The sequence below is a fragment of the Castor canadensis genome, chromosome 8, assembly GCF_047511655.1.
Source record: "Castor canadensis chromosome 8, mCasCan1.hap1v2, whole genome shotgun sequence".
NCBI lineage: Eukaryota > Metazoa > Chordata > Mammalia > Rodentia > Castoridae > Castor > Castor canadensis.
In genome coordinates this window covers 4,607,679-4,896,036 of record NC_133393.1, presented here as the reverse complement: position 1 = coordinate 4,896,036, position 288,358 = coordinate 4,607,679, and the positions used below count along the sequence as shown (strand labels likewise).

The 288,358-nt window shown below is 37.8% G+C and overlaps 1 protein-coding gene across 25 annotated transcripts; it reads left to right on the top strand.

The window, feature by feature from the left end:
- The first annotated feature begins 52,915 nt into the window (after window positions 1-52,915).
- On the top strand, window positions 52,916-287,028 carry Mlip (muscular LMNA interacting protein). Of its 25 annotated transcripts, XM_074081891.1 has the most exons (14): window positions 52,930-53,337; window positions 67,167-67,283; window positions 155,148-155,303; window positions 157,726-158,118; window positions 172,063-173,784; window positions 183,498-183,569; window positions 194,981-195,046; window positions 195,129-195,212; window positions 195,335-195,394; window positions 203,879-203,923; window positions 209,745-209,789; window positions 221,760-221,888; window positions 278,822-278,875; window positions 286,701-287,028. In XM_074081891.1, the coding sequence occupies exons 2-14, from the start codon at window positions 67,200-67,202 to the stop codon at window positions 286,704-286,706; spliced, it is 2,916 nt and encodes a 971-aa protein (XP_073937992.1). In that variant the 5' UTR covers window positions 52,930-53,337; window positions 67,167-67,199; the 3' UTR covers window positions 286,707-287,028. The 25 variants fall into 25 exon arrangements, 24 of the variants coding, with proteins under 24 accessions (XP_073938006.1, XP_073938004.1, XP_073938003.1 ...); XM_074081903.1 differs by lacking the exons at window positions 67,167-67,283; window positions 155,148-155,303 and adding an exon at window positions 157,516-157,604 and having other exon boundaries at window positions 52,927-53,337; XM_020151820.2 differs by lacking the exons at window positions 278,822-278,875; window positions 286,701-287,028 and adding an exon at window positions 233,845-234,942.
- The last annotated feature ends 1,330 nt before the right edge of the window (window positions 287,029-288,358 follow it).

Here is a 288,358-nt window from a genome sequence, read left to right as displayed (position 1 = left end):
ATGTGTATGCATGTGCATGTGTGCTCTTGTGTGCACACAGACCTATGTGTGCTGTGGTCTTAGTGTACAAACACGATTTAACCAATATTTCGACTGATCTCTCTGGAGCTAGCTAGAAACTGCTAGCTGTTTACAGTCTTCAAAAAAGAAACTTTCTTAGTCCTTCAGTGAAGTGTAGAGAAGGTTGCCTTGCACTCTAGCATCTGAAGTGAGGTTATTGATCCTTTGTCTCTACTCAGACAGAAACATCTTCTTTGTCTTCACTTTACATGCACCTGTCTAATATGAGGGTGGCAAGGGCAGAACTCGCACAGGACATGGTGACCTGGTTTTGACATTTAATTACTGGCTGACTGTGTTTCCTGAGACAGGTGCTTAGCAGGTTGGACTTCAGTCTCTGATTATTTAAAAGATTTATATCCATAAGACATCTTATTCCTCTTATCTCTGAAACTTCACACGTCATTGCGGATCTGTAATAAGGAACTAAGAAGGTATTTCCTCAAGTTAATCAGGCTCTAGCTACTACTGTCGACCATTTTTAAGGATAATACCTAAATGTGAAATGCATTGTTATGTTGGATTTTATTTAAAAAAAACTTTTCAGAAATCCATGCATGGTCTGACTTACATTGTTGCCTAGGACTTTTTGTTCTGGTTGTTTCTCCTCTGCCTTAGGAATCAGCTCTAGACATGAGTTTTTCTATCAGAAAAATGCTGACTTAAATTAGCTACTGAAGAGTGAAAAGATCGTGGGGGTGCAAGTCTGCGATACCAGCTGCTAGGGAGGCAGAGGCAGGAGGATTCAGAGTTTGAGGCCAGCCTTGGGAAAATGTAGTATCAAGACCCTATTTCTAAAATGAAATAAAAACAAAAGGGGGCTGGGGTTATGGCTCAAGTGGTAGAGTACTTGCCTAGTACGAGAGAGAGAGAGAGAGAGAGAGAGAGAGAGAGAGAGAGAGAGAGAGAAAAAGAGAGAGAGAGAAAGTAGAAGGAGGAGGAAGAGGAGGAGGAGGAGGAGAAAGAGGAGGAAGAATTTGAAATTACTTTGAGTTACTTTGTTATGAAGTTCTTAGCAAATTTTTTTGTTGGTGTTATGGCTTTAAGTTTTTTGCCCCAATATTCTCTTGAATGAAGTATTTATAATTACTTAGAGGATTTGAATTGAAGCAGAATTACTCTGTGGGAAAAATTAATTTATATGCAATGAAAACTAAAAAAATTCAAGAAAGAGAGAGATGAATGAGTAACAGGACCAAAGGAGGGTAGGGTTTAGTTTACTGATTTTAAAGATGATAGAATTTTGATATCAATCAATCCTGCTTGTATATTAGGATGGAAATGGCTATTTTTTGTGTGTGTGACAGGCAGTGTTACATGCTGATGATCAGTATTAGATGCCATGAGATTTTTGGAAAGCAATTGCAATATGCATCAATAACTTAAAAAGTATCATATTTCTTTTGATTTAGTAATTCTGCTTTTAGAAAAGGACCCTAAGTAACATTTATTAAAAATGGAGAAATACGTATGCAAATAAAAGTTTGTTGTTAGGCTACTTTAAATATCAATCGGTCCTCTTACATATTTACTTTGTCCTTTTCAGGCTAGATTACATAGTCTACTATTAAAATCATTTCTTTTTTTTTGATTTCTTTCTTTATCTTTTTGTTCATTTATTCACATGTGCATACATTGTTTGGGTCATTTGGAAGTGCCTCATTCCTCTGCTCTTCTGTCTCACTCACCTGCTTAACACTAACACTGAATGAACACAGTCCTGTCTGTACTTGGGGCTGGTTCCTCACTTGGCCCTAACTTGTTATAGGCATTATAAATAAATGCCTAAAAACCTCAAGTGCTGTCTATTAATGTGCTTGATGTATGTGCCAAGCACCTCTTCTCTTAGTGCATCCGAGGACCAACTCTGCTATACTTATGAAACAACTGGAACTTTCCTTTTGCTCCAGTTCTGTCAGGGTTCCCTTGTTTTCCTCCTTCCTTGCTGGTGCTAGGACCTTCTCTTTCCTCTGAACTTTAAGCTTTCTATTTCTTTTTTTTTTATTCATATGTGCATACAATGTTTGGGTCATTTCTCCCCTCTTCCCACACCCTCTCCCTCACCCCTCCAACTCCTCCCTCTCCCCACCCCACCCCCTAGCTACCTGGCAGAAACTATTCTGCCCTTATCTCTAATTTTGTTGAAGAGAGAGTATAAGCAATAATAGGAAGGGACAAGAGTTTTTGCTGGTTGAGGTAAGGATAGCTATACAGGGCATTGACTCACATTGATTTCCTGTGCGTGTGTGTTGCCTTCTGGGTTAATTCTTTTTGATCTAACCTTTTCTCTAGTTCCTGGTCCCCTTCTCCTATTGACCTCAGTTGCTTTTAAGGTATCTGCTTTAGTTTCTCTGCGTTGAGGGCAACAAATGCTAGCTAATTTTTTAGGTGTCTTACCTATCCTCACCCCTCCCTTGTGTGCTCTTGCTTTTATCATGTGCTCAAAGTCCAATCCCCTTGTTGTGTTTGCCCTTGATCTAATGTCCACATATGAGGGAGAACATACGATTTTTGGTCTTTTGGGCCAGGCTAACCTCACTCAGAATGATGTTCTCCAATTCCATCCATTTACTAGTGAATGATAACATTTCGTTCTTCTTCATGGCTGCATAAAATTCCATTATGTATAGATACCACATTTTCTTAATCCATTCGTTAGTGGTGGGGCATCTTGGCTGTTTCCATAACTTGGCTATTGTGAATAGTGCTGCAATAAACATGGGTGTGCAGGTGCCTCTGGAGTAACCTGTGTCACAGTCTTTTGGGTATATCCCCAAGAATGGTATTGCTGGATCCTATGGTAGATCAATGTTTAGCTTTTTAAGTAGCCTCCAAATTTTTTTCCAGAGTGGTTGTACTAGTCTACATTCCACCAGCAGTGTAAGAGGGTTCCCTTTTCCCTGCATCCTCGCCAACACCTGTTGTTGGTGGTGTTGCTGATGATGGCTATTCTAACAGGGGTGAGGTGGAATCTTAGCGTGGTTTTAATTTGCATTTCCTTCATTGCTAGAGATGGTGAGCATTTTTTTCACGTGTTTTTTGGCCATTTGAATTTCTTCTTTTGAGAAAGTTCTGTTTAGTTCACTTGCCCATTTCTTTATTGGTTCATTAGTTTTGGGAGAATTTAGTTTTTTAAGTTCCCTATATATTCTGGTTATCAGTCCTTTGTCTGATGTGTAGCTGGCAAATATTTTCTCCCACCCTGTGGGTGTTCTCTTCAGTTTAGAGACCATTTCTTTTGATGAACAGAAGCTTTTTAGTTTTATGAGGTCCCATTTATCTATGCTATCTCTTAGTTGCTGTGCTGCTGGGGTTTCATTGAGAAAGTTCTTACCTATACCTACTAACTCCAGAGTATTTCCTACTCTTTCCTGTATCAACTTTAGAGTTTGGGGTCTGATATTAAGATCCTTGATCCATTTTGAGTTAATCTTGGTATAGGGTGATATACATGGATCTAGTTTCAGTTTTTTGCAGACTGCTAACCAGTTTTCCCAGCAGTTTTTGTTGAAGAGGCTGTCTTTTCTCCATTGTATATTTTTAGCTCCTTTGTCAAAGACAAGTTGGTTATAGTTGTGTGGCTTCATATCTGGGTCCTCTATTCTGTTCCACTGGTCTTCATGTCTGTTTTTATGCCAGTACCATGCTGTTTTTATTGTTATTGCTTTGTAATATAGTTTGAAGTCAGGTATTGTGATACCTCCAGCATTGTTCTTTTGACTGAGTATTGCCTTGGCTATTCGTGGCCTCTTGTGTTTCCATATAAATTTAACAGTAGATTTTTCAATCTCTTTAATGAATGTCATTGGAATTTTGATGGGAATTGCATTAAACATGTAGATTACTTTTGGGAGTATCGACATTTTTACTATGTTGATTTTACCAATCCATGAGCATGGGAGATCTCTCCACTTTCTATAGTCTTCCTCAATCTCTTTCTTCAGAAGTGTATAGTTTTCCTTGTAGAGGTCTTTCACATCTTTTGTTAGGTTTACACCTAGGTATTTGATTTTTTTTGAGGCTATTGTAAATGGAATTGTTTTCATATATTCTTTTTCAGTTTGCTCATAGTTAGTGTATAGAAATGCTAATGATTTTTCTATGTTGATTTTATATCCTGCTACCTTGCCGTAGCTATTGATGGTGTCTAGGAGTTTTTGAGTAGAGTTTTTTGGGTCTTTAAGGTATAGGATCATGTCATCTGCAAATAGGGATATTTTAACAGTTTCTTTACCTATTTGTATTCCTTTTATTCCTTCTTCTTGCCTAATTGCTCTGGCTAGGAATTCCAGTACTATGTTGAATAGGAGTGGAGATAGTGGGCATCCTTGTCTGGTTCCTGATTTTAGAGGGAATGGTTTCAGTTTTTCTCCATTAAGTATAATGCTGGCTGTAGGTTTGTCATATATAGCTTTTATAATGTTGAGGTTCTTTCCTTCTATTCCTAGTTTTCTTAGAGCTTTTATCATGAAATGGTGTTGGATCTTATCAAAGGCTTTTTCTGCATCTATTGAGATGATCAAGAGGTTTTTGTCTTTGCTTCTGTTAATGTGGTTTATTACGTTTATTGATTTTCATATGTTGAACCACCCCTGCATCCCTGGGATGAAGCCTACTTGGTCGTGGTGAATAATCTTTTTGATGTGTTGTTGAATTCGGTTTGCCATTATTTTGTTGAGGATTTTTGCATCAATGTTCATTAAGGAGATTGGCCTATAGTTCTCCTTTTTGGAGGTGTCTTTGCCTGGTTTTGGGATAAGTGTAATACTGGCTTCATAAAATGTGTTTGGCAGTTTTCCTTTCCTTTCTATTTTGTGGAACAGTTTAAGGAGGGTTGGTATCAGTTCTTCTTTAAAGGTCTGATAGAATTCAGCAGAGAATCCATCAGGTCCTGGACTTTTCTTTTTGGGGAGACTCTTGATTGCTGCTTCAATTTCATTTTGTGTTATAGGTCTATTCAGGTGATTAATTTCCTCTTGGTTCAGTTTTGGATGATCATATGTATCTAGAAATCTGTCCATTTCTTTTAGATTTTCAAATTTATTTAAGTATAGGTTCTCAAAGTAGTCTCTGATGATTTCCTGGACTTCCATGGTGTTTGTTGTTATCTCCCCTTTTGCATTCCTGATTCTACTAATTTGGGTTTTTTCTCTCCTCATTTTAGTCAGGTTTGCCAGGGTTCTGTTGATCTTGTTTATTTTTTCAAAGAACCAACTTTTTGTTTCATTAATTCTTTGTATGGTTTTTTTGGTTTCTATTTCATTGATTTCAGCTTTAGTTTTATTATTTCTCACCTTGTCTTTGTTTTGGGATTTGCTTGTTCTTGTTTTTCTAGGAGTTTGAGATGTATCATTAGGTCATTGATTTGGGATCTTTCAGTCTTTTTAATATATGTGCTCATGGCTATAAACTTTCCTCTCAGAACTGCCTTTGCTGTGTCCCATAAGTTCCGTTAGGTTGTGTTTTCATTTTCATTGACTTCCAGGAACTTTTTAATTTCCTCTTTTATTTTGTCAATGACCCATTGTTCATTAAGTAATGAGTTATTTAGTTTCCAGCTGTTTGCATGTTTTTTCTCTTTACTTTTGTTGTTGAGTTCTACTTTTACTGCATTGTGATCAGATAGTATGCACGGTATAATTTCTGTTTTCTTATATTTGTTGAGACTTGCTTTGTGCCCTAGGATATGATCTATTTTGGAGAAGGTTCCATGGGCTGCTGAGAAGAATGTATATTGTGTAGAAGTTGGATGAAATGTTCTGTAGACATCTACTAGGTCCATTTGATCTATTGCATATTTTAGATCTTGGATTTCTTTATTGTTTTTTTTGTTTGGATGACCTATCTATTGATGATAATGGGGTGTTAAAGTCTCCCACAACCACTGTGTTGGAGTTAATATATGCTTTTAGGTCCTTTGGGATATGTTTGAAGAAATTGGGTGTGTTGACATTGGGTGCATTTAGGTTGATAATTCTTATTACCTTTAGGTCTATTTCCCCTTTTATTAGTATGGAATGTCCTTCTTTATCTCATTTGATCAATGTAGGTTTGACGTCTACTTTGTCAGAGATAAGTATTGCTACTCCTGCCTGTTTTGGGGGGCCACTGGGCTTGGTAAATCTTCTTCCAGCCTTTCATCCTAAGCCTATGCTTATTTCTGTCGGTGAGATGAGTCTCCTGTAAGCAACAAATTGTTGAATCTTCCTTTTTAATCCAGTTCATCAAACGGTGCCTTTTGATGGGCGAATTAAGTCCGTTAACATTAAGTGTTAGTACTGATAGGTGTGTGGTGATTCCTGTCATTTAGTTGTCTTAGTTGTTTGAAGGTTTGATTGTGTGTACCTAAGTTGAGGTTACTCTCTACTGTCTTGCTTTTTCTTTTCCTGTGGTTTGGTGCTGCCTGTCTTTTCATGGTTAAGTTGGGTGTCACTTTCTGTGTGCAGAATCCCCTGAAGAATCCTCTGTAGTGGTGGCTTTGTGGTCACATATTGTTTTAGTTTCTGCTTATCATGGAAGACTTTTATTGCTCCATCTATTTTGAATGATAGTTTTGCTGGGTAGAGTATCCTGGGGTTGAAGTTATTTTCATTCAGGGCCCGGAAAAGCTCACCCCACGTTCTTCTTGCTTTTAATGTTTCTGTTGAGAAGTCTGCTGTGATTTTGATGGGTTTACCTTTGTATGTTACTTGTTTTTTCTCTCTTACAGCCTTCAATATTCTTTCCCTAGTTTCCGTACTTGTTGTTTTAATGATGATATGTCATGGGGTAGTTCTATTTTGATCTGGTCTATTTGGTGTTCTGGAGGCGTCTTGCATCTGTATGGGAATATCTTTCTCTAGATTTGGGAAATTTTCTGTTATTATTTTGTTGAATAGATTACACATTCCCTTTGCTTGCACCTCTTCTCCTTCTTCAATGCCCATGATTCTCAAGTTTGGTCTTTTGATGGAGTCGGTGAGTTTTTGCATTTTCTTTTCACAGGTCTTGAGTTGTTTAAGTAATAGTTCTTCAGTTTTTCCTTTAATTACCATATCATCTTCAAGTTCTGAGATTCTGTCTTCTTTTTGTTCTATTCTGCTGGATTGGCCTTCCGTTTTGTTTTGCAGTTCTGTTTTGTTCTTTTTTCTGAGGTTTTCCATATCCTGGGTTATCTCTTTAATGTTGTCTATTTTTGTCCTGAGTTCATTTATCTGTTTATTCATCGTGTTCTCTGTTTCACTTTGGTGTTTATACAGTGCTTCTATGGTTTCCTTTATTTCTTCTTTTGCTTTTTCAAATTCTCTATTTTTGTTGTCTTGGAATTTCTTGAGTGTCTCCTGTACATTTTGGTTGACCCTATCCAGTATCATCTCTATAAAATTCTCATTGAGTACTTGTAGTATGTCTTCTTTTAAATTATTCTTGTGGGCTTCATTGGGTCCTTTGGCATAGTTTATCTTCATTTTGTTGGAGTCTGGATCTGAGTTTCTGTTTTCTTCATTTCCCTCTGGTTCCTGTACTAATTTGTTTTTGTGGGGAAACTGGTTTCCCTGTTTTTTCTGTGTTCCTGTCATTGCCCTTTGTGTTGTTATTGTCCCTGTACTGTGTGCAATTAAGTATTTTCTAGTTGTAATAATAACAATGGTTATATTTAGAATGGAAGGGTGAGAGGAGATGGAAAGCAAAGAAGTTAAAGAAAAGGGAAAAACAAATAAACAAGTAGAAAAAACAAAACAAACAAAGAAAAGTTTCAAAGATATAAACAGGGAGAAAAAGTGTACTAATCAACAGTAAGCTGAACAGGCATTAGAGAGACAGAGGGAGGATTAAAAAAAATAATAAAAATAAATGAAAAAACCCTCCAAGTTCAAATGAAATAAAGTTTCAGTCTTAATAATTTTGGTTTTAGTCCCTCAGCCTCTAATCCTGGAAATGGTGCCTCAGAAGTAGTTCTGTCGTTGTCTCATCAAAGGGGAAAAAAAACCAAACCAAACAAAACCCACAAAGTGTCCCAATTTCAAATGCAATACAGTTTCAGTAAGTTTTTCAGCATGCAGGTGTAGTTCGGTTGTTGTCTCATCAAAGGAAGAGAGAAAACAGAGTCTGGAGACAGTTCTGAGAATGGTATCTGAGGCTGCGGCTCACCTGCCTGCTGCTGTCAACCTGCTGTTGCTGGAGGCTTTATTTATGCAGATCTCAGGGGTGAGCTTAACACTCACCTGGTCCCACAGGCCTTGTTTCCTTACAGTTCTCCTGGGCGAGGCTGCCACCGCTTCAAGCTTTCCCCTTTCCAAGCACACTGGGGGAGGTGACACTGCACCCACTTTCTCAGGCCTGCATGTTTATTTACAGCTCACATGGAAGCTTTCTATTTCTTTAGACTCATCCTTTGGGCTTTCCTCTCCTCTGTGCTTGCTCTCTCGGTGACTGTGTAGAGTCCGTGACCTTAAATGCTGATAACTAAATGCACATTTGTCTTCATTCCCACCTGTTCCACACAGCTTCAAAAGATACACAAATACCTTCTTGATAGAGGCACTTGGCTATACACCAGCATCACTGACTCTTATGTATTTTAATTTTTTGAGACAGTTTCACTGTGTAGCCTAGGCTAGTCTCAAACTCACAATCCTCCTGTCTCAGTCTCCAGAGTAGGTGGAATTACAGGTGTTCCCCACCATGCCTGGCTACATCACTGACTCTCTATGTCTCTTCCAAGTCTGCTCTTTTCTTTTTTGAAAATGCAGATTGCATATAAAGAAAACAATGACTTCTCTTTATATTTTGATGAATTTCCTTTTAGATAAATTATAGCTATTTGTGAAGAGAAATTGCAATGTTAGAAATGAAATATATATATTTAAAAACAAAATCTTAGAACACCAGTGACAACAACAAATCCCAGAATTTTCATAACCAAATTCATGACTTGGGATATTTGCAGTTTGTTAAGCTTTGTAGTTTGACAAATACAAATGACAGAAAATCTCAAACATGGGGCATTATTAAAAACTAAGAGTACCTAGTGGTAATTCAAATATTATTTAAAAAAATAGAATCCTTGACAGTGTCCTAGACTGTTACATCTGTAATTTAGACAAACAGAAGCACACAGGATGTGAAAGTAGGTTTTTATCAGAGGTCTAAACTCAGTTGTTCCCATTTGCAGAAATTCACTGGAGATGAAGAGCATTAGCACAGACGTTCCACTTATGTACATGTGTTTTTAAAATACCCTGAAGCCTGCAGAAAAATAACCACCTCTATTTTGTGTGGCTGTCCTTAGGGAAATGCAGAGATGATGTGTGAACATTAACAAAATGAATTCACTTTTGAAAAGTAGATCAACCTCAATTGTGAGTCAGAAGCAATTTTCTAACTGAGTGGTTCCCAGTTTTGGGAATTATGAGAATGCCTTTGTAACATTTAAAAAGAGATACATATGTCTCCTTCCCACAAAACAAAGCAACATTAAACAAAAACCTCACACAAAATCATGATAGCTGTCACAGCTCCATTTGTTTCAATTGGGAAAGTAACAAAAAGGTTACCATGAACTAGGAGTTCTTGAAGAAACTTGGAATTCCTTCTCCTTTCCCTTGATTTTCTTCTAGATTCATATTTGCTTAATTGTATGTAGCTCTGATATGCCTCCTCAAATCTGTGGGACTTTGTGGGGAAGGTATAGATATTAAGAAATAAATTAGTAATTTTTATTGAATGTGATTTATAAGACTATAAATACTTTTTTTTTTTTGATGGTACTGGGATTTAAACTCAGGGCCAGGTCTCCCACTTAAGCCATGCCCCAGCACCAATACTTTATTTTCAAACTATTTAAAGCTAAGCATGGACAAATTTTCAGAAATCAGAAATACGACAGGATTTTTAAATGTAAAGCAGCAATGTGCTAGGCTTCCCTACCCACTCTTCCAAATTTCTACTCCTCAGCAGGAACCTCCTTCAAATAATGGAGCTGATTCTTTTTATACTTATTTTCATGTCTTTATGTAGCAAGTTTATATTGTTACTTCTTTTGCTACAACTTTGTGGCTCTAAATATTTTCAGCTTTAGTCATAACTATTGATTGGTACTTTCTCTTTTGATCTCCTACACATGCTTGCTAATTACCTTCTTAGTCTCTCAATGAATAAATAGCACAATTTTGGTTAGATGAATGACTTTGGCAATAAAATGCTATTAATAGATGATCACTCTTTGTTGTAAAATGCTTTATTTCCCTTATATGTTATTTTATATACTTGTCATCGATCTCAAATTCTGTCAGCTGTCCAAATTTAATTAGTCACATTAAATTCTCCCAAGTCATCTTAAAAATTATTGGTATGTACTAATTGTACAAAATAATGGACTTCATTTTACATCAAGCCATCTTCCTAAGAAATCTCTCTTGGGAACTTTCATCTTGCTCTCATGACCTGCTTCAGAGTTGTCTGGGGAATTCCCTGTGCTATCCTTCCTACAGATTTCCTACATTTTCTCTATTATGGAGGATTATCTGATTTTTGGTGTTTTGTCTTCCTGTTTCTTGGTTTTCCTTTTGTTTTGGCAGAACACATCCTGTGTTAGTTTTCTGAGAAAGATGTATTTAAGAATTCCCTCTATCTTACTTTATTGGAAAATATTTGTATTTTACTCATAATCTATTCTTTACACAGAATTCTATATTGAAAATTTTTTCCCTCATACCTTTGGCTTCTAGTTCTCACAATTGCTATTGAGTGGTCCAATGTCTTTCTGACTCTTGGTCTTTTTAAGATAAAAATACTGAAGTTTTTAGGAGCCTCTCTACTTGAGTATGTTTCTGAAATTCCGTAATGGAAGTCAGGGAGCTTTCTATTCACCCACGATGTCAGGATGTTTTCAATGTGAAAACCATGTTCTTTCAATTATGGGAAATTATGTTATACTTGGATTAATTTGTTTTTCCCCATAGTCTTTTCCTGGATTTTCTATTATTTGAAATTTTAACCTGCTAGAATTTTCCATATTGTGTTTATTTCTATTTTCTGTTTTGTTGTCTTTTCATTTTACTTTCTGGAAGAGTTCGTCTTTCTTCTGCTGAGTTTTTCATTTCTGCTGCCATATTTTTGGTTTCTCAGATCGCCTTCTTGTTCTCTGCACATTGTAAAATAGTGTCTTATTCTTGCCCCATGACTTCACCATACGATATCTTCTCTTATCTCTTTAAGGATGTTAATAACATTCTTTGAAGACTTTGTTTTTTGTAGTGTAGTGAGAGGCTGCTAGCTGAGATACAAGACACTGAGGCAACTTAGGAAGCAGAGCTTTATTGTGCTGGCTCAGATCCAGCAGACTCGTGTCCAAAGGCTGAGACCTAAGAACAAAGGGGTCTCACATTATAGACCCTTGCAAGCAGGTCACAGAGGCAATAAAATTTAAAAAACAAGGTTTACCCCATATATAGTTATATGCAATTCTATAGGCTACTTCACCCTAGTTATGTAGTGCCCTTCTACCCCTACTGCTATGTGACCTTCTTCACCTTTGAATTCTTTAGGTTTTATCTCTGCTATGCTATCCATTCCTCCTTGCTTCTTTATCAGAACTCAGGTTTAGTTTGTTTTCTTCTGATCCTCCTCCCTGTTACAGTAGGAGCATTGCATCTGTCTCCTGTAAATTGCCTTTTTCCTTTTATTTGCTATAATCTCTGCTTTTCATAGGAGATATTTCCCTCAGGTGTTTAGTGACCCATATTGATCTACTCATTTTTGTTTTCTTTTTATTTATTTATTTATTTTAGCATTACTGGGATTTCAACTCAGAGCCTGTATTTGCTAAGTAAGCATTCTGCCAGCTTGAATCCTTTTGCTTTAGCTGTTTTTCCAGTAGGAGCTTGCATTTCTGTCTAGGGCCAGCCTCAGAAAATGATCTTTCAACTGATGCCCCCCCACATATCTGGGATTACAGGTATGTAATCCCAGTTTGTTTTTGAGGTGTGGGTCTCACTAACTTTTTTTTTTTAACCCAGGCTGGCCTCAACCTGTGATCCTCCCAATAGCTCCCTCTGGAATAATTGGCATTCTGCTCATTTAAAAAACTGTGGTGTTTAGAAGCTAATTAGAAGCTCTGTGCCCGTGAATGGGGCTGTTGCACACTGTAAAGCCATTTGCTCATATTGTTAGCTTTAGGACTTTAATCTTGGGCTTGGATGAATTTCTGCAGTAGGTACGCTAATCTATTCCTGAATGTCTTTACCCCATCTCCAGTAGTCTCTGTGTGTGTTGGGGTCTTCATTAACTTACACTTAATTCTATTCATTTAGATGTATGGCATGATGTTTTTAGGTTCTTTCAATGCAAAGAGAAAGTGAAAACCTTCCAAACCCTAAATTGTTATGGTCACCCTGAAAAAGTAGGATGATCTCCCACCCAAAACTTAGTTCAGATGAAACTCTGAAAAGGTTTATTATTTGCATAATAATAAACTGTGAAGAGAGCAGGATGACCATTAAATGCTCCTCAGTTGCTCAAAAGAGCAAGGAAAGGAGACAGGCCTGGGTTTTCCATGTCCTCAGGGAATTGGGTCAGGGTGAGAGTTCACTTGTATGGTTTGAATTGATCACTGATACCAAAGCTCAGAGCACCCACACTTTCTTGTCAGCCTGCCAGAGGTCTGTCTTGTCTGCCTGACAGAGAGGGAGGAATGAGGCTTAAAATCTGTTAACATCTAGACATCAAAAGAATAGTTTTTTGGAGACAGAAGCCAGCCTACACTATATAGCAAAAACCTGTCTTAAAAAACACAACAAAACCATCAAAAAGAAAAAAGCCAGCAAACAACAAAATAGAGTTATGATCTTCATTACAGGAGTGCTCTAGACAGAGGACAGAACAAATGCTTTAAGAATGGCTTCCACTTAGAGAAAATGTTTCTCAGGCAATTGTGTTACTCAGGTCTGAGACAGAGGAAAAACTTTAAAGCTGCTGGTCTCCCTTTGTGTGGCCAGTGGTGAGGCCAGGAGTGTGCAGGTGTCCCTTCTGCTGGGAAACCTTGTTGAGTGTCCTTTGAATCAGGACCCTCTGAGCATGACCAGTTACCAGCAGCATCAGCAGTTTTGAAGAGTGAGTTACAAATGCAAATTTTCAGGCTACACTGAGACTTGCTAAATCAGGACGGGTGGGGCTCTGCAATCTTGCTTTCAGCCAGCCTTCCAGAGATATTTCTACATGTTCAAATTTGAGAACTTTAGACATAGAGTATGCAAGTTAGAACCTGCACGGGAAGGAGCCAGAAAGCTAAATGGAGCCAGATAACAAGCACAATAAAGGGATAGGACTTTTGGCTTTTTCCATTGTCACTAGGAAGAGCAGGTACAGGGGAAGGGTCCCTGGAGAGGAGAGGAGCCCAGCATGGTAGAAGCTAGGGAAGGGAAGAAAGGAACCAGTGGAAATTTCGGAGAGGCCAGGGATGCTGAAAGAACTCTTAAGAGTGGGGATGTATGGAACTCTGCTGTGATTGTTCTGTGCTGTGCCATGCCCCCTCAGTCACAAGTCTGCAACAGAAGTTGCTTGTGCACAGCTAGGCAGTGTTAGTGGTGCAGAGGAGAATGAAAGAGAGGCACAAAGGGCCACCATGACTGCACAGACAGCACACATAATTTTTATTTTTCCATACCAATGTATTCCCCAATGCGTTCAGTATTCACTGAATAAATAAAGGAAATGTGTAGGCATTTTTTAGGAGTTTTAGAATATGCCTATTTTTTAAAGAAGTAATTTATTGCCTACACAGTATTAATTTAAAAATAATTGGCTAGGTGTGGTGGTGCATGCCTGTACTCCCAGTTACTCAGTCAGTTGAGACAGAAAGATCACTAGTTCAAAGCCAGCCCAGGCAATTTAGTGAGGTCCTGTCTCAAAATAAAAATTACGAAGAGCTGGAGATACAGTTTTTAATAATCATTACACAGTCAGATAAAGTAAGTATGATTATTTTCTCCCATTTATATGTGAGCAAAGCAGAGGCACAGACAGGTTAAGTGAGGTCACAGTAGGTAGACCAGGCATGGGAGTCTAAGCCATCTGGCTTACAGTCTGCCCTCCTATCCCATGACTGGGTCTGGCTCTGCTGTCTTACATGGCTGTTTGTCTGTCTGTGTTCATGGGCATGCATTTTTTTGTGCTGTCTTCTCAAGTAAACTGTCCATCCCGGGAAGGCAGAGGCAGGTATCCTACACGCAATCTTGATTTGCTTTTTACCATGGAGGCTTTTCCTTTCTTCCTGAGACAATATCACTGATTTTCATCAGTGGAAGGAAGGAAGTCTCCAAATCAGATTTGACTAAGACCTGGCCAGTTGGTCGGTAAACACTGAGGGGTAGGCCAGTGTCCTGTGGTTTTTGATCATTTCACAAGTTATGCTGTGTCAATACCTGAAAAGTAACAAGGACCTAAGGAGGCCCCCACATCTTGTACCATTTCTTGTCTTGGATGGAAAGTTAACATGGTAAGTAAGGCTGGTGTGTCAGCAAATAAGAGTTAACCAGCCTTGACACTAGATGCCCCACCCCCTCGCCCCTTGCTTCCAGGCAGAACCTCTTCTGCCCTTTTCTCCAATTTTGTTGAAGAGTAGACATAAGTAATAATAAGAAAGACAAAGCATTTTTGCTATTTGAGATAAAGATAGCTATACAGAGAGATTCCTAGCATTGCTTCCATGCACAAGTGTGTTACAACCCGAATTGATTCATCTCTACCAGACCTCTTCACTACTTCCAGATCACCTTCCGGTATTGACCTCTGTCAGTTTAAGGTTACTATATTCACTCCTCTACAGTGGGAACATCAAACACTTCCAAGTTTTAGGTTTCCTTCCCTTTCCCTTTTCCTCCTGTGTGCATTCTCCCCTTACTGTGTGACCCATGTCCAATAATATTACTGCATTTGTTTTAGGTCTAAAGTCCACATATGAGGGACAACATACAATTTTTGGCCTCTGAGCCTGACTAACTTCGCTTAAGATGATGTTCTCCAGTTCCATCCATTTTCTTTCAAATGACAAAATTTCATTCTTCTTCATGGCTGAGTAAAATTCCATTGTGTATAAATACCACATTTTCTTAATCCATTCGTCAGTGCTGGGGCATCTTGGCTGTTTCCATAACTTGGCTATTGTGAATAGTGCTGCAATAAACATGGGTGTGCAGTGCCTCTGGAGTAACCTGTGTCACATTCCTTTGGGTATATCTCCAGGAGTGGGATTGCTGGATCATACGGCAGGTCTACGTTTAGTTTTTTAAGTAGCCTCCAAATTTTTTTCCAGAGTGGTTGTACTAGTCTACATTCCCACCAGCAGTGTAAGAGGGTTCCTTTTTCCCCGCATCCTCGCCAACACCTGTTGTTGGTGGTGTTGCTGATGATGGCTATTCTAACAGGGGTGAGGTGGAATCTTAGTGTGGTTTTAATTTGCATTTCCTTTATTGCTAGAGATGGTGAGCATTTTTTCATGTGTTTTTTGGCCATTTGAATTTCTTCTTTTGAAAAAGTTCTGTTTAGTTCAGTTGCCCATTTCTTTATTGTTTCTTTGATTTTGGAGGAGTTTAGTATTTTGAGTTCCGTGTATATTCTGGTTATCAGTCCTTTGTCTGATGTGTAGCTGGCAAATATTTTCTCCCACTCTGTGGGTGGTGGTCTCTTCAGTTTAGAGACCATTTCTTTTGTTGTGCAAAGCTTTTTAATTTCATGTGGTCCCATGGTCCCATTTGTCTATCCTTTCTGGGCTGCTGAAGTTTTACTGAGGAATTCTTTGCCTATACCTATTGCTTCCAGAGTATTCCCTGCTCTTTCCTGTACTAACTTCAGAGTTTCAGGTCTGATATTAAGGTCCTTAATCCACTTTGAGTTTATACTAGTACAGGGTGATAAGTATGGATCTAGTTTCAGATTCTTGCAGATGGATAACCACTTTTCCCTGCAACATTTGTTGAAGAGGCTGTCTTTTCTCCATCGTATATTTTTAGCACCTTTGTCAAAAATAAGGTGGGCATAGCTGTGTGGCTTCATATCTGGGTCTTCTATTCTGTTCCACTGGTCTTCATGTCTCTTTTTGTGCCAGTACCATGCTGTTTTTATTGCCATGGCTCTGTAATATAGTTTGAAGTCAGGTATTGTGATACCTGCAGCATTGTTCTTTTTGCCTTGGCTATTTGTGGTCTCTTGTGTTTCCAAATGAACATTAGGGGAAGATTTTTCAATCTCTGTGATGAATGTCATTGGGATTTTGATGGGAATTGTGTTGAACATGTAGATTGCTTTTGGTGGTATACACACACTTTCAAATAAAATAAACCATCAGACATTGCTGTGGGTCATGATCTAGGCTTACTAGGCCTATTGGGTAGAGAATGGCCAAAAAGACTATGGGCTTAGCACTGCCCGCTGTCTGTGAAGGCCAGCATGGGCCAGGGCCTGCCTCCTTCGTCACACATTCCTCTTGCAGATACCTCTTGCTGCTGTCCTCTTTGTTTGTAGACTGCCTGGCATGTTGCAAGCTTATGCAGTGCCCAGCCTGCATGCCGGCACAGGTCTACCCTGACCACTGTGTCTCGACAATTTGTTTCAGATTGTCAACATTATTTACTTGGTGTTGATGTCATAGACTTAATACTCAGAGTTCTGAAGGGGGCTGTCTCACTTTTAATTCTACGTACTAACTATACAAAATACAAAGGAAAGAGACACAAAAAGCAAAAGTTAATTATAAATACAAGACAATAACGTACTAATAGTTAAATGAATTGGAAAGAGATTTTCAAACTTCAGAGGTAGAAACATAAACATAATAAAAATGTGCATGAGACTCAAAACATGTATTTTCTGTGGCTGATTCATCACTTACTAAGATTTTGGCCCTTGGTGAATTATCTAACCTATTGGAACCCATAAAAAGGGGAAACACCACCAGGCCTCCTGCTTCTCTGGGTTGTTAGGAGCTCGCAGGAGAACAGGGAGATAGAATGGCAAACAAATGCTGTCCACATGTGTGAGGCCTCATCTCTTTCATGAGCTCAGAACAGGGTGTCCAGTGGTCTGGGAAGAGCTTCTTGTGGGAGGGAAATGCTGAGGGGGGAGTAGATGTTGATTCTTGTGCCTTATACAAGAGGTTCCTTGAAGGCAGGAGCCCAATTTCCTAACCCTTTCTGCCTCAAATACTTAGCATATTGTTCTGAACTCTGCTTTTGGAATGAATGAAACAATAAATGAAATTTAGAGATCTAGAGACACATTGAACATAACCTTGGTCTAAGCTTCCCCAAATCATCACATGAACTCTTAGAATGCTTGCTATGTGCCAGCCATAAAGATAGGCACTGAGTATCAGCAATGACCAGAGAGAGTGGTTTTTGTACTGTGCTAGCCTGGCAGGACATTTAAGAGGTTATTTAAAAGGTGTTGAGTCCAAGTGCATAATAAGGAACTTGATGATTATCATTTTAATACTATTAATGTAAAACCACTGAAATACATGAGCATAAAACTTGCCTCTAAAAGGAGTTTTTGGGACAAAAATTGGCAATATGATTCATCATAAATTCTTGTTTTCTAGAAGAGACTTGTTTGCAGTTTCTTTATGGTATTTATTTACAAAGACCTAATATTTGTTTAAAAAGAATAGCTTCTCCCTCCCAGAGAACATTGAGTAGCATTTTCAACTTAAAGTTATTTTTAAGCATTTATTAAACATTCACTAAGTGAAGGCGATACCAGACTCTGCCTTTAGAACCGCACTGTCCAATATGGCGACTGCTGGACACACAGACTACTGTGCACTGAAAAGGTGGCAAGTCCCAGTTGAGATTGCTGCTCATATAACACACGTGCTGGATTTTGAAAATTAATATAAGAAAAGAATACAAAATATTTCATCAGCATTGTTTTTATATTAGCTATTTGTTGAGATAATGTTTCAAATATATCAAATTAAATGCAATATATTAAGATGAATTTTACCTATGTCTTTTTACATTTTAATGACCACTAAAGCATTTAAAGTTATATATATATAACTTGCATTTGTGGCACATATCGTCTTTCTTACAGAGCTTATTTAGATTTTGTTAGAATAAGGAGAATGTCACATAAGCAAACCATTATAAATCAGAGGAAAATGTGCTTTAAGGGATGTATCTATGGAGAGCTGGTGAGCTCAGGAAAAGACTCAGAAGGCTGGGCCATGAGATCAATTTTAAAGGAAGAATAGAATTTACCTAAGCAAATGATAAGGAAAGGCAGATTAGGAAAAGAGAGAAGTCTGCAGAAAGCAAGGAAGAAAGTCTTGGGGTTTACTGAAGAATCTACCTTTAGTAAAGAGAAGGGCATTCAGGCGTGGTATCTCACTTCTGTAATCTCAGCACTCAGAAGAGTGGTAAGGTCCAGTCCATCTTGGTCTACATACCAAGACCTTGGACAGAGAGAGAGAGAGAGAGAGAGAGAGAGAGAGAAATAATCCTGGAAGATGTTGCAGAAATCATAGAAATAGAAACCTTCTTTTGATATGCTTCAACTTGTGAGTAAAATACTTCGAACTTACTATTTGTCATGTTATCAGAACTGCAAGAATAATTTACTGCTCCACTATCAGTATCTCACGGATGCTACTCTCCCAGGCTACCACCAGATGGCACTGTGTTCTAGGATTGAAAAAAAGGTAAGGGAAAAAACCCCACAAAACAGAACATCCCTTCTCCAGCAATTCCTTGGCTCAGTGGGGCCTACACTTTTCAAAAGGGCACTCCTGTCATTTTTGAGCCCGCAAGCTCAATAAATGTGTCTATTTTTTAGTAAAGTATGCACCCAATACTGCATTAATATAGAATATCAATATATAGGAAGACATGAAGGTGAAGTGAAATACAGAAGGTTATGATAGGGCTGGGATGTAGCTCAGAGGTACAGCGCTTGCCTACCATGCATGAGGCCCTGGGTTCAATCCCAATACCAAAAAAGAAAAGATAAAAAAACCCTCTCTCTAAAAGGTTATGATAAACTGAGGCCCTAATACTTCTTTCCTGACCTCCAGTGGATTTTGGGCGCAATATCCTTGAGGTGTGTGCACCCCACTTTGGACAACACTGGCATATCTCATGAAAAATCTAAAAATATTTCTGCGATACAGATATTTAAATAAGAGTCGCAAATGCATTTCAAACCATTTAAAGCACTTAAATTATAGACAAAGATGGAGTAGAAGTCAAGACTTGTTTATATCTTTCAATTTTAAACCACATTTGGTCTAATACGTAAATCACAAATGAGTTAAAATAGCAAAGTATCACAGAGATTTTTTCCCTCTGTTCATGAGTTTGTTGTTTAAAAATCAAAGTAGTTAAAATTTAAAACAGTAACAAAGACCCACACAAATAATTGATATCAATAGATTAGTGATGACACCCATGCCAAATAAATATGCAGAAAGTTAAAATGAAACCCAAAACAAAGGGAAACATTTCCTTACTTTCTTAGAGGAAAACATTTGCATTTCACCCAGTTTCGTTTAACCATCCCTGCATAAGGACTTTCAGTTTTTTTAATATAAGGAACTTTTGGATTTCAGAGCACTTGCGATCCTTGTTGGTTAGGTGACCTTACTGGTCACATGATTTTCCACACACAACCCCCACCATTACACAATCTTTTGACCAGGGGATCCCATGGTCAGCTGATCCCCCTTGTCCAATTAGCTGTGGTGGGGCTCAGATTTCAGAGACCCCAATAGTATCATCCCAAGAAGGGCAATTCCTGGTAATTATACTCACACAGTGTATTAAATCCTTTTTTGAAAGACACATAGAGTGTGATGGATAAGGAAGCACCAGATTCACCAGTTGGTAATCTCTTCTTACCAATACCTCTTGGCTCACATTCTCAGAGGCTCACCTCGGTCCCCTTGCCCCCTCGGCAAGTGCAAGAAGCCCAAGCTCAGTCCCTTCTGTGGTATACACTTGGCCCACAGAAAACCAACGCCCTTGCTGAGCCAGTGGCAAGGGTCTCTGCCACATCTGCCACATCTCTCAAACTGTACTTAGCCATGGGTAGCCAAGCAGACATCAAGCTGTGACAGCAGCTTCCCTTCTTTAGGCACCATAGCTTCTACCTCCCTCACTTAATTTCAGGAGGAAAAACAAGCAAATAAGCAAAATCAAGAAGTGGTACCCTGTTTCTCCTCTGTAAATGGAGGCGAGGGGAGAGTCTAGCATGTTCCTGGTTCTATAGACTAATGTCTTGGACAGTTACATTCTTTTTTATCTTCCCTCGCTTCCTCGTATGGAGAGTCATTACTATTCAGCATTGAGCATCATCTAAACTTATTAGCTTGCTTAATCCTTATACCAATGAAAGATTTTTTTTAACAGATGAAAAACAGAGACAGCAACAGGTCAGAAAGCACATGAAAGTTAGACAGTAAGTGGGCAAGTGAGGATCTGGAGCTAGACAGTCTGTGCTCTTGAGCACGAAGTTCCTAACATGGTGGTGGTGGAGCAGTAAGGGCCCCCTCAAGGGTGTGTGGTACTGGGCTTGGGCTGTAGGTAAAAGAACCAGGTGACTGCGTTTTAGCCCCAAGAGTGTCTGGCTCCCAGGTGTTCCCGGTTCCCTTGAGAGTATGAAGCCTATAAAGATTCACTCAGTTTTTGGTCCTGTTTTCTACTTCTAAGACAGGAATAAAGTAATGCCTATAGATCCCTAAAGAGTTTTTTTCTAAATTGCGTGTAGCAGTATTTTAAAGTGGATTGGCCATGACTACATAACATGAGGAGTGATTAATTTAAAGGAATATTCTAGTACTTTTAACATCTGGCTTCTTTCAATGTCTGGTCTTGGTGGATGGATTGATGGAAATACTTTGAGTAGATGTGGTTTACCAAACCAAGGGACAGAATTTAGAAAAGAAAGTGAGCTGAAGACTTCCTGGGCCAATAAAATCCTCTACTTTTCTGTCAACCTAAACCAGGGTAAATAATAGTTTTGGGCATTGAAGTTGATGAGCAGTAATTATTTCTTGTCTAAGTCCTTGTATTAATCACTTGTGAATTAATAAAGAGACAAAGTCAGAAACCTCTTGCAGTTCACCTTTGGAGTGCCTTTTCTGTTTGCTTGGGTTCTTGACAGTAGCTGAGGAGTTGGATTTACCTCTTTCCTCCTTAGCGTTTACAGAAAAGTCATGCCCAGAGAATTTAGTCATCCCAATTTTATTCATTTACTCAGGATGGAGTCAATATCTCCACAGATTTGGGGTTGGATTCTGTTGGAATGAGGTAAATGGAGGACCAAATAGATAATTATTTTTTATATTCTGTATCTAATCATTTTTCTTTTCTCTCCCTTTATTTTATCATTTTTACATTTACTTACATGTGTAATTTTTACTTATTTAAAATTCAACACCAGCAGTAATGAGATAAAAGTGATTTGATTAATTAATTGTTTCCTCATAGGAAAGTCCTGTCTCAGAACCTGGGTCACAAGTCTGGTAATGACTCAACTTCGAAGGGCGTCTCACTCTGGAAAGTGAATCATGTCCTAACCGTAAGTTACACCTGTAACAGGGATGGGCGCCTTCTTGTGCTGTATTCAAGCAAACATTTTACCACCTTTTCTGTCTGTAAGTCCTCACATCTGTCAGATTAAGTTAATATAAAAAGACATACTTTTTGTTTTGTCTTATTTGAGAGTGTAGCCCAGGCTGGCCTCACACTCAAGATCCCCCAGCCTTAGTGTCCCTGGTGCTGGGATTACAGATAGCTATGTGCTACCACACCCTGCAAGGGCTGCACTTTTTAGACAAGTGTTTAATCACCTGTATCTCTTGCCCTTAACTACGCCATCTTGAATATCAAGTTCTTAAATTTCTAAGGCTATCAAGTTGAAGAAAAATTCCATGAGTTTTCTTGGATTGAAGAAAAGCTCATTTGCAAGTTAGCCTTAAGTGACCACAGGGTCATGATACGACTTCTATTGGGTAATATAAAACTTTTTGGGGACGTGAGTGCTTTGATGGCTTTGTGCGTGGGTTTCATTTTTGCTGTGTGAAGATGTCTGCAGTATCACTGGACTAGGTTCCATTAGTTCTGGTCTTAGCTGTGATTTATTATATTAATGAATTTTTGTGATTTTACTGGTTTCACTTAGGATAAAAATTCAAGAATTTTAGCATTATTCTGGGATACCTGTGAACTTGGTATATAACTGATCCTTTAGAATCAACCAACCTGTAAGGAAATGTGATTTTTTTTTTCCCTTACATGACAGAGTGTCCATTATTGTGTTTCCAAGCCCTGGAAACTTTTTTGGGGATAAGGCATAGATGTAAATGAAAATTTTCATGTTCATATATATTAGCTAAATATGCACATGATGAAAATATACAAAATGATAATTTTTAAACGATGAGGTAAAAAAATATAAGTTAGAATTAGGGTCATTTCTTCTTGCCTACCCCGAGATTTGAGCTCTGTTTTTTGGACTCCTCTGTCAAGGCACAATCACAGTTACTTTCACAGAGTTATGGAAATAAACACAAACCCAGTGTTGGCATTCTGGAGGGATTTTTCTAGTCTGCTTATCCAAGTTTTTGTTTTAAGGCACAATTAGGAGATTGTTCCAAAATAAAATAAGTTCTATGTGTCCTTTAAAATCCTAAACTTTAAAAGAACTTGCCTGGTCATGCATGGGTGTGGATTTATCCCAAATAACTGGAAAAACCTACACGTGGGTGACATCACTCTGTGATTCATTCCACTCTGTTTGGCCACCTTCTGATTTTGTGGAGTCAAATGTTCACTTGAAAGACAGTAGTACCTGGAACTTGGAAAAGTGTAAATGTATCCCTGCCCAGTTTCCCTGAGTCACCTGCACACAAAACTAGGGGTTGATTAGAGACACCCTGGAAAACAAGATTGGAACCTACTTTTAAGAGCAACTTCATTTGGTCTCCCTGTGGCAGTTCCTACATAGCTACTTCTAATTCACAGCTGAACTGAATGGAAGGCCACATACAATTTGCCTTCATGGAAATTTGAAACCAACCTGAGAATAACTTGTTCAAATGGGGATGAATGGAACATTTATTTCAAGAACATTGAGTGCTGGAGAGGAAACTTGTGGGTGCCTAATTCCCATTTGCTGATGATGTGTCCAGGCCTCGGACCAAGGCTTTTGAGAACTTTGAGCTGGATGCCCAGTAGGAGGACAGGTCCTGTTGCTAAAGCATCTTCTGCTTGGAGATAACTCAGAATTTTTCTGTTCTCTCAGGCTACTCACTCCTCACTTGTGCAAGCAGAATTTTTTATTTTTTTCTATGATTGCATACTTTTTGTTATCCCTTAGAAGTTTTTTTTTAGGGTTTTTATAGACATTGATCTTTTTTTATTTTTCCAGGTAAATAGGCTGTTGGTGTCCACATTTTCTGGATAAAGAAATAGATAGACTGGTTAAATGACTTCTAATAAGTGACAGAGCTGGGAAGAGAACAATGGTCTTCTCTTTCTACCCAAAACACAGTGCAGAAAATTGATGGCAGAGGAAGTATATGCTGTAACAGTTGTAAGTATGTCCAGTTAATTTTAGTTTATTTTTTGCAACTCTTCTACCGGTATCTTGAGGTTCATTCAGGTGGAGTTCCTAGAACCAATTTAAATGCCTTGGCTGTATTCTTATCTCACTCTCTACCCATCCACAAATATAGTAACCTCAGTGCAATTAATCTGATGATAAGAAAAGGAAGCATTTGGTAACACCTTAAATAAAACCTTTGACTTCTCCGTGTTGCCCTCTAAATGTGCTTGTCACTACAGAGGGTGTTTAGTGCCACTACAGGAACTGTGCACAACACCTCTCACCATAGGGTATCATAAAGATAAAACTGGCAGCTGAAGAGACTAGCCAGCTAAGTGAGATATGTCACCCAACAAATAGGTTAAATGTCCTTGGATCATTTTTTGGTCACTGTTGTTCTACATTATCAGGCAGTTTTCATTTGGGGAAGTGAGTGGTCTTCCCTGTTGTTTCCTCAGGATTTCTCTCTCTCTCTCTCTCTGTCTGTTTTGTCATTTGTATCTTTCTGCTGATTCACATCTTACCTCTTTTTCTGTATCTACTCTTTAACTTCCATCTTTTGCTCTCCCTATATTCTTCTTTGTGTTTTTTTATCTTACATTGTCTGTGACCTTGATTTCTTATAAACACAATTATCACTAACAATTAAAGAGCCCTTATAAATTATAAGAAAAATTTTAAACCATTTTAAGACATTTTGGCTTATTCTCTGTGTGTGAAAGTAAGATTTACTTATTGTCAGCACATTACTTCATTACTCCCCAGATGTGACACTGAAATATTCCTATGTTTGATACACAGTCCCTCTCCTGTATAAATGCTCAGAGGCATTGCTTTCCAGATAACGCTACAATGCTAGGTCAGATACATTTGCATGGGTCGTATTAGAATCTTGCAAGATTGGCTCCTTCTGAAGGTGGCTGCATAGGAAAGAGCAGCCAGCAGATGTCAGTGTCACCCAGCAGAAGATGAGAGTGGTTTCATTGTTTTTCTTTATTTCAATTTGCTTTTGTGAATGAACTTTTGAAAGAGAAAAGTTAAGTTCTCATGTATTTCAGGCAAATTCTGGGTTAGCCTAAAGAGAAAGATGAGCTGTCAATGTTGTACTACCCCACATTCAGAATTTTAAACTGGTTATTCTCTTGTTAACACTGTCAAATTGAGATGTAATTTCATTATTGTCTGGGCAGCTGAGCATCATTTAATAAGTGATTTGCACTTCAGTTTTACTTGAAGGTGATTGATTCATGGTAGAGAACAAAGACCCAACAGGGTGTCCTCTGGATTTGTATAGTAGCATTCCAGCACCTGGAATTTTGCAGTGAACCATCATCTGTACCAACCATGCACCCTCCCAACCCCATCTGAAGTTGAAAAAACATATACAGAAAATTTGTTGAAAGACTCACAGGTTTGAGGAATGAGGTCAGAATTAGGATGAAAATCAAGTCAGGTCTTCAGTAAGACCTATTGATGAGCTGCTATTTGAGCTTAGAGCTACTGGGAGCTGTCTTGATGTTGGCACTTCTCTAGAATCTATTGTGTGTTGTCAGCATTGCCACGTTCAGATGGAGGGGGCAAAATCAGCCTCAGGCTGTCAATCTCTGCTCATGTTCACAAATGACCATCTTCAGTGTAATCCCCATAGCAACGTAACAAAGTGCCTGCTCGTAGCTGGGTGATAAAGATGACTGTGCTAGAGAAGGAAAGAAAAATCCTAGGGACAGCTTGATTGAGAAGGGCTTGTTGTGCTTGTTGGCTTGGGGTGTTGCTTCTCCTTAGGCAGCCATGGCAGCATTGAGAGGGGGCGTGTGGAGCTGCTTATTTACATAATCAACCAGAAAGCATTTATCCATGTTGGTCTGTGGCTGGGAACTGACTAGCAAGCCAGAAATTACTCTGGCTTCCATTTTTTTGGAGCTCCTGAAGGTGTTTAAAGATGAAGGATACTCTACTACCTGACCCTGCCATTTGCTATGGGGATCACCAACCAGAGCAAGCTACAGATTTTTCAAGGATCAGAAACTAAGGGTCATTTCCCAAAGGAAAATGCTTCCCAGCCTTCCCTGATGAACACAGGGACAAGTTCAAATCAAGCCTCCTTATGAGTTAATTCCCCTGTGATTTTTAAAGTGATTTATGAATGTTAAATGACATCAGCAAAGAATATAAGTGACTTTGATAGAGGTAATTAGCTAGTATCTTGGTGTAGCTGGTGACAAACAGTGCAGTAAAAATGGAAGTGTATTGCCCAAATCCTTCTTACAGTCAGAAGCCATCTGACAGTTGTTATGCCCTTCTGTATCTACCTCAGCTGCAGAGATGCCTTATATCTCCCTTTGTCTGAGCAGCTCACCTTCAGTGACTGAGATGGGAGGGGGTTAAAGTCCCTCTTTTCCACTGGGTTCTTCAGGGCTCCAGGTAGGGCTGGCTGGGGCTTCTTTGAATCTGCATTGCATCCCTCTTTTTCCTTTGCCCAATCCGTCTTTGTCCTTACCTCTTCACAGGTGCTGATTCCCTCTCAGAGACTTTTCAGAGACTATCCTGCAACAACAAACCATCTCTTTAGCTTGGAAAGCAATGGGAAAAAAACTGGACCCATAAAATAAATGTCTAAAATCCTTCTGTGATTATTTAACTTTTCAATAATTTTTACATGAGAGAAAAGGTTTACTTTTACAAGGTGTCAGAAAGGAAAAAACAAGTTGCCTGGTATTAATAGCATGAAACTAGTTATAGAAAGATGTAGCCTACTTAACCATTTTTTACAATGGAAAGAAAAGTTTCCTGAATTCTTGATTTATCAGGCTCCAAAAATCACACCCTGAAGGTTTTCACACTCAGTTCCTCGTTAATAATTATCCTAAATGGGTTCTAATGGACTTTGTGGTTCCATCAACCTTCCTAGTTAGTTTCAAAATAAAAACATTGCTTTGTGTTTGGGTTGGGGTCAAGTTTCCCTCCTTTGACATTTCCTACAGGGAGGTTGGGGGAGTACACAGAGAGAGAGAGAGAGAGAGTGTGGGAAAGGTTTAGAGGGCTCATCTCCAGGTGCCATACTGTTAAACTAGCAACTTTGTTTCTAGACCTTGCTGGATTTGCACTTGACCTTTTAATTACCTAATTGGGTAAGATGTGGGCAGTTTGGAATTTAATGTACTAGATCAGGAAAGGAAAAAATCTGAAGGAATAAATAAATGATGTTGCCTTGAAGCTGCTGCAGAGGTATCCAGCAGAGTTAGTGAATGACTGGTATATGACAAACATTTATTTTTGACTAATGAAGTTGATCACATGCTAGATATAACCTAAAAAGTAATACACATATGCAACAAATTGAGCTACATGAAACATGAAAAGTGTGTAATTAAAAGTTACATAGTTATAAAGCAAGAATTCAGCCTAAATCAGATTGACAACTGGCTTTAATATGATACCAAGGAGTGATAGCATGGACCACACAGGAGCTGGATTTTGTGTGTGAGATAGGGCTAAAGTAACATCTTGTTCTTATCTATATTTCAGGAAGTAGCCTTATTAGAACCATCTTCTAGAAGAAAGAAAGTTATATTAAAAAAGATTGAAACATGAGTCAGTTTTCAGAATGTTGAAAAACCAAATGTATGAATCCTGGAAATTTTAGAGAGAGTAGACATCTTAAACAAGAAGAAATCATGACTAATTAGAGTTATCTTCTGGGATTAACCAATCGTGATAATAATATACAAGTACAGTTCTGTCACAAAAATGTGGCTTGGGTTGTACTCAGGAAGTTGTTAAAGCTCGTTGGCCTGCTTCTAATATAGTTCTCCTAAATTTCATCCAATTAGTAAGAAAAAAAATTACAAACTTCTTACAAAATAAAAATGCCTATTTTTAAGTGATGATTCAAATATTCAAAAATATTTTCTTGCAATGCTACCAATAAAGTATTCTGAGAATAATAATTTCCAATTTGTTTACTCCTTTACCCTCCCCACCGCCGTGGGTGTTATAGGCTTAAACAAAATGGTATCATTTTGGAGAGCCTCAAGTTGGCAATACATATTAAGTTCTTACAGCATCTCTCAAACAAAATATATTGGCTTTAAAATTAGTGACTCCTGTTACACATTTTTGGCCAGACTTCTTCGTTAGGTCCTTACTATAAAAATCAGAGAACATCTAGTCCTAGCTGGTCAGTCTTGAACAAATTTTTCACTCTGACCTTTTAAAGGGTTTCTTCTTTTATTCTGCTGGTGTTCCCTTCTTTTGTCCTATCATTTCTGGGTTTTATTTGCCTATTTGTTGTGTGATGTTCATTTTTCATTTTTTTTTAAAGTCAATGGAAAAGGAAAGATTTCTCATCGCCTCACTTAAAAGTGCTCGTAGCACTTTGTAGATTTCTCATCGCCTCACTTAAAAGTGCTCGTAGCACTTTGTAGGAGTCTTGACTAGACTTAATCCACATTTCAGTGGTCAGTATTTTACCTAAGATAAGTGTTATCATTCAGTCTTTTTCTCTCAAAAAGACAGTAGAGCAGGGAGAAAAAGGACAACCAAATCACAGAAAAATGTTCCGGATCACCTGGGGAAAAACAGGGCAATTTGGAATTCTTCATCTCCCTGTTTTTCATTTGTTTATGCTTTGAGTATCAATGCTTCATTTTAAATTCCCATTGATGATGTTCTCATTTTGTCATAAAACTCAAATTAAGTCTCTTAATTTTCTCCCTAAGATCTATCACTCTAATATCCAGAGGAATCATTCTGAAAACTGTAAAGAGACCCCAGGCCGCTCTATATTGTGATCTTCTTTAGAATGTGTTTATGGGATATTTGGATATTTGTGACTTTCTTCATAGCAGTTAAGCAATGACATTAAGAAAGAGATGCCACCCACGGACACAACATTATCCTGGGGTCTGATTGCCAGCATTTGAGATGTAAGAACAAAACTGTGTGAATGCAGGCTTTCCAGAGGATGACTCTTTCTGGAGAACTGGGTACTCTGAGTTGAATGAAGAGTTCTGGATGCTTCTGAGACCAAGCATTCTCTCTTTTCTCCCCATAGGTCAGTAGATTACTTATTTCATTACTTTTGATTTGCTACCCCTGATGGTTTGATTTATCTTCTAATCTAAGTGAATGCTCAAATATCTTCCTTCTCTTTATTCTGTTTTCAATACAGAGGTGTTAATTTTTGCTATACACTGTTTGTTCAAAAGCTTCATAAATCATGAAATTTGCTAGTAAGGCATCAAACTTTCTTTTCTTTCTTCTTTTTTCCTCTTGTGATCTTGGGGTTGGAACTCAAGGTGTAATGCGTACTCGGCAGGCACTGTCTCACTTGAGCCACTCCACCAGCTCTTTTTACTTTGGTTATTTTTGAGCTAGAGCTTCACTTTATATCTAGGCCAGCCTGAACTGCAGTCCTGTTTATGTTTTCTTGTGTAGCTGGGGTGACAGGTGCATGCCACCACAACCAACTAGTCATTGGTTGAGATGGCTGTCTTGCAAACTTTTTGCCTGGGCTGACCTTGAACCCTGATCTTCCTGATCTTTGCCTCCCAAGTAGCTAGGATTACAGACTTGAGGTGCCACTCTTGACTTCAAATATTTCTTGATGTCCTATTTTTTTGATGCTTTATTTAGAAACAATTTTTAACTCATATGAGTTACTTGAATAAGAATAGTATAAGGAAGTGAGCCCTTTATCAGGATTCATGTACTATTAACATTTTATCCATTTGCTCCACCATTTGTGCATTTTCTCCTTTCACTCCTTTCTTTTTTTCTCCCCTCTCTCCTTTTATGCATATATACATACATACTGTGTGCACACACATAGGTATCTTCAGGGCAGTTTAAATTTCAGTGAATATAGCACTAATTCTTCAATCCAATTTGTATTTCAACTGTCCATTGTCCCAGTGAAATCATTCATTTCAGCTTCTTTTCCTCCAGTATAGCCTCATGCAGTGTAGAGGGAGATAGTACATTTAATTATCATGTTTGTTTAATCTCTGAACACTTTCATAACCTTTTCCCATTTTTTATGACATTGATAGTTTTGAAGCTAGATTGCTCCTCCCCCTTTAAAAAATAGAAATCTCTTCATTTTGAGTATGTCTACTTTTCCTGGTGAGCCCACTCAGGTTATACATTTCTGGCCAGAGCACTCGTGTGCCTCTCAGAGGGCCACCTCTGGAGACCCTGATGCCCACTGGCCCCTCACTGGGGTTGTCACAGAATGCCATCCTATTTCTCCAATTGCAGAAATTATTATTTTTCCCCTTGCAAATAGTAAGCAGTTTGTGGAGAGGCACTTTAACACCATGCAACTATCCTGCTCTTCATTAAAATTTCTCCTTAGTTTTTTTTTCCCAGTCAAATGGCATTTATTTGGAAACAGAAAATAACGGTTATTACCAACAATATTGAAATAATCATTAGCTATGACAATAATTATGCACAATACATGGAAGATGTGGTGCTTCCTAGCTGTGTGACCATGGGCAAATTTTTTCTCTGTGCCTTCATTGCCTTATCTGCAAAATGATAACAAGAGTACCTATCTCATACAACTAAAAAAATAATAAATGCACACATACATGTGCATGCTACTGTGTGCAAGGCATTTTGCCAGGTAAGGAGATGAGAAGATGAACAATAATGTCTGACCTTGAGGAGACCCTACATTGTGCAGTAGACTGGTGGCACAATGGCCCAAATTAACGGGATGGATAGAATCTAAATTATTCTTCAAGGCTTGTGGAATGGGAGTTGTGTTTTCTTTGAATGTAAGTCCATGAAAAAAACTGGAGACCAGTGGCTACACTCAACCAAATCCTGCTTTAAAATACATCTTATTTGGCCAAAAAACAAACATAAAGTCTTTGGACTCTATTATCTTTAGAAGGAGCACATATTCTTCAACAGATTAAATTCCTGACAGTTCTTACTATTTTAAGTTGGCCCAATTTATATATACATTACTTTGCCCGAGCCAGTGTTTATTGTGGTGGTAACACTATGGTGAGGCTCCACCTTGGCACTCCCTCCTTGTTGCCAGGGACAGTCCCTTATAAACTAGAACCTTCCCTTCTTCTCTGCACATAGGTATGTATGTGTGTTAATTATGCTATTGTTCCTGGAATATCTCTGTTTCTAAATGTGTTTTAGTGGACAGAGCCGAGAAATACATGTATCATATACACATATATGTGTACATGCACATAGGTGTATAATATATGCATAAAAATATGCAGTTATGACACCTACACACAAACATATGTATTTTAGATACCGTATGTCTACATCAGTACCTTCAATTTCAATTCATCTTTATTGCATGGACATCCTGAGGTGGCTACAGACATCCAGAGTTGTAACTTATTGCCCTAGAGTAATGCTAATTAGTTTTCTCTGCAAAGTTCCCCAGTAAACTTAACCATCCGAGCAGTATGTGGAGCTTTACAAATGGACCTTGGCTTGGGAGTCTTGTTAGCATTAATATCATCTTAAGATAAACCAGGTACATTTCAGGTAGGATGAAGTCATTTTACTCTAACCAATTAATATGCCCTTATATCTGACCCACATTGTGGGGATCCAACTGGCCTTGCTGCCACCCAGGGGTGAGATTCTATCAGTATGTACCTCCAATAAATTGAACTTTATGCAAGATGACCTCTTCTCCTCGTCGTCGTCCTCCTCCTCCTCCTTCACCTTCTCTTGCCTCCTCTTCCTATTCTTATCCTGGACCTGTCTGCCTCTTTCCTTGGTCTACAGCACCTTGCAGTCTGTCCTCACACACTAGGACTGGGCTGTTCTCCCATTCTAAGTTGCTGTCCCTTTTTTCACAGTGAGCATCTTGGCTTCCCAAAGCATGAACGCATTTACTCATTTGGTCAATCTCATATGTATATAATAAAAGAGTTTCAGAATGACTTCACCTATATATTCTACAAAAATAAAACTACTAAGAAGAGTTCAGGATTTCTAATTTCCAGTTACCCCATCTTTATACCATGCCCAAGACTAAGGGCACAGGGGGCTTGTGGTCTAAATTGTCTGTAAATTCCTCAATGTTTTTTAACTTTGGCCTTCATAATTATTCATTTGATGTACAATTGGCTTGATTTGCAGCATTTTCTCCTCTTCTTTTTTTTTTTTTTTTGGATTTAACTTTTTTGTGTATGTGTGGCCATGGCTTTCAATGTAATTTTTAAAAAATTATTTGTATTGGCATATATTAATTATAAAAAGTAAGAGGTTTCGTGTGATATTTCCATACAGGCATGTAATGCACCTTGATCATATTTACCTCCCCCAAGCTCTCCAGCCCCCCGCCCCGGGCCTCTATGAACTTTCTTGCAAAGTTTCTAAATAGGTTTCATCCATGCATATGTCAAATGTGCTTTGATCTATTCTCTCTCTCTTCCTTTCTTCCCCTCTCCCACTGGTTTTCCCACTCCAAACAGTTCTCCACTCATATTCCTGTCCTTTTTTATTTTAAAAAAGGATCTAGATTCTTTTTAAAAGTGAAAATGTGCTATTTGTTTTTCTGAGTTTATCTTATTTTGCTTAACACGATGATCCGTTTTCCTACAAATGACATAATTTCAATTTTTATGGCTGAGGAATTCTTATTGTATGTATGTGCCACAGTTTCTTTATCCAATCATTGGTTGTTGAGCATCTAGGCTGGTTCTACCTTGGCTATTGTGAGTGGTGGTGCTACAAAGGTGGCTGTGCAGGAGCATTGACTGTTGACTTAATTTCCTTCAGGTGTGTGCTCAAGTGGTGTAATGGGATCATATGGCAGTTCTATTTTTGGTTTCTTGAGGAACCTCCATACTGATTTCCATAGTGACTGCGTTAATTCTCACATACAGTGTGTAAGGGTTCTCCCCCAGCACACAAATCACATCCTTGCCAATATTTGTTGTCTTTTGGATGATAGCCAGTCTGTCCTGGGTGAGGTAGAATCTCAGTGTCATTTTGATTTGCATTTCCTTTATGGGTAAGGATGCTGAAGATTTCTTCATGTGTTTATTGTTTATTTGTGCTTCCTCTTTTGAACATTGAGTGTTCAATTAATTTGCCCATTTATTAATTGGATAATTTGTTCTTTTGGTGTTTAATTCTTTTAAGCTCTTTATATATTCTGACAGTATTTTGATCAAAATGGCATTGAATTTCTAGCACAATTTGGAGAAAATATTTTATTGCAAGTATATGATGTTTAAATAGGCATTGTTCCGTTTTGTTTAACACTATCCTCTACGTGAAAATGGCACTCAGCTTGTGCCTTGGATATTAGTGTCCAGAAAAGGCCATGCAGAAGAACCAAGACAATGAGGAAATTCTGGTTGGACCAGAATGTCAGGGAGGTGACTGCTACTGCCAGGACTGCCCCATCTTCATTCTCGTATTTTTAAAGACGCTATCATATTCAAGCTATTTTAATTGGAATTCCAATATGCAGCTTGTTTTAATAAAATATGCTATTTTTTTTAAAGTGCCAGTTGTCAACACCATGGCTGCGTTCACTTGGAAGATTCTCTTCGTTGTGTACCTGGAGTTAGTGCTGGCCCCAAAGGGCTTTGCAGTTTGTGGGCTGGGCAGCTTCCATCCCACCCCAGAGCTCCTCATTTGTGCACCCATGGTGGGGGGCAACTGTCCAAGCCTAGGGGTTTTCTCTGAGTGTTTGAGAGTAGGAGGGGAGGAACAGGAGCAAACAGAGCCCTGAGATCTGTGCTGGAGAAGGAGAGCCCAAGAACCCAGCAATCTGCCTTCAGGTGTCAGAGATTTCAGATTCCTCCCAGGAGTAAATCACCCCTGAGGAGGAGGAAACTGAGGAATAGTGCAGTCTGCTGGACCTAGGCTCAGAGCTCTTTGTCCCACTGTCAGAAACCACATTAAGCAGGGAGGCAGCTCCAGAGTCTCAATGGTCTTCTTGCAAAGGGTTGAGATTTAGATTTCTCAGTCTCTGCACTGATGCACAGGTGATGGGGATCAGTACTTGGCACAGAGAATGGAGCTTTGACCATTGCAGCCTTCGCAGCCCACAGTCCCTGCTGCCCAGACTTCTCAGTGGGCACGTCCAACCCTCCTTTCCCCAGGTCTCCCTCTCCAGCTGTGTCCTACTCAGACATTGTAGTCAGGGAGAGGGTCTCCACACTCCCCTGACTTACATTTGTTCCTTGTTTCAGAGTAGCTCAGATGAGGACAATAGGCCCCTTTTCAAGATGGCACCACTTTGCTATAACTCTCAGAGATATGGGAGGCACCAAAATGCATTTCTTCCCCAATACTGGCCTGTCACTCAGGAGAAGTCACTGTCACATCAAGTCCCCACACTGGATTTTAGACCTGTAAGAACTGTTGGCTTGTTCTGTGACTAGGGCTGCCAGTCTGTCACCAGGGCCACTGGGCTTACCTCATGGGTGTGGTTTCAGTTTCTCCTCTCCCAAGGTTGGCAGGGATGGTGCTGAGGTCTGTTTCCTACTTCTCTCCTGGTGACCTTTCTATTTCTCTATGGCTTTTCACCTGTCCTGTGACCTATTTCCTGATGTTCTTTCTCTATCTCTTTTGGAAGTAAGTCTGTCCGTTGGGACCTTGACTATTCTCATTCATGAATCACCCAGAGGATGCTGCCTATTCTACCATCTTACCCTAAAAGTTGATTTAGCTTTTTTGAATGTATGAAAACTGAACTTGCTTCCAAAAGTCAAATTTACAAAAAAGGTGTACTCAAAGAAATGTTTTCCTCTTCATATCCCTCTACTCTCATCACCTTCACTCCTTGTAGGTATACTAACATGATTGTCTCTGGGTTGGTTCTTTTCTTATCTTTCATTTTGTAAAGAAAAGCAGATATGTGTATGTTTTCTTATTTCCTCTTCTTTATTAAACAAGATAACAGTTCTCTGCATGATCCTCAGTGCCTCGAATTTTCACTTTATGAGATCTCTGGAACCATATTCCACATCAGTTAAAAAAGAGCTTCTTCATTCTTTCTTACAATGGCATAGTATCCATTAGCCTTATTCAGCAATGTCCTGTGATTGAGCATTTAGACAATTTGCAATATTTTCAGTTACAAACTAATGCCACAATGAATGAACCTATGCATATGAATTTTTGAGACATTGGAGTGATGTGTTTAGGATAAATTCTCAGAAGTGGAATTGCTGGGTTTAAGAATAACTCATATGCAAATTCCCTTCTCTGGGGTTTGTATCATGTTGTATCCCTAATGGTAATTTATGAAAGTACCTGTTTTCCCAGACTCTCAGCAACAATTTGTGCTATGAGACTCTCAATTTTTTGCCAGTCTGATTACTGAGTAGTGTCTTATTGTGATTTTAGTTTATGTGGATTATCATTAGCAAAGTTCAACATCTTTTTATGTGTAAGGACAATTTTTAATGTCTTTTTGTAAGCTACCTATTCATATTTTTGCACATGTATCTGTAGGAGTTTTGGTATTTCCCTCCATTCAATTCTTAAGTTTGTTTTTGTTTTGTTTTGTTTTTACATCAGGGACCTTAGCTCTTTATCTGTGATAGGTGATACCATATGTATTGCAAATGTTTCCCCCTAGTTTGTATTTTCCTTTATGTTCTTTTTTTCCTTGCAAAATTTTTGTTAATTTTCTTTTAGTTCATTTTGTCACCTTTTTTTTTTTAAATCAATTGTATCTGGGTTGCTAGTCACAGTTGAAAAGCCTTTTCCAGGTCTTGTTAGTTTCATTTTTTTTAATGTTCACATCTTGGCTTCATTTACATATGGTGTACTGTACGCATTGTTTACAGTGTGAGGAATTGATCTAACTTTGTCTTCTTCCAAATGGCTAATCCACCGTCCACCATAATTTATAAAAAGATCATTGTCGCTCCAGTGATTTGGGATACCACCTTTATCATACAGTAGATTCTATATGTAAGTTAAGCCTTTTTATTTATTTAAGTACAAAATAAATGGGAAAAAATTAGATTATATAAGCCCTCTGCATTAAGTTAGTCTTCTTCAAAAGAGGAGTTTTGAAACTGAAATATCATCCTAAGATTTTGAATTAAGTGTCATAGGTATAACACTATAGTGGTCATATGTTTCCAGCAGTAATTCATTGAAATGCAGATTCCTGGGCTCTATCTTTGTTAAAATTCAGGGTTGGAGTCTTGATATTTTATCTTCTTAGCAAGCAACACAGTAGGGATGGAATAGTTCTATTTGATTCCTTTTTATAAAAAACATAGTCTCAAAAGAAAGGGGCAGTCTGCATGAGCTAGACATCAAGCGCAGTGACATGAGTGAATGGTAACAGTTAAATCATTTGGATCATGATAAAAGGAAATACAGGTTTCTTGCCATATATAAAACATGAGAATTACTCAAAGAGCTAGAAATTTCTGTTAGGACTGCTGGAAGTAAATCTGCGTTTCGTAGCTTCATCATTTAGATGTGATTCTCATATTTTGTGCTTGAAGTTTAGCTGTGTGGTTCTCAGAACTTTTTAGTTTTACATATTGTTTAGTAAGCTGAGAACTCCAAATGACTTATTTTTGTAATAAAGCTTCATTTAACTTACAATGGTTAGAAGGGTGCTCTGATTCTGCAAGTTTAGATGTTAGATTAAATAAGTTCATTGCTATAATTGACTATTACTTTATGATAGAAATATTAATATGGTTTCATACACTGCCTCTTACCATTTGGAAAATCAGTAATCCTGACATGTTCTTTCAAAACCAGAGACATAAATGGGTGTGCACGGAAACAATAAATTGGTTCAATTCTCTGAAGTTCTGACTTCAAATTCTTGGCCACATTGTGTGGTGGAGAGTATGAGAAACACTTCTGTTTTTTTCTGAATCTCATCCACTGATTCTTTTTTTTTTTTTTTGCAGTACTGGGTTTTGAACTCAGGGCCTCACACTTGTGAGGCAGGTGCTCTACCACTCAGCCATTCTACCCGCTGATTCACTGATTCTTGTCAGCTAGCTTTGCTTTCATCTGTCCATTACTTGGCTTCACAGATTAGAGTCCTTTGTGGTTATGTATGTTCTCTATGAATAAAATTCCAGGCACATTGAGTGTACATGTGAAAATCTCAGAGTTCAGGGACGACATATCCTGTGTGGCTTCCCACTCTTTGAAGTTTTAAAATTTTATGTCAACCTGGTATTATGCACAGGGATGTTTAGTCCTAGCATTGTATACCAGTCATAGATTAGCTAAATGTGGCAGAGGCATTTTGGCAAATATTTAAATATCTGCCCTCTGGATTTTGCTGGTTTTCATTTGTATTTCAAAACACAAAATTAATGAGGATTTCACTTTGGTGAAATCTGCCTACTAAATGATGCTTGCAAAAAGCACATTCATCCATTAGCATTTGGGATTTTGATTAAACTATTTTGCAAGTAATTTCACGTTAGTGCCTGCTAAAGAGTGTAGTTTGAAAGGAAAAATATGTTTTGACGTTGAGTACTTTGAGATTTCGCTACAGTTTATCAAAATCTATGCAAATTATGTGACCTTTTAATGTACAGGTGAACCCTTCTGATATCATCCCCTACACATTAGGGAACATTGCTAAAACCTGCTAAAGATGCAATGTGATGACATTCTTAAAGTGTCTATCCAGTTTCATTGATGTATTCACCCTAATTGGAAGTGGTTATCTCTATTTGTCCATTTTACTGCTTAGATTATTTGCTCTCTTAATCCAAGCTCCTTTAACACCTTTGTTTGTAGCTACCTTTGTTTAGTGACTCATAGCCTATGGAGTTACCTGGCTTTTGGCTATCTGTTTTCTATTAGACTCCTTACTTTTGAAATCCCTCCATGTCACTTGTTAACAACCTCTGATTATCTCAAAGTTACCTTGGATTATCCTGACCGTTCCCCTGACTTCAGATGAAGACCTGGATCCGCCAAGATCTATGACCTTAGGGCAGAAGTTGGAGCTATTCAGATGATTGAGTAATGCTTTACCCCTACTACTCTCTTAGAAAAACATTTTAATATTTTCCCGTTTATATTTTTCTAATATTGCACCTCAGTCATGGTTTACTAAGATGTACTGAAGTTATTTTCAACAGAACAAAAAAATCCAACTTGGTTTAGATGTCTTTTATTTATAAACACTAGCTGGAACTCAAGTTAAAAACTATGTATCTTAGAATGGAATCTTAAAAATTTAAGTTGTTGGCTTATTAAAGATTACTTAACGTTCATTTTGTCTATTTAATAAGAACTCCATAGTCAACGGCACTAGAATAACCATGGATATGTTTCTGTTAATTATTTTTCACTGTAAAATAATTAAAATAATTGTTTAGATGTTTACTTTATCATTTTGTGTCCTGAAAAATGAATCCTCTGCTTTATGTATGAGTGTTTTGGCTCCTGGAGTTATTTTCCATTAAAATAAAGTACTCTTGCAACTTAGTGAGTAACTGTATTATGTACATTTATTTAGCAGAGACAGAGATAATGCTAATTTATTGTGCTTAGCTTTCCCCTCTAACCTTTATTAATTAATACATGAAATAATAAACTTCTCCCCCTACAATAATATGTTCTCCTCAAGTCAATGACTCATAAGGAGGCTAGAGAAGATCCTTTTCTTTTGTGTCTTTTAAGACTTGTTTATCTTGTGGGCTAAACAGGGGAGCCTCAGGTAAGTTGGGGTCATCTTGAATGGGTCAGGGGCTCATCAGGAATTCTGATGAGATTTAGCTTTGCCATGGTTGGAGAACCATGAGCAGGATTGCTTCATTGCCTCAAATATTCGGGAAAGAAAAATCCCAATCACATCTTCTTTTGGCTGTGGGAACCACAGGTGTTCAATCCTCACAATTCAAGAAATATCTTTATGACCCAAAACGTGGCACAAGTTTCCATACTGACAAGGAAACCTGTTAGAGATGAATAAAATCATGGATCACCTCTAAGAAAATCTCTCTTTCTAAATAGTTTTGATAACAGCTCCAAATTCTTATTGTCATTATCTATAATTACTATATTTCTGGTACTAGCTAGCATGAGCCTTAAACACAAATTCTTTACTTTTGTTTAATGAATTACCAAGTCCTCTTGAATATTTTTTTCTTCTGCTTCTCAAATTAATTTTTTCTTTTGCACTAGTCATAGTTTGTATGTATATTATTATTATTATTATTTGTAGTACTGGGGTTTGGACTCTAAGTTTCATGCTTGCTAGGCAGGTGCTCTACCACTTGAGCCATTTTGCCAGCCCTGTTTTGTTTTGTTTTGTTTTCAGTGTGTGTGTGTCTGTTGATATTTTTGAGATAGGGCCTTGCAAACTACTTACCTCGGGCTGGCTTCGAACAGCAATCCTTGTGATCTCTACCTCCTGAGTAGCTAGGATTACAGGCATGAGCTGCCAGCACCTGGCCTTGCATGGACATCTACAAAATAGCTTGTAAACTGATTTTCCTGCATTCACCGGGTTGAATTGTGCCTGTTGACCACCTTGTTAAGCTTGGAACTGTATTTTCCGGATTCCCCTTCCTGTTGATTTCCTGTACAGTTGGTGAAGAGAGACTCTTGGTGGAAACACAATAGTGAAGAACGGCAGATATGGAGGTGAGTTGATGCAGAGGTTCCTGGTGGGTTCCGGGTTGTTCTCATTAGCCTTCACTTGATGGCCCTTCCATCTTTCCAACTTTTGGACCTGCTGACCAGCTATGGCCCCAGCCCCACCTCCAGCTGTTTGGCTCCAGACCTACAGAGGGACCAGTTCTCTACAGACTTCTAGCAGCTCTGCTTTAGAGCCTGTTCATACTTGGGTTCCTGGTTTTCTTGGGAGCTTTGTCCTGTCTGAGTCAGTGCTTCCTGAGGCTGGTTAATGACACTCTTCTGTCTTCCAAAGCCCCTTCCAGATCTTTCTGTTCCCTGCTTTTCTCATAATTTTGTAAACTCTAATTCTGACAGTAAATCCTTTATTCCTATAACACTCCAGTGGCTCTATTTTCCCCACTTAAGCCCAGGTGATACAAGACGCTCTTGAGCTCAGCCCTTGACATTCCCAGAGCAGAACTTTCATAGTGAAAACGGTTAGGTACTGACCCAGTCCCTCCCCTTGCCCATTAATCCTTGATCCTTATCTTCTGCCACTCATAACTCCTTCTTTCCAGGATTCAGAGCTCCAAATCCCTAGGTCCTCCCTACCCATGGTCCCTCACCTGCATACTTTGGACTGTGAGGCTTCTGCTCTGACCCACTCTCTACCATAGCAGAGAATGTTAGGGTCTGGGATGGGAAGATCTCGATCACTTCCTCATTTTCTCTTCTCTAGCTGGGTAAGTTATTTGACATTCAGTAGGTGTAGCTTCCTCACTTGTAAATGCAGATAATAGTAATAGGTAACTTACAGAAGGGGCATGAGATGTAGGTACAAAGCCTTAGAGCATCTGGAAGTGCCAAACACTTGGAATGGCTCTGAAAATACTGACTTGTTTCCCCTCTCTTATGCCATCAACTTTCCACTGCCCTTCCAGGAGAAGAAAGGTATGGCCTCGTGATATTTCACTGCCACCACAACTCCCAGTGGAAGAGGCTAGTGCATGAGCCATGAGCCGAAGCACAGAATATTGGGATTGGGCCATCTTGGTTCAAGGGTAAAGGGATTCTGTCTCATTTACTGATTTATTTTTTTGACATCAGGTCTTGCTATGTAGCCCTTGCCTCAGCTTCCTGAGGGCTGGGTTTTAGGAATGCATCACCATACCAGCGTGGGAATCTGTCTTTAATTGTAAGTGGTTGTTCCTGTTAACAATGACAGTGAAGTCAACATTAAAGAAAAATTACTGACATTGATGTTAATTATAGACATGAATAAAGGACAAACTGAGAAGAGAGAAATAAAAATGACTATAAAAGTTGTACTAATTATAGTCATTTATATCCATGGCTTAATATCTATTCCTAATTAGCATGCAGTACAATAGCAATGATGCAAATTAAATATATCACACCACTAACTTGTTTCATTCAATTGCAACAGTAAGTTCTCTGCTTGGACACTTGGCCATTAAAGCAGATCATTCAGGTAACATGTTCATCTCCTGACAGCCTAGAACAATGAGAGAAAAAGCAGCTCCCACCAGAAAATACTAATGTGTACTGATCATTTTTAACATTTCATACCTTAAACAGTATGGTGAGAGGATTTTATTCTTATTCTTATTTTTCTGATAAGGAACAAATTTCAGAGAAAGTAAATAAATGCCCTAAACCATATGCCTATACATTGGACTCAAATACTTCTTTTCCAAACTTTTATTTGGTCCTATGTGGCTTAGTTGATCTGTTCGAAGATGTTAATCAATGGCATGAAAATGTGAAGAGAATTTGATTTGCAAAAAATTAAGATTTGCAGATATGAACATGAATTCTAGATATTGGGGCAAAAGAGTGACCACTTATTTGCCCCTAGAGTCAGATTTTCTCAGATATTTTTGTTATTTGATGTTTTTTTCTACTTGCACTTTATAGCCAACAGGTTTCTTGAAAGCTCTAAAAATTTAAAACAATTCTTTGGTCTCCCTAGCATCTTTAAGGGACCTGAGTGACCTAGCCTTGTCTTCAATATTGCACGTTAACAAATTCTCTTCCAAGCAAACAACAGTGATCTTTTATTGAAGCATAGTTCTTGGCCTAGCTGGACATTGACTCCTCATTCCTGATGGGTTCTTGAGAAGAGGAGGAATCAGGCATGGTGGTGGGTACCTGTAATCCCAGCACTCAGGAGGCTGAGGCAGAAGGATGTCCAGTAAAAGTCAGCCTGGGGTGGATAGTGAGATCTTGTCTGAAAAAATAAAAAGAAAGGAAAGAAGGAAGGAAGGAAGGAGAGAAGAAAGGAAGGACTATGATTGACCCCAGCTCTTTAATTACAACAATAAATATTCCTTGTTACTCTGATCTGATCTGATGGTTCTGAGATTCATCTGTAAGGTGTAGAGGAAAAGTAAAAGGTCAAAGGGACAAATGAGACCTTTAAAATGCTTTAAAGTCTTAAAAAAGCTTGATTGAACCATCCTTTCCAAGTGTGTTTGAGTCACCCATTTTATTTGCCTGGTTGGCAGAAGATTCTTTTTTATTTAGCATACATTAGTAGTACATGGGGGTTTCATTGTGATAATTTCACAGATATGTACAGTGTACTTTGAACAAAGTCACCCCTTCTATTATATCTCCTTAACCCCCATCACTTCTTCCTCACTTTTTTTTCAAACAGTATGTGGTGGGTTTCATTATGCTGTCTTTACACGTGTGTGTGTGTGTGTGCACGTGTGTGTGTATAAAACACCAGTCTTCATCCTTTTTATAATGTGGTTTGGCAGTTATTTCATGCTCTCTAAAAACCATGTACCAGTTATACAATGAGTACTATACCAATTAATTTGTGGATGAAGATTAACATGCAATCTGCTAATGCTGTGTTAATAAATTTATGATTTTTATAAATAGGTAGACCAATTTTTGGTTTTATTCACTTCAATTATTTAAATTAAAATGGAAATAGCAACATTTGTTTTTATTCTTCCTACAAAACAGCTAATTATTTGTCTCTGGGCAGTGATAATTAACAAGTTTCCTCTTGTGTTCCTGATGAGTGCACAGCTGGTATCAGACAGTCACAAAGAGTTGGTTTTATGTGGTGACATTAAACCCATGTCTAACTTGGGGAGTACATTAACTACCTATGATTGCTCAAGCTTATTAATTCCAAATTTTGCCTCAAAGAACCTCACAAGCTGGGAGGAACATTTATATTAACAAGTTATAAAGAGAGAGAAGAGAGGAAAATCTAAGTGTAGATAGATTTTCTTTGTTTCTGAGAGTCCAGTTGAGGATAGAATTTTGATATGTTTGAATACGTTGGAAAGAAACATCTCATCCACTCATAATTTTTTTTGGCATTCTCTCAGTTAGGCAGGAGTAGACATGTGGTCAGAGGCCTGGGCCTGGGGACTCAAGTATGTTCAGAGCTCTACCACTCTTATTCCTTGGGCTTTTGTGAAGTGCAGGTGTGGACCAGGCATGAGAATTTGTTGGATGTGTATCATGAAGAGACTGCCAGTGCTGTGCAAGATAGGCCTGGAAAGGATGCCCTTAGGGTCTATTACATTCCCAAATTTTAAACAGTGATTGGCTGCTAACAGTACTCAATCAGTGTTTTCTGGATGGATGAAGGGCTGGCTAATGTGTGGTGGCTGAGCCTCATGGTTGTGTAGAGGAAACCATGTTTGTATTCCTATGACTTTAAGAATGCTAATAAATGATATTTTCATCTTGCTCCCACTAAAAAAATTGTTAAGTGCAATAATACTTAGTCTGACAAATATAAAGGTACATTTCTGTATCCCTCTTCAAAGAAATGTAGCAACAACTTTCAAGAAATGTGGATAATGTTTGCTTTCTTAAATCTGGTAAAATTCAGCATCAGAAGTCAACTTTAATAAATTAATTCAGAATAGAGAGATAGCTTTCTGTACACAGAGATGCGTGTCTTAGATTTGTTTGAAACAGAAAATAGGAGCAACTTAAGTTCCCAACAACATGGGAATGGTTAGCGAAGTTTGGCACATTCACTAATTGGTCCTTTGTTTGCTAAATTGAAATGTTTTCACAATTTTACAATAATATGAAAGATTCTCATATTAAGATGTGCAGTTGGTACATCATTAATGCAACTAAAATATGCCAGTTATAGAAAAAGCCTGGAAGGGAATATCATCAAATGTAAGAATAAAAAATACACCAGAAAAAATTCTATCAAAATATTAACATATTTTGGATGTATTTTTGTTTTCATTTCCAATTTTTAGTAGAATGTTTTAATGATGTCTCTTTGACTCCTTTGTGTTGAGAATTCATGGCTCTGCCCTGTCTACTTACACCCTTCTCCATCCCCCCTGCCCGTGACAGACTGGATCGTGATGGACACCTCACTCAAGCTGAGCAAATTGGATTCTTTCTCCTGGGAATTTAGACTTGGGGCTTCAGAAAAAGCAAACCCATTTGAATGCATGCCTTGGACTGAGGAACATGCAAATTTTGAACTGGAGGTGCAAGAATTTTTCTCTCCCCTGCACAAAGAAAGCAAATTTTCAGAAAAATAAGAAAGCAGATATACAAAGAAAGAAAAAAGATTGTTCATGGGCCCTAGAGAAGAAATGACTTCCAATGACTTGTAGGTCTGGTTCTAGCCCTCATGAGGTCTGGTGGCTATCATCAGATATTCTTATGGCTTTTAATATTTTTTTCAAGTTAGTTTCCATTGTCAGAAATCACATGTTAAGTAAATAAGACATCTTTACTCTTGGCTGTTTTAAAAATGCCCATAATGGGCGTGCATTATTACTGTTATGTTATAGTAACTATAATGATTGACATCTTTTCAAAAAACAGCAGACATTTTTGAAGAGTTTTTTTTTTTTCTTTTTGACACATCCTTTATAGCAAGTAAGAAGCAGAGGTCACTCACAACCATAATGACCACAGAATCACAGTGTTTTATCTCATCTATTTTTCTCATTTTGGGGAAGTTTGATAATTTTATTTGTTTCTCACATTCATTTGTTTGCTAAGATAAGTAAACTTATGTGACCAATTTCAACTTTAAAATAATGGGAAATCTATTTATTAAGGTAGGTTACACCAGCTTCTTCTCTTCACCTGTGCCATTTTCTTACCTCTGACCTCCAACTCTTGGCCCGGCCAGACAAAAATTGGGTTTAGTACTATCCAACCATTACAAATGCTGATGGATAAAAGCACTAATGGCAGAGGAAATTGTTCATGATGTCTTGTTCAATAAAAACAAAGGTTCAAGACAGCATGCATTGCACAATTCTAGTCACATTGCAAATTATGAACAATGATAAGCTTGCAGAGAAATAAGCCTTAGTGTTAACCGTGGTATATTTGAGTTGTGGCTTTTCAGATAACTGAAATTTTCTTTTTTGTACCTTTTTGAATTTTCCAGTTTTTTATATTGTGTATGAATTTAGTTGGTAATGAAGTAAAAATAAAAGTTATACTTTTAATGAAAACACAATAACCATACTCAACAAAACAAAGTAATATTGTCAGTCTCCCTCCTGATTCCATCCAGTGTAGGCGTTTAATCAGGAAGGAGTATTGAACAGAGCGTGGGCTGCTTTGGATGCTCTACCTGTGGGATTGAGGCCTTCTCTTTGCATCTCTAAGGACTGGGATTTGTTCCTGGTCTAGCTCATCCAAGGCTTAGAGCAGGTAGAGTCCGAGAATGCTGACTTAGAAGTAAATATTAGTTTAGAATCTTGACTCTGCTCTTTCTTGTCCATGTGAACTTGGACAGTTACTTACGCTAAGTTATTTTCAGCTTTCTCATCTGTGGAATGATGGAGTTTTTGAGAGCACAAAATGAGATACCATCATATCAATCATTTTGCAGAGTCACTGTGTCATAGTAAACAGTCACAGTGTTTTTTATTATTATGGGTAGGTTACAGACATCAATCTTCCAATATGTACTTTGTAAACCCTCTATTTCTACCTGCCATTCTTGAATTATGGTGCATATTCTGCTGTTATTCTTTCTATATCTCTATCATTCCAAGAGTGGTTAAATAAGTGCTTCTCAAACTTTATGGCAATACACATCACCAGAGGATCTTATTAAAGTTCAGATTATAACACTAAGGGTCTGGGTGGTGCCCCATATTTTGAATTTTTAACTGGCTCCCATGTGAAGTTAAATGCTGCTACCCTGAGACCACTTTTAGTAGCAAGGGCTAGGATGATCCAGCTATGGTCCCACACTGTGTGAAATCATCTCCATGTGCCCAGCCAGAACGGACTTCTCCTTCTCTGGCCATTCTTCAAAGCACATTCTTTAAATCTCTAATTTAGCACTTTTCATAGTTAACCTGCTCTGCTGAATCTCTGTTTCTGATTCTGTTTATTCCTAACTAGGTTTCTGTCCATAGACTGTGTTCAATTCCTAAAAGCTGTCAGCATCAACATAGAAACATGAGTGTCATTCCCAATCTATGATTGTCAAATTATTGAGATGGATAAACCAAAATAAAAATGGTTCCTCTAAATAACATTGTCTTAAAAATGAACATTAATGCATAAAGGCTGCTCATGTAGTTAGAGATCTTTGGGTTCATATGGGCTCAATTCTGCTAAAAAGTTGTCAGGGGAGAAAATATGTGGGACCCAGGGAGAGGCAAAAAGAGATCCACCCTTTCTGGACATTTCTTACTAGTTGGATAGGAGGAAATTGCCCTGCATGCTTGTGGAGTTTGTTCAGCTCTGTCATGGGCCATCTGTTTCATAATTCTGACTTTCCTTCTCTGACATTTCATTTTAGGAGAATTTTCCACTTTATTTAAAAAATCCACTCAGTATGAATACAAGAGAAACTCCATTTTCAGTGAACTTTTACTACTCTCCCACTTATGTCTTTAAGGAAGCTTAAAGAATTTCCATCAGTACACTAAAAAGTAGATAGTTGGATATATTGCAAAACTTTTTCAACACTTGACTCCAAATCCTTACTATTGCTAAATCATTGTCATAAAGAAGTCATCTGGGGAAACTTAGCAACTACTGTTTTCAAGAAGTGGTCCCACTGGGAAGGAGGTTTTTGCATAACTATTTTTTAATTTGGTATTTGTCTCCTGTGCCTTGTATCCATTATTAGTTACAGAGTAAACAATATTTTCTGAAAATGGACAGGGTCAGCTGCCCTGGGAATGTGGCCAGTGGCCTCTCTGATGGATTATCATCTTGCAGGCGGCTTCCAAGTGAGTTGAAAGGTAAGCATTCTTTCTGTGTAAGTGCATGTTGCTTTGGAACATGGTTCAATTTCAACTGATAAATCTGAAAGTATATCGCATGCATGCTGTCTCAGAGGCACCGAGCTGTTACTTTGGAGGCAAAGCGATTTGTCATGTCAACACCACCGTGACAGCTAAGCTGCCAGGTTTAGAGGAGGGTGAACGACAGTGCTGAATCTGGTTGTTTTGATTAAGCCATAAAGACACAGGAAATCCTCAATCCAGAACTCCTTTCTGAAGTTATAAACATGCACTGTAATTTGATTGGAGCCCTGTTTCTCAAAGTCTCTTCAGTTAAACTTGGCTTGTTGCTTTCACTGGTGTGGTGAGTGTGCATGTTTGTGTGTGTGTGTGTGTGTGTGTGTGTGTGTGTGTGTGTGAGAGAGAGAGAGAGAGAGAGAGAGAGAGAGAGAGAGGAGAGGGAGGGAGTGGCAAGAAAGAGGGAAGGGCAGAAACAGAGATGGAGACTGACTACTAAGATGCAAATCTGCTGTTCAAAAGGGCTGGAAGCATATCAAGTGAAAAATGCAGGAGCAAAAACCTATTCAACCAGCATGTGGACATGAGGAACAGAAAGTGTACTAAAGGCTCCTCAAAAATTGTATATGCCAAGGCTAGAGTAGTTGGGAAAATGCAAAATGCTGGACTTAGGTCCTAACTTCGTTAGCACACTGTTAGAGACACTGGAGGTATGAATTTATTTCCGTGTCCTAATTATTATTTCTCAGAAGTTATCAGTATTGATAGTATTTGTATTCTTAAAACCTCAGAGTTTCGTTTGCAAAAAGGAAAACTTAAATGTACACATTTCGAAAAATAATGACACTTTTCAAAGTTCTCTCAGTTAAATGTTTTCTGCTGCTCCAAACAAATGCTGTGCTTCAGAAGCAATTTGATAAAGAACATGTTTCTCCTTTATGTTGACTAAAAATCTATTCCATAGTCATGTAAAAATATGGCCCAGACCCAAAATAAGAGGAAAGACAATGTTAGAGGAAATTTTAAAATTATATTCCAGTAGAAAATGTTTCTTGTTCATTGGAGATTGGTAATTATAGAGGTATACATTTGTCAAGCTATTATTATCATAATTATCATATACTGATATTTTGGGGCTTGCTTTTGTATCCTTTTGACAGTTTCAGTTTACAAAAATGTTTGTTATATAGTAGTAAATTCAACTTTCAGAAATTCCTCTATAGACACCATCTTCTTAGAAGCCATAGCTCTTCCTATATTGCGGATGTGCAGAAGACTTACCCAATACCTTAAACACGGTGGTAGTGGGAAGTGAAAAGTCTTTCAATATTTGCCCATCTGCCAGATGTACGGACTGACAAGTAGAGATTTTCAGAAGTGTTGACAGCTGCTGTTTGAGAGTTTGGAGTTGCCAAAGCTGATAAATAGAGGCAGGTATGATGCTAGACAGCCAGGAAGAGCTGGAAGGCATTCTCTCATTCTCTGTTCTTCATTGTTCCCTCACATTTTCCCAGGCAATGATGAGCAAATAGAACAGTCTTTTAGAGATACAGGATTAAAGACCGAGCAAAGAGCGACACTAACAGATCTGTTGAGTGAGACCAGTTCTTAGTGCTAGGTGCCAGCTACATTTGTACTTGGCTCTAGTGTATCAAAGAAGGCATCCTTTTGGTGTAGTTCTTGTGTCAGATTATGGCACCTGGAGCTGTGCTGGCATTCTAGTACACCTTGAAATGAGTGAGGAGATTACACTGACTCATGTACAGTATACAGGACCCTTGTCTGAGACAAGCCATGTGGAATGATAAGAAGCCCATATTGACACTTACTGGCTTAGAAGAGGTTCTCTGTCTTAGTAAAATACTTATGCTTGGAGCATGCAATACAGTAGATCCTGTGTTGTCTATTCCATGTTTTTCAGACTGTCATTCTTTCAAAGTAAACCAATATTTATTTTTTCATACCTGTGGTTCTCTTATCTATCTTATTTGTGCTTTTGTTGTGGAGCTAAATCTCTTTTGAATGGTTAGGTGTAGAAAAATCACCACTATTAAAATGACCTCGAAGATGACCAAGCAATGCTAATAGCTGTGAACTTTACTGTTCCCCCATTTTTGAATACATGGTAATGCTGTGAAGGAATGTCATGAGGTCACCATATCGGAGGTGAATATCAGATGCTGAGGTCATTCGTTTCACTTCTGAATGGAGGTCTTGTTTGCCCATTGGAGCATGAATTTAATTTCCTGTTTAAAGTGACCCATTGTGCATATTGTGTTCCTGGAAAAATAGTAAATTTCCAGCTTAGAAAGTTATTATGGCTATTCCTCTGTTAATTTTTAAAATAACTGCTTTATTGGGATATAATTCACATATTATAAAGTTCATTGTTTTAGCATAGTTCATTAATTTTTGGTATATTCACAGACCTGGGCAATTACTATCAGTATCTAATTTTCATTACCTAACCACTTTGTGGTTATACCCAACTCTTGAGAACAGAAACTATCTTTCTGTTTCCATGGGTTTACCCATTTTGAACAATTCTTACAACTAATGTAAGATGTGGCTTTCATAACTGGCTCCTTTCCCTCACTATGTCTTCAGGGCTCTTCCATTGTTGTTGCATGTATCACTACTTCGTTCCTTTTTGTTATCCAACAATATTTTGCTAGATGGACATGTGTGTGTTTCACCATTCATAGGTTGATAGATATTTCTGTTGTTTCCATTTTATAACTATTATGAATAATTACATTATGAACATTTGTGTAGAAGTTTTTGCATGGACACATTTTCGAGTTTTTGTACACGTATTTATTTGTGGAATTGCTGGGTCATATGGAAATTGTATACATAATATTTTGAAGAATTGCTGTACTGTCTTCTAACATGGCTATGCTACTTTACAATCCCAGCAGTAAAGTACCAGTAAGCTAAGGTATCAGTGTTCCCAGTTCTCTACATCCATACCAATGGTTGTTATTGTCTCTTTAAAAAATAGGTTTATTATATAGCCATCATTGTGCTTGTGAAGTGTTAGCTCATGGTTTCACTTGTGTTCTCTCACCACTGTGACGTTGAATGTCTTCGCACTTGCTTTTTGGTCATTTGTCTTCTTTGGAGAAACATCTATTTATACCCTTTGCCCATTTTTTGATGATTTGTCTTTTTACATCAAATTGTAAGAGTTCTTTTCTGTACTTTGGACACAAGTCCATTACCAGATAAATGAATTGAAAATATTTTCTTTGTTAGTTCTCATCCATATTTGTTAGGATTTTGGTATTATCTCAGAAGTAAACCTTTTCTAGATAAATGTCATGTGGCACGCATGTCTGACGGCTTGTTTGATGTGGTATGACAACTTGTGTTAACGTTCTTTGTGCGCACTACCACAATTAATTTTTCAGACAACACTATGAGTTTGGTACCCCTCTGTTTAAGGAAAAGGAAAATGAAACTTTGAGAATTAAGTAATTTTCTCAGTGACCCAACTAGAAAGTGGCAGCACATGCAAATAAATCCAAATTTCTCCCCTCTATCTATTTCTCCTTTAATACTTGTTTGAATGAGATCAGTGCTTTGAACAAATCGATGTAGTATTCATCTGTAACATGACTTGTGTTGGATGAATAGGTATTTTATTCCTATTTCCTACCAAAAGCATTATAAATAATGTATGAAATGTCTTACATCTTATCTATTTGATACATTTCCTTCTTTCCTGCTTCCTCCCCTTCCCTCCCTTCCTTCTTTCCTTCCTTTCTTCTTTCTTTTATAAGTATGTATCCCTTAAAATGGTGAATAAAGGACACACTTTAGTACATATTCTTCAGAAAAAGTAACAAATTATGACCAAGGAGATATGGGTATAATTAAAACATAATGTGAAATAATTTAATGTCAAGGATCATGAACCATGGGGATGAATAGAGCAAATGGGTGGATGGAGAAGCAGGGCATGCTATTTTAGATGGAATCACTGAGGAAGACCTGGATGGAGTGAGAAAGGAGCCATATTACTATCTGGGGGACAGCAAAAGTCCCCAAGGGAGGAACATGCTTGCTGTGACTGAGGAGAACAGTATGGGTCAATCTCTTTCTGTTTGACCAGCAACTGGATGAGAGCCAGTCTCTTCATGGGCATAACTTTATGTGTGAAAAGTTCCTGTCCTTAAGTCATAATATGTTATTTATATGTTACATGTTTCATCATATCTCTGAAAATGGAGAGAGTAGATAGTGCTGGTATAATTTACCCATTTACCCTGCTATGTACAGGAGGAAATTATTTTTTGTTCAGAGGAGTGGAAGTAGACAGTGTCTAGAGAAAAACTTAAGTTAGGGGGCTTGATTGCCACTTATTAGTTGTGTAACCTTATTCTGTTTTTTCGATGCTGAAATGAGTATATTCATTTCTTACAGCTGCCGTAACAAATACCACATACTGGATGGTTTAAGCAACAGAAATTTAGTTCCCGCCATTCTTGAAGATAGAATCGGATAAAAGTACCAACAGGGTTGGTTCTTCTGAGGCCTCTCTCCTTGACTTGTAGATCGGTCGTCTGCTCACTGAGTCTTCACATTGTTGTCCTCTGTGAGTACCTGCATCCTAATTCCCACTTCTTACAAGGGCATCGATCACAATTGATCAGGCCCTTTTAATCACTTCATTTAGCCTTGATTATCAATCTCTAAATACAGTCATATTCTAGAGTATGGGGGTATTAGGAATTTAACATATGAATTGGGGAGGACATGTGATGTGGCCCATAATGATGGGATACATTTCCTTCTTTCCTGCTTCCTCCCCTTCCCTCCCTTCCTTCTTTCATTCCTTTCTTCTTTCTTTTATAAGTATGTATCCCTTAAAATGATGAATAAAGGACACACTTTAGTACATATTCTTCAGAAAAAGTAACAAAGTATGCCCAAGGAGATATGGGTATAATTAAAACATAATGTGAAATAATTAGGGCTAATTGTGTTAATATGTAGAAAATCTTAAAGATGTACCTGGGACAGGGTCAGTGCCAACTGCTATCTGTGATAATTATTTTTCTGCTAATAACCAGTCTTAACTAGATTGTGAGTTTGTTGAAGGCAGAAATTTAGGTCATATCTTTTCAATTTTTTCATTTATTATTTTAAAAAAATCTACCTGTCTTTGGGTTAATCTTCATCCATTATGGATACTCAGCATATGCTACCTGCACATCCCTTCCGTATCACTATCATCTTTTCATCACCCAACCAGTTCTCCAGCTTATGCCCCATTCCTCTCCCACCTAATTCAGCCCTGGATTTCATCTTCAGACATTCAGCTAACATGCTGAGCAAGTACTGAGTTTCCTTTTGTGGTTCATAGCATGATTTTTCTCCCCCATCTCCCAGATACTTTGGAAGTTCCATTCATGTACCAATCTCAGATGCTATATATCTGTACGACTTCCATTTCCCCACTCGTTAGGACAGCAACTAGCATCTATGATTCCCTATCTAGAATTCAGAGTTGAGCCAAAAGGGGAAACCCCTCCTTTTTTCCCCCATGAAACTATGGGGTTTTGAATTCAAACCACCAACCTTCTGGTTAACAGGCAAATGTGCTAACCAATTGTGCCACTGGGATTTTGAATTCATTGCCCTGAAGTAGAGCCAAGTTTCATTTTTACCAAGTGCTTCACTTTTAAAATACAACCCTCCCATCACAATGCAGAATGAGCTCTAAAGATACCCTGCTCTGCACCAGAGAACCATCCTCTGAAGGATGGAGGCTTTCAACATGTTACCTAAAATGTCTTCTTAAGAAATGAAGGGCAAACTGGTAAGAAATCTAAGATCAGAAACACGTGTGAAAAGATGTTTAAATACGCTAAGAGGTTATGCCCCCATAGCTTACTCCTGAAAGCCACTTTTATTCTTTTTATTTCTATTTGCATATCTGTTTTGCCACAAAACACAGGGAGAGTTAATTACCATTAACTGGCACAATTAATTTTCTTTAAAGCATGTAACACTTTCTAAAGAATTCTGAAACCATTTGTTCCATTGGAAAGAATGAATTTCTTCTCCTACGACATAACTTTGTTCCCAGTGGAAAAGGATAATGAGGAACAAAATTAGTTTTTGTGAAGGAAAATACCACTTTTATTTCGTGGTATTTCCACACATCATTTGCCAACTTTTTGTGGAGTAAAGTTGGCAACATCTCTTGAGGGCATGTGCTGTATCGTTACAGGGTTAATGAGTCATCCTTTTGCTCTTTCTCTTTCGGTGACTTTTTTTTTAAATTTACAAAGTTACGTATACATGTCTGCATTACCAGGATGCAAATTGGAATCTTCAAGAACTAAACTGGCTGGTTCATATTCACTTTGTGACTCTCCCATTTGTCCTTTTAACTGCTGTGTTAGGTCTATGTTCTAGAATATATTTTCTTCTGCTGTAATAGCTATTGACAAATTCTGTGGTAGTGGCTTTTTGTCACATGTATCTTTTTGGGTTCATAGAACCTAACATGTTGGCTAATTTTCCTCTTGAAGAGTTTGCTTTTATATTTAGTGACATTTATCGTTATCTAAGGCCAGCTGCTGGACTTTTCTTCAGCGCTCTGTTTATAGGGTTTGGATATCTATAAATGGAAACACTGGCTAACCAGGAATTATCGCCAGGGCTTCTGATAGTGTCCTGGCTCTCACAGCTTCAATGTCCAGCATATCTGACATGCAAGCATGTCAGATCATTCTCTACACAGAATCTGGACCTGTGACTCTCTCTGACTTGCTCTCATTCTTTCACCATGGAAATTGAAAATCAAAGAAAAGGAAGCTTATTAAACAAGAATGTAGAGGAGAAACTGACGGTAAGACTTAGCATTCACAGATTTAAAGTGTAATTAAGATGAGAGAATTTGTAGCTCCTGGCCTCCATTTCCCTGTTTTGCTAGTCAATAATCTTGACATTAATGAGTTCCATGGCTTTCCTGAAAACAGCATAAGAAAGTTCTACATAAAATTTTATTACTAGAAAGTGAGCAAATGATGTCTTGAAAACTGAAATCTCTTTACTTAGGGCCCTTCTTGTGATTGCCTTAATTCTGGAAGATCATTTTATTTACTGATATGAAGCTTAGCAACTGTTTCAAGTCACTTTCTTGTGGAGATAATAGGAATATGTTCCAAGGGAAATATCTAGGTATTATAGAATATTTTAATGTTTTATGGAGTAAATTTAAGGAACTTATAAGAAAAATTTAATTTCTTTGGTTTGTTCTTGTTATAGATGTTGCAAAACAACTTTACTTTGACAATAAGCAATTAACTATCAATGAAAATAGTAGTCACTTATATTTGCTGCAACATAATACATATGACAGCCTTGAGTAAAGTGTGTTGCATGGCTTATCTAACAGGTATAGGATGATAATTATAAATTTATCATGCATACAGAGTTAACATTAGAAACCAGCATGACTAATTTTAATAGCAACTTTTAGAAGCAAAAAGTAGAGCTATACTGACTATCATGAGGCTAGACTTGTGAAAACACATTTCTCCTGGTATCTGAAGTTGAGATTTATTCACTGATAAGGATTTTAAAACTTAAAAAATGGAGGAAAGAAGCACACTGGGCTAAAAACTCATGAAGTATATCTCAAGGTCATAAAGAATTATTTTGGATAAAATACCATGCTTCCATAAAGGACTTGGGTCATCATTTTGAATATTATCTGTGTGTTCCAATGGGGCCACACACTGCCTTGCTTTTTGACTGGATGAAAAGTTGAATATGGCAGAAGGTATTAGGGGTTTTGATTTGGAATGGATTGGGTGAGAATTTTTGCTCCTCAACTTCTAAACAGAAGTCTGGAATTTTGTTTGCTTTTCTGAACCTCAGACACTTTGCTTGTAAGAAACAGTAATAAATGTGAAATTTCTAGCTTGAGTCTATTTTCAAACTGTTTTTTCCTAATTTAGTTAAATAGCACTCACCTCAAGCTTATGTGTGTGTGGATACACACACACACACACACACACACACACACACACACACGATATATATGCATTTGAAAATAAAAGGAAAGCTCAGCTATACTAGGTGTAAAATCTCAGTGGTCAGAAGACCTTTGTGGAAGCAGATGGGGAGTGAATAAATACATGAATAAATTGTTGCTATGAAGTATTGTGAAGTTTGACCCTGAATTCCCTGGCAATATTTTATAGGAAGTTTTGCAAATAAACCTAGGGGAGTGAGGCAAGTGCACAAAGTGAAAATGATCTCTCATTATGTGGAATGGTTTGACTTATTAGCAGTTTGCTTTCCAGAAGGGCAGGCACTCTGCATTCCTGACTCCACCTTGAAAACGGCTATAAATCTAGAAGAGAAAAATGCGTCTTCTCAGAGGAAGTGCCTGTCACAAGAACTCACCAACATTTCTCGGTAGTGGAGGCCTAAGGCTGTCCTCTGGATTTGCTTCCAGAAGACTGGAGGAAAACATGGCAGCAGATCACAAGGCTGATAATAGCCAACCTGCACTATGAACCTGCATGGTTCTGGGGAGGAGGAGGGGGTGAGGACAGAGCCAGGAACACATGAAAGTCCAATTTGTAGGGAAATTGAGTGACAGGAGCAGAGCTACGGATCTCAGACACTGTTCAGATACAGGAATTCTCATGACATTCTGTATGAAGAAATGACTAGTTTATGGGATGAGCGTGGTGGTTCACATCTGTAATCCAAGTTATTCACGAGGCACAGATTGGCAGGATTGCCATTTGAGGCCAGCCCAGGCAAACAGTTAATAAGACCGCATTTCAACAAGTAAGTCAGGTGTGGTGGTATGCCTGTAATTCCAGCTATGCAGGAGGCATAGGAGGAGGATTGAAGTCTGAGGCCAGCCCCGGGCAAAAAAATGGGAGAACCTCCTAAAAAAATAACACAAAAAGATGTGGTGCAAGTGGATAAGTGCCTGCCTATCAATTATGAGGCTCTGTGTTAAAAAAAAAAGACTGGCTTGCAAGTTAGGAAATACTCAACTCATTTTCTAAATATTTAAGAATGTGCACTTTATAGTATTTTTGAATTATCATATGCATCTTGTTTAAAACTAAAGCTGTATGTGCCATAAGGATTTTCATGAACAATGCTGTATGTATCATACAGCAAAGCAATATGCATAATTGGCTTTATTTGAAAAAAATTCTAAAGTAATATCAGTAGCAAACAAGAAAGTGAAGTGCCAGTCTGCAGAGTTTTAAAGTTCAACAATTTCTTCTGCTCAAAGAGATAGACAAAGGCAAAACGGGTTTCTTAACTACATTTGCAGTCTGCATCTCACTGTAAATTTCTACTTGTGAGCATTGATTTTCCTTGCCCTGAAAATTCCTTGTTGCTGTTTGGTGATTAAAAGTAAAAATTCCTGGGTGGTTACCAATTGATGGTGCCTCTTTTATATACTTATTCATGAATAGATAATCAGAGAAAAAGGAGTGATGTTCAAATTTTTCAACGTTTTCAAGACCAGATGAAATTTCTCATAAATAGGTTGGTATTATACCAATTTTCCAAATGTGGTAGTGAAAAATCACTTTACATTTCCACCACTTGAAAAACCACTTATTAAGTCATGTTGAGTATTTTCTTTATCAATTCTGCAAAATCAGATCATTCCAACACTACTTTTGTGTGACAGGTGGAGGTGGAAGAGGGGATGTCACTCACTGTACTGTAACTGTATAGTTCATTGTGGCTGACTCCACAATAACTGGTCTTGGGGCTTTTGTTTCTCCTCTCACGTACTTCCCCAACTGTGTTCATAGGAAGTGTGACTTTCTAAATGGCTCCACCAAAAGCAATTCTGGTCTGTGCTCGAGAACATTCAGGAAACGTTACGTTGGGAATGTGCCGAACGGTATATTTACTTTTGGAAAATTGTATTGTACTCTAACACAATAGGGGATGTGAGATACTCCACAGGTTAATTACATTTCTTGAACTCATCAACCACCATAAAGCATCTTAATGTGTGCAATGACAGTGGGTATTCTGAGGAACCTGTTCTCTGGAATGTAATTCAGGAAATGATGTATTAGCATATTCATTAATGGGTTGAAATTATTTATAAGTTGCATTTTCAGGATGCAAAGAGCAAAAAATTCCAGTTAGGTGTTATTTGTATCTATTTACCTCTGTCAATTACACAGTCATATTTGTATGAATTACTATGGCTTTATAATAAGTCTTTATGTTGAATAGTATACATCTTCTATTTTTGTTCTTCTTAAAGATCATTTGATTATTTTGGGCTCTTTGCATTTAATATAAATTTTTAAATCAACTTGTGATTTCTCTAAATTCCATTTTTGTGTTGTTTTGAATTTAAATTTGGGGTATATTAAGTTTATAGATAAAATTGAGAATTTCTTTACAACATTGAGCCTTCCAACTCCTGAAAATGCCATGCTAAGGTAATATGAGGTTTTAAATTAGATATCATTACATTTCTTTCAGTAATGTGTTACAGATTTAATCATGGAGAGCTTGAATATCTTGCCTTAGATTCACTTGGGGACTGTGATATTTTTTGATGTTATTGTAAAATTATGTTCTTAATTTTTCTTTCTTTTTTGATTTCTTTGTATATAAGAACTTTGGTAAGTCATTTAATATGTTTCATAGTTTGCCTGTAGATTCACTTGGATTTTCTACAGATATAATCACATTGTTTACAAATGACAGTTTATTTCCATTTCTTCTACATCAGGAAAAAAGTTTGCAATAAATGTGAAGTAGTTTTGGAAGAGTTTTAAAAATAGGTACTAATTTATATTTAATATGTTTTAATAAATAAAGAGAACAAAGGCAAATATCCTTACTACTCTCCAAATTTTATGTTATTAAATTCATCAGTAAAAAATTTCACTTACATTTATCTTCAATTGAAATTTCAAAATGAAAAGACATAGTTCATCCATTAAAAAAATTGGTCACATACCTCAGGGTGTTCTGAAATAATAGTGGTTTCTTTCTCTACAAGGTGATAAGAACAAATAAATCTTGTGCACAACCTGAATAATTTCTTTCACACTAGTATATCTCAAGAGACAATTTTATTGCCCCAAGTGGTGAATGTTCAGTATTAAGACAAAATGTTACCAAGAAGAGAAAATACTTCAACTCATTTTATGTTGAAATCTGCTAAAAACAAATCAAGACAGCAGTCAATTTCTGAATGTCATAAATATTGTTTCTTTGGACAAAAGTAGTTCTCTAAGAAAGAAAAAATGTCATGTGAGAATTAGAATTTTTAATGAGGTATCTCATTTAAGGAGCTGAAAACATACTTTAACTTAAATTTTCTTTTACATTAAAATTTTTTGGCTTAATTTAAACTTGAAGATGAAAGATTTATCCAATGCTATGTAAATTTGTTTATAACCTTACAGTAAAAAATTCTCAATTTTACAAAAAGGGTTCATCTTGCTCCATTTTGAATATAATAAAAGACAAAGGAATGGAAGTAAGTTTGGGCAAAATGCCAAAATACAAAGAGCTGTATAATTTAAAATTCTGTGATAATTTAGTGAAGGATTGCTCCCTAAATGAGGTTTAAATTTATAGTTCCACTAATGTAAGTAAATTAATTACTTATAAGAACAAATATGCTAGTAAACACAAAAGCTTAGGATTACAGTGTTAATTCCTGATGGCATTATGTGACAAAGTTTGGATTTTCTTGGGGGTCACCTTCAGACCTTTAGTGCAGTGTCCATTATGTAAAATGGCTTAAAAAAACCAAACTAACAACAAAGACTTTCAAATCAATGCACATTTCTGAACACTGCTCTAAACAAGACAGGTGCTAAGGCTCTGGTAGGAACTTGATAAAGTCCTAGCCCTCAAAGTGATTATTATGCTTTGATTGTTTTTAAGCGAATTTATGAAATGATAATGATAAGTCTTAGTAGTTTGGAAATATTGTAAGCATACAAAGAACAGACATCCCAATTTCTCACAGAGTCTGTAATTATTCATCAGAATGTCTTAACAATGGAACAATTGTAAGGCATTTATGCAGTAACATGTTTTATTCTTCATAATACTTATTTTTCCTTTTAAATATGTTTAACTAAAGTAAACGGTATCAGATACTCAGTAGTCTCTAACATAGGTGAAAAAAGATGTATGCTGCTATTTTGATGTTACATAGGTATTATTTTTAGCACGGCTTGAATATTGTTTCTGATCTATACAATATTCCAATAAGGTAACTCCATATAATAAAATGAGTAAGATTGAACTTCATTCAAGTAAGTGATAAACCTCTGAAGCCCCAAGTCTTTGTATCATAATTGAAGACAATGGATTTTTTGCATTAAATGTTTTTTACTAGCATCTGTGACTTGTACAGGGGATTTCATTGTGACATTTACATATGTGCTTACAATATATCTTAAAAAATTTTTATTAGGGTATATTCATTGTAACAGAGGGGATTCCTGGTGACAATTCCAAATAGGCTTATATTATACATTGGTTAGATCGTCCCCAATGTGTCTCCCCCTCGAGCCCCTCCCAATCCCACTTATTGCAATTGCAAGAAGTTTCTTTGTTCTATTTCATATAGTTATAGGAAGTCCATGAACCATATTCCCTCACCTTAATCTCCTACATTCAACTGCCCCTCCCACAAATTCCCCACACTGTACCTATTTTACACTCCTATCTTTCCTTATTAACATTTAAGTCAATGTTCAGAGGGGTTTCTCAATGTAGTACTCTCCCTCACCCCTTTACCTCCCACCCCACCATTTTCAACAACTCTCAGAATACATCTATTATATCTTCATTAGATTCATCTCCTCCATCGTTCTCCCTTATCCCCTTCTCCCATCTTAGAATAATTTCAAAAAGTTTCATTATTCTACATGTATACAAAATACATCCACAATATTTGCCCTCCTTCACTCTTTCCTTATGCCCTCCCCTTTCCCACTGGCACCCACCCCAGACAGGACATGTCTTGCTTTCCTGTCCTTCATTTTTAAAGCATATATTGATTATTCAAGGAGGTTTCACCTTGGCATTTCACACATGTGTAGATTGTGCTTGAATCAGATAATCTCCCTCTATTACTTTCTCTTTCTCTTTTGCCCTGCTGCCCTATTGTTCAATAACCTTCAGTTCATTTTGTTATACTATCTTCATACACAGATGCAGTGTGTGACTGTGGATTTTTAATAAGCTAATTTTGGTGATGACCAAGATGAAGGATAGATGAAAACAAACAATGAAGTTTCCTTTCCTTTGGCATTAGATTGTTTGTTTTGGAAACTTCAATTTCTTTGCTACTTGTAGTAAACCAATGACTCTTTCTACGTTCTGGAATTGATTGATACAGTTTCCTTGTGTGTTTATTCTGTCCAGGTGATAATTCTGATGGTAGAGGGTGTGAATATATTTACCCACAAATCTTAACTCTCCATGCTACTGGTTCATGTTTGTTTGTTACAGGCACCATTGTGGGGAACGGAGGGCATTTCAGCATCATTAAACATCTAGCTGCTGAGCCAGATGCCTGTAATCCTAGCTACTTGAGAAGCTGAGATTGGGAGGATTGCATGTAGTTGAAGACCAGCTCCAGGAAAAAGTTTCAAGACCCCATCTCAACCAATGGCTGGGCATAGTGGTGCACGCTGTCATTTTAGTGAGGACAGGAAGTGAAAATAAGAGAATCATGGTCCAGGTCGGACTGGCCAAAATGCAAAATTCTATCTCCAAAATAGCCAGGCAAAAAGAGCTGGAGGTGTTGCTCAAGTGCTATAGTGCCTGCCTAGCAAGTGCTAATCCCTGAGTTCAAACTCCAGAGCCACTGAGAAGAGGAAGAAGAAGAAGAAGAAGAAGAAGAAGAAGAAGAAGAAGAAGAAGAAGAAGCAGCTTATTTAGTAGTTAGTGTTGTACTACTTAACACTGTACACTTCCACTTAGCACATCTCCCAGGATGGCTCATTTATTATTAGCATATTTTGAATCTATTATCAAATTCTACTTTTCTCCAAAGAGTGTCAGAGCTCTGCAAGTTGATAGCCAAGATACTCTTTGGAAATAATTATTTTCTAAAAACAGATGGGCAATGGTGAACAAAATTTTATAAGTTCCTTACCAAGTATCCCTCAAATGGAAGGCAAATGGGGGGTGGAGAATTTCAGAACCAGGGTCTTCTGAATTTCTGAACTCAGGGTCACTTCTAAATTGTCAGTAATTATATTGCTAATTTTATTATTTGTTTTTACTAATTAGCTTATTCTCAGCTTTTTGGAAATAAGAACTCTCTGAGAATACAATAAAGGGATTGTATGATTGATTCCTCTTCATCAGGGGTTAGAGAATTCTCTGATTATAGTAATATTATCCAAAGCACTGAGACATCCCTCATCCCTATGAGTAATGAGAAATTGCTGGCTCTACTTCAGGTGAAGATGTGTAGTTGCATACAATTTGGTAAACCAAAGGAAAAGACTAAATAGTGGACTTTATATCCCTTTTCCATAAGAAATAATTCCACAGTGACCCTTTCTAGCCTCTTCTACATAGAGCCACCAACAAATTTTTTAAAATTCTTGAAGAATCTGAAGCATGAAACTTTTTAAAAAGTAGGAGGTGGCAGATCATGGGGATTAATGGGAAATTAGTGCACAATGGGAACTGAGGTCCTAATATAAATAATTGTAGAATAAGGTGAGATGGAAAATGTGATTGCTCAAGTAAGTAATCCAGGTCCCATTCTGACCTTTCTACAAAAGTCCAAACGAAGACCTGTGTGCCTTTAAGAGAGTGTGTGCGTGTTAATGGTGATGAGGACGCCCAAGTGCCAGCTGGAGGAGTGAGAAATTTAGTAGTCCTTGTCCAGGAGACCAGAGCTAGAAAAAGTTGTGTTTGTGCAGCTTTTGCCTAATCACTTAACCTTTGATTTTCTTATCTACAAAGTGAGAGGTTGGATTGGATTTGGAAAGAATGCTATGCTCTTTAGCATTTTATACATGCATGAAAAATGTCCTCTGGCTGTGGGCTTTACAAATCCTTTCCATGCCGAGCCCGTGCCCATTTAAACAAACATTAGCAATCTTGAAATTATTTATGTTTTATGTCATCACTGATCAAATGCAAAAGACAAGTCCTTATATTAGATGAGACCTTCCTCTTAGTATAGAAAGCTCATGGTTCAGTACCCATGGATTGAATTTCATATTTTTTCTGTGTTTTACTGAAAAACAATGAAGATTCAGGAAGTGAAACGTGGGGGAAAATTGTGAAATAGATGAAGGAAGTCACAGTAAGTGCCTTGATATTAATATGGAAATATCAAAATAACGAATTCTGTTTTCTCATAAGACTACATAAAAGAAAGTAAATGCTGCATTTTCATAGGGGAAAAATTAGAAAGCATGTGAGATCTGTGTTTTAAATGGTACCTAAAGTGGCGTCTTTAGCTCTTATTCATGCCCCTTTGCAGTTTTTACCTCCCCCTGCAACACACCTGACACAGATACCTTCGTTCCTTCGCAAGATTAATTTTAGCCCCTCTGCCTCGCTGAAGGTTGAGAAGGATACACGTGAATGGCAAACCCCTAGGCACCATTTTCATTTTCTTTCTTCCTTTAAAAAATGAGGGCTGTGACTGTGAGAACCCAGGGAGGGGAGCTGAGAGTGGAGAAGTGAAACCAATAAGGATTCAGATTTCTACTTTCTGGTTCAAATCAAGTTCTTGAAGCCACCCAGCTTTTTGAAAACCCCTGCTAATTAAAACAGTGTCTGCTGATAATGTAAGTCTGAGATGCACTGTTTGAATGGATCTTTTGATGTAGTTCTGTGTGATGGCGAATAACAGAAGGGAGATGGATGGATTGCAGGCTTTAACTGAGCTGTGCTTTCACAGTGACATTTAACACCCTGTTCGTGCAGCGAAATATTTTCTAGGTCTTCATTGTGGGAATTACAATCAGTTTTTCTTTCCCAAGTATGGCTCCCCTAAGGGGGTGATGGAAGTACAATAGAGAGTCATGGGCTTTATTTTGCTACTTGACCTTCATGAAAATAAGAGATGATTTTGAAAAAAAAATGGTTAGAGGATATTTATGGTTTAATTGTTGGTCTTTGCCATTATTGATAACCTAAACATTTTCTCAATCATCCTTTTATCAATTTTTTTCTCAGTTAATGGGCTTTTCCTTGCATGCGTAGCTTCTGAGGAGGAGGTCACCCCCAGGCTGTTCTCCAAAACATGCATGGTACCCTTGTAGACGTCAGAGACCACCTCGTGATCCGAAGTAAAAACTTGATAGCATTCATATTAGAAGAAGATGAGGAGCATGTGGGATTTCTTTCTCAAATCTGCTATAATTTCTTTGGGGATGTCATGTCACAGTATGAGGCTGAAGCAAGAAAAGATCAGCATGAATTAATAGGCTTAGCACAGAGAGCAGGTGCTCTTTTACAATGTGGGAAGCACATCTGGGAAACACAACCTTCTTCCATTCCTATTTTGTTTTTCCAGTTGAGCTCAGATTTCAGTCTGAGACTTCTGCATGTTTTGTCACAGATGTATTCATTTGGTCATTCAGCTACAGAGCCTCTGAATGCCTTTTTCCCTGTCTGGACACTGGTACTTCTTCATGGGGGCTGGGAAATCAGAGGGAGCCGCTGGTCTGGCAGAGTTCCAGAGATTCTCTGCTCAGTACCACTTCATAGTCAAGACTTTGTGGGATTTGCCTCCCTTGACTCTGACACCCTCCAGGGTTTAGAAAGGCATTTATTAAGGTATCTTCCTAGCAGTTATACACCTCTATTTCTTTTTTACCTTCCAGAAATTTGTAGCATACCTGCTCATTTTTATTCTCCTTCCCTGCCATATTTTATTCTGAGTTTATTCTTTTGCTCTCATTTTAATAGGGTCAAGAGAAGGATACAAGAGAAATATACAGATTTCATTGATCACCTTGAAGCAGAAGTCCTTTGATTTATTTTTAAAGCCTTTTCTCAATGCTTTATTTGTGTTGAACAATCTTCTCAACAGGTGATAAGTGTGTAGTATCCTTATCTTTATTTGTGAGGTGCTACGGTTTGAAATCTGTTTCCCAAATTCATACATGGAAACTCAATGGCCAATGTGATTATAAGGGGTTGGGGCAGTTTAGAGGTGTTAAGTTTAAGTTGTGAGGTTGGAGACCTAGTGCATGGGCTGGGGCCTTAGAAAAGGATTTAAAGGAGTGGGCTTGCTTTCTTTTATTTTTCTGTGGGACACAACAATCAACCCCCTTCCCTGCCTTTTCTTTCTATCCCTTCCACTATGTGAATACATCTATGATGAAAAATACCAAAAATACCAGTGGCTTGATCTTGGATTCCAGCCTCTAGAACTGTGAAAAAACAGCTTTTTATTCTTTATGAATGACCCAATCTCAAACACTTTGTTATCAGATGATAACTAGTGTTATCATCACTAGTACAAGAGATGAAAAGTAATTATGTGAAGCCTTTGTATAAGTTGTGCTATACAGCATGAAATACGTTGATCAGATAACTAAAATCATAACATTTCTAGAGGCCTGAAAATTGCAACTTGCCTAACAGTTATACCATAGCAATGCATTTTTCATTCTAATACAGTGATTTGGGTGATTAAATGCAAGGACCCTGGGGTCAAGATTCAAGTTTAGTGTCTTACAGGGCCAACTCACATGGAATAAGCTTGCCTCACAGGGCGTCAAATGCACAAAAAATGAGGAAATATTTGGAAATCAACTGGTAAGTGTCAATAAATGATAGCCATTAGAGAAAGGAGAATCACGATGGTGTGACACACATTACTTCTGACTTGAGAAACCCAGGCCTTGTGAGTGAGGACTGACTGTTCTCTTTAGAAAGAGCCATGTGCTATTTCAAGCTATTAGATCAGGGACTAGGTTTACAGTATCACTAGGAAGGCTGCCATCTCTAAAACTTTCTTAAATCTTAATTTCATCTCTGTCCCGTAAAGAGTGACAACATTTCAAAAATAAGATTGTGATAACATGCTGCCTATTTTTAAAGACAGCATGGCCGAGTTTCATTGGGGAATGGTTATATTAGATGAATGCAAGTACTAGCTAGGTACGAATAAGTGGATACAATTGTGAGGTGCAAACAGCAGGGGCATACCTAGTATGTGGTTCATACAATTCATTAAAAAATTAACGCTGCTAGACTTATCAATGAGGCACACTAGCCTTGCAAGTGTGAGGCCCTCAGTTCAAACCCCTGTACTACCAAAAACCAAACAAAGAAACAAAAATCCCCAAAACAAAAAAGTAATGTATTTGTAGGAGAGGAAGAATGTAGGTAAGTAGAAAGAGAGAGTGGGAAGGCATCCTGGTGCAGATGTGTGTGTGTGTGTGTGTGTGTGTGTGTGTGTGTGTGCGCAATGTTCAAGAGAACATAAATACAGAGTCATTAGCACTTTCTTACTTAAGGAAGTTTTTTTTTCCAGTGCTAAGGATAAAACCCAGGGCCCTTCTCCCATACCAGACAAGTGCTCTACCACTGAGTTCTATTCCCAGCTCTCAAAGAACTTTGAAATCTAGAAGCTATTTATCCTGTTTGGAGTTTCCTAATCTATGCCTCGTTCCTCCATTTGGCATTTTTCTTCCTTACACAAATTTTCCTAGGAAAATAACACTTTTAATAATTGTTGGGGTTTGAATCCAGGGCCTCATGCTTGCTAGGCAGGTGCTCCCCCACTTGCACCACACTCCCAGCCCTGTTTTTTTTTTTAATTAGGAATTTTACTGTAAAATATATAGCCTCATATAGCCAATACTATGGGTAGGATTTAAACTGGTACTGTTTTTCTGTCATTGGTCTACGTGCTTCCTGGACAGGTACTTATACTCCAGAAAGTTGTTTGAAGCAAAGACACACATACATATATATACTTATATATATGTATGTATGTATATATGTACATATATAATATATATTATAATTATAATGTCATATTGTTTATAAAAGTAAAAATTATTGAACACAGTAGAGACATTACTTACTAAGCTACGATACTATGATAACATGATATAAGGACATTTAAAGGCATTGGTATTGGTATAAAAATTCCTTTTCCCCTGAACAGTACGATGTTTGCAAAGTGGAACAGTCCTCTTACAGATGGACACTCCATGTTGTAAAACATTAACGTAGAAGTCAGTGATATGTTTGTGCAATGCCCATCTCTGTTTGCTAAGCCTTATAATCGTAACAGCACACAGAAAGGCAACAGTTCAATGGGCTGGATTGTATTTTCCAGTTTCTCTGAAATTTTAAATAGCTCAGAATGAGTGTTTGGTGAAACCACAAATTTTATAGTCTTTCTGGCTTGATGAGCTGTGTCAGAGAGGAAGGCAAGGCCATTTGATGCTTGGTGCTTTCTTCCTCATTGAGCAGCAGATTTGTGGAAACCTTGAGTGCTTACATCCTTCTGCCTGCACAGTCTTGGCCACCAGCAGACTATAAGCTCTTCAGGTCTGGAACTTTATGTTCTTGGCATGTTGTAAGCCTGGGACAAGGAAGTGGTACTTCTGAAATTCTGTTTGAACTCCATAGGTATGGCTTTTAAATGTGTACAATTTAATAAGTGGCAGGGACCCCAAGCTCAAATTGAATTCCCCATAAGATTCAGTTGCATCTGAAGTGCTTTGGACACTTTCAAAGCCCTGTTGTCAAGGAACATTTAGGAAACTCTGAGAGACTCATCCTGAGGGAAGAGACAAAGAGATACTTAAAATTTTGCTCATGGAAAATAATAGATCCTGAAGGTTGCAGCTGTCCTCCTTCTGACTGATGTCTAACTCAATCTTTTCAGTCATGACCTTGAATAAAAGTTGTCTTCCATAAGATCTTCATTTGACATGAAGAGTACTAAAAGCCAGCGTGCTTGGTACTGGATCATGACAGCCTCATCAGCAACCTTGACACAGAGCCCTGGACTCCCTGGGGTGGCCACTGGTGGGCAGCCATGGCACTGGTAGCAGCACTGCAGGTTTGGTTATCGGCAGTAGCATCACCAGAGTGTGAAAGCAAATGAAAATGTGACAGGTGGAAAATGTCAGTGTCCACCTGTCCTTTAGTGCCCTTGATCACAGGGCAATGGATTGAGGAGTCTGTGGAACACGATAGGAATGAGTAAAGCTAAAGCCATAGAGATGTTATGTTTCACACTCTTTTGGATGATTAATCTTTTTGCCCCAAGAATAACCAACCACAACAGGTTGCATTTATTATTCTCTTTTGAAAATTCCATGATACAAAAGTGATTTTAAGTGTTAGATATTTTCAGATTCCTGGAAATTCTTTAACACAAGCAGTGATGACTAGTGAGATGCTTTTGAAGTCTCTAAAACCTAAGTTTTCCACGAAGTGTTTTTATATTTCTTTTGGAGGAGTTTATGTTGAGTTTAGATTCTTAATCTTATCCTACCAAAATCCAGGGTTGAGAGACAAATTATCTTCCATTACACTTGAGAATAATAGCTACAGCATGCAATGAGGTGTGGAAGAGGATTTTTTGTGCATTTTTATTTATTTAACAACTTCAGAAATAAAAATAATATTTTTGGTTATCCTATGTTTAAAGTCTTAGGTGGAATTTTATTTATTTTGTAGGACCTTTCAATTTGCCTGAGCTTGCCTTGAACCATGATCTTCCTGACCTCAGCCTCTCAAATAACTAGAACTACAGGTTTGAACTACTGGCACTGGGCTCACTGGTTATTTTTTAAGGTAGGGTCAAATTTTATGGGTGGGCTAGACTGGATCATGATCTTCCTGTGTGTGCTTCCCTTTGTAGCTGGGATGTCAGACATGTACTATCATGCTCAGCCATTGGTTGAGATGAAATCTTGTGAACTATTTGCCCAGGTTGGCCTCAAACCATGATCCTCCCGAACTCTGCCAACCAAGTAGCTAGGATTACAGGTGTGAGCCACCATGCCTAGCTTCTTGTCCACTTTTAAATAAAGTTGTTTATCTTCTTGTTCTTGAGTTTTGAGAGAGAGAGAGAGGACGAGAGATTGATTTATCATTGTAACTAAAGTTACCCACACTTAGGGCACTGTTCTCATTTCTTTACAGATATATTACTTACTTGATATACACAATAATTCCCAAAGTTGGTATTATATTATAAGGGGACATAAAGGTAAAAGAGACTGTAGAGCTTCTCCAATATCATACAGTTTGAAAATGGTAGACTTGGTTTCCAACCCAGGCTGGGTCCCTCCAGGGTCGGTGTTCTTAACCACCATATCACTTTGTCTATCAACACGTTTTTTTTAGTATAATTTCCACAAGAACATAAGTTTGAGGATAACTTTTTGTGACAATTTATCTGCTCTCTGACTAACAATTGGACTCAAGCAATAAATAATGTTCTTAAATGAACATTATTTAGATGTTTAGATTGATTAAAGATTTAGATAGCCAAAATTACAGTTTTAGAAAGATTAGAGCAAATTCTTTCTAGATGGATGACTTGTGATATTTCACAAGCGTGAACTTTATAGGCAATTACTTTGAGATTTCCTTCAACTCAATATTTCATAACTTTAATGAGTGAAAAATTAATACCAGATTGTTTCATGAGAATTTATCTTATTTTATGACCAACCATTTTTGTTTCCTCTATGCTAGTATTGGTAGTTACTTGTAGATATTAGCATTCTTCATATGAAGAACAGATTTATTATTCTTATTTAACCAGAGGAACATATAACTTCTTATCTCAATAAGGACAATTTGAGAGTGAAAGGGGGTCCTGTTGATAATTGTGTCAGGGCAAATACCGACAATCTGGGAACACAATCCTCAGTATTTAACCTACACATGGATGGAAACCAGGGCACTAATGATTCTGGGGATTGTGGTTGGTTTCTAAATTTTCTAAAAATTGAAAGAATTCACTGACAGACAAATGACATTTGTTCCTTTCTTAAGAAAAAAGATGGAGAATACCAACTGGATAACTTGAGTCCACTTATTGGAATTCTTGTTAAGAGCTTAGGCTTAGTTTTGCTTGATGCTTATTGTGTGTCTTAGTCAGTCTGGGAAGCTATAACAAAGGGACCTAGACTGGGTGTTTTAGAAACAATGAAATGAGTTTCCCACAGTCTTGGAGCTAGCAGTCCGTGATCACTGTTCAGCATGAGTAGGTCCTGGTAAGGACCTTCCTTTGGGGTATGTAGATTGTCCACTTATCCCTATCTTCAAAGGGCAGAAGAGGGTAGAACAGCTCTTCAGTGTCTCTTGTGTAAGGGCACTAATCCCATTCATGTAGACGCCACCATTATGACTTAATCACCCGCTAAAAGCCTCACTTCCTGTTATCATCACATTGGGATTTAGGATTTTGATACATGAGAAGAGTGTCATTACTTCAGCATGACAGGGTCAATGGTGTGGCCAGTGCCTTTGGCCATGAAGAGAGGTGAAGCGCAGCCAAGTTTTCCTAAAGATTGGTTAAATTTGCCTGTAAATGAAAATCTAGGGAGAGAAAGATGAGGGCATAGATGGACAGCTGCAGTTCTATCAACTTCCTAAGTGCACAGAACATTGATCATTCTGTTCAAAGGTGTGGAAGTATCTTATTTAAGGGTGTTACTGGTATACCCTTTGTCTTCTAGCATCCTAAATCTCAGCACAGGTTACTAGGGTTACTAGGTTACTGTAACCTTTCATTGTTGTTCACCTAGTAATGCAGTATTAAATTGTGAGAAGAGCAAAGAAGGTTTGGACACCAGTGTGAGAAAGGCTGAGACAAGTTATTTGAGCTCCCTGAGTCTCAATTTCCTTTTCAATAAAAGGAAAATACTGAGCTAAATAAAGCAAAGTTTCTCCCAGCTTTAATTTATGTAATTCTATAATCTACTGGAAGGATAGAGCTTGTTTTCCAACTTGTGTGACATCATGCCTAGATGGTTCATCTGCTGAATGAGGCAAATCCAAAATATTCCTGGATTCTTTTTAACCGGGGCAATAACTCTTTGTGCAGTGTACTTAATGATTCAAATATTTTTAAAGGCATATATCTGCACATATATTATGGAGGCCCTGAATCTGAAGTTTATAAGAAAGGACAATACAGAATGTATTGAGCAAATTAAAAAAGAATAGTTTGTTAATTTAAAATAGCTCAAGTTACTTCTCAAATATTTGAGTTGGCTTAGCCCTTTGTACTTAGAGATGAAAGAATTACACAGTGGTGAATCATACAGGCTTAAGAGTCATGCTGTGTGCAGTTCTAAGCTCCTACCATTTCCGTTTTCCATGTCATCTTGGGTAAGTTTATTAACTTCTCTAAATATCAGAATTCTTGTCTATGAAATGATGTCAAAGTACTCTTATGGAAAAAAAATGCATGTAAAGATCTCAAGAGTTTATCTCTCTGCTATTGTAGTCAGCCCCAAAAGTTTCAATGGGAAAAGTACTGGACTAATTGACTAATATTTATTAGCAGACTTAAACATATTAATTTAGTAAAAATCAATTTTCTCACTCACACAACAGCTCTGGAAGGGAAGTCAGGGGAGCAGAATATCAAATATGTTTTAGTCCGTAACTATAAAGTGGAAACCCATATTTTGTTACTGGCCTGTTGGGAATCAGTGAGAAATGCATATACCTTCTTGAAAACTTATGCACAATGACAGGACTTAAAAAGTGTTCTTTCAATATTACCCTTTGAGAGTCATGGGAATAAAGTAGATGTTTGTAATATTTATTGTTGTGGCCCTTAGTTGACACATAGGACTAATTACTAACCAGAGATTGTATAGACAGAAGGGAATCACCAATAAGGTGCATTATTGTCCCCATGTCATGCTCTGCTTTTGTTCTTCTTGGTTGATGACTTTGTGCCTGCTCTGTAAAGGATTGGTGATAATATTCACTATGTTTCTATGATCTTAGGAAGCCAGGGGCATATCCTAGAGCGGCAGCTATAAGCACTGCTGCCACATATTTACAGGGTATATCTGGAATCTTCCACTCTGGAAGAAAAGCCAATCTGGCTTTTCTGGATTAACTCTATAACCCAGCATTGTTAAGTGGCTCAGTATAGGAGACTTCTTCTCAAAGAATATTTGTAGGATACCAAAACGGAGTGGATGCTGTGTGTGTGAGTGTGTGTGTGTATGTGTGTGTGTGGAGAGAGGAGACGGGGGTGGGGAGGGAGAGAGAGAGAGAGATATGTGAACATAGTGAAATGGTGAAAGAGGCCTTCTCTGTGCCTCCAAACAATAATATTGTTCTACATCTTGGTTTTGAATAAAGACATTGGTATTGTGATGTCCGTTAAAAGGAGGGGGGACAAGCTGGGTGTGGAAGCAAACTCCTATAGTCCCAGCTACTTGGGACCTTAAGAGGTATTGGTAAATTTGCAACTTCGTCAGATCTGTTGAGAAATGAAGGTCATCAGCCACGGCTCATGTTGTGATCAGAGACAAATTATTCCGAAAAAGATCAATGATCCTCACAGAGGAGGACTGTGGGTAATGGCTACAATGAAGTCATCAGTGCTGAAGGCTAAAATATCAAGTTGGATTCAGAGTCTATGACTGAATCCTGGTTCTGATGCTTTCCTGCTACATTGCTATCTTTGGCAACTCTCTTCTGTGAGCCTCAGTGTTGTTCTAGTAACCTCAGTATCGTTGTTAATATCTACTGACAATATTTTTGTGATTTAATGTGGGTAAATAATGAATATGTAGAGGGCCCAGAAAATGCTTGTCCACACACACCTCACCACATTCCCCAGTTCTCTCAGAGTCCTATCAAGGGTGAGCTCTGGTCCTCAAAAGTGGTGTGGATATCAATGAAGGATAGAGGATGCACTGGAGTAGTGAGTGCTGGCTCAAAACCCTGCAGTTGACACTGCTTCCCTCAGATGACTCCGGTTGGAATGGAAGTCATCAGATTCATAGTGATGATTTCTCTACCTATGGTCCCATTATTTGAAACTCCTGAGAAAGAGGACATCTTTGAAGACAACGAAAACAGATCTTAGAGGTCCTCATTTATTTTTCAGTATTCTCTAGAAGATTTGAATGTCAAAATGGTTTGTGGATTAGTGCGTGTCTAGAAAATCTTTTACTCATTATTGAGATAGTAAAAAAATAAGAACCGTATAATTTCTTTCATCAGATGACTTCTTAATTCAATTTATTTAAAGAATTTTTTTCTTAATATTATATGTTTCTTAATTTTTTGTTTTAAGATACTTTTATATTAATGAAATGATGAAGATTGCTTAAATAATTACTGACCGGTGAAGTTGGAATGTCTAAGGGACTATTTTTTCTGACATTTTGGTCTCTACTGTCAAACATTCTTAAAAGGTCTACTGAACACTTTTTTACCCTTACCATATATCTCTCTTTACACATATCTCATTTTCTTTTGTTTCTTTTAGAAAATGAATTTTCTTAACCAGCAAGTAAAACTAATTTTATTATATATAAAATTCAAATTATTTTTTGTGTGTTTTTTCATTCTTTTGACATGTGAAAGTAAGCACACTAGGAAGTACACATAAGAGAATTAGATTCAAAACCAACAAAGATTTCAAACACAGATCCACAAGAGATCTTGTTTCTGTCTTATGTGGTAATAGAAGCCGAGTTTATTGTTGGGAATTTTTCTCTGGCTGTAGTGAAAGACATGGAATAGCCATAAGAAATTTATTAAATCAATTTAAATAATTTCTTGAGATTGACATTCTTTGGGATATTTGGACAGTAAAAGTCTCATCATTAAAAGTATGGTATGGGAAAAGCTGTTTAAAATCTTGGGAAATTGGTGTTTTCAGTAATTTTAGCTTGCATTATCTAAAATGTTTCAGTAGTTTAAGTTTGATTTTCATCTTGGTTTCCTGGGTAATTTGTTAGAGAAAGTGGAACTGTGTGATGACATTTTGTGAACTTTAAGTCATTCTCTTCTGAAAATCATGCTGGGAGCTGCCATTTAAAAACAAACAAACACAAGTAAAATAACTCAAGGGGAATAAATGTGCTGGATTTAAAATGGGTGAATATTATTGAAGTGTATTAATGGCCAAGACTGGTTTCAAGGCCAGAGCTCACCTGTCTTTCAAAATGAAAGACACCAGGCTCCTTTGGCACGGTGCAGATGTGAACAGTTGTATTGCTCAGGTGTAAAGATTGAATGAAATGAATATTAGAGAATGAAGCACAAATTAGAAATTTTTCTTTGGCATGTTGTTGAGCCATGAATCGGATTTCAAATGAGCAAATGGGTGCTAGCCTCATGTGTGAAATTTCAGGATGTTGATTTACTGACTGACCTAAACAAGAAAGATATGAAAATGAAGAATGCTGTAGTTGAAGTGTGCCCTAAAATCACCCAAGGTCTTTTCATTTTTAACATCCATAAAATGAAATAAAAAGCCAGGTGCTGGTGGCTCACATCTATAATCTCATCTACTCTGGAGGATGGCGGTTTGAAGCCAGCCCAAGCAAATAGTTCCTGAGACCCTATCTCAAAAAACACTTCACAAAAGGAAAAAAAAAATAGGGCTGGTGGAGTGGCTCAAGGTGAAGGCCCTGAGTTCAGGCCTCAGTATCACAAAAAAAAAAAAAAAAAAAAAAAGAAAGAAAAAGAAAAAGAAAAAAGAACAGGCATAGCCAGACATGGTGGTGCATGCCTGACTTACTTTGCTTAATATGATGAGTCCATCCATTTTCCTGCAAATGATGTAATTTTCTTCTTCTTCATTACTGAATAATGCACCATGTGTATATATATATATATATATATATATATATATATATATATATACCGCACTTTCTTCATCCATTCTTCAGTTGATGAGCACCTAGATTGATTCCATAGTTTGGCTATTGTAAATAGGTCTGCTATAAACACTAGTGTGCAGGCGTCTCAACTATGTGCTAATATTCACACAGATATATGCCCAGGAGTGCGATAGCAGGACCCTATGGTAGTTCTATTTGTAGCTTTTCGTTTTAAGCTACTAAGTTTGTAGAATTTGTTATGGCAACCCTAGTGTATATAAACCTTACACTTCACAACATTTTGTAATGCAAAGCTCGAACAAAATAAATGGTTAATTAACTAAATTTTGTCATGAAAAATTAGGATTAAACTAACTATACTGAGAAGTCATTAATGATATAAGTGAAGAAAAAAGATAAAAATAACAGCTCATATAAGGTATCTCACTGGTTAACTTTAATATGTGAATCTTTAGGGAAATAGATTAAATAACAAAAGTCTAACCTTATAGGAATTAAGTGAAATACACACATTCTTGTTTGTAGCCTTATTGGGATATAATTAGAAAGTAAATATTGCATGTATTAAAGATACATGAGGTGACATTCTGATATTTGCATTGATCAAGCTAATGAAGAGTTACCAGTTTTGTGTATGTGTTTGTGTGTGGAGAGAACATTTCAGATATACTTTCTTAGCAAAATTTAAGTATATGCTATAGTACTCTTAAGTTGTAGGCACCATGCTATATAGTAGACATCTAGAACTTATTCATCCTACAAACTGAAGCTCTGTAAAATTTACCCAGTGTCTTCCCATTTCCCCACTCCCTAGCCCCAAACTCTAGAAATCACCATGATACTCTCTGCTTCTGTGAGTTAGACATTTAGACACCATCTATATAAGTAAAATCATGTAGCATTTGTCTTTCCGTGCCTTAATTATGCTACTTAATATAATATCTTCTAATTTCATGAGTTGTTCTAAATGACAGGATTTCCTTCATCATTTTTAATAATATTCCACTGTGTACGTCTGTCTCACATGTTCTCTATCCATTCATCAATATCTCTATGGATTATCTTGTCTATGGTGAATAATTGTATAATTAATATGAGACTCCAAATGTCTCTTTGACAAACGGATTCACTAACACATCGCAGAAGTGGGATTTCTGGGTTATCTGGCAGTTCTACTTTCAATTCTTTGAGGAACCTCCATACTGTTTTCATAATGGCTGTACCAAGTTATATTCCTATCCACCACGAGAAAAGCTTCCCTCTTTCCACTTTTCTTTTTTTCCCAGCATTTGGGAGGAAACTCTAGGGCTTGTACATGGTAGGCAAATGCTCTACCACTGAGCCATATAGCTACTTGGGTGGTTGTGGGCTTCTTGGATCTGTATGTTCATTTGTATCTCAGATTTGGGAAATTTCCAGTCATCATTTCCTTAAATAAGCTTTCTCATTCTTTGCTCCTCTGGTACTTCCATAATGTATCAATTAATTCATAAGTCCTACAGATTTTCTTCAGTCTGCTCCATTCTTTTTTCTTTTGATTCCTCTGACTATATAATTTCAAATGCCCTGTGTTCAAGCTCATGATTCTTACTTCTGCTTGATAGAGTCCACTGATGAGAAGCCCCTGGGAATTTTTCAGTGCTGTCATTTTGTTCTTTAACTCCAAAGTCTCTGCTTGTTCTTCAAGCAGAGACTCCTTGCTGAGCTTCTAACCTTGTTCATGTTTTGTTTCCCTAATTTTGTTAGTGTCCAATTAGTGTACTCATATAGAAAATTGAGCTCCTTTAGTTAGAATGATTAAGTTGAAGTTTTTGTTAGACAGTTTGAAGGTCTCCATTTCTTTAGACTCAGTTACTTTCTTTAGGGTTGGTGCTTTATTCTGTTCCTTTGGTGGAACAAGGTTTTTCCCTGATTATTTGTGATTGTCATGGCCTTGCATTGGTGTCTGCACATTTGAAGAAGTAGGCATCTCTTTTGGTCTTTACACACTGGCTTTGATTAGGGAAGCCCTTCACCACTCAGTTTATTCAGAGATTTGTGGTGGGATACATAGCTGTTCACAAGTGAGCTTGCTACTGGAGTCCTTGGGTAGGTTGACCTGGTGTCTATGTCAGTGACTAGGTAAGACTGGTGCCTGAGCTCACAAGGGCTGTCCTGGTACCTGGACCTATGCAATAGGGTATGGAACTTTGGCCCAATGTATGGTCTTGGATCCTTCGTCCATAGAGTAATTCTGGCATTGGTATTTAATTGAATGGGCCTGTTGACTGAACCTGCTTGGGGTTGTCCTGAAATCTGGGTCCATAGCAGCTTACTTTGAGCTTGGGGCTTTAAGAGCGGGCCTGGCACTATGACAGGCTTTAGCCTGAGGCTGTGGGAAAGCCAGGTATTTACTTCCCTCGCAGTCCTCCGCTCAGATGCTATCTTTCTCCATACTGCTTGGGAGAGGTGGTTTGGGTAATGTGAACATGAATGTTCCTACCATCGCCAATATAGCTGTTCTTATTTATGCACTAGGCTCTGTGATCTCTCTTTTGGATTTTTTTCTAGCTCTATGAATGTCTATGAACGTATTTTTGTGCATGGATGGTTGTTCAAATTGATATTGAAAGAACGAGTACTAGAAATCCCTCTCCTGCCACTACTCTGGCTCATTCTGAGCATCCATATTTGATATGACATATGTTAAAATAATATTAATTTAGACAGATTTTTTATTTCTGTTCCCTTATTTTGTAAAGTTATTATTCAGATGAATTCTTGACATGTTATATATTACTTATGATCATTTCAAACTAATAGTTCTTTCCTCCAAAATCTATCTTTCTAAATAAACTTTTGGAGTTAGTTTTAGGGCTGAAAGGAACCACAAGACTAATGAATCCTCTCAGGATGCTTTTAGTGGGAGCCAGAGAGAAATCTGATGGGGCATGGTTGCAGATCTCAGAGAAAAGTAGAATAATTTCATGTCTGCATCTTGCTGAATTCAGTGAGGTCAATAAATTGTATTCAATAATCAAATATTTATATAAATAAGCTATGCTCAGCATTTGAATATGTATAAAAATGTTTAGGGAGACAGAAACCAAGCTTACATTCAAGTTAACAGTGATTTCTCTGAGGAGTACATCATGAGTTTTGTGTGTGTTTCACCATTTATTATCGTACATCTCTATTGTTAGAATGTGTTGCATGAGACAATATTTCTGTAGTATCAATAATATTAATTAAAAAAAAAAACCCAGCTGGGCACTGGTGGCTCACACCTATAATTCTAGCCACTCAGGAGGCAGAGATCATAATGCTGGTTGAAAGCCAGCCTGGGCAAGTAATTCATGAGACCCTATCTCTAAAAAACTCATCACAAAAACGGGCTGGTGGAGTAGCTCAAGGTGAGGGCCCAGAGCTCAAGCCCCAGTAACAAAAAAAAAGCCCTAAAAATTCTACCAATTCTTTAAGATCAACCTGTTTCTTGTGCTCATTGCTCTTTTCCAGAAAGGATGTTTCTCCAGTCAGATATCCCAAGGATTTTTTGATTTTCTTTCATGCAATATTATTTTTTAATGAATGCACTTAAACTTTGCTGAACAACTTTAATTTTTTCCTAACAACAGTGCTGTGAAATGAAAAGCTATTGAATTAATATATTCCATAATTGTTTTTATTTTTAACTTTATTTTAAAATTAACACATAGAATAATCACCATTTGTATGCAGTTCTATAAATTTTAACATATAAGATACAGAACAGTTAAATCACATTAAAAACAAAGTCCCTTGTAGAGACAAAATGTGAAATCTCAAACCTTCCCTCTATATCTTCTTCACTCCCTAACGTCTTTTTTTTCACATTTTTTATTATCATGTTATTGTACTGGGGGTACATTGTGACATTTACAAAGTATTTACAATATACCATAGTTGAATTTGCCTTCTCCATCATTTTCCTTTATCCCCCCTCACCCCATTCCTGGAGTAGTTTCAACAGGTCTCATTTTTCAATTTTCATACATGAGTACATAATATTTCTATTACATTCATCCTCCAACATCCTTTGCTTATATCTTCCCCACTCTGGTTGGAAACTGTCCCCCTCACCCCAGAACCTGTTGTACCATCTTGTTCTCTGTTATCCCCTAACTTCTGACAACCATGGATTTGTTCTCCAAAATAAAATTATATCTTTTTGAGAATGCTGTATCAATAGAGTCATATAGTAGGTGTGTTAGCTACTATATGTCACTGTGACATAATAACCCGAGAGCATGGTTTTAGAGGTTTCAGCCCAAGGTCAGCTGGCCCCATTGCTTTGCACCTGAGGGAAGGATGGATGGTACGAGGTGCAGAGCACAAGGCAGAGGAAGGGTGGAAGACTAGCTGCTAGCTCATGTCCCAGTGACCTCCATGTAGGCCCCACCTCCTAATAGTCCATTCAGCAATGAATTCATCAATGGATCAATCAGTTGATGAAGTTGGAGCCTTCATGATCCAGTTACCTCCTCAAGGCCCCACTCTGAACAGTGCTGCATTGAGGACCAAGTCTTCAGTATGTGAGTCTTTAGGGGACGTTTCACATCCAAAAGGTGACCTTTTGAGACTAGATTCTTTCACTCAGCACAATGCCTGTGAGATCTGATCAATTTGTCGCACGAGTCAATATCTTGTTCCTTTATTGTTGATTGGTATTCTATTTGTGGATGCTACACAGTTTGTCTTACCATTCACCCGCTGGAAAACATCTGCATTTTCCCAGGTTTTACAGTTATGAACTGAGCGATTATAGACACTAGTATACAGAATTTTGTAACTATGAGTTCTTGGGTCAGATAAATGTACACTTAACTTTATAAGATAACTTCCAAGCCTTCCAAGTGTCTATCTAGCCTTGGCATTTTTAAGTTACAGCCATTCTAATTAGTGTGTACTGATACCTCATCTCACCATGGTTCTAACTTGCATACTTAATGGATTTAACTCAACTTCTATCTCAATAATCTATGTATCTTTTTGGTTTTCATGTACAGCCTTTCTGTGATGAAGAACCAACAACACTCTTAAGGTGTTCCTTAAGATTTCCTAGCCAGGACAGGTCAAAAAATGGCTATAGCTGTTCTTATCTGTCATTGTGTCATCCTCCTACTCTTCTTACTCCTCTTCTTGTTATTATTCTTCTGCTCAGTATGTTTGTTTACAGATTTATGGCTGAGTTTCCATAGCAACTGATTTTAGGATCTTGGCAAATTATTGTTATTTTTAAAGGCATAACTCTATACTCGACAAGTATTAAATTGAACAATATGATAACTAAGATTATTACAAGAAAGTCCCAATCTAGTTAGGGATGACTGTGAAATTATATGAGAATATTTACAAAACGTAGGCAAACTGGTATTCTGTGATTGAAGTTAGAAGTGCTGAGGAAATAAAAGAAGATGTAGATGAATTTCAGAGAAAAGGCAGCAGGATCTAGAGTCACATGACTGTAAGCACCAGGGATGACTTAACCAATCTCTTTCTACATTGAGTTCCACATTTGTAAATTAGGAATAAATTTCCTCCTTTATAAGTCTGACAGTCACTGCTAACATCATTGGGATAGTGTACATCAGGATGCCTTGAAATTTGGAAAGGTACAAATCTATCCATCACCACCACCACCACCACCACCACCACCACTACTACCAACGACACCACCATCACCAACACCACCATCCTTTAGTATCCTTTGGTATTAAAGCTTTGCTGTCTTAGGAGGTAGTAAAGTGTGGCCATGATTAGGAGAAGTCATTAAATATAAATGGGGTAAGGGGAAGATTTACACCTGCTTATGTCTGTTTGGTAGAAGCTGCTGGCAAAACTCTCAGGACACTCAGACTGTCTATCCGTGTGTTCTGAGATCCCTGCCAGCAAAACATTTCACTATACCCTCTCTTACAACATCCCAAAAGCCTTTTTAGACTCAGTGCTGCTTCCTTTGAAGTAGTGAGAAGTCAGAAAAGTAAAAGAAGTTCTCCCAAAACACTTTGGAATAGCCTAAGACCATCTTCTCCAAGTTGGGCTTTTTTTTTTTATTTTAGAAAATGTCCTCATTTTTGTCTTAAAAAATGGATGTGAATTTTGTGTTTCACCCCCGATATGTTTGTATTTGTTTTAAAGTAAAAATGACATTTTACATTAATAAGGCACTTTCTACCTCTTCTCTTTATGTTTAGTTAAGGTGCAGTGAGGTGAAATGATTCATTCTGAAAAACTAAGCAGAATTGAAAAATCATCTATAGAATTTCTCTTGTTGGTGTTTGGGTTTATTCTAAATGTTTTTAAACCTTCTTTAAAGGTTTAAAATCATTCCACACACAGTTCCCTGACTTTCACGTTTTGTGCCAAATGTTCCCCACCCTCTTTTGTGCAAAGGTCACTGGGAACCAGGGGAAGCAGCCAGAACTGCACAGTGAGCAATGTTTGGTTTGGAGATTGGCTGGGCCCTCTCTCAGAGTTAGGGGGTGTGTTGCCTGTGTATGAAAGGAACAAATGCACAGAGAAGCAGGGAGTTACATAGGAGAGCAGGTCTTCAGTGAATAGTGGTAATGTGCAGTCTTAAGTAATTTAAGGAAAAATCAACTGTGGCATTGCAACAGTGTGTGGAATGGATGTTCAAAAGAAACTAGAAGCAGGAAGCAGGACAGAATTTCTATGCATTCATCCATTTCCTACTGCTGTAAGAAAGTACCTGAGGCTGGGTGTTTTATGAAGTAAAAAAAGTTTATTTAGCTTAGAGTTTTGAAGGCAGAGAATCCAGGATCAGGTTAGCTCCCTTACTTCAGCTTCTGGTCAGGGCCCGCTTGGCTTTATTGTGTCATGGCAGATGACATCATGGTGTGAGTGTGTGCAAGGAAGAGATCCATGATGAGAAAGAAAGCCAGAGTGGGGGCAGGGGCCAGTGTTGTTCTTGCTCTCACAAGAACTCAATCTATGAGCCAGCATTCATCTTTTCTGACGACAATGCCATCCAATAACCTAATTTCCTTCTACTAGACTCTACTTACCTTTTCTTTTTCTTTTTGTCATGGAGATAGAAACCAGAGCTTTCCACACGAGAAGTATGCACTCCACCGCTTAGCTACTTCCCTAGCTCTACCTTTTAAAGGTTCCACGACTTCTTACTGCCATATTGGGAACCAAAATCCTCTCATAAGCCTTTGGGGGACAAACCACATCCAACCTGTAGCTCCATTACCCAAAGAGTATGAGGCGAGGGTGGACTGGAATTGGAATAGGTGTTGGCCTTGGTGGTCTGGAGTGGTATTGGCTGTGGACCCGAGATGATTCAGATCAATGGAAGGTTGTATGCTTCTCTACACACTTTTGTGTGTGTGTGGGTACTGGGGTTTGAACTCATGGCTTTATATTTGCTAGCCAGGAGCTTTGCCAGTGGAGCCACACTTCCAGCCCTGTTTTGCTACTTTACCTTACAGAGGCACCAAAAAACTGCTGACAGTGTTTCCTTCCACCTTTGCAAAGACGAGTCAAAGCCAAATCTCTGCTGTCACCTTATTCTGCGCTAGGAATAGGATTAACTGCAGGTGTGGTTGAAAACCTTACTGAAGGATGAAAAATTTCCTGCAGATGATTTAAGGTGAGGATTCTGTCACTCACTAAAGTTCCTAAAATCATTGAATTGCATACTTAAAATGGATAAATTTTATGCCATGTAAAATACATGTCAATAAAGTTGTGTTTTTTAAAGGCCAAACTTCTCAGCCCTTAAAAACAAAAATCACATATTATCATCCTGTTTCTAGTACAGATTCAGCAATGCGTTGCAAATGCAGCAAACAGCTTGGCCATTTTAGGTATTTGGTCGTTAAATTTGACAAATGGGCCAATTACCTTGGTCTCTGGTTCCTGGTTCAAGAATTAAAAGCTACAATCAATTTAAAAAGCTGCCACCATTCTTTAAGAGTAGATGGAGGTGGAATGTCCAGCAGCCGTCCTGCACTGATTCACCTTGAGCTGCTGAGTGCTGCGTGCATGGTATGGGTCCATATCCTTTTCTATCTAAGTCTGGTTGTTATGCCCCAAATGTGTTTCAGAATTGCTCAAATCTATTTAAAAATATATCTGAATATTTTTTAAGACACCTAAACAATGAAGGAATGTAGAACAGGTTGTGTGAAGGGAAGGAGGTGAGTAAATGAAGAGAGTAAAGAAGGTGAATTTGGTAGGTGTACTTTCTATTCAAGAATGAACATGGAACATTGAAACCTGTTGAAGTCACCATAAGAAGGGGACAGAGATTAATGGAGGGGATGAGCCAATTTAGGGTAATCTATCTATCTATCTGTCTGTCTATCTATCTATCTGTCTGTCTCCCTATCATCTATCTATCTATCTGGAAATGTCACAATAACACCCTTTGTATTATATATCTGATGGTAAATATGGTGGAAGTATTTTGTATTCATGTATGAAAACTGGACAATGAAACTTGTTGGAATTGTTCTAAGCAGGGGGAGAAGGATAAAGGAGAAAGATGAAGGAGGTGACTAATTAAGATATATTGTAAGCTCTTATGTAGCTGTCACATTGTACCTCTTGTACAACTATAATATACTAATAATAAAAATATAAAAAAAAGAGAATGTGGTGTTTAGGAAGTATTTCAAACAAATAGGCCCTTGTTCATTATTGCTTAAGCATATAGGTTGGTCAAACATGTCTGCTTTTGCCAGTTTTTAGATGTTTGAAAGGTATCTACTGCATTAATGGTAGGCTCTTTTCTCCCTAACATCACATCATTTCATTCTTGAGGTTCATTCTAAAACCATTACTTAATTTGTACTTCTACTGTGAAGTCTTTAGGAGTGTTTAGTCAGTGAAATTAATGCCTCATGAGTTGAAAAGAAATAGCAAAGGCTCACCAATGGAAAGAAATCAGGGGTCCAAGAATTTCTACTTGGGAAGCTCCCTGAAAGTTTTTCCCTAGTGCTGCTGAAATACATTGGCTTGCTTCTGATCTCTGACAGGGAAGAGCAGAGTAAAATTTCCTCCTGAAACTGTGACAGGAAATAGTTCACCGGATTGCATGTGGTATTTGACATGGAGGGGATTTCAGAGTTTTATTTTAAACACAGCTATTTTAAACTTGGCTTCCAATTGTCAAATAATACTTTGCCTGTTAGAAATGCACGAGGAAAGGTGGTGCAATGTGCAAGACCAAATTCTGAGAGCTTTACACTCCTCAAGCCGTGCACTCTGGCAAAAATATGAATTTGATTTCCCTTAAATCACCATGGTCTATTTTATTATGCAGGTAGAGCTGCCACGGATGCTGGGAGAATAGCAGTATACCTGGCACGGGCTGCTAATCTTGCATTTCTTTAAGGTCAGTTGTTTTGGGTGGTGGGATCTCTAGGCAAGATTAGTAAGTAGGGAAGGTGATATTTTTATCCTCTCCTTACCTTGATCAGCCCAGTCACTGGAGACTCTATTTCCTAAGTTAGTGCTACTGTACTCAGAAACTCATATCTCCTCTTTCCTGATAGTCCATCAAAGTATGTTTTCCATGCACATAAAATAACCTGATTTACATCAGCTTGACCTATTAACCAATAAAGCCTATCGTTAAAGGTATAGGCATTACTTTGGGGGGTATTATTTCTAATGTTATGAAAACACCCCTTTTTCTTCAGGTAATGTAGTACCTTTTGATTGTAGCGAATATAGGAAATGTAGTTTAACAAAAGAAATCAAATTTCCGTGTCTCTAAGACTACCTGGGTTATTCTTCACATACATTATTCATATTGCAAAATGCAATCATCCTGTGAGTTCAAACTGCACTGTTTCTCTTGATGCATGATGGCATTTTCTTTTTTTTTCAATTAAAAAAATTTTTTTTGTTTTATCATTTTTACATTTACTCATGTGTGTAGGCATTGTTTGGGCCACCTGCCACCACCCCCCTTGCTTCTGGGCAGAACCTGTTCTGCCCTCTTGTTCTCCGATTTTGTTGAAGACAAACATAAGAGATAAGAAAGACATAGCGTTTTTGCTAGTTTGAGGTAAAGAAAGCTATACAGAGAGATTCCTAGCATTGCTTCCATGCACATGTGTGTTACAACCCACATTGGTTCATCTCTACCACACCTCTTTGGTACTTCTGATCCCCTTCCCATAGTGGTCTCTGCTCGTTTAAGATGACTTTATTCACTCCTCAACAGTGAGCACATCAACCACATTCAAATTTTAGGTTTCCTTCCCTTTCCCTATTCCTCCCATGCATGTTCTCCCCACAGTGTCTGACATTTTCTATAATCTTTGAATATGCTGATAAGCCAGATATTTCTGGATGGTCTGAGGCAAGGTTTATGGGTTTGGCACATCGCTGGCTACTACAAGAGAAAGATAGAGGAATTAGGGATGCTATGAGGTAGAAAGATGGTTCTGCCACTCACTGAGGAAGAACAGGTTGTGTGGATTTGAAACAAATTCCATTGCTGCCATTAGCTTGGGTCTCTGCTGATTTAGCCACATGGCAGACTCTCAGCAGGGAATTACAATGCACCATTGGAGGTGGAACGTAAGTGTGTTTGATACATGGTTCTAATCACTGGAGGGAACACGTGTCTGCATGGAGAAGGAATGTTTACATATGAAGGTTGAAGTGGGAAATACGTTGGCAGAGAGTGAGCAGGAAGGGAAGTAGGAGGAGGGTTCAAGTTAGGAGGAGATGAGGAAGCACAGAACTTTGGAGAGAGGTGAGGATTAAGACCTGCTGATCTCTTGACTTGGGGTCACTGACGAGCATCAACTAAGCAGTCCCAAATAGATGTGGGTGTAGAAGCCAAGCAACAGTGAACATTCATACTGGTAAGAAGAAACTGCAATATGGATACAGAGTTGGCTATGTGACAGCTACTGTGCTACTTGTGTCAATTTCATTATATAATGTACTTCTGACAGCAGTTGCTGTTGAGTATTCATTGTCTCTCTTTTTGACAAAGTTAGTAGAGATGAAGTTTTTTCCCACAATTGTGCCACACGTTGGATACAGAAGACTGTGCTCTTTGTTCTCTATTGACTCTCTTAATTATCTATATGACCACCAAGGGGTTCTATAGTAAATGTTTGGTGACAGAATGAGGGCAGCAGATGAGACCCCTCTTTGAGGAAGCTATGTCCTTTACTGATGAAAACCGTGCAAATGTGCTATAGAAAGATGTGAAGTAGTACTGTAGGGGTGCTAGAGGAGCTGTTCCCACTGAGAAGCCAAGGTGTGGTGATGTTTGTCAGTAGGTGGCAGAAGTAGAGTGGAAATTAAAGCCATTTTTGCTTAAAAGATCAGATTCTATGTTGAGATTAGGATTCTGGAAAGGTTACAGCATCTGTACCCAAAAGACATAGATGGGAATGGGTTGAGAAAGAAGATGCCGAAATCAGAAAGGTTGATGGGACTGTCCCTTCATCCAGGTGAGGAGAGATACAAGACTGGGGAGAGGTCCTGCTTGGGGTGAATGGGGATTTTGAGATAACAGAATTTATTGAGAGGTGGCAAAGAACACTGTTTAGAAAGAGCAGGAGTGACTGAGGGTGAAGTGGGGTGCACCATGTTTCCAGTTCCCAGGGGGTGCATGCCCATGAAGGAGTGCAAGAGCCACCGGGTTCCATCTTCTTTACTGGAAAGATGTTTAAAGGAAAGGAGGCTGTGAGGGGAGGGGAAGGCTTCGGCTATTGAGGAGGACATAAAAGGAATGATCAAAGCACAAGCTAAAAATATTTTCTGTCTAGAGAAGAGTGGCTCCAGGGCCAGATGAAGTGTCCATGCTAAGTCTCTAGTGACAGTGTTGTGAGTGAAGTATTTGTGAGTACTATTTGTGGGAACAGACTGATGATGTCTATAGACTAATGGGAAGAAGTCTTGTGTTGGCTGAGTCCTAGATCAGCTCTCTCTCACTGAAATTTCTAAGAGTTGGATTTTTAGTGTTTGAAATGTATTTTTCAAAAGCCAAGACTCAGAAACGATGGTTGTTCCTGAGTGAAAATCAGAGATGACAATAAAGGGTGGAAGTGCTGATAGTGACCTGAATCATCTGGACAGATTTAGACTTTCCTTGAAAATCTGTATGGAAATTCACAAAATTTGGGTTTTTTGAAGGTCAAATCTTTCATGGCTGAAGTGTGGGTATTCATTCATATTCTTAGCAGTGTTATCAACTTTTGCAGCGGGCTAGAATTCTCTTCCTCTAGGGATTTTTTCAGGAAGACCTAGGGTTCATAAAAGACGGAAGAAAGCTAATCTTTGTGATGGGCCTGATGTTGGTGTTTGAACAACATTCCTCAGAACTTCTGTTACTCAGTGAAGGCTGAAAGCACCAGATGACCAGGAACACAACCCACTGAGCTTTTGTAAATGTGTCACACTTCTGCTGCGCCAGAGGTCTAGAGTCATCACTATGTTTTGGTGTCACTTACTGCTGGTTCATTACTTAACTACAGCAACATTACCACAAGCTGGTTGAGTACTGATGGTATCATGTCCTACAAAGATAAGTGCTAGACAGGAAGGAAGTAAACTGGAAAGCACTACTTACTTGTAGTAAGTAAGAGGGTATGGCATGACTAACACACAAGTTTAGTGTGTGGGAAAGCTTTCTTATCCTCCAACACTGGTTCTGTAGTAGTCTGCTAAATACCAGCACCGACCCCAACTCCAATTCCAACCCCAATTTTTAATGCCCTATTAAAATTACGTAAATTGGGGGAGAAGAAAGGCGTGGGAAGCAGGGGGAGAAATGACCCAAACAATGTATGTACATATGAATAAATGAATAAAAATAAATGAATTACATAAATTTAAAAATTATGTAAATTGAGCTATTCTGTTGTAAGATTAACAATCTAATGCAAATTATTTGTGCTTTCAATGAAGCAATCATTAGATAGTTTCAGAGTATTCTTGTGAGGTATTGTCCAAAGGAAATGTAAGAGTTTGATCCCTTTCTTTCACATATTTAAAAGGTATATTATGTGACATTTTATTATTCTAAAGTTCAATATTATATGTATTCAAATTGGAATGTTGATGACAGCTTAAAAATTGTTCCAGAGTTAAATAAACGTATTTAAGTTTAATTAAAGGATTTGATCAAATGGTATAGTGGGTAGAGAGAGTATTTCTGTATAAGTGCTCTTGTTTCAGGAAAAGAGAATATTCATTCATTCATTTATTCATTTTCTTTTTGAGTAAATATCTAAAGTGAATTTCAAATTCACTTTCCCACAGGTAAAGAATGAAGACTCCAACATACATAAGTACCAACATATGCACATATCTTTATTCTAGAGGAGTAATATACACTTTTTGTGGTAAAGGTTTAAAGCACAAATAAGCAAAGGGAAAAATTAAAGTACAGTTTATGTGATAAGGTTTAAAACACAAATAAGGAAAAGGAAGAAAATAAAACCCTATCTGGTAATAACCACTGTTACTGCATTGGAGTATAGTTTTTCCTTACACATACTCACACATGCATTCACACACAAATGTGCACACGCACACACATTCACACACACACACACACACACAGAGTCAGCATACTTGAAGATCATTGTTCTCATTCAATATCCTTCTTCAATGTAATTTGTCTGTGTAGTATTCCATAGCCTGGATATTATAATTTATTTGATGATCTGCTGGTAGGCATTTAGATTGTTTGCAATTTAGGGTTTGTTTATTTTTGCTTTTGCCCTTTCCTAATATAAAGTGTGCAAAATCTGTGTTAAACTCTAAATTTTTAATGCTAAAACACAAAATGGAGGAGGAGAATGCTGTTTTTCCCAAAATTCCTTAAAGTAAGTAATGGAGTACATTTTATGCATGTTAATAAATTGTATAGGTGTCATTGTATTATTGTCCTAAACTCAGAAAGCTTGAGAACACTGAAGTCACTAAGCTCTTCTTCAGATAGTCCCCACCTGACACTATTTTTATATACTTAATTTTTCCTATGAAACATATGGATCCATGACCTCTATGTTTATGAAACCTATCCTGATCTTTCTGTTCTAATGCTGTTTACCAAGCCTGGAATGCCTTTGTTCCACAGCTCAGTCTTTTGAAATCCAACCCTTCAGTTTAGCCAGCCCAAAGTTCACTTTTTCAAGAAAGTCTCCCCAAGTCCTGCAGGCAGAATTCGTCTCCATCTCTGTGTCCCAATTCTACTGCTGCCAACACCCCCCAACACCCACACATACTCCTTCTTGGACCTGGAGCAGGGGACAAGCTACACCTGCAGTAAGGGTGTGATTGTCATCTTTGCTTTGTTTGTAATATACTGTACTGTTCTCAAGGGGCACTTGAGGTCAATTCACATCCTTTGAGTTGAATTGTCTAATAATTTTAACTTAAATGGGTTGCTTTAAATGTTGAGTTGTTTTCCTATCTTTTTCACTGCAACACAATGGCAGGGAATGGGCAGCAAAAACAGAGATGGAAAAAATCCCAATTTGGTGATTATTACCTTAGTCTTGTTTGAAAATGTACAAAATCCTAAACACAAAATCCCCCCAACTCAACTTGAAAGTAGGCTGTTCATTTTTACTTCTTGACTTGCTCCTGAGAACTTCTGCTCCTAAGCCTTAATTAACTCTGAGAGTATCTACATTGCAGATATTTTGGGGGAACAAAACGTGGGAGAAAGAAAATATAGGCTCTGACACTAGGTGTGCAAATAAAGAGCAACTCAATTGTGAGCTCTGTCACCTCCTTGGCTCCCAATTTCTCTAAAGAATGGGGGACCAGGAATAGAAAATCTTTATGCTCTCATCTACCCATAAAAGTCCACAGTAAATACTTCAAATTTTGTAATGTATGGCTCAACAACAGTGTTTTTTAGAACACTGGAGTGTTTACTACGGACCGGCATTATGGTAAGAATTTTACTGTTTTTTTTTTTTTTTTGTGGTCTGTTAGTAACAGAAATCCTATTCAACTGGCTTTTATCAGAAAGGAATTTAATGGTTGTTATAACTGGAAAAACCACGAGTCTATGACCTATACGGACAACTGAATTCAAGAGCTGCTCTGATATTGCCAGGCCTCTGCCTCCATCTCATTCTGCTCTGCTTTTCTGTTTTCATCTCCTGGCTTTGTTGAACTTACTCTTAAGTAGGGTCATAGAATATAGTGGGAAAGATGAATGATGATAGCTCTATGCTGGAAAACTATGGGTGAGGACTTTAACTTGCCTGGTTTAGGTCAACCAGGCATCCTTTGCCAACTGTGGGGACTCAGGGGAAAATACATATAGTCACCCTAGGCTGAGATGAACGGCTAACTGGTGGTCATCTTACAAATGTGGTAAATAGGACCAAGACTGCTAAAGTAGAAGAGGAGGTAAAGGAACACTGACATTAGAAAGCATATTAAGCTCCTATTAAAATCATAGCTCTCCTAATGCAGAAAGAACCCAAAAGTTCACCTATCCATTGTTTAACCGTCCCCTGAGAGAGACTGTTTTCTTTCTGCAATTCCAGCACAAGAAGATTTAGGTTATGTTTATAAACACTGATTTTAGAGAATTAGAGTTTTTGTTTTCAACCAATGTTCCAAAGACACAGATAGATAGGTGTTTTACTTTCAAATCACTGAAAAAGTAAATACTTATCTGCATAAAATGGTTAAATGCTGTCAGAAGTGTTTATAGAATGTGCTAAGAATCCCTTGAACTATAATCAGACACTCAAGAAATGCTCTTCTCTCGCTGTATATTTAGACAGAAATTATAAGAAAAAATTATACTTCTTGAATTGGAGAGATAGTCCAAGATAAATTGTGAGGAAACATTGTGACAAAGAAGTTGGAGTGCAGAACTGAATCTTTATTGCTTCCTGAAGTGAGTCTGGCATTAATTTCACAGAAAAGGGGCACAGTTGGGAATGAGGGCTCACGCTAGTATCCAAGTCTTCTTTGGCTTAAGAGGTATTATAGGAGGGAGATTTGTGGGTTGGGGGATTTGTTGGTTTGGTCTGACAGGAAATGAGTAACACATGGAGAGGCTGTTTCAGAGCACTGCTGACTGTTGCCTCTGGGTTGGGTGCGCTGGTAATTTCTTTGTACTCACAAAAGCAAGTGTTTCTATTCACCCCACTTTACAATGAAAGGACCAGTGACTGATGTAGTGATACCATAACAAAGTTACAGAACAAAAGGGTGGCAGCAGCAGGACTTGAAGCTAGGTCCATTGCTTATGATGTCCACACCTTCCGGCCTGTTTGTCTGGTAGTTCGAACCATGTGGAACTCCCGTTTTTGTGGGCTCAAAACAGTCAAATATCAGTTATTTCATAGAGTAAAAGAATATGAATAGCACCAGAATTTTTGAATGTTTATCAGAAGATGGTCTTTTTATTTTTCTACTGTTAGAACCTCCTGTAAGAATGATGAACATTCATTATGTCTCTTCTTTCTTGGTTTAGAGAGATTATCTTTCTCCTAATTCTCATTCTAGGCAAATGCAGTATAAAATTTGAATTAATAGTCTTACCTACTATAAGGAGGGACTTGTGCAAAAATCTCATTATAAAGTTCAAGTGACACATTAAGTTTTTGATTTACCATAGCAGGTGGTTGTGAAATTAAAATTGAAGGATGTAATGTCATATTGTAGAATGCTGTCATGATTACTGCTTTTGTGACTGTGGGCAAGTAACTGAACTTGATTCAGTCATAATAATCTAATACACTTTGTAATGTTTTGGGGAAGAATTAATTTAGAAAATGTATGGAAAAGGCTTTACACAGTGCTTTACTGAATAACGTTTTCTGTTATCATTACTTTTATTATATTTTCAGATTTTTAAGTGTGTATATGAGAATTGTGCCCATTTGGATAGTTTGAGATGTTTGGCTGATACGAGTGCACTGGCAATAGAATAAATAACTCAAGACTCACTTAATGAAGAATACACGAGCACCCCTAAGCCTATGGTGTTGGTTATGACCAAAGCTTAATTCAGAGATTAAATTTTTTGTAATGGAAACCATTCAAGTTTGTTATCTGATCTGCATGGGAAAAACTTACCAATGTGCCACTGACTGAGGCCCAGGAATGTTGTCTATCTAGAAGTTTGTTTTTTTTTCACAAAAGACAGAAAGGGCAGAAATTCTTAGTAGTCATAGCAACACATTAAAAGATGCCTCTATTCCCTTGCTGAAAGATTCCTTCTTTATCAGCAGTCTCACAAGAATTTCCATCCCGGGTGAGTCACTCAGTAAGTTTAGTGCTTCCCAGCAAGCAGCAGAGTCAAGTTCTGTGGCTATTTTTAGCTGCTCCACGCCCTGTATTGGGTAGAAGATGCTGGATGAACTTGCAAATGACACATTGTACTGATATAAACAGGGTGGATCATGTCAGAATGAGTTTCTGAATCTCTGCTTCCTTTGTGGATTAAGAACTAGCAAGGTGGCGCAGAGACAAAAAAAGATGGCCTTCCTTGAGATTTCAGGACCACAGTAGACACAGTGCAGTGTGATGGATTGTGCATGAGGACAGGGACATGCTTCTTTCAACTCACTAGATTTACTCATCTGCATTCAGGGTTAAGTTGAAAGTATCAAGGCAATATCACTTGTAGGATTGCATTGTGGTGGTGAATACTACAGAAATTGTAGCTTTGCCTTCAAATGGTAATTTCAGATGGTAAAATGCATCATCAAGTACATGCAGCAGCAAGATATCATATTCCCTGGCATCTTTTTTTTAAAAAAAATTACTGTGCTGGGTGGGGGTACATTGTGGCATTTACAAATGTTCTTACAATATAGCAAATATATTGTACTTGAATTCACCCCCTCCACCTCTCTCCTTATTCCTGAAACAGTTTCAACAGGCATCATTTTTCCATTTATATACATGTATACACAGTACTTGCACCATATTCACCCTCCCATACCCTTTCCCCACTTCATCTCCTCTCCCACTGGTACCAACCTCCCCCATGCAGGACCTGTTCTTCCCTCCTGTTCTCTGACTTTGTAAAAGAGAGAAAAAAATTGACAATTTTGTTAGTTTCAGACAGCTACACAGGAAGTTTCCTTGTGACATTTCCATGTATATATGTATTATAACCCAAATTGGTTCATCTCCTTGATTTTTCTTCTTTCTACCATAGCATCTTGGCAATAAAGTCAGCATACATGCAAACAGTACCCTTTCTTTAATGAGATAACCATTTTTCACCTTTTCCTAGTAATTTTCCTAAGGAGCCAGACCTCAGCCAAAGCAGAAGGAATGCACATGTATTTGTTACTATGCTTACCAAATCCTGTCATCACTATCTTTTTTATGTTTCTTTACCTCCATGTGTGCACAGTCCATGACACAATCTCAGGTACATAGCAGGGAGCATGTTTCAACACAACTGTAAAAAATGTGTATATATTGAAGACAGAATTAAATCATGTATGTTTTTTTATAAACTGACTTTCAAACTGTCATTAGCTTTTGATGGAAATGTTATAACTATTGAACAAAGATGCATATCTTAAATATATTTCTTTTCATAGAAGAATTATAATCTCACCCTGTCCCATTGGGTTTTCTTTCAACCCTTGCTTATCATTAATTCAACCAGAAAATACTAGTTGACTTCTTTGCTTTAGGTATTGTTTAAACTCTGGAAATATCACAGCAAATCAGCATTTTAGTGAAAGGAGAGAGACAATAAACAAAATAAACAAGAATATGTGTTAAGTATTTGAGGGATATTTAAAATCAGGTGGTGGAGAATTTCCTGAATTTACCACTTGAGCTACACCTCCACACCTCCAGCCCCCCTTCTTTTTCCTTATTGTGAAAAGAAATGTGTTTAGAATTAGCCAGCTGGACTTAGTTCAGATGCTTCCAATTTTATTGGCAACATCCAAAGTATCGTAATCAGGAACCAGTGAACAATTGTCTTCTTCTGTCCGTCAGACTGATCAGGATATTGACCTTGGCCACATTAATGTCATAAGTCCTTTCACAGACTGTTTGCTCTGATGCTGATTGGCCTTGACATCCACAATGAACACAAGTGCGGTGTTGTCTTCTGTCTTCTTCATCCAGACTCAGTGTTCTGGACAACTGGATGATGGCAGAGTGGCCAAGCTTGTTTCTCCTGGTTGCACTCTTCCAAGGGTATTTGGACTGCTTTTGGAGCTGCAGCATGTTGGGCCGCCTGAACGCAACCCTTTTTTGCTTTACTTAATCTTTGGATTACCTGAGTCAGGCCTCAGACCACAGTCCTCCTACACTTGCCTCTCATGTTTCTGTGACCATATGGCACTTTTGTAATAAGAAAAATGACGTGTGTGAGTGTGTTTGTATGTGCTGCTGGGACTGAACCTAGACCCTTGCTTATAATACTAGGCAAGTCCCCTACCACTAAGCCACACCTCAAATCCCATGGCATCTTAATTTAAAAAATATTTGCTTGAATCATTTTGCTAAAGCCATCACACTGTGGCCATGTTTGCTTGCCAGCTGCCTCCCCCTCATCCTTATTTATGAAAATTGCTTGTCCATACTGCACGTAGGCAATCCTTTATTTGGCCAAAGGGCAGAACTTTCCACTTGCATCTTTAAGTGTTGGCTCTAAATTGACCATGTTTAGGAAAACAAGATTTCACCGGAAGACTGAAGTAGGGCATACTGTACTGTGCTTGAATGTGAAAGGTCTAGTGGGCCTTTGGGAGCGTTTTTGCAGAGGTTTCGTGCCTCCCCTGCCTTCCCTCCCCCACAAGTGAGAAGATGCTGCTTTTCCCTCTGTAGGAGGTCTTTCTGCTCTGGGCATCTGTGAATTGGTACGCTAGGGAAATCTTGCAGAAGGAACCAGCGGGGGACTCAGGAGTGAGACCTCTTCTGCTTTTGAGAGGACGCTTGGATATCTTTGTGTAGTGTGTGTTTAGTTTATTCTGTGGATCTAAAAAAAACCCCAGTCTTCTACATGTAGAAAAATGCTGAAAATTCATCTCAGAAAGCTTGCCAGCAAGAATGCTTCTATTTCTACTGCTTTTGTCCACACTGATGTGCAATTCCTAGCTCTTTTTAGTGAAGCATTTCTCTTACCAGTGAAGAAGAAAGTTTAAAAAGTATTTTCAACTGAAGGAAGGAAGAAAAGAAATAATTTCCTTAGCAATTTATATTAGCTTTATTCACTCCCGGTATTTGGATAGAAGTTGATGTCTTCCAAAACATTTTTATGCCTTTCCTGTGATTTTCACAAAGCTGTACAGTAGTGGAGTTATTTTTGTACATGTTTTATAAGTTAGAAAACTAAGATACAGAAAAGATAAGAACCTTGCCTACAAACAGGGTCAACACTTATTGAGTGCTTATCTGCGCCAGGTAAGGTTGTTAGTGTTTTTTATGTACCCCTCGTTTACTCCTCGAAATAGTCCAGATACCTTAATTTTATCTCTCTTCCAACTTTTCAGCTTAGAGATGAAGTTCTGTCCTTACCCAAAGACATGTACAACTTGTTAGTGCCAGGATAATTCATATCCCCACAAAATGCTGGTCCCAACCCAGGGCACTCAGAACACAGTTCTGTATGGCCTCCCCATTGGGTAGATGGGAGACTGAGCCTCTTCATGGAGTCAGCTCTGGAGGCCTTTTAGGTTCAGAAGTTGTTACCATGGTCTGAATATAAAACAAACTAGTCTCAAGGGTTGCATGACGAGTATGGTGAACTCAACAAAATGTGTTCCTAGCAACTCTCTTATTATTTTGTTCATAATGGATAATAAATTAATAAAATGCCTGCAAATCTTTATTTCAGAGACTAGTAGTTGGTTTTTTGTTTTGTTTTGTTTTGTTTTTGTAGCAGGATCTGCATTATTAACAAATAGTGAAAGTGCAGATTTCCTCAGACTTCTCCAGGAATCTCTCTACAACATCCATGACAAATGCTAACCTGTTTCTCCTTCATCATGTCTAGTCAGAGCAAGTCCAGTAATTTTTGAGGCAATTCATTCTATATTGAGCTAATTGATGTTGCACATTTCTTTTCTTCTTTTTTTTAAAAATTAAATTGAAATCTATATCCCAAATGCAGTAAAATATGTTGCCTTAAGAATCCAAAGATATGCATAAAGGTAAGTAGATATCCAGTTTTATTGAGGGAACATGACAGACCTTTACAGACTGTTTGGGATGGGGAGGTAAAAATAGAAGAGTAAGTGTTCAACAAATTTATTAATAGTATTTAACAGGAGAAGAAAATTTGACCTGTAATAACACACTGTGTTAGCCTGCATAGTTCTATTTTTTTCCATTTTAACCCTGAAACTTTCATTATAAGGCTATCTGATAGAAGTATCACTCTGTAATAGTCAGACATAGAAAACAATTTTGAGCATAAGCATAAAACAAAAAATAATTTATACACTGTATAGGAATATTAATGCATGTGTGTGTGTATGAGTGTGAAGAGGAATAGAAAGAAAATATAGGAAAATTAATTGAGCAAATTAATTGAAAAAAACAGTATTTCTAGTTGGGTCTATCAAATTTCAAATATCAAAATTCAATTCGATGATTATTAAGCCTTCTCCAAGGACCAGTTTTCTTATTAACTGGGGGTACAGAAGTGATCTCGTGTGTGTTCACTGCAAGTCCTGCAGTGCAGGTGGCACTCCCCTGGATGAGTCTAGCACCACCACATAGGCTCATCCATCTGGAGAAAGGAAACCTCTATCTAACCAGCTCTGTGGCTGTATGGGCTATGGCTGTCTGCCTGCTCTATAGGCCTACATTTCAACAAGAAATTCAGTCTTTATATGATCATATTAAGCAAAACGAACCAGACATGGAACCAGACTAATTCATGTTTTCTCTCATATGCAAAACCTAGAACAACAACAAAAAGGACATGAACATAAAAGGGGGACTATTGGGGGAAAGGGGGAGAAAAAGGGTGTGTGTGGGAGAGTATGATCTTTGTGTGCACATATGAAAAGGACATAAACTCAGCTTTAAAAAACCATGTAGTCAGTGTTACAAAGGGCCATTTTGTGTGGCAGGGTGAGGTGGGGTGCTGGGGAGCCATTCCAGGGCCTTGCACATGTTGGAAGTGCTCCACCATTGAACTTAGTTGCATCCTAGCCCTTGTCTTTTTGAGACAGGGTAACCCAGGATGGCCTCAAACTCTTGTTCTTCCTGCCTCTGCCTCCTGAATGTTGGGATTATAGGCATGAACCACCATACTCAGCTCCAAAACCCATTCTTATGTAAGACATAAAGCCATTTAATTTAGGTTGGAAGGCTAGGAGAAGTCTCCTTACGTAGGTGACATTCAGTAGGAACACTAAAGAGCATGACAAGGAACTGGAGCTACACTATTCTAGATGGAGAACCAGCCCTGTTCTCCCTACCTCATAGAGAAAGGTAGCATTAGACCCACAAATATTGAATATTGGTTCAGAAATGATTGTAATTCACAATTAACTGGAGAGACTGAAGGAGGGAAAGTTATATGGACATTGACCTACCTTCATCTTCTAAACCTCTGTATTTAAACTTGGATGGTTTTATCAAAAACAAATGAAAAAGTAACATGCTGCAAATCTATAAGGGAAGAACTACTGTGCTGCCTGTTTTAGCTATTTCTGCTGCTGTTACAGAACACCATAGACTGGGTAATTACACAGAACAGACGTTATTTGGCTCACAGTTCTGGAGGTTGGGAAGTCATGATTAAGGGGCTGCATTTGGGGAAAGACTTTGTGCTGCATCACAGCAAGGTGGAAGGAAAGAGAGAGTGTACAAGAGAGAGGAGGCAAGAGAGGCTCCTTATAACAAGCCTGCTTCCTTGATAACTCGCCCCTTCCCAGAATGATTACATCACTCCTTTCATGAGGGCTGAGTCCTCATAGCCTAAATAGCTTTTAAAGATCCCTTTAGATCTTTAAGACCTCTTAATAATGTTACATTGTAATTAAATTCAACACAGCACTATCATTTAGAAACTGATGTATTATACTGGTTGGCTGTATGTGTTCAAGACAAAAAAAAAAGGGATATGAGGGGGGCGGGGAGAGATCAGTGTATTCAAAGACCTTTATGGACCTTGTTTGCTTTCCTCCCTTCCTTCCTAAATTCGTTTCAACCCAAATGTGCTGGTTCTGCTTTTTCTTGGATGAGTAAAAGATTGATGCTTTAAGTCTGAAATAAATCCAGTCTTTTAATCTAAAAGCTTTTCACTGGGGAATCTGGCTCTTGGGCAGCTATTAAAATGTTACTTTGACTTTCCTTTGTGCATGTGCCTGTCTTAGAACTGCTTGGAGTTGAGGTGACTGACAAAACCCAGGCATTCCATGTGAATGCAAAAATGATACCTGTTGAAACTGTTCCAGGAATGTGGGGAGAAGAGGATAGGAGAGAGAGGTGGAGGGGGTGAATTCAAGTATGATGTGTTTGGTACATTGTAAGAACTTTTGTAAATGCCACAATGCACCCCTACCTAGCACAACAATAAAGAACAAAACCCCTCAGGCAATCCTGTGTGTCTTGTTATAATACCATTACAACATTAGTGCTGCTAATTCTAGCTAATACTTCCTCTTCTCAAAATTGAGAGGAGACTAACAATATATGAGAATGGAAAATACATGAGTAAATAAACACAACATGAATTAAATTAAAATATGACGACAGAGAGACAAACAGAATAATGGATGGGTCTACTTTATATCTATTGCTTTGTGTATAAATGGAAAAGTCACTCAATTAGATGGGCAAAATTTAGTTTCCTTTTTTTTGGATAGTTGTTTCCTTTCTAGCTCTGAAAATATTTTGAAACATCATTTCACTCATAATGGTTGTGTATTGGTTTCCCCCCAAATTTTGTCCACTAAGGTAGACTATATTTGAATGACTTTTAAGATAATAAATTTAATGCGTCTGTATAATAAAATTATACTCACTTTAAAACAGAGAGCAGTGAAAAATGGAAATGACATGTTAAATTACTATGTGCCTCGAGAAATCTGATATAGCTTCAAGTATTCTCTCTGAAATGACTAGATACCTTCAGAGCTGCTGAAAGCTATAGTTATCTGCTCTACTTATTAAAGATGACAATATTATGTCTTAAATATATGGCATTTTTGCCAAAACCCTAAAGTATTTCACACTTAAGTGACATTTTCCTGAATCAGACTTGTTTTAGAAACTCTTCTTAACAAGTTCAACTGAAATGTAAGAAACCTTAGTAGAGAAGTTACTGATTTGTGCTGTAATTTGGTCTTTCATTGTTAAAACCAATATTCCCCAATGTCTGCAAAGGTCAAAGAAAACTGGAAGCACATCTTAGCTGAGTGAGAATGTTTGTTGTCTGCATGCTTGGTGGTCATGTGTGGAGGTCAAGGATGTAGGGTGTGACACCTTCTCTGTACTCCGACCTGAACCTCACTGTCTCCCTGACTGTGCTTCCCATCACTTAGTTAATACATGTATCAGTAATGATATCTTCAGATGAACATGAAAATCCGTGTAGTGGGGCCGGAAACATTTTTGCTATTTAGGGCAGTGAATCAGCCATGGGTTTCAGGAGTGATAGTAATTCTAATTTCTTATTTTTGCAATTAGCAGAAAAACAGGATGAAGAAAAGAAAAGTATTTAAATAAAGACAATAAGTCAGCAAGAAGAGAGAAAAGTCAGAAATAAGGAGGACCAATTGCAGAATGAGTGTAGAAAACAGGCAAATAGAGAAAAAAATCCCCACGAATTTGGAGAGAACAAAGGGAGGTAATGAGATAAGGGAGCACATGGGAAATAGACCTGGGGCTTTTGATTAGGATCATCACAGAGGTTTCAACTTCCATGGATGGTTCTGGCTGATGAGTTTGAAATCTGTTTGTGTTTACCGAGTGTGGCCGACAATGATGTAGACAATGATGGGAGAGTTACAAAAGCTTTGAAAGGGCTGAGCTGTCTTGGAGAAGCATCTGGGCCACTGGAAACAGTAGACACCCCTTTGTCTATTTCATTAGTCTGAGCAGTTTTCCCTTCTTGCTTTAGCTTTACAAATATTTCACCATGTTAGGAGAAATACAGCTGGCTCAGGAAAGAGACAGATGCAAGAAAATCAAGTGGGTTATCTCAAGGATTAGAACCAAATAAGCAGTGAACAAAACTGAGTCAGGCAGAAGGTCAGCTCTGGATGGTACTCACCACCTGCCTAGTCCTGAGGCCTTACGGTGCGAGCTTATCTCCTTCTCCATCATGTGAATGAAATCTTGGCTTCCTGGATATGTTCTTTCCTAACTCTAAAATGGTCAAAATAGGCAGATAACCACTGACTCAGTTATTCCATTGTGCCCATCTTTATACTAGCACCAGGCTCCAAGCTTTGAAAATTTTATGTAACTCCAGAGATGAAGCACACAAGTTGATTTAAAATGGTGTTGTATAAGTGGAGAGCTTTTGTGTGTTAAGCACTGTGCTATTGTTGGGAAGCAAAAATGAGTGCGCTACTCATACTCCCAGGAAGACACAGTAAAGAATTAATGTAAAAACGAACACAGATTGTGTTATGGTAATATTAACGATGCAGATGTGAAAGACTAAAGAGGCCATCAGAGTGTCACAGGGTTAAACAGGAGAATCCTAGAAGGGCTGAGAAGATCAAAGCAGAGTTTAGTTTAGACGTCCTCACTTGGTTAGAGCTTTATGATTACCCAGGGATATTTTCAATCCCGTTACTTCTTCAAATTGGTTATATATTTTTTCCAAACCACTGCCTTTTATAAGTCTTTTAAATGTACCTATTTTCCCTCTACACATTTTAAACATTTCACTTCAGGAGATTTCGGAAATCTTTTTCAGTTGACCTGATTTTACATTAGACACCTTGGTGATCAAAAAGTAATTACATAAGGACACATAAATTCCAATTCTTCCCTATCTCAGAATTGGAGCAAAGGAACCAAAGTAGAGAACCATTCATTTTCAGTATTAGAGAACTCTGTGGGTTTTTTTTTTTTTGTACTCTTTCTCACTTTCGTATTATTTTTTTCCAACAAGCTGTTCTTCCTCTTTTTATTTTTCAATTCATGATATTCTTCTTTATCTTTATAGCAAGGTTCACTTTTCCCTTTTTCCTTGCCCTCACTTCTTTTGTTGTCAGGTGCTGACAAAGCTTTCTTTAAATGTTGTTTGAATTCACTTCATCTACTGTCCACAACTAACATTTCAGGATGTCTCAAAGACCTTTTGTTATATATCCCTCTTCATTCTGCCATGCATAGTGTAGCTGGATCAATAGCTTACAAAGTCCCTTTAAATAAATCAGACTATTTGCTTATTTTAACACTTTGCAGGGTCTCCTCCACAATTAAGACAAAATTCCTCCTGACTTTAGGCTAATCTCTCATTACTCCTCTTCTGAACCCTCTGTAATCCGATTTACTCACCAGACAGTGGGACCCATTGTTCCCAGCAGCATCAGCAGATGTTGGAAAAAGAAGGCAGAGGTGAGGGATAGGAAGTACCAGGGTGGTATTTACTCACCACTCAGCAGAATTCTGCTCTAAGACTGTTAATCCTAAGAACTTTATGCTGACATCTAGAGATTGAGCAGTTCAAAGACAAAAATGGGCTCCTGCCAGTTCAGCTGGAGAGTGTTATCAGGTAATAGGGGAACAGTGGTGGAATCACCCAGACAGAAAAAGAAAAAAATCCTAAGAACTTTAATATCTATTTTGTAACTTTTAAAAATGAAAAAAGGAACTGGGCACTGGTGACTCATGTCTGTAATCCCAGCTACTTGGGAGGCAGAGATAGGGAAGATCACAGTTCAAGGTCAGCAAATAGGTCAAGAGACCCCATATGCAAAATAATCAAAGCAAAATGGACTGGAGGGGTGGCTTAAGCAGTAGAGCACTTGCATTGTAAGTGTGAAGCCCTGAGTTCAAAGCCCAGTCTGACTAATAATAATAATAATATTAATAGTAGTAGTAGTAATAATAATAATAAAATGAAACAGAAAAATGATGCTAAAGAAAATTATCCCCAGTCATTATAAAACAAAGGAAGATAAAGAAGAAAAAGTCAAATTAAGACAGACTTTTCATATGTGTTTTGAACAGAGATCAGATCAAGTGTCTTCTACATAGTGGCTGGTCAGTAAGAGTTTGTAGGATGAATGAGTGAATTGCAAATCTAGAATTAAAATGGGTCAAATTGTGAAAGTTTCTTCTTTTCCCCAGATCTTTCAGTTCCCTCATCTTTCCCCCATTACCTATTTCTCTTTTAGCCTGAGCACTCCTGATATTCTATGTACCAATTTGTATATATGTGTCAGGGGAAATGTGTACTTAAAAGCTTAGTTGAAGAAGAAGGTTGTGTTTGAAACTTACTTGTTTTGTAATATAGGAAATATTTTATATATGGTAAGAACATTACAGCTGACATATTCAACAAAGGTGACTGAACTCTGTACATAAGACTACTTTTCTTATTTACCAGTTAGGTGTGTAGTAGCAATTTAAACCATTTGGCTTTATCAGGTCAAATATTATTGTGGTAGATAAATTTGCTCAAAGTAGATGCACCTTAAAATGTTCGACCTTTTTAAAAATAGTCATATTGGTAGGGTGAGGTGGAAGCAAGCAGAACTAGGGCAGTGGTATGTGTATGTGTGTACGTGTGATTTTCTTAGTACATAGTAGTGGAATTTTGTTCCAAATTTCACTGCTCAAGGCAGATACTTCTGTTTAGAAAGTCCATTGTGTCCTTTTAGAATTCTGTACTAATGTAATTGGTACAATCAAATAGTTTGACAGGTCACTTAAGGTTTTAAATTAAATCATTTGTTTTATCAAGAACTTCCAATTAATGTTCCCTTGGGAACAAGTTTACCATACTTGAGAAATTGTCCTCATTTGGACTTCTTTGCTTGAGGTTATGGTATTGATGAGCTCCGATTTTCCAACTATCAGTGGTTAAATTTAGTTTTGAAATAATTCAATAATTTGGGGATAATTTTGACTCAAGTGAATAGAAAAATAAAGTAAGGGGCTGATAAATGACAGAGGGTCATGCATAATTTTCACTCATCTGTCTGCTTTGTGTGTTATCTTCAGTCAAGAATTAACAATAAGACACATATATGTGTGCCTTATGACTGTGGTTCAGCTCTGGGGAAAGGAGTATTTTTACTCCTTCCACTCATCTGTAGGTTTTCATAGGTTTGTCAAGTGACTACTGATTGCTAAAACATAGCAACCTCTCACTTCCTCCCCAGCACCATCAACGTCTAGTATGTTGGGGGTATTTAACTTACCGCCACAGTAAGGAAGACTCTAGAGGATACAAGAATTTAGACACTCAAAATCTTTTCCAAAGCCCCTTAAACTTCGTTAGCTACAAGATAAACATATCTCTCAATGTGAGTCCAGGTCAGCTTGTGGCCTTTACATTTTTTTTTTTTTGTAAGGAATAGGAAACTTAGGGTCACCTGAGACTGAGACAAAGGAATTAATTTATGCTAATTCAAGTGACTCATCTTTACCAAATGATAATTTTTGAAGCCTGAGGCAGTTTAACTGTATGCACACACTATACCATGGTCACTCCTGAGTTCAGGTTTAGGAAAATCTGGAATTGACTGACTAAGGATGGATATGTATAAATACACATACTCTACATTTCTAAGACTCATGATTATTTTCTTTCTAGTGTTTGGCTCAAGCACTGAAATTTTGTCTTTAAATGACTTGGCTTAATAATATCCAACCAACATACAGCAACAATCACCAAAATCACAAACTGATCTTCCAAGACAGAATTTTATAATTTAGATTTCAGTTTGAAGCCATGCTTTTAGACAGAAGAACATTAAGGAGTAAATAGAAGGCAGTATTGAAAATGATTGAATGGCTCTTCATTTGGATTGTTGTTCTCAAACCCAGCTCTGCTGCAACTAGGTGGTAAAATCTGAACAGTGCACTTTGGCTCTTGATTCCTTATCTAAAGAAGAGAATAAATAATGATACCAAACCATATGCTTGCTGTACAGGTAAAAATAAATTGATCTGCACTCAACACTTTAGAATGGTCAAAATAAATGCTTGCTATGCATTTGCTATTGTTATTAGGACTAAATTATAAAGAATCATCATTTCTTATTACTTTGAAATCAGCACTAGTTAAAAAATAATCAAGGATAGCCTGGAGTGGTGGTGCATACCTGGTAAGCCCAGCACTTGGAAGGTGGAGGTAGAAGGGTTGCAGTTCCAAAGTCAGCCTGGGCTATATGAAGAGACACTGTCTCAAAAAGTAAAATAAACAAGCAAGAAAGAAGCACTTAATGTAAGGTTTGAATTCTCCTTTTCTTTGAAAGAGGGTTTAGATGCATGTTGGAAGACTCTACCAAACCAGCAAAGGGATTTGCACCACAGAGGAATGTTAGCTAAGTCATTATTTATTATGAGAGAAAAGCAATCAAAAAAGTCTTAAGCAACTGCATAATACCATTTGGAAAAATATATAAGGGAGAATATACCAGAGAGATTCATGATTAGTTCTAACAAGGTTAGAAAAGCTTCTATAAAGAAAATCCTGCCTCCTGGGGTCCTTGGGCAGGTCAATCTTAGATAGCATCTGTGGTGTTGGATTTTGGTCCCTCTGTCCCCACTCTCTTGCATCCTCAGCTTTTCCTGCCACAGCTACCCAAGTCCTCCCTAGAGCATTAGCCTAGTCCACTCTGACCTTGCATGACCTTGTCAGTATAAACTTTCATTCACCCTTTCTTATAGTCTGTCAAACTTTTGACAGATTTAATAGTATTTACTTATTTTAATCATCTTTTTGATGATAGCAAGTAGATTTCTGACTTTAATATCTGCAATTGTAGTCATTTTTTGGAAAAACTCTCTTCTCATTGTCATGCAAATGAAAAAAAAGTATACATAATTTCATATTTACCATGTCCATGCAACATTATTCTATATATCTGTTTTGCATTTATCTTAGCTGCAGAATCGTGCATCAAATTGCTATATAAATCTTGCTTAACAGTTTTCCTAATATTGATTCTTTGGGTTGTTTTTATGTATTTTTTTTAAATTTTAGTCTACTCATCTTTGCTCTTTTTTTAAATTTTAACATTACTTAGAAAAAGTTCTAAAATTTGGATTATTAGATCAAAGACTTAAAACATTTCTGTGCATCAGGGTACACACAAGCCTGGATGTGCCTGCATATTGTCTGGTGTCCTTCTAAAAATAATAAATGGCTTTCTATGTCTATCAGTATTAAGTGTGTGAAGTATATTTGGCTCACAAAATCCCCCATTATCCTAATTTCCAAAACTTTAGGAAATAAAATAACTCAAAATGATGTATGAGTGGCTGATTCATTTTAGAAATAAATTCTAAGCCATATGCATATGTATGTGTGCATTCATACCTAAAAGGCCTTGTGCCTTGGTGATTAGCCTATGGTGCTATTGACGTGGAACCTATAAAATGTGGGGTCTAGTGGAAGGAAGTTACGTCACTGTGCGTGTGCTACTCATGGGATATTTGTACCCTGTCCCCCCTGGCTCTTTTTGCTTTCTAGCTACCATGCAGTGAGCAGGCATCTTCCAGGCTCTACCATAATGTACTATGCCATAAAGAGACAGGGCCTAGTAACCATGGACTGAACCCTCTGAAATTATGGACCTCAATAAAACCTTCCTCCTTTTAAATGGATTATCTCAGGTATTTTGCTCCAGTGATAGAAAGCTAACATATATATGCACAGCCATTTGAGTATTAGGGAACTAGTGGGCCTTCCCTGGATCACACCATATAAGAGTTTGCAAGTTTGTTTACTTGGGCCAGCCAAGTACATTTCTGGTAGATGCTGATTGAAGGATCCAGCATTATGTTATAGTAATTTAATGAGAAATAGTTTTTTTTTTTTTTTTTTTGCATCTGATTTGTAACTTCAGCAAGCACTATGTTCAGGCCCTCAGTCAGGTACTATGGAAGCTACCTAGAGATGTATAAGCTATACTCACAGCCCTCAACAACTTCCCAAAGAATGGAGGTAACACTTGGCCATAAATCAATATGGTATTAACTAGAAAATGTTTCATTGAAAAGATAATATGGGAGCTAAGTGAGAAAGCGATTACTTTGATGAAGTGATGATTTATCTTAAACCAAAATATTCAAAATAGATGATATCCAGAGCGGGGACAATTCCCTATTTCATTTTCATTTTAAGTCCATGGACTTATTTTTTAAAACTTAATTACTTGAGCCTTTTTCCCTTCATCAGTGGCACTGACCATAAAAATGTTTGGGAAATCTTATGAAATTCCAACACCCTTGTGTAACTTACTAACGTCATTGATTTATCAAGGAGAATCTCTTCTGAGGAATAGGAAGGTTAAGATTAATGAGAGAAATAATGTCAATTGTAAAATTCACATTTGATTTTTAGTATGAGACCAAGATTAATTCAGTGTCTTGTATATACGTACAGCTGAATGAATCAAATGTATAAAATTAATAAAAAGAAGAAAGAAATTGATTTTGGCATACTCTTTGATAGTTGCTATTAATTAAAGGCCATAGAAGTCCAACAAAATACACAGTTAGTATAGAAATAAAACCCTAATCTTTCTTTTACAATTATCCCTAATTAATTCACAACCTTTTCTGCAGCATGCTTAAAGTCAAATATTCTTTAGCAAGAGACATACAACTTTTACTTCCTTAAAATCATCATTAGCTAATTCCAGCTTGCTTTCAAAAATTAATTTCTTCACCTTTCCAAGTCAGGGCTAAATTTCACTACTCCCTTCCACGCAGGCAATCAGTGTGTTGAGATTCTTTTAGGTCAAATGACTCATCTCCTGAAGAAAATTCTGTATTTTAATATCAAGTCACAAAAGCAGGAAAGTTAAAAACTGTCCCATGCATGTCTTATACCTTGTAAGCAGGAACTTCAGAAATTCAGGATGCCACAAACCCACAGATTTTTTTTCCTTAACTAATCAAGACAGGGTATAAATGATAAGAATCAAATTTTATGAAGTTTAGGTAAAAACAGTATTTCCCAATTCACACATCCAAGCCAAGACTAGCAATCCAGGTCTCAGCTGAGACATGAAGGCACAGGCCCTCCATGACATTTGAGGACAGAGTTTATAATATCTGCTCTACTTCCTGGACACCTGTCTCTGACCCTTTCTTCATGTCAGCTTCTTCCTTCCATAATGGAGTAGGGTTACCATGTGCCGGAAACAGAGCACCAGCAGCTAGTGAAATTTATGCTTCAATACCTTGCTGTCTAAAGAGGTTGTGCTTCAACAATCCATTCCCCAATTTTAAAAAGTCAGAAGGAAATCCTCATCGGTCCAGCTTAGGTCAGATGTTAACGTTGAACATGGCAGTATTTAATGGAGCACTACCAGAAGAAGTCTTAAATACTTTGGATGTATTTTTTAAGCTTTGTTTCTCACAATAATTATAAGAAATAGAAATTATAGTTTTTAGTGAGTACATGATATAATTGAGATTTAAAAAGATACGTAAGTTGCCTATCTTTCGCATCACCATCTAGGAGATTTTGTTGGTCTTTCCTAGCCAGTGTGTTTGCCCTGACACAGGGTCACATCTGACCAGTTGCTTCATGTCCAGTGACACTCCAGTTGTCCCAAGGGTCCTTGTGTCTCTAGGTTTACAACCCTGGGTTGCAACTTCACTTAAGGTGTACTACATTTTTCTACTATTTTATTTATTTACTTATTAGAACAAGGAGCTGTATTTATTTCTTCTTGAGATAATGTTGAAATTATTCAAAGAATATTATCCTTCCTTTCCCAATTAAGTGGATTTATCTTTCTCATTAAGATGCTTATAGGTAACAGATATATTCACATATAAATGTTAGCTGGAGACCTTTACAATTTCTTGATAATGAACATAATGCTTCTGATTTCAAAGTTAAAGTATTCAGAAGTGTAATATGTCTTTAAAATGGATGTAAATCAGCTGTATTCTCATTTCAAGGATAAAAGACTGAACCACAAAACAAGTTGAAACTGTACCTCATTTCTCTTTAATAACATCATGTTCTGTTAGCATAATTTTTTGAAAGTTATCAGGAAAAAAAACCTGGCAAAATGTGAAGTGCTTAATTTTAAAAGTGATTAATTTTGGCTTCCTCAAAAATTTGTTTTGTTAAGGACTTTTATTGCAGTTCCTCATTTCTTCATTTTTTCCTCTTTCTTACTTTTAGGATAAACTATACCAATGACTGTTTGCTCTTTTTAGTGTAAAGCTGTAAAAGATGGATATTCCTGATACCTATATAGGACTGTTGTATATTTACTAAGACAGTTATTCATTCCTCTTACTCCATAAATTGGTTTCTCTGCCCTACTCATCATTTCTATTGTTCTCCCTTCAATTTTCCCAGTGAGTTAGTATCAGATTGGATCTAGCACAGCTTGACGTCATGTGAGATTTTTTTTCTTCTTTCTTTCTCCAGCTCCTTCATGATTGATGTCCTGGGTGATGGCAAATTGTTAAATTAGACTTCTTTAAGCACATGATTTTGCCACAGAGATATACTAGGTTTATCTAGCTAATGATTTTCAAGCTGAAAGCTTATGTGATACATCTATGGAACCATACTACTGCTTTTATTTCTGGCAAAGGTGGGGCATGTCAAATTTCTTACATGCAAAATCTCCCTAACAGTGAGAAACCTGTTCCACACACAGCTACAATGATGTCTTGTGATCTTTTGCTGTCCCGGTCAAAGAATATATGCAAATATATATATAATATAATTTAATGTAAAATATTATATATTATATATAATATATACATAAAACAACAAATGAACTCATTATATAAAGCAGGGATCCCTATCTTTTTCAACTATGTACTTTTCACAGTTTTAGGAACCTATGACTGTCTTCGTGGCATATTATTTTTTTCCATGTATAATACAAAATATATCTTATAAGAAAACTTATGGAAATATAAGTATCTATTTAAAAATATGGTACAGAATTATGTGATTCTTTATCCATTTATTAAGTAACAAGATTCAGAGAGAGTCTAATACTATTAAAATTTTAAAGTAGTGAAGAAAAGAAATGACTTTGCTATGTCTGCAAAACTTGTAATATGAAAAAAAATCTATGATTTTATAGGAATCGCCATTTGGATCTGGAATGTCCCCCAACGGCATTGGGTGGGAGCTGGTGGAAACTTTAAGAGATGTAGTCTAATGGCAGGTCTTCCCAATCTTCCCCATCTTCCAAGTCTCTTCCAAGCCCTTGGAGGTAGTGGAGCCCCAAGCCCTTCCTCTTCCCTTTTCTTGATTCCTGGCCAGGAGATGAGGGCTTTGCTCTGCCCAATTCTCTCTGCCATGAGGTGCCACCACTGCCCCAAAAGCATCAGGACCACTCAATCCTGGATTGAAACCTCCAAAACAATGGAGCAAAATAAACCATTTTTCTTGAAGAAATAATCATCTTAGGTATTTGTTCAAAGTAACAGAAAGCTGACGAGCACAGTTATCAAAAGCAGTTAGTGTGAATTCTTTACTGGTTCTTTATTGTATTCGCATTTGAGGAAATGTTAGAAATAGATTGATGTAAACAAGATGTAGTATTTTCTCCATCATGGATCCCTTGAATTTTATCCATGGACGCCTTAGATAGAATTAGGATGAACACTTTGGACCACTGCTATAAAATATAGGTGATGATGCATTTATTGGTTCTGTTCTAGATATTTGAATTTTAAAAACATTTGGTGACATAGAAATGGCTTATAAACAATAATAAATGAACAATAGTGAAATTTTAAGCCCTGTATGGTCTTCTCTTATGAAGATGTGCATGGTTTGTGTTTTAATGAACAGACTTGACTGTTGCTATCAAAGCTGTTTCCTTCATTGACTATAATCATATTTGCATAATTTTGCTAACTTCTAAAACTCCCTGGAGAACAATTCTTCCTGCTTCCTTCTAGCCAGAGCACTACTCTTTAAGTTCATCATAAATCACTGCGTTTTAATAGTCAATTTTATTTTTAGAAACAGCCAAAAGTCATGCTTGGTTAGCTTGTTTAGGATGTGAAGGAAAAAAGAAAGATGTTAATTTAAAGCAGTGGAAGCCATTTCTTTCTTTCTTCCCTCTCTCCCTCTTTTCCTCCTTCCCTCCTTCCTTCCTTCTTTCCTTCCTTCCTTCCTTCTTTCCTCTCTTCCTTCCTTCCTTTTTTTTTGAGGTACTGGGATCTTGAATTTGCGCTTTGTACTTGTAGGGCAGGTGCTGTCCTATTTGATCCACACCTCCAGCCTTTTTTGCTCTGGTTAAATGGAGGTAGTATCTCGCTCTTGCCCAGGACAGTGTAGACCAGATACATATGTGTAAAACTTACAGCCAAAGATGAGATGACAGGTGCATGCCACCACAACCAGTTTTTCCCATTAAGATGGGGTCTCACAAAACTTTTTTGCCTGGCTGGCCTCAAACGACCATCCTACTGATCTTAACCTCCTTGTAGTTTGAGATGACAGGTATGCATCACTGTACCAAATTATGAACTGAGATGGGGAATCTCACTATTTGCCTGGGCTAGCCTTGAACCACAATCCTCTCCATCTCAGCCTTTCAAGTAGCTAGAATTACAGGCGTGAGCCACCAGTGCCCAGCACAACCCATTTCCTTAAATTATAAATTAGTTTTAAAGTTAAATCAAAGAAAGAAATTTTAAAAATATTTTGAGGAATGACAGAGACATTAAATAAAGTTATATACTCCCCAGGGTAAAATGTATTTATTTGTTTTAGTTTTGGTGATACTGGGGTTTGAACTCAGGGCCTCATACTTGCTAGGCAAACACTCTACCACTTGAGCCACACCTCTAGCCCTTAAAATTTGCTTATTTATTTAGGTGCTGAGGATCGAACCCAGGGACTTCTGCATACCCAGCAAGCTCTCTATTACTGAGCTATACCTCCAGCCCCCAAGGAAACTCCTTTGTAGATAATAACATTCATATGAATATAAGTTTGTTACAAAAGTCATACTTCCTGAGCCATGTCTTGTAATTTTGGGGTAGAGGGGCTTTTCCACTGAATTTCAAACCCTGTAGACTTAGGCATCTATCCTTTTCTGTTTCTGACGGAGCCTGGTTTTGCCTTCCTTAGGCTCTGCTACAGTCTGAATGAAATGAGGCACTGCTTATGACAGTATCCATTATTGTTAGAAATTGCATCTTGGAGTTTCCTGGGGTTCTGCTGCTTGAAGCATACTGAAATTCACATTGAAATACTGCTGGGCTACCCTTTGAGAAGTATTAAGCAGAATTGAAAATAAAGTCTTCTCTGAATCTGTCATAGGAATTAATCGTGCTCTCCTTCCATCTGTGAATGTTTTTTAGAAGTGTATTGAATGATTGACGGTGTAAAATTCTTCACATTTCATTCTTCCCTGCTTACAAAAGCTTGAGTAACAAACAGCCTATTGATGCAAGTAGAGGCTTTTCAAACATTTCTCTTTTTCCACTGTCTCAGAAGCTGTTGTTGACTGTGTCAGCTTCTGTTGGCGATCAGTAGTCTGGAAATTTCTGCCATCTTTCCCCCAACTTCCAGTATGGTTCAACAATATCTCCTCCTGTTAGAGGGACCCAGTTCTGCAACCCTTGTATTACCTTCTTGCAGCAGAAAGTCAACAGTTCCCATAACTTCTCCACTCCCATGCATCTGTTTTCAGGTTTCCATAGCTACTGCTCCAGCAGGATAATCCATTAGGATGTGTATTAAATAGCATTGTTAGTATGAGAGCTCTAATTTTATAAGTTAAATTGGCTTTGTGGGTTTTTATTGAGAATTTTAGGATCTTCACTTAGTATATTCTTGTGGAAAATAATGGCAAAATATTAGTAAATAATTTATAAATATTAGTAAACTTTTTTAGTTTCTGTAGGTTGAGGATTTCTGATATTCACTTTTCCTTTGATTAGTCCTAAGTTCATATTCTTTAACCAATTATTCTAAACTAGGTCACTGAGTTTATGCATCCTAGGACAGATTTTAGAATTTTTACATTTCCTAAAGACTTATTAAAAATGTAGACTTCTGACCTCCTTAACACCACCCCCCCCCAACCAGAGATCCTAATTGGCAAGTTTGGGAGAGGGCCTGAGAATTTTCTTTTCTAATATACAAAAAATTACTGTTCATTTCTGCAGTTTTACACAACTGGAATCTTAATTTTTCATGAGAATCTGTTTTAAATTCCTTTAGCAGAACACAACTAAATGGAGATACATCCATATTTAGTTGTCTTCAGGCTTGTAATCACATATTAATGCAACAATTTATAATAAAAGAGTCTTACAAAGGTGTGATGAATGGGCTTACACATTCATGATTTCACGTTGTCTATCTGAACTCAACCATGCTGAGTTTACTTATTTGTGATCAGTTTTCTTTCTGGACATTTCTTTTGCTCTTGAACTATATTTGAATTTGAAAACTAAGTTTTTTTATCTTTTTAGTTTGAAGTTGATAAGTTATTACTATTATTATTATTATTATTATTGGAGGCATTGTTGATAAATGGTGCCTAGTATGTTCCTGCTGGGGTAGGTGGAAGATGTAATTGGTTTTATGGCAGTGCCAGTGTTCAACTCTGGAACCTTCCCACACTGCAGACGTGTGAGTTGATTGGGAATGGCAGAGTTGTGTTGCTAGTCACGTGAGTTTCTGGACTTGGTTTGGGAGGTGAATGAGCATAAGATTGCTTTTCCTTTCTTGAGGAAAAAAAATCAATCAAAGTTGTAACATGTTTTTTTCCCCTGTTGACTCTCATGTTCTCACTCTAAAAGACAGGAACTTTTTGATTAAAGTTCAGCTGTCTTCCTGAAATAATAATAATTTGATATTTCATGTTGAGGAGGTTTTCATATAAGGGAAAACAACCAGTGTTTCACATAATTTATGCAAATTGATGAGGTGTGTTCTTGTCCAGTGTGCAGACTGGGAACGTCTGAGCACGGAAAGAAACATGATGATGTCAAAGAATGAAGCTATTTCATAGTGACATCAGCCTTGTGTCCAAAGCCCAACTGTGCTATTTCCTTGGGCAAACAATCTCTTTCTTCCACCTTATCAAGTATTCAGTTCCCTTGTCTATAAGATGGGAAAAAATAATATAGAGCCTGCAGACCTGTGAGAGATTAGAAACACTAGATGTCAGCACCTGGTACAGAGAGCAGTCAACAAATGGAATGAACAAATTTCTGTTGAGGACAGAAATTCATAAATTTATATATTAATTTCAAATTTTCTAACTTCTTCATTAGTAAAAGAGCAACTACTGTATTTGTTTGAGAAAAATATTTTTTAAGTCCCTGAATGATAATTAGGGATATGCCTATGTGATTCTTACTGAAGTTTTACTCAAGGTGACTTGTGTTCATTTGTCCTTGCTTTTGTTTGCTGTGAAGGTAAGTTTGTGATTGGCTTGCTGAATTCAAATAACTTACATCAGAACTTTTACCTGTTTGATCAAATTCTTCAAAGCAACTTTTGAGTATTTAATAATTACAGAGTTGCTATTATGGTCTGGTAAATGTAGCAAATCTCCACTAACATTGCTTAGCACAAACAAATTAATTAACATTAGTGCTTAGTGTTACACCACACATGCTTCCAGATGATAACTGATCTAAGGCAAGAGTGCTTTTTGTCTGATCACAATTTATATGGGTCTATCTATCATGAAAGTTAAGAGAGCTGTTGCCTTTTTTATTACCTGAGGTTGCCTTCTGGTCTCTCAGGCCAGAAAGCTGGTGTTCCCAATGTGCCCAGCACCAAAGGGTTACTTCCTGGGAACATGTAACACCTCCAAAGTCAGTTTGCAAAGCTAACTCAAGACCTGAATTTGTAACTCAAGTTTTACACACTTGAGTTGATTTGAATATTTATATTTCATCATTGCAGATGCATTTTTATGGTTGACAAATGGTATAAAGAAGTTAAGTTGGATCTGATTAAGATTGTTGCTTAATAATAATTACTTCCCTGGTTATTAGCCTACCAAAGCTGATAGCTTTGGTAAAAAAATCAGAACAACACATTTCTGTTCTCTCTGGAGAAGTATTCACTCATCCTGTCTTCCTTCCATGAGCTTGGAATCAATGAATGTGCCCAGGGGTAGGATAGGGTGAGAAAAACTAAGGTACCTCACCATTTTCTCCATTAATCTTCCAAAAGAAACCTCCAAGATGCATAAATTTAGCTAAAAATTGTGTTCTGGTCATGCAAACATTAGCAATGTGTAGTCAACATGTAGACTTCCTTTAAGCCAAAGTGATGTGTCTGGGCTCTGTCTAAGCCGAGTAGCATGGGACACCCTCACTGTTCCTGAGTCTTCATCTGCAGCAGGGACGTCTGACCTATCCTCTGGAAAGGCTGATGGACTCTGTTTCTGAAGGAAAGTGCACACATCGCACTGCAAGTAGGCTTACCTAACAGAGATGCAGTGCAGCATACACGTTTTCTGAAATAAGGCATGCCTGTAACCAAGGCTTGCACGATTTCCTGAGGGAAATAGAGAGCAGTACCATAGATGGCTTCTGGGTGACTTTTTCCAAGCTTCAAAGAACAAATATGACATAATGTTCTAAAGGCACCACCAGGATTGAAGCTTGAATACAATTTCATCTGAACAGGCTGGAATGAAAAATGTGCGTCAACTATATTCCCAAAGTGAAAGCGTACCAGGTGACCTTGGGGACTAGTAGGTATTGCTTCTGTGACCTTGGAGATTAGTCAGGTATTTTTTCTAGGCTTGCTTTTGGATATTGCTTCCAGGGATGAGGATGAGATTTACCAGAGGCTGGAACTTTAAAAGATTTTTAGTTTCAAAAAGAAAAGGAGGAGAAAGAAATCAAATTGGGTGGTTAAGCTGATTCTTACAGCAACTGGGTAACTATTTCTTAGCTCTTATTCCTACTAAGAGCTACATACTGAGTTGATATAGATCCACTGAGAATGTGTTTTGCCTTAGACTAAAAAAGCTTTGTTCCTTATTTATTTAAATATTGCTTTGCAGACATTTTCACATTGACCGTGTTTCAGGGTCTCTCACGGCTATACAAAGCCTAAATTATCAAGGATACCACCCTTGATAATCCTAAATATATCTAAAGCAGCCCCAGGAGAGTGTTCAAGATGTTTGGCTGTTGATAAATATCTATTTAGACTAGAAGCTGGCAAGTCTTTCATGCATGGAGCCAGATAACCAGTCTTAGGCTTTTTGGCCATAACTACTCATTCCTACTTTATAGCAGAAGATAATATGTAAATGAAAGTGTATAGCTCTGCTCACATAAAACTTCACTTTCAGAAATGGGTCATGAGCCAAAATTGGCCGGTCTACCTTAGAAACAGGCTCTTTATTTATATGATTACTAGAAAATTTATTTTTTTAAGAAAGGTAGACTAAATTACAGGCTTAAATATTAAAAATAATTATCAGGTATGGTTTTGGTTGGAAAACTATACCAAATTCACTTTTCCTTCAAAACTGAAAAATGTTAGGGACTTTTAAAACCAGCCCTTGTATGGCAGTTGGACCTATATCTTATTAACATTAGGAACATGCCAAGGAATAAGTTACTGTGTATTGGGGCCAAGAACTGCATAAACAGAGCACAGCCTGATGCTGGCATGCCATTTATACAGTTTGCAAGCATCCAAATGCTTTAAAAAGCATATGATAAAGTTCAATCAAGAGTATTTATCTTCAAATACATGACTCACCAGACATACTGTTGAATTATTTAAACTCTTATTGAAGGTTGTGGAACATTTTTTTTTTATTAATGAGAAAAAGGTTTTCCATGCAGGTACAAATTAACAGTCTTCTATATCTACAATGCATTTCACTGTGATCCAGGCTGCTCTCATTTCACTCAGCAATTTAACAGAAAAATGGAGCGATGACCTGAATAGGTTGTATGCCCATAAGACCAGCTGTCATTCCGACAGAAATGTTTCAACTGGCCCCATTTACTTCTCCTGACAGTCAGAGTGTTCTTTGTGATGGCAAATCTGCCACCTTTAAGATGCCTATAGCTTCTTACTCTCACTGAATAGGTTAACAATGTTTGAAAATAGATTTGCAATCGATTCATTTTCTCTGTCTTCCATCTAAAAATTAGTGCTCATGAAACACTACACAGGCAGTAAATAGTCTAAGTATTTCTCTAATACTTGTTATAGTCTTAGCACAAGATAGAGAAATAGTACTGCCAGGTTTAGCAAATAAGAATATCAGAGTCCCAGTTAAATTTGAATTTCAGATAAATGACAAATACATTTTTAGTGAATTCAGTACAAAATATTTGGGACATACTTATACTAAAATACTCATTGTAAATATTTGATGGAACATAATTTACTGAAATTTAAGTAGGTATCCTAACATAGTGAAGCATGCTCCAGTGAATGGAGTTGTCACTAGATATTATATTTTAGATCGGATGCTACTAAAATTTAAAGGTGCAAATGCTTCTGTTAGACAATCCTCATGAGTTGAGTGCTGCTCCTATGCCCTGTTGCTAGCTGGGTAAGATTTGGGTCAAGAAGGTAGGCACCCCTTTAACACAAGCATGACAGATATGCACCCACCGTGAGAAGTTTGTTTTCTTACTTCATGCTGAACACAAGAAGAAGAGAAAGAAGGGGAAAAAAATCCTCTCACAATGGCCTCAAAGATTCCTAGGACTAAGCCTAGCCAAACAATGAAAATTATAAAACGCTGAAAGAAGGTAGAAAACAGAAAACCCTTCCATGTTCATGTTTCACTGGTGGAACTAATTGTTAAAATGGCCTCAATGCCCAAAGGAATTTACAGATTAGCTGTAATCCTCATCAAAATACTGATATTCTTCAGAGAACCAAAAACAAAACAAAACAAAACCCAATGCTAAAATTCACTTAGAAGCACAAAAAATACCAAATAGCCAAAGTAGTCCTGAACAAAAAGAGCAATGTTGGATACATCTCAATTCCTCACTTCAAAGTATACTATAGAGTCATAGTAACCAAAATACTATGGTATTGGGATAAAAACAGACCAATGGAATAGAAGAGAGGATCCAGAAATCAGTCCACACACATATAACCATCTGATATTTGACAAAGGCGCCAAAATATATTAGATGAAAGATGTCATGTTTAACAAACAGTGCTGGGAAAACTGGATATCCATATGTAGAAAAATGAAACTAGACCCATATCTCTCACCTTGTACAAAAATAACTCAAAATGGGTCTTAATGTAAGACTGAAAATTTGAAACTACTAGAAGAGCAAAGGCAAATTGTTCAGCAAGTTGGCAAGAGCAATGATTTCCTGAATAAGATTCCAAAAACTCACAAACAAAAGCAAGAATTGACAACTGGGATTATATCAAAATAAAAGTCTTCTGCAGAGCAAAGGAAGCATTCAGAAGTGAAAAGACAATTTACAGAGTGGGGGAAAAATCTTTGCCAACTATTCATCTGACACAGGATTAATATCCAAGAATACATAAAGAACTCAAAAACTGTAACATCAAAAGAACAAGTGGGCAAATGAACTGAAAAAGCACAAATGGTCAATACATATATTTTTTAAATGTTCGACATCTTCAGTCATCAGGGAAATACAAATCAAAATGACTTTGAGATTCCATCTCACTCTGATCTGAATGGCTGTCAAAATATGGGCAATGTACTTCCTATACAAGAATGAACATATCATTTTTAAAACTGTGGAAATCACCGTAAGAAGGGGACTAAAATAGAAAGGAGAAAAACCGAAGGGTTGAGCCAATTAGGGCTATAATACACAAATACATGGAAATGTCACAATGAAACAACCTGTATAGCTATCTTAAAAGCACAAAAATGTCTTTTTTTTTTTTTTTTACTAAAACAGAGAACAGGAAGGCAAAATAGGTCCTGTCTGATGGGTAGGCACCAGTGGGAGGGGGAGGATATAAGGAAAGGGGGTTAGAGGACAATATGGTGAAAATATTACGCACTCGTGTATGAAAATGGAAAACTGAAACCTGCTGAAACTATTCCAAAAATGGGGGGAGGGGTGATAAAGGAGAATGATCGAGGGGGTGAAAGCAACTATGACAAGAAGTTTTGTAAATGTCACAATGTACCCCCAGTACAACAATAATAAAAATAAAATTTTTAAAAAAGAAAATAATAAATGCTGTTGAGAATTTAGGGGAAACTGAACCCTTATACACTGTTGATGGGGTGTACATTAGTGCAGCCACTATGGAAATCAGTATTGCGGTTTCTCAAAAAAATAAAAATAGAACTAGGGCTGGTGGCTTGGCTCAAGTGGTACAGTGGGTGTTGAACAAGTTCAAGGCATTGAATTCAAGCCCTAGTACTCCTCCCCCCACCAAAAATAATAGAACTGCTCTATGATCCACCTTCTTCAGTCTTTAATACAGAACATTTGCATGCTGTATTAGTCAGAGCTGTATCCTCTTGGTTTAGCCCCCTCCCTTGTCCTGGACTTTCTTGGGGATTTAGACTTTCAAAGACCTTCGTATTCCTAAGAAAATTCCAGGAACCCCATCACAGAAGATGAAGTTGCAACTGATCAGACCTTGACATTTTTAGATTACAATTTCTTTGATTGTGTACATTCTTACTTTTACATGAAAATATACCTGTGTACTAAGATTTTTTTGTTAATAAATATGTATAAAATATGTATAATTTATTTATTCATATCTATATATGCTAGCTACTCAAAGGACCAGAAAGATCTTTGAAAGTATAGATTGTTTTTAAAAAATTGAGCCTTGTCAATTCTCAGGCAGGATTTCCTTCATCATTACTCATTTCTGTGGGTGAAAAAACATTTATTCTCTGCTTTTTATACTTTTCTTCTCCCTGTATAAACCTTGGCCTCACAGAAATGTCTTGTGATGAATGATATTCCAGGTGTAAGATATGTGATTTTGTGGTTCTGTGTAACATGCCCTTAATGATGTAAGCCTTTTAATATTATTTTGCTCTATTTTTTCAGTTCAGCCTCCTTACCTCTTCATTTCCCCTGAACCTTCAGGCCCTGACGTGTCACTCTGCCCTAGGCTTGCTCGTTCATGGTCACCGCGGGAGCTTTTGTAAGCCCCAGATAATGTCCAATTCATCTCTCTCCATTTGTTCATCACAGTGTCTGGAACACCATTGGTGCTAAATATTTGTTGGCTTCACTAATGAACAACTACATGGAGGAATTAATGAACTGATAAAAATCTCTCTTCCTCTCAACTTCTCTCCTTGTCTATCCACTGGTGTGATCGAGTACTTCTTAGTAACAAAGAAAAGATTTGGTCTTGAAAGTGAGTTGCTGTCAAGCAGTTTAGTTTTGAGAAGCAAGTCCTGGAGTAGGCGCCACCCTCATAATCAAAGGACACCTGGGAAGAACTGGAGCCTCCAAAGCTTGTAGAAATTACACAGAGTATTTGATTTGGCAACTTTTCAGTCAAGAGTTTCAGTTGCAAGAAATGAGTAGAAAAGCAGCAGAAACTAAAAATCAGTGTTCTACTCTTTATGTTTTTATACGGACATTCTAAGATGCTTTGACTTCTCCCTAGAATATTTTTAATATCTGTAATGACTCACAGTCATTTTATTTATTTTAAGTTTAGTGTTGTCTTTTAACAGAGCCAATTACTCTCTTAGCTGTGTCTGTACTGAATTTTTGAGCTTATTAGTTTTAAAAATATTACAGATGCCTGACCAGGAGAAGTAATAAACTTACAATATTAATTGAAACTTCTATATCCTTTTCTATCTCTTCCCCTCAACTATGACCAAAGTTTACTATGCCAAACTTGGGGTTTATAATCCTTATGAGTATTTCATATTATTACCTATATGTAAGCACTTGTAAAATTATGCTTTGCGTTTTTTAAACATTATACATATCATAGAAGTAGCTATTTTTGAAATATTATGCTTCTGAGGACTAGATATATTGATGCATATAATTCTACTTAACTCATTGCTTTGTACTATTTCACTAGATGAAGGTTCACACGTATTTATCTGTTCTTCTATTGATGGGCATTTGGGTCACTCTCTTGTTTTCCCCTTTTCCTGTAATGAAAAGCTTCAATAAAATATTTATGCACCTTATCTCTTGGGCCGGGTGCAGGAATTTCTCTAGAGTATACACCTAGGATTAAGGATGCTGGACCAGGGGTTGTATCCATATGCACTTTTGCTGTGATATTGTCAAATTGCTATTCAGAGTGGGGGAGTTACCAGTTTACCCTTCCTTTAGCAGATGTGTGACAATGTCTGTTGCTCTATAGAATTGCCAGCGTTTGTATTGCCAATCTGGTGGGCAGAAGTGATCATTTATTTTGATCTCAATTTGCATTTCCTGATTCCTAGTAAGAACGAGCATCTTTCACCTTCTTTTTACCATTCACAGTTCTCTCTCTTTGAAAAGAAATTTGTAATCATACATTTGTAATTATTTTATGTTTTTTAAAAGCAGAATTGCAGAACACTTAAACCCATTTTTTGATCTGTAAATCCTTTTTTGATTTTATGTCTCTGCTCCATCTATGCATTAATACAGTATTTTTATATATCTCTAGAAAGCAGTGAACTCATTGAGTCATGTTTGTCATAAGGCTAAGTGAGAACAGGAGCACATTCATTTTTTTTTTTTTTCATTTTTCTTTTATTATTCGTATGTGCATAAAAGGCTTGGTTTATTTCTCCCCCCTGCCCCCACCCCCTCCCTTACCACCCACTCCACCCCCTCCCGCTCCCCTCCTCAATACCCAGCAGAAACTATTTTGCCCTTATCTCTAATTTTGTTGTAGAGAGAGTATAAGCAATAATAGGAAGGAACAAGGGGTTTTGCTGGTTGAGATAAGGATAGCTATACAGGGCATTGACTCACATTGATTTCCTGTGCGTGGGTGTTACCTTCTAGGTTAATTCTTTTTGATCTAACCTTTTCTCTAGTTCCTGGTCCCCTTTTCCTATTGGCCTCAGTTGCTTTAAGGTATCTGCTTTAGGAGCACATTCATTTTTATTTCCTAATTCCCATCCAGCAAAATTGCTTGAATTAACTTGAAAAGTGCCATTTAATTTAAAGTAGAAGCCATTGCAAATCTGAGACCTTTGCTTAACATTTTCCCATGAAGGCCTTTCCATCACCTCTGTCAAATGACACGTGTTTAATATATGTGTGTGTGTGTATATAGTCACACACACACACACACATATTGCTTAAGAGTGACACTTCTGCAACTAAGTCAGATTAGGCTCTTTTATTAACTTTTAAAATAGAGCTTCTCAGGGGATGTAAGGAAAGGGTTAGGAAGGTGAATATGGTAGAAATATTATGTACTTGTATATATAAGTGGAAAAATCAGAGCTTTTGAACCTATTGCAGGAATGGGGGGAGAGAGGATAAAGGAAAATGATGGATGGGGTGAATTTAACTATGATACATTGTAAGAACATTTATAAATGTTGCAATGTACCTCCAGTGCAACAATAAGAAAAAATAGATGAAATTTTAAAAAAAATCAAATGAAATAAAATGGAACTTCCCTAAATTCTAGGCAAAGAATTCCTCTTGCAACACTGCTGAGGTCAAGGTAGGCTAACATACTCTGGTGGGATGAAATAACAGATGCATTGCTCTTTCCAATCCAGAGTTGTTGGGAAAGCAGGGAGGAGGAGGGTATAATTCGTACAATGCTTTGTCGTCTTTTCTTCTCATCAATATCAGCAGCTGACACAGGCAAAGGCTTGCCAATGCACTCTATTGGCTGGCAGTGACCTTGTTACAACCAGTGCTTTCTTGACATTTGTTAGTCTGACAAATGGCATCAGACTCTGTGCACAGCTGGTACCTTGGACTGGAACGTACTGTGAGTTCTGTGGCATTTGTGCAATTCCTTGAAATGGTCACCATGTCATTCCTTTGACATCCACAGTAATGGTGTACTTTCTTTGTGCATCTTATTTTACATCACAGTAGTTGTTTTAGGTGATTGAGGCTGTTTTTAATGATAGCTGATAACAGATGCTAAATTAACTATGGACTAACGAATGCTCAACTTTGGAATTGCTCCAGGAAAAGTTGATTTACTGTAACTTCATGTATAATGAGAAATAATCTAAGTAAATTTTGAGTAGGAGTGAGCATCGTGAATTGGAAAAGTTATTTTGCATTTAAACTATAAGTGTTTTTAAGAATAAATTAGGACTCTATTTATTTTTTAAATTTTTAAGTAGGAAGAACTTGGGAATGTAAGAATGGATCATGATTTTAATCACGATCTTGAAATAGGCTTCATAACGTTATTCTAGTTTCTTAACATATTCTTAGCTACGCACTGTGATTACAAAAAAGGGAAGCTGCAGTTCCTGCTCTTTCCCCCCTTTTGTCCCTCCTTGAATTTTTTTTTGTCTTCTTCTCTCTGCCCTTTCCTTCTCCCTTCCTAATCTGACATCCAAATATTCTTACATTTCTTTGAGTAAAGCTTGGACTTCACTTATGAAGCTTCATTATCTGTCTTTTTTTTCAATTGTGTCCCTTAAAACGAAGAATTATCCACAGTAGTAAGGATAACACTGTTGTTCACAGTGCTGTACAAAATTACATTTGCTGTTGGGTGTGCAAGCCGGCAATGATGGGTACTGAATGTTCCTGCAGCTTTTATGCGAGAGAGGCATTGCTCTTGCAGTAGGGTCACATTACCTCGACGTAAGTGAAATAAGACAGGGAGAGAAGGATTTAGTTAATCTACCATGAATGCATTCCAGAGTGATCTGATTATAGTTCAATACCTTTAAGCAGGTGGCTATTTATTGGTGAATGTGCAATTTTTCTATTTGGGTTAAAAGGAGAGAAAAGTACTCTTTGCTTTGCAAATTCAGGCCTCCTTTTTTCCTTCTTGAATTCCTCAAATAGAGGAGGTTAGTGTATTTTCTCTACCTTTTCAGCTTATTCCCCTGAGTGGAGCAGAGCTCTAACTCTCCCCAATATATCCTGGTTATTGTAAAGGCTTTTTTTTTAATCTATGAGTCAAGGGAGCAGTTGAATAGTGAATAAAAACTCAAAAACTTTAGCCATTGTGAATTTCTGTAAAAATTTCTCTGCTCATTTATTTTATGTCTAAAAGTTATGTATGTCAAGGCTTGATTTTGAGGCAAACTCACACTGCTTAGAAGATCCAATCGCGTGGACCATCTGATTTCAAGTGTATGACATTTATCTTGCAGATAGCTTTTCACTAGGAACTCATCCATGAGGCACTTTTCACTGTTAGTAAATCACAGGCTCCAAATGAGAGTTTCTTAAATGGACCACTGAGGCACACAACCAGGCAAGTCACACTTGCGTCTCCCACTCCTGACCATCCCAGTGGCACCTTGTGAGAGGGATATGCCTGAGAAACATCACATGATAATGGTTAAGATTACTGCGTTCTTTCTGGAGTCAGAAATATCTGGATCTGAGCACTACATCTACCATTTGCTTGGAGTAAAAAGTCTTTCAGCCTTAGATTGCTACTTGTTAAATCGTAATGACAGTTGTATTTATTTCATAGTTTCCGAGAGGACTAAATGAGAAAATACTTAACAAATATTTTTGCACATAGTCAGCACTGGAAACATTAGCTTCTAACCTCATGGTCATCGTGGTATTTTATTACCAGCCTCACATCCGCCATGTCAAAATTCTGTGGTGGATATTTGAGAGCAGGTTTCTCATTTATAGCTAGGATACAGGTAAACAAAAGGAATCAAAGAGTTTGAAGCATCAAAACTCAGCAGAGTGAGTCTTAACAGTTTTGCAAGTACAGCTGCAGCATTCTGTGAGAAGCCTTCAACTTGCCAAGTGTAGCTCCAGTCCTTTGAAAAGGTCATTGTGTAAGGAGCTGCCTACCAGCAGTTGTGCTCACACAAGCATCTATTCATGTTCATTTCTTATTCAAGACTATGGAGTGCTAGCCTTACCTCAAGGCCTTTATTTTTTTCCCCAGAGCAGTTACATCAACTTATAAAGCCTCACCTTGCTTTACGTGGATGCCTACAACTTCTGTTCTCACTTCTGAATTCTAAAAGAGAAACTTTTTAGGCTGCTTTCCAGGCCTTCACATTCTTCCCTGGATGTTCCACAGTGTCCTAAACTTCCAAAGCTCAGATTCACCTGTGCTAAATCCTGGAAAAATTGAACTATCTCTACTTTCTATAAACACTCCATATTTTTTCAACCTTCATCCCCCTTATGTTTTACTCCCTTGGCATGTTTGATCGTTTGTTTTCTGTTTTCTATGTATATTTCTTGGTAAGATGATATAGTTTAATTTCAAGGCTTTAAATGCTCTCAGTCTCTTAATAATTCCACAATTCCTACAGTTACATCTCTAAACCTTATATTTGAGCTCCAGACTCATATCCAGTTCCACACTAAGCATCTTCACTTGCTGTCTAAAACAGCTTTCCAGCCTCACATGTCCAAAGTTGAACTCTTGTGTTCTCTCTCCCTATCCCACTTATTCGTGAGTGTATGTACAATTTTCAGTGTCACCTTGAACTTGAATTCTTGGAGTCAACCATTTCTCATTGGAGCAATGGCTTATTTTAGGGGACTATGGCATACAGGAATCAAGGCCTGGTGTGTTCATTGTTACCAGGAAGTGAGATCATTTTATTGTTTTGCTACAAAGATTCCAGGAGTTTCCCATCCTGTGACTTTACCCTAGGATTGTGTCCTCCAGCCATACCGGCCTCTGTTCCTCAAACATTCACCATTGGTTCTTGACTTTTGCTATTCCCTCTTCCTGGAGTGTTCTTGTGCAGATATTGGCATGGCTTATTGCCTTACTCTCTTAAAGACTCTTTTCAACAGTCACCTTTCAGGAGGACTTCTCTGTCCAAGCTACGTAAATTTATTATCACTCCCACTGCCACTACCACTCTCTGGCCCACTTTATCTGATAATATCTCCCATGCCCGATTTTTTCACACCATCACACTTCTGATACATTATACAACATATTTATTTTAGTTGTTGTCTATCTTCCTTTTCTAGAGTAACGACTTCATGAGACAGGGCTTTTCGTGTGTTTAGTTCACTGTTGTGCTTCCAGATCTAACACAATGTCTGGCACCTGGCTAGTAGTGCTCAGTCAGTATTTATTGAACAAAGAATGAGTGAGAGTGAATGAACATAATTCAGAAGATAGGTCTCTGGATGGTCAGTGCTAATATGTCATAGCCAAAAACAACACACTATAGTGTGTCTCTCCTGTACCTGTGAGGGAGGAGGTGTTACAAAACTTGCCCTAAGCACATAAGCTGCCAAGGAGATGTTTAAAATTCACAGCAAACACCTTTGGATTTCAGACAGTTTATCTGTTAATAAAAACAATGCCATTCTAATGACTCAGTGACTGTATCGAGGTGGGTGGTTTTATATAGTGAAAGTGTTTTTTTTTTTTTAAGGGAACTGTAATTTGATGGGGGGAGAAGGAAAAGGGAAAAAGAAAGAAGAAAAGATAAGGGGGATGAATCTAATAAAAGGATCCAAGAAATTTCAGATAACAAGGACAACTTTGAAAGCTCTTGGGGAGCAGGAATGTTCCTGCTTCTTCCCTGGAGTCAACTGTCCTGATAAGTGTGGGAGACAATGAGAAGAAAGAGAGGCCAAGCTCTGCTCCTATGTGGGTACGTTTGTCATGAGAATGTGACTTTGTCTAAATAAACATAAATCAAATTGAACTGGGTGATACTTTCATTTATTGAACTGACTAAGAAAAAAATTTTAAATCGCAGGTATTTTCATAAAAATAATTTTCTTTTTGATTCCTCTACTACATGACATTCTTGCCCTTTGACAGAAAACCTGTCTGCCAGTTGATAGCCAGATTTTCTGCACAGCCAGAAGCTCTGCTTTGGGAATCAGCGCAGAGGGAGAAAGAACACCTGGATGGGCTGAATTTACTCATTACTTAACTCAACTTACTGAGCTGCACAGCTCTTCTGGGAATCTCCAGAAAGGGCCATGGTGTTATTTTCATTTCAGCTCTTATCCCAAAGAAGAAATGCATACATTCTTATGCTAATGGACTTTCTACACTTTGTACATTTAGTTTAAGAAAAGTGCATTAGTATTGAGGTCAAATAATTTGTCTCTTCTGAAGAAAATACAAGGAAAAGAAAAAGATTCTACAAATCTCTGCAGCATCAAACTCCCTGAATACATCAAGACACAATGCTGGAAGGTGATGGAAAGAACAGGTGAGAGTCAGACCTCAGTGGTAGATACAAAGGACAGAACATGGCATACACATGGGGCTCACAACAGCTTTTTATTTATTTTCCCCTTCTTTACCTTCCCTTGGTCCTATGGTTTGAATGTCCACTTCAAAACCCTTGTTGACATTTAGTTGTTGTAACCGTGCTGAGAAGTGGCACCTTCAAAAGGTGTTTGGGTCATGAGGCCCCTACCTTCACGAGTGGATGAATGCACCATGGAAGGAGTTTGCTATCACTGGAGTGGGCTTCTGATAAAAGGATGACTTTGGGCTTTGTTTTTTGGTTCTTATATCTTGCTCATGTCTGCTTGCCCTTCTGCCATGTTACCATGCAGCAAGGAGGCCCTCCCTAGACATGGCCTTCAATCTTGTACTTCTCATGAGCCAGGTAAGAACCTATTCTTTATAACTTACCTGCTTGTGGTGTTCTGTTACAGAAGCAGGAAACACTTCAAGTCTGAGGTACTGTGCTGGGTGACACAATTTGGATGACAGACTTGAAAGAGGTCAGAGTGTGTGATGGGCCCCAAAGACTGTGTCATTTCCTAATCTTGTACATGAAGTCAGGTGCCACTCCCCCTACCCATTCTAGCCCATTCTTTTGATTACAGGGGCATCAAAAGAACATCTCCCAAAGAATGTCTGTTTTTCAGATGTTAGGGTGGACTTTTCAACTTTAGTGGACTTTGTTTTCTAGTTTGTATTAAGTTCACCAAAACCTGATGTCATAAAACTTAAGCGGTGTTCTTGAATACATTAAATTACACCTATTGTAGTGGTGTAAGTATGCCACAGTGACTGTGTCAGGTAATCCACTGGCACATGGGGAGAAATAGTAATCTCTTTTTATTCCCTCAGGTGTATGTTTTGCATTGTACATTTGTGCGATAGTCTGCATGATGATAAACAAATAAACACTCACATATTCTGTGCTCAAATCATTTTAGTCATTTTAGGGACCATATGTCATCTGACACTCCTACTGTAATTTAATCTATCCCATTGCTCAGACTCTGAAGCTGATCCCATCTTTTAGTTAGTATATAGAAAATACTTGGGTGTTTCCTGTGTCCTCAACCTGGTAGAGGCCACTAACCCTTTGGAAGGACTTTCTTCATCATTTTAAGTAAACATTTTCATTCTTGTTATAAATAGTAACAATTTAAAAAAAATTTTTAAAGTAAGAGATTTTCTTCCCCCAAAACTAACAATTTTTTGAGGCCATTAGCAAAGAAATTCAACTTTTTCTAAGTGAGCCTATAAAAACCAGAGAATTTTTTAAAAATAGACTTAAAATTATAGTGAATTTTAAAGAAAAAAATGGTGTTCCCTTTAGAAAAGTACCATGTAAACATCTTTCTTTTGTCTTTTTTTTTTAAATTTCATTTATTTGTTTAAATTTCTTTAATTGTTTATTTGTTGATTTTGAAATTTAAATTAATATAGAACTCTAGATTTCTGACTGGAAATATTAGTAAAATTGAACCATTGTCATTGCCATGCCTTTTCTTTCTATGGGAGATAAGGTATATGTGTGTGGACTGCTTGAGGTCAGAAATCATACCACTTACATTTTTATGCAGATAGTGTTGGATAAATATTTGCTATTTCATTTCATTTATTAATGTCTAAGTAACATTTTCATTGCATTCACCATTAAGGGTAACCATTATATTCATACTGATATTTTAAAGATGTGGCACTTTAAAAGATAATTTAATTCCATTAGATAATAAATTTTAATGGATATTATAAGAAGAGAGATATTGACAATAGCACTACTCTTGGATTTCAATTTTGATGACTCAGACTTCAGTTTCATTATCCATGTTTTATTATATGTAGTTGGCCAGAGGATTTCTATCATAAAAACATCCTTCTTTTTAAGGAAACCTGATTTTCTGCATAGGTTTTAGTTGAATGAAAAAGTGGGCTGAGGATGTAAAAGATGTGACTATACTGAGAATCTGTAGGGTTTTTTTAAAGAAAAAGTGTGGCTTGTTGAGTTACATAACTTAAATTGTTAAAAATAAAAGTCCCTTCACAATAGTAACATGTTCACGTGGCTAAATTACCTATTTTCAGGACATAAATACCATTGGGAATTACCTTAGCTAAACTTGTGTTCTGGGTTACCTGGCATTTTATATTTGCAGAGTGGTGCTGCATCCCAAGGCCACAGGATAATTTCACTTGCAGGAGTCAATGCCACACTTTTTCTTTTAATGGAATACAGAATGTGTTGAATCATATTTCTGTTCTGAGCCATGACAGGTTGGCTGAAAGGCCTGCATTTTAAGACAGTCCTATTTATGATGGGCCACTCCTTCAACACAGCTCTGAGACTGTCCCTCATACCTGACCCTTTCAGTCTCTTAGGAACAGCAATCAAAATGTATCTCCAAAACAAAACAAAGCAAGTAGAACCAAGCACTATGACCCACACACCAAATGTACTTGAAGAATTTGCTAGAGTTTGAATTAAGCTCAAATATCGAGTTTATTTTTCAAACTAAAATCTGCACTTAATATTTGCTACCAAACATCAACATTTTTAAAAATACGGAACTCAACAAAATAAGGTCACCAGTATGTTGTCTGAATGAAATTGAATTTGAAGCAGTGCTTCTGACTTAAGTCCTTGAGTGGAACCTGCTCTTAGCATCCTCATTGCATCTATGCCACCACAACCAATTTTCTCATTAATCCTTGCTGGAAGTACCTCCTCTCCTTTTTAAACAACCTTCTGTTTAATTTGGAACCATTCTTATTAGAGAAAGTAAAAGGAGTTGACTGGCCTATCAGTTATAGTTTTCCCCCCATTCTTTACTTCTTTTCTTGTACTCTTCCATATGAAGAAACACAGCAGAAGTTCTCAAACTTTGCCTCTTTACTATGAGAGGAAATTTGATCCTTGTGAGATTTAAATTTTCTCCTCAATTTTTCCATTGGTGATAATCTCCCCAGCCTGACTCTTAAAATAGAAAATGCTCAGCAGTGGCACAAACCAACAACTATTTTATAAGGGTGTCTCATAACACAGTAAGTTCTGCACAATAGTTAAGTTGAAGATACCAAAACTGCTAGAATCAACTGCACTCAAAAATTACTCAGGAAGACACTCAACCTCCGTAAATGACATGTTTCTCAGCCTTGTTTTGGGGTTTCCACTTGAAATATTTTATGTTTAGTTTCTGTTCAGAGCAACTGCCTTTGGTTCTTAGGACATTCATCATTCTAACTCTTGTTTATTTGTTTTCTTACTCTGGGGATTGCACCCAGGGCTCCCACATGCTGGGTAAGTATTCTACTTCTCAGCTACGCCCCTAGACCAAGACCTTGTTGTGACTCTATCTCAACAACTGGTTGGTTTGGGAACCAGTCTTCATCATGTAATAAGCACCAGTTGTATGCAGAACACTCTGTGTGGGTTAAGCGTAGGATGTGTGTGCCTGGCAGAGAGAGGGGTCACACGCTTACCTACACATGCTCGGCATAGTGGATTATGGCATTCATGACTTCAAAACTCTCCAGTGATCCTTAAGTTTCAAGTTATGGACTCACGGAGTGATCTGTGATTTTGCTAAGGATAAATTGAATTCCACTTACTTGGGCCTAATATGGAGAACAATTCCCTTCACTAATGATTAAGCAAATTACAGCATTGTTCCAACCATTTTTCATGGATTTTTTTTTGCAAAGAAAATAATGTAGTACACAGAGAGAGAGAGAGAGAGAGAGAGAGAGAGAGAGAGAGAAAGGTTGTGCTGGGTATCAAACCCAGGGCTCTGTGCCTGCTAAGCAAGCACTCTACCACTGAGTTACAACTCCAGCCTTTGGGGTTTCTTTGAGACAGGGTCTTGCTATGTAGCCTGGGCTGATCTTAAACTCCTGGTCCTCCTACTTCTACTTTCTGAGTGCTGGGATTATAGATGTGCACCACCATGCCTGATTGGAAAATTACTGTTTTAGAAACTATTTTATATTTAATGTTCAACCCAAGAAAATAACTGTTACTTAGTTACTAGTTCCCCTATTGATAGACATTTGTACTTTCTCCCAAAAACAGAGATTTGGCATTTCCATTAAAGGTCTTCCAGTGTTTTGGGAAATAATTTTGACTTGGATTTTATAAAACGATCTATTAAAAAAAAAAGAACAAAGCTCTCACCTGCTCCTTTAGCATGCACGACTCTCTCAGGAATTCTGTCCCTGTCAAAGTGTGCCATTTCATCAGTGAAAACCACATCCTGAACGAGAAGGGGCCCACGGTGCCCTGCAATCATAAGGTTAAGTTTGTCTCCTACTGGGTTACCGCTTCCAGTGGTCAGGACATCAGGCTTCTACGGGAACACAAAAGGAAAAGAAACATGAGAGAATCAGTAGCATCAAACCTTTAACTTACACTGTCACAGGGTATCACTGCAAGGTAACACCTTCTGCTCTAACTCTTCTTAATTTTTCTGTGCCCAAAGTGCTGAAATACTATAAGATATGCTGTTGCCTGAAATTTACAGTCAGCTCCTGGAATCCCTAACAAACCTCAACCCTAATCTGCTAAGACACTTGCTCTGAGGAGCAGAGATATGTAAGTAGCCTACCAATTGGCTCAGTGCTTGCTCTCCTGTGCCAGGCTCCACACATGAACCCCTAGACAGGGAAACTTGCCCCCCAAAATGGTCATGTGTACTTAACAGTGAATGTCCAAATTAACCATGAGGAGATGGGTCTCCAGAGAAGCTACGCTGAAAAAAAAAAAAAAAGAAAATAATGTAGAACAGGTTTACTCAATCTTAGCACTACTGACATTGTGTGCTAAATTGATCTTTGTTGTTGGTGACTGTTCTTTACATTATAAGATGTTTAGAAACATCTCTATCTACTGCTCCATAGATGCCAAGAGCTTACCTCTTTTCCGTTCTATGACGATCCAAAATGTCTCCAGATTTGTCAAATACACAGGGAGTTGGAGTCAGGGTTGGGGAGGAGGAACCATCTGGGACTGAGAACCACTTGTTCTGTAGAGGAACCTTCTATGTTATGAGTGAAAGCTGAGCCATTGTCAATTGTATCTATATTTCTTTAGATGTGTTATTGTACATTGGGTTTTTATTTCCAAGAACACATTACATTCATAAAATTATAAAACTGATTTTCTAAATTGTATTTAAGGCACTTATTACATATGGAAAACTAAGTAGTATAAAATCTCTATTCCTTAAAAAGAAGAAGTCTAATAGCTTAGTCCCTTTAAAATCTATCCAGTAGAATTTGACCTAGATACTACAGTTTTTACCTGTTAGATATAGGTGCACTCCATACAGGCATTCTTCTTTAATATTGCCTGAGAGAAATTAATTAGCAACTGAGTATTGGATGAAATGCTGAGTAAGGAAATTTTTTTTCAAGGAATCTTGACGAGATTAGATTAGCCTTGCTTATAAGATAGGAGGAATGATGAATTTTGTGGAACTCATAGAAGAAAATCGTTGAGTACCAAAGAAATGATAACATTCCTGCCTGTGAAATTTAGCTGACACCCACTTGCAGTAGAGACCAATCAATGACTTGATCTGTAGTGTCTGTCTAGGATCAGCTCTGTGGGCGCAGCCTCTGTTCCTGGGATTGACTCTTGCGGTCTTCCTGAACCCCAGGCCTCCAGTTACAACCTTTTAATTATTCTCACATCTATTGTTAGAGAACTTGTAAACATTCTTCACATTTCAAAAATCCTTACTGCTTCCTCACTTTGTAAACTAATTTTATGACTTTTACTTTTAATTCTTCAGTTCTCAGAGTTCTTTCTCTATTCATCACAATTGGCACCATTTAAGCGTGTGTTTCTGAATTCTAATCCACTAGAAGAGAAATTGCAACTAAGACAAGCAATGATAATTTGTCAATGTGGACACTTTTGACAACATGACTTGACAAGGATCTGGAATTAAATACCCAAGAGAGATGATTAAAAATAGAATGGGTTTCAATTTCAGAAAGAGAACTTTTGAAGTGTCTTCCTGTCTTTTTCATTCAATCTAACTCAGTGGATGAAGCAGTATTACCTCTTCCAGGTTGAAACAGAACCAAAAGGGCTGAATTCTTTTGGCTGGATTGCTCTCCATGCTGGTGGATTGCAGTTTCAGTGCAAATCATAATTGCTGGCTTACCAACAGCAAATATCATGTCCTTCACATGGGGACGAGAACAGGAACATTTTGCATTTGTTATATATCTTGGTAGAAGTTTGAATCATTTCAAAATCATCCCGTATTTAAGAAGCTATGAACATCTTATTTGGTCTTACTGTCTTATTTATATGTAGGCAAGTGGGTTATGCAGGACTCATTTTTAATAATATTTTTCCAATCAAAATATATTAAATTTAGGCATAATTGCATATACCAACAATATAGCAAGAGTGTAATTATTAAGAATATACTAATAGTGTTAGAAGGGTATTATAATAATGACTAATAGAATTCTAATAGAATTAATAACATTGATAATGATAATGATGAAATGGTTTTATACAGTTTGTCATCAGTTGGAAAACTTTGAGATGCTGAGAGGATCTGTGGGAATTATAGTTCTGTTGGCTTCCATCACGTCAGTGCATGGTTTAAGCAGTTTTGTCACAGTGAAGGTGGCTTAAGAGAGTCACACAGAGGTCTCAGATCATCTGGTCTAGTGGCTTTCAAGTTCGTGAACCTCAGATACAGTAGAGTATATGTGTGTGTATGTGTTGAGTGTTCAGAGAAATATGGAAGTCTCTGAAATAGTATTTACTCAGATATTTTCTATTAAATTTAATTATATCCCATTCTGCTTTTCTCTTTTCTAATTAATTTTTAAATGTGCATCATGACTCACTGGAAGCTCGGGCTGGCATCTGTGGTTTCAGAAGAGGAACCTGGGGCCTTTGAATGTGAAGTGATTGATAGGAGGTCAGTAGCTCAGTGGCAGCTAAAACAAGTGGTCTTTTAAAAACACACATGGGTTGGGTGCTGGTGGCTCACTCCTGTAATCCTAGCTACTTGGGAGGCTGAGATTAGGAAGATCATAGATGGAGGCCAGCCCAGGCAAATTTTTTTTCTGGTATTGGGTTTGAACTCAGGGCCTACACCTTGAGCGACTCCACCAGTTCTTTTTTATGAAGGGTTTTTTTCAAGGTAGGGTCTTGTGAACTAGTTGCCTGGGTGGGCTTTGAACTATGATCCTCCAGATCTCTGCCTCCTGAGAGGCTAGGATTAAAAGCATGAGCCAGTGGTGTCCAACTGCAAATAGTTCTTGAGGCCTCGTCTCCAAAGTGACCAGAAAAATATGGAGTGGAGGTGTCACCAATTGGTAGAGCATCTGTTTTGCAAGTGTGAAATCCTCAGTTCAAACCCCAGTCCCACCACAATAAATAAATAAAATAAAAACACACATGGAACTACAAAGTCACATCACTGAATATTTAGTGCTGACAAAAAGATTTGTGGCTAGCCCAGAAAGAACTTCCAAATGGCCCTGATGGAAATCAGTGCACAAAAGCGTGACCCATGACCACTGTGCATGCACTCATCCACATACTTGCTATCCGTGGCCCTGTGACACACCAGCTGGAACTCGTGTCAGAACACACATGCCCGTTTGCCAGCATATTTCCTATGGCTTCTTTTGCCTTATAATTGTAGAAATGAATAGTTTTGATGAAGGCAGAATGATTTGCAAAATATTTACTATTTGAGTTTAGGTGAAAAAAGTTTGAGGCTGGGTATATTCCTGTAATCCCAGCTACTTGGGAGGTGGCGATATTAGGATCAGGGTTTGAGGCCAGCAATGGGCAAAAGTTAGTGAGACCTAATCTCAAAAACAAGTCAGGCCTTGTAGCACACCTATAATTCCAGCTATTCAGGAGGTGGAGGTAGAAGGATTGTGGTCTGAGGTTGCCCAAGCAAAAGCATGACACCTAGTTCAAAAAGAAACTAAAGCCTAAAGGACTGGGGCATGGCTCAAGTAGTAGGGAACTTGTAGCAAGCACAAGGCCCTGAGTTCGATTCCCAGCACTTGCAATTTCTGGCACACAGTGACTATTAAAAGACGAATGACTGTGCTTATTATATAATGATAATGGTGGTGACGATGGCAAGAGTTACGATGTTGGCGATGGTGTCAACTACTAATAACATGGCGATGGCAATAAGAAACACAGCAAAGCCGGGCGCCCGTGGCTCACACCTAATCCTAGTGACTCAGGGGCCAGATAGCAGGAGGATCGCAGTTCGAAGTCAGCCCAGGCAAATAGTTCTGCGACACCAAAAAACCCTTCATAAAAATAGGCCTGGTGGAGTTGTTTAAGGTGAAGGCCCTGAGTTCGAGCCCCAGTACCACCAAAAAAAAAAAATCACAAATCAGAGCAAAATAACAACAAATTATTTCTTTGGCTACCAATTTTGAACTCTTCTATCGTTTTGTAGAAACCACTCCTTCTATTGCATAAATATCTAATACCCATTTCTGGTATCAAGATTCCTTTTCTGGTATCAAGATTCATTCTCAAGAAAGGATCCAAGACTTGCTGTAAAATAGAAGAATGAAGTTGGACCTAATCATCAGGTATAGAGAGACATTCTGGGAGTCACTCAGGTCTTCCCTTCGTCCATTTCTGCATAAGCAGCCACTGTCCTGCTCAAAGTTACTGGCTTCATTCTGGACAACTCCCCTCAAAAGTATCTGTGGAGTGTTCACAGAGATTTTTGCTTTTTCCTAAGATCTCACCGTCTGTCTATCAGAAGCCTTCACCTGTTTGGGGCTTGGTGGTGAATTCTGGTCATTTTCCTGGACCCCACTAAAATCCTGGAAAATATGATTGCCTCATCTCTGGATTTAAAAAAAAATACTTACAAAGCTCAGAAGAAAGCATTTCTGGCCTGCAGTAAAGAAGGTTTCCTATTAGTTGGATAATGTCTATGTCTATGGCCTAAAAAATACATCCCTTATTGTCACTCATGGACTCCAAATGTGTCTCAAAGTACATTAGACTCACTCAGAAACTTAGCATCTGTTTCTTCTCTCAGTTACAAATTCACAAATAGGATCTGCTTCTTCTTTTAAAGTGGTTTCCCTAGCAACTAAGCCACCCTTCCATGATCAGAGCAGTTTGTCACTTTTGAAGTTTGACTTTCTGACAAGGCCTCTGACTCAGAGAGATGAAGAAAACAACATCTAAACACAAATGTTTCCAAAACACTCGAGCCGTGAATTACAAATGGAAACTATGGTTAGGTGACTTTCCTGTAGAATGTATGTCAATCCCCATCACCACCACCTCCCCACCCAGCCCACACAGATAACCATCTCTTGAAGGAGCTATCTTTGTAAGCAGAGAACAGATGGGAGTGATGCTTAAATTGGCGAAATTACCATAAAGATATATTCTGGGAAGCAGTGGGTAGACAGAGATACAGAAAGATTTGCAGCAGGCAGCCTCACAAAGGAATATCACCTTGTGATTGTTGACTCTTCCTTATCTCAAGGCTAAAAGCGAGAGCACACAAGGGAGGGGTGAGGATAGGTAAGACACCTAAAAAATTAGCTAGCATTTGTTGCCCTTAACGCAGAGAAATTAAAGCAGATACCTTAAAGCAACTGAGGCCAATAGGAAAAGGGGACCAGGAACTAGAGAAAAGGTTAGATCAAAAAGAATTAACCTAGAAGGTAACACCCACGCACAGGAAATCAATGTGAGTCAATGCCCTGTATAGCTATCCTTATCTCAACCAGCAAAAACCCTTGTTCCTTCCCATTACTGCTTATACTCTTCTACAACAAAATCAGAAATAAGGGCAAAATAGTTTCTGCTGGGTATTGAGGGGGGGGAGAGGAAGGGGGCGGAGTGGGTGGTAAGGGAGGGGGTGGGGGCAGGGGGGGAGAAATGAACCAAGCCTTGTATGCACATATGAATAATAAAAGAAAAATGAAAAAAAAAAGGCTAAAATAAATGTATGGGTCACAACTCAGGTACACCACGAGGAACACAGACTAGTGCTCCTTCTGCTCATAGGAGGCCAGAGCAAAGTGAAACAAGGAGGGTTGTATCCAGTCTTCAGACTTGCTTTAAACTAATAATAATAATAATAGTTATTATTTATCCCTGCTATTTTTCCTGCTATCTTATTTTCCAGTGAGCAGCATTGGAAGTTAGCTCAATTCTGGGTTTTTTTCCTCTTCCCAATCCTATTCTAGCTCATGCTCTAACTAGAATGCAATGGAGAGGGAGTAGATACAGTGACTGAGGTAGGAGAGATGGGTACAGTAAAGAAGAAAATTGTCTGCTTTCTCCCCTTTCCCCTTAATAAAGGGAAGAGAGAAATTTATGAAACCCATAGAAATATATGAAATCTACAGACTCCTAAATAAGCTCGTATGAAAGAGAACTGCAAAGAAGAGTAGAATCCACAGATGTGGAAGAATTTTCTCATAGGAATTTGCTGCCGTGATTTCAAGATGGATGGAACTTTCCATCTGGAAGATCTTCCTCAAGAGTACATGTGAATTGTTCCACACAATCGGTGAGCCAAATGAGCAGTTCTCTTCTACTTGCTTGGCCTTCAGATGAAGCATGTCTGGAGATCCTGCCACATCTAGCATGGCAGTCATCATATGAACTTACATGAAAATCCATGTTATGCAGAACTAAGAACTCAAGTCCTGTGCAAAGTGAACGCTGATTCCAGAGACCAGAGGGAGAGGCTTTGACAAGACTTTTTCTTTTCTTTTTTATTTTAATGAGTGAACATATTTATTATTTTTTTCCTTATCATTTTCCTTTGTTTATTTTTTTTCATTTATTCACATGTGCATGCATTGTTTGGGTCATTTCAGACTTTTTCCTTTAAAAACAAAAAACAAAGAAACAAAAACTTTGCAATATCTTTGTTGGGGTACAAAAGAATTCATTTCCTGAAATTTATACATATTATCTTCCTTAGGACAAATAATGAAGGGTTCTATAAATATTTGTCAAACAACAACTGTAAATAGGTTCAGTATTAACATTGGTATTTTGCAAAGAGAAGCATGAAATGCAGATACCATGTGACAGACACAGAGATAAGGTTCCCAGGTCCTTTTTCAAGAAAGTTCTTGCTCTTGCTCTTGAGCTCTGAGACATGTAGTTGTCAGCCTCCAACTGTCTCCTGCTTTAGGATCTGCCTCATTTACACAGAGATGCTTTGCTGTGCTGTGGTCAGGCCATCCCAGAGCAGTCCAGTGGGCAGAGCTTCTGCCGCTTGGTTATATATGAGAATGTTCTGACAAAAAACACTTCCTACTGCCAAGTATTAGGGGATGGTGTTATTAGGGAGATTCTGAACTCCTGGCTCAGTTAACCCAGGGAGATCCAGAGCTCCTGGCTCAGTTAACCCAGACTCTGCTGGGTCTGCATCCTGCCTGAACGTCTCCCTTTGCCCAATCTTATTTCTGCACCTGTCACCTTATCTGTGTTGATTCTTTGAAAATTCTGGAACCCTAACATTGTCTAGTTATTAATGGTTTTATTAATAATCCCAGACATTGGCTTATTCTATGTAGATAATTCAGGTAGCACAGAATATGAATGTTACCATGAATTGAGATTAATAGAGAGCTGAAAAGTTTAAAAATCAGAGACAGCTTCACATATAGCTGAAGCTTTTGGGTTGGGCACACCTAAGATACTAAAGGGAGAGAAGAAAGGACAAGAAGATTAAACAAACCAAGACAAAGCGAGTGGTGAGACTGAGGAAACTGGCTTGGCAGACAGAAGGCTGTATTCGTTAGGGCACAGTTAGAAATTAAGTTGTTTGTAACTCACCTAAGACTAGATCTGGCTGTGTGCAATACAATAGAGCTAACTCAAGACATGAATTTAGTTCTCTCTCACATTAAAAGGTCAAAGTTCAGACATTGTCAGTCCTGTTATTGTTTGGGATTTTTTCCCTGCCAATTGATTCATCATTCTGTCATCTCTAAGGTGAAGCCTTGTCTCAGGATCTTACATGGCTATTAGAGATCCAGTCATCACATCCAAATTCCACACAGCAGGTTGGAGGATAAGGTAAAGAAAGTATGCCATGCCATTTTAAGGAGATTTTTCTAATTATATCTCACTGATTATACTTTGTTCACACTGCCTTACCTACTGGGCAGGGTGACCACAAAATAAAACTTTTAAACTAAACAGCAACATACACAGCTCAAAATTGTTATTATTACAATTGAAATGTATTGTCATAGTGTTTCAGATGATGGAAACAATTGGATATGATAATAAAAAATTTAAAATCTGGTGTCTTGAAAATAAAGGTGCCAATGAAATAATTTTAGAAAGTACAGAGAAGAAGAGTTATTTTATATACACATATGACGTATCAAAATATTTTGTATGTATTCCATTTGAAGTTAATATTAATAATCATTTAAGTTGTGTTGAGCGTTTTCTGTGCACCGGGCACTATGCCTAACTCTTTCCACCTGTCGTATTATTCACTGGAGACTAAGGTAGACTTTACAGATGAGGTATTACATATGAGGAAATGGAGATTTTGAGAAACGAAAATTGGTCAAGGTCACACGAGTGTAAATGGCAGAGTCTGGCCTCACCCTCTGTGACTCTTTCCACTTACACCATGGTGCTCATGGTGGTGACACATCCCAGAGAAGCTGAGCCCCAGATGGGGCAGATGTGGAGCTGGAGGAGGACTTTGACAGCCAGCTTCCATGAGCCTTGAAACTGTGAGAGGAGAAGGTGCAGAGGGCAGAGTCAGGGAGAAGAGAACTCAGGAAAAGGAAGGAGGAGGGTGCAAGTGGTGTCTCAGGCTCTTTTTCTTGGAGGAGGAGTGGCAGCAGAGGAGTCAAAGGGATAGAGCCAGGGCAGGGAGGCAAAGAGAAAGGCCTTCTCGAAGATGAAAGAGGCCAATAATATCCATAATGCAGAAGCTTACAATGAAAAGTCAAGGACTTAAGTGGTAACAGGTCATGCACTGATTATTTCTACAGTGGACAGTGGGCTGTAGGAATGGCTGTAGGGCAGTCAGAAACCATGGATGAACTGTTGAAAATATGCGTGGTGAGCACTTATTGCTAGGAAAAGCTGAAAAGTTATTGAATGCTCACTGTGGGTCAGGTAATGCAGCAAGAGCTGTGTGCACCAAGTCTTACCCACAACCCTATGACATCCCTATTTTATTATCCTTATTTTACAGATGAGGACCTTGAGGCAGGGAGTCATCTGTCCAAGGTCACGCTGCTGTTAGGTGGCAGAGCTGGAATTCAATGTAAGCCGTGGTTGTTGAATTCCTGTCTGCTTGTCTAGAAAAGTTAAAGTGGTGTGTGTGTTGTGTGTGTGCGTTTGTGTTGGTTTGGTTTCTTTGGTGCTGGGGGTTGAACTCAGGTTCTAATACATTCATGCATTCTACCACTGAGCCATTCTTCAGCTGAAGATTTTTTTTTTTTTTTTTTTTTTTTTTGGTGGTACTAGGGATTGGATTCAGGGTCTTGTGCTTGTTAGGCTTTGCCACTTGAGTCATTTCCCCGGCCCTTTTTATTTTCCTTTATTTCTTGAATAGGCTCTTGCATTTATGCCCAGACTGGCCTAAACACCAATCTTTCTCTATGCTTCCCGTGAATCTGGGATGACAGGTGCCACCTCACCTAGCTTTATATTGGTTGAGATGTGGTCTCAGGAACTTTTGCCCAGATTGGCCTTGAACTGTAATCCTCCTTGTCTGCATCTCTCAAGTAGCCAAGATTACAGGTTTGGGCCACTGTGTCCTACCCTTCCTTCCTTCCTTCTTTCCTTCCTTCCTTCCTTTCCTCCTTCCTTCTTTCCTCTCTTCCTCTCTCCTTCCCTCCCTCCCTTTCCTTCTTTTCTTTCTTTAAGAAAATAATTAATTGAAAAAATTAGACTTTTTCTGGGATACAATCCTAGGTGGATTTCCATTAAGTGTACTTAATGATCATTCTTCTTTCCCTAAATAAACTATTTTGAAGAGGGTTTGATTTTGTTATTTTTTTCTCATGTCAGTTTTTAAAGGAAAACATAGCTATCATTTTTAAAAAATAGTTTAAGTGGAATTTGATATCGAGAAAGAAAGTGGCTTGTATTTTTATTAGCAAGCTTATTGAGATTATTGAGGTGACACATTCTCTGGAAAGAAAGAAGGCATTCTATCTTTACAGCAAAACATTTTAAAGACTCCACATTAGAACAATTGTCTTTTGTGTTTCAAATTCCTTTATGCCCACAGACTGCTCAATTGAATGTCATTAGAACGCCTAGAACTGATTTTCACATGATTTGAAGGCTCACCCATCTCCTACACAGTCATGCTGATTTGAAGAGAAGGCATGTATATATATCTGCTTATGACACTGCAGGGGCAGTGATGGCAACCTAGGGCTCTCAGATCGCCAGGCTGCTCTGCATCACTGACCCTTCGCAGGTAACGGCCACATGTGCTATCAAAAGACTGATGAGGAATTCTTAAAATATCCACTATGGATACTCTGGATAGATTTTTTGTGAATAAAATAGTTCTACTATATTTTAAAAAAGAAGTTTTAATTAGCATTTGCTCAGAATTTTTTGGTAACTCAACCAGAAGACTTGAAGGGAATGTCTGTTTTCTGTGCAGACATACCAATTAACCTATTAATTTACCAATAAAGCTGTTGAATAGGAAGGCAAGAACAGATAATAAAAGTTGATCAGGGAATAAAGAGAAACCAAAATATTGATTTTTAATGAAAAGCACTTTAGAGTTATTCATTAAATTTTTATGAAATTGAAAATATTTTGTTAAATATTTTATTAAATATTAAAATGAAGACAATAATAATTACATCATTGGTTCTAAATATATATTCAAGCACAAATTGCTCATTGCTTTGGGAAATTCATACAGCTGTGCCAACAATAACTAGTGATTCTTGACAGCATCATGTTGGGGGCATGATAAATGATTTTATTTAATTCCCCCCAAAATTCCTAAGAGTTGTGTAATGAAATTTCTTCATGGAAATGAAGGTGCCAATCTCTGTGGTAACTTTTTAATAGTGTCTTTGTTTTAATTTGTAAGAAAATTTGACAAGTACATCAAGTACTTTTTTCCAGGTCAGATGGCTGCTCTTTTAGTCAGTTTTCATGATGTACAAAATACATCGAAATAATCTGTTATTTTATTAACTTGAAATTTTTCCTTCTCATGTGTTTCATTATGACTTTGTTATGCACTGTGAAAAGAAACTAAAGGAATACTTCTTCTTCACATTCTGATCTTTATGCCTTTCAATTTCCTCCTTTGAAACGGTGTCCGTTTCTGACATAGGCAGCTTTCTATCATCTAATGTGGCTGAGTCAGAGAAGTGCCAGTGGAGAGCTAAGTGACATTTGCAGCTTCTGATTTATACCACCCAGGGATGGGATGCAGTGATGGCCAAAGAGGCATCTATGGTCTTCATGGCACCTCACACTGAACATACCGTCTAACATAACCTTCAACTGGTTTGAAAATTAATGAGTGGGTCAAAAATAAACCAAATAAAAGACCATCCCCACACAATTCAATTCCCCTGCAAGTCTTTACCTACTCAATAAATCTTTCACAAATGCACACTCACCTTCATTCAAAACGAACCATTGGTCTAAATGGTGATTAGTTCCAGGGAATATGGCGCAAATGTTAGCTGTCTTAATTTGTCAGTGTTTGTCTATCTCCTGATGAGTCAAGTTTTCAGCTATTATGATGAGAATGACAGGGTTTACAAAAGATCTTTTGGACAATGGCAGATAGGAACAAGATTCTTAGAATCTGCCTTTCCATTTTATATTAGAGTAAAAACATTGAAGAGAGAAAAAGGAAGAAATCGTACAAAGTGGGTAATATATGTATATGATATATGTATTATTGTACACTTCTAGTGCATATACTTGTATCCATTAATTGTTTTGTTAAACCTCAAACATTTAATCTCTTATAAGAAGAAAAAGAAAATAATATTTGTGTATCTATTATGTGCCAAGCTGATTTATACTAGGGACCTTATACATTATTCATTTACTTTTCACAACTACCTTATGAAGTATGGATAATTTTATTATGACCATTTTGAAAATGAAAAACTAAAGCTATGGAGTTTAAGTAAGTTACATAGGGTCATCGGTTACTAATAGATTACTTTATTACTTAAATCTAATTCTGACTGACTACCATTATTTCCATAAGTAGAGCTCATAAACTGGTGGCATGGAGCATCAGCTTAGAGCTCACACATTCCTTTGGATGTTTCTGAAGATAAATATTGCTTACTAAGAATGTGTGATAAGCCTGAATAGTCATTCAGTGATAGTATCCATGCTTGAAAGGATGGATGTTATCCATGTTGAAAGGAATGTAACTTTAGCATTCATTCTCAGAAAGCATATAATTCGTGTACCCTTTGGTGATGTTTCATTTCCGCTTTAAAGTTACGTTCCAAAATAACATTCATTACTTCCATAGCTAGAACCAGCATAGAGACAGTAAGAATAACAGCTATAAAGGTTGAAAAACCAGAACATATGGCCTTAGTTTGAAGAGTTGGGGTCTGGGGGAAATAGTCATAAAAGTTCACTTCTCCTAGGTAGAAACCATGTTGAAAACCTGGTTTTTGCTGGCTACTGCATTGCAATGTGTCAGCTTCTACCCCCTTTTCTGTAAATGAATATGTCTAAAATAAGGCTGGCAGAAGCAGGGAGCAAATAAGAGGTAATGTGAGCCTGAACTCTAGTAAGGTATACCCGAGTTCAAATCTAAAAGCATCGTATGCTGGTTCAGAAAGTTTTTAAAATTTCCTGAGACTTGTTTTTCTTTCTTGTCCAATAGACATAAAAGTTCTCTTTCTGGCTTGTGAGAAATATGAAGGATGACATATTAAGTATTAAGTATCATGTAAAACTCACCAAGTGGTATTTATATGTATTATATTTAGGATGAAATCTAGATGAGTTTAAGTGTTTGAGGTAGCCAGGGTGACAGTCCATGGCTGTTAAGAGTGGGAGGACTGAGCTAGACCAGAGATACTTTTTCCTATTTTTCTTCATGCTCTTAGTCCTTCACACACTCTTTTGATGCTGGTTCCTTTCATATGTTTCTAAATCATGCAAAGCTTTGGCATTCGCTATGGGTTGCTATTTTTATGTGCTGTGTCTTCAAAGTGGAGAAAAAAGTATGCAGTCATTAAGCCACTCTCATTTCTGTATAGATCCTGACACTTAAATCTTTGAAATGGAAATCTCAATTTGGATCCTCCATGCATCTAGTACAAATGCAGGTCACTGTCCATTTGCTTAATGAACATCCATTGAACCCCCTGGAATCTGACAGGCACTAAACTAGGTACTGGGGGTGCATCAGGGAACAAAATGGAGAAAATTGTCATGGGCACTTATATCAGATGCTAAAGAACTTGCTGTCTAATATAATTCTAGGCATTGAGTATTATGTAAAAATACAAGGTACTAAGAGAGTACAAAGAAAATGTACAATAGGAGGTTGTACTTGACTCATGGAGATAGGGAAGCTGTTTTAAGCTAGTGGTTTTATGAAGTGTGTTGTGTCAGAAGTTGTTGCCCTCATGACATAAACTAAAATATTCATCACACAATTTTAGCTTCTTAGAGCTCAGTTGAGAAAAGAGGGATTAACTAGGGAGAAATTTATGGGAGATCATTCTAGGCAGAGAATTTTAGAAAGATAACACAATAAACCCCTCATTTCTCCTGATCTTTAATACATACCCAATTTCTGTTAATGATAAGGGAGAGACAGCTGATATTAAACATGTGTATGTGTCAAACTTCCTATACAACATATTATTATCATGCAATTTTACCCTCAGTATTGAGACATTATGACTTTATTATTGCAAATAAATGGGATAAATGGGACGATTGTATTTTGATTTGCTCAAAATAGTTCCATTTTATGCCTGTTGTCTTAGGGAGATTACTAATAGTGCTCTCCTTTCACTCGTGAAGGTGTCCCAGTTTGTATGATAAATTCTCTATGGTCATAAGTAATGAAACATAGAGAGACTAAGAGTCAGCCTTAGGTCCCACAGCTCATGAGGGCAGAGTAGGGGCCTACTGGTCTCAAGCCCATGTTCTCTCTACTATTTTATGAGCAGAATTAGTTGACTCTACTCTTTTATAGTAGTTGACTCTACTGTTTTATTGCACTTTATTTTATTCTTCTTCAAGGTTAAGTAACTAAAGACAAAACTAACAAAACAAGTTTTCTAGCATCTTCTTCATTAATTCTGCTAAGAGCTATGTATTTCAATAGAAAGGAATGAAAAGAAATGATAAAGACCAAATATAAAATGTGTATTATAAGTAGTAGATCTTTCCCTGGGTGCCCATTTTTGCACTTCTATTAGTCTGTTCTTTATGATACACAAGAGTGAGGAAGCTAACTTAAATGTATTGCTTCTGAAAGTCAAGATGGGACTCAAATGGCAAAACATTGATTACCATTGTCCTTTAATATGCCAGCTACCTTGTGGACCAGGGGACTTCATGACTCCTCATTGGAGAGCAGAGCCTGCATGTAAAGAGCTTAGAGTTTCTTGAAATAATCAATTAAACCCTTTTATGTTGGAACCACTCTTCAGTAACACTTTTGAGTAGTTTTCCTTGTAATCATAACTGGGTAATACATAAAACATTTTCCATTCAATATTATGCACGTTTTTTGCAGATATTTTTCACATGGTAATACATCAGGAACATGAAATGGGTGCCATTTCTTCCCTCTGTAGTTTAAATAACTAAAATTATATCAGGTTTACATTGGAAAGAGACTTGTCATGAACCTGTTACCTAAAAAAGATGCTGGCTTCACTGAGTCCACTTAACAATAAGATTTTACAAAGTTTAGCATGTGTCAAAACACAGGCTTCCCTTATGATGCTCATAGAAATGACTTACCATGGGATATATGAGCACTCCCATTAACTGGCTGCTCTTTATGTCCAACTATTTGCCATATACTTTATTTGTATCTCTTTGGTTTTATTTCAAGATCTGCAAGTTATCTCCCATTTATTAAAACCATATTTTTGTGCTGCTGAATATGTTGTGAACTATTTATTCTTGGTAAAACTGTGTTTACTCTTTTTTCTTTCTCTTCATTAATTCAGAGGACTTTTGATCTTACTTACATCTGTCTTACTGTATGCATTCTTCCTAGCCCAGACCAAGAACAGCACTTCATTGAGTAGCTGAGTAACTTTAATAGCATCTCAGTCTCTCTCTCTCTCTCCAAACTGTCTTCTTTTCATATACTAATGAAATATCCTGGCAGAAAGAAGACTCTGCTCCATGGAACATCCATCCAGTTCAGTAGTGCACACTGTGAGTAGGAGTGGGGTGATAGTGTACATTATGCCAGCAGTGTGTTCTGTAGCCACAGGAATGTGAGAAACTGTGGGCTAGACAAAGCTTAAAAGGCTTTTTGTCTGTAGGCCATCAAGATATACTACTGGGGAATTATGAGACGCCAAGAAAAATCAATGTAATCAACACAAATGTATGACTTTTACCCAAGCAACTAGAAATAGTAGCTTTTTCTGTGTAGAAATAGATAAACACTATATGTTGAGGTGGGGAAATTTTGGGGATATTGGAAAAGTTTCAGGAAAAATACTAATTTACTTTGAACATAATGATTTTCAGATGTCTGTGAGACAGCTCATTGAAGATGTTAGTTGAATGGGTATATTATTCAGGGAAACCACACAGTCTGAGAAATAAATTTGGAGTTTATTTGATTATAAACTCTATTTCAAGCCAAGGAACCTGACAGGATTGTTACTGGAAAAATGGCCTTGAAAATTACCTCGGTTCTTGTGTCCAGCATAAGAAGAATTCAAGCAAGATGCAAAGGTTCAGTAAAAGTAATAGTAAATTTTATTAGGAAAGGATTAAACTTTCAACAGACTGAATGCTGGTTGTCTCCAGAGTGAGAACAATGGGGTTGGGGCAGGGGAGAGAAAGAGAGAGAGAGAGATCTCCTATTTCCCATGCAGAAAATGGGTGCAAAAACTCAAAATGGCGGTCCCCATCCCTTAGTTTTATAGTGGAGAGCTGGGGGGAATACACTTGGTCAAAGTTAATGGGTCTGAGTGGCTGTTAAAACAGGAAAGGGTCATTTTGGCCCTTGGAGTGATTTGCTGGATTTGGGTCATTTTCTTGTTAAGAAAGACATTGAGTAATGTAGTAGTTCCTGCTCTAATTGATAGAGAATTTCTGTTTAAAATTTCTAACCTTTGCTCTCTCTAGCTCTTAGGTCTTGATATTTAGACCTAAATAATAACTCTGAGTAATGAGTGAATTAAGTTTAGGGTAGTGGCTAACTTCAAAGCATCCTGTGATAGCCCCTGGGCTCTGGCTACCTGATCTTAAATAGAGATTAGTAGAGTTGGGAAGTTGATTTATAATGATTTTTCCCTATCTTCCTCTTGTGGCCACTGTTTATGTCTAGCTACCTATTAGGATTACTCAAGGTCCTGTGCTACTTCAAAGCTTAGGGGGCCAATGGCTCTAAGACAGAGGAATGTCTAGGAGACAGGAAGACAATCAAGAGGAAATGGAGTGTCAGAAGCCAGGTTGAGAACAAGGAGAGAGTGAACCACATTTCTTGGATAGATAAATATTTCTTAGCATTGTGTCTGTTCCTCTTTCAAATTCTATCATGGATAGGGTTTATTTACTTCTTCTGAATATCTAATCATGTCAAACAGTAGGAGCCAGATTTTAATTTCTTCTGAATACTTAATCCAACACTTAGGTATTTGGATCTTCTCCAATGCTTTGAAGCTCACGATTTACTTTAATTAAGGAGGGCTATTAATGTCATTTTTAACTAGAAGGCTATACCCCAAGGAGAAGAGAAGCTATAAGCAGTAATAACACAGGCAGAAATAATCCGGATGTCCAATCTAGATGAAGCCAAACCAATGCTACAGTGAGGTGGAATCTTACACATCTTTTATGTCAGGATGTCGTGCACTATTGTGCACTCAGTTCTGAGCCTGTGAACTGGGATGATCCTGATTGAGATCCCTGGAAAACTGTTACTGGAAAAAAATGGCCTTGAAAATTACCTAGGTTCTTGTGTCCAGCACAAGAAGAATTGAAGTAAGAAGCAAAGATTCAGTGAAAGTAGTAGTAAAGTTTATTAGGAAAGGATTTCACTTTCAACAGATTGAATGCTGGTTGTCTCTAGAGTGAGAACAACTGGGTCATGGGGGACAGAATGAGAGAGAGACATTTCCTGTTCCCCACACAGAAAATGGGAGCAAGAACTCAAAATGGCGGTCCCATCCCTTAGTTTTATAGTGGAGAGCTGGGGGAATACACTTGGTCAAAGGTAATGGGTCTGAGTGGCTGAGATGGCTGTTAAAACAGCAAGGGGTCATTTTGGCCCTTGGGATGATTTGCTGGATTTGGGTCATTGTCTTGTTAAGAGAGACTGAGTAATGTACTAGTTCCTGCTCTAATTGATAAGAGAGTTTTGTTTGAAATTCCTAACCTTTGCTCTATCTAGTTCTTAGGTCTTGATGTTTAGGGTGTGAATTTCTCTTGGGTAAACAGTGAATTAAGCTTTAGGGTAGTGACTCACTTCAAAGCATCCTGTGATAGCCCCTGGGCTCTGGCTACTTGATCTTAAATAGCGATTTGTGGAGCTGGGAAGTTGATTTATAATGATTTTTTCCTTTCTTCCTCTTGTGGTCACTGCTTATGACTAACGGCTACCTATCAGAACCATCCATTACCCAGAGGATAGTGATTGAAACTTCTGGCATTTTCCTATCCCTAAAGAAAAGAATAAAACCACCAGGCTGAAACAATAAATGCTCTAATGTTAGTCCTTAGAAACAGGAGCAGAATGCAGAAGCTAAGAATGAACTCTCCCAAGAACAGCCTGTGACCACTTCCCCTTGTTACAACAGTTCCAAGATCCAGGCCCAAACTCCCGGGTTCCTTATGTCAGGTCCAGCCTCTTCCCCATTTCACCAAATAAAGAGAGGAATAATGATGACTGTAGAGAAAAAGGCATCTAATTAACATGGAAGGAAGTCCATGATGTGGGAAGAGGAAAGGTATGTATTTCAACACATCCTCTCCATATAGACACTTGCCTTAGGTATAAATGAAGAACTCGGGGCAGGAAGACAGAGGTATGCGTAATTACTAAACAGTCCCATTCACAGGTGTGTTTCTATTGATGCTGGTGGTCATAGGTGGTGGTCGCAAGTGGCCTGGGTAGCTCATTGTCTCAGGATTAGCCAGGCCTTGTTACAGTAAGAGGCATTGTTGCTTGGTTGGTGGTCTGTCCTGGCAGTTCCTGCTGTTCCTTTCCTTGGGGATCTTTTCCATTGCAAAGATGCTGTCAGATCAGTCCTGTCCTTGGAACCCCAAGAGGAAGAAAGATTTAGGGTGAAGGATACAGATACACAGATACAAAATGGAGACAGGGATGCCAAACTTTATCCTGCCTTCAGTTATTGTGTGGCCCCGAGTGAGGAGTCAGTGTTATTTTTTTGTTTGTTTTTGGTTTTTGCAAAAGCAGTGTTGAAATACCTGTTACATCCTGTGGTCTCCAGTCAGTACATCACCTTTTACTCTCTTCTAACTTCACTCACCTGTGCAGGTATCTCCTTTAAGAGACGGGAAGCCATGTTGACAGCAGGCTCTGTGTCTTACTGAGTGTAGAATAGTGCCTAGCACTTAGCAGTGCTTATGAAGGTGAATAAGAATATCTGTTACTGTCTACTGTCAACCACAACCTATAAGCATAGACAAACGGATGCCTAAATAGCCTTGGTGACTGGGTCATTTTAATCATTTCCATGTTTCTTGCAGACCTTTTTGTGGACTCATTCTTTTTTTTTTTCCCCAAATTTGGTTGAGTTTTTTCTATATTATTTATTTTAAAACAAATATCTTAAGATTGGCTTTGGCTTGAAGGTATGGCAGTAATATCTGCTTAGCAAGAAAGGAGAAGGATGCCTGCCTAAGCCAGCAATAATACCAGACTTTAGAGAGAATTTTGGAATGTTTGTTTGTTGCAAACTTAAATGCACCTCACTTTCTTTTGGAAAAAGATTATTGGCAGAGAAGTTTATGTTCCTTGGTGGAAGACAGGTAACTAACAGTCCATGTTTATAAAAAAATGACTCTTTTTGACTCCATGAAAAGTGGTTATAATTGGCGGGGGCCGTCTCCAAGCAAATTACCTGCCTCTTATCACCCAAGACAAAGACTTACTCTTTTTTTGATCAGGCACCACCACTTTCTGTTCAAATGAGGATGGTTTCTGTAGAAATTACTCTGAAGGCTGTATGTAGTTACTAACCAGATGGCTGTTACAATGCATACCCAGTATGTTTTTACTTTTGCAAAAATTATGACTTCTATCACTGTAACCATCTATAATGCTAATAATTATTAATTAGTAAAACAAGGGAAAGAAAATTATTAGCGAAAAGTTGCCAAAAAGAGAAAATAGCAAAATAATGGGCTGATTTAATTGGCTTTCATGTTGGGCTTAAGGAAGAACGTAAGTGGGAAAGGTACAGGCTGAAGTGCTGCTTCCTCTTCCAAATTTGTGCCAGCTTGCTTAAACGTTACTTTACATTTGAGAGAAGGAATGAGGGGGAGCACTCAGAAAGGTAAGAGTGGAATGAGGCATACAAGAAGAGTTTCATACTTGTCTGAATCCACTCAATAAACTGATCCATTGAGAGGGCCTGGACCATCACTTCCCCCAGGGAACACACTACAAACTCGAGAAAAAGTGGTTGGTATGATTTATTGATGATAACCCTTTGATGTTTTTCTCTGTCCACTTACATGTCTGCATAAATATGCAGATATCTCTATTTCTCACTGAATAAAAAAACCTCAATTCAAGATCTTTCAAGATTGAAAGAATTTTAACTTCAAGACTGAAGTTTGAAAACCTCAATTCAAGATCTTTGATGATCTAGATGAAATCTGGACTTAGTAACCATTATTTTCATTTATGCTTTTCGTCAAATTGAAAGACAAGAGAAGTAGCACACATGAACTATTTGCCTGGCACAGAGATACGGGCTTCTCTTGCTGAACCTAAATGAAATCTTCACAATACTTCTGTGAAGTAAGAACCACTTTTTTTTTTTTTTTTTTTGGTTGAAGTGGGGTTTGAACTCAGGGCCTCACACTTGCTAGGCTGGTGCTCTACTGCTTAAGCCACTCCATCAGCAGTGGGATTGCTACTCTATCTTACCTTCACAGGCCACCATTCTCACATCCTTCTAAGTACAGCTCAAATGCCATTTTTATGAATTAGTCCACTCCAGGTCTCTGTCATCTCCCTGCCCTCTGAAATTTCTCTGGTCAAATGTCACAGACCAGCATCAAGTCATTACTTGGGAGCTTGTTGCAAGTGCAGAATCCGAGGCCCCACCTCAGATCTCCTCAGTCAGAAATTGCATCTGCACAAGTTCCCAGTTGATCTACATGTGCAAAAAGTTCAAGCATGGGACTTTAGTTTTCCCTTTTTCACTCCATATCTGTTATTTGTATATCTGTTTATATTCTCAACTGGACTGTAAACTTCTTAAGAACATGAGGGTACTGTCTTTTGATTATCCATAAACGTACATGCTATAGAAAAAGTTTGTTTATGATACAGGCAGCTCTTATATTCAGATACAGGCAGCTCTTGTATTAAAAAATTGAGACTATTTCTAGGTCAAGATGTACTGTGTTAATTGAAACACTTTTAACAATTTGGTTTTTTTTTTGGCAGTACTGGGGCTTGAACTTTGGGTGTATACCTTGAGCCACTCCACCAGCCCTTTTCTGTGATTTTTTTTTTTTAAGATAAGGTCTCACCAACTATTTGCCCAGGTGGGCTTTGAACTGCCTTCCTCCTGATCTCTGCCACTTCAGAAGCTAGGATTACAGACGTGAGCCACCGGCACCTGGCTTAACAATTATTTTACTCATGGGGTTTCTTCAAATTCAGGCTTTTGGTAGTGTTGAAAACATTAAGGGAGTATAGGTTCCTGAACAGAAGTCTGCATTCCTTCCCAGAGCCTTTGCTATACACCTAGCACTCTCAATACCACATCCTCCACTGCCAAAGCACTAATATAGATCTGGAGAAAAATCAGTACTTAGAAAAGTGAAATACTGATAGCTGATGACTACAATCAATTTCATGTGCAAGTTTTTGGGATTTGTGTATCTGCAGTTAGAAACCGTCATCCAGGAACTTTGGAATGGAATTTTGTTTTGACAACTATTTGGTTCTAAGCTTTATTTCAGAGCTAACTTTGTTAACAGTAAAACTTCTGCCACTACAGATGCTCCGGTATCATTGCTTTCAAGGACTGACGGTTGAAGTTATTGATTGTCTGATTGTCTGAGATGGCCACTGTGCGTTTTGTAGATTTTTATTCAGACACAGTGTTGGCATGTATTTGGGTCTCTAAATACTCTCTGTGAGCGTGACCAACTGATGACGGAGAATGGCAGATGCTAGGGCCCTTCAGTCAGCTTCCCTCTGATGCTCAATCTGCCTTCTCTCCTTTCACAGAGCAGATAATTGGAATACATGCATGAAAGGAAAAGAGGGCAAATACTTAGGGGTGGCAGGGTTTTGCTTCTGATCCCATCTCAGCATGAAGTTTCAAATCTAAAAATTGTCAAAACATAAACCTGCTCTTTGGAGCTGATAGAATGAATTCTTCATTGCGGGGCGGAATCGGCTTTACCTCTTTTTAGAATTCCTTTCTCTCTCTCTCTCTCTCTGAGTGTGTGTGTGTGTGTGTGTTGTTTTAGTAACAGGCTCCCTTCCCACCTCAGTCATTGGTTTGTTCACTCCCTTATGTGATGAATCAATGCTTCCAGAACAGGGCTTCTGAGTGACTGCGGGAGCAATTACTTCCAAATGAACTCGGGCATCTTAGCAGGGAGCATTCAGACCACACCCCAGGTAAAAGGAAGTCTTTGCTTAATGCTTTCAGTGACTTAAAGGCAGTGCACTGTGTTCCTGGTGTTTGCTGCCAGAGGGTGTGAGGGAGAGCTACCCGGGTGCAGATAAATTTGTCTGTATATCAGATGAATTGTTGTCTATAGTTAGGGAAAAGGGTGAGTTGATAAGGGCAAGGAAAACGTTCAGGACTGCCAGTGCTAACGTACCTTACAAAGGCTCTCCTCAGTAAGAGGTTATTGGCCATTGTGAGTGTGGGCATCAACACTGGAAGGAACTGAACTTTTAGGAAATATAAGAAAGGAAGGCATTACAGCCTGAAACTGAGCAAAGAAGCAGTTAGCTTGCATGACTCTGGTGAAAACAGTTTATCAAATTGTGAGTCTCAAATTATGAGACTGTCTGGAGAAAAAGTGTCAGTCCTAGAGATTCTGAGCATTTCTTTCAAAGCAAATTGATGAAAATGCTTTAATCATTTTAACTCTTATTTATGTTATTAAAATAGTTTCCCCATGATAGGAGCTAAGATTTTTAACCAGTTTTGACAATTGAAAGTGTTAATTGGCAATTAACAAGTGCAATGCTATTAACAGGCATCTGTTTCTGCTTTGTGTGGAAAATGATTTTTCATCACCATAGCAATTCATTTTTGGGCTCCATTGGAACTTGGCCACACAGTATGCAGTAAATAGCATTTTTTATTTTTACTTTTTCTGAACAAGGGATTCAACGGTATACTGGCTAACATGTGACTTTCAATCTAATGGTTGCAGAAAGAACATGGTTAGTGTGATTTCAAATCCTTTTCCATCTGAAATTCTTTACAAGTGCATGTGAGATCCTGATGACAAAAGAGAATGCTAGGTAAAGACAGGACAGAACCCCGTGCTGATTTCGTAGTGAGTAACAAACAGTTGTCATTTCTGTGACTGCTCTGAGGATATTGATGTGGACAGAAATCTCTCCCTGAGTCTGCTGCTCTCCAACAGCAACCCAGCAAGAGGAATAAGTCTTTAGTCCTGTTAGATTTTCTGTTTTTCTGTTTGCTGGAATGACATCATATGTTTGTTCAACTAAAGTAAGCAATTGGAATTGTTTTCCTACGGTGAAGAAGTTTGACAGAGGATATGGATGTTTCTGTAGAGGAAATGTTTGTCCTTCTCAGATGCCTTCACTCTCAGCATGTGGTTATGTTTAGAAATTCCTTTCATGGTGTTATGATGACAGCACACCTTATTCATTGACGTATCAGTTTTGTTTATACTTTGTTTTATTTGCTAAAATGATAGCTATGAACCTTTAAGAAGCCTGCTGTTCATGATGTATCAATTGTGGAACTCTGTTTGTATTTCAGAGATTTAAGACACATATAATCTGTGACAATTGTGAAAGGCATTTGGAGAAGTAAATTTTCATCATTGCTTGTGCTTTGAAGGCAAAACTATATACTGTTTATGATGGTAACATGTATTTCACAACCATGGGGTGTTTACACTGAAGCTTTTCATATGTCGCTTCTAAGTTCTATTTAGACCTAAGATAGGCTTGTAGTCATCGTGTGGGACATAGGACAGGTATATCTACAGAACCCGAGAACAAGGTCCTAATTTCACATCTTCTTCCTTGAGTCCTAAAGGATTATCCTTCTTTTTGTTCACGTGAAATTTTAGGATGGATTATTTGAACTACCCTCAGGGATTTCCTTGCCTAAACCACTCTCTATCCCATCAGGGTATTGATGAGAAGAGTCACGTGAAGAAACTGTGTGAGGAAATAATACATCCAGCTAGTCTGCAGTGTCAGTACTGCTCACTGGCCTCCTCCTAGTTCTCCCGGCTCCTGTAGTCTCACCAGGGAGCCAATGTCCTTTCCCACAAAGGAAAACAGTGACCACTTTCTGAGGATAAGCTGCTATCTGGGACTTGTGGTGTGACTGTAACTGGGAGAAGCGTGAATGGTGTGGACTGATGGGATGAAGTTCAAAGCTGGATGTGCTTAGGTAAGAGAAGAAAAGTGGCAGTAAAGAGGAACAAAAAGGATGCAGGCCCATGACAGAAATGCTGCTACGATGAGAGCTCCTTAAGGAGAGAATGATGGTTTTGTTAGAACTGGGAGATGAGGGGGCTATTTACAGAAGTTAATATGGACAGTTTTGTAATGGCTGACAATAGACCAGAAGGTGTACAGTGAATAGGTTTCAACAGTTGGGAGCAGGAAGTAAGACGGGAGCAAAAGCAGAGATGGAGCAAGCCTTTACGACGTGCACCATGAGGCAGAGCTCTGGGTTTCTCGTGGGCACTAACATGGACCAGATTGGAGGGCATGGCTGTAAGGATACACACGTATAGTCCAAGGTGTCCAAGGCTAGAACGGCAGCATGGCTTGAAGGAAGAAGACATGGGTCTTGCCAACACACGTTTCTTCTGACAAAGACATGGAAATGGCAAGCAGGCAGTGCTCTTCTGACTAGATGGGGCTGATTTTATAAAAATTGGAGCTATCAAAAGTGATTTCCATCCCTTTCCCACTTTCCTCAATTTCTTCACTCCTGCAAATTCACGGTTTTTCCTATCCCCTCAGTTCACTTTCTCCAGGTTTATTGTGTTAGAAGTGCTGTTCCCAAAAAAGTGATCAAAGAAACATGCCAGAGTCATTCAACAAGGCAAAAAGAAAAGTTTTATTTTTGCAGAAGGGTGCAGCTGCAGACCATAGTCTGCTAGGCAGAGCACACCTGGGTGGGAAGTCGGCTCAGATTATATTCTTGATGTGTGATTCCCCGTCCTTCACAAGGATTTGGGCTCACAACCCTCCCTGGTAGTGACTGTTTGGGGTAAGAGCAAGGTTTTTCCCACACAGTGACATTTGTAGGCAGCAATTCGGGGAGTTAGCTGGTATCTACACAATGATAGTTATACATTAACTCCTTTGACAGAAAAGACCTAGATTTAGTTGATTCTCACAATAGGAGTCCTTGGCATCAGGGATGGTTCATGCCCGTAATTCCAGACACTAGAGAGGTTAGCAGTTTGAGGCTAGCCCATGCAAAAAAGTTAGTGAGATCCCCATCTCAACAAACATGCCAGATGTGGTGGCTGCTGTAATCCCAGCTACATGGGAAGCATATGTAGGAAGATCATAGTCTTAAGCCAGACTTGGCAAAAAGTTTAAGATCCTATCTGAAAAATAACTCAAAGCAAAGAAAACCTGGGGGTGTAGTTCAAGTGATACAATCCTGGCAAGCATGATGCTCAAATCCCAGTGGTGGGGGAAAATGTTTCCTTATCTTATTTTGCCACTTCTTCCAGGATCTCGCTCTACTGTTCAAATTACTCCATCATAAGAGCAACTCAAGTACATTGTCAGCTTTATTTCCCTCTATTGCCACTCCCAGACCTTGACTTCTCACCCAAATGTCTTGAAAGAGAAGCCTACAACCCTTCTTTCCTTTCTCCCTTTCTGTTTATGACTTTTCACGTGTCATCTTGTCCTCAGCTCTGTGACTTTAAAAGCCAGACTTACTTATCCAAAATTCTAACATGACCACGATAGCTGCCAATCAATGCCACTTCACTGGCTCTCTGGTGCCCACAGAACCATGTCCACAATTGGCACCTTCACCGCTGCAGCAACTTCCCCTGCTTTGGCTCCTTGGGTTTCCTCGGCTCAGGGCATCCTCGGCCTTCTTGTCACCTGGATTTCCACTTCAGGTGTTGCCTTTTATGTCACTTCCCAGGTTGGGTAGATGTCCCCATTGTGAACTGTGTGAGTATCCTTTTTCTGTTTCTTATACACCATCACGTCCCTGCTCCTGAGTCCACCGCACAGCACATACTTAATAGAATGACTTTCCAATGAATTCAGAGTGAAGGAAAGAGAAGTCGTGTCCTTTAAAGCAGGCTCCAGCATTCTGAGGTACATACTTTTAAATCCAAACTTGTAATTGATAAACGTGGAGTTTTCTTGCATGCTTGTTGATCATGAGCCAATAAATTGAACCTGCTCTCCTAGAGTTAAATGGCTAAAAGTTAAAACTGCAACAGGCCAGATGCTGTGTTTGCGATGATCCCACGGAAGCAGGGATGCCCTCTGAGCTTCCGGCTGATCAGCTCAGCAACCTGCTGCTTTATTGACGTCCCATACAGCAGGACCCTCCAGGGCTTGATTGCTTTTTCTGGTAAATGGTATGAGAAAACAGACTCCCACACAGTATAACTATTTTTATGTCTGCTTTTTTTTTATTGGCAGCCATATGTATGATCACAGGACAGTAGGCAATTTATCAAAAGAAATGAGATAAGTATCATGGTTCTTAGAAAACAAAGTGATATAAACCTTTGGCTGGCTGAAAGTCTAATTTATACATATTTCATAGGTCTCCTCTGGTGATTCTGAAGCCAAACCTCTGATCTTCACATTTGTCCCCACTGTCAGAAGACTACCAACACACATTCAGTTGGCTGACACTTCTAAATTCCTTGTTAAAATTCCCGAGGAACCAAGTGATAAGAGTCCAGAAACTGTAAATAGGGTAGGATATTTTTATTCTTTTTTTATTTCACACAAAAATCTAAAGTTAACCATAATAATGACCTGGAAGTTTGTACCAATGTGTATTTCCTCTGATTAAAGTGACATGATTGTGAAATTCAAGATTGATTAAAAATATGATTGATTGTGAGGTTTGGGTATGTAGCTCTTATGTATATGCAATTATGTAAATGATCCTAAATGTTATCAAATCATGTCCCAGCTTATCAATAGTGTTTTGTCCTCAACTATTCTAAGTTGACATTCTATTGTTTACCATTCACAGGACAAATTCTGCCTTCTGGCACCTTTGCTCAAATCTATCTTAGTAATAAAAAACTGAAATTATTTGCATTCATTTTAAAAGAAAATGCAAGATAAGACAGCAGGATATTAGTTTTTACAAGCAATAAATTAGTGATATTAAAAGTTATACTCAATGTTGGGGCAGCTGTGGAAATAATTGATATGGTCACACTTTGATGCTAGTTTTATAAATTTATAAAATTTGGTGGAAAATCTCTAATCTACACTCATACAACTGTTGATAATCTTTCCATAATTTCAGAAATGTATCTCAAAGAAATATTACAAAAAAAGAACGTTATGTAGAAAAATAACTAGGGAAAAATAAAAATTGCCTAACATCAAACAACCAGAGAAAAATAAGAATATGCTAGTATATCACCTTGACATAGGTATAGTTGTAGTGATTGTGAAATTCAATGGAAACATTAACTTTAGAATATTAGGTGATAAAATGGGCTGTGAATTGTATCCATACCTGGATGCTACCTGGCTATCATAGGCCAGTACTCATAGTGAACTTGAACAGACAAAAAAAAAAAAATCTGAAAAAAAAGGACAGGAAAGTAAGGGGACATTTTAGAGAGCTGGAAGGAGAAAATGGTAGAAAGATGGAAAAGAGGTAATGGAGAGGTGGATGTGATCAAAGTACGCTATAAACATGTATGGAATATCATAATGAAACCTATTATTTTATATGCTGAATATATAATAATGATACATTGAAAACAGATGATTTATCAAAACTTTTAAAAAATAAAATGATTTGGGTTACAATAATTCAATTTGGGTCAAAATCTTTCTCTTTAAAGTGTATTTTAAGATTACTTAATTTATTGTTACACATAAATAAGATGGGGTGCTGTTATCCCTGAGTCAATTGTGGAGGAGATGGTGTGGGAAGACATTCCTGCTGTATACGGAGACTTCTTATCTACAAGGCAGTGATGTGTTTATTATCCTGGGCTTTTCAATTATGTTCTCTTATTTCAAAGAATATGGGCCAAATTATTTCAGAGAAATCCTGAATACTCTATAAGGCACTTCTTGAAGTTTCTCCTTTACAAGATTCAACTACATGTAATATATTCATAGGCTCCTTTGTTATTTGGCTCTGTGAACTGGGTGAGACTGTCTTGGTCGAAAACCTCCAAAGCTTGCTCAGATAATATCCAAGTACCGATACAGGCACAACCACATCTTTAAAAGGTTAAAGTTTTTTTTAAACGGTGTTTTAAATAATTCAATATTACACTAGGGTAAGCAACCTCTAATTGACTTGTATATTTAGTGCCTTTTCATTGGACATATGCAAAGTTCCCAGTGCTTGGATTCCAAAGACAACTCACATAACTTTTTTTGTTATCAGGGAAGTAGAAAATGAAAACCAGGGAACTGTCTAGAATAAAATTTTCGGTAGTGATAAATACTATGGAAAACAGTGAGTCTTTTAAACACAATCTTAGTGTTCATTCCTTTTATTTTAGAAAATGTTTGATAGCTTGATATAGCAATATTAATCCTGGTCTTGTAAGCCTCCTTTATATTCATAGAAAGTCATATGGGAAAAGGTTGAGAATTATCAATCCAAAATAAAATAATGTAATGAAAATGTCAGTACTACAAATGTCCACATCTTCCTTATGTCCTATTTATGAGTTCTTTTTAATTAGAGTATTATATCTGACAATCTATGCATTTTGTTCCAGTTTTTCCTTTCAAAAATTTTAAGATATTTGTATTATTTTGGAAACTTTCAATAAGATTTTCTCCTTCTCTCTGGGTTTGTAAAGGATATATAGGTTGCTTGACCATTGACTAAAACTATTTCTCTCTCTCTCTCCTCTCTCTCTCTCTCTCTTCTCTCCTCTCCTCTTTCTCTCATCATATTATGATTTATTGGGAAGGAATTAGATTGATTCTCATTCATTTGGCCTTGGGACAGAACAAACAGGTGGACTAGGAAAAGTAAACCATTAACTTCAATCTCTCTTAGGTCAGCCTGATTTTATAATATATATATTTAAATACATGTTACAGTTTTCAGTGTCTGTTAACAAAAAAGAAGCATTTATCAAACCAATGTCAAAGCTTTCATCTCTCTACATCTGTTGCAGCCTAGTTCCAATGACAACTTGACCTTTAGCCCTGGGAGTCAACAAGACAGAGACAAAGGGACATTGTCTTGTCCATCAGAGGCTAGTGGGCAGAATTCACAAGGAAGGGGAATTAAAGCAAACGACCCTCTCGGAATGCAGCAAAGTGACCTCTTCAAAGCCGAGTATGTCTTTATTGTGGACTCTGAAGGGGAAGATGAAACCACAAACAGAAAAGGTGAACAAGGTCCTCCTGGAGGAACAGGCAACATGGCTGTCAGGCCCAAGTCTCTGGCTATCTCCTCTAGTCTGGTCTCTGATGTTGTACGTCCCAAAGTACGGGAGGCTGATCTCAAGGCCTCATCACATCCCGAAATTCTTCATGGGGTGGCCCCTCAGCAAAAGCACGGACAGGTAGGTTTTGTCTTCTTGCCCTACGAACAAAAATTAAATGTTTGTATTACCTTGGGTCCTGAGCACCTGGAAAGGTCTTCCTGTTTAAGGTATATAAAAAAGCCTCAAAGGAAAATGTCTTAAAAAAAATCAAAACTCCAAGATCATAAATCATCATACAGATAATACATTGATAAGACAGGAAAGATTGTACAATTACAATGTGAATTTTCTGAAGAAAAATGTAACACATTTAGTTAGAGTGGATTGGGAGTATTTTACCCTTTTCTTTTTAAATTCTCGGAGAAGGCTGATATTGGGAGTGTCTTTAGTCAGGAGAGACTTCTTGGTGAGCTGGGGGTACCAACAAACACATTCCAGATATTGCAAGTAACCACATTGCTTTTAAACAAGTAGAAGAGTAATAAGGGATAAGCCAGAAAATAAGAGTATGTAAGGAAAATAATTTCCCACTGTGTATCTTAAGGAAATTATCAATCATGGTCCAGAAAGCCAACAGGATGGAGCTGACCTTGGTGTGAAGTGGAGGAGAGAATTCCACTCCGGAACTTAGCGGCAAGATGGAAAGCTTCCTCTAGGGTGGAGAGCTTGTGGCATAGTTGGAGAACACCTGTGACAGTAGGAAAGGAAGAGGTGGACAGGAAGATTTTGAAGGAAAAAATAGGTATTTTTTTTCCTCAATTTTTTTCCCTTGGTGCTTGAGTTTCCTAGGCAGGCACTCCATCACTTGAACCATACCCATAGTCCTTTATTGCTTTAGTTATTATTATTTTTTGTTTATTTATTCACATGTGCATACATTGTTTGGGTCATTTCTCCACCCTGCTCCCCTCCCCCACCTTCCCCCTTCCCCCTCCTCACTTCCAGGCAGAACCTGTTCTGCCTCTATCACTGATTTTGTTGAAGAAAGGACACGTGCATAATAAGAAAGACAAAGCATTTTTGCTAGTTGAAGAAGGATAGCTATACAGAAAGATTCCTATGACTGCTGTCATGTACCCATGTGTTACCACCCATGTTGATTCAACTCTAACTGATCTTTCCTTGGCTCCTGATCCCCTGCTCTTGATAACCTGTCATTTTAAGGTTTCTGTATTAGTTCCTCTGAAGTGGGGACATCAAACGCTTTCATGTTTTGGGTCCTCTACCTATTCCTGCCTCCCATACGTGCTCTCCCCTTATCATGTGATCCAAGTCCAACCACATTGCTGCATTTGCCCTAGATCTAAAGTCCACATATGAGGGAGAACATACGATTTTTGGTTTTTTGAGCCAGGCTAACCTCACTCAGAATGATGTTCTCCAATTCCATCCATTTACCAGCAAATGATAACATTTCGTTCTTCTTCATGGCTGCATAAAATTCCATTGTGTATAGATACCACATTTTCTTAATCCATTCGTCAGTGCTGGGGCATCTTGGCTGTTTCCATAACTTGGCTATTGTGAATAGTGCCGCAATAAACATGGGTGTGCAGGTGCCTCTGGAGTAACCTGTGTCGTATTCCTTTGGGTATATCCCTAGGAGTGGGATTGCTGGATCATATGGCAGGTTTATGTTTAGATTTTTAAGAAGTCTCCAAATTTTTTTCCAGAGTGATTGCACCAGCTTGCATTCCCACCAGCAGTGGATTAGGGTTCCTTTTTTCCTACATCCTCGCCAGCACTTGTTGTTGTTGGTGTTTTGGATCATGGCTATTCTAACAGGGGTGAGGTGGAATCTTGGTGTGGTTTTGATTTGCATTTCCTGTATGGCCAGTGATGGTGAGCATTTTTTCACGTGGTTTTTGGCCATTTGAATTTCTTCTTTTGAAAAGGTTCTGTTAGGTTCACTTGCCCATTTCTTAATTGGTTCATTGATTTTAGGGGAGTTTAGTTTCTTAAGTTCCTTGTATATTCTGGTTATCAGTCCCTTGTCTGATGTGTAGCTGGCAAATATTTTCTCCCACTCTGTGGGTGGTCTTTTCAGTTTAGAGACCATTTCTTTTGTTGTGAACAAGTTTTTTAATTTTATGAAGTCTCATTTGTCCATCCTTTCTCTTAGTTGCTGGGCTGCCGGGGTTCTATTGAGGAATTCTTTGCCTGATACCTATTTGTCCCACAGTGTTTCCTGCTCCTTCCTTTAGTAACTTCAGAGTTTCAGGTCTGATGTTAAGGTCCTTGATCCATTTTGAGTTGATACTAGTACAGGGTGATAGACATGGATCTAGTGTCAGTTTCTTGCAGACTGCTAACCAGTTTTCCCAGCAGTTTTTGTTGAAGAGGCTGCTATTTCTCCATCGTATATTTTTAGCTCCTTTGTCAAAGACAAGTTGGTTATAGTTGTGTGGCTTCATATCTGGGTCCTCTATTCTGTTCCACTGATCTTCATGTCTGTTTTTGTGCCAGTACCATGCTGTTTTTATTGCTACTGCTTTGTAATGTAGTTTGAAGTCAGGTATTGTGATACCTCCAGCATTGCTCTTTTTGCTGAGTATTGCCTTGGCTATTCACAGGCTCTTGTTTCCAAATGAAGTTTAGGGTGGATTTTTCAATCTCTGTGATGAAAGTAATTGGGATTTGGATGGGAATTGCATTAAACATGTAGATTGCTTTCGGTAGTATAGCCATTTTTACTATGTTGATTCTACTCATCCGTGAGCACGGGAGATCTTTCCATCTTCTGTAGGCTTCCTCAATCTCTTTCTTCAGGAGTCTGTAATTCTCCTTGTTCAGGTCATTCACATCCTTTGTTAAATTTACTCCTAGGTATTTGATTTTTTTTGAGGCTTTTGTGAATGGAATTGTTTCCATGTGTTCCTTCTCAGTTTGTTTATTGTTGGTGTACAGAAAAGCTAATGATTTTTGTAGGTTGATTTTGTATCCTGCCACCTTACTGTAACTGTTTATGGTGTCTAAGAGTTTTTAGGTAGAGTTTTTTGGGTCTTTAAGGTATAGGATCATATCATCTGCAAATAAGGATATTTTGACAGTTTGTTTACCTATTTGTATTCCTTTTATTTCTTCTTTTTGCCTAATTTCTCTGGCTAGAAATTCCAGTACTATGTTGAATAGGAGTGGGGATAGTGGGCACCCTTGTCTTGTTCTTGATTTTAGGGGAAATAGTTTCAGTTTTTCAGCATTAAGTATAATGCTGGCTGTAGGTTTGTCATATATAGCTTTTATAATGTTGAGGTACTTTCCTTCTGTTCCTAGTTTTCTTAGAGCTTTTATCATGAAATGATGTTGAATCTTGTCAAAGGCTTTTTCTGCATCTATTGAGCTGATCATATGGGTTTGTCTTTGCTTCTGTTAATGTGGTTTATTACATTTATTGATTTTTGTATGTTGAACCAGCCCTGCATCCCTGGGATGAAGCCAACTTGGTCATGGTGTATGATCTTTCTGGATTCGGTTTACCATTATTTTATTGAGGATTTTTGCATCGATGTTCATTAGGATAATTGGCCTATAGTTCCCCTTTTTGGATGTGTCTTTGTCTGGTTTTGGGATGAGAATAATATTGGCTTCATAAAATGAGTTTGGCAGTTTTCCTTCCCGTTCTATTTCGTGGAACAGTTTAAGGAGGGTTGGTATCAGTTCTTCTTTAAAGGTCTGATAGAATTCAGCAGTGAATCCGTCAGGTCCTGGACTTTTCTTTTTTGGGAGACTCTTAATTGCTGCTTCAATTTCGTTTTGTGTTATAGGTCTATTCAGGTGATTAATTGCCTCTTGGTTCAGTTTTGGGTGGTTGTAAGTTTCTAGAAATCTGTCCATTTCTTTGAGATTTTCAAATTGATTAGAGTATAGGCTCTTAAAGTAGTCTCTGATAATTTCCTGGATTTCCATGGTGTGTGTTGTTATCTCTCCTTTTGAATTTCTGATTTTACTGACTTGGGTTTTTTCTCTCCTCATTTTAGTCAGGTTTGCCAGGGGTCTGTCAATCTTATTTATTTTTTCAAAGAACCAGCTTTTTGTTTCATTGATTCTTTGTATTTTTTTTGTTTCTATTTCATTGATTTCAGCCCTTATCTTAATTATTTCTTTCCTTCTGCTTGTTTTGGGGTTTGTTTGATTTTGTTTTTCTAGGAGTTTCAGCTGTAGCGTTAGGCCATTGATTTGAGATCTTTCTGTCCTTTTAATATATGCACTCATGGCTATAAACTTTCCTCTTAGAACTGCCTTTGCTGTGTCCCATAGGTTCCAGTAGGTCATGTTTTCATTTTCATTAACTTCCAGGAACCTTTTAATTTCCTCTTTTATTTCATCAGTGACCCATTCATCATTTAGTAATGTGTTGTTCATGCTTTAGTTATTTTTTGGATAGGATCTCATATTTTGCCTGGGTCTGGCCTTGGACTTCCATTCTCTTACCTATGGCCTCCTGAATAACTGGGATCCCAGGTGTGTGCCACCAGGTCCAGCAAAAAAAGTATGAAGTTTTTGCCATTGACTGACTATTTGGTATAATTAGAATATAAGACGGTTGTGGTAGGGTGTGGTTAGAATATCAGGAATCTGGGGCTGGGGGGAGAGGGTGGGGGCAGGGGGCGGGGGGGGGGGAGAAATGACCTAAACAATGTAAGCACATGTGAATAAATGAATAAAAAAAATAATTCAAAGGCGAAGAAGGTTACAGAGCCTAGGGGTAGCACTAGGCTGAAGCAGCCCTATAGAATTGCTTCTAACCATACATGAGTTAAATCTTGTTTTTTAATTTTATTGCCTCTGTAACCTGCTTGCAAGGATAAATAAGATGAGACCCTTTTGATCTTAGGGCTCAGCCTTTGGACAGGAGTCCACTGGGTCTGTGCTCACCAATAAAACGTTGCTTCCTGCTTAAAAAAAAAAAAAGAATATCAGGAATCTGGAGACTGGTCTTGAGAGTAGGTATAGTATGGGGACCTCTGACCTTTGACAAGAGTTTAGGCTGAGATGTTCTGTTTAGGATTTATTACACCCACACTTATAATCATCCCAATGTAGCTCAAATGATATTTTTACTGATAACTTGGTCTTTTTGTGCTACTAGGGACCTGTAGAAGTTGGTAGAGTAGATCTTTTATATTTGGGGCCACTGACGTTTATTTCTCAAATCTATGTTTTTATTATTCTCTAGCATCTGGTGCCCCATGTAGACTTTTTGGTATCGGAAGTCTCTCACCTAGGTCTACTAGTCTAAAGCGTTTATTTCTTGAAAAAAGCATTCTCAGGTATTGAAATAAGACATTGTAGTAATATAACTAAAGGCATTCTTAGTAAGCTGCAGTAGGCTTAAACATTTCTATCCTGCCTTGGGAGAGATGATGGAGGAATAAAGTTAGAGACAGGGAGAGATCCCTGTCACTGAAGGGGAGTTGAATGTGGCTACTTTGAGAAGAGCATGTAGCATGGTGATATCAAATACAAATAAAGAGGAAAGTGTTCTTTTTCTTTTTATTGGTGGTACTGAGGTTTGAACTCAGGACCTTGTTCTTGCTAGGCAGGCACTTTACCACTTGTGTCAAGCCCCCAGCCCTTTTTGCTTTAGGTGTTTTTCACATAGGGTCTCATGTGTATGCTTGAGTTAGCCTGGACTGCAATCCTTTTATTTATGCTTCACGATGAGACGGAATGACAGGGGCATGCTCCCACTCCCATCTATTCGTTGAGGTGAGGTCTTGCAAACTTTTTGTCCATGCTGACCTCAAACCACAATCCTCCCAATCTCAGATGTGAGTCACTGGGTTCAGCTAGGAAAATATTCTTTATGAAGAAATTTGAAGACTTCTAAAAACTTACTTTTTTCTTCAATTGATCAACTTCTTTCCTTGGTCATTTATTTTGTGTTTGTGTGGTCAAATATAGAGAGGTCAAACTAAGGACTAAGTTTAAACTTCGGAATATTTTTCCTAAGTGGTAATTGAGGGGTAGGTTTTAGTTGGAGTTATCTAAGTTTCAAATAAAAAGGCAAAGCTCAACCTAATTTATTAGTAGTGGATAAAAATTATGCTTACCAGTAATAGAGGGGTACTGAATCCTGAAATGCTGGGGGACCATCACTATACTTATTTCCATTCCCTGTGGATGGGCATCTTGAAACAAAAAACCAAGTAGCTGTCACCCACAATGATAGGGTAGCAAAGAAGGCATTCTAGGGAATTTAATATAGTTGTCAGTAGAAGTTCAATATCTACAACAAATCCCATGATTGAGTCACTGAATATCAACAAAATCTGTTTTTTCAGTCAGAAATACAGATAATTCAGTGAATTTCTGGTCTAATTGGTAAAGATAAATCATGTATCTATCATCGATAAGTTAACACCATCAGTGAGTGAGCAATGAGCTATTCCAAAAGAATGTCTTCAGCTCTTCATCTGCCCTTTGTCCTTCCATAATCCGGCTTAGATGTATTTTCTTATTCATATCTTGGACCTCTTTTCATTAGCTTTTCTGAGCTGTTACCAAAGTACAACTGTCATAGCTTTCTATCGCAGCCCCTGGATTCCTGTTGGGACTGTTCTTTCTTCCTGGAACCTGTGTCTGTTTTATCCTAGGCTACATGATACTCTATGCTCAGCCCAAGTTGGACCTCTTCTTGAAGACATTCCCTTTTAAAAGGAGGCAGTGCTTCTCATCCTTCTCTGTGGTTTCCTTTGTTTTATATATATATATATTTAATCTTCATCATCATCCTTTTCACTTTGTTGTAATAATTGATTTTTACCTTTCTTCCTTACTCGACTGAAAACAACGTGAAATCAAGGACTGCCTATTGTTCATTTCTATGCCTCTAGCATATTGTGCAATGGTTTGTGCACAAGTGGGCTTCAACAAGGAGTATGAAAAAGAAATATTCAGAAGTTCACATTTTGTGAAGGGTTTCATCTCAGAAATCCTTGCTCAGATATTGACTCTATAAAGTCTGCTTGAGTTTCTTCAGTGAAAGCTAACACTTCCTCAGTATAATTCTGACAGCTTACTTATCTGAGCATTTTTATATTGCTCATGCCAACAAGTGTTGTAACTATTTAGGTACATGCTTTATTTCCCCTAGCAGTTTGTAAATTCTTTAAAGATAAAGGTCAGGTCAGATTCATTTTGTTAAACATTTTGTTCCCTGTAGGGTTTAGTATATTTTGAATATAGTAATATAAATATTGTGGTTTGATAAGTTCCAAATACATTCTTTGAAGTGACACGTTTAAGTACTTTATGTTTAAAAAAGGTCTCCAAATAATTTCAAAGTAAATCCAAACTAAAAGTGCAGTTTAAAATAAGCAGCTGAATCAAAATCCTCTTAAATAAAATTCAGAAAGAAGAGACTTTTATGTTCACATAAAATCTAAGGATTGAATGAAATGTTCATTTAAAAGTCTAAGATAGTGTTGGATGGATATTCACACGACAGTGGTTTGTCTGCAAGACAAAGCTTGGAGTTAAGGTAGTGACAGTGGGAATAAAAAGAAAACCCTGTGGGGCAGAATTTTCTGGACTAGTTTATTGACAGTAAATGGGAAAAATAGTCATGAATGACTTTTATAACCAAGGAAATTGGATGATTGTGGGTATTATTCATAGAGAAAATAGTGCCAGTTCTGGAGAGGGGATATCTGATGTTGACTTGCCTAGGTGGAACTGCATGGTATTATCCAGAAAGGGGCTGGAAGTAAGAATCTGAAACACAGAAGAGAGAAAGGAAAGATGGGGCATATTTGCTATAGGAGCTGAAACGATGGAGGTGGAGATAGTCACTAAGGAAAGGAATGTAGAGGGATAACATAGGAGTTAGTTAGGAAGTGACAAAATAAAAAGGACATGTGAGAAAAGAGAAGCCAGTTGAAAAGTAGAGAGAAACAAATAGGAAGTAGGGATGCAATAGAGATAAAGGAGCTGGTCACAGTCGTAACTGTCTGTTGCCCCAGCTACTTGAGATGATAAGGCAGGATGATCACTTGAGCCCAGGAGTTCAAGGTCAGCCTGGGAAACATGAGACCCCAGATTTAAAAAAAAAAAAAAAAGAAATTAATGGGACTTTCAACAAATCAAAGTTTATAATAGAAGTGTAAAACAAGGTTAAATAAAGTGGGCCCCCAACACCCACTAAATCTAGAAACGATGATGACCTCAGGGGGAACAATGTGAGTGGGGTGAACAGGAACAGAAATAACATTGAGAAGTGGATGAGAGATGAGGACACCATGTGGGAGGCACTGGTGTGGGAGGAAAACAAAAATGATATATCAAGTACCAACCACAGTGCCTGGCCATGGTAGACCCTCAGCAAGTGACTTTCTGTATTTAAGAAGCTTTGGATTGCAGCATGTTTGAGAACACAGAGTGAGAACGTGTGGAGAAGGAGACGTTTTATACATTTGTTCAGATGTAGCTTGAGTGTAAGAACTGGAGAGAGGATATGGAAAGTAAGATCATAAGAACTGCCTAGCATCAAATGAAAGAGGCGCCTGTATAAAACTCTGGGCAATGTGGACGTGAACATATTCTCATTAGCTAGAGTCAAGGACCATAGAACAATATTTTGGTCAGTGATAGACTGCATATATAGTGGTGATCCCATTAAGATTATAACAGGAGAGGAGACATGGCGGTCTCAGTTTGTGCAAATAATCTCTCCACAATGATGAAATCACCTCGTGATGCACTTCTGAGAATGTGTCCCCATCAACTCACATGTGACTGAACTTTTATTTCAAGGATCTACAGAAAAGGAATTACAACACAGTATTTGTACAAGACATTAGACAGAAACTGTCCTGTCCTTGTGCTCCCAGGCCTCAATTTTAGAGTAAAATCCCGTATTTATGCCAGCATACGGTTATAGTAGCTATCATCTGTCTCTTTCACCTCTCTTGATTTGTGAACCCCTTACAAAAAAATCTTTTTGTCCCCTCTGGTCCCCACCACCTAACCCCATGCCTGAAAGCACTATCAGTGCTTAGAAAGCTTCTGAGGAATGATTCAATAAATGACCCTCTTTTTCACATCCTGTGCTGTAAATCAGGCATAGAGATTATTTATTACATGAACGCTTTTGACAAACATCACAGCTGAGAGAAAAGTATAACAGGGTATGGAAGTCAGCTAGGACCCCTGTGTCAGAGTGATGCTCTTCCTTTGTTTACTAAAACAAACACCCACAACTTTTAGCCTTAGGGATATTGAGGCTGAAGCTCTTTAAAGGAGTTAGGGTGTTAAACTTCCCTGTTGGATTCTGGTAAGGGCTGGGAAGTCTAGTTTGGAATGCCACAAGAAGTTCCTGGAACATGGCATGTTTTTATTAAAATGCCAGAAAATAATTTGTACATGACTATCAGCTGTAAGACTCTCTCAGTGCAAGCAGAGCAGAGCCACTTGGCCCTTGAGAGCAAAGAAAACAAAAAAGGGAGGGGGGTCTGTGCTTGCAAAGTAGGTTAGAGGTGACTTAAGTAGTGACAGAGTCTAGGTGTGCTGCCTTTGTCATACAATGGCCTTTAGCAACTGGAGAGCATAAAAATTTAGAAGTCCTCATCTTTTAATTGATAGAAAAGTTTCAAGGTGATTTTATTCACTTCAGTAACCTTACTCTAGTAGTCTTCCCATTGCTACCTCTGCAATCCCCTTCTTTCCTAGTGTGAGTGTGTGATTCCCTACATTGTCTTCTTGGAATTTTCCTGACTTAGTGGGAGGCCGCAGGCTCTCCTCTGATGCTGGCAGAAGTCATGTGATCCTTCCATAATGACTTGTTTACTCTGGGTAGATTAATTTGTACCATTAGTCAAGTACAAAGGAAGTACTTATAGGAAAAACAAAGTTGCTTTAATAATTACTGCAGAAAGATGATGTAGCTTTTTAAGAAGAGGCCTCCTGACTTGCTAATGTCAGAACTTGAGATTTTCTCTGGTTGGGGAGGCGAAGACTAAGTCAGATGTCAGAAGCAGTGGTTCTCCACCACCTGCCCACCCTCAGTGCCCCAAGTTGAGAGGAGGATAAGAAGTAAACTTGCAGTGTTGTATGAACTGAGACTTCACAGCTGAGCACAAGTATGCTGACAATTCCAGACACGGGGGAGCTACCAACATGTAAGAAGAGGGTGCAAGAAGAGAAGGAAGAGGAAAGAGGAAAAGCATTCATTCAAAGACAGAAAATAAACTAGGAGAGTGATGAATGAGATCAGAGATAAGCAGCTTGGAAAAGAGGGGGAGATGGAAAGAATTAGGCTATACAGTGAAATCAGAAAAGACGAGGTATTCAAGAGCCTGTTGTTTATTTTTAAAAGAAATTATTGGACCTTAGTGATACCAGATTCTAAGGAGAGAGAGAGAGATTGTGTGTGTGTGTATGTCAGAAAGGCAGTGGAAAGTCATTAGCTTCCTACAACATAACAGCATTACCACAAGCTTAGTGGCTGGAAAAAATCACCTATTTACTTTTGGTTTCCGTAGATTAGAAGTCTGATCAGAGCCAGGTTCTTTGCTCAAGGTCTCAGGAAGCTGGAATCAATGTGTCAGTCAGGTTGCACTCTCTGGAGGCTCAATCAAGGAAGGAGCCACTTTTAAGCTGTCTCATGGTGTCAGCATAATTCATTTCCTGAGGCTATAGTATTCATGGAGGATTGCTTCTTCAAGTGAGCAACAGAGAGAAGGAATCTGCTGCCATGTTTCTAACCCTTCAACCTTCTTCTGAAGAGCTAAGTTGATTAGGTCATACCCCACAGGATAATCTCATCTCCCTCTCACCTAACCTGAAATCACCTGATTAGGGACTTTGGCGTCAGTCATCTGCAAGGGCTCTTCTTCACCTTTGTCAGGTTCTCTTAATTATAGTCAGGGCACAGTTTATTTGTTAAAAGTTATTTTTATGTCACTGTGAACAAAATACCTGAGAGATCAACTTTAATGGAGGAAAGATTAATTTTGCCTGACAGTTGCAGAAGGTATAGTCCATGATTGCTTGGCTGCATATACTTGGGGCCAGAAAACAAAGAGTAGGCAGAGAGGAACAGGCCAGAGCAAGACATAGTTCCAAGGACACACTCCCAGTGACCTCCTTCTTCCAACTAGACTCCATCTCTTGCTTTTCACCATCTCCCAGTAATACCATCATTTTATGAATCTACTAAGGGATTAATCAGTTGATTAGGTCACAACCCTGATGATCCAATCACTTCCCAAAATCCTTCAGCTGGGGGCCAAGCCACATGAGCCAGTGGAGGACATTTCATATTCAAACCACAATAATTACACTCACACTAAAGAGTAGGAGAGAGTTTTAAGGAGAGTGGAGAAAGTGTGTGGCAAGGGAGTTCCAGAGGTGTTCAAAACAAAGGAATCAGCAAAGTTGGGGTAAGAAGTGAATGGTGGAGAACACAAAGACACTCTTGAAGAAGAGGGAATGAAAGCACCTGAAGGAAGCCCACAGCACAGCACAAGGATTATTAACAGGAGAGGATGGAAGGAAATAAATCATTTGCAGAGTTAAGTGAAGACCCTCAGTATCACTGAAAAGGCATTTACAGAGAGGCAGTGAAGAGCTGATTCCGAGTTACTACTGAGAATTGTGTAGGTGCTTTTTCCTTCTTTCTGTTCGAAACTATTTATGTCTTTGCCCCTCTTTCAAAAAAACTCATTCATGAGAGGAACTCAGGAAAAGGATTTTTTTATTAAAAAATGAGCCCCTCACCTTTGGGAATTTTATAAAACTGTTTTATGTCATGTTTTAATATTAGTATAAATTAGATAACATCATATTGTAAAAGTTTCATAAAATTCCCATCCAGAAAATAACTATCTATGCCTGTATTTCCCAGAGTTTCCCCTAACATTTTCCCTGCACTTTTCAAAGTTGTAGCCCTTGCATTAAGGATCTTTGATCTGTTTGGAATTGATTTTTGTAGAAGGTGAGAGATAGGGGTCTAGTTTCTGTCTTTTGTATGTGGATAACCAGTTTCCCAACACTATTTGTTGAAGAGGCTATCTTTTCTTCATTTATAAATTCTTTACCAAGCAGCTATTCAAGATATGGTGTACCATGCACAGACCCTGGAACAGTCTTAAAATGGCTTCATTCTTTATGTGAAAAGAGATCAGTCAGAAAAACAATTAGAGAACACTTTTTTATTATTAAAAAAAAAAAAAAGAACAAGCAAAAAAGTCCTGAATATGCTGTTAACTCTGACAGAGTGACCTTTTAAACATTAAATACTAATTCTACTACAAGTTCCAAATAAAAGGTTGCCATTCTTATAGTAACAAAAACATTATACTGCCTAGTTAGTGATATTTGGATTTAAATATATCCACTAACCATGTGAATCAGTCATATAAATACTGCCTAAATAGAGTTGTTTCTGTGTGGAACGTGTGCCAAGGAATTTTAAACTTCCTCAATTTGATGGAATTCTGGTTGATTTTCAATTATCTCTGATTTTCTGATAATTCTGGATTATGACAATGTATTAAAAATATTATATATATGGCAAAATTCTGTGCTGCAGATGTACATATGAATTTATATATAAAAGGAATATTGTGGGTGTGTTTGCTCAGAAACTAAGAAGTTCTGTGTGAGAAGTTTGAAATGTTTTCAATGCTTTTGGAGCACAACATTATATGGCATGATCTTTGCATTAGGGCTGAGAAAAATTTTCTTAATATGTTCTAAAAAATCAAGAATTATTTTTCCTCTAGTCATAAAGCAAGATTTTGGTAAAGATAATTGTCTTCATGTACATCTTTCTGATGTGCTTAGTGAAATATGTGTGCATGGCTACTGTATGTATATATCTTAATATTCATGGGTATTTTGAATGGCTGATACTCCCCAAATTCATTAATCATTCATATTTATATTTTCTCTAACAGATTGACAGAATAAAGCCAATATTTTGAAAAGAAGTCTATTTGAAATCTTTAGAATCATTTGTGATTTCAGTTCTTGTTTTAAAGCCCAGGGTGACTTTTTAAATGGCAGAAGGATACATGTAACTGGCTACTTTCTTTTGTTAGTGTATATTAATCATACAAAGGAGTTTCATTATGATATTTCTATATAATCATATAATGCACTTTGATCAAATTCATCATCTCTGTTACTATTTTTTATTTCCTTGTCCCCTCTACACTGATTATTTCATAGCCCTTCTTTAGCTTCTTTTAGAAAATCATAAATTGGTTTTTCATTCCATGTTTTACTTGATATTGGATGGACAGCTGCCTTGTTTCCAATAGATTGTATTTATAAAGTACTCTGGCTTCTTTTGATATGAAAGAGAGCCTATTCCTTCCAGCAGAACACAAATCATTTGTTAAATGTTCATTAAATGTTACAGTTAAATGTTCATTCTGGCAAGTAGTTAGGGAAAATAAGCTAAAACTCCCTTTCTATCTTGGACTTTTCTTTCACTGTTGTAATTTATCATTCTGTGTTGATGTTGGGTGCTTCATCTTTTGAATTCTGGGTACTTTTTCAGGTTCACAGTATGTAGGAATATATTGCCCAAGATTTTTACAAACTTTAAACACTTGAAGTATGCTAGATTTTTGAGGTTGATAGCCAGTATTATTACATCATGGTTTATATTCTTATAATGGAAGAAAAATCATTTTTGTAAGTGAAGTTTGAAACTTATACTGATGGTGATTTGCATGTTTTTTTTTCAAATCGCATAATTCCAAATTAAGACAACCATTTTAAATATTGTCAATGAGTTATTTTCCAAATAGAAACAATGTAAAATGATCTGATCCTGATTGTTCATTCCAGGGAACAAGTGAAGTAAAGTATATGAAGCTTCACAGTTTATTTGTCTCTTATTTCAAATTCAAAACAATGTGTCATTGGCAAAACAAAAGTTCCTCCATTTTTATGGTATCACTTTTTTGGTAAACTAGTGGGATTGTTTGTGTAATCACATAGTTGCAAGAATATTTTGATAGTTTCATAAATAATGTCCTATTTCAATCTGTCTGTTTCTCTTTCCTCTAGTTAACTTCTTCTCCCACTACCTCTGAGCAGCTTGCCTGTAAACCACCTGCTTTCTCCTTTGCTTCTTCAACTAATCAGAAAACACCACCTGTCCCAGCTAACCTCAACGAAACCTCTGTTCTAGAGGAGTTCCACACTAGGAGGCTGGATGTCAGTGGGGCCTTGGTAGAAGAAACGGCCATGTATTTCCAAACTACTGCTCACTCTTCACCCTTTTCTGCACTGAAGGGCACCTCCTCAACAGTACCATTTCCCCATTCCACTCAACTACCAGAGTCTAATTTATCCAGTCCAAGTTCAGCAGAACAAAAACCTGGACTGACACCTGGAGTTCTGAAGAAGACGACTTCAGCCTCGCCTGTCCTTGGTCCCAAAGAAAGTCTGAGAACCTCTTCCCCTTCACCTTCCTCCGGGGCTTCTCTGAAGTTAAACTCAGCCTCTTACATACCAGTCCGTATCGTCACACATTCACTCTCTCCAAGTCCCCAACCATTTACCTCCTCTTTCCATGGCTCTTTGTCCACTGTTTGTAGCCAAATGTCATCTAGTGGAAATCTTTCAAAGTCAGGGTTAAAATCCCCAGTGCCCTCCCGGCTTTCCCTTCTGACTGCTATCCTCAAGTCAAATCCTTCTCATCAAAGACCTATGTCCCCCGCTTCCTGCCCCACCTTCTCTCTCAACTCCCTGGCCTCTTCTACTCTCACACTTGATCAAAAAGTAAAGCAAACCTCACCCTCACCCAAAAAGTCTCTCTCAAGTTGCTCCTTAGTTGCCCAGTCTCCAGAGCAGGGAGAGCACCAGCAATCCTCCCACCTGCCTTTCTTCACCAAGACTACTCCCCTTTCTCAGGTGCTCTCCCTCTCACCCTCAACACCTGTCAGTAGCCTTATCTCTTTCAGTGTAGAGAAAGCCCCGTCACCCACTTCTTCGAAGTCACCCACTTCTTCGAAGTCACCCACTTCTTCAAAGTCACCCACTTCTTCTTCAAAGTCACCCACTTCTTCGAAGTCACCCACTTCTTCGAAGTCACCCACTTCTTCTTCGAAGTCACCCACTTCTTCGAAGTCACCCACTTCTTCAAAGTCACCCACTTCTTCGAAGAACAGTACAACACTTTCCCCACTACAAACCAACACTTTGAATTCTGCAGACCTTCCTCCTGCCCCAGCAAGCTCTTCTCTTTCTTCTTCAAAGGGCAGACAGGATGGTGACTTTTGGGGTCCAGAAAAGCCCAGAAATACTGACACACACCCTTCTAACCTTGCCTCCTCTGCATTATCTTCTGCATCTTCCCCTGTTAATCCAAGTGCCCCACTCTCCTCTCCAGAGAAATGTTTCCAACTTTCTCCAGCCCTTTCAGAGCTGATAGACAGAGCCAAAAGAGTACCACCCCAGCCATCAGGACGAATGCTGACTCCTTCACGTCTCCCTTCATCCCTCATCTCTAGTGCTAGCTCTGTCTCCCTTCCCAGTGTGGGGCTCTCTGCTCTCCCTTCTGCTACTCTGCCCACCAAAGCACTCCAGCCCAGTCCTTCAGCACTGCACCCGAGCTGTGCCAGTGGTACACTGCCTTCAAGAACTGAGAAAACTGAAAGCACAATATCCAAGCACAGGTTGCCTGTTTCAACCCCTTCACTTCCTGTCTCTCTAACAAGAACCAAGGAGCTGAGTTCACCTTATGCACTGTCCATGTCAACAGGCCCTGAAAATAAGAAAACCAAGGTATTTTTTTTTTTGCATATTGCATGTTGCATGCTTTTTTTGAAAAAATGGAATCATCTTTTTTTCTGGGAAAAATAAAAAATTATAAAATTTATTCTGTTCCTATGAGGAATTAGAGAAAGAAGGGGGAATGAATATCATGTATTCAAATGTACAGGTGAATTATAAGTCTTTCTAGATTTACATGTTTCTGTGTTTGATTTCCTCTTAAGGTAAGTTCTTATATGTATAACTCTAAGAGCATTTTTTTTCTGGAAATAATATGAGTTATAGCATTGGTCCCAGTGACAGAATCAAAGGCAACTAGCTGAGATTTGGAAATATGATACATTTGTGATTACCTAGTAACAGGGACCCTATTTTTGATCAAAATATCCTGTGCTGGCAGTACAGTAGATAGGACTAGTATAAACTGGAATATTATCTTGGCCTATGCCATGTCCAAGTCAGTTTGAAAGCTTTCCATTTCCCTGACCCACATTCATTTATAATTATTAATTTTCTTTCCCTCCTGTGGTTGACTTTTTTATTGCTACCCATACTGCAAGCTGAAGCAATGTGGATTTAGCTACATACGTGTAGGGCAAAAGGGAAGAGAAGTTTCTTTTCTATGTGAAAATTATTTGGGTTCCTATAAACACTAAACAGCTGGCAACTATGAACTACAGAAAGAATGAACAAGCTGTATAAAGAGAATTAGAAGGAGATGCAGCTTGTACATGCTCTGAAGCAGCCCCTTGAGCAAGGACGTGAAGAAAATTGATTTTAGTACGAAAGGGGAAACAGCTGAAGGGATGTTGTCATGTTCAGTTCTGCTGGGGAAAGGCAACTCTCTTCCAGGGCATGCCAGCTACCCAACTGTTCTCAGGTAACTCGGGATTTGGCTCTTCTACACTTAGAGTTTGATAGTTGTTTTATGAAGAAAATAAAATCATAAAAGTGCCAGTATCAGGAGGAGGTGGAAAATGTCAGCTCAGTGCATTGAAATAACGTATTCAGAGATCCGAAGTTCCAGGAGGAGTGTTTAATTCCGTCACTTTCAGATGACGAATATAAGGTGAAAAATAAAGCAACAGACATGAGCATGTTACTGATGTGGTGACAAAATTCAACTAAAAGAGCATGCATTGAGCACCTACTGTGTGCTCACCAAGCTTTCCTTGGAGTATATGTGATTTTTAAAAGGGAAGTAAGAGTTAATTTATCTTAAAAAAATCTAAATTTCATTTAGCAGAAAAAATGCATATACACAATGTAGAGAAACCATGAAGAGAAATTAAGCATACTATACAGCTAGAAAGTGAGTTGTCTCTCCTTGGATTGACTCTAAGACTCCCCTCACCCAGTCAATCCCAAAACCTACAGATGTTCAAGTCCTGTATTTGTACAAAACTAACACACATTATCCCACTACTTTAAATCATTGCTAAGCTACTTGTGATGCCTAAGAAAATGTAAATACCACATAAATAGTTGTTATGTTGTACTGCTTACAGAATAATGGCCAGAAAAAGTCGTATGTGTTCAGTGCTGACACAGTTTTTTTTTCAAATATTTTTAATTCATGGTGGGTTGAGTTTGTGAATGTCAAACTCAGGGACACAGAGGGCTGACTGTATAAGACAAAATCAATGCTTTGTAATTCAGAGTATAAATAAAATAATTGTTGACTGAGTTTAATATAACGGGAAGGAAGTTATTATAAATGTCAGGCTCATCAGAAATATTTAGGGTTTAGTTAATGAAGAGGAAAGGAGTTGGTATTTCAAGATGGAAAACAACCTGACCAAATACACAGAAGGTAGTCCCAGAGGACTATCCGAGGAGACGTGGGAAGATTTGCCTTATCATTGACTCATCTCACAATAATGATGAGCACAGCTACAGGTATCAAATGCTTTCTGGGAGTCAAGACTCATGCTAATAGTTACACAAAATAGTTGAAATGGATGGTATTTATATCTGAAATGGAATGACATTGGTGGCGTTATTACAAGTATCTTGTATATGACAAGAAACTGGATTTCAGTGAATAACATGTCCAGCCCACGTGTGCTGCAGAGCTGGCATTTGTGTTAATTCAAGTCTGATAATTCTTTTCTTATTCATTCATTCACATGTGCATACATTGTTCAAGTCGATAATTCTTGAAGCCCACGCTCTTTGTTACTATGATTTATTACTATGAAGAAGTAACTCATATTAATTATCAGGTTAGCCTGATTTTGTAATTCTTATAAGGGAAATCATTATTATGGACGAATGACCAGAATTCTCAATTTATATACTATGGGGGGTTCTAAAGTGTATTTTTAGAGATTAACTTCTTGCATTTGAAACTTCCAAACCAAATGAGATTTATAAAATTTAACTTTTTTATGATTCTTAAGTTTAAAATTTCTATTTACTTGAGGTAAAATGACCTTCTTACTAACTTTTTGATACATATGTGTGATTATGAAATTTGTTTGCGATACATTGGAAAAAAAACTGGCAAAGTAACTATTACTGCTTCCGGAAGTAACTGATTATCTTTTAAAGCTTCTGCCACACACCTAAATTATTTTATTCCCCAAGCTTCTTCAAAGTGTTTCAACCTGTGGTTCATGTGTTGTCCTGTTGTGGATACAGTGAGAGAGCTGGAAAAGGATGAGCACAGAAGGGTGGGTTTTTTTATTTAATGGTACTGAATTTTGGACTCAGGACTTTGAGCTTGCAAGGCAGACTTTCTACTGCATGAACCACACTCCAGCCTTTTAATTCTCTGATTATTTTTGAGATAGGATTTCTCTTTTTTTTTTCCTGGCTGGCCTGGACTGTGATCCTCTTATGCCATGCTCCTCCCCCATAGCTGGGTTGACGGGCATGTGCCCTTCATGCCTGACTTTTTTCCACTGAAATGGGGTGTGGTGAACTTTTGGTAGGGCTAGAATCATGGTCCTCCTTCTAAGTAGCTAGGATTACAGATGTGAGCCACTGATTCCTGACTCCAGAAGGACTTTTGATAAATTAAAGGCCTGTATGTCAAAAACCTGTCTTTTCCTGGCTCTCTTCCTGCTCCTAACTTTGAAGAATTTTCAACATTAGCTCTTTTTCTGTTTTATTTTCTTTATTCCCAAGTTAAGAAAAATTCAAACTTATAGAAATACATCCTAAAGTTGATGAACTTGAAAACAAACAAGACTATTATATACCTACCAGTAAAAATATTAATCTAGTCTTTTGGCTAGGAATAAAACTTCTTATCATTGGAAAGATTTATAACTTTTGTAAAAATAGTTAATCTCTGAGACATACTGTTCCTTTTCATCTTTATTTGCTACTTCCTTCTTGCTGTATTATCTGTCCAAGTTAAAATCAGAAAGTCAACTTACTATCATATTATGAACTACTATTCTTGGGAATTATACATTGATTATAAAAATCATTAAAATGGATGCTGAGAGAGAAAAATTAAATCCCAGTTTTTAACTTTTATTTAAATTGGCAAGATTATTTTATAGACTGAGAGGAGGAGATGGACAAAAGCTTTGTGACATCAAAGAATTCTTAAGCTTTCATGAGTTGTTTCTTACCTGGCTCCTTCCAGCATGGTGCTAATCCAAGCACAGGCCCTTTTTGAAGTCAGATTTAGATCAGCCTCACTCAGTCTCAGTTTCTGAAAGGATAGGGGTCCTAGAACACAGATGATCATTAAATTAAAACAGAAATGCTTGAAGGATATTAGTTCAAAGTCTGGGTGCTACTGTGCTTTGATAGTAAAATAAAATGGAAAGCTAGAGTATGCCTAGCTAAATACAGACATAAAACATGTTTGTGTTTCTTTTTCATTGATAGAATCTTATGGTTCTGAATCTGTTTGCATTATTATTATATAATCAACATGTTAATTTCAGATATAGGTTTAAATATTATTTTGTTCAATATTCATGGCCCTAGACAGGGTGAGCACTATTGTCTATTACATTTTCCCCCTTAGAAAAGACTGGATAACACGAAAGTCACCCATAGTACTGAATTGGGTTCCCAGTATATTCTGCCTTTATTTGTAAAAAGCTTACATGGAAATTGGAGTCGCCATTACATCAAATGTTCATACAGTCTGCTACTCACTAAAAATGGTCTGAAGATCCCTTCCAACTGTGAATGCTTTCAATGGTGGGCCATTTTGAAGCTGTTTGGATTCATAACTTGTTTACAGAATCAGTTGGGAGCTTTTGACATTTCATGAGCCTTCATGTCTAGTGTTTATTTATTAAACTGTCATTCCTTTAAGGCATTGAAACACTTCTAATTATGTTACATTGGAAGTTTGGTGGCAGCAGGCAGTATGTGACTTCTTCATTTCTGCAGAACCATGTGACTTTGGAAATGAGCCATGTGAAATGTGCCTGCATGAGATAAAGTAATTAATCTGGGTTCAAACAAGTTAGTCCTTCAATAAATATGTATTGACTACTCAGTATGTGCCTCTTGAAGCTGTAAAAAATACCACAAGAAATACAACATGCAAAAATGCCTGCTCAGAGAAAATTTAAGTCCTATGGTGGAAGAAAAATGATCACCAGTAAACCTTCCAAATAAGAAATCAGTTATCTTGTATATTAGGGAAGCATAAGTGGTATGGAAAAAAGTATAGCCAGGTAAGGACAAGATAGGGAAGGGATGTTGTCAACAAGTTGACAGTTAGGATACATTTCTTTGAGAAGGTAACATGCAGGAGATGTCACGCACCTTAAGAGAGTATAGTGAGGGAAAAGCCTAGAGGCCAAAGAGTGCTTGATCAATAGGTGCAGGAATAGATGTGGTTGGAACCAGCATGGGGGCAGTGGAGTGAACACTAGGATGTTGAGGTTGTCGGAGGGAGACAAAATAGGAAACCAGATCCTGTAGAATTCTATAGGCCACTCTTGAGTCTTTGATTTTTACCTTGAGGAAGACCAGAAGCCACTGGAGGGTTTTGAACCAATACATAACACAGTCCTGGCTGCTGCATGAAGAGTAGACTGTACAAGGATGAGAGGGGAAGTGGAGACCTTTGTGATCATCTAGAAAAGTGATGATGGTGGCTCTGGTCAGGTCATGGCAGTGAAGATAAAGGTAATATTTCTGTAAATATATATATATATACAGAATATATATATATATATATACAGAATATATATATATATATATACATATATATATTAGGTTGAATAACAAACATTTAGCAGTCACCAATCATTATATGTGATAAAACAGGTAGTAGTCTATGTGCCTTCTTTTTTCCTGTTTTTGCTTTTCGTCTTTTGTTCTACCTCCTTCATAAAAAATTCTTGTGCCTTTTTGGGGACTCCTGACTACCCATGGTCCTCCCACCCCTGCTGTCTGGCACGTCTATCTCAATACTAACCAGTTCTGTGTCCCATTCCCTTGGCATCTCTCCAGCTAGGGTCTCTGGATTGATTTTAGTGATGATTTGTAGACAAAGGCTTCCTTCACCCTGGGAGAGTACTTGCATTTTAATGGGGGAGTTTAACTCAAGGAAGAAACTTTTCAAAGGGAAAACAATGACAACAGGGATCCAAGTGCCTAAGTTCAAATGTTCAAGCTCATGTTAGAAAGGAAGATGTCTTCAGAACCCGGACATGTTAGAAATGCCTTCAGGATGTGCTTGAAGAAGGAAGAGGATCTCTAACCAGCCATGTTTGTCTAAAGCTGGAACAATAGATAAAGAACTGAAGTTTGTGCTTTTTCATGTCTTCTATCTTACTGTCATCTTCAATTAAATATTTTAGTTACTTCATGTTAACAAATGTTTGCTGAAAACTTGTTCACTGCTAAGCTGGTATTAGGTGTGGAAAATAAGGGGAGAAATAATACTTAAAAAATCTCTCATCTAAAAGACCTAGCAGGTCTTTTATAATTTAATATGTAATATAATGAAAAATTTATAATATAATGAAATAAATATTATATGTTTAGGTTGTTAGAAAAACAGAGAAAAGATAAATTTGAGGTGGCAAGAGGTCCCAAGAAGGAAGCTGTCCAAATTTTCTCAGTAGCTACCTTTCCCATCTACCCTACTAGGTCCTGATCAACAGCCCGTTTTTGATAGTTCTGTTCCCAACAGCAACCCCTTCCATTATCAGGATCATTGTATAATGTGCTCTGCCAACCATCCAGATGTAAAGCAGATGAGTGGGCAAACTCTCCTATGAGCTGAATCAGGGCTGAGGTTCAGCTTTCATCTCAGGGCTGATTTAGGAAGAGTTCAAATTAAGCCCTGCAGACATGGCTGCTGAGGACCTAGATAAACATGTTTCATCTGAGGCTCTCATCTCTGCTCAGAAATGCTTCCAGAAGCAGTTGATCATGGTGGCCAGGAGGCTTTTCACGAAGACTTTCTCCTATTGTTTATGTAATATGAGGCTCTTCCACTCATCTGGGAATGTAACCATAAACCCAAACCCCTTTCCTCAAGGCTTTTAACCTAGTAGTTTGCTTTGAGACCTGGTTTTTCATTATTGGACACATTGGTGGATTTTGAGGCTAACATTAGGTTCCCATGGTAGGTTACCTAATGGTGGGGAAATATTGTCTTAAAGGGTAGGATATGTTTTTGTCATCCTCAACTCTGCCATCAGCATTTATATGGAATAAATAACATTGCCTGTAAAAAGGAGTAACTGTGGCAAACTTAAGTACAAAAGTGCTATCTTCCTCTCTAAACCTAAATTTTTCCCTGCAAAAGTAAAGATTCTGCTTTTGCAGAGCAGACATCATTGCATTGTCTGTCAGATTCAGGTTTAGGCTGGTCATGTCTATCTACATTTTACAATTATCTGATGGTGATTTTAAGTTATAATTACCTTGCTGAGAACAATTTATAACTTTAAACCAAACAGGAAACCATTGAACTTGGTTTAGCACCTAGAAGCCTTAGAATGCTGAAGAAGGAATATTCTAAAATAGAATAAAGAACTCAGGGTTTGGATCCAGCAGTATTGTTAAGGGAACTCAGAGGAAAAACAGGGGATCTAAAAATGATCTTTTATAGAATAAACACGATTTTCAGACTGAAGGGGAAATTACCTTTATGTCTTAGAGGACGACTGCATGTTGTGTAGTGGCTACTTAACAATTATTTGTTAAATGAATCCATTGGTTGAACTCCAATATACAAATAGATTTACAGGATGGATTAACGTTGCAAGAACCAGTAACAAGAGCTTCCTATCATATTAGTGTATGCCTTGAATAAAAGTAAAAATAACACACATAACAAAAATGACTCATAAACTAATAAAAACTTTTATCTTCAGTGTTTACAGTGAGGAAAGCAAATTTTTAAGAAGATTGAATTGAATCAAGATAATATCCAAAGTCTTGGACGTATCACTTAACCTTTGTTTTTCCTAATAAATTTTTAGCTATAGGGTTTCTGTAAAACTAAATGAGGCAATATTTGTAATTTTCCCTGTGATAAATGTCAACTTCTATTGCCTATGAAGAGATGACATTTCATTTGAAGTCCTGATCCAATAGTTTGCTGTCTGATGACCACAGCACCACAGAGTCAGTGTAGAAATTTAGAGCTTGAAAGGACCCGAGATATCCTCCTGTAGTTGTCACTTAGGAGAACAGGGCAGCGCTGGTCCCAGAAGAACTGAAAGTGTTGCAGAAGGTCACAAAGCTTCTTCTTATGAAGGAGAAGGTTATTTGGGGAAGAGGAAGCAGAAGATATTTATTAGGAGTTCATTACTTGGGAGAAAAATGTGTAGCTTCTGAGATTTTCTGCATGTTTTGCTGGGTGGTTTCACATGTGCATGTGAGAGTGTGAGAGTGCATGTCGATTTGTGAGTACATACAAATGCATGCATTACCTCGTGTGTGAGTGCATGTAAGAGGATGTGTGTGAGGGTCAGTGTGATTATCTGACTAAGGTGGCTTTCTACATCATGTGCTGCTATGCCTACCTCGTGTTGCTAATTTCTTTTCATTATATTTAATATAGAAGGCAAAGAGAAAAAGAAAATGCAAAAAGTGAATGCAGTTCTCCAAGTTTATTAGATATGTTTGTTCAAATCTACTATATGTATGTTCAAAATATCATTCCAAGAACCAACAAGAAAAAGAAAGGCAGAAAAATGTCCTAACATTTGCAGAAACATATATAATTCTTGACGTTTTTACATAAACATTGACTTCTTTTAAGCTTTACCCAAACCCTATGAATCAGGAAAGGTAACATTATACCCATTTTTAAAAAGGGAAACAGATTCAGGAAGTTAAGTGATGTGTTTGTGTGATGTCATAACGCTTGGCAGTCAGTACTGGTCAAGGCATCCCCAGTTTCCAACCTGCGGTGACATTCTTTCCACTACATGAAGCTTGTAATAAAGCTGTCTGTCTTCGGGCACATCACAAAAGTTGTTTAATCACATTTACAGGTCTGCTTTTCCTACCTTATTTTATTTCTCTTTCATATTTAGTATCACACAAACTAGAAAATCTAAAAAAAGAAAAAGGCAAGAATGTGTTTTACCTTTAGCTGGACACTGATTTTGTTCTTCCTCTAGATCTGGCACTCAGATTTCTGTCTCCTTCACCTTTTTCTTAGGCAAACAAATGTGCCAGCCTCTTAGCTTCATCACACCAGTTTAATGAAGGTTACTCTGATTACATCCATTAAACTCAGGGTTTAATTTTGTTTGACTGCCACCCTGTCTTCTTTGGTAGGCCCTTTGGTTTGCTTTCCAAGGAACAGAGACAGCCTGGCATTCTGTGCCAACTTCCCTGCAGATCTGAGCCACTGGGGATGTTGCCTAAACCCAGGACATTTGAAGTGATGGGAGACTTAAACTTGGTTAATGAGCTTGAGACCTGGAGTAGTATTAGAACTGGACTCTTGATTATACATTTTATCCTGATTTCTACAACTTCCTCGTGCTCACCTCTCATCCCCAAATAATCCACAAAATTGAACTGTAATATTCTGAGTTTTACTTAAAACTGATGGTGTTTTTATCTACTTTATGAACATCACTGAATTAGAAAGTGTAAGTGATGACAGTGATATATAAAAATTAGCTTAAGATCAGGGAGGTTGTACTCCTTCCTTTATGGAATTAAATTGCTGATATTACTTATATTAAAACTGCACTGCTGCTTGTTACAAAAAGAGAACCTGCTGCTAATTTAGTGTGGTGGTGTATGCCTGTATTCCCAGCATTAGGGGGGCTACCACAGGAAGATCAAGAGTTCAAGACTGCCTTGACTTTGTAGCAAGACTTTTCTCAAAACCAAAACCAAAGAATAATAACAACAAAAAAAACCTGATGCAAAATTGTATGTATTATAATCTTTTTTCAATAAATGATGCAATAATGTATCAAGAACTTAAGTTTATTGGCATGATATTTGTATGACACCATAAAAAAGAAATATTTCTTTGGGAGCCAAACAGAAAACCCCCTCACTTACTTATAGAATAGGGCTCCTACTACAGAGTGCAACTAACAAAAAATTTATACATAACTTTGTGGAAATGAATGTTTTTAAGTTGCAAAACTGGAAATTGCTTATGATTTCTAGGCTGATATTTTGCTGTAATATTTCTTTGCTTCTTTTCCTAATAAAACATTAGCATGGTGAGCTAAATTTTGTCTAAACTTGTGTTATGTTCTTCCTCCTTCTCATCTTCACTCTTGCTTTCTGGTCACCCATTCTAGCAATACAAGACCAAGTCAAGCTACAAGGCTTTTGCGGCAATCCCTACAAACACATTGCTTTTGGAACAGAAGGTCAGTGTTGGCTCAGATTCCGAGTGAATTTTTTGTTGCTAATGTCAGTTTTGTTATGTTTTCTAAAATTTCTGCTGGGAAGGTTTTTGTTTTAAAGTTCTGGCCTTACTGAAACACAAACTGCTTTTAGTTTAGGATGATGTGATGAAAACATCTTGGTTCACATAATTGAATTTGTCAATCAAATTCTAGTGACATTGATTTGTCACTAGAGGCTGGATATGAGCTTAGAGATGTCCAGTCCACTGCCAAGGAGCCTTAAGAAGCTCGTTCAGACTGGGGCAGATCCAAGTCTTTTGCAACTTTTTAAGTAGTTGTTATATTCAAGATCTTTCACCTGTATTCATATTAATCAAGAGTCAAGGTGAAATGGGATTTTATGGGCTACCAGCTACCTTAGTCATTGACTGATCAAGACCAGAGGACTACCACTATACTATCTAGACATTCAGATCCTCTAGCTGACTATCCATCTTAACCCCATTGATAGATCCCATCATGAGCTAAACCTCTTCATCCATTCCAGCCACCGATCCTACCTGCATGAATAAGAGGGAGGCTTGTGACCACATGGCTCTGGGGCACTTGTACTTTGTTATTAAGCATAATTAATTATAAAATTACAGGGCAGTACTTCACCAGGTAAATTAAAGTGAAGTCACTTACTCAGTAAGCACATTACATATGATCAAATGAAAGTCAAATGAAGGGTTCATATCAAAATCAATGTGACATCAGTGACCAAGACTGTTAAATTATACATTTCCTATATTATTTTGTGGTGATTTATTTAGACTATTTATCTGCTAGTGCATTAAACCCATTTTCCACTGTATGTAATTATCATGTTTCAAATACTGTTGCTATAATTTTTCAGAAAATGTAACGTTTATCAACCAGGTAGTATATTGTTCACTGGTTTATGAGCCTACACTCCTGTTCTCTCAGTATGATCTGGAGAATAAACCCTTTGTATGATCTCTTGCCTAAAAGTAAGAACTGTTAGTGGGGAATGCTAAGTAGCATAAAAGTGAACCATTTCTTATAGCATGTATCTCTGGTAATAATTCCAAATTATCCATGTATGGTCTGGAATCTAAGGTCCATGTGTCTAAGTGGTTAGCCCTGCAAGGTCATCTGTAGGTGAAACACCTGCAATTTATTCTCTTTTTTCTTTCCTGAATTTCATTATATCTAATTGTTTGCTTGCTAAAAGATGAGATGGGGCTGAAACATCAGGAGCATGTAGAAAGTGACACTTGCCCCATCACTTCTCATCTAACTGTCGAGAGCCATCACTGAGTCATGGTGTCAGTTTTCCCACACCACAGGCCATCTGTTGTTTTCAGGTGGTTCCCTCTGGAATCTGGCCCTAAGTGTGGACCCTCACAGATGGGGGAGGATATCTGTCACAGCAGTGAGACTGAGAAGAGAAGCACGGTCACACAGCATGTCATGGAGTCCGCTCTTCCTATTTGCCCCACATAACTGGGGCACGTTTCTCCTGGAGCCATGCAGTGCTGCTTGTCAATTGAAAAATGGCAGGACTTCTGAAAGTCTTCTGCGAGATTAGCCTGGATGTCAATATCTGTTCCAGAATCTCTACCAGCCTTCTTCTCTTCTAATTATTGGTTTATAGTGATCGTAGTCTGTTGGTTGTTAGAAATGAAAAATCTTTAATTTAATTTCCAAATTTATCACAAGCCCATGGTGGTATTAGTGTACATTTGACCCAGACAAGTTCACATGGCACAGGTTTTGTGTTTTTAATTTTAAATAGAATATTCTGCAGGAAAATGACTACTTTTATTTTGGAACATTAAATGTTAATCATAATTAAAAATAATGTATTTCAAGGGGGAGTGGATTGTTCTATAAGCATTAGTGTAAGCAATTGCTTTTTGATCAAGGTAAATTGTCTTAAGACCATAAATATTTGAGTTATTCAAATGTTTCTTTATTCTTCAGATTCCTTACATAATTCTACACAGTTTCTATAGACTTTTCCTTATTACATGTTTTTCAATCAGAAACTTAGTAAGAATTTTTAAATAACAAAAAACCTGTCTAAAGATTTTGGGTTCATTTCCATTTCCAACATTTCTTTAATGATATTGTGTTGCACCTTTCAGTGTTGTAGTTTTAAAACATAAGCTTGACAATTTAGTCCTTTTTATGTTATACAATAGAATTCATTCTATGTCATTGAAATCAAAGGAATTTATTTCTGAATTGAGTGGAAAAATTGGAGCTATAATCATCATAAACACATCTATTTTGGGAAGAATCAATGTTTTGGAATACTTTCAATCACAGAATCCTTTCTGGGTTTCTTTTGATATCACACAGAGCAGAATGGGTATGATGACATCGCAGTCACTCAGTCAGTGTTCATGATGTGGAATGCCTTGGAAACAGAACTCACATATATAATTCAAGTCTTAAATATTTCAACAATCATTTCTTCTCCAGCCAGATTATACCCATAGTGGAAACTTTTTTCCAATTCTTTTTCTATAACGTATTGCATAATTAATAAGAAACTAGAATCACTTTTTGACTATAGTACTACTTTTTAAAACAAGACTTTCTGCAAATTGAAATAGAGGCATCCCTTGCAATGAGATGTTAAGCTATCATTAAATGACCGAATTTTGTTTTGGCTCTAATCAGCCTTGGATGAAGCCCACTATTTTTAACTGAGTACATTTTGTTGGCAGCAGACATATAGTTCTGGTACTTCTGTTTTTAAATTTATTGTCAGCATCAAAAACTTAAGTTTATAGACTATTCCACATTTTATCATTTTCCCCCTGTGAACATTTAAGAAGAAAGCATTTTTAGTTTAAGTCTTAGGTAAAGCTTTGTAGGAAGAGATAAGCATAAGGCATCATATCTTAATAAGTCAGCATCGGGGTCTTTGGTTTAAGCTCCTATCAATAATCACCTCCTCTAAGAATGACATGAGCATGAAATATAAGTGATTGTAAAATAATCAGTTCTACTTATGTTGGAATTTCCCACAGACTATGTTTAATGCATGTTCAACAAGGTACCAAGGTCTATGGATAAAATAACTTTGATGTAGATATATTTTTAATCTCAATGTGCGTACTCTTGTCCATTTCAGAGAAGGTTCAAAGCCTCTGTCTTATTGACTATTTTTTCTTCTTATCATCTGAGTCTGATAGTGATAGACAAAAATTTTAAATGAAATTGTGAGCACATATTAATATCACAAATAAGTGGATTATTACTTTTATTATGCAATTATTTGAAGGAAAGAAAGAATGAAGGAAGGAATATGAAGAATATGTATGTGAATTCAAATTATATGCATTTTATTGTCCTACACATGATTACTGTTATTTCATGGAAGAATAATCCATGGAAGAATAATTTTTTTCCTTAAAAGTAACTCAAATATCCTATTCCCTTCTTTATAAGTATTCAGCAGGATAAAATCAGGTTAGGATTAGGTACGATTTTCCTAATAAGTGCTATTACTGTCTGCCATTTTCAGACACATTTAATTTATAAGCATGTGTGCCCTTGACCAAATTCTAAAATAGCTCAATTTTATGTGTCAAATAAAAATTATAGAACTATTTAAATGGAGACTTGAGGCATACATTCTTTTTTTTTTTCCTCCATGGTAGAGGAAGAGAAAGGATGTCAAATTTGTAGTCCATAGTAAAAATCATGTATAAAATAGAAAACCAAAGATTTGAACTATCTTGTCAGTTGTCAAATCAATTTATTCTAAGTTGCCTGTTTAATTTTTAAATCAAGAGTTGATAAGCTGTAATCTGATTAAACATATATCTTTGGTGAGAGTATTTTAAGAACTCTGCATGTCTCAAAAATGTAATAAAACCCAGTTGCTAATTTAGCACATGTGTTCTTCTAAAGAGACATCATTTGATTTAGAACAGCACAAGAGGCAAATGTGTTCTGAGAGTCAAACCTGTGCCAACTGCTTATCCCCAGGTGGTCTCTGCCGTGTGCACATAAAGTACATTCATGTCACATTCAACCATGCCTACTTAGTCGTTTGTTTCTCTTCCATGAGCATGAACCTTTTCAAGAAGTTTTTGGTAAATGTTCACTGAATGAATAAATTTAGTTTGGGATTGGATATGTCTCTAGACATTCCTATTTTATTTCACAGGATCTTTTTCTCCCCCTTGGTGCTGGGGATGAAACCCAGGGTGTTGTGTAGGCTCAGCAAGCTTTACACCACTGACCCCGATCCCAGTCCATTCCACAGGATCTTAAGGCAAGTTTTTGTTCATTGGGTTATAAAAATTCAAGAGGCCTTGGATTTTGATAAAAGTAGAAAAGCCTGTAGGATAGAAGAATCCCCAGCAGCTCTACTTCATTAAGAAGCTGTACAAGGCCTTCTGCTAGAAGGAGAGGTGTTGACTGGATAAAAGGAGCATTCTTCTCATGCTCGTAATTAAATGAAGGGACAGTATGGATTTTGCTGCCATTGAACTTGATGGAATGGGCTTGAAGCTGGGTGTAATAGACAAAACAAGCAAAACTATACAAGCAATCCCCCCACTTCCCTTCTGTGTGGAACACACAGTTAGTCTTCCAAATCTCTTGGGACTAAAAATACCAAATACCAACCCATCAAATGAAAATAATCTACCTGCAAATATTCCTAGGTCATAAAGGAAACAGTACATTTATGTATCTGCAAGTTCCCTTGACTTGCAGTGTGCTTCCTCACTTAACTTAAAAGCTCAATGTAATTTGGACCTGAATCCCCAAAAAGATAACCAGAGTCAGATTTATTTTTCTGAGAATATCTACAATTCTACAAATGGTTTTGCATTACTGAAGCATATCGGGTGTAGGCCTCAGGAATTTATTCTATCAAATGGCTGACCAGATTAATAAAGTATAGAATCATTTAGGCTTAGCATGAATCATATTTAGGGGTTCATTTGATCATTACTAAATATAGTAGCTCTTGCATGAAAAATCTGAAGTTCAATTCAATAGATGCTCTAGGCCTAACAGAAAGTTTATAGGCCCTTTGACATCATTCCTCCTTTGGAGACAGTTTGCTAACTCCATTCAGAGCACAACTAATTCATGCCCTCCTCAGATGTTTAGAACTAATCCAGTTTCCTAAGGGAGCAGTGTAGACTGATTCAATATTTCTGACTGGAAAGTGTAGTTGCCTCCTTTCAAGTGGGGAACACCTATTACAGTTTATTGGCATATGCTCCCATATGAATGGAAATGCGATTTGCAGTGTTCTTTCCCAGTGCTTGGTTCTTAATTGCCATGCATCGCTAAGTTCAGTATCTTCGCTCAGCTAAGAGTCCATTCACTGCTCTGAGTAAAATATAAATATTTCTAATGGAAGTATTCCTGATAACTTACATTAGTTAAGAATCTCTAAAAATGAGGTTCAAAAACATCAGCTTTATGCCTCAATTGCTTTTGCTCAATTTTGTGGGAAATATGCTTTTAATAAGAATATTTGATTGGAGAATATTTTGAGAGATTTTCACATACAACAAATTAATCTAAAGAAACCCTAGAGAGATTTTGCAGCATTTTCTCTCAACAAATATTTGAATAACAGAAAAAAGCTACTTTTTAGGACTAAGAGAAGGCCTGTCTTAAGATGATACATTTGATAAATAACTCCTAGCCAATTAAAAAATCAATTTTACTAAATTTTAAGGCTGTTTAGCTCAAAATAAGCTCCCCCACTTAAAAAATTCACATAGTCCTAGTTTTTGCCCATTTCAAAGTTGCACCAGTGTTACTTAACATCAGGTACCTTTTTTGCTTTTCCCGGGGGACCTGAGTACATCATTTTGACATTCTTTGAGTAAAGTTCAGTATTTCCAATGAAAGCTATAATTGCCTGCAGTCATTTCCATTGACTGACTACAACATCAACCTTATTTGGTTTTGACTGAAAAAAGAACATTTCATTGCACTAACATGGACCATATGCTAAGATATTTGATGATAAACACACTTGAATAATTTCTCAGTTAAAATACTCAGAGTTTTAATGATTTAGGGCATTTTAACAGAGAATACTAAAAGCATTTTATTTGTATGATACACATATTCATTAAACCGTGTTCATTCCTTAGCTTAACCTTCAATCCCATCCGAAGACCTTCACCAAGCCCCTGATTAAGTTTTGTCCTGGGGCTACAAAGACACATGCTACATTGCTCTGATGCAAATAGAGTGAATGGTCCAGTGGGGTAGAGATGCAATTTGAAAAGTACTTAGGAAAGAACTGTACCCCTAACTACTCAGGAGGTGGCAGTAGGAGGATCACAGTCTGAGGCCAGTTGGGGCAAAAGTGCTAAACCTTGTGTGAAACTTAAAAACAAGCAACATAACTGGGGGTGTGGCTCAAGTCGTGGAGTACTTACCTAGAAAGCTTGAGGCCTGAGTTCAACTGCCAGTACCACAAAAAGTTCTTAGACTACAATATGCTTCAGATTGTGAAAGGCAATGTAGTGCCTGAATCAGGGAATGACAGACTTTGGCTGATCAGAGTGCCAGGAAAACATAAGAGGGTCTGACTTGAATCTTCAGAATGAGTAAGAATTCGCTAGGTGAGCTGAGATCCAGAGAGAGTAGAAATAACACGTACTAGAAAAGCTCACCACAAGTTCAAAGAACTTGTTAAAAGACCAAGCAGCAAATGAGGAGGTGTTGGGAATGTGAGGAAGGACCAAATGAGCTTTGCTCTTAATGAGTTTGGTCTTTAATTTATGGCATTTTTCTTCTCATGAGTGGTGTGAGACATAAAATTAAGGGACAATATTATGTGTTGCTTCAGCATCTGGTGAAGTGGGAAGAGGCTCAAGGGGTCCGACTGCCACTTCCCCATCCCATTCTGCATCTGCAGTGAGGCCAACTAGCCAAATAGCTCACCTTATGACACTAATTAGGGGTGGCTCCTGCTTATGACCTAGCAACTGCTTCTCCTTCCCCAAGCAGTAATTATTCAAACAAACTAATCAGATATAGTTCAGTGGGAACCAGGGACACTTCAGCGTTGCTCTTGATACTGCAAAAGGTGCCCCTGCAGTCCCCGGCTGTTCCCTCAAGCAATGTATGGGCAACCCTGATTGGTGTTTGGTGTCCTCCTCCCCTGGACTGTAGTTCTGTGTGACTAAATGCATAAGTAGAGAACATCGTGACTTCATCTGTTCAGTGTAGATGTCTTGCATTCAGCCATCACCATATATTAGGGAGGAACAACTCCCTTACCAACAGGGTGAAGAGGAGATAATTAAAACACCATGTCAGGGAAAAACTAAACACTCTGAACCCCAACTAGGAGTTATTTTTATGAAATTTTCTGCTCCTTGCCAAGTGTCTCTTTTGATTAATCATAGTTTTAGAGAATGAAGGAAGAAAGAAAACACTTTTATGATGACAGTGTTTCTATAAAGGTATCATATCCAACCTTACAAATTTTGTTATGTAATACAGATAAGTAGATTTTGAAAACACAAGTTTTGAGACAATATTTTCCTTGATGATCTATTAAAATAAGGCAGTGGTAAAATATAATCTTATGATCCATGCCAAAATGATGATTCTAGCATCTGGATATGGGTGCTGTTGGGGAAGGTCAGTAGTTCTGGCTCTGTTGCATCCCTGACTTTATTAAAAGGAGAAAAATGGATTTTGATGAGCTATGGGTGGTGCCACACCTAGTCACAGTGACGTAAGATGAATCAGAATGTCTGTGGTACCTTCACAAATCCTTTTTTATATTTTGTTCAGTGTTTATCATTGTTATCGGCAAAAGGGCTGCTCCAATGTTTATAGAAATGATTCCTCTATTTCTAGAAACAGGGAAAAATTTAATTTTAATCATAATTTTTCAGCATACAAATTCTTTATCACAGAGACTACATGGATCCAAATTTCAAACCCACCTTAAAGTAGGCTATTTTTCCCTATCTTGAGCCCAGACAGATAGAAGAAAATATACTTGTGGTTTATCACCCACCTTGTATTCCATGCAACTTGTCAGCATCCTCACTTGTGGAAGTGGCAAACTTTCAGTTCTCTTTCTTGCTCAGTCCCAAGACTTTCTCTCCTTTTGCCTGGTTGATAGTAAATGCCAACCTTTATGATTTATACTATGGGAAGTGTCTCAAACTGTGTAATTCTAGTCTGCTCTTAAAGTCTGACAATCGACTCCCATTAAAGTCATTTAAAAGTATATGCCATGATTTCAAAGGCAATTACAAAAATGTTACCAAAAATGTGATAAGCAATTACAGAATAATTATAATAAGTGTCTGGTCCCTTAAGTAATTACTCTCAAAGGAAAAATTATTCCTTAAACACACATGCTTCGGTAGATTTGTAAACAGACAAGCACAAGACTCAGTTCTCTACTGTAACATTTTACAGTTTTTTAGAACAACAGTGTGCTCTGTTCTGTATTTACATTTACTTCCTAGTTCTGATATAGTCACGTGCAGTCACACAGAAGGTACTGTGTGAAGGGCAGGGAAAAACTGTAGTAGTATCAGTGTTTGTAAGAAAAGATTATGTTGGCTTCTGGAGTTTATGGGTTTTTTTTTAAACTTTCAGAGTAAATCCTTGTTCACCCATTGTAAAGAAGCTAAAACTTAATAAGAAACGTACAAACCTATTGATGAGGAATCAGAGAAACGAGTAGAAAGTGACACAGAAACTTTTACCAAGAAAAGTCATGTAAGGAGAGTCCCAAATGTAGCTTAGAAAGTGTGCCCAAGTCTCGGGATGACTATTGAATAATACATGTGCCAAAAACCCAGCAAGGGCAAAATAACTGAATAGAGATTTCAGCTACCGCCCACCATCATGGAGACAGAGATTGGGGCCAAATTAATTACATGTTAGAACTAAGCAAAAACAAGAATTCTTTGTGAGACCATAACTAAGTCTGGAGTCTTTTCAATGTGTCATTGTCTCTAATCCATAAATTATACACATTCATAGAAAGAGAACAATGTCACCCATGCTCAAGGGAAGATATGATTCATAGAAAATGACTCTAAGATGGCAAGGATTTAAAAGTCATATAAATATGTTCAAGGATGAAAGGGAAACACGTTCCCACTACATCACAATTGTAACATCAGAAATAATGTGAGAATACTCATCACAGAGTGGAAACTACAAATTAGAATCAAATGATAATTCTAGAAGTGAAAAATAAGATATTGAAAACAATTAATTTCTATGGATTGGGTTAAGAGAAAACTATAGATACAGAAGAGTGAATGAAAATGAGGATAGATTGGTAGAAATTACCTGATCTGAAAAATAGGAGGAAAACATGGAATAATTGGTCAGAGCTCCAGTAATGACATGTGGGATGGTATCAAAATATGAGTGGAGTCTGAGGAAAGGAGAGACAGGATGGCGTGAAAAGATTACTTGAGGAACTAAGTGCAAAAATTTTTCCACGTTTGGTGAAAAATATAAATGTGTATTTTCAGAAAGCTTAGATAATCCTGATAAGCTTTGATATGAAGATAAACTTGCCTCAGAACACAATAAAGTCAAGTATAAATAGATCTTTTAAAATAGTTTTATTGTACTTTTGAATTAGCATACAATGACAATACAAGAGGGTTTTATTATGACATTTCCGTACATATGCACACAGTGCACTTCAAACAAGTTCGTTTCCTCTGCTATATTCCCACTCCTCCTTCCTCTCTCCTTTTTCAAAGTGTTTAGTGGGTTTCATTATGCTGCCTTTATATATATATATATGAGAGAGAGAGAGAGGGAGTGCATACTTTGTTCCTCTTCACCCTCAGTAACCTTTTCTTTCCCCTCCTGTCAATTTCCCCAAGACCATCTCCCTATCACACTCATGTCCTGTCTTCTTCTTCTTCATGATCAACAGAGTTACCATCAGGATTTTAGGTCTAGGTTCCACAAATAAGAAAGCTCATGTGATATTTGGCTTTTTGAGCTTGGCTTATGTCATTCAGCATGATGATCTGCATGCAGTTCCATCCATTTTCCTGCAAATGACACTTAATTTTCTTTATGGCTGAGCAATACTCCACATACATATAAAAAGGGAAGATCTTGAAAGCAGGTGGGAAAAAAGACACAGCACCTGCAGAGTAGATAATGGTCAGGAACAGTAGAGGTCAGATGACAGTAAAATGACATCTTCAAAATGCCAAGAGAAAAAAACCCTTTATATTCTGTATTCCTTCAAGAATGGAGACAACGGTCTGGTGAAGTGGCTCAAGTGATAGAGCGCCTGCCTAGCAAGTGTGAAGCCCTGAGTTCAAACCCCAGTACTACCAAAAAAAAATAAGTTTAAAAGAATGGAGACAAGACAAGGATAATTGCAGTTAAAACTAAGAGAATTTCTTGACAGCAGACTTGCCCTAAAAAAAAATGCTAAAGGAAGTTTTTCCAGTCTAAGAGAAAATAATGGAAATTCAGAACCTCAGGCAAGATTGCAGATCATGGGAGACAGTGAATAGGTAGATACCTTAGAGTATTATTTCATTAAAATTTTGTTAAAATACATAAACCATTGAAGCAAAAATCATGACATGGAAATGTGTTTACAGCATATTTAAATGTAATGCATATTACAATAAATGATAAAAACAAGAGGGTGAACCAAACTACAAACTGTAATTTCCTTCCATATTATGTAAAGTGTTCTAAGATTTCATATTATTTGAGTTAGACTTTGGTATGAATGGAAAATTTCAAGGCTATTTTCTGAAGAAAATGCAGCCTGTAGTTCCTGTCTTATTTAATGTAAGCAGCAGTAGCAGCTGTGTGGGAAAAACCCCGACATTTCAATGCTTAGTGAGCACTGTGGGTATCCTTTCAGTTCTTCCACAAGGTCCTCCTCTAATAGTGACCCCATAATGTTTGCTTACATATCACATGTTCATTACGAGAGAGAGAGAGAGAGAGAGAGAGAGAGAATTGGTGAAAAGTTACATCCATTCTTACCTGCCTTGCACCAGTGTTGCGTGTTGCACTTCCCTTTTGCTGGCATTTGCTAAGAATCAGTCACAGTCACACCTGAATTCTTGAGACCAAGAAAATGTAAAGCCATGTTCAAGAAAATGCAGAATGTGAGGAACACCAGCATCATCTAAATTAATGAATAGAAAAATTAATTTAAAAAACACCACATTTAATTAATTAAAATCAAAATTTGAATAAAATGAAATAGAAAAGCAACAAAAGTAAAACCCAAATCCCCACTTTCTTTATTGTACTTAGGCTAATATTTCACAGGGAAACTAGACAAATGTGGGAAATGCCTCCAAGTTAGGAAATATGAAAAGACATTTCTACAAATCGGTGTTTGACAAGAAGCCTCAAATGAGAACTATTTCATTTATTACTAGGCTCTAGATGAACCAGCCAAGACCGAAAGTGTCTCCAAGGACAGCACATTAGACCTACCTGTGGAGGTAATGACTTCAGTTTACCCTGCTTTAGGTGTGCAATCCTGAAACTCCTTGCTAACCCAATGCCTGGTTTCAATTCTTCCAGTTGTGTTTCCCCGCACAGCTCAGGCAGCAAACTGAAGAGCTCTGTGCTACCATTGATAAGGTCTTACAGGACTCCTTGTCTATGGTAATGCCTTAGACTAGAATGTGCTGCTCAAACATTTGCTTTGCTTCTCTTCATTCCCCTCTGGTTTGGCATGATGCCTCACAGGCTTGTCCTCTTTCTTTCTTCCTTCTTTTGTTTTCCAGTATTCTTCTGATTCTCCTTCAAGGTCCCCACAGACATTGTTGGGTTCTGAAACAATCAAAGTATGTATATATTTAATATAATTTACTGAACCATAAGGTATACTAGACCAATTTTCACACTGTGAGTCAAGGCCTAATAGTAAATATGAAAATAATTTAGTAGCTGGTGTGTATACATGTATGTGAGTGTATATGCATGCATATTGGTGTAGAGGTATTGTTGACATTTGTTTTTATGTACACATATAAGTATGCATGTAGAGAGTTACAACGTAAAATCTATTTCTATGGCTCAAGTTCAAAACAGTTTGAAATAATCCCAGCTACTTGGGGGCAGAGATAGGAGAATGACGATTTAAGCCCAGCCTGTGCAAAGTCAGCTTGAGATCCTATCTGAAAAACAAAACTAAAAAACCACAAGTGCTGTGATGAGCCCTTGCCCAGCCTTCCTGAGTCAATCACCAGTACAAAAAAAGAAAAAAGAAAAAGTTTGAAAGCCAGCATACTAGACTACGCCACTGAATGCTGTTGTTTTATGGAACTGCAAATAGAATTTGTGGCTTACGTTGACCTTAAATCACGGTTTCCATATTGATGTAATTTCACAGCCACTTAGAATTGTGGAAGTGGAAAATGAAGTAGACTTAATTAGCGTTAGTCTAATAACTTTACCATAGGTATTATTTCTGGATTTTTTTTTTCTTTTTGCTCACTGAATATATTACATTGTTCTTTGACTTAGAGACAAAATCTAAAATATTAGATTGCTAGAGCACTGTCAAACCATTCATTCTTGTTACTGAATATTTAAGCATTTCCTTCTGGTAGTTATTTCATTTATTAAGAAAATTACTACAATTTTTCCAAATACTTAATATAGCTCTAATCATCCAAATTTCAAAATGCATGTGGTTTTTCCTTTGTGGATAACAATTTGTTTCTCTTTTGGTTGAGCTTAATTTTTCTCTTGGAATTAATATATTCTTTGCATGTTCTCTTAAAGATGTGACTGTGTATCTGAAGTTGTTTTTTTTTTATTCATATGTACATACAATGTCTGGGTCTTTTTCTCCCCCCTTCCCCTCCACCCCCTCCTTTAACCACCCCACTCCCCGTCTCTCCCCCCTGAAGTTGGTTTTAAATATACAGAATTTCTTATAACTAGAAGACTAATCCTAATTTTCAACTAGAATATTGTGGCCAAATACCTATCAAATAGAAACTCAGTAAACAACTGCTGTCATATCAGAAATTATATTTTAGCAGAAAGGAGTCACAAATGGATATAATTTTTGTATCTGCAATCTATTTTATTGTATACATTTTAAGTGTTTTAATCTAAAACTTTAATGTGGCAAAAAACCTATCAATTTGAAAATCTATTTTTCCTTATTTCATTTGTTAAAGATGTAAGAAGCCTTTGTCATATTAAATTTGATAGGAATTAGGTTTAAGAAGAGATACAGAAATGGTAATATATATTATTGATGTGTTTAACAATGCTTATGATGTTTACAAAAGCAGTATTTTAAGCCACTAAATTTAAAGCAATTTTTCGTTCAGCAAGTTTTTTATTAATTTTTATTTGCATAATATTTGTACATATTTATGAAGCTCAGAGTGGTGTTTTGATTCGTTATGCATTAGTTGGTGATCAACTCAGAATAATTAACATGTCCATCATGGTAAACTTTTACCGTTTTTATACTGTACGTTCATTCAAATTCCTCTAACTATTTGAGACACAAGATGTATTGTTATTGATTATATTCACCCTGTTGTGTCACAGAGCACCAGAGCTTATTCTCCTATCAAACTTTACATCCTGTGCCCATTGATTGGTCTCCTTCCACCCAAAGTCTCCCCTGTCTCTGATAATCACTATTCTGCACTCAGCCTCTATGGGATCCATTTGCAGACTCCATTTTCATATTCTCCAGCTCCATCTATGTTCCATCCAAAGGATTCCATGCTTTCTATGGCTGAACAATGTTATATGGTGTATGGTTACCACGCTCTGGTCATCCATTCACCTGTCAATGATGTTTAGGCTGACTCCGTGCCCTACCTATTGTGAGTGGTGCTGCAATAAACATGGAAACACAGGTGACTTTTCGAGATGTTGATTTTGTTTCCTTTGGGTATATGCCCAGCAATTGGGTACCTAGATCGTATTGTAGATCGATTTTCAGTTTTATGAGGAAGCTCCATACTGTTTTCATAATGGCTGTGCTAACTTACCTTCCCACTAGCAGTGCACAAGGGTTACTCTTTCTCTGAATCCTTCCTAGCACCTTTTTTTTTTTTTTAAATTCCTTATTGGCAGTAGCCATTCTGGGGTGAAGTGGTACCTTCTTGCAGTTTTGATTTGCATTTCTCTGATGATTCAAGAGGCTGAGCATTTTAAAATGTATCTCTCCACCTCTCTCTGCTTTCTTTGGAGAAATGTTTAATAATGCTATTTAACCATTAATTTTTTGTTATTGTTCTTGAGTTTCTTATATACTGTGGCTGTTAACATCTCGTTAGACAGTTTGCAAATGTTTTCTTTCGTTCTGTAGGGTGTCTTTTTGCTCCATTGACTGACTCCCTTGGGTCAGTGAATTTTTGTTAAGTATTTGCTGTGTGTGAGGCTGTGATGCCCATGCAGGGGACCTAAGGGGCAGAATTTGTTTGTAGAAGCCAAGAGACAAAAATAAAAAAGTGGTATCTACTCTTAAAGATACCTTTATACCCTTTCATCCAGTTTTCTTCAATACAACATAGTTCTGGATATCACTCATATTTAATATGAGATGCTGTATATTGGGAACGTTAAGCCACTTACAATAATTGTAATACTTACTATTAAAAGGGCTATTTTCTGCTAGTTTTATTTCATATTTTATATTTAAAGTATATCCTTGTCTTTTCTTGGTATTTTGACCTTTATGGGTATAGCAATTTTGAAAAATTTATATTATGTTTTGTTACTTTTTGCATTTACACATACATTATTATAGACAATGATTCTTTTCCTATCAATTTAAGCTTATAAATGTATTTTTCAACATTATGTAAGTAGTATAGCACTTTTCTTTTCTTTTTCTGTGGTACTGGGTTTTGAACTCTGGGCCTTATGCTTGCCAGGCAGGAGTTGTACTGCTTGAGCCACTCTGCCAGCCCAGTGTGGCACTTTTCTTGATATACTTGTTTTTAATCAAGTTAAGCACACGCAATTAGTAGTATTTTTTGGAATTTTGATGAATACACTTTTAAAATTTCTTCTTTATTTAGATACTTAATTCTCACATATTCCTAGATTTCTCCTTAATATTTTTCCTGTCGAATCTTGCTGGCAACTGCATTTAACAAGGTCTACTTGTTAGATTTCATGGTCCGCATCTATGAGAGAATGTCTTTACTATGTCCTTTTTATTTAAATGATTGTTTTACTGAAACCAAATGGTAGGACCTCTCTCTTCTACATTTTTCTCCCTGGAATCTCTTTCTTCAGCAATCTATCATGAAGTATTTTGTCAACGTGATGTTTGTTCCTCTGTTACAGTGATCATTTTCAATACGCCTCTACAAGCTTTCAGAATGTTATCTGTACATGTACAGATTCCTCCTATAGTGATGCCTGTGTGCTCCTTTTTAATTTACACATCTTAGTTATCCCTGACTGTTACTTTTTATCCAAGTTCTCCAATCCTCTCCTTACAGTCTGGAAAAATTTTCATTATGTTTTTCAAATGTTTGTCCCCTCCAGGACGCTTACAAGACTGATTTTGTCACTTTTGACCCTGCATTCCATGTCTTGTAATTTTTATATTATAACTTTATTTATTGTTTCATGCTCCTTTCAAGTGGATTTCTTAATCTCATATTCCAGCTCAGAAATTTGTCCAGTATCTTTTCTAGTCTTCAACTCCTATATTAAGTTCTTTGTTGTAGCTTACATAGTTTTTGGTTTTTAAGCTTAGGTTTGTTTTTTAAATTTAGGTTTATTGGGGTATAATTTAACCACTAAAATATTTACCTTTTTTCATGTACTGTCCTGAGTTTTGACAAAAACATACAGTTGTGTAACCACCATATTGAAGATACAAAACTTACCCTTCGACCAAAAATGTTCCCATTGCTCCTTTGTGTGTCATCTCTCCTGATCTTCTAATTACTGGAAGCTACTGATCTTTTTCCTTCTCATTTTTTTTTCTTTTTCAAGGATAGTGCATAAACAACCAGGCATTTTGGAGGCTCCAGGTTGTAAGCTCTATTGTCAGACCTTGTTTTTTAAAGTAGAGAATAGGTATAAAGAAAATCATATTGCAGATGGTCTTTGGGACCTATGGTTAGCAGAAGGCATTTGCCATCTACATTGTTGCACACGCACCAGTTCATTTTTTATTGCTGAGCAGTACTCCATGGTATGGATTTACTATCCTTTATCGATCAGTTAGTGAATGATTGGGCTATTTCTGATTTATAAAATCCTAAGGACATTCTAAAATAAAACTTTGTGTGGACATACATTTCCATCTCTCTTGAGTTAAATGCTTAAGGACAGAATGGCTTGGTAACTGTTTTCTTTTGTAATGTTTACATTTTTCAGGAGTCTTACCATTTTTCCATGGAAACTCTAATTTCTCTTGGCATATCAGCTAACTTGCTATACATATGTTCAATACCTGGAATGGGAGGTAATATAAACCAGTCTTAGGATTTGCCAGTTCTGGTTTATTTACTTCTTTCAGAGTAGGATAAGCAGGCGTCCTAGAGTAACAATGCTCCGTGGTATCGGCCATTTCCCACTGTGGTGACCCCGGCTCTCAACTCTGCTTACCTCACCCCTGCACCTGTGGTTTCCCCAGTTACCGTCACCGAGGAAGTGTTCAAAGCCGAGGTTCAGAGACATCAGTCAGCTGCCTAATCTGGTGGTAAACTGTTTTCTTGTCCCCAACCAAGCTGAAGAACCACAGTGCTGTTACCCGCAGGAGTGCCATGTTTTACCATTTTCACTTTTACTTCATCCCTCTGACCTTTTTTTCTCTGATGTTACAAAGTATTATGAGAAAGCAGAGACAGAATATCTAAAAGTAAACAATCAAAACCAAAGAACAAAATAAAAAGCACTTATTTATAAATGTTCACTTGTGAAATGGAGAAAGTGGATCAGTAGTAGGATGAAGGAAGAATTTTTGCTTTGTTTTTTGAGCCTGAGAATGATACGGTCAAGTTTCTGTGTTGTGAGGTTAATGTTGGCAGATGGTGAAGTAGTGATTGTACAAAAGAAAGGGAAAAACTGAAGGACAAAGTTCTATCAAACTAGAGTTTAATTCAAATAACTGTCTGTTAAGGTGTGAACGTTCTTCCCCTTTCCCCACCTAAATTCATTAGTTGAAATAATCACTAGTGTAATGGTGTTAGAAGGTGGGGCTTTTAAAAAGGGTGACTGGGTCATGAAGATGGAGTCCTCAGATATGGGATTATGAGAGGTTTGAGAGAGAGAAAGAGAGTGCTCACCCCTCCTACCATGTGAGGAACCAGCAAGACATCGCTGTCTCTGAACCAGAAAGTTGGACGTCACCAGCCAATAAATCTACCAATGCCTTTATCTTGGACTTTCCTCACTCCAGAGCAAGGAGAAATAAATTTCTCTTGTAATATGCCACCCAGTCTATGACATTTTTTATAGCAGTCCAAATGGACTACAACATTATCTTTTGGTAAGAAGGTAAAAATGTCTTCTTTTGTAACAGGGTAGAACATAGAGGACATAGATGCAAGAATTATAAGTTCATGGCAACAAAAAGAAGAATTTCATAGTTGGTGTTCTTAGTGATGTTATGACTGGCTTATTTCAATGAAGTCAGTGTTAACTGAGACTACAAAGGGAAAGTAAAATGAGGAAGAATTGAAAAACTTGAAAAAATTATGTATTCTGCTTTCAATTTTTCTTTTCCAGGTCCCTCAGAAATCCCTTCCTTTCATGCTGTCCTGGACACCTTTTCCAAGGTTGCTGACATCCTGCTCATGGCTGTAAGCTCGGACTCACCTGAGCTAACACATGGGCAGAGCTTCAGACAGCTCACCACCCCCCTCTTTGGTGTGCCTTCCTCAGGTTTTCCCTCACCACAATTTTCGTTGTTATTTCTTACTCTCCTTTGTTGTTTTATTCTCTTCCTGAAACTATTGATATTGAAGTGTGTAAGGGTCAGTTCTTGGACTTCCCATTCGTTCCCTATCCATTCCTCCGGTATAATCACCTGTCAGTATTCACTGATAACTCTCAAATACATAGTATCTTGAGTCCAGGATTCTTTCCCAGACTTCAGACTCCAAACTACCTACTCTTTATTTCCATTGGTATTTAAAACAAGTTTCTCAAACTCAGTATGCACAAGGATGAAATACAGATTTCCTCCTACAACAATGACTCCATGAGCTGCCTTGCCATCTCCATTCATAAGACTTCAATCTTTCGCTTCCTCAAGGTCAGGTGCTTTGACTGGTTCTATTCTTTTCTCACACATTACACATCTGTTAGAAATCTTGTTGCTATAGCTTCAAATTATATGTAGAAAATAAATTTTCTGTAGTACTAAGTCATACTTTGCTTTCATCCCTATACCCTTTCCTTACTAAAACCTGTTCTTTTTTTTCCTTTCATTCCATTCTTAACATGTCAAATATAGAGATCCTTTTAAAGCATTTGTTTATGACTCTTCTCTACTGAAAACCAGCAGTGTCTACACAGTTCCCTTAGAATATAGGCTGAAGTCCTTACAAGACACTGGAGGGTCTGTGTTATCAGGCCCCCCAACCCTTCCACGGTGTGTTCACTTCTGACCCTCTCTACTCACTCGACCTGAGCCCTGGTGGCCATCCTGTGTCCCTGAATGTGCCCGATAAGCTGTCGTCTTAGCGCATTCAGTCATTAGTTACCTGTAAAAATTTGCAAACTTAACTTTTATCTCCCAAAACGCAGTTAAATTCTTTTTCGGTCTGGAAAACAAATGTGTGGATTTTAGTCATTTTTTCTGGCTCATTCTTGTTCATGTGATCTTGTCTCTGTATATTAGAATCTTATTGTGTGTTGGATATTCTGTTTGAAAATCTATTTCTAGAAGTTAGTTATTTGTGATCTCCAATGATATTATATTTCTAGAGAGTCTTTACTTTTGCCAAACCTGGGAGCAGTTGAAAAGAAGGACTGACTTAATTTGAGGTTTTGAAATTTTATTTTCTGGATAATCATTTTAAGATAATTAAGGCCACACAGAAGACCATGTGGAATCCTTTGGATCATTCCTACTCTTAAGGCTTAATCTATTCTTAGCAGATGTTAGTTCTTACATTTCTGAGACACCAAAAGTTTGGATAAGCTTCCCAGGCCAGTCATCACTATTTGTGAACATCCTTAGGGCAAAACCAAATTTCAAATGTTCAACTTCTCTCTTCAGATTTCTATCCTTTCTTGATCTCAACCAGTAATTATTCACTCATCTTTTATCTCAGTGATGTCTTTGATACAATGTTTTCTCAGCTTTATAAATTGTCCCTTACAGAAGAATTGCTTCAATTCTTTATCCACCATTCTTTGGGTGTCAGAGAGAAGAGTAGTCTACCATCACAACTGTGTACTTACTTCCTCTTGTTGGGTGGCTCTTGACCTAAATACCCAAAGATATCCCTTACATTTTTTTCATTATATAGAGAACACTTTGTCATTTTCTGTAATCATGTCGATAACCCTATACATTTAATAATGCATTGCCCCTGTATAAAAGGAAAAAAATAAGTTCTGAGTTCCCAGACCAATGTGGTTACTAATTCCTGTACAATTACAGCACCAATTTAGTAAAGTGGGATACTTCTTCCCAAATTTGACAGCATGACTGAAGTTCCAAAAAATCGAAATTATATACATATATTTCATATAAAAGACCAATAATCATAGCATGTCATGCATCAACAGCAGGAACAGCTTTTCCAGGTTCTGTGGTCATCTGAACAAAATTATAGAGACATCCAGCACACTCCATAAAAAAAAAAAGGTAAAAACCAAACTCTAGAAAATAGCAAAGTCCTGTTATTGTTGTGGTACCTGGCAGCATTTTTCATTAGCTTCTCAGTCATCACCCAAAAAGAAAACATCTAGGCCAGCATCACCGAAACAGCTCTGGTACACCATGATCACTGCTATCTATCAGAAAGCAGGTGCAAGATATTTTTTACAATCACAGAGTTATGAATTTTGAACTTTGAAAGAGTCAGCATTACAGAGGAAATACGATGAGGAATGATTACGACCCATGAGGTGACATCATTAATAAATAAGGGGAAATTACCAGAAAGCTGAAAAGTAACAGCAATGTAAAGGAGTAATAAAGTGATACAGTTTAATAAAATAATCTTCAAAGATAAAAGGGATCTTGCATTGAACAAAAGGAGTAGTGGTGAGAAAGCCTCATTAGAGAAAAAGTTGACTGCTTATCCTAGAAGCTGAATCTCTTATTTTGCTGATTATTCAGAAGCACAAATATTTTTGTTTTCGTACAGCCTCCTACAACTCTTCCAAGGGCAGCTGGTCGAGAAACCAAATATGTAAGTACCTTTATAACATCCTGCATTGTTACTGGATGCTTTTGTATATTGTGGTGGGAACTCAGCTACCCAGTCCTTTCAATTGAATTAGTTGGCCTTTCTATAAGTGGAAAGGGGTAGCATGGTATGATTGGTACAGATATGGAAAATCAGCTTATGTAAAGGATGAAACATCAGGTACACTTATCAAATAAATTCCTTTGTAAGTTAAGTCTAGTAGGATTAATTTATGTAAATAAAGAAGAACTGCAGCACCTGCTTTCTGTCTTTCTAATTATCAAAGTTTAGATTATATCTTCATTTTTATAATAGCTTTTGTGCTTATAATAAGTCAACTTAGACGCTTAAACTATTAAGACTGCCCATTTTCAATGGAATTGCCACTTCAGTTGACTGACTAGTTACCTTCCTGCATTTAAATTATCAAGTAAACCAATTTCCACTAAGGAGCAAAGTTAGATTAATAATGGGAATGTTGATATGGAGTCAGACAGTTAATTCAAGTGCTTCAGTGGGCCTGGCTCTGAGTGTCTTGGATGTACCCAGACCTCACCCAATTCTCTTCATTTTTTACCTCCTCAAATTGTGTGTCTATCTCTGCTTGGCCAAGCACATTCTGGTAGAAACAAGATTGTCTCCTAGCAAGTGTGTGACTTTCAGTCTAAAGCAAGCCAGTAAACTACTCCATTGAAATTACACAGTTTTCCTAGTAGGTAGGCTTTGTCATTGTCACCAAGAGTACATAGTGATTAAATATGTATTTTGTGCCATGTCATCACTGTATTTTACACATTCCTGCCTTCATTTGAATCTCCCTAAGGCAAATAATGAGCTTGGTAAAATTACTAAATTTTATCACATTCGGGAAATTATGTTTAGAGGATGTGGTGGGAACACTACTTTAGAGCATTTCCTGGAAGCATTTGCTGTTGGTTTTCATTATTATTGGAAGCCCTTTGGAGTGATACTTAAAAAGAACAGAGGCATTTAGTAGGCTAGGCTCAAGCTTAAATCACAGTGTTGTTTCTAGATAACGGTCTGGTCCTAGGAAAGCCACTTTACCTTGCTGTGCCTTTGGTTTTGCTTTCCTACCTGGTTGATATAAGACTGTGTTAGTCACCATACTGCATTACTAATGCACAGGAATTGCTCAACAGAGAAGAGTGCTCCTTTCCTTTCCCCTGTCCTTTCACTTTCGTTTTATCTACACCCCTCCCTTTCTTCCCTCCTGCCTATCTCTTTGGAAGATTATAAGCCTTATGATTTGAATTCCTTGATTCCTTAGTGAATATAAAAAGGTATTTCTATACTTTTGGTGACTAATTCCCTCTGTGGTCCCAAGGTTCAGATCCAAGAAAAAGTAGCTAGAGTCTCTCACTTATTGCTGCGGTTCCCCAAAATGTCTACTTTTCAGTTAAGTTCAGAGGGTGATTTCCTTTCCCCTCCTCTCCCTGGGGGTTCTAAGTTTGATAGAGGGGCTGCTTCAATTTCCACCATTAGAGATTACTCAAACTTTCCTTTATTTTCAATTGTCAGATATAATTAAAGTAGGTTAACTTCCATACCTATAACTTGTGAGAGCATTTGAGTCATTCAAAGTTAATACTGAGTCATCAAGCAAGCTCTGTATAGACTAGAACAAATAGAAACTCTGATTCAGGTAAGACTCGACTTTATAAAGTTTGTTGTGTGAGAATCTTTGTTTTTTACTTCCTATTGCAAAATGACATTTGGTGTTTGTGGCACCCCGAATTTGTTCAAGTCTTTGGAAGACTGTACGGAAACATTTTATGGTAGGAGGTAATACCCAGTTCTTTGGTGCCAACTCATAGATCACTCACACCTGTAAACACTTGGCTAACGTCATTTTGCATCCTAAGTGATACCAGACGCATTTATTTTGAGGAGAAAAAACCCAAAATTTTAGAGCAGACGTTCACTTTAGCTATACGCCTTGATCGTATGTGAGTCATCTGCCTTAAATACCATATGTCCTTATTTTAAACAAAGAAAGACACTGTAATTATCATATTAGGAATTCTAATATTCATATTGGTTGAAGTATAGGATGTTTCGTCTTCAATAGAAATTGGATAATTCTTAATTAATTTATCATATTTTTCTCATGGAAACTCAAAAGCAACTCAGACGTCTGTGGACTTTAACATTTTACTATTTCACTACCTCTACAATTTTGGAGAAAGTTGCTATCTTTGGCGTATACACCTGCTGGTGAGTCATTGACTTTGAAGAGATTCTTAGGTTAGGTTCACAAGCAAGGATCATGCAGCTCACCAACTCCTGTACCCCAGAGGAGGTTGGACAAAGGGTAGAATTAAGTTAAAGTCAAGAAGAAAAGTCTGTTACCCTTGAGGCTGTCCTCAGTAAATGAGCACTGACCACCTCAAACCCCTGACTTCAAATATAATCCAAGGATCATTACTATTAGAAAGAACTAATCAGTGTTTTCCAACTCTTTTATTCCCTTTTCCACTTTTGTGCATTGATTGGACAAATACTTGTTGGACATCTGCCATGTACAAGTCACTGAGGAGTTGATGGCAGAGACAAGGTCCTCATTTCTGAGGCTTGTAGTCCAGTGGAGGACACTGGGAGTAACAACTGGGAGTAATAAAAAATGAGTCAGGTACTTTCTTGTAGAAGTAGAGCTGGACAGAGAACTAAACAATATTAAAACAAACACTCGAAGTTCTTAGATTTCAATATGTCAGTATGTTCATAAGATTCCAATTCTCCCGGGGTGATTATAATGGTTTAATTAGGTAACAAGGAATTGTATGACTAATCCTTCTTTATTGATCTTTGGTGATATGTCACCTTCTTTAAGAGAGATTGAGAGAAAGAGAGAGAGCGAGAGAGAGAGAGAGAGAGAGAGAGAGAGAGAGAGAGAGAGAGAGAGATCAATGCAAAAGAATGTTTCTTTTTCTTTTCTTTTCTGATCATGGGATTTGATCTCAGGGTTGCACACTTGCCAGGTAGGCACTCTACCTCATGAACTGCATTCCCAGTCCTTTTCTGTTTTAGTTGTTCTTCAGGTAGGGCTACACATTTTTCCTGCAACTGGTCTCTGATTACAATCTTCCTACCTATGGCCTCCCTTGCAGCTGGTTGCAGATGTGAATGACTACACCCACCTTATTGATTGAGATGGGGTATAACTGACATTTTGCCTGGGTTGGCCTCGAACTGCAATCCTCCTGATCACTACCTCCTGAGTAGCTGGAATTACAGGCATGATCCACTGCTGCTGGCCTTTTTGGTTCTTTACTAAGCATATTGTGATCTTTTAGAAACTGTGTTTTAGGATGAGCTGGGATCAGTAAAATTACAATTCATTCAGACTAATTAAAGACAAGCGTTTTTTCACTCGTGGTATGCTTGCGTAGGCTATTTTAAAGTAATTTAATTACAATCCTCTTAAGGGTAAAAGAAATGAAATAAGGAGAGCAGTATATTGACTAGACAATGGCTGTTAGGTTACTATAGGGTTTGCTAGGTGAGTTATCATCAATATTTCACTTGATTCTCTCAATAGATGCTAAATTCAACAACAATAGTTAGTGCTTTGAACTCTTACCTTGAAAATGACTCTTTTTTAAAAAAAACATTTTATTAGCATATATTAATTGTGCAAAAAATTCTCATTGTGGTATTTCCATACGTACATACCTACCAAATTCTATACCTCGTAGCCCCTCTTTGTTAAAACAGTCACAGCCCATAAGTACTTAAGCACGTCTACATGGAAGGTTCACCAAGACACAAATGGTGATGTTTCATATTCTGGAGGCAGGGTACAAATAACCTAACTAATGCCTGGAGTGGCTACTCTTCAGAGGTTGAGCTTCAGGCCCTGTCTGATCTTAGAAGGCACAAAGATCAATAGATACTTATAGTTTATGCCAATAATTCTGAACTATCTCATTTAAACCATAAGGTACACTATGAGATTGGGGTTATTATTACAAAAACTTTCATTTTATCCAGGAAGAAAACAAGACTTAGAAGTCAAAGAGAAGGCAAAGTTCAACCCAGGTCTGCTTCATGTCAGAGCCTCTGCCACTAAAATTTGTATATTTTACGAAGCTGGAAATAGTCTGATTTCTTTAAGTAGTGTATTCATTTTTTTGGTGGTGCTGGGGAGTGAATCCAGGGCCTTTTGCAGGCTAGAAAAACACTTTAGCATTGATCTATACCTCAGCTGCCTGTCATTGCTATTCATACTGTCATCCAAATTATATTTTAATGGCTAATAAGCTTCAGTCTAAACTTAGAGTGAATAATTTAATATTTGATCACATTAATGATTAAAATCACATACTTTAGTGTTTTTCATTTTAGTATTTTCATTTGCTGGTATGTAAATTTATTAATAATATGGCAATAATGTAAAAGAGGGATTATTTCTCAGGATACCCATTTTTAAAGTTTCTTTCCTCCTGTGCAAAAGAATATTTTTTCTCTCAAAATTATTATTTCAAGCTATCAGCTTTGTGAGGGAATTTTGGGGTTTTTTTGCATTATACTTTCCTTTGTAAATATTTATTATTTTTATGAATTGCTACCAGTTCAAATCCATTTTATTTATGAAATCCCAAAAACCACAGTATGCTTTCTTGATAAATAACAACCTCAGAAAATAGAGTAAGCATTCAGGCTTGTTACTAACTTATCAAAAAGCCCATGGTTGGGATCACATGCTATCGATATACCCCCTTATTCCATGAGCTCTGCTTGTCATGAATCACTTCCAAGTACTAAGGAAATAAATGCAACAGGCTTATTGAATATCAGATAGTACACAGGTAAGGACTCATTTTAATGAGCTTGAGTGACAGAAAATGTCATTACAATAGAAATATATTGCTTCCAAAATATCACAATATATTGAAAAATGTGTCAAATTTTATTAAGAATAATTCCCACCATACATACAGATATTCAAATAAAGGTCATCTTTTCCAATGTAGCCAGCTCGCATACTTGTCTTGTTGCTATGCTTGGTCACGTTGCTAGGCTGGGGTGTTTCAAAGGCATTGTGCACTGATACAGTCATAGATCTTTGGGCAAAAAATGACTTAAATCCACCTCCATGTCCATATCTGCTTATACAGGATGAGGCCAGAGGTTTGATGCATTATAGGAGAGTTGTGTGCAAGTGTAGCAAGAAATTCCACTCTATTAATCACTCTTGTTCTTACAACAATAAAATAAAATTTTAAAAGGAGAAAATTAAATTCAGATGAAAGATGCAAAATATGGGGACCAATGATGAAAAGACCTGCTCTTAAATGTCAATAATTTTATACCTGAATCACTTCCATCCCCAAACCATGAAAAATTTATTATGCTTTTCTTTTTATATAAAGATACTTTAGGGAAAATCTGTGTAAATAAATAAAGTATATAAATAAATGCAAATACCAACAATGTTTGTATAGTTAAGTAAAATATGGAGCACATAAAAATGCAATGGTATGTACCTTGAAGAATCTTTGATGCCTTTTGTTAGTTCTTATGTTAAGAAGATGAGAAGGAAAAGTAACACAAAAACATCTTATTCATTATTATGTGTGTTGAATAAAATGCAGGGGAAACAATATCATAAGGCAACATACCAAATTATTAAAAATCATTTGTCTGTCTCATAATTTCCCTTTCCCTTTATTGTTTTCAAAATCCTATAATGGCCATGCATTACTATAATCATAAAATAAGCTATGCATAATTAAGACTATAGCTATGGTATTTTGCTAAGTTATTAATTTTGCTAAATGTACACTATGCTTGTGTTTTGCAGGCAAATCTTTCATCGCCATCCTCGACTGTATCTGAGAGTCAACTGGTACGTAGCTTCTTACTAAGTCATAGACCTGAAAGTTCTTATTTCTCAACAACTTTATCTGAGTGAAAGTGAACACGGAATAAACGTACTACCTATAAGTTTGTTCACTTACTTGTCCAACAAAAATTTACTCATGCATTAGGTAAGCTCCATGGTGGCTGTTTGTCAGTAGACAAGCATACATAAAACCATTCCCAGACCCCACCTGCTAATAATGCATATACACATAGGAGTGCTGGAAGAGAATGGGTTGGGTCAGAAGGAAAAGGCTGCTCACATTTAGAATGGAGAGCTCAATTTTTGGTGGAAGAGATTCAGAAAGAGTTGAAGGAGATCACAACTGACAACATAAAGCAGCTTTTTCATTTGTGGAAATGAGAAAGGACATACTCACAAGGAAGATTAGTTTGTAAATGGTCTAGGTAGTGCTGAGCAGAACTAAATGCAAATGATAAATGCAAGTTGCATATGCAATTTTAACATTTCTACTAACCACATTAAAAATTAAAGGAAACAGATGATATTCGTTTCAATAGTATATTTTCTTTAATGCTAGATAAATATTATTTCATATTTATCAGTACAAGATTGGGATATTTTTACACTGTTTTGGGGGGTGAAGTCTTTGAAATGTCCTATGTGTTTAAATGTATACAAATCTCAATTCAAATGGGCTAGAGGTAGCATTGGGTAGACTTAAACTCTAGAATCTGTTCTTCTTATAAGGGTTAGCAAATTGAAGTTATGAAACGTTTTCTAGATATCACTGGTGAAAGATTTTCTTTATAACTTCCAATATTTTATTGTTTAGAATATTATATGTTCTTGAACAATAGACACCTTCAGTGAAATTAATGAAAACCTCTAGTAAAATAATTGAAAACATGAAGAAGACCAAGTCACAAAAATTTTAATGCTGACTTTCTCTCCCTTTACAGAAATTGTGTGGGTGTCTTGCCAAAAAGACAACAGTAGTTTTATTTGTAATATTGAAAGATCATAAAACTTATAGCTTGGAACTGGGGTTGTGGCTCAAGTTGTAAAGCACTTGCTTAGCAAGCATCAGGTCCTGAGTTCACACTCCAGTACCACATTCATATGTATATTATAGCTAGTTATAGTTTAATTCTTATAACAGCTTGATTCAGTGAATATACCCTAACAAAATAATTTATTTAAAAAACCCGAAAAAACAAAACAAAAAATAGCTTGATTCCACCAAAGCACTTGGGCATGTTGGTATTTATACATGTGATGTGTTCATAGGGTGTCTTTGATTGTGTATGAGGAGTTTAAGTGTCAGTTGGTTTCCATCAGTGGGGATGGTGTACTTGAGAAAATGCTGGAATGGGTCTTAGAAGACACAGCTTGTTCTTTGTGCTCTGACCCTAACTCCTGAACTGACAGTGATTAACAAGACCTCTGTCTGGCATCAATTTCTTAATTGAATTATGGGAACATTCATTTATGTACTTTGTAAGCCCCTGTAGGACTGAATCTATGGTTACCAACACAGTGAATGAAGGAGTTGCCATGGAAACAAGCAATGCAATAACATAATGAACTTGAGCGGCTCCCACTGTAGATGTGGGAATGCTATTACAACTCTTTTAATTTTAAAATAAGGATATGTTTGTTTCCTAGGAGTAAGGTATGGAAATCAAGAGTGTTTTGAACATCTTCATGTGGCATTGCACAAAATACAGTGAAGTGTGTGTGTCTGTACTATACACATGCTAAGTTTTGTCTTTCTTCCAAAAAATATTTCAAAGGAGCAAATATATATATATATTTGTACTATATCATATATATAGTAATATACATATTATATATATGTAATGATTTCATAAAATGAGGTATAATGTAAGAAAAAGCACTTTTTGTCTAATAAAATAATCCTGTGCTTGTGTTCTCTAGGGAAGGAAAACCAAATCACTGCTTTGACTAATTTTGTTGATAATTTCTTTGCATTCACTTTAGACCTTTTTCTCTAAACAGTTCAAGTTATTCCTTAACCACATTTTAAATTAAGTTTTAGTCTCAAAATACCCTTGAGAGGTAGGTAGGTTTGTGAAGGGATTAAAATCAAGCAAGCTTATCATAGAAAAAGTGAACGTCTCTTGGATTGATATAGCTATTCAATTCGATCACTTTGATTTCTATTTCATGACAATAACCCTGTATTTGTACTTCCTGGAGACAGAATAAATCAAAGTGGAAATAATTGTATGCAATATTGTAGGCAGACCATTAAGTAATGTAATTTATGAAGTTATAATTTTTTTCCTTTTCATGAATGAGTTTCTAATACTGTTCATAATAAATGGTACTTAGGATTAGCTTGGAGTAGTTTGAGTAAGTAAGAATTCCTTTAAAAAATAAAACTAACATTTATATATTCCCATAGGTAATTTTGATTGCATATCCCTATCTTTGCCTAAGATGTATGTAAATATGTGTGTTTAGCATATAAAATAAAATTATCAGGAACATACATATTAGATTTAAATTACATAAACACAGTATTTTTGTATAAAATAAGCAGTTAATATTGCAATTATTTGACTCCTATTTTAGTGGGTTCATGTACATGTGAATAGCAAATGAAACCCACCAAAAACTGAAATAAAAGGGGGATGGGTGAGGTGAGATCAGAAAGAGTAATTGAGGGGGCATATTTAATTAAGGTATGCATGTATGGAAATAGCACAATAAAGCAGCATATGAGAAATCACAATACATATCTCAAATTGTTAAACTTTGACTTTTTAAAGATATGGTGTATCACTGATTTCATGTTTTCTAATTTTAAACTCGTTTACCCATTTGTTTTCATTGCAATTGTGCCGGTACAATGTCAGAAGGAAGTAGGACCAGGACTCTAACTAGTAAGATACTTTCACTGTGGGCTCGTGCTAGCATGCACAAAGCCCAGGTTCAATCCTCATTCCAGAAAAACAAAACAAAACCTAAGTACATGTACTCTGTGTGTGTATATATATTTTTTCATTGTTTACTCTGAAAGACAAATGATTTAGTATTGGGCTTCAGAGACTCATTTGAGGATCCTTATGAAAGTGGTTTATCAATCTTAATTTCTCTTCCATTAAATAGCAGCACATTACAACTGGAAAGGAACCTCCCACTTATCAACCACAGTTTGGAACAACTGCTCTGTCAACCAGAGGGACTGTTATCCCTCACATACCATCACATTTGAAGTTGTCAGCATAATCCTGTAGAGAGGGAGGAAGTTATTGTTAGACCTCTAATCTCTGAATTTTGAAGAGATAATATGAGTGGCCAATAGGCAAAGAAATGGAGGCTCACAGGGTTTAAACTGATCATCTAAGACAGCGTTAGATGTTCTGTGTGGTTCTGTGTGTTGTTCTGTGTGGCTTTCAAAAATGAATCACAGCTATTCAGTCTAAATAATTCAGGAAGAATAAAGAAAGGCTGGTGAAGAAGTTGGGAAATTGGACCTCTATTACTTTCATTGGTTACTTTCTGTGTTTGGCTTTGCCTGGCATTTTTGCATTGCCTGCAAAATATGATTACTTAACGAAGTTGAGGAGACTAGGTAGGGTCAGTTAGAGCATTGAGGTTTTGCACCTATGCACAGTGCTTCCTCTAAAATATTAAACCTTGACAAAACCTTCCTAATTCCTGAACTGAATCATCCCAGTATTAACAAAGGCTGGTGAGGTCTCTGTTTTCTGCATAAGAAACGGGTTAGGCTTGAGAAGATTTTCCTTAGCACTAGGAGAAACTAGTTTAGCTGACCTTTGCCTTTGCTTTTGAAATTTCCTGCCATTACAAAATGTTCTGTGTTGTACTGGATGGAATACTGAATCTGCAGAGTAGGACACAATAGATTTTGAAAATAAGCCACATGGCTATGTACAGGTAAAAGCAAAATGCAGCTTACTGGAACATTATAAAGGAGAGTGCTTAAACTTGCAGATACTTTTTTTTTTTTTTTTGCATTCTTAATGCCAACTGCTGTGTCCTGCTTTAGTCGTGTGTGACTCATCTTTTTGAGGGCCCTTAAGGTCTCTGTTGTTTAGAAAAGCCTTTGTGTAGGACTGATGTCTTCTTTAAGCTCAAAGGCACTTTCTCCTTGACCAGTTTTCCTTGACATAACATACTTAAGAGCTGCAGTATTTATCACGCTCGCCTCCTCAGGTTTGAGTCATGCTATTGTCTTTTCTTAAACCATTGAAATATTTCAATCTGGCCAGTTTGAATTGTATATATTCCAGAAAATGTTGCCTGAGCCATTGGATATGGCTTATATTTATTGCATAAATGATTATATATATTATAATCATTTATGCATGATTATTTTATAAAACTATTATCATAACTAAAACATTTTTCTGGAAAAACACACCAAGTAGGTCCTTACCTGAACTCTATAGTCAACATTCCATATTTATATATATTCTTCTTTTCCTTTCAAAAATGTTATTTTAAAATTTTTTTCCTTTATAAAATCTGTCAAACATATTATCTCATTAGAGCTTCATAATCTCATGTGAGTTTGTATGCCAGAAATTATTTTCATTATTCTGATGAACGACCCCACCAAAGTCATCTTAATAGTTTCATGGTAACAGGTGACACAAAAATCTTTTCTTTTCAGTATTAGGAGCCTTATCCTATACCATAATATTTTGAGATTTGGGCATTTGTTTGAAGGGCACAAAAGCCTAAACATTTCCTTCAACCATATAATATTATTAATTAGAAAAAAGAATGACAGCCAAAACATTTATTGATTGAATGAGTGAATCAGTTAAATAATTTACAGAATATTGCTTTTGGCTTCAATTTTCCCTGATAGAATGGTTGTAAACTTGTACCAACATTTAACCACAGAAATTCTGTGGTTAGATTCTGTGGAAAGAAATAGCATTGAAGAATGAAGATGGGAAAGAAACTAACAAATAAGTGGAAGAAATAATCATGGAACTTTCACAAACTCTGGAAACTTGTAGGATTTCTAGTTAGGCTCATAGACTTTGCTGGATGTCGATTTCTGACTTTCTTACTGTGTAGTTACACATCTCATCTTTCCAGAAAGAGAGATAAAATAACTTTTAAAGTCGGAGGTTCTATCTTTTATTTCTTTTGTCCCCATCTCATTACCGTAGAGCTTACTGCTGTAGTCATAGGCAATTACAAAACATCAGGGCATTAGTTGAAGTTACTAATTTAAGAAAGATGTTGCTCTAAAAAGCTGTTATTTGAAAATATTGTCCATGGATTTGCCAGGGCAGTGTTGGAAGTTAATAATCTTCAACTTTGGTTTCCAGCCAAAGGCAGGACCTTCTTGCTGTCATAGAACTATGACTATAAGTTGCCAAGGATGAAAAAATCTATTTTTACAATGCTCCTAGTACCGATTATCACATGAGTGTGTATGTGATGGGTTATTCTCACACATGAACAACAGGCTTAGACTAGTGCCTTTCCACCCATTAAAACCAGCTGAAGAGTCCAAAGAACTCCACATCTTCTACTCTTAAACATTTTCTCCCCTACGACTACAAATAGTCAGATGTGGTCTCCTCACTCCACCACACTACTTGTTTTTTTTTTTTTTTTATTCATATGTGCATACAAGGCTTGAGTCATTTCTCCCCCCTGCCCCCACCCCCTCCCTTACCACCCACTCCGCCCCCTCCCTCTCTCCCCATCCCCTCAATACCCAGCAGAAACTATTTTGCCCTTATTTCTAATTTTGTTGAAGAGAGAGTATAAGCCATAATAGGAAGGAACAAGGGTTTTTGCTGGTTGAGATAAGGATAGCTATACAGGGCATTGACTCACATTGATTTCCTGTGTGTGGGTGTTACCTTCTAGGTTAATTCTTTTTGATCTAACCTTTTCTCTAGTTCCTGGTCCCCTTTTCCTGGATAGGAGTGGAGATAGTGGGCATCCTTGTCTGGTTCACACTACTTGTTTTTTAATTCTCCAGAAGATCACAATGCCTTTTGGAGCTAAGAATTTTCTTGTTTATTACTATGACCAAACAGAGGAAAGACAGCACAATTTCCTCTCTTACATGGAGAAGATAACAATTTTGTCAAGTCTCTGAAGAAGTAGTCACTGGCCTTTACTTTCTGTATTTTTCAGAGCTGATAACTTCAGTCTTCTATTCTTACCTCTGAGGGTGGAGCACACCACTCTCTTTCCTTCTCCTGGTCCTCTATTTCTGAAGGACCATGTGGATCTTCTACCTTGCAAAGTTCTTTCTTCCTGGGTTATAGTCTAATAGAAATGTCAATAAATTCAGAAAATATAATGAGACACTCCAAGTAGTCAAGCAGCAGTTTTTACTGCCTGCTTATTGGATTATACCCAGCATACTAGACTTCTATTAAATAATTCATTTATTCTGCAAAGATTCATTGAGCACCAACTAGGTGACAGGCATAGTTCTAGTTGTTGGAGATGCAGGAGTGAGAAAAATGAAATCTCTGTCCTTATAGAGCTCACATTGTACTGGAGAGGGCAAGGCGATGAACACATAAACAGATGTCAGATGGTAAATGCTATTTAAAAAAAAGGTACGTGAAAGGGGTACAGAGTTGCTATTTTTATATTGGGAAACATCTCTGATAAGGTGATATTTGAGCAGAGACAGAAGAGGTGAGAAAAGGAAGCATGGGAAGGAAGAAAAATATTCCAACCATAAGGAAGAACAAGCATGAACTCCTTCAGGAGGGAGAATAATGGTGTGTGAACAACAGTGAGAAGAGTGGGGCAGAAGGGACAGTAGCAGGAGATCAGATTGGAAAGAGGGAGAGAGACTAACTGAGGACAGGAAAAAATCAGGTCAGATAGCTCCTTGTAGTCACTGCCTTGCAGACATAGAAAGGTTTGGGACTTTACTCTGAGAAACAGGGGGAGATTGGGACCTTTGAGAGTCAAGTTGACATGAATTGACATAGACTTGAGTGACACCACTTAGAACATGGGTGATATAACATGACTACACTGTAGTCATCCTGTGGTTTACTCAACTTGATTGTGAACCTTTTGAAAGCAAGGGTTCCATCTTATTTGTCTCCGTAAACACTAAAATTTCCAACAGATAGCACCTGGTAGAGGTATACTTCAGAGTTGCAAAGCAATTGTTTTGTCTTTGAGGCACTTCAAAAATGCCTTCCACCCAGTGTAAATCAGTTCTCTTTAAGATTATCACAATGAATTGATATTTTTCCATTTGGAGAATTTTTCTTATTATTCATTCTGTGTCCTTTGGGCTAATTACAAGAGTAGGTCTTTTTTTTTTTTTTTTTTCCCCCAGTACTGGGGCTTGAATTCAGGGCCTTCAAAAATTGAGCCACTCCTCCAGCCCAATTTTTTTGTGATAGGGTTTTTCAAGATAGGATTTCACAAACTATTTGCCCAGGCTGGCTTTGAACTGTGATCTTCCTGATCTCTTCTGCCTCCTGAGTAGCTAGGATTACACAGGTGTGAACCACCAGTGCCCGGCTAAGAGTAGGTCTTTAAAATAATTTTTTTTCTACTTAGGCTATAAAGAAAATTATGGAATTGGTTTTCCTGGCATCATTAAAATGACATTCATTTCTATCTTTTGTTAGTCTAGCTCTTCTGTGAATTCTAAAGTGCATAAAAGTGAAAGAAGCGTCTATTTGGGTTAGTTAAGTTGTAGCGATTTTGGATAATGACAATCTTACCGTAGCTCATTTTATATAGTTCTCTAACATGACTAATATTTCTTTTGTATTCATTTGGATATGTACTTAGCAAACTACATCTTTAAAAACTAAAGACCTTCTTCAAGAGAAATTTTACTACAAGTTCAAGGATAACAGATGACTACGAATGAAGATGTAAAGCAAACTAGAAATGAATGAAAGTGTCTGTTCTAAAGCCTCCCCTCTGTCTGTAGGCAAATAACCAAATAAATTGATGTCTCTAGGGTGGTACACCAAGAAAGATCTATCTCTCGATGAGCAGCACATTTTAATGGGACGAGTCCTAGTGATGCATTGTAGTTTTTAATGCGCACATGAATCAGTCAGGGATTTGTTAATATTCTGAGGTCCAGGCTGAGGCCTGAGATTTGGCTCTCCTAGCAGGTTCTTGAGTGATGCTCACACTGCTGATCTGTAGCCTACTTTCTGAGTGGCAAGGCACTAGCCAACAATTTCTTACTAGGATACAGTCATTAGTTTACTTTGTGTTGTAATTTAGTCTTTAGCAAATGTAGATTATATGACTTAATGTTGAGAAGCAATATATTAGGAAGAATGGAAAAGAAGTCCACTAATAACCCGAAAAAAGCCTTATGTGTAACAGCAATAGTGTCAGTTCCTTCATATATACTCTTTTAAAAACAATAAAATCTACTTTGAGATCCTACTTTGGTGAATCTGAATATGTAGAAATAAGCCAAATGCAATAATTCCATGTGGTATGAATCCTGAGGGGGCAAGAAGATAAGCAATGCTGTTTGCCATTATTCATTATATAAGAACAGGATCATGGATTAGAATTGTAACACTTTAGTTCTTGACGTGTTGAGTGGCTTTTCCAATGTCAAATAGTCTATTAGCTGCATTTCAAAGACAGAATCTATGTCCTTCCTACTGTCCTCCTACCAATATGAAGCTGCTTCCTGGGAGTGGACTGTTAACCCAATTCAGAGAGTCATTGTTGTAAATTTTGAGGTCTTGACCATAGGCTCTTTTGAACTTAGTGGACTTCCTTTCTGTTCTTCCTAATATATTGTTCCTCTACATTTTTAAGTCGTATAACTACATTTGCTAAAGACTAAATTTCAACACAAAGTAAACTAATGAGTCTCTCCAAGTAAGAAGTTGTCGGCTAACATCTTGCCACTCAGAATGTGTGTGTGTGTGTGTGTGGTATGCGTGCATGCAGAGAGAAGAGGATAGATATATGTATGTTTACATTTTAGGAATATTTAGGATCTAGTGAAAAGAAAAGAAAAATGCCATAGAATGAAGCACCAATAACCAAAATCAAAGATATGGCAATTAATGATAGAAATGAACAGAAGTAATTAATATAAAAGGAGTAAAAATATGATATAAAAATTTTAGGACTTTGCAGTTGATCAGATAGAGGAAGTTATAGAGAGGTATATGCTCAAAAATATTTCCTATTTATTCTCTTCTCTCTCTCTCTCTCTCTTTTTCTCTTTCTCCCCTGTCTGTTATAGAAGCAATTAAAATCACAAGCTTGATAATCAGATCAGAACAGACTTGGTTTTAAATGTTAACTTTACATACTAACTATATTAATTTCATGTTTTCTGCTGTCTTTAAAGCTCTCATATGCTTTATAAGAAATTAATAATGTCTACTTAAAATACTGATTGTAGTTTTTGATCCCTTATAGATAAGATATGGGGTCTGGGTGTGGAAGACTGAGGCTGTCATTAGCAACAGTGGGTTCTCAGGGGTTTTGAAGCACGTGGAATGGCAAGAACAAGATGCAGAGGCTGCCATGGACTTGATTTGTTGTGTACTGTGGTATGTGGGGGTTATACAGTGTTCAGAATTGGGCTACTCGCATCAGTATGAGAGGTAGGTGAGTTTGGAATTCATGGCTTAAGGCCATAGCAAGTGAAGTATAAACTGTGTCAAAGGCAAGCTATGCCTATTCTTCCTTTGCCTTGGCTTGGCTTTCATGAGAATGAAATATTGATGACTATACCAACAAATTAAAAGTGCAGAAGCAAAAGACAGACTAAGAAAAGAAGCAATATATGTAATTACAAATCAGAGCAACTATGTAAAGACCAAGTAAGCAATAGTAGGCCAAGTCTGGGATATGGAATCTAAGAGAAATACATTGGGAAATTTGGTAGAGTAAAGTAAATAGGGCACACTCATTATCCAGTCATCAGGTAAACACAGCATCCAGAAAACTCATGTGAGTGAAGGAGCATAAGAGCTGGCAGAGAGCCACACATGAATCATCAATAATTCATTTTGATATTGAAAGTACTTGATATTAGACAACCAGAGAGTCTCTTATTTTACATCATCCTGAAGAGTACTGATCACAAGTCACACATCTAGTGAAAGGCTCCAGGCAATACAGGTATGAGGCAGACAGATTTTCTTACTTCACTTAATACTATTGATAAGATTTCTTCTTTTTGTCTGTTGATAGCTAGCTTAGTTCCAAGTTTCATGATGGTTGTAGTATCTTGCAGGCTCTGAGTAGTGGAGTTGTATTGATTTTCAGTATTGATTTCATAAAGGAGTAGAAGAGAAGAAAGTATAGGAGTAGGAGCAGAGGGAAGGAGAAATTAAGTAGCAAATCAAATGGAAAAGAAGGACAGGAAATCTTTATAACTTAGGCTTATGGCACCTCCCTTGTAATAAGTGGCTGTAGAAATAAGTGCCTGTGCTTTGTTCTTGTGCTGAGTTTACTGCAGGAATTTTGCTCTCACATACAGGCTCAACTGTGTGACTTCATGCATAATTGGATGTTATTTCCTCATTGTTTCCCCTGGAGAGAAATAAAAGTTTCTTAACTTTTTAATAGAAATAAGAGATTTTTCTCAGCCTGGGAAAGAAGACACTTTTTCTCAATTTGTGTTTCCCCAGTTGGTATACACATGAAAAACAACTGGGAAAATATCAATTGAACAAAGTATTGTAGGGCGACATTTATTCAAGACTCAAAATATATCAGCAGCTTTATAAAGCAGAGAGATAGATGTAGTCCCTTAAGGCTTAGCTTGTGAACATCTCAGAATTGACTGAGGAGAGATGATTTACTATTTTCCGAATGGAAATGGGGTTGAGAAGAATGATCACAGAAAAATGCTTCAAGAGAAAAGAGTTTCACAACTTTTTATTGAGCTCTTGTTTGGGATGGTTTTAGGAACTTATTAATCATTCCATGACACTTGACAGTGTAACAAGATTTGGGAGTTTATGAAACATCATTTTGAAATTACTCCAAACTAGAGTTCTTTTTCTGTTTGTCAAATTAACATTGGGTACAATTTTAAGAATCAAGAGTGGCTGATGCATTAGCTAAAACTCTTTTGATTATAAGTTACAGAAATAAACTCTAGTTTAAGAAAAAGAAAAAATATCAGGGAAGCTTTGGACAGGAAACCCAGCTGGGCTCCAGGAGTTTTTTGTTCAATTCTAGAGACCCCTCTCTGGGCTGCTTCTCCTTGCACTTCAAGTACCTTCATCTTGGTAAAACTGCTTTGCAAATGGAATTAAGGCTTCTCGCAGCTCCCATATTGACACATTATAATTTCAGTATCCCCAAGTAACTGCAGAGCAATTTACATCCCTGTATTTACATTTTGGGAGGGAGAATTTAATTGCTACCCAACCCCAGTTCCATACAAAATATGAACATGACTTCTGAGAGCTCAGCCCTGTGGATTTGGGGGCGCAGGCACAGTTTCCAAAACAGAAAGCTGTTATAGGCTTGGTGGATGTGTCAGGGTCATCTACCTTGCCATGCCTAGAAAGAGTGCTCTCAGCTCTCAATGCATATCTCCCAAATGAAATATTTGTCGACCAAATGCACTGTCAAGAATGAAATGTGTTTGGCTAGATAAACTGAGTTTTTTTTTTCATTTTCAATGTTATGATAGTATATCTTGTTTAAGTTTTCATTAATGTTTAAAATAGCTATACAGGGATTTCATTGTACATTTCCATACATGCGTACATTGTACCCTGGTTTGTTCATCCTTTCCTCTCAAGCATGTAATTGATTGTAGTTAGCTAAAAATAGTAACTTCAAACTAAAGTTACAGTAGTTAGAATCATCTGATTTCCTAGCTGTTTTTACTAAATTTATAAAATAATTTTAAAATTTAAAATTGTATTTTTTGAGAACATTTGCATGACCTAATATTTATATTTATTCACCTAAAATAGTGTTTTTCTCTATTTTTAAAAAAATGATATGTCCTTCATGAAGACTAAGCCTGGAGTAATTCGCCCAGTACCTGTAAAATCCAAAATATTACTGAAAAAAGAAGAGGAAGTTTATGAACCCAATCCTTTCAGTAAATACCTGGAAGACAACAGTGCCTTCTTTCCTGAGCAGGTGAGTGAACATACAAGACAAAACTTTGTTTTCCACAGGTAAATGGATGGAACTGGAGAACATTGTGTTAAGTGAAGTAAGCCAGGTCCAGAAAGACAAAGATTGCATGCTCCCTTCATGTGTGGAAGATAGATCCAAATGCAAATATAATCATATGTACATATATACACATATGATAACATACACAGAGGAGACTAAGAGAAGAGGGAAGAGAATGACAGAGTGTGTGTAAAACTGAAATACATCACGTCTGTGTAGGAACAAGGCACAAGAAAATGCACTGAAAACTGTTGAATGATACAAGGTAGGGCAGAAAGGATGAAGAAGAGTGGTAGAGGGAGTTGGCCTGAAGTACAATATACTACAGATAAAATATCAAGGCAAAACGCCACTGAAGAATGAATAGTACTAATACAATGAAGGAACAGGAATGTAAAACAGGTCACCCCAAGGGAAGGGGACAGCAGGAGGGGTGGGTAAATGAAGAAGGTAAAGGGAGGTGAATGTGGTTGATGCGTTTTCTACACATGTATGAATATGGACATTGAAACCTCAATGTCCAATGACATTGAAACATTCAAAGTCATCTGAAGAAGGGGAAGGGGATGAAGCAAATGGGGTACATTATCCTCATACATTAAAATGTCACAATGAAGCCTTCTGTACAACAATTACATACTAATAAAATGTTAAAAGAGAAAAGGAAATATTTGATAATTTGATAACTGTCTACATAAAGTGTCAATACTTTATGAGTATTGTGTGTGTAAGAAAATGTGCATTTGATTGGCGTATTCTTGGTAGTGAAAAAAAGACCATTTCTTCATCATAAGTAGAAATTCTTATACAATTCCAGGATGATATTTTAAGACATCTCAATATTATTTTTCTGAAAAATGTCTACCTAGTGCTGGTATTGTTTGAGAGACTAAAACTCTGTGAGGACATCATGAAATCACTGAGTGGATGGGTCATGTAGCTGTTGCATTCCTTTTGTTTTAATACCCTGTTTCCCTTCAAGAAGAAGCAATACTTTAGATTGGCCTTGTTAGAGTTGACCAAAGTACTACTGTTTAGATTCATTAGAGGTGATGCGGCCCTATATTGCAGCCCCCATCACTGTGGGGGTAGGGGCTTGTGTCATTTTAAAGCTTTCTTGCTTGTTTTGAGCTTGTGTGAAGAATCTATACCATATTCCCCTTAAATGTGTGGTGTGCTGGAGGAGGGAAGTTGTCAGAGGAGGCTTTAGAAGATGCTTGGGGAATGATGCCAAAGCACCTATGTGAAATGTAAAACTTTTAAGTTGCATCAAAGAGAAACTTTGCATCTTTGGCACCACATAAGCAAAGAATATGCATTTTATATCAAGTATTGTTAAGTGGATAAGCAAGGTAAGATATCCAGAAAAGCTTCTGGATACAGTCAGGACATGTAAGATAATCACATCTGATGATCTGTGATAAAATGGATATATAAGGGAATATAAATGTGACACACCTCTTAAAATTTAATTTGAAAGGATGACTAACACTATTTTAAAAATAAAAATTGCATTCATATCCGTGAACTTTAAGGAATATCTTCTCTGCCACATATTAGCTCTGTGATCCCCAGCAGAGCTACTCCAGGCTTTTTTGTTTGCTTGTTTGGCTACAGCTCAGGGCTGTGCACTTGCCAGGCAGGCCCTGTGCCACTTGAGCCACGCCCCAGCCCTTTTTGCTTTAGGTATTTTTTGCACGGGGTCTTGCATTTATGTCCGGGCCAGCCAGGACTTTGATCGCCAGTTTGTGTTTGGGATGACAGACACGCACCACCATGCCCAGCTTTTTATTGGTTGAGATGGGAGTGTCATGAATATTTTTACCAGGGCTGGCACCCTTAAACCGTGATTCTCCCAATCTCCACCTCTCAAGTAGCTAGGATTACAGGAGTGAGCCACCTTGCCTGGCCAGGCTGCAGTTTCTTAATGTGTACCATGGGGTATCCAACTGGGTACTTTTAAAGGATCCTTGGAGCTCTCAAATTTTGATTACTTTAACTCTATCATTAACTTTTGAGTCTGAAATTGCCCTGCATTCTTGAAATTCGTTACTAATAGTTTCTTATGATTAACCATAGACTTTTATTTATGGAGAGGAGATGAGGCTGGGAGTGGTGCACACTGGTGGTTGAGGTTGAAAGATCACTTGAATGTGAAAGTTTGAGACCAGCCTGGGCAACATGACAAGGTCCATTCTCAAGAAAGAAAAGAAAATGGACACAAAAATGTTTTCCATTTATTTATATAAACTTTATAAGCTTGCTAAGATTTATATGCTTGAATTTTTAGAATGTACTAATAGCATTAAAATGATAATTAGAAAGAATTAACTTTATGGAATAAATGTTAGTCCTCAAATTAGTGAAATCTTATTGATCATAAGTTATCTTTATTAATGCTATGCATAAAAGAATGGAAATTCCTATTAGGAAAACATATTTCCTCATCAATGAAAACACTTATGAAATAAATATCTACTGCTTGCATGGCACTAATATTTTGGAAGCTTAATGTGAAGTATTTTTTTGTGTGTGTGTTACTGGGACTTGAACTCACAGCCTACACATGAGCCACTCCACCAGCCCTTTTATGTGATGGGTTTTTTCGAGATAGGGTCATGAGGACTATTCGTCCAGGCTGGCTTCAAACTGAGATCCACCTGATCTCTGTCTCCTGTAATCTGCCTAACTAGAATTACAGGTATGAGCCACTGGTTCCAGCCTTAATGTGGGATCATAAAAATAACTTCCAAAATAGTACTTACACGACAAACAAACTGCTAATAGTTAAAATGAATTCTACATATTATTCATTTAAATTACATTCCTCAAAATATGACCTGATGCTATTAAATGATAATTTTATTCTTTTGTATAATTTTTAAATTATGCATTTTGCTTCAAAAAAGCTCCCTTATAGAATATCAAGTTAGTCTACCTATAATTTATCACCATTCCCTGTTTGTCTTCTGGAATGATGAATTCCATTTTCAAGTGCAGTTAATTCTTGTCATTAAAAAGAATGGCTATTATTTTTCATTGCTTTTCCTGATTCTACAAGTCTCTATGCTGCAGAAATCTACTTATTTCAAGCTAATCCATTGAACACATCACCTATTTTGCAACTATGAAGGGGCCACCGACATCATTTTATTTATATTTTCTTTTAACTAACTTATTCCTTGTATCCATATTTGAGTGTGGATTGTGGACTTTATAGACATGCAAATTGGAAGATTTGAAAGTCTAGCATGCTACTTAAAAGTGACTTCCAAAGCTCTCCTGATCTTACTTACTGACCTTGTATGAGACAGCAAAGCTTGACAGAGCCCTTGGGTGCCTGCTCACTCCAGAAACTGCATATCCTATCAGCTGGCATCTTTATACTGAACTCTAACCATGACTTTGATGTATCCAGAATCTACAGTGGAAGCAGATATCAAAGCCATCTCACAAATGTAGACACTTAGGGCTATTTTAAAAATCAATTGAGTAACAACAGGTTATAATCTCAGCATTGCCACTTCATCAGAACTTCAACGTAAGAGTTACTCAACTTCATTCCCAGTCTCTGTTGTGTTCTCTTTCTCACACAGCTGCCACAGTGTAAATTGAATGGTTCCAAACTTGGTAGATCTCACCCACCCATGTAATAGAAAATTCTTTAGCCAGATAGTCGGGCCAAATTGAAAGAGCTCACATCCACTAATCTGCCTTGGACTGGGGACAGTTCCACATGACAGGAGGCGTTGGATGGGATTGTGAAGTCAATAAATTTTCCCTAGCAGAATCCCTGCCATAAAATATGATTTCAAAAGTCTCTATTACAAAATGTCTGATGCTAAAGATGATGAGGCTAAGCAGAGATGTATTTGTTGTAGCACCAAAGGGTACAGCTGGGCAGCCTTTTGAACTGAAAATTTTACTGGCTACAGTGCCTCTGTCCTAAAAGGAAAGTTTGGAACCATGTGCATAATGAAGTAATTGAGACTTATTACTTAATAACTTTTACATCAAAATAGCCTGGACCAGGAAGCATCATTCTATATTATGTGGATTTTTTTAGAGGAAACTCTTCTGAATGAAGACAATGCTTTTGTGAAAGTGTCTCAAATCCATTTTTTAATCCATTTGTGGTCCTTTTGAGTTATTACTAAATATCTTCACATCCCACATTGAACATAGAGATTTAAAATAATGAGGATGTAATTTGAAGCATGTTTCTGTTGATAATTAAAATCAGAATTATAAAATAATTGCTAGAATGGACTGGGCAAATGGGCATCCAGAAGACAGAGTTTGGGAAATTTGATTCAGTAATGAGAATGAAACAGCTAAATGATTTTTTTGTTTATTCTGACTCCTTGTGAGCGTGAAAAATATTGTGATAGCTCTCTGATCATTTGACATATCTAATTAGATAAAAGGTGATTTCTACATTGAAAAATTGCATTTTAATTAATAGCAAATTTCAGTTTTTTGATGTGTCAGGTATTATCTCTTACTTTATAAATTAATAACTCAACCCATTATATTAGATATGGTATTATCTTCTCAAAGCTTTATGAACTGTATAGAAAATGTTTGGATAGAATTAAAGGGAGAGTATTGTTTTATCTGACTTTCCCAGAAGTGTTCTCTTTTTCTTCATTATGAGAAATGATGCTTCCTAGCATATATACCTCTTAAATTTTGTCTTCCTTCCGATCTGTTTCAATGGGGCAGAGAACATGCTTTTGTGTTAAGGAGTAACTATAGGAAATTGTCTTCATTGGAGTCTTTTAATTCATATTTTTCTTCTGGTTATTCTTAGACATCTGACCTGTCTCCCTTCCCTACCAAATTCTCTGTTTGATAATGGTGTGAGTGACTTTCAGGTTTCTCTCTAATGATTCATCAGGTTGTATTCAACTTCCAGGCCTTGTGTCATCACCATTGTGCCAATGATACAGACAAACAAGATTGCCCTAAGTGAGCCTGACAATGCTGCTGTTTAATCTCAGTGACTCTGGCTTTGCACGCCCTCAACATTTGCTTTTCAGAGAGGATGGCTCACTAAAGATGGTTCAGACATTTATCTTTCATCATGGTTAACCTTTTATGAGGAAGTATTTTTTCACATAAAATGCTTATGTGAACATTTTATTATTGAGAGATGATGAAGTGGCTTGGTGGATTGTTTTAGGGAGAGAGAAACTGAAACTTCTTGCAGTGCTACATTTCTTTTGGAAGGCTTAAGACAAGACGATTGTCTCCTCTAAGTTTTACCATTCTGTTTTGGTTTATTCAAGTAACATAATTCTTGTGATTTTCTTACTAGCATATATTAACTGTGCAAAGGTGTAACTTTCAAATACATGTATGTGATGATATTACCCATCTGTTACACTCCCTTACCCACCTCACTCTTATCTAACCTCTTCCAAATCTCCAGTAGACTACCTTTTACTTTACATCCTTTGTGCATTTTTTTTCTAAATTACACAAATGAAAGAAAACTTGAATTTCTCTTTCTGAGTCAGGCTTATTTCACATAACTTGATGATCTCCAGTTCCATTTGTCTTCTTAAAAAAGATGTAATCTCTTTCTTTTTTATGGCTGAATAATACTCCATTGTATATACACATCACATATTCTTTATCCATTGATTTGAGATGGGCGCATATAATCTGATTCCACAACTTTGCTATTGTGAATAGTTCAGTGATTTCTATAGTAAGCACTGATTCTTTTGGGTATATACCTAGAAATGACATAGTTGGATCATAGGTAGTTCTATTTTTTAATTTTTTGAGACCTCTCCGTACTGATTTCTATAGTGGCTACAATAATACACATTTCTACCAAAAGTGTATAAGGTTTCCTTTTTCCTGCAGCCTTGCCAGCATTTGTTGCTTTTTTTTGCTTAGTCCAATCAGCCAGTCTCTGTCCTTCAATCTGATAGTTGAGATCATTGATATTAAGGATTATTATTGAGAGGTATATGCTAACTCCTGTTATTTTTCTCCTAGCGATTTGAGTATTCTTGTTCTTTTCTTTGTCCCATATTCATTGTAGAAGTTTGTGGTTTACTGAGTTGATAGTGTTTGAGTCTTACCTAATTGTTATTTGTTTGTCATTCTTATGGGGAGATTTGTTCTTTCCTGTGCTCCTGTGATTTAAAAGTAGGAAAGATGACTTGGGAAGTCCAGCTTGTTGAGAACAGGATATAAAGTCATGACATAAGCATTTAAAATACTTATATACAGAAAAAAGAAAATGGTACTAAAAGCAATGAAATGTATGTTTCCTCTCTTCCAAAAGCTGCAAGGATGAGCTCAAAGTTGGTGATTCTTTAGGGAGAGGAGAACAGAAGGATTTTAGGGATTACAAAAGTATCTCATCTGCAAAATATGAGCATCCTAAGTGAAATTTCATCTATTGTAGCTCAGGTATCCAGATACCGATTTTCCTTACAGATCTTAAAATCTTTACCAATTTTTAACCTTACTATTCCTGCAAACATAAAACTGTATTTGGTAAGGAAGTACACAATTTACTGGCAATTAGCTTGTCAGATATCCTACCTAGTAAAGTTTGGAGGCTTTGCATATTTTATCTGCTCAAATAAAAGCAAGTACATCTGATGTTTATTACTTTGGGTATGCTCACAAAAGCATATCCAAATAGAGGTATGTTTCTGCACTTGAAGTCTAGGTTTCCGTCACTTGCATATGGTTGAAGACTGGCCCACTGCAGGTGGTTATAGAGTCTGACTAGCTTCACCTCCCCACTTCAGCAACCATGTTCAGCAGGACATATGACACTATTCATTTTGATGTGCAATAGAACCAAAGGGAAGCTTGGCTTTGCAGAAAGAGCGCTGAAGTGTGTCTGATCATGTCTGTGTGGTTAAACAGCTTTGCTGAATGAATTTATGAACCTGAGCCACATTAGAGAGATAAAGGGATGGGAATAGATTGGTGGCTCTCCATTGACAGTGGTTTTCCTCTGATACTGTTGCTCTGTCAGGATATCTGGTAGCTCATGTCCTGGGATGCTGTTACGTATCTATGCTATGATGTGTAAGACAGCTACCCACTCACAACAAAGAACCACCAGGCCCCAAATTCCAGTAATGCTTGGGTTGAGGAGCTTTGAACCAGAAGAACTCTTAGCTCCACCCCTGTCACTAGTGCAGGGTGTAATACTTTATCACTGCCAGAGTCGTTTCAGTTTAACCAACATTGACCAGGTGCTTTCTTTTCTTTTTGTGTTATAAGAACTTTTCTCTTTGATATATAGAAAGGAAGAAAACTTCCATCTGTGGAATCACCCTCATTCCAAATATTGTTCTGTGTGTCTTCTATTCCTAAAAATAGACTGATTTAATAAGGAGCATTTTCATGCATTTGATTATGGGTGTATTAGAAAAAATATTCCTACCTTCTAGACATTTCTCCCTTTTCCTTATATTACTTCAATGATTAGATTTCAAGATGTTCAAGTAAAAGAGAAATTTTGAAAAGTCAAGCAGTATGTATGGCAATTATTATGATGGATGCTATTGGATTAAGTCATTCCTGATAATGGACTATGTTATCTTCATTTGCAATACGAGAGTGTGTATGAGATGCTGTGAAAACAAAGATACCTCTTATCTCGAAATCCTGTGTTTAAGTTTTTAAATAGGATTGTAGACCTGCTGAATATTTTATGTGTTTAGAAGATTCAAAAAAGGAATGAAGTAGAAAGAGAGTAATGCATAGGACATAGGTTTGGAGAGATGGAAAGTTTTGCTAGACTGGTCTTGAATTCACTAGTAGCCCAGGCTGGCCTCAAACTTGCCATCCTTCTGCCTCAGCATCCCAAAGGCTGAGGTTATAGACAACAACTACAACACCCAGTGAGATGGGAAGTCCTAATCTACTGTTAGGTAAACATAATGGTAAATAAAACCCACCCACGTATAGTTTTATGCTGAGTGTGCTTGTATGCACATTGCACATGTTTTTTTTCCCTCATGATTTGGATTGACCCTTTCTTCTTTTCCCTTTTGTTAAATATCTTTTCCTATTTGCATTCTTTCTTATTGATAAGTCATCAATCTTACTTCTTGCCACTATTTCCCTTTAAATAACTATAATTTTGTTTTGCTTTACCTTCAACTAAAAACACTAGGGGAAGAGAAAGAATTTTTTCAATATACACGTGTTTGTGTATGTCCACAATAACTGTTAAGCACACACACATGTATACTTATCAGTCTTTTTTAAGAGTCTTGGTACTTGCTACTTAAATTACTTTTTTGCTTTTTCACAGTGGGAAACTTGGGAATGCTAAAATTTAAATGGAGAGACTTCGCAAAATGACAGTAAAGATGCTTTCATAAGTCCTGTTTTTAGAGTTATTGTCTCTGCATTCTTTATGTATAGAATACACTGTATATTTTTTATAATCAGAAAACACTCTGGGACAGTCTTTGCAATAAAAGTTAAAGATATTACATTTTGAAATCTGTCTCTGGGAAGTGCTATGGGTCTGTGTGACATGATCTATATAAGAAGTATAATTTAGATGCAGAATATCAACCTTTATATTTAAATTCCTTGTTAATAATGGATTAAAAAGGACAAAACTTCAGTGTATTAAAAATCATATTACTTTAAAATGTAATCCTCCATTAACATGGACAAGATATATCCTATATGTAATGCACCTAAATCTATAAGCTCTGTGACATGAAGAAGTTTGTAATGTAATATAAAGCAGAACTTGTATGTACATAACATGCTCAGAACTCCAAAGCAGTAAATTCAAAGATATAAATGTACTTTTAGAATCAATCAGGTAGGAATTAGTGAGATTTGTATGCAGGTATTTAAGCTTCAAAATGTTACATCACAACTAGGTGTGGAGTGCACATCTATAATCCCAGCTACTCAGATGACAGATGTAGGAGGATCACAGTTCTACATCATCACAGGCAAAGTTAGGAGACTTTGTCTCAAAAGCCAAACAAGATCAAATAAAACACAAAGGTGGGGACATAACTCAAGTGGTGAGGTGCTTTCTCCAGCAAGCGTGAGGCTTGAGTTCAATCCCCAGTGCCAAGATTACAAAAACAAAAACAAACCAAACAGACAAAAAGACTAAGTCGCATCACAAAATCAAAACCATGGTGTATTCCTAGTTGTTCTAACAAAGACAGGGCAATTCCTTAAGTGAGCACTGAAGGGCATAACAGTTGAAAAGATCACGAGCTACTTTTGTAGAGAAGGCCCTGCCTGCTTGCAGTTAAGTCATGATCAACATAAATCGTTAAACAATCTCCCACCCAATAGAAAATTTCCACGATTTTGTGGATGGAATAATTCTTATACTCAAAGAATCTTTAGCCATTTTAAAATCCAGTCAGTTTTAACACCTTTTTTACTTTCAAAATGACACCTGTCAGGGTCCTCTGTTCTTTCTAAACAGTCTTTTCTTGCTAGACACACCCAGCAACCATTTTTAGTTTATGATTTTCATAGCAGACTAAGCACAAGAGAGCTTGTGAATTCTGTCATTTTTCTAGTTTTAATTGGAAATTCATTGCATAAATCCTCTCTCACCTCCAGTTACCCAAATTTATTAGGAATTGTATTAACTTCCATGAACTTCATTGGACCTAGTCCAGTTGTGACAGTGGAACACAGAGAGCTTTCTCAGCCACACACTGGGGCTCTGGCCACTTGCTTTTCTCTGTCCCTTCCATTTTCCTCTTTTCTGTCTCTGGCCCTCATCTGGAGTTCGTCATACAATTTACTCTGATCTATTGTGTACTCTTCCAGAGTTTTTATGACCAATTAGATTTTTGAAACCCAAATGCTTTCTCTCTCAATCTATTACTTCATTATGGGTTCCCAAAATCTACTTTGAAACCCAAAAAATAAAACCAAAACAAAAATAAACTCATTCCTTTTTTGTTTATGATTCTTCTTTAACATTCGCACCCTGATGCATTAAGATGGAGTTAATCCTTACTTGCCTTGGTTGGGGGGAGTAAAGAGCACAGAACTATGGGGAAGAAACAAAGTAAAAATACAATTTCCTCACCTGTGTTTTTGGCTATGTTGAGCAGCACCGTGGTTCATGACACGTGGTGTTGCCACTTCTTTCCACACTGACTTCCTTCTCTCTCCATTGAGATTCAACCATCGCCATTTGCTAGGCCCTGAAATAGGCCTCAATGATTCCTAGGTCATAAAGCAGACAGTACCCCTGTTCCCGTGGAGCTTGGATTATAGTGAGTTCTAAATGTTCTAGACCTTGGTCTTTGCCTCTTTCCTCTGACTCTTCACCTTTTCTGCACCCTGCACTCTCCTTACTTCCTCACTCCAAACTTGTCACTTCACAGCCAGGTTTATAATCCAATGGATTTCTACTGCAAAGACTGGTGACATGCCTAGTTTTTTAAAGAATCCAATCCTGGCTGCTAGCTACTGTAGCCCTTGACTTTCATGGTCCTGGAAAAGAAAGAAACAGGATGATAGAATTCAGTGGAATGAGACAGCTCTGTAATTTGGGGAAAAGTTGTCCTCAGCAAACTTCAGTTTCATCCTGGAAAAATGGGGGTAGTAGTCACCATTTCTAATGGGACTCATACTAATATCCACACATGATTTTTAAAAGAGTACTGTGAAGTTTTTATAAAGTTCCCATTTTCAGCTGCCTTGAAGTATAATTAACAAGTTAAAAAGTGTGTATTTTAAGGTGTACAATGTGTTGTGCAGTGATTACCATAATAAAATTAATCACCACACATGATTGCTATGTGTGTATGTGTGTGTATATGAGTGTATGTGCGTACATGTGTGTATGTGTGTGTATATGTGTGTATATGTGTGTATGTATGTGTGTATGAGTGTATGTGTACATGTGTGCATGTGTGTGTGCATGTGTGTATATGAGTGTGTGTGTGTGTGTGTAGCAGAAGGATGGACACTTCAGATCTCTCCTCTTAGCAAATTTCAGCTATGAACAATTCAGTGTAATCAGGTATAACCACTGTGCCGTACATTAGATTCCTGGAATTTGGGTGTGGTGACATGTGCCTGTAATTCCAGCTACACGGGCAGGAGGTGCAGGTAAGAGGACTGGTCCAAGGCTAGTCTGGACAAGAAGAGTGAGGCCCTATCTGAAAAATAGCTAAATAACTAAAGCAAAGAGGGGATCAAGTGGTAGAGCACTGGAAGTCATGATGCCCTGAGTCCAAACTCCAGTGCTCCAACCAACAAACATAAAAGCTCTTTTTTTTCTTATTTTACTTCTTTTCTGAAATTTAAATTGTTCTTCTTCCCTACACATGTCCATATGGTCAGTGTGTGGCAGGAACTAAACTGTGTGTAGAAAAGCCAGAAGTTAGCGTTTAGCCCTCTCCCACCCATGTGATTCTGAAACATTTTTCTCTTTCTTTTCCCGGAGTACCTGCACCACCATCGCACAGATGCACAACATCTGCTCTGTGACACTTGCTGTCAGACAACCATATACTTTAAGCACTAAATTATCCAAAGTCTATCTTGAAAAATGTCTTACAACTATTTAAAACTACTTGAATAATTAAGCATATGCTTTTTTTAATGCTTTATAAGTTCAAATTTTTTGGTTCACATCAGTATTCAAAATAGCTAAGTGTTACTTTAAATATGTCTATTTTAAAAATACATATTTATTCTTCAAAATTAGGGTTTATAAAGAAGAAATTTTTCCACATGTCCAAAATTAAGAGACCTAATTTATTGGATTGACCCTAATGCTATGTGGATACTGGAATCTTTAATTTCTTAGTAATTTGGGTGGCTTGTGATGGTATCCTGTAAAATACTGATATATCTTTGGATAAAGAAGTCATTCTTTAAGAATACGTTATAATGTGAGTCACTTTATTAACAGGGTGCTGCTGTACATCAAAACTGCACCAGAAATGCTACGATCCTGATTTGAAAGTGTTTTAAAATCTCAGACTGCAAAAGAAAGCTGAAAATAAGTCTTTAAACAAGTGTTGCATTACCAAAGAGGTGGGAAAATGCAAGAGAGGATGGAGTTAAAGGTGCCAGTAATTTCACCCACTGGCTGTCTGAGTTTGCAAAGTTGTCTTGTACTAAGTCAGACAACTGCATGTCATGTGAAGAGGGGACACTGTGAGTGAAGAGAAAGTGGGTTTTTTTTTTTTAACCAATACACAGAAAAGAAGGTGGCTTTAAAATGCTAGGACTCGGGGCTGGGTATGTATCTCTTGGTGTTGCAACAGAAACAGCTTTTGAAGTTAAACAGTTTGACTTGATGGCTGAGTAGAAAATGGCTTTTTCTAGAGTGGTGAATGCATCAGACATGGTTGTAACATTAATTTTTCTGATGTCTCTGTCAATTAAGTAGAGCTAAATCAATTTATTCACTGCATATTTGTCTGCTAATTTTTCTCTAATGAACAAAGATATTATTTGCTTCATAAGTTTTTGTCTTCATGAAGTTTTGCAGGATATGGTGCCATAATCAACCAACACAATTAATTTATTTGAAAAAATTAAACCCTTGAGAAAAGCTTAAATTCTTGGAAAATTTTGTTCTGAGTATTTTTATGTTGAAGAAGATAATTCTCAGGATAGTTAAAAGTGGTTTAATGTATCTTGCCAGAAATAAAAGTGGTTTAATTTATCTCACCACTAGAAACATGTAATTTTTATGATCTCTGTAATTCGTTCAAAACCTAAAACATTGGAAGACCCTATATTGAATACTGAAGCAGTGTAGAATGATATTCCTTTGCAAAAGTTAATTAAAGTATATTAGTATATATAGTAAGATTAAGATAATTCATTAGAAATGTAGGGACTGATCAGACAAGATACACATTTTATTAATGTGCTTTAAAAAGTTTCAAACAGAGGTCACACACTCTGGCCTGTGGGTAAAATCTGGTCCTTCAATGTTTTTATAAATAAAGTTTTATTGGAAAACACACGGCCCTTTATTTATGTATTGTCTAAGGCTGCTTTTGCCCTATCATGGCAGGGTTAAATAATTGTAAACAGGTACCATGTTTACTAATTGCCCTTTAGAGAAAATGTTTGCCAAGTCTTACCCTCCAGCAATAACGAGTTTGAGCTTTGCTGGTTCCTGTAGGTTTTGTGGGTTTCCATGGTGGCTCTGAGTCCAGACAGCAGGCATTATGAAAGTCAAAGTGAGACCTCCTGGGAGAGCCCGGCCCCACACTTGTCACAGTGGATGTTGAGTCCTCAGGCTGAGCCTTGGTGCTGTTCACCTGTCCAGGTAGCTCAATGTTTGAATTATCATCTGAATGTTTCAACTGAAATAAACCTGATGAGAGAGAGAAATTACTCTATAAAATTCCACAAATGCCTGCAAAATAATCCACACCAGCTATACGCCTACGGATGGGGTACAAACCATTAGACATCACAGATCTGCCACCATACCACGTCACAGATATGATGTTTAAACACCAGTCACCTACTTGAGTTTAACAAGTGGGCCAGTTTTTGAAATTATTGCAGTGGTTTGAAATACAGTTTCATATAGATCTCCATTGGGATGATGCCTAGCCTTAGTGTAATTTGTCTTGAGTTTTTCTAGCAATATATTACGTCATCATAGATACAAAGTCAGTACCCAAGGATGTGAACACACTGCAGTTCTCGGTATTGGGCAGTCAACATTATCAAGTTTAAAGTATTGCCGAGATAACTCATAAAACCCTCTTTTCTGTGAAACTCAAGGGGAAAATACTAAAAACCTAATTGGATAGGGAACACGCATGTTCTCCCTGCTGCAGCAAATATTATAAAACAATACACAGCGTGCAGCGATGACAGAACCTGTGTTCCTTTGGTAATGAATGCTATTAGAAAATGCTTAGAAAACACCTCCAAAAAATAAGTAATGAGGAAATTGCACCAAATCAGAGTTTGATTATTTGGTCGGATCAAAGTATAGACTTGACTGAACACCTCAGTTCATAGCTTCTGTGTTCTAAATATGAAATATATTTTAAAATAACATTTCTGAGTTTTAAGGGAGAACAGAAATTTATTCTATAAAGTTTGCTCACTTCTTAAATAAAATCACCATTTGTAAAGGACACTGTGGAGGCAGGAGAGCAATGGAGTCTCTTTTCTAAAAGATTGGGGTGTGGGGTCGCAGGTGCCTCAGTCTTCAGTGATAACCCGCTGTGACAAAGAAGAATTGTACACGCACACACACACGACTCTAGATAACAAGATGGAGAAGGGCCATGAACACCTTTTGGTCGTTTGAAGATCCTCAGGTTATCTCACGGTAAAAGCATTTCGAAAATGAACAAATTTGAAAATGCACTGGGAATATCTGGTCATGAAAAACTACAAATGAGGTTCTTGGTTTAAATATGGACAATTGTAAAGTTAGAAGTTTTACCATCCTGGTGTCATTTGAAAGCAAAAAGGAGGAGAAACAAAAACAGAAATTTCTGTTAAACCACAAACAAACAAAAACCAACTGTTGACAAGGAGGACTCCAAGCCACAGTGTAAGTGGAGAGACTTTAAAAACAGTAGAGAGGAAGAATATGAGTTTTGGGGAGTAAATAACGAACATCCTCCAGTGATGACAGGAACCTGGACGTGACATGCCTTCAACGGGTGCAGGGTTGGCAGCAGAAGTTCCCTGACCTGTGAGAGGCAGAGATGACGTATCTATACATTTTTATTAGTGTATATTAATTATACAAGGGGTCTCATTGTGATAGTTCCATAATGCATGTGAAGTACTTTGATCAAATTCACACCCTGTTGTTCTTTCTCATCCTCTTCCCCCCATTCAAAAACAATTTAAACAGGTTTCTTAATTCCATTTACATACTGCATGTGAAGTTCTTGCAGCCTATTCACCTTCTTCATTCTGTCCTTTCCCCTTCCTCCTCCCACTGGTTCCTACCATCGAACAGTCCCTCTTTTACACTCATTCTGCTTTTTTTTTCTTTTTGTCGTTTTGTTTTTTAAGTTCCACATATAAGAGAAAGAATGTGATTATTTGTCTGTCTCGGTCTTGCTTATCTCGCTTAACATGATGATCTCCAGTTCCATCATTTTCCTGCAGATGACATAATTTCACTGATGAAATTAAGGCTGAATAATAGGTTATTAATTGAATTGCAGAGAAAATCATGAGTAGTGTGCTCTTTCCCTGTGGCAGCCTGAACACAGACAACTGACTATGTAGAACACTGTACAGCTGTCAGCCTTCATTATTTGTGGAGAATCAAAGACAAAATCAATCCATACTCCAAATCTTGGAGTGCAAAGACAATCCCAGGTAGTAAGTGTCCTTTTATATATGAACCTGTTGCAAAAACATGTGGTCCAGCACAGATTCATTTGCTATAGAAATAAGTGAATTAAATGAGCTAGAGACTTCCAGATTAGATAACAAAATTAGTTATTTAACTTAAGGCTTATCAAACAATGTTTTAATCTCATTTGGGAATGGCAAAGTAATTTGGGTACCACAATCAAAAAGAAAGAAGCTGTTATTATCTTTACAATGGGCAAAAAAAAAATCCTTAAGTAAGGCTAATAAGGATAAAATTTAATATTAAGGCTTATGGAAAATATTTAAAGGAAAATAACACCAACTATAACATCAAGAGTCTGTAGCAAAAACAAGAGACAGGATGAAAAATTAGTGAAAATATGTAGTTAGTATGGCAATTTATTTGTTCATTTTTCAGTCAGTGATAGATGCAGTGAAAAGCCTAGCAAAGGCAGATTGGCTTATCTAAAGTTAATGTCCTAAATATATTTCAGACTGTATCCCACAAGTAAAACACAAAACCAGCACAGAAAACACACTTTTAATATCTGTAGAACTCTCATAAAAACTGGCCATATATTAGGTCAAAAAAGAAAACCCATTAATTGTCAAGGCAGAAATGATACTGACAAATTTCTTTGATCCCAAAAATTTTAAATTATTAACAAACTGAGGAAAAACAAAAAGTCTGTGACATCAGTAATGGGAAATTCTGCTTTTTAATAAATCTTTGGTCAAAGAGGAAATTCAAAATAAAATTTCCACCATCTTCTTCATTTTAATCCAGCTTTGCTGAAGTATAATTGACAATTAAGATTATTCATATTTAAGGTGCAAACTTCACTGGTTTCACGTTTAGTTATTATGAAGTGATACCGGTTAACATGTCTGTTACTTGCATGGTACCATACTCATTTCTTTTTCATGGTAAGAACACTTAGGATCCACTCGTGTACAGGATCCGTTGCTGCACACCAGATCTCCAGAGCTAATCTGTCTTGAGTAACTGAAATTTTACACCTTTGATCAGTGTTGTTCATTACCATCCCCTCCCCAGGTTCTGGAAATATTTTATTTTCTGCTTCTTTAAGTTTGACTATGTAGATTCAAGAGTCCACATGTAAGTGATGTCATATAATGGCTGGTGCTCTGTGTTTGGCTTATTTTATTTGCTACAAATGGCAGGCTTTCTTTGCTCTTCAGGTGGATTAATTTTCCATTTCAAGGGTGTTTACCACACTTTATTCATCCACCTGTCGATAGACATCTAAGTCACTTCCATTATTTTAGGTATTGTGAATAATTCTCAATAAACATAGAAATGTAGATATATTTTCAAGATACTGACTTAATTTGCTTTGAATATTTGTCAAGAGTGGGATGTTGGATCATATGGTGTTAATACTTTGAATTTGGGGGGACCCTCCATATTGTTTTACATATTAGGTGAACCAGTTTATAATCTCAACATCTGTGCAAACGGCTATTCTTTTCTTCATATTCCCATCAACACTTTTAGTTTTTGCATTTTAATTAGTTTTATTAAATTTAACTGTTCTACAAACGTAAAAACTATTCTTGGTATTGGGAGATTATGCAATGTTATGACACATCATACTATGTTTAAATCAGTTAAAGCATTCTATCTCCTCAAATATTTGTTATTTATTTGTGGTAAAAACTGTCAGATTCCTGTCTTCTAGCATTTTGAAATGTGCAGGATATTATTGTTACCTGTAGTCACCCTACTGGGTGACCACAACTGTTCCTATCTAACTGTGAGCTTTTCCCCATCCCTCCCTCCTTCCTACTTTCTTCGGCCTCTGTAATCACCCTGTGTCCTCTGATTCTACAGGTCTAACCTTTTGTATTCTGAACATATGAGACATTGTGCCACGCCTGTCTTTCTGTTCATGGCTCATTCATGCCACAAATGACAGGATTTCATTGTTTTTTAAGGGAGAATGGCATGCTATTGTTTATATATATCATTTTTTAATCCAATTTTCATAAATGGACACATCCATTTTAAATTTTGTGGCCTGTAATATTTTGGTGTTGTATTAAAACATATCATTGGTTAAGCCAAAATACATTTTTTTCTGTTTATCTTTTTCCAGGTAGTTTTACAGGTTCAGGCCTTTTGTCTATTTCGAGTTGATTTTTGTAGATAGCATGAGATAAGGGCCCAATTTAATTCTTCTGCCTGTCGAGATCCAGTTTTCCCAGCACCTTTTATTATTTATTTATTTATTTATTTTTTGTAGGTTATCTTTTTTTTTCTTTTATTATTCATATGTGTAAACAAGGCTTGGGTCATTTCTCCCCCCTGTCCCCACCCCCTCCCTTACCACCCACTCCACCCCCTCTCTCTCCCCCTCACCCCCTCGATACCCAGCAGAAACTATTTTGCCCTTATTTCTAATTTTGTTGTAGAGAGAGTATAAGCCATAATAGGAAGGAACAAGGGTTTTTGCTAGTTGAGATAAGGATAGCTATACAGGGAGTTGACTCACATTGATTTCCTGTGCGTGGGTGTTACCTTCTAGGTTAATTCTTTTTGATCTCACCTTTTCTCTAGTTCCTGGTCCCCTTTTCCTATTGGCCTCAGTTGCTTTTAAGGTATCTGCTTTTGTTTCTCTGCATTAAGGGCAACAAATGCTAGCTAATTTTTTAGGTGTCTTACCTATCCTCACCCCTCCCTTGTGTGCTCTCGCTTTTATCATGTGCTCAAAGTCCAATCCCCTTGTTGTGTTTGCCCTTGATCTAATGTCCACATATGAGGGAGAACATATGCTTTTTGGTCTTTTGGGCCAGGCTAAACTCACTCAGATTGATGTTCTCCAATTCCATCCATTTACCAGCGAATGATAACATTTTGTTCTTCTTCATGGCTGCATAAAATTCCATTGTGTATAGATACCACATTTTCTTGATCCATTCATCAGTAGTGGGGCATCTTGGCTGTTTCCATAACTTGGCTATTGTGAATAGTGCCGCAATAAACATGGGTGTGCAGGTGCCTCTGGAGTAACAGTCTTTTGGGTATATCCCCAAGAGTGGTATTGCTGGATCATATTGTAGATCAATGTTTAGCTTTTTAAGTAGCCTCCAAATTTTTTTCCAGAGTGGTTGTACTAGTTTACATTCCCACCAACAGTGTAAGAGGGTTCCTTTTTCCCCGCATCCTCGCCAACACCTGTTGTTGGTGGTGTTGCTGATGATGGCTATTCTAACAGGGGTGAGGTGGAATCTTAGCATGGTTTTAATTTGCATTTCCTTTATTGCTAGAGATGGCCCAGCACCTTTTATAATGGAGACTGTCATTTCTCCATTCACGATTTACATCTCTCAGAGATCAGCTGACTGATGGTAATGGATGGAATTATTTGGGAGTTTTCTGCTCTATCCAGTCTGCCTATTTTTATGCTAGTAACATACTGTTTTGATTATCGTAGCTTTGTAATATATTTTGAAACCAGAAAGTATGATGTTTTCTCATCCCCGAAAAAAAGATGTTTGGAAGATTGTTTTGGGGTTCACAGAATTGAGAGCATTTTTAATATTGTTGTTTTAACTTGTTCATAGTCTTTGATTTTTTTCTCTAATGATCACATGTTATTTTATAATAATATTAAAACTAAGTTATTAAAATAATGAAAAGGAAATATAACTTGATGAAAAACCCCAAGATAAAATTTCTATCTGCAAAAAAGTTAATGGAATCATTAATGTTATTATTTACTAGAATATATGAGATGTAATTAAAATATTTCTTGGAAGAAACTTTATAACTCTAAACATGCTTAATGAGTATATAAGAAAGAGAATAAAAGTTACCTAATTAATCATTCAACTTTGAAATTTCAAGAGCAAGAAATAATACAGAATGATTTAGAGGAAGCATTGTTACTGGAGAAATCCTTATTGTTTGCATATGAAAAGTAAGAGAAAAGAACTTGTAAGTATTTTTAAAAGATAGCTAGAACACTGAAGATTTGCAAAAATCAAAAATATGAATAGCCTCTAAAAATGTACAATATAAGAAACTTAGCTAAATTATTAATAAGAAAGTAGAAAACAGAAAATACAAAATAAGCACAAAATAACAATATAATGAACACTAAAAATGTGATGCTTCTTTTCTCATCTTATTGAAATGTATCCGTTATAACAGAAATACAATTTTTGCAAAAAATATGATTTCCTAGAAAAAAATATGCAAACAAAAAGGTTCAATAAACCAACTACCAAAAAAAAAAAAAAAAAAAGAGCCCAAATTGGCAAGAGAGCCACTCTGAAGTAGCTCCAAGACACAGATCAATCAACACTCTAACAGTGTTCTACAATTGATTAATTGTAAGGCAGACAGCAGTGTTCTATAGTAATACAATGATATCTTCCAAGTTATTTTATGTAACAAATTGTCATAAACACCTAACAGAGCTTGCACAAAAGGAAACCAGTCCAATCTCAGTTATGAATAGCGATGCAAATACCATAATTTACTAGCAAACACAATTTAACAGCACATTAAAGAACACTGCAACCTGATCAAATAACATTTATTTAATAATGCAAGGAGAACATAATGTCATCATCTCCTTAGACTTTAAGTGCCATTGTGATTAAATAAACAAAACAAAACTCTTGAGGGCTTTCAGTAGAGGGTAGTGAATCAAACACCTCTAAATTCGCTCCTTCCAAGTATTTTGTTAAAGTTACTATAAAGATTTGTTTTTAAGATCTAACTCAAGGGGAATAAAGGAGAATAGACAGAGCAGAAGAGTATCTTGATGAGGGGAAACAAACAGACATAGGAAACTTAATTCTAAACTTGGCAAGAAGAAATCCAAGCCCCTATTCCATTTCTACCTCAGAGTTCTCAAATGGCTTGGGATTTGGAAGTGTATGGCAACCTCCAAATGGTAAAGGAACAGTAGCTAAAATAAGGAAGGTTGGGTAAAAGCTATTTAAGAAGCAGTAATCCCTGACCCTGTGTTTCTCAGTGGCTGATTTTCTCCCAGCCCAAGAGAATAGTTCACATGGTAGAGAGAGGAAAACAGGGTTTCCTGCCAGATGCCCTCAGGGTTTAGTGCTGTTTCTTCTCTTCATAGCTCAGAACACTTGTCTTTACCTTCTCGTCTGGAGATCAGGAGAGTCTTTGTTGATGAATCTGATCAGCTCAAAGAGGAAAGCCCTCAAATTGTTGAGATTAATCTATCCTGGAGAGTGCATCACAAATATGTGCTCAGTGGTCCCAAAAGCTCTATTCCTGACCCTACAGCACTAGCAGACAATAAAGGATATCCAGATAGCTGAGGAAGACCTTCATCATGAAATACAAATACAAAAACCAAAGAAAATGAACAAAACAACCAAACAGAAAATAAAACAATAATTCATAGGTAGCGTTATTTATGGAGGAAAGGTAACTCAGGAACATTAATATTTTCAGAGGTTAGAGAAAGTAAGTGTCTCCGTAAAATCAGAACAAAATACCCAAGTAAGAATGCTTAGACAACAAAAGGAAGTCTTGGTGATTAAACACATGGTAACAGCAATGAAGAACTTGGGGGTAGGGGGCCCCAGTTTGCTTTAGTACTGTAAGTCTCACTTCGGGGAAGAGGATTCTCAAGTGACATGCATATGGAGGCAAGAACTTTTCTACTTCTGTCCTGTATCGTCACCCTCTCAGTACTCAAGAGAGCTTGGCCAAGACTTGTAGTTTTCCTTGGCCTGTCCAAATGCTGATGAAATTCTGCTTTCACTACGCCCAGCTGCCTGGATAAGTTCAGGACACCACCTGATCCCACAGAAGTGTCCAGGTTTCATCTACTCTTGAGCACTGGAGATTGGCCACAGTGAACCTAAGGAGTATAAAACAAAGTGTGGCAGAGGCTTGGAAAACATTTTTGCGCGGATAAGATAGAACTTGAGCCCACCCAATTCCCTTTGCTTCTCCTGGATTTCCCATAGGCTTACCTCCTGACATGCTGAGAGTGGGTTCTTGACCCTCTAAGAAGATCAGATCCTGATAGTGAACCAGAGGCTGTTCCAGGCCACTTTTTCCTAAGCACCTTCAACTACTACTAACATGGCTGCCTTCTTATTACACAGCTTCTTGTTTAGATTTCTATTGCACTAGAATGTGTAATAGATTGCTAAATAAAATAATAAAATATGTGATTGAGAAATTAGACAAAAGTAGAATATATTTCAATCTAAAAGTCAGTACAATCTTTAATGAACAAATACTTCATGTGCTCCATTTAAGTTGCCTGCTAGCATGGCTATTGTTTAATGATGAAATTAGACAAAAGAAATGAAAAAAAGTATGTCTAATGGCAAAGAAGGAATACATTTATCTCTATGTTAGGTAATTTGATACTTTAGGTAGTATACCTAGAATTTCTGAAGAATCAACTGAGTAGGAATTACTAAGAAAACTAAGTTATGTACCTTGGCCCAAAATTAATAGCATTCTTATACTGGTACAAAATATTCCAAAATTGTTGTCAGATAAAAAAAGTACATCATCTATAGCAGGAATGCTGTCTTTTCATACTAAATATGCTTGTGGGGTGTGTGTGTATGTGTGTGTGTGTGTGTGTGTGTGTAAAATCAGGACATATATTTCCATTTTTAAGTGAAATACCTGAAGAATAAGCAGGAAACTAATGAAGCATAGTTCGTCACTTCGTCAGGGTCAGAAGATTAAAACCCTCATGCTACAAACTTAAAATCCCTAGAATTACAATTTTTAGTCTATAAAATTTTTTCCAAATTGTCTTTCAAGTAAAATTTAAGCCCCATTTCTTGAAAAACATAGGACATCTGGGCAAACATACTCTGCATAAATTTTAGAAAACTAATTAATAGTATAAAAATATATTGTTTGGGAAAAATAAATTCAGCTTATATGAAAATATAAGTGTTAGAAGTTGAATACAGTGTTAGAAGTTGAATTTACTTGTTAGCGGAATGTCATTTTGATCAATGTGTATCATTTTATATTAAGTTTGTTTCACACAACAAATGAAATTTCATCATTGCTTATGATACAGAGAAGTAATGGAAAACATTATTGAGCTTATTCATATTCCTTTGAAAATTCGAATATTAATGCATTAAGCATGTACCATATTATGCCTCGTGCTTGGCTCTGAGGTCAGAATGGCAAATTAAGCAGGTTTCATGTCAAATGATTTGTGTCCTAGTAGGTTTTACTGTAAGGCAATCACCATCAATTCATTTTCTTACATGTCTAATTTCAGAAATGTAAGATGTGCTTACATATCTGCACAAAAGTAGCCCTTTGCTTTCATAGGTATGTAGGTATGTATATGTAAACACTTTTTGCAACTTTTCTTTATGGACTCAAGAGTCCTTACTCTTATGGTTTCCTTGCTCTATTCACATGACTTCAGTTAATAGCTCCCATTGTTAGGAACGGGATCCTATTCCCCTGAGAGACAGAGAGCCAGGCGTGAATGCAATCAACAAAGCAGAGTTTATTGGGCTGGCTAGCCAGGGTCGAGCTCCCACACGGACACGCAGGACCGGTTAGGAAAACACGAACCTGAGCCTCTTTAGGGGAAATCTTATATAGACCACTACCTGCCGTTACAGCAAAAGCCCGCACAGCACTTAACCAATGATTTTGTAACACAGAGTAAAACGTCAGCAGTTGTGCGCGTATTTTCGTTATCAACATTGAGCAAGCAGGCAGAGCACATCTTGCACGTACATCCCGTCACCTTTCGCAACCTTCTCACATTCCTCACATTCTATATCCCCGAGCCGAGCCCTGCTGCCCTGCTTATCTTATCTACATGGGGCATCTGGTACTGGTTTCTCCAACAAGGGGGTGGGGTCCGTTGAGACATCTCATTCCTTCTTATCCCTTTCATTCCCCCCTTTTCTTATGGCCTAAATTGAGGAATCATTTTTAAGGGGATGAAGAGCCTGATATTGTTGGCGGAGGACCAGAAGTTGGATAGTATTAATTCGACCTTTGACAAAAGTCATAAGTCGGTTTAGAATCCAGGGTCCTATGGTAAAAGTAATAGGAAGATTATTATTGGCTCTGCCAGTGCAGATAAAAAGGTAGCTAACCATGGGGACTGGTTAAACCAAGACTCGAACCAGCTTTTCCCGGCCTCTTTTTTTCATTTTCTTTGTTTTAGGCTCTTTTGAAGTTTAGACATGGAGTCACGAACAACTCCGGTATGGTCAGCATAAAAACAACATTTTTCCCCTAGAGTAACATATAGTCCCCCCTTTTGGAGGAACAACAAGTCCAGACCTCGTCGGTTTTGAAGTACTACCTCAGACAGAGAAGTGAGGGATTTTTTTAGGTGGCTAATGGAGGTTTTTATTTTTTTTATATCTTTGTCTATGGCTGCGCACAGTGAAGACATCCCTTTTTGCTGGGTGGCCAAAGAAGCTATGCCGGTTTCTGCTCCCGCTAACCCTAGGCTGAGTAGGGTAGCAATAGTTACTGCGGAAATAGGTTTTCTCTTTTTTTTTTTTTTAACCATTTTTGTATTCCAGTATGAATATAGACTCTCTTCCGAATGATAGAGGATGCGGGGCAGCACAGCCACTATAACACAGAATTCTTTAGAGCTGTTAAACACCTTAGTTGATAGGCACGGGGTGAGTCCAGACCGCGAGCATAGCCACCACCCATTGTCCTTTGGAATTACCCATTTAATAGCATTTTCCCAGGTAGAACTGGCGTTAATAACAGTACATAAGTCCCGTCTGTTCTTTGGCACTTTTCCTAAGCAGGTTCCTTGGCCGTTTACCTGCTGTATGGTCAGACCTCTTTTACGGTCTCCCCAGGAACACTGAATGGGGTTTTCCTCAGATGAGGTATCGTGAGTGGTGTTTAGCCCTATTGCCTCATAGAATGGGGGCCTCACATCATAACATAACCAACAGGAGTTAGTCATGTTAGGGTTGGTGTGGTTTAACGTCAGGAAGGCAGCGCCCACTAGGTCCAAGAGGGGGTCTTTAGATCCGGTCATGAGACTGGGCCTCACCAGGGGAGGGCTGGTTCCTGATGGTCTTGGAGTTGTAACATTAGCCCGGGCTATGGTTGAGGGAAGGTGGTGAGTTGTAGAAGGTCAGGGAGGTGGCTTTACATAGGGTGGCCTAAGTACCTTATTAGGGCCTACTGCTGTGGACGGTGGCCCCGTGGGCTCAGTTTTCAATCTGACTACTATGGTCGAGCCAGAGTGTCCACCATATTTATAAAATACAATTTCCCATGCCCTTCCTTGTATCCATCCTGGGGTGTCCTCTTTGCCAGCTTCAGTGAAAGTGACCTTGATTCTATCTAGATCTGCAGGCCGGCACTCGCGGGTGATATGCGGAAGGCGCAGGCCCCCCCACCATCTGCTTCCCCATGGTACCCCATTTACAAAGGCAAATTTGAGCAGGTCTGGTTTTGATACTCCCCATTTCCATTCACCATCGTTAGATGTGACGCATGCCCATGACTTACAGAAAGAGTATTGTATCCCCCCACAGTCTTTGCTCTTTTGGTGGCCCGGGCAAGCATAAAAACCATAGCGTCGAGCTGAGTCCGGGGCGGTGGCCCCGTAGGCAGGATTGATGTCTCTGAAGCAGAATTGTAGTTCCGGCCACCAAGTTCCCAATGGGGCAGTGTGAGTAGTCTCGTTGAGGGTGGTATGCGTCTCCCCATCGGTGAGTATCCAGGTTTGTTTATAAGGCTGTTGAGGGTTGGTTTTGGCAAGGCTCCTGCTCCGGGCAATGAGCAGGATCAGGAAGATCATCCAACTCATTCATGACGGCTCCTAAAGACTCTGCATGTTTTTGGGGCTGCAAGAGCTTTAGCTTTAATGGGTTGTCTGGGTGCCGCCGTATGGTCCACTCTTTAGCCCCTTTTTGTTTTTGATGATTGGCTCGACGCACGTGGGAGTAATGGATCCAAGGTCCGATGCCGTCAACCTTGAGGGCGGTAGGGGTAGTAAACAGTACAACATAAGGTCCTTTCCATCTAGGCTCTAGGGTTTTGGACTGATGTCTTTTAACCCATACCATATCCCCCGGGACTATGCCATGTTCCGTGTTCAGGGTCCTCTCAGCAGTATGGTACGCTTGAATTAGGGGCCATATTTGTTGTTGTACTTTAGCTAAAGCCTGTAGCATAATCAGATAATTTGGGGCCAGATCATCTAGTCTCGGGCCTAAGGTCCTTTGAATGATGGGGGGTGGAGCCCCATACAGGATCTCAAAGGGGGTTAGTCCATGGACATACGGGGAGTTCCGGACTCGGAAGATGGCCAAGGGAAGGAGTGTCACCCAATCACCGCCAGTCTCCAGGGCCAATTTGGCTAAAGTCTCCTTTAGTGTCCTATTCATCCTTTCTACTTGCCCTGAGCTCTGGGGGTTATATTCACAATGTAGTTTCCAATTGGCCCCCATAGCCTGGGCTAGTCCCTGCAGGACTTTACTAACGAAAGCCGGACCATTATCTGACCCAATTGCCTTGGGCACCCCATAGCTGGGTATGATTTCCTCTAGCAAGGCCTTTGCCACTACCTGACTCGTCTCCTTTTTTGTAGGAAAAGCCTCCACCCAGCCCAAAAAGGTATCTGTGAATACCAGCAAATATTTGTACCCAAACATTTCTGGTTTTACCTCAGTAAAATCCACTTCCCAACTTTTTTCCAGAGCCCTCCCCCGTTCCCGAGTACCTGTATGGTGCCCCTCCCTTTGTCCTGGTTTTATGACTGTGCAGCTGGCACAATCTTTTACAATTTGGCGGACTGCCACGGTCTGGTTCGGAAATCAGAGCTGCGTGGATGTCAGCAGGTCTAGCAATTTTCTCCGCCCCAAATGGGTGGACTTATGTAAGTTAATCAACAGGAATCGTCCGAGTTTTTTGGGCAGAATTAACTTGCCTTCCAAGTCGCTTCTCCATCCGTTTTCCCCTTCTCTAATGGGGGAGTGGGCTCTCATCCAGGTGAAATCCTCCGTGGAGTATTCTGGTCGGGGGGGTAGCGAAGGGAGCTCTGGGACAGGCACGTCTACAGCCGCGACCATGGAAGGACTCACCATTGCTGCTCTCTTTGCTTCTTGATCTGCTCTGTTGTTACCGACAGCTTCCGGCGTCTTGGCAGACTGGTGGCCTGGGACATACATCACTGCCACTGCCTTCGGTTTTTCCACTGCCATTAATAGACGCTGGACCTTGGCCAGGTTCTTTAGATTTTTCCCTTCTGCTGTGCGGAATCCCCTTTCGCGATAGATGGCCCCGTGGACATGGATGGTACCGAAAGCATAGCGGCTATTGGTGTAGATATTGACTCGCTTTCCTTTTGTCCTCTCCAGGGCCTCTGCCAAGGCAATTAATTCCACTTTTTGGGCTGAGGTTCTGGGTGGGAGAGCGCTGCTCCATACCGTATTTCCTTCTTGGTCGACTACAGCTGCCCCTGCCCTTCGGACTCCATCTTGGACAAAGCTGCTTCCATCCGTGTACCAGTTTAATTTGCAGCTGGACAGGGGGGTATCCTTTAGGTCAGCCTGTATCTGTGTAACTTCGGAGAGGAAGTCTTTGCAGTCATGGACAGGTGTCTGCAGTTCCGGGTTAGGCAACAGGGTGTCAGGGTTCAGGGTTATGGGATCTGTGAATGTGATTCAAGGGGAATCCAACAAGAGCCCCTGGTAGTGGGTGAGCCTGGCATTTGTCATCCATTTCCTGGGGGGTTGTTTAAGGATTCCCTCCACCGGGTGAGGGGCCGTTACCCAAAGGGCCTGTCCAAAAGTTAATTTATTGGCTTTTCTTACTAGCATGGCAATGGCCGCTATGATGCGGAGGCAGGGGGGGCTATCCCGCTGCTACTGTGTCTAATTTCTTGGAAAGGTATGCCACAGGTCTCTTCCAGGGGCCTAGTTGTTGGGTCAGGACTCCTTTGGCTACCCCCTTTTTTTCATCTACAAATAGAGTGAATGGTCTTGTAGAATCTGGCAAGGCTAAGGCAGGGGCCTGTAAAAGAGCGTCCTTTAGCTGGTCAAAGGCCTGTTGTTCTCTTTTCCCCCATCTCCAATCCGGAGCCTCTTTGGTGGCCTCATATAAGGGTCTGGCTATCTCTGCAAATCCCGGAATCCAGAGTCTACAGAATCCTGCGGAGCCCAGGAACTCTCTCACTCCCCTAGTGGATGTGGGGGATGGGATAGCCAAAATAGTCTGTTTCATGGCATCAGTCAGCCATCTTGCCCCATCTGCGATCCGATAACCCAGATATGTCACTGACCTTTTACAGATGTGGGTTTTCTTGGCACTCGCCTGATATCCCAGCTCACCTAATTCCGTTAGCAGGTGTTCAGTAGCCTCGTTGCATTCCTCTCGGGTTTCTGCCGCTAACAGTAAATCATCAACATACTGTAATAGAGTGACTCACGGGTGGCTCTGGCAAAAGGGTTCCAGGTCCTGGCTCAGGGCCTCGTTAAACAGGGTGGGAGAATTTTTAAATCCTTGCGGCAGTCTGGTCCAAGTAAGCTGTCCAGATTGGCCCCCATCCTCGTGCCACTCGAAAGCAAATAGCGGCTGGCTAATTTCTGACAATGGAATGCTGAAGAAAGCATCTTTTAAATCAAGGGTTGTATACCACACTTGCGAGGGGGGTAGGTGGCTGAGCAAGGTATAGGGATTCGGAACGGTGGGATGAATGTCCTCCGTCCGCTCGTTTACCTTTCACAGGTCTTGCACAGGCCTATAGTCCTTGCTTCCTGGCTTTTGGACGGGGAGCAGAGGTGTATTTCAGGCGGACCGACAAGGCCGCAGTACTCCTTCCTTTAATAGCCTGCAGATATGAGGGGCTATGCCTCTTCGAGCCTCCTCGGTCATAGGATACTGTTTTACCCAAATGGGAAGAGCGGAAGCCTTCAATTGTATAACTATGGGAGGGAGGTGTTTGGTGAGCCCAATTCCCGCAGTCTCTGCCCAGGCCGTGGGAAATCTTTTTACCCATTGGGCCATGTCCCCTCCTGGCTCCTGTTGACTCTCAAACAGACGATGTTCGTCAACCAATGATAGGGACAGGACATGTATCGGGCTCCCCTCTCGATCAGTCACAATTATTCCATCTGGCTCAAAATGGATATGGGCCCCTATTTTGGTGAGTAGGTCCCATCCGAGCAGGGGAGCGGGGCTCTCAGGAACGACCAGGAAGGAGTGTGTGACCTGGTGTTTTCCTAAGTTTACCCTTCTTTTGGTAGTCCATGTACATAACTGTGTACGGGTGGCCCCCTGAATGACACTTGTTCGTTCCTTGTTCAAAGGTCCATGTGCCTTGTTTAAGACCGAATACTGGGCACCGGTATCCACCATGAACCCCATCGGCTTCCCTCTACATGTACTGTTACCCAAGACTCGGGGAGGGGGTCCGAGCCCAGTCTCCTTCAGTCCTCTTTTCTGGCTAGGAGGACTCTGGCCTGCTCTACTGCTTGTTCCCTTTCCCTTTTATCCCCCGGTCTCCTTCCAAACCCTCTTCTTCCCTTTAACTTAGGGCATTCTCTCTTCCAATGCCCAGTTTCCTTACAGTAAAAACAGTGTTCCTTATCCGGGGTCCTGGCGTGGCCCCCTCCCCTGGGTTGGTCCCAGACACCCGCTAGGAAGATACGGGCCATTTCTCTTTGTTGCTTTTGGTTTTCCTTAGCCTGGAACTCCCTGTCCTCCTTTCTCAATTTTTCCTGGGCCTCCCTGTCTTCCTTTCTCCACCTTTCCTCCCTTTCTTCTGGAGTTTCCCTAGCGGTAAAGACCTTCTCCGCTATCTGTAGCATTTCCCTAATGGTCATTTCCCCTAAGTTTTCCTGTTTATTGAGTTTTCTCCTAATGTCTGGAGCTGCCTGATTAATGAATGAGAATACCACAGCAGACCGGTGGATCTCCGCCTTGGGGTCAATAGGGGTGTACTGATGGTATGCTTCGTAGAGGCGCTCTAAGAAACCGGCCGCGCTCTAAGAAACCGGCCGTGCTTTCGTTTTCCCCTTGGACAACTGCTTTTACTTTTGCAAAGTTGGTGGGCTTTCTAGCGGCCGCTCGGAGACCGGCCATAAGAGTCTGGCGGTAGATTCGGAAACGCTCCCTACCTTCTGCAGTCCTGAAATCCCAATCAGGGCGGCGTAGGGGAAAAGCCTCGTCTATGGCCGGTTGGAGGGTTGTGGGTCTCCCATTATCCCCCAAGACGTTCTTCCTTGCTTCATTGAGGATGCGCTCTTGTTCTTCCGTCGTAAAAAGAGTATTGAGCAGCTGATGACAGTCATCCCAAGTGGGACGGTGTGTATGCATGATGGACTCCAGGAGATCTATGAGACACTTGGGGTCTTCTGAAAAGGGCGGGTTCTGCATCCTCCAGTTATATAGATCACTGGAGGAGAAGGGCCAGTACTGAAACTGTTGCCCCCCTCCCGGTCCCCCTTGGCCTACCGTCTGGACTGGAAATGTGGGGACAGTTTCCTCCCCCTGTGTTGATGAGGAGGGCCCATCTTCCCCCTCCCTTTCCCGAACCCCTCCGGGGCTGAGTCTTTGACTCATTCCTCCTCCTGCTGCCAGTCCTGTTGAGGAGGATGAGGAAATTTCCTCCTCCGGGGCACTGGCTTGGCCAGGGGGAGTCACGTATGGAGGCGGCCGATCTTCCTCTGCCCCTGCGAGGGATGGGTAAAAGGGGGAACTTTCTGGTAAGACCGGAGATGGTAAGGGAGGTGCCCTATTCTGAGGACCGGTCAGGGTGGGAAGAGGAAGTTTCTCTTCCTCCTCCTTTATGACCAAGGTGGGCGTGACTGGGGTTTTAGCCCCGGGAGCCGAGCTGGAGGGGTGAGTCAGAAAAGCTGTTAACCAAGTGGGGGGGGGTTCCTCGCCAGATCCTCCCAAACCATAATGTAAGGGACTTGGTCTGGATGGCCTCGATTGCCTGGCCGAAAAATGACTGCTTTAACCTTAGTGATCATGTCTAGGGAGAGGGAGCCTTGAATGGGCCACCCGACTCCGAAGGTGGGCCACTCTGCAGAACAAAAGGTGTCAAACTTACCTTTCTTGATGACCAGGCCCGCATTTAAGGCCCTTTCTTTAACTTCTGAAAAGTGAGAAAGGATCAAAGACTTTGGGGTTGTTTGTCCCTGTCCCATTGTGGAAGGAGAATCAAACACCAAGAGAGATAGAACAAAAAGGGTAAAGGCAACAATAATTCCACACACACACAACACTCTCCAGCACTCACTCGGACCGGTCCTTCTCTCACACTGGTGCGCACCCCATTCAACCTCCTCACCGTCCAACTGGGATATCAGGCCGAAAGGCGTCCACTTGACGGGTGGTTGGTCGACTAGCTCAATTAGTTCTTCACCTGGCACCAGGATTCCTAAAATGCTCGAGCCCAAATGCGAGGAGAACCTCTCCCGGCAGGACCCTGCGGTCCTCCTAATGAAATTCTCAGAATAGAACTCCCTGGGGATTGGCCGAATCCCCGCCGCGGCCCAAATGGAACACTCAAGTTCCTCCAAATGAGGGTCTTGGATCCCCTCCCAACGACTAGGACTTGGGATCGCCCCTGTTTTCTCCCGGGCAAGTTCTGTCTCTCGAGAAAATGGAATCACGGTGGGACCTCCAAATGTTAGGAACGGGAATCCTATTCCCCCGAGAGACAGAGAGCAAGGCGTGAATGCAATCAACAAAGCAGAGTTTATTGGGCTGGCTAGCCAGGGTCGAGCTCCCACACGGACACGCAGGACCGGTTAGGAAAACACGACCCTGAGCCTCTTTAGGGGAAATCTTATATAGACCACTACCTGCCGTTACAGCAAAAGCCCGCACAGCACTTAACCAATGATTTTGTAACACAGAGTAAAAGGTCAGCAGTTGCGCGCGTATTTTCGTTATCAACATTGAGCAAGCAGGCAGAGCACATCTTGCACGTACATCCCGTCACCTTTCCAACCTTCTCACATTCCTCACATTCTATATCCCCGAGCCGAGCCCTGCTGCCCTGCTTATCTTATCTACACGGGGCATCTGGTACCGGTTTCTCCAACAAGGGGGTGGGGTCCGTTGAGACATCTCATTCCTTCTTATCCCTTTCACCATTTCCTCAGTCTTTTGAATTCATGCCCTTCCCATGTTAAAGAACATCCTACATAAGCTCTGTTGCCTCTCCTCTCTTAAGGAACTTCTCTATTTGCCTCACTGCCAGCTTCTCTCCAAGAAGTCACTGCATGCAGTTGAGGACTTCATTCCTTCCAGACTCATTGACATATCTCTTCTTGATCCCCTTACCCCTACTAAACTCACCTCAATAACCTACTGCACAGTGGACTAAACCCAGGATTCTGACTCTTTACTCATATATTAACACCCCCTCAATGCTCTCTTTCCTCTTCCAAATTATTCTAGGTGAAGTCAGAAGTCCTTGAATTCATAATTTCCACTGCATCTAACTCTTTAGTGAAGATTTGTATAGAGCTAGCCAATCCTTTTTGGATAGGTTCTCTCCTTCCTTACACTTTTCTCCTCTCATTACTTCAGGAAACACTCTGTAGGCCTTGTTTTGTTGTGCAGAGGTGGCTGGAGGTGGGGGACAGAAGGGAATTGTTGAAAAAAGACAAACAATGCACTATGAACACAGGTGTCTTGTGGGGAACACCTCACGAGAAGTTTTCTTCTTACTAGTTAGAGGTTCTGATATCCATGTATAGCAGACCTAAGTCACACTGTGTTGACTTTTGTCCACTGACTTACTCTTTATGCCTTTCTTCTTCCCAGGATGTGATAGTCCCTCACAAGCCTGTTTCGCTCCATCCTTTATATCAGACTAAACTCTATCCTCCTGCTAAGTCCCTGCTGAATCCACAGACTTTCTCACATGCTCACTGTCTTACCCCAGGACCCTTCAGTTGTCTGTCCTCCTTCTCACTGAGGGACAAACAGGAAAATTCTCACACCCTCTTTAGTCACAACGCATTCAACAAGGTGAGAATTCTCTGCCCAAACAAGCATCATTCTGTGCTGTGAACCTTTGTTATGCTCAACTTTTAAAATTGAATGTAGAGGAAACTTACAGATTAAGAAAAAAGATTTAGCAGTTAAATGTATTAAGAACACTAAATATTTGCCTTGTAGCCATATTACCTGATATGCTAATAAAAATGGACTTTGGGAAATAATAAAAATTTATTTTTCCTTTCAAAGTCATTTCCTGATCTGTGTTCCTTGTTGTTTTATGTTCCAACCCCAAAGTGGAAATGGCAAGAAACTTTCCAAATCTTACGAGATGCCATTATTCATTAATGGTCAAGTCTTAGTTCACTGTCTTTAAAAGTGTTTTTAAATAACGGAGACTTGATGAGGAGGTACTTATAATTACAGTCAGTGGACAAAGAAATACTTAGAATTGCCTCAGGTATCTGCAAAATAACAGTGATATTTTATTTTAAAATGTGGGCTATCTGTCTCACAGTGTATAAAAATTATACATAAGTATAATAATAAGTACATAAAAATTATATAGTATTCCCCACCGGGAATACATATATTTACATACTCTGTATTGTATGTATAATATGTTTGAACATGTATAAAACAAAATAAGTGAAAACATATTTATTGCTGGCTTTGGAATGTCAGCTGTGCTCTGGTAGAAGCAAGTAGCAACCCGTCTGTGGCTTATGTTCCAGTGCCCCTTGATCTTTGAGTGTTATCAAGACAAGGCAGCTATCATAGATTCTAGTACCCTGAAAATGTCCTAAAACTGCTGACGTGAAACCGTACCTTCAGTTATGTTTTTTGGCATAGTTTTTAATCTTGTATTTATCTTTCAAATTCTCTCTGTCTAATGAAATATATCTTTGTAGTTGAAAATCAATCAATCAAGGGCATCTTCCAGTATGTGGTTGAATAAAATTCCTTGGGACTGAACACATTAATTTTAGAAAAAATATTTAGAAATCTAGTCTAGACAGACAATTGTCTGAAAAGTGAGCACAACTATATAAAGAGGAATTAGCTTCATCTATTTTATTTCATTTGTGATGACTTAACTGTCAGTCCTGAACTGAAAAACTTTTAGGATATCTGTGTTCTGCCAACAGAGTTCAGGAAGACATTTTGGTTAACTTCCTTATTTCTTGCTCTTAATGTTGAAAAAGAAGTGTAACAGCAAAAGTGTGATATTTAAAGTTCATTTTATATTATTTGAAATTCTCCACGATGTGATGCTTATCAGCATTTATGAAAACCATTTAGTTTTTAGAGTTAATAATTCAGATAATAATGTAACTTTTCTTATAAATTATTACCTATGATAGGGTTCTGGTTATATTGTATAGATATCAATGAAATGAAATAGTTCATTCTTTTGATATTTTAATGATGTTTTCTAGAACTGTTTAATAAGGACAGACTCAGTAATTCACTCATATTTTGGCTTTTGCTTGTCCAGGATGTGAAAAAAAAAATATAAAAGTCATGGGACTCTGGATATGGTGGCACAGCCTGTAGTCCCTGCTACTTGGGAAGCTGAAGTAACAGCTTGGGTAACACAGCAAGAACCTGGTTCAAAAACAAAAGTAAAAGCTGTGTGAGTTTGGACAGCTATTTTCAGTCCATACATCTTTCATAATATATTTTGTCTCTCGGAGTCTAATAATTTAATACCAAATATAGAATTATTTATATCCAAAATATAAAAACCATCACCATAAACCTCTGGTTAGACTGTATTAATATTTAACTACTTAGTCTTATATCTCTATTAGTCCTATTAAAATATATGATGTAACCAATCTGATATCTATGTTTATAATCCTTGTATTAAAGAGATTGGGCTGATAACCTACTAATTGGTCAACTTTTCTTTTTTGCTTAAAATATCTTCTTGCATGCATTGTAACACATAATCTGCCAGCTAAATTACCTTTATATCCATTCTTAACATCATTCGCAAGTCTAACCTTACAACTTTACCTACTAGGTTCACCTTCAAATTCAAGTCTTCCCACTCTTTCCTCTGGAGAACCACACTGAACTTGACTTACCCATCTTGAGGTTCCCTCATAACCTGGGGGTACAGGAGGTATTCAACAAGTTTTACTCTTCTGTCAATTGATTCTTTAGTACATTCTTCTGCAATTTTTATCAAAATCCTTATGTCCTAAGTTCCCACCCTAATCAATTTCCTCCTTTCTTCCTTTCTAACTTTTAAGACAGAGTGCTATAATGCCATGCCACACGACATCATACAATGATGCTCAGACACTTTCTTTTTTTCTTGTCATAACCAGTCTACCCATCTTCCTTTCTTTCTTCCAGTTCCATGAAAAAAAGTCATTCCTTTTACTTTTTGCTGTAATCCTTGATGTTGGGCAAGTCATTTAGCCTTTGCACCTCTGTTACTTACCTTCAAAATGGAGAGTGTATCACCTTATTAGAGTATTATAGAATGAATGGACTTATATGTATAAGGCATGGTAGCCTGGTGCCTGAAAAATAACAATTGTTTAATCTTGTACACTATTACTATAATTAAATATATGAAATAACCAAGTTGGTGTCTTTGTTTTTCTATGTTTATGTCCTTGTGTTTAGTATCAATATCATACTAACTTATGTCAGAACTGTATAACTAGTTTATAACAAGAATCATAAAGATGTAAATTTTATTTATTTATTTATTTATTTTTTATTCCATCACCTCCCAATTGCACCTGTGATCAAGCTTTCCATCACAGTGGACTCTCAGAAGACCCAAACTACACCCAAATCATAGCAGGTTCTGAGATGCCAAAGACAGACATTGATTTGTTTTTCTGTGTATTCATAACATGCTTTTACTTATCTACTTATTTTAGACACTGTGTATCCCTGGCTGGCCTCGAACTTGTGATCTTTTTGCCTCAGTCTTCTTTATTTTTTCCCAATCAGAAAGTTTGTTTTTTTTTTTTGCTCTTAACTCTACCTTTTGCTCTTTTTTTTTTCATTTTTCTTTTATTATTCATATGTGCATACAAGGATTGGTTCATTTCTCCCCACTGCCCCCACCCCCTCCCTTACCACCCACTCCACCCCCTCCTTCTCCCCCCCTCCAATACCCAGCAGAAACTATTTTGCCCTTATTTCTAATCTTGTTGTAGAGAGAGTATAAGCAATAATAGGAAGGAACAAGAGTTTTTGCTAGTTGAGATAAGGATAGCTATACAGGGCATTGACTCACATTGATTTCCTGTGCGTGGGTGTTACCTTCTAGGTTAATTCTTTTTGATCTCACCTTTTCTCTAGTACCTGTTCCCCTTTTCCTATTGGCCTCAGTTGCTTTGAGGTATCTGCTTTAGTTTCTCTGCGTTAAGGGAAACAAATGCTAGTTAGTTTTTTAGGTGTCTTACCTATCCTCATCCCTCCCTTGTGTGCTCTCGCTTTTATCATGTGCTCATAGTCTAATCCCCTTGTTGTGTTTGCCCTTGATCTAATGTCCACATATGAGGGAGAACATACGATTTTTGTTTTTTTGAGCCAGGCTAACCTCACTCAGAATGATGTTCTCCAATTCCATCCATTTACCAGCGAATGATAACATTTCGTTCTTCTTCATGGCTGCATAAAATTCCATTGTGTACAGATACCACATTTTCTTAATCCATTCATCAGTGGTGGGACATCTTGGCTGTTTCCATAACTTGGCTATTGTGAATAGTGCCGCAATAAATATGGATGTGCAGGTGCCTCTGGAGTAACAGTCTTTTGGGTATATCCCCAAGAGTGGTATTGCTGGATCAAATGGTAGATCGATGTCCAGTAAAGCTGTAAATTTTATTATGAAACCTTCTGAAATTGTCATTCCTATTGCTTTCTTGAATGTCATTTGTTCTTTCTTCATTGGATGCTTTGCCTTAGTGTGCAGAAACCTAGAACAAAACCAAAAAAAAAAAAAAAGAAAATCCAAAAGAACCAACAACAAATCAAAAGGAGCACTTCCCTGTATTTTTCCTTGATTCCACTGCAAATCTAGCAATTTCAACATTTTCTTTCTCTCAAAATGGTCGATAATCATCATCTCCATCCTGCTCTATAAACTCTTTAATCCATTCTCAAAAGCATTCTGACTTTTGCTTCTACCATTCTACTGAAATTGCTCTGACAAAGGGAAACTGCTTGTCAGCAAACTGAGCTGAATTTTCTCAGTCCTCTGTCTCTTTATATCTGTGTAGTCCTTGATACAGGTGACTATTCCCTGTTCAGTTACTCTCCTGACTACTTCGGGGGTATTTATACATCCCAGCTCCCTGATTGCTCCTTTACATTTCCTTTTGGCTCCCCTACATCTTCTCCCTCCTCCCCCTCCTCCCCCTCCTTCCCCTGCACCTCGTCCTCCTCCTCCTCTTCTTCGTCTTCTTTTTCAGTAATGGATATTGAATCTAAATTTTGCCCATGCTCAGCAAGCACTCTACCACTGAACTACACCCCAGATATAGTTTATTTTATTTTGAGATACAGTCTCACTAAGCTGTCCAGGCTGGCCACAAAATTCTGATCCTCTTGCCTTAGCTCCCTACGTAGCTGGAATTACAGTCATGTGCCACTATGCCCATCTTACCTCTTCTTTCTAATTGTTTTACTTCAGATATACAACCATGCACCTCGGTGATTGTGTTAATATTGGTAAGTCTCAAATCCATGTTTCCAGTTTTTCCCTTTGGTTTCTTGCTTATCATTTCCCCTGGAATGTCACACCGCATCTCACTTCATTCATTTTACTTGAAACTAGTTTTGTACTGGCTTCCCAACTTCTGCCATTGATATCATAGTTCCATGTCCCCAAACTTAAAGCTAGAGTCACCTATTGTGACTCATTCTTTGCCTGCATTGTCCTTTTAGTTAGTCATTCACCAAGTCAAATGGATTCCTTTGCCATGCCTGTCAAATTTTCTCACACTATGCTTATTCTACTTTACTTAAACTACTCTACTTAACTCCCTCCAGGCATGCCTTGAGCTCTCCTTCAGTTCAACTTCCTCATAGGAAAATCCTCTCCTGCCTTTGGCCTTACTTAGACACATCATGCTTGTAGTTTATGATCTAGTCCTATTATTCCTCCTCCTCTGTGAAGTTACTCATGCATCAACATTCAAAGTGAAGTTTTCTTTTCCCTCCATCTCTATAACCGTTAGCAGCGCTAAAGCATTTCATGCATATTATAGGTTATCTTGTGCATGATAATTGGACTTGTTTTGCTATCTGTCTGGGACGTGCTACACTTAACATAGCATTTTCCACATTATAAACATGGCAATAAATATGTATTAATGATGAAGAAATCCCCAAATGACTGAACTTCTTCACTATGAACTCCAGATGCATGAATAATAGTGATTGTTTCTATTTTAAGCAAATACTAAATCTTAACAAGCTTATGGTTTTACTAATATGTTTAGAATAACTTCAGTCAACTGAGATCTCTTTTGTTGAGGGATGCATCCAATTGCTTTTGGAGGCCTTGGTATGGAGCATAGGTGGTGGGGCTGTGAAGGCAGGGGTCATCTGATCTTCCTCTGCTACATGTTGGTGTCTATTGAGGTGCCCACATTTCTGTCTGGCATCTGACCATCAGTTGTATGACACATTGCTATATCCTTTCTTTTCCCTCCTGACATGTCTGAATGGGCTCCACTGGCATATATGGGAAACTTGTTATCTGCATTCTAGAACCAGGTTAATTCTGCAAGGCTGTTTTAGATGTCCTGCACATCATTCTCTACTCTTCTTTTCTTGCTCCTTTTGCCGTGGTGAACTTCAAAGGATCTGCGTTTGCGAGTTCACTTATCAACTGAAATTCATTGCCACCTACATCAATACTATCTGCACTGGCCTTGCTCTTCCTGTCGTTTGTTGGCATGGGCAAAATAGGGAAAATTTTGAGTTATCTGTGCACATGTTCCCAACTGAGGTTGAATGAGGCAGTGTTCTGCTTTCTTGTCTTAGCTGTCATGTGATTGCCTTTTTTGTGAACTATCTAGCACTTAAAAAAAAAAATCATTGAGTTAGTGATTTTGCCATTTTAATCATACCCTAAGTCTGGTGTCAAAGTGCTATCCAGAGTTTCCAAACAAAGAGGCTGTGATATAACTTATAGACAAAACATTGATGCCAGGTAAACTTTTTAATGCAACATGAATTACAGGGCTGTTGGCCATGCATTCAGCATCAATGAATCAGTAACGTATTAAGTAAATTTCCTTTAAACAGAAGCACACATAAAACAAGTTATTTATTGATTGGTAGAATAATGAGAATCTATTGTATCTTTGATTGGGTTGCTCAGGGAAGAGAATTCACGTTTAAGGAGTTACTTGGGAATCACTGATTAGGGGTATAAGGGAAATGGGACAAGAAGGAGAAGGCATCCCATAAGAGGTGTGTTGGCAGGAAGATCACCACCGAGGGAAACTCTGAAGAGCCAGTGGAAGACACAGAGCTCTGGCCTCTGCCATCTGAGAGGAGGAGAAAGGCTAGGCATTCTGACAGTCATTAGTTGAGGGAGGTGCCTAGGAGGGAGAACATTAATCACCAGCAAGCATCCTAAGGCAAAGAAAAGGAGAGGCAGTTTGAAATTTTGAGGCTGGCTGGTGCTAGCTGTGTGAAGTAACATAGTTGGACGAATGATTTATATTGTGTATATATCTGTATTCATCCAGTCTTATGTTTATGATCTAAAGTTGAAATCCAGGTTTCTCCAAAGCAAAACTTTGACTATCAAAATGTGAGGGTAGTGCTGGGGATGTAGTTCAGAGTGCTAGCCTAGCTTACCCAAGGCCTGAGTTAGATCCTGATCACCAGAAAACAAATAAACAACCCCCTCCAAAAAAACAAAAACCCACAAACCCCCAAACTTTAAGCATATTTTCTTTAGTTTTGACATATTGTGCACTGGGCTATGACTGTGGGCTACGCTTGCTTCTGATACTGTGGAAATGATAAAGAGGACAAAGGGAAGGTGTACTGGGCATGTGGTGTGACTGTCTTTAAATTGTGTCTCATCCTATTTTGCATTTTAAGATTTTATCCTTAAAGGTTGTAGGGTGTCACATACAAAACATCTGTAAGTCTTTGTGGAGTCCACGCTCTACGTCAGAAGGTTCAGGTCATCAGAACCATCACTCTTTGTTGATACCGTTGATATGTTGCCACAGACATTTCAACTGCTCTCTTGGCTCTCAGTTCAGAAAACTAACATACACATAAAGTCCGTAAGTAGATAGTTTGTCATTCTCCCTAACTTTTGTTCTTTTCTCTGTCCATCCCCTGCCTTATTTCTTTTATCTTCTACTCCATAATCTGCAAGGTATACCTGTCTTCTTAGATCAACCTGAAATTCCAGTTCTTCTGTCCTACTTTAAACATTCCAAATTAATTATTCAGTCATATGCACTGTTTCCTCATTTCCACAGCTGCACTTTCTTCCTTTTATTCAGCACAACAACTGGCTGGGCAGACAGGAAGTTACCTCTTAATCTTGGTCTCCCAAGTACTTACTCTGATGATTTGCATCAGCAACAAACAAGAAAACACATGGCCAGTCTATGAATAGAAGCTAGAGGAGGCGGACTAAGCCTTCACAGTCAGGATGACTTTTCTGATATTCTGGCAGGAGGAAGGCTGGGATTCCGAAGCAGGAAAGCTCTATTTATTGTGAAAGCTTGAGAAGTTTTACAAGCAAGAACAGGATCTTTATAGACACAGAGACAGCTTTGAAGCCCCAGGAGAAAATTCACAGCCATCTTTAAGAATAGCTTCTCTTTCTGTTTTCAAAAAACACATTATTTTGATGATAGTTTGTGACCAGGCACCTGTTATTTCACTGTCAGTTTTCTAAAAACATATTATCTTTGTGCCTTTGAACCCATTGGTTCCACTGCTATTTCATTCTATTGTGTATTTTTTAAGCAGAAGCTAGTGCCAACTTTCACTAGCACTTTCAGTTTGACTATTTCAGTGCCTATCTTCCTGAAAAAAATCCGTCCAGTATAGCTTTCACTTCAGGACCAAAGGAAGGTGTCTAAACTCCCTTTACCCCACCCCATGCAGCCCTGGGCTCCCCTTCCCACCTGCAGGTTTCCAGGCTGCAACATTGTTACCAGAGGTCAGACAAAGACCTTAAGGTTTCTCCCATAGACAAGAAAATATATATTTCTATGGAGATGACCATGTGTCTAATTAGTCTGGAACATTTTAAAAACATAAGTACCAATACGTATCTTTCTACTTTTTGAAGGAATTTTTAGGAATACTTTTTCAAAAAGAAATATTTTATGTCTATCACTATAGAAAACCATTTTAGTCAATAATATTTTTAAAATGTGGTTTTATTTATTTTAGTATCCCCTTTCATTACCAAGTTTCCTTATTTGATTAGTAATTATAGAGTCACTTTACCTCAATGAAATGGAAGCTAAACCTTACCCATGGATCTATTTGTAAGACATCAGTTGCTGAATTTCTTTTGTTAAATGCCTATATTTGAAATCGTTTTATGCCTACATTTGAAGAAGTGATTCAAACCTTTGCTTTAGTTTCCTTATAAGGGCAAAAAAAATCTCTCTTGTTGCGAGGATGAAGTGATAAGAAAAACTTTCACATCACAACTCAAGATCTCAATTTTATACATTTTTTGTTCCCAGCTTTATTTGTAAAATTTTGGTGTTGGAGTAAAGAAATAGCCCATTCACATAACTGGTAGGACTTTGCTGTCATCTTAAATACTTTTTTCCCTTTTATTACAACATTTTTACTGTTTTGTGTTTTTTTATTTACTCACATATAATTCCCCTTCTCACCTTCTTTCTGATCCCAGGGAACTGTTCTAAGTATTTGACTTTTATTTTGTTGTTGTTGTTACTGCTGCTGTTGTTTGTCCACTTTTTCTCAGATGTTGTCTTGGTATTTTGTGTGTATAAAATTTTCATAAATGCTCTTAGGCTATATCGTTCATTGTTTTCTGCAGGTTGTGGTCTCCTCAGCTGTAATTATAGAGTACCCAAACTGTGCTGATTAAATCAGAATTACCAGGGAGCTTTAGAAAAATGCATATTTCTCACCCCGTTTAGAATTTCTAAACTCAGAACTTCAAGGGACTCGATGACCTCAGTGTTTTTACTTCATAGAAGACTCTATGCTTTTCCTATGGTAACAAACTATTCCTCTTTTGCCTTTTAACTTCTCCAATTATTCAGCAAGGAAACGAACTTCATTATGAAAAAACAATAACTTTACAAGGAAATTATATCTTCATGATTACAACTGCTAGATTAGAGTTTATTTTCTTCTAATTAAACCTCCAGTAAGAGAGGGATAGGGAGTCTGGCAACAAGTACTAACCTATAATCAGACAGGAGTAGCAAGTTCTGGTGCTCTATGCAACTCTATGGTGATAGATAACAGTAATATACTGTACACTTCAGAAAAGGTAGAAAAAAAGGATTATGAACCAGTTTTTCACAAATAGATGATAAATGTTTAGGAAATAGTTATGTTTACCCTGAATTGAGCATTGCAAACTGTATGCTTATATTGAAACATCAAGGACATGTATGTATAATTTTTGTGTCAATAAAACAATCCTAAATGCTAAAAAAGAATATCTGGTAAGTAAAGGGAAACATAACTATTAAATAGTGTATCTATTAGCTTGGATAACAGAGTTTTGTTGGACTGAGTTTTTAATTGAAATTGTCCACATGGACCTAAGTGTTTAGATACTCAGTATTTGTGGACATATTGAATCAGAGCCATATACTTTTTTCTTTGAAAAAAATACCTCCCAACATCAATTTTACTAGCATTTTTTCCCTAAGCAGCTGCTCTTGAAATTATAGATCAAGAATAAAGAGAAAATAAAACTTGTCTGCAATGAAAAAGTGGGAGAAAAATGAGCAAAATGGGGGTGTTTTCAGTCTAATTCCATGTAATATTTCTGTTTTTCCTACTTAAGGACTCACTCCACTTACAGTAAGCCATGGGTGAGTCCTTATTAGAATAATGAGGCAACCTACCTAGTAAATTGTATTGAATGAGAAATATAGTTTAGGGAACATGAGGAGGGAAGAACAGCAACAGACCAACAAGTTCTTTGGCTTTCACATCACAGAGGACACAGGGGTTGATACACCTTCTCCAGAACCTCTCGTGAGGGTTCATGGTGGTGTACAGGTTCATGAGTGAGGGAAAGGTAGAGAACAAACAAACTTTCTTGTCAAGGATGGGCAGGTGGGAATGACCTCTTCACAAACTGCTTCAGCTTACTTCCTAGGCTCTGAGCACCCCTTCCTGAACCCCTTGGATATTTTAACCCATGTTGAATTTCCTTATCCACTGCCCTTTCTTCATTTTTTTCTACTTGTTTTCAAGTATTGTATGTTTGTATTGCTAACATTATTGAGAATATCTTAATGGGTTTTATCATTACATTTCTACTCAGAAATGACACTGTGAATCTACAGAAAACTTAGAAATGAATTAAAATATTACTAAGGGCATAAGACAAAGTACGAGTTAAGTTTTTTACTAGCTCTTCTGAAAAGAGATATCTGGGGTTTCTTCTGATATTTTAACGAAGCTCAGGTGACAAAAGGTGTGGCCGATGATGACTGATGTAGGAAAGGGAGAGCTGGAAGAAATTTTAACTTCATCTGCGCCTTCAAAGGCTGAGGACTTTGAAATAACAATTTGCTTTTTTAATGTGAGCTGTAAATATTTAGATCTGTAGATGTGAAGTATCTTTTAAAGTCTGCTTTAAAAATAAACCAACACTCTTTCAAGATAAGCAGGTCACAACTTCAAATGATAAAATGAACAACAACCAAGTTCAGTGATTTGGTTCAAGGTTACAAAAACCTTATCTAACTCAAAGCTTACTTCCCTACCCCAAATGAACAACGTAGACTTTGCAACTTTTTTTTCCACCATGAAAACCAGGAACCCTGGAGTCTGGAATTAGAGAAAGCACAATTTTTTATTCATGTTGCAAAGACTTATTGGTTATCTGTTAGGTGCAAAGCACTGCCTCCCCAGTGTTGGCTATGAATTGGGGAGCAAGCAGAGACATGAAAGGCCTTCCCTATGTACTTACTTTCTAAATAGAAAGAAAAGAAATTAAACAAGAAAAGAATTATTGCTTAATGAGAATTTTGACAACTGCCACACAGAAGAGGTTAGGGCAGCTATGAGCTCCTGCTCTCTTTTGATGAATAATATTTGATCTGAGATCTGAGAAGAAGTAAAGTCAGGGCTGGCATGGGTATTCCAGGGAAAGGAAATAGCATGGTGGGAGATGACAGGGAAAATCAGAAAATGAGAGCCAGCCTGAACGCTGAAGAGGTGTCAGGTTATCAGGAAATACGGGGTAAAGCTAGCAAGAAGGAAGACTGCTAGACAGCTTCCACTTTCCTGGGCATGTGGTACCATCTGACCTGGGGAGAACTGGAGAGTGTTGAGGAGAAATTTGGTAGGAAAGAAACCAACATTTAGAAAAATAGACAGCATGTCACGTTCCTGATAGTATCTTATTGAAATTTCAAGACAATCATAAATAGTTTTTATTCTTTCTCTTTCTTTTACACGTGAAGAAACTGCATATTGGAGAGTGTAACTATTTGGTTTAAGATCCCCCCAGAACTGCTCAAAAGCCGGTGTTTGATTAATTTTTCTTAAGAGATTCTCCCTCAAAATCTATCTGTGAAATATCAGTATTAAATTTACCAGGGCACCTGCTGCCTGGGGGTTACCACACTGTGTAACTCAGCACTGGAACAAAACGTTGAGGCCACCTTCCTTCCTTCAGTGTACAGAGAAGAAAACTGAGGGCTAACAATGTGAGGTGACACACCCACTGTCACAGTTAGAGCAATTGGCACAGTCTGGGTTTATCAGGAACCCAGCAATGCTTCTCACATTTTATTCTCAGGCTCCACTATTCTTTTGGCAGCCACAGTTCCAAAGATCAGTGGCTAAGAAAACATCTAACACGCTGACAAAAACTGAGGTGCTAGGTACAGTGGTGCCCACCTGTAATCCTAGCTTTCCAGAGGCTGGGGTGAGAGGATTGCCTGAGCTCAGGAGTTTGAAACCACCTTGGAAACATAGCAAGACTCTGTCTCAAAGAAAACAAAACAATAATAATTACCTTGACAGCCATTTTCCTGAAAAAGATCGTCTTGAATCTTGGAGGCAAAATGTATTTCTAGCTCCCTCATTAATCAAATGTGGTATGCTCTAACAGTACACAGAATTAGAAATCTTTCTATGTGAATAAACCAAGGAAATTTATTTCTGATCATCATAGAGATAAACTGTGTTGCACTCAGTTCTAAAACCTTTTTTTTTTTTGACAATTTTTGAAGTAATGGAAATTCGATAGCTATTGGGATGCTTTAGAAGACAAAACCTTTGAGGTGGGTGGAATAGGAAACAGATTTTATCAAACTCAAAATGGGTTTTTAATGTTTTGAGATTTTTCAGGAAATCAAAACACAGGCAATATTTTCTGATGCCAAATTGTTTTCAAAATGGATGAATATATTTAATGTGTTCATTAAGAACATTCTGTTCAAATGGCTAAAATGCAAATGAATTGGATTTTAAACATTAAAGGTATTTTCAGAGAAGCAGTTCTGCAAAATGAAGTAGCTAAATTCTCCACTAGAGGGCAAAAGGAATATTTTAACACACTTGATGCCTTAATGGCTGCTTGGTATTTGAAACTGGGCATATTTCATTTTATCTAATTGCCAGTCATTATTTTTAAAATGTGTTTAATTTAATCACAGTTGATTTTTAGATTTCTTCCAGGAAACTAAGAACAGTCTATTTCTTATTCATATTTTTCTTGTGGGCTTAATTTTGGTGACAAAAACATCTATCCCTAAACTCGTTTGTTGTCTGTGTTCAAAATGTTTGTTCCCAAACAGTGATCAAAAAAACACATGAGAGTCGCTCCACAGGGCAAAAAAGAAAAGTTTTACTTCTGCAGAAGGGTGCAGTCACAGACCAGAGTCTGATAGGCAGAACTCAGTGAGCAGGGAGTCAGCTCAGTTTTAATCTCTGCCTCTCACCCCAATGGATGGATTTGGATTCACAGTCTTCCCAATTTGCTAGCTATTATTTGGGTAAGGGCAAGGTTTTCTGAAGCAGTGCTATTTTCACAGCTCAGTGAGAAAGTGATTTCTCAAGATCCCAAGTAGGGGACAGGGGCTGACATTTTACTCATCAAGCAGTTTGAGATGAGGGCATCTGACAGTAAACAACTCTTTGTCCACAAGAACCTTGCAAGGTCATAGGAAGCAGTTCAGGGGGGGTTAGAGGGCATCTACACAATGATAGTTATATATTAACTCCTTTGACATAAAAGAGTTAACTTTAGTTGATTCTGACATCTGGTTTGAAAATAAAGTATCTAGCTAAAATGTTTCATTGTGACATTTTTAATAAAATCGTTTTGAAAATTAAGAACTGCTAATTGGGAAGAGATGTGTGGTTGGAGGCAGGTGGGGTGACCCTTTTAGTGTGGCAAAATCTACTTTGAGAAAGATAGATTTTAAAGCTCTTATAAAACAACATGCTAGCCCTTGGAGTTTATTGATGATTCTTGGGTTTTATAGGCATAGAGAAAATGAGATGTTGGCAGCTTGCACTTGCTCAGATGGAGGCATAGGGAGAAATGAGCTCCTTGCATTTCACAGCTTATATCTGCCACTTGCCTGCTCTCCAAACATGTTATCTTAGATCAGGTTCTTCAGAAGCAGAAATATCCTGTCAGGGAGAGAGTGACTCCTAATTGAGAAGGGCAGAGAGGAGCACATGTGGTTTCAGGTGAAGACAAGACTGGGCCTAATTTACAGGGAGCAGGCTCTCAAGCATAGAAGACAAACTTGTCTTACCCCCTAGGCAAAGGCGCTAGCCACCCCCTTGTCAGTCAGTCCTTGGTTGTGGCAGTAGTGTGCGAAGTTAGGACACGTTTCTAAGCTGGGCAGATGCTCTTTAGAAAGAGGCAGCTGCCAGCTATGAATTCTTAGCCCTGAAATACAATGAAAACTGTAACGAAGGCATTTTATCTTTGCAAACTGCGTTTCTGAAATATGTAGCTTTTGTTTACTTTTGAGCGCAGTGGCCTATCTAACCTGCTTGCAATGCTATTACTTATTTTTTAATTCCCCATATTTGTTTGAACCGCATGAAAGTGCCATTACTGAGTTCTTGATTGACCAAAACATCAGTTTAATGTAGTTTAATTTCTTTGTTTGTCTTACTATTTTCACTCTGCTATTCTTTTACTTACCTCAGGGATGGGGGGAGACAGTTTTACCATATTATTTATTGGCACAGTCAAGGAGTCTCTCATTTTGAACTTTTTCCTTGTTGCTTTATCTTGCTTAATGTGAACACCATTTTATCCCCTTCACTAAAATGTGAACATAGCATTCCTTTAGGTTGCTAAATTAGTTGATGTTTACACATACGTGACTATGAAAGCTTGGTTCAGATATTTTATCTATAGTTATCAAATAATGAAATCCATTTTGATTTCTTATAAACCTGTGGTCCATATGTTCTGTGAATCAAATAGAAATGTTTACAGGGAAGAAAGCCACTTGTGGGGCTGGGTCTTTAGATTTATAGAACATTTATTTGGCACTCATTGGACAGTCACACCTTCTTATCTCTATGAGTACATTCAAATAAAGTGTAAGGCCCCTCTGCCCTCAAAACATTGGAAATCAAAGATAGAAAAATATAAATATTTAGAAGCTGTAATTTTAAGAATATGTTTTAAGAATATGTTTTAAGAATGATCATATCTTCTTGTTCAGTTTTTACCAGTATGCTCTGTCTTTTTAAAATCCTCATCTAATTTTAGTCCCTCTTAACATATTAATAATTCTTCTTCTTTCTCCTTCCCTCCTCCCCTTCTCTTCCCTCTTTATTTCTCCTCCTCCTCCTCCTCCTCTTTCTGATACTGGGGTTTGAACCTGGCCTCACATTTGCTAGGCTTGAATTCCATTTTTAGGATAATGCAACCACTATTCCGGTTTTACTTTGATGCATTTTGGAGAATGATTTCCTTCCTTTGATTTTCAGCTTCCTATGACTTTTGTTATTTTGGGGGGTTCTGGGGATTGAACCTAAGACATGCTAACCAAGTATATGCTCTACCACTATGCTACAACCTCTGCTTCTGATTTGAATTTTATTATCTTGGAAAATTTGTGCTAATATGTAATCACCTCATTATGTGATCTTAATTCTGACATAATATTTTACATTTTCCATAAATTTTCCAGTTTGCTGTTGGAGAGATGTGGCTCTAATTTTCTAGTTTAAAATTTATTCATTCTATTTTGCTATTATTACTGCTCTTAATTCAGGGTCCATATTCATGTTTGTATACCTCAATTTCTGTGTCTTTTCTTAGTATGACAAGTCCATTTGGTCCCTTGCATTTCCTCCCAAACATTGTTACTGTCCAATTCTATTTGCTTTATTTCTGGCATGTTATGGTTATAATTTCTATCTTGTCCATGGCATTTCATTTTTGTCCCTGTTTATTCGTTTCTGTGACATTAATACATTTAAATTGTTTTTTACCCTTCCTACTCTTATTTCTTGTATCACCTTCTTGTATTTATTTCTCTTCTTTAAATCCTTGGTGCAAGAAAATTTTAAAGTATGTCTTTTTATTTCTTGGCAAACATAGACCTTACTTGTTGGGGAATATATTTTATGGTCTCACATTTGAATGAAATTTTAACAGTTTATAAAATTCCAAGTGATATCTTACACCCATGTGTTAGTATTAAGAACATTTTTATCTTAATTTTTAGAAGATCCCACCTTGTGGAATTGCTGAAATCTGCTGGAAGCATAGGGAGATTCCTATGGGCTTTTTAGTGATCAGTCATACCCACCTCTAATTTATGGTTTGACACTTGAATAGAGAACTACTGTAGCTGTTAGTTTGTGGTTCTAAGAAGAGCATACTTGGGAGTCAAAAAACAAGAAAAAATTCTCCAAAATGAAGATTCCTTCAGATTCTTTGAGAATGACTTTAATCTAGGACCAATTATAGAGCCTGGCAGGACGATATACGTAGCGTAAGGAACACACTGGGCATGCTGACAGTTTAAAGGTGTGTAAAGGACATGGTAAAGGCATTAGGAAGAGCTTACTATTTTTGAAAACATGGTTTGAAACAATGTAAACAAATGTGGTGGTGGAGGAATGGGGCTGAGAGTACCAAGTAGGAGGCAGCTCTCCAGGGAGGGACTCGATGCTCAGATCATGTCTCAGCTGGCCATTCACACACCTTCCTCCTCCTCCATCACCACTGCCCTTACTTCCTCACATCCCTAATGATGCTGCTTTAGTGCGTTGTTAGCATAGATGTCTGGGGTCTGATAGAGGTCTAATGGGATGGGGTATAGCTTGATCCTGTCATGTTCCTACCTACTTCTCCTCTTAAATACTCCTCCAAATCCTCATGATACCTCAGTGAACAACTGTTGACACAGGGCTGGGCTTTGGGAGATATTTCCCACAATTTAGAGGGACTGGCTGACAATGAGAATAAAGCAGTCAGAAACTGAAAGAATTTATGAAATTGACAATCTTAATATAGAGCCATTTGTTTTGTATTTTATGTCACATTTGAATAAATGCTAATATTGCTTTTATTGTATAGCAGATGAAAAATAGAGAGACAAAGCAATTTACCAATATTATCTCTTGTGAAGAAATAGATATTTGGTTTATGATTTTACTAAATTAGTATGATATTGAATGCAATTGAAAATGATGTTTTGTCTGTAGTACTAAGCAACTAATTGTGGCCTTCAAGGATAGACAAGGAGAAGAAGTATATTTCCTTGTCAATAACACTTTCGATTTCTTTAATTTATTTTGAGTCCTAAAATTGTGTTTGAATACAGATTTTTCTCCATTTTCATTACAGCTTGGGAGCTGTGCACTAATAAACTGAGTGGTATAGTTAATCCTTTGGAGAAGTGGTTTTCTATTTGAGAAAGAAATAGCTCTAGGGAAAAAATGTGAGTAAACAAAAGGAGATATTATTTGTTTTTAATCAGGCTGAACATCATTCTACGGAAAACAATTCCATTATGATATCTTTAGAAAGTTGTCTAGCAGGTCCTAAGGAATTCTAGCGGGTTCTATATCTTACCTCATAGAATGGAAGAAGAAAGACCAAGTTTTTGTTATTTATCAGAAGATCTATTCTAAAAATCAGAGCAGAAAACTTGCTTTCTAATTGATATTCATAGAATTTAGACTCCACTATGAAGACAAGTGATCAGTAGTCAGCAGTGCCAACTGATGTGGGTCACTTCACATGTACTGTCAACTGAGCGCGTGATGCTACTCAGGATACACAAAGGAGGTTGTGAAACTGGATAGTGTTCACAAAAGCTCATACGAAGAACAAATGGCAGAAGCAAGAACTGATATTAAGAATCCAAGGTTATATTCTCTGGGGAGCTCATTTTACGACTGCTATGGGCATAACTTCTACCTTAGCTATGGCTCAGAGCAGGACATTTCAAAGGAAAGATCCTTCATTCTGAAAAAGCATCATTTATCAACCAATAGTTTTTTGCTTAAGGATAATATAACCAATGAATTAGCCAAATAGAAGAGGAACTGGAACATGTCAATTTGAGTACAGTTTTTTATTAGCACATATGCACCGTACAAAGTAATGGGTTATATCATCATGACATTTCCGTACATGCATTTAACATATCTTGATCATATTCACCCTATTACCCTTTCTTCTCCACCCTAAAACTTCCCTTAGACCCCAGATTTTAAAGATAAGGAATCTGCAGCCTAAATACAAAGTGATTTTTCTGAATCACATAGAGATGTAGAGGAATAAACAAATTGTAAATTTTTGAGCATCATCAAAAATAGATTCTATATGTTAAAATTCTAAAAACAAGTAGTTTTCCTATAATATCTTTTTCCTATAACATCTATTTATACCCACATATTTATGTGCCAATGTTCTCCTATAATATCTTTTTATAAACATTTTTATTAGTATATAATAGTTGTACTGGGTGTTTTGCTGTAACATTTCTATATATGTGTACAATGTACCCTGGTTTGGTCCATCATCTCATTATTCTCCCTCTTCCCCTTTTCCCTTCTTAAAATGACTTGGACAGGTTTCAGTGTTCATATTCACAGGTGTAGAAGATGCTTCAACCATATTCACCCTCCTTTATCTCTTCATTTACCCTCTCCCTCTTGCTATTACCCTCCTTTAAACATGAGCTATTTCACATTCCTATCCTTCGTTGTTTAAATGTCTACTCATTTTTCAGTGGGGTTTTTCCTCGGTATTTTACTTGTAAATATATTGTACTTTAATTAGCCTTACCCTTAACCCCTCTATTACTCTTCCCTATCCTTTTCCTCCTAACCCTGTTGAGCAATAGTTTAACAGTTTTCAGGGTTTCATTGTTCCTATACAGATGAGATGTATTCAATATTATGCATACTGTCATTATTTCTTTCCCTCCTTCCTCCTCACCTAGTCTCCTCTAACTGCCACACTACTGGAAACGTGATATAGATAGATAGATAGATAGATAGATAGATAGATAGATAGATATCTCATATATATGATAATATAATAATACTTGTATTTGTACTTGGATCTGTCTCTACATATGAGAGAAAATATATGACCTTTGTTTTTCTGAACTTGGCTTACTTCACTTAACATGATTTAGCTAATGCAAATTGAATCTTTAGGACATATAGCCAATCCTCTTATTGATAAGAGTAACATATTTCTGACTGTCACTGAAGCCACCTTTTCCCTGAACTGCCTCAATAAAGAAAGATTCAGAGCACTTACCTGTGCTTTGTTCCCAGGCATGCAATCACGAGCACTAAAATCAAGTCATGTTTGGTGCATAACTGCTGGGACGAAGTGAGCCCTATCATCAAGAAGCTTGCAGTCTCCTTGGGAAATGAAACTGACGCATATTTGCCAGTATTCATTCATTTAGCAAGCATTTTCAAGAGCTTACTCTTTTGAATCTAGAGTGTGTTTGCTGCATGCAAATACCTGCACAGTGATTCTGAGATCTCCATCTCTGACATCCCCTTTCCCATTCATGGTGGGCATTGACTCTGAATTATCTGTCTTCCAATCAGACTAAATATAATCTCTTTGTAGCAACTAACTCTATTTGCTCTCCTCATATTTCTTATGCTTATTGGGTAATTTATCTTTTGAATTTACAGTGCTTGGGAAGTTTTTCCTTTGTCTTTCTAGACTGGGTCAGATTTATCTGTAATGAGTCCTCATCACACTCAGTACTTTCATTTCCTAGTACATTATTCTGTTTGAATTTATGTACTCCTGACTAGATAGTTAGTTTTGTCTCTCCCACTAGACTGTAGTCTTCAAACTCAGGTCTATGTCCCTGACATCAAACAAAGTAAGATCTGTGGTAAATTTTAATTATACAACTGTGATACAACTCAACTGATTAGGACATTTTGAATATGGTCAATTGTAAGTGTGAACAGGTAAATGTTTGAGGCATATTAGTTCCATTTGTTCATACAGGGACATTGGCTATGGCTTCACTACCCAGCCCAAGAGCCTTTTAGCAATGCAGAATTTCAGGCCTTTCCCCCATTCCTGTGTTAGAATCTGAAATTTATAAGATGTCCTGGGTGTTTCCTGTGTACTGTAACATGTTGTAAATCAGGGTCTAAAAAACTCCAATGCTTTGTTTGGCCAGGCAGATCTTCAAAATAAGTGAAGCAAGCCAGGTACATATGTACAAGCATCATAATAGGGGACCTCAATGTTTGGGCTCCTTGTAGAAAAAATACTGAAGGCTGTGTTGACATGGGGAGCTTCATCTTTGCCTACCAGGGCAGGCTGCTATACAGATCCAGAAGATCACAACCCTCGCATGGTTCAGGAAAAACCAGAAATACTAGCCTGCATGTAGTATTTGGGGATCTAAACACTGACAAATAATTCTTTTTAAAGCAAAAGAATTATGAGGATTAACCCAAACTCACTTGTGTAATGGTTCAACTTGTGTTTCCAATGTGCAAAGTCTTATATAAATGAGGATACCTTTAGGAATGCAGTCAATAATTCCTAGTTCTTCACTAATTCAGAATTCTTTAGTGGGGCATGGTGTAATCCTAGTTATTTGAGAGACAGAGATGGAGAAGATAGTGATTTCAGGACAGCTCAGACAAAAAAGTAAGCAAGACCCATCTTTATCAATAAACGGGCATGCCAGTGCTGTTATCCTATTATGGGATAGGTGTAAATAGGGGGATTCAGTATGGCTTGGGCTTGGGCAAAAGATGCAAGATCCTATCTGAAAACATAACTAAATGGCTGGGGGCATAGCTGAAGTGGTAGAGCACCTGTAGGCACAAGGCCCTGAGTTCAAACCCCAGTGGTCATCACACACACAAAAAGAATTCTTTAATTTTGGCAGTCAGTCAGAAAGCCCAGTTTCTTTCCTCTAACCATCACATTCACTCTTTCTTTCACTGATTTGTTCACTCACTATTCAAATAGTATCTCTTCATGGGGGCCCATGTTGGGTACAGAATACCTAAAGATGGATAGCACAATTCAGGATTTCCAGTGGCTTACATCACAACAACAAGTTACGTGCAAAACAGGCAATGTTTTCTGTAGGTATTGCTGTAATAATTTTTCACATCTGCATGTGAGAGGTATTCTTAAGAAGGTCATACTTTAACTTGAGTAGTTCTAAGCTCTATGCATAGAGACAGGAGTAGAAGGTGCAGATTACAACAGACAAACGGTGTGGAGGAAGTTTACAAGAGGATGTGACTGACTAAACAAAATAAAGGAATTCCAAACAAGTAAATTCTGAAGGGACTGAGTTCCTTTGATAATTTTAAAATGTTAAAATTTCCTGCAACACTTTGGAATTTCTGTCATTCAAGAAAAGCAACATCTTCTTCAAACAAGACGTGTTTCATGAGCACGAGAGCTTTAATTCTACTTCTCATGTAGGTTACATGTGACTGCTTCGTATTTTTATATATTTTTGAGTTGGATTCTCATCTCTCCATCTGGCTTGAGGGAATTTTGTTTCTTTAGCGGTCTTTGTCATGGAAGATCATATTACCCTTAGAGAAGCAGAGTGTTTGTGAGAAACCCCACAGTGTAACCAACACTTCACAAGGCTTTGTGTTAATTTAGTGGCAGCTGTGCTCAAGAGTGTCATAAAAACCAACTGAAGGTTTGTTTTTGAAACATAATTTGATTATGTAGCAGGGATGAGTGGGCAAAGGTCTAGTTAATCTGTTATACTGTAGGTAGGACTGGATCCAAGATGAAAGTGTGTTTGTCTTATTTTATCTACCTTTGCATTTCATTTATCCTGTGTTGAACAGTGTTCTGATGATAAATTAGTAACTTTTCAGTTATTTTTTTCTTTGTGGGATAATAGTAATTTGTTTTCCAGAATACTCACCAAATAAATAGCCTTGGAAGACCCTCTGTGCTCCAGTATCCACCTACTCTCTGGTAGCAAGTCATCCACTTATGTACAACTTACATTTTTGTTTTGTTGTTACAATTCTGACTGTGATAGGATTTTTATGCCATGCTTTATTGCCCTCCCCATTTGACATCTTTATTCCCATGCATTACAAAATGTATGTTTAGCAGAGATTTCAGCAGTCAACATTATTTCTTTCAATGTTCCCAGTTTTTCTTCCCTAATCCACACATCTGTTTGCTGTTTTTTGCTCATCCTAGAAAGTAGGAGGGCAAGACACACTCAGAAAAACATGACTTTATTCCCTTAGGCAGTATTTTCATTTAACATTTTTGCCCATTCTTACCTCTCTCCTTCCCCTCTTTCCTTCTTTCTTTCCTTCCTTCATTTCTTCCTTCCTTCTTTCCTTCATTCTTTCCCTCTCTCTCTCAATTACAGATTACTTAAATATCTTCCAATTCCCCATCAATATTTTGTACATCTCTCTCAGTGACTTTTTCAAAGTGAAGATATGTCCTATGCCCAGTGACTCTCCCAGTTGAAGGGTTTAAGCCTCTGATTCTGTCGATATGCAAGCTGCATTGTGTCATGTCTCCTTTGTGGCCTCTCACAGCTACACCAGCCACTGTCTCAATGGGTCACTTTTGGCTTTACTATGAGGCTCTTCCCTTTAGTAAATGGCACACCTCACTTCCTTCTCCTGTATCTCTTCCCAGGGGCATAGAACCAAGCCACATTCCCTTGGAAGCACAGTCTCTGGAAACTGTCACCAGAGTCATGACTCCCCACTTACTATTTCTGGACCTTTAATAAATGCCCTGTCTCTTAGTGCTTCAGTTTCCTCATCTGTGAAGCTGGCTAATACATAGGCAAAAACTAAATGAACAGCAAGGCCTGGTGGCATGCCTGGATTTCCAGCACTCAGCAGCCTGAAGCAGGAAGATCACAAGTTCAAGGACAGCCTGGGCTTCCTAGTGAGTTCCAGGCTACCTTGGGCTACATAACAATACCTTGCCTCAAAAAATAAAACAAAAATTGACAACAAGAACAACAAAAAGAAACTAAATGAACAAATGCATACAAATAATTTATTATGTGAGTACATAATAAAGTATTATGACTACACTCAGAAAGTTCACAAGACATTAAGGATGCATTTCACTCAGCTGAAGGACAATGGTAAGACAAATCTCCTGTGTTAAAAGATTGCAAATTGAAGGAAACCTTCCAAAGCCAAATATGAATAATTTGGGGAATAATAATTATTTAAGATCAGTCAGTTTTTATTCCCTTTGTTGATGGGATAATCAACACATAGTTTTTGAAATTCAGGATGACAATGAAATGCACTTAAATGAATGAATACTTACATGGGAAAGAAGAAATGGAGTGTAAAGTAGCTATTATGTAATGACTTGATTGCTTTTTCAATTGCAGTTAATTATTAGTGGGTATATTACCAATATTTAAAATTCTCCAGATAATTCTCTTTGTATGTATTAAAAGACTAGAAAGAATGAAAATTAAATATGGTACAAAACCTGATGTTTCATATAAATACTGCATCACTTAGACCAGGTGTTTCAGAGATTGTTGTGTCCAGGACCAATTGCTTGTGTTTAAGGATGAAGTACATAGTGTCTGCTCCTCAGCTCTGCAGAGGATCTCAGACACTGTGATGAACAGGAGAAAGCAGGTGTTTTCAGCTGATTGTGGAGTGCTGTTTAGATCTCTGTTTGACTCTGCTTCTATTTTAGGCAAAGGTCTATTTAAAGCAATGGTGTTGGACAACCAGAAGTTCTGATGCCATGAGACACAGAGGATTTCATATTTGGGAACAGAGTGTAAAGGATGGGATTCAGTGAAGTGCAACTTTAAATAAAAGCAGGCTCCATTCCTGAAAGTCTGGTGGAACAGTGGAGATATCAGGCAGGGACCTCTTTGGCCTTCCCAGCAGCCAGGGTTGGAGTCCTCCCCAGGTCAAATCTCAGTTGTTGGCTTCATTGAACTTGCTCTGAAGAATCTGGAGCAAGTCACTGTCCCTTTGGTTTATTGCTCAAAGTAAGACCCTGTTGAAAGTGAAAGGGATTCTGCCATAGCCTGGATTTGTCCACAGGAATAGTAGAAATAAGGAATGTTACTGGCAACCAATATATTGTGATTACCCTAAAGTTGGGACAAGGAGAGATGGAGGAAACCAAAAAGGGATAAATAGATGTCATTGCAAATTATTGCTCCTCCTTTCTTTGTGTCTATCTCTCTCTTACATGTTGATGACTTTCTGCTACTTTAATAGGTTTAAGTGTCTGTGTAGTGTTCAGAAGACCTATGCAATAATAAAAATTCCAACATAAGAAAATAAGCTCCATTCTGTCAGAGTGTCATTATGTTATAAATTACATTATAATAATTTCATCTGGAGAAACTGCATTGTTTGTGAAATCCCTGGGTATCAAGATGATTATTACGCACAGTAATGCACAGTATTTTACATTCATGGTAAATATGTACTATCAGAAGATGTAGCTACATTTTTGTGGGTCTCAGCATAATTTGTTGCTTTTTCTTTTGAGCTTTCTTATTAGAAGTAATGTGAGGGTTGAAACATAAATTTAACTTTGTTTCCTATCTGTGAAATCTGGCAGTCTGTTTTTAACCATTTTCAATAAATAGTTAATGATACTCTATATTATATAATGCTCTAACCCAGTTAGAGTTTGCATGTAACACAAAAACAAATGAGATATGAACCTGTGCTCAAAGTACTGGCCATCTACCAAAATGTCTTCCACGTTTTTAAATGGCAATTAAATCTTAATATTTATGCTTGGTAGAACATATTATTTTCTGCTATGATGTACTTATGTCATTATCTATCTATTTAAATGAAATTTAAACATGTATCTTTCCTCACGTCCACTCCTGATCATATCCTGGGCATCTTTTCGGTGAAGCTGAGTCATCCAATGGTGGCTATTCCCGAACACGAAACTCTTGATTCTAAAGAGGTAAATGTTAAGCTACTGCTGGAGATCTGCTTACCTATTTCCATGTTGTATCTGTTGTAGAAATAAGCCAGTCTTACTTTTTTCATGTTAACAAAAATCAGATTTTTTTTAAAGAAAGAATTATGGCTACCTGGCCCACTGTGCTGTTTAGAAGTGTCTGCTCACTTCTGTTTGTTTTTGCTGCTTCCCAATGGAAGCAGCAATTTACTGAGAATTTACTATATGTTAGAATGTGATACACTTCACTGTGATCTTCACAAAATGTTCTAAATTAAGTACTTTTATCATGACAGTTTTACAGTTGAGGAAACTCAGACTGAGGGGAATCAGTGTATTGCCTAAAGCCAAATAACTGGGAAGTGTATGTTTGCTCAATGGGGAATTGAATCCAGACCTACTGCCTGGAGTTTGTGCACTAAAGCACTCTGCTATACCTCATCCAGTATCTAAGTTAAAGACCTTATTTTGTTTTATTTAGGTTTTTGTTTCCAGTATTGGGATTTGAACTCAGGGCCTTGTGCTTGCAAAGCAGGTGCTCTAACAGGAGAGTCATTCCACCAGCTCAAGACCTTAATTTAGATGAAGATTTTTATCTAACTTTCTCTATCCAAATATCTATCTGTGCTATCTGGGTCTTTCTGCCTTTTAACATCATATTTAAAAATATTTGACAATTTAAAAGGGAAGTTATTTTTATATTAATTTACATTTTAAAAATTCCACATTTTTGTCTTTATTTTTATCTATTTTGTTTTGCATTATGCTATATATATGTCTTCTGTAAGGTAGCAAGGGAGTAGCAAGCTCCCTTTACATGGCAAAGATATTAACCCTTTGTCAAATGTGTTAGCTCTTTCACTGTAATGATGGTAAGTTGTACAAAAACACAAATAAGACAAACATATACACAAAAATAGGAGAACTGTTAAATAAATTTTTTACTTTTCAGATGAATATAAAAATGTTTTCTTTATTTAAAACCCAGTAATTTTGCCTCTAGTTCACATGGGCTACATCTACATTGTGACAGAGTTTCTCCATGATAAGGGGAAACTACTTGGCTATTTAAATAACAAAAGCATCCATTTCAGATAACAAATGCTGAATTCGGTACTACTGAATGGTAGGTAACATGAAAGATTTTGTGTTCCCAAAGAGAATAAGGTAGATGTAGCGTTTAAGTTAGTTTTATATCAATTATCACAACCCTGTAAACAAAATTTAAAATTAAGAAAGTGGAAAAGATTTTTAAAAAATGATTTAGGTATTGAATATCTGCAAGAGGTCGTGAAAAAGCTAAATCATAACAATTGTGTGACAGAGAAACTGTTCTAAAAGAAACAAAAACAAAGCAAAAGGCCATTTTCTGCTTCTAATGTGCTTTATTTTATTCCCAGAACATTGGCACATCTGGGGAGCAATTTAACAACTTCTTACAACTCCTTATGATATGTGGTCCAACTGTAATATTGACCCAAAATTTTCTCCAACCCCTTTCTCCGTTATTTATCTACCTACAAAACATCACTGAGAAAAATGTCTGTTTTTGTAAATCAATTCTGGTCTTATAATCACACAGCCTGAAAGATTAAACCATTCTAGTTATGTACCCTGTGCAAATGAAGAATTATAGAAGCCTTGATTGAACCTCAGAATTCCCTTTTTGGCTTTTCTTTCATTTCCTAAAGATAGTGGTTTGCTTTACTTACAATCGGAATGCCATTTCTTTTCTTTCCTTTTGCCTTTGGTGGTGTTTGGTTTTGAACTTAGGGTAGGCAGGTGCTTTTCCACTAGAACCATGTCCCCAGCTCTTTTTTGCTTTAATTATTTTTCAGGTAGGGCCTTAATGTTTTTGCCCAGGGCTGGCCTAGGACACAATGCTCTTACCTATGTCACCTGCATAGCTGGAATGACAGGTGACTTCCTCCACACTCACTTTTTTGGGCGGTGGGGAGCGGGGGCAGGGCTGGCTTTGAAACTCTGTCTTCCCTATCTCCATGACCTGAGTAACTGGGATTATAGGCATGAACCAGGGTGCCTGTCTCACAGGATTTATAAATTCATTTTAAGGGAGCTAACTCAAAGGAACAGTTGTACTTACCATCTGGCTCAGGCCTTATCAACTTTGGCTGAACATCAAAATTACCTGGAGTGACTTTTACAAAGCAGCAGTAGCAGGGCTCCACTCCAGACACATTGAATGGAGGAGCTCTGGTGGTGGGAAAGGTTCTAACATGTTCTAACTTCTCCCCAGGTGATTCAAGTGTACATCACTTTAGGGTACAGCCCTTCACTGGCAGCCTAGGGTGGTCAACCAAATCAATGATTTATTTTTTAAAACAAATAAACAAAAGAAAGTAAAAGCAAAGGATTATTATAAAAAATTGTCTCAGTGAATGTTTTCAGTTACTAAAATTTGGGTTACATATTCCTGCTCGGTGGTATGAAGCTATAACATGTCTTTTAACTTGTGAGAGAGAATTTTGAGAGACCCATTTTGTGTTGAGAGTCACTGTAATTTCCTTAGTAAAATCTAATACTTTCTGTTTTCCTTGACATCCCACACAAGGTTTGGAGACTGCATAGGCTGGGACTCGGGACAGCACTTGGTACAAGCTGAGTCTGGGTGCTCAGAGCATTCCAGACAATGTTTTATTTATAGCTTATATAACACATGAATGAAAGATACTTGTCCATTGGTGGATCCTCCTATAAACAGATGAGTCCCCTCCAAGTGATCAATTGACTGTTGTGTCAGCTGACTGAATAATATTTAAGGAAGGTCACTTTCATAGATTGCCACTGTTTACACCAATGCAGTAAGTAGTCTCCAAATAAATGAATAATTAATACCATGTGGGAAGAGACTACTCCTTGCCTAAGACTAGTGATGTCTGAGTGAAGTTACTTAGAACAAAATTGCATTCTAATAGCAACAATTACTTCTGGTTGTATTTATCCTGTCTTGTGAATTCAGCACACTCTAGAACTCACTTCTCTTTCTAGAGGAGTAATTGTGAAATTCATATTGGAAAGTGAGATAAGAACACACCTGCACTCTTTCCAGCACCTGGTTCCTAAAGGCCCCAGGACTATTTCAGTTTCAACTTGAGGGCTAACTGATTTCCAAAACAGGGTTAGATGCATTTGATTCTGACCTTTCAGACTCACTTGTTGTTAACACAACTTGAGAGGTAATTATTCACTATCTGCACAGAAAGCAGAGTCTAGGCAAATTCTCCTGCTTTTATAATGATTTTGGGTGGTGGGGGCTGTGTGCTGAAAATCAAACCAAGGGTCTCGTGCTTGCTTCCCAGTGAGCCACCTCCCACACTTTCTCCTGCTGTCCTATTCCTTCTCTTTTCAGATTTTGGTAAACATTTGAGGTTTCTCAAGGTTACAATTCTGATAGCAACGTGACTATGACTGATTTACTACTTTGTGATATATGAACTTTTTGTGTTCATTCTATTTTGAACTTCAGACTTTGTTAATATTTAAGATACTGATTTTATACGATAAGCACCTCATTCCTCTGTCTTTATTCTCCAGATAAGAACATAGAAAGGAAAATTTAAGTGACTTCTTCATAGAAGTCACTCTTATTTCTAGCTTGATTCAAGAATAAAGATGAAATGATCAAGAGGAATAGGCCTGATCTATTCTTTTCAGGCAATTGCCCAAAATGTTATTTCTCAAAATCAAGCTTTGATAAATCTTGGATGGCTGAGGGTTCTAATCTCAGTCAAAAGTTTGTAATCTTGATTATCACCTGTTTATTAAAAGAAGATCCATATACTTTGATAAACAACTGGCTGGGGTGGTTGGTGGGGAGTTTGTCTCTCAAAACCAAAGGCACCTAACACAGGAACCTGAATGGAGAGCTCCTTTGCCAGGCATCTGGAAGAATATTCCTATTCCCAGCCTTGCATGGACCCATCAAAATGACTTTCCTGTCACTTTCTAGCATAAGGTCCTAGTGTGTGTTCAGGAAATACAATTTTTAAAAAAGAAAGAAAGAAGAGTGTTTCTGTGAACCCAGATGCCCTCTTCCACAGCAAATAGACAAAGAAAACATTTTATTATTGAATAAACATTAAATCAGATGCAATTTGCATCATAGGCAATCCACTAGGAAATTGCAAACTTAGGGAGACCCTTCACAAAGTCAAACATATGCAATTTGTTATATACATGTTCTCAAGATAGAATAACAAACCAATTCAACCTCAAGCAAGAGGAAATGATGTACCACTTAACAACTAGTTCATCCTAACTTTTCACCTGATAAGTGGGGTAACCACCTGTGTCTGTCTCATTTTACACAAAAGAAAAAAGTAACATATCATTAGGGCAGGAGGTGGTTTTACAACTTAGCACAGGGCACCAGCTGAGGTTAGGGTCATATCCTCCCTGAGAACTAGAAGAGAGGGATGTTATGTTCCTTGAATATTTACATTCAAATATGGTTCTTAAGTCCTTGGGAAAGACTTTCCTGGGTCTCACAATAGCCCCATCTAGTTTTTAAAAGGACTTATAAACACTTCAAGGAGAGGAGAAAGCATTTGTGCTGACAAGTTTTCTGAAGTAAATGTTTTAAGAAAAAGAGGAGGGAGAGAAATCTCTTCCCTTATTTCAACAGGGAGAAAGAAGCTCATATTGTAAATTTCCATTTGTCTGTGAACTTGGTTGACATGTCCTAGAAGTGAAATCTGAGAAAGTATGACTCTCAACCAGCCAATAAGAAGAAATAGGTCCTATTTATTTTTGTCTTCTAGGAACTCAGTAGACTCTAGCATAAGATTTTAGAATTTGAGGGAGTCTGTCTTCCAAAGTCATCTCAATAAAATTAAATTTTCTATTGTATTAAGTCAGATTGCTGAGCAGGCATCAGGTACTAAAAGAATTCATAACTCCTTCGTGTGGTGGCTTGGGGAGATGATTTCCAATTTTCTCAAGAGCAACAAATAAAGTTAATAAGGTGAGGACTAATAAACTATTTGGAGCTGAGATCCAGATATCAGGTGTTTGGGACCCCAGATTCAATATTGTGCTCACTGTAATCCATTACACCTGCATTCTCCACCATGCTACATTATAGGACCCTAGTTACTGAACTTCTCCTAGCTTCTGGTTTATGTATAATAAATTTAAATGCCATGTCTTATGTTTTTACACCCAAGTTAATAGTTACTTACCAGTGCAAAATACACTTAAACTCTATCAGAATAAAGAAAACATAGCATTTAATAAGGATATGCACACATTTCCTCGAAGTGGCTTTTGGTTCTGGATTTGTTGAAGTCTGGTTGCAAGAACACTTTCAGAGATCACATTGCTTTCATTTGGCAGGAGAAAGCATGAGTATTTGGTTTTGCATGAAAAGGAAATAAAAAACCAATTTACACAGCACATTCTTTTAAAAAATGCTTTCTGCAATATTGTCTTAAAGTTTTACAAGACTACATTCATTTATTAACCAGAGTTGGAATTTGACTGTCTTCAAAGAGACACTCGCTTTTATGGTTTTCAAGGTGTCTTAAGTTCTCTCTTACTCATAGTTTCTTAAAACCCAAATAAGTGTGTCATTCAGTTGGCAATAAAATACTGAGGCTCAATTGCCAGAATGTTAGTCTGAAGATGAGGATTTCTTTGTTGATTGATTTAATGATCTTCAGCTTGGTTAAGGGTTTATCTTTGTTTCTCTCAAGTTATTTAACTTTATATTGGGATTGGCAAAGGGACTTGAGGACATTGTAAGATGTCTAAAATGATGGCTCTGCGAGTCATAGCATAAAAGATCACTTCCAATGAGCAGCTGAATTGACAACAAACTGCTGTGATCTGCCCTTTGGTTCAGGAAGCACCAAGAAACAGTGCTGAGTTTGTCAGCCTGGTGGCAGAAGATGAATTGCCTTTTCAGCTTCAACCTGACTTAATTAATCACTTAGTCATAAAATATTATATTCGAAATAGAACTCTGAGGACATTTCATCCAGTATTTTATTTAATGTGGCATATATGTGTTTTTGTTTGAACCCTTGTGATGACAGAGTTTACCATCTCACAAGCCAGACTCAATGTACGCTTTGATATGACTAAAAAAAACTAACTCATGACTGCAAAGAATAAAAACAAATAAAAAACACTGAATAAATTAATGCTTATTTGAAGTACTGTGGCCTTGGGTATGATATTTAACCTTCGTGAGCATTAATTTCATTCTCTGTAAAATGGGTAAAAAGGCTTTTGATGAAAATCCAAATTCATGTAATGCTTAATTTCATTCATGTAATGCTTAGCATATAAAATGTATAGCACTTAATTATTGTTAGCCCAGTGGTGACTTCTCTAAATCCCTTGCAATATTAACTGCTGTATGTTGGTACTTAATTATTGTTAGCCCAGTGATGACTTCTCTAAATCCCTTGCAATATTAACTGCTGTATGTTGGTACTTTGAATAAAATCAATTTAATAGTATTTTTATTTGGCAGAAAATAAAGGAGGTGATACAATTTAGTCATTTCCCCCCTTTATTAGTTCTAAACCCATATGTCCCAGATGGTGAAAGCTATGACTCATTTAATTCATGACTGATGGTCATTTAGGGCCAGAACTAGTGCTCTATGCACTAACGGAGCTACCGCTAGTCTTAGTGTTCTTTTTCCACCTTCTTCAAATCTAATAAATGCAATTTCCCCTAAATGATACAGAGCATATTCCATGTTTCACAATGGTGCTTAGCTGCTTCTCCATCCCTTACTAGGTTTCCTTTCTGCCCTCCATGTACTTAAACCGTGGACAGCTCCAAGTCACAGGTTTCAGACCACTGCTTCTTCACCCCATGATCTGGCCCAATGTGAATCAGAGAGAGGTGACTTTGGGGACACAACTGATGTCCTTACTTCTCTGCTGGCCATTTGAATATGCTCCATTGTCAGACATGAGTTGGCACCTGGAAATAGAGAGTTCTGGTCATTTCCTCCATTGCTGTCAACTATCACAGTGTTCTATCAGACTAATGTTCTGGAAATAAACTTCCTTCTTGTCTCATCCCTAATGCTTTCTTTTGTATGCCCTGACTTCAGAGCTGCAAATGCCTGTATTCACTTGGTTGCGTATATCTTATCTGTTCCAGACAGTCTAACCCTATCAAGTAGGAACACACAAAGATTCAATGAATAAAAAAACTATCGAATCACATAGAAGCATTATTAAGCCAAGAAAGGAAATATATAAAGAAAAAAAGGATGGAGAAGTGGCTCAAATAGCAAACACAGGACCCTGAGTTTGCTCCCTAGTACAGGGGGTGGGAAAACAATAGGCACTTTGCTGTCTCTATGTTTCATAACCTTCCCTGTCCCGAGAGCTGAGATGCAATCTCTATCCACCTTGCCTCCTTGTTTTAAATATTACGATTTAGAGATTGATGCAGTCAATGAGTCCGGGCTACAGGAAAGGTAGGGCAACAGCCCAGTAATTGAAGGGTGAGAGGTTATGGGTAAGAGATGGCAGTACTAGCCCTTAAGACTACACCATCCCATCAGAGCCACCATGACCCTTGGTAGGACATCTTGGCTAGATGTCTCTGCTGAGTTCTCCAGAGACTGGAGTCTGATGTGAATATAGAGCTGCATGTCTTTATTATGCCATTATTCATAACCAGAAAGCAGCTATTGAAAGAACAAAAACAAAAATTCTCCTACTAAAAACCATTTTTACATGAGGTGCATCTCCAAATATTCATGTAAATTTTTCAGATGTTTGTTTTCTGATTGTATTCATCTCTGCTCATCTATTCATTTTTTTTTCTTATTTTGCAGCAATGAAGTTGGAGTCAAAGAGAAAATGCAGGCTGGTGAAGTTTTTTTTAGGATGCCGGCGCTAACCACTTGCGAGATTTAACTTTGATTTTTGTCAGAATGAGTGCTCCCTTTATGAACTGCAGCACAGCAGAGGAACTAAAAAAAAAAAAGTTTGCTGCAGATATATAGTATCACAGTACACTACTAAACCCAGCACTGAGAGAGTTACCCACAGCTTCTTACACACGCTTCAAGCCTTTCATGCCTTCTATTAAGATGACAGCAATACGAATGCCCCCCTATATTTAGCAGCCAAATAAAGAAAAACTATGGGTAAACACGAGAATGGCTCTGACTCTTTTTCCAACCCCAGTTTTATTTAATGCATACGTTACTAACTGAATCAAGGTTTTCTGCCTTCTGCTGCACTTTTTACATGGCCAAATAAGCAAAAAAAACATATTTTTAAAAGACTCCCTGTTTTCTTTTACAGGACACTAATACTCAAGGGTCCATTAGGGAAATTGTGAACATGGGAAAGTTGGAAACTTGCATAACGCATGCTCCTTTTGACTATGGTTGGGTTCCTATATGGCTCGGACAGACTATGTCAGGGACAGTCCAGAGATGATGACCGTGGCGTTGCTCGAATGTCTTGAATAAACATGTCTCGCTTGTGGCCACATGATTCTTCTGAATGCTACATCACTGTCAGTTTGTTCTCATCATATTGGGAATAGCAAAGACCATAGAGCAAACCTGTACCATGGTGGCAGTCCTGAAAGCCCACTAGAAGCACACCTGATATTGACTGTGTCCATTTGCTCCCTAGAAGCTGGTCTTAGCCTCCTCAGGTTAATTTCTTCTTCTGCCCATCTGGGAATTCCAGACAATGGTTACTAGGCAAAACCCCATAATAGTTCTGAGTAGTGAGCGCCTGGTAGCAAAGGGCCTTTGTAAAGCCTGCTTTACTGATCCCTTGCATGTAGCTCCTGTTCCCTGAGGAGTCACTCTGAGACACTGCTGATGTCATACTCATCACAATGATCGGAAGAGTTTCTTTTCTACAGAACAATGGGGATCCTTCATTTTCCAACATCCATTTTAGGATGTTCTAATACCAGCAATCAATTGGTACCTGGAAATATAAATTTCCCCTGATCTCCTTCATTGGTGTTGGAAGGACAAAGGAGTCTTACTAAAAGTCCCCTCATTGCTCTTTCCCCAAACAGTAAGTACATCTCCACCAAACTGCTAAATTGTGTGAAGCATCACCTTCAATTACTAATAGTGATCTCTAACATTCACTTTACTCTTATTATGCAGTAGTCACCCCAAGTGCTTTACATGAATTTAATTTAACCTTCATACTGATCTTCTTCTGAGGTAGGCAATATTACCATCTATGTTTTATGTGTGCAAAGATAGGCTCCTCCAAATGATTAAATCAAGCGGCAAGTGGTATAGGCAAAATCCATTTGATTCTAACACCAACCCATCTACTTGATAATTTGTTCACTCATTCATTCAGTCATCTATTCATTTTTAGACTTCATGTGTAAAAGTTTGAGTTGATCAAACAGCCCAGTGCATGGCAGATTGTTCTTATAAGTTTGGGCCAACCTCTTTTTGCATAGACTTGTTCACTGATTATTATTCATGAGCTCTTCTACTTC

Excerpts from the sequence above, each read along its gene's own strand:
- Mlip (XM_074081891.1), top strand. The coding sequence starts at position 67,200 with ATGATCTTCCTGACCTCAGCCTCTCAAATAACTAGAACTACAGGTTTG. Across the intron at positions 183,570-194,980 it reads CATTGCTTTTGGAACAGAAG|GCTCTAGATGAACCAGCCAA; the intron begins GTCAGTGTTGGC and ends ATTTATTACTAG. Across the intron at positions 195,047-195,128 it reads CATTAGACCTACCTGTGGAG|TTGTGTTTCCCCGCACAGCT; the intron begins GTAATGACTTCA and ends CAATTCTTCCAG.